This window comes from Macaca fascicularis, chromosome 4 (assembly GCF_037993035.2).
Source record: "Macaca fascicularis isolate 582-1 chromosome 4, T2T-MFA8v1.1".
NCBI classification, from domain to species: domain Eukaryota; kingdom Metazoa; phylum Chordata; class Mammalia; order Primates; family Cercopithecidae; genus Macaca; species Macaca fascicularis.
The window spans coordinates 129,675,373-129,959,947 of record NC_088378.1 but is presented as its reverse complement, the minus strand read 5'-3'; the positions used below and the strand labels follow the sequence as shown (position 1 = coordinate 129,959,947).

Below are 284,575 nucleotides of genomic sequence, written 5' to 3'. Positions count from 1 at the left end.
AATACAGCTGTCAACCCATTACATAAACTATGTCCCAGCTTCCTAGCTGGCAAACATATCTTCCTAGTAACCAGAAAAATACGTGTGTGTGTGCATGTGCACCTGCAGAGCTGGGTTTTTATATGATAAAAGATAGCAAGAAATAACAGTAATTGAATTTATTTATTTATTTATTGAGACAGGGTCTCACTCTGTTGTGCCAGGCTGGAGTACAGTGGTGTGATAGCTCACTGCAACCTCCACCTCCCTGGTTCAAGCAATTCTCATGCCTCAGCCTCCCGAGAAGCTGGGACCACAGGCATGTGCCCCCACACCTGGCTAATTTTTTTGTATTTTTAACAGAGATGGGATTTTATCATGTTGACCAAGTTGGTCTCAAACTCCTGGCCTCAAGTGATCTTCCTGCCTTGGTCTCCCAAAGTGCTGGGATTACAGGTGTAAACCACCGCTCCCAGCCTAAAATCACTGGATTTCATTAATATCGTCATGTCTGTGGGTCCTCTTGATGGGCTGGCAATTGGATGAAAAAATCAATAAAACATCTATAATTCATGGGGTATAATATTGTATTCTGTAACATTTCTTGTTCATGCTCTCATTTCAGTAAAATCAGGTATGTTTTTATAATCAAGATTTTTTAATAGTAATAATATAAAGATTAAAAATAAAATAATTGTGTTCAAAATATACATTTAAATGTATTATTATGAATGCCTTTTAAGGTAAATGTAATAAAATTAAAAATTAAAATCATTTACTTTAAAATTTAAATTTTTTAATTTCAAATATTCAGCATTATCTATTACAATTAAAAAGGAAAAAACACAAATTATAATTGGTGAATACCAGTTAATTATTTGTCTGTACATGAATACCACACTGTAATTTTATAAATCTTGAAATCAGTTAGTGTTAGTCCTCCTATATATATATTTAATAGAAACAGGGCCTCACTACGTTGCCTCATCTCAAACTCCTGGGTTCAAGTGATCCTCCCACCTCCACCTTCCAAAGTGCTGGGATTAGCATCAGCCACCATGCCCAGCCCATTTTTGAAAGGTGTTTTCACTGAGTATAGAAATCTAGGTTGACAATTAATTTTTTTCTTTTAGTACTTTAAAGATATCTTCCCATTGTCCTATGGCTTGCATAGTTTCTCGTGTGAAATATATTGTCATTCATTTTCTTTGTTTCTCTGTGTGAGCTGCTTCTTTTCTCTTTGGCTCCTTATAGAAGTTGAAATACACTGGTTTTCCAAATACAATTCAATACCAAATACACTGGTTTTCAGAATTATTTTTTCTTTGTAGAGATTGGGTTTCGCTCTGTAGCCCAGGCTGCCCTAGAACTCCTGAGCTCAAGCGATCCGCCCACCTTGGCCTCCCAAAGTGCTGGAATTCGTGGCTTTCTTCATGTTTCTTCTGCCTGGGTTCATGAGCCTCTTGAATCTGCTGTTTTTAGTTTCCATCAAATTTGGATTTTTGGGGGGAGGACATGGTCTCACTCTGTCACCCAGGCTAGAGTGCAGTGGCAAAGTCTCAGCTCACTGCAACCTCCACCTCTCAGGTTCAAGCAATCCTCCTGCCTCAGCCTCCTAAATAGCTGGGAATACAGGCACATGCCACCATACCCAGCTAATTTTTGCATTTTTAGTGGAGACAGGGTTTTGCCATGTTGGCCAGCCTGGCCTCGAACTCCTGGCCTCAAGAGATCTGCCCACCTCTACCTTCCAAAGCGCTGGGATTATGGGCATGAGCCACTGTGCCTGGCAAATTTAGAAAAATTTTAACCATTCACATAAAAGTTTTTATCTCCTCACCCTATCTGGGTCTCCAATTACACATGTATTAGATTGTCTGATATTACCTCAAGTGTTATCGATGCTCTATTTATTCTGCCCCTCCCCCATTTTCTCTCGGTATTTTATTTAAATTTTCTATTGTTATATCTTCAAAATAATTTATTGTATAGTATCTAACCTGCTTTTTACCTACTCTGGTGTATTTTTTATTTAATATACTGTGTTTTTTTATTTATTTGAGATGCTGTATTTTTGTTCCTGGAAATCACATTTTCATTATTATATTCATTATTTTCTCTACCTTCTTGAATATATGAGTCATATTTATGTAATCTCTTTCAATGTCCTTTTCTGCCAATTTCTTCATCTCTTCATTTCAGGGTCTGTTTCTACTGATTGATTTTTCTGTTGGTTGTGGGTCACACTTTCTATTTCTTTGCCTTTTGTTGTGTTTGTTTCTTTGTTTTTAGATGCTCTTTATCAGATTGAGGAACTTTCTTTCTATTCCTGGTTTTCTGAGAGTGTTTATCAGGAATAAATACTGGATTTACCAAATGCTTTTTCTGCGCATATTGAAATGATCACCTGGTTTTCACTTTTTAGTTTGTTAATACAGTGAATTAAATTTGATTGATTTTCAAACATTAAACCAACTTTGTGTTCCTGAGATAAACCCCACTTAGCCATGGTGTGTTATACTTTTTATATGTTGTTGGACTTGATTTGCTAAAATTTTGTTTAGAATTTTTGCATGTATGCTTATGAGGTAATTGATCTGTAGTTTGACAGACGCTGAACATTGTGAACTTTACATTGTTTGGGGCTGCATTTTGTTGCATTCCTTTAAGTACTGTCAGACTTGGTTCTGGCCACACACTTAACACATTTGGAATCAGATTTTTACTTCTGATGCTTACTTTTGAGATTTGTTAGGACAGATACAGAGGAGCTGTTAGTCTAAGGTTAATTTAGACCTCTACTTAGGCAATACCCGTTTGAGAATTGCACCTGATATCCCATGTCTTACAAGGTCTTTTCGTTCTGCCTTTTGGGAACAGAAACTAATCCCAACCCTGTGTGAGCTCCAGGCACTGCTCTGCCTTCTGTGGTTCTTTTCCAGGCCTTTCCTTTCATGCATGTGCAAATCAGCACTCAGCCAAAGATTGAAGAAGACATTTCTGCAGATCTTTGGATATATGCTCAGCTCCTTCCTCTCTGGTATTCTGCCCTGCAAATTCTAGCACGCTGGCCTCTTGAACTCTGTCTTCTCAATCAGCAAGACTCCAAACTCTGTTTGGATTCCCTGTCCCTGTACTGAAGCCTGCAAACTGCCTCAGGCCGTGAGCTGGAGGTAAGTGTAGGGCTCGCCCTTTTTGTTTCCCTTTTCTCGGAGATCATGGTCCTGAGCTGCCTTTGTTCAAAATCTGAAAAATCATTGTTTCATCTACTTTATCTGGAGTCCTAGTTTTTTAAGGCAGGGCAGTAAATCTGGTCTCTGTGACTTCACTATGGCCAGTAGCTGAAGTCTTGCTTTGTTAATAAGTTTGTTTTCTGGGTGGCTATGATGTGCAGAGCCTTCAAACATTCAGACCTCAGGTCAGAGGCCTCTCTGCCTATGCTAAGAGCATTGCTAACTCAATGCATTACTTTGGGCCAGTTACCAGTCCTCTCTGTGCCTGAGTTTTCCCTACTGTCAAATGAAAGGAACAATGATTGTATTGACCTTGAGGGTGGTTGTGAGAAATGAGCAAGATATAACATGTTTAACACCTAAAACAGTGCCTGGCACATAGTGAGTGAATGTTCAATACAGGTAATTATTTCAGGGAAAATCAAGATCCCCCGGCTAGGGCTCCCTCAATCTACCCCCTACCTTCCCTCAGAGAAAGAGAGGTCCTGCTTTTTTCATAAGGCTGTCAAATCCCCTGCCTGATGAGGTAAAAAGATCCTTTTGGGGGGGCTGGGTGGGGTGGCTCACACCTGTAATCCCAGCACTTTGGGAGGCTGAGGTGGGCGGATCACCTGAGGTCAGGAGTTCGAGACTAGCCTGACCAACATGGTGAATCCCCGTCTCTACTAAAAATACAAAATTAGCCGGTCATGGTGCCACATGCCTGTAATCCCAGCTACTTGGGAGGCTGAGGCAGAATTGCTTGAACCCGGGAAGCGGAGGTTGCGGTGAGCGGACAGCTTGCCATTACACTCCAGCCTAGGCAACAAGAGCAAAACTCCATCTCACACACACACACAAAAAAGATCCTTTTTGGTCATACTTCGTTTTCATTCCCTTCCCTGTACCCTCCGATTTTTCAGTCCCTCTCTCTCTCTCCACACTCCTTTTCCCTCAGACGAAAACATACTCCTGTCTACTGCCCTCTAAATGCAAACAAACAAAAACATTCCCTCTGTCCTCCCTCCCTCTCCAACTCTTTTCCTCTTGCTTTATTTCCTTTCACTGCCAAATTTCTTGAAAGAGTGCTCTGTGCCTTCTACCTTCCATTCCCCACCTAATGCCCTGCAACATCTCCACAAGCCCCGTGTACAGACACTGCTGTCTCACCAAGCCCCGGGCACCTTCTGGCTGCAGTGGCCTCTTCTTTTTTTTTTTTTTTTTTTTTGAGATGGAGTTTAGTTCTTGTTGCCCAGACTGGAGTGCCATGACATGCTGTCGGCTCACCACAACCTCCACCTCCTGGGTTCAAGCGATTCTCCTGCCTCAGCCTCCCTAGTAGCTGGGATTACAGGCGTGTGCCACCATGCCAGGCTAATTTTCTATTTTTAGTAGAGACTGGGTTTCACCATGTTGGTCAGGCTGTAATCCCAGCACTTTGGGAGGCCAAGGCGGGCGGATCACCTGAGGTCAGGAGTTCCTGACCACCTGAGGGAGGACAGGTTTCGAACTCCTGACCTCAGGTGATCCGCCCGCCTTGGCCCTCCCAAAGTGCTGGGATTACAGGCGTGAGCCACCGCACCTGGCCAGTGGCCTCTTCTTAATCCTTGCTCCACTCAGACTCCCTGAAGAAGAGGGAGAAAGGTTGAAACCTGTTCTTAGGGCTTCCATGATTCTATCCAAAATGGTCTTTAGACCTGGACAACCAGGGTCCCTGATACAGCAGGGAGCTCATGGGGCCACAGAAACACAACTCCCTGGAACGTGTAACTTGTCACTGGGCCATGGGCCAGGTAACCAATATTTGGACATTATTTGCCCCAACAGCCCTAGGCTCTCTTCTAGAGCCTGCAAGGGCTTCCTCCCTCAGTTTGTCGTCGTCTTCTTCTTCTTCTTCTTTTTTTTTTTTTGAGATGGAGTCTTGCTCTGTCACCCAGGCTGGAGTGCAGTGGTATGATCTTGGCTCACTGCTGCGACCTCCACCTCCTGGGCTCAAGTGATTCTCCTGCCTCAGCCTCCTGAGTCGCTGGGACCACAGGCATGTGCCACCACACCCAGCTAATTTTTTGTATTTTTAGTAGAGATGGGATTTCGTCATGTTGGCCAGGCTGGTCTTGAACTCCTGATCTCAAGTGATCCGCCCACCTCAGCCTCCCAAAGTGTGGGATTACAGGTGTGAGCTACTGCACCTGGCCTGCCCTATTATTCTTTGTGTTTTTTTTGTTTTGTTTTGTTTTGTTTTGTTTTTTGTTTTTTGAGACAGAGTCTCACTCTGTCGCCAGGCTGGAGTGCGGTGGTGCGATATCGGCTTACTACAACCTCTTCCTCCCAGGTTCAAGCGATTCCCTTACTTCAGCCTCCAGAGTAGCTGGGATTACAAGCACGCACCACTATGCCCAGCTAATTTTTGTATTTTTAGTAGAGTCGGGATTTCACCATGTTGGCTAGGCTGGTCTCAATCTCTTGACCTCATAATCTGCCCACTTCAGCCTCCCAAAGTGCTGGGATTATAGGCATGAGCCACCGCGCCTGGCCTATTATTATTTTTATTTTCTAAATAATTATTTCAATTCCTCGAAGCTTATTGAAGCTTCCATGTGCCCCAGCATATAGCTATTTTTTGTAACAGCTTTATTGAGATGTAATTCATGTACCATACAATTCACCCATTTAAATACTATTCAACAGTTTTTCATTTATTCAAAGTTGTGGACCCACCCCCACAGTCAAGTTTAGATCTTTCATCTCCCCAAAAAGAAATCCTGCATCCATTAGCATCATATCCCCTTCCTCCCGTCCCCCAGCCCCATCATCTATTTTCTTTTTATATGTTTGTTTTGTTTTTTCTTCCTCCTCTTTCTCCTCCTTTTTCTTCTTTGTTGTTGATACACAAAAAGCTGCACCCATCTCCTATATACAAGTTGATGCATCGAGACATATGCATATACCTGTGAAAACATCACCACAATCAAGGTAGTAAACACAGCCATCACCTCCAAAAACGTCTTCATGCCCCTTTGGTTTTGGTTTTGCTTTATTTTCCTCGCTTTGTCCATATGAGGCTGAAGTGTGACTCTGGTATATGTCCCCTGGCCTGAGGGGTAACCAGGGGCAGCTGTTTATAGGTGAAGCTGTTTATAGGCCAGAGCTTGAAGGCATTGCTGGCATTCACATGAGGCTCCTCACTCTGCAAGACAAGCCAGGAGTGTGAACAGAAAGAGGCTGGCTGTGAGCCTGGCGGTTCGGTAGGTGGGGTTTCCAGGGTCCTGCAGATATTGGGGTGGGCGTGGTCCTGCCCTCTTGCCTTGCCTTCTGGCTCTTGAACTGCTTTTCCCTGACTCCGCTGACTTGGCTCCCTCGCTTGTCTTCCTGAAAAAGGATTCCTCTGGAGCCAGCTTTTCAAATCCACAATTTCCTTCCTCTGTCCCCCTCTCTTGGGGCACTCACTGAGTAGTGAAGCAGGTCTCTATCCACACATCTGCTTCCTCCTCCAGATGGGAGCTCCTGGTTGGGGGGGAGGGGGCACTGCTAAGTCCCCTAGCACAGAGCTAGCACCCAATGGGTATGTGATCAATATTTATTGAATGGCAAAGGGAATGGTTAAATGCGTTTCACTTATTTGCACCCATGATCTGAATTCACCCTGCTAAACTTGCATTTCCCCAGCAGATGTGAAGAAAAGATTAAGAATGGGAGTTCTGTAGTCAGACCACAGCTGCAAACCCAGCTCACCATTTATAAGCTGAGTGTTCTCTAGGGCAGGTCATTCAACTGCTCTGTGCCTCAGTTTATTCTTCCACAAAATGGGGATAATACTGGTACCTACTCAATAAAGATGCCATGAGACATAGAAGATCCATGGGCCTCTGCTCCCCTGCCTCTGTGCCTTTGCTTGTCCTACCGGGAATGCCTCTGGCACTGTCTCTGCTTAGTGAAGCCTACCTGTTGTTAAAGGCCCAAGTTAAATGCACCACATCCTTCAGGAATCATGGTATGCTTCCTGAAGGCGGCTGCAACCCACCCTGCTCCAGGCCATGGTTATGTCTATCCACGCCTCACTGTCCCCAGAGTCTGAGCTTCTTGAGGGCGGGGGTCCAAGAGCTGGTGCTCAACAGATGCGTATTGAATGAATGAATGGTTCCAGGATATTCCAGATACTCTGGTGATGTTCTGTCAAACCTACGAGACTGCCTTTTAGATACTCTTGAACTGAGACCTCTAAGGTAGTAAACACACTTCTCCAACTAATTCTTTGGATTTAAAGGGACTTTGGCTTACTGAAGAGCTTACTTTGACTTGTTGAGAGTTAATTCTCAGTAAGGAGCTAACCTGGGAGAGAAGAAGGAAGGACAAGAGTTCTCTCCCTCTGCCTACGTTATTAACATAGAAAGAGTATTACATGCTGTGAAGATCAAATGACACAATATTTTAACAGGCCTAGCGGAGCACTTAGCCTGAAGTTGTCCCTCAAGAAATGGTAGACTCATTGATTTTTTTTTTTTTTTAAGTGGTTGTTATTGTTAGGAAGAACTAAGCTTGCAGGGATGGAGGACTGATTCATTCAAAGTCAGTAAGTAGTCATTTTTGTTTTAGGACTATGGTTCCACTTCCAGCCTTGTGCTTGTCAGTACATGAATTTGTTTCCTATTGCTGCCGTCATTCCATCAGCGGCTTTAAACAATGTGGGTTTCCTGTCTTACTGCACTTCGGCAGGTCAGAGGCCCATCATGCATCTCATGGGGCTATGCTAAAGTGTTGGCAGGGGGCTTGCCTTTCTAGGGCCTGGCTCCCTCTCTCCATCCTCTAAGGTGGCCAAGAGGGGTAGAGTCCCCCACTTGCTGCCTGCCTCTGCCCTCTGCTAGACTGTCATACCCTCTGATCTCTGCCAGAAAAGGCTCTCCACTTTTAAAGATTTATATGATTAGATTGGCCTGCCTGGATAATCCAGGCTAATCTGCCCATTTCAAGGTTCTGCGCCCTTCATCACATCTACAAAGTCCCTCTTGCCCTCTATGGTAACATACCCATAAACTCCTGGGGCATCTTTGAGGGGACGCTTGTTCAGCCTAAAGCAGTAACTATCTATCAAGTTGTCCTAAGTACGTTTTCTATGTGGACACTGATCTCCCCTCCAGACTGTCTCGGCATCATCACACTAACAGTAAATCATTATATGCGGCTTGCCACATGCCAGGCACTGCCCTAAGGACTTTACGTTTCTAACTTTATTCAACGTACCCCAAAACCCTCTGAGCTCCCTACTCCTTAAGCATGGGCTGCACATAGTGACCCTTCCAAAGAGTAGTTTGGAGGGGAAAGCGGTAACTTGACTGTGGAGAAACCTGATAAACACAATCTCAGTCAAGTGTCCAAGGTCAACATCAGTGGTTATAAGTCATGTTCGTAGGATGTGCTATTGATATGATTTGATGACTATTGTTTTGGTTGTTGTTGTCGTTTTTGAGATGGAGTCTCACTCTGTCACCCAGGCTGGAGTGCAGTGGCGCGATCTCAGCTCACTGCAACCTCTGCCTCCCGGGTTCAAGTGATTCTCCTGCCTCAGCCTCCCGAGTAGCTGGGACTACAGGTGCATGCTACCACACCCGGCTATGTTGTCCAGGCTGGTCTCGAACTCCTGACCTCGTGATCCGCCTGCCTTGGCCTCCCAAAGTGCTGGCATTATAGGTGTGAGTCACCGTGCCTGGCCCATGACTATTGTACTTTACCTCTGTGGGTCTTTCTCTCGGAAACCCATAAGACCAGTCTAATCATGAGAAACGCATCAGGCAAATTGCAACAGAACCTGCCCAGTGCTACTCAAAGCTCTTAAGGTCATCAAAAGTAAGAAAAGTGTAAGAAACTGTCACAGCCAACAGCAGCGTAAGGAGACATGACAACTAAATGTGATGTGATGTCCTGAATGGGAGCCTGACACAGAGAAAGAACATCAGGTAAAAACTGAGGAAACATGAATTAACTACAGGCTTTAAAACAATACTAATAATGTATGAATATTGGTTCATTAATTGTAACAAACGTCAATCATTGGGGAAACTGGTGGTGACATATATGGGAACTCTCTGTACTTCTTAATTTTTCTGTAAATCTAAAAGTGTCCTAAAAAATAAAGTTTGTTATAAAAAGTTTTAAATGTAATAAAATTCTAAAAACAGATGCTATCGGCTGGGCACAGTGGCTCATGCCTGTAATCCCAGCACTTTGAGAGGACAAGGTGGATGGATCATGAGGTCAGGAGTTCAAGACCAGCCTGACCAACATGGTGAAACCCCATCTCTACTAAAAATATGAAAATTAGCCAGGCGTGGTGGCACACACCTGTAATCCCATCTACCCAGAAGGCCGAGGCAGGAGAATCACTTGAGCCCAGGAGGCGGAGGTTGCAGTGAGCCGAGGTCACGCCATTGCACTCCAGCCTGGGCAACAGAGCAAGACTCCATCTCAAAAAAAAAAAAAAAAGATGCTATCACTATGCCCATTTTACAGATAAGGAAACTGAGGCACAAAGAGGTAATTTATGCTATGAATGGCAGAGCCAGGATTTGAATTCAGGCATTCTGACACCAAAGTCCGTGCTCTTGACCACTGTGTTTTTCTACCTGTCTAGGAACTACTGTCCAATCTCCCCCATTAGCCCAGGAGTTCCCCAAGGGCAGGACTCTACCTTTACCCTTAGACTAGGGACAGAACTGTGCCTCTCTCCCTGGAGGGACAAGGGCCATATTTCTCTATCAGACTGGGCACCATCTCCAGGCCCCTAGACAGTCCAGAATAGAATACATGCTGTGTTTCAAAAATAGACCAGTACTTCTCAATCAGGAGTGCTTTTGAGCCCCTGCCTTCCCCCAAGGCCGGGGGACATTTGGCAATGTCTAGTGGAGGCATTTTTGGTTTCATGACTGGGGGTTGGGAGTGTTACTGGCATCTGGTGTGTAGCAGCCATGAATGCTGCTAAATATCCTACAATGAGCAGGACAGCCCTCAACAAAGAATCATCCAGGCCGAAAATGTCAATAGTGCTGAGGCTGAAAAACCCTAGGATAGACCCTATGTCTAATTCTCTCTCCCATTTCCCTCACAGGGACAGTCATATGTGTCCAGCCACATGTATGAATTTTTGGTTTGAAAAATATGGTCGCCGTAAGTATAAGTATAGCAGTGACTCTGCCACTGAGCGCTCCACCCTGGGGAACTGAGGAGGGAGGGGCCAGCATGGGCCTCGTGCCTGTCTCTCGGTCCCTGCCTCAGTTGCTATGCCCTGACTTCCGTCGTGGCCCTTTTGGCAGAGCCACCGGGATGCCCTGTTTCTTGGGGTAGAAGGAAGTTACCGGCCCGTAGGAGGTCACAGCTGAGTCACCCCTTCTTGCCCTCAGCTCCAAGAGCACATGGAAACATGAAAGAGGAATCCACGTCATGGCTTATAGCTTGCTTGGGGCAGCCAGACCCCAGAGGTATGGCAGGGAGCAGGCCGCTGCCAAGTCAGCCCTGTCCTCACCCAAGACCTTTCTGAGGCTGGCCAGCAGGACATGTCATGGCAGCTGGGTGCCTTTGGGCAAGTCAGAGCTTTCTAGACCTTGGTTTCTTTGTATATTAAAAGTAGAGAGTGGGATGGGCTCATGCCTGTAATCCCAGCACTTTGGGAGACTGAGCTTGAGCTCAGGAGTCAAAAACCAGCCTGGGCAACATGGCAAAACTCCATCTCTACCAAAAAAAAAAAAAAAGAAAGAAAGAAAAATTAGCTGGGCATGGTAGCATGCACCTGAAGTCCCAGCTACTTGGGAGGCTGAGGTGGGAGGATCACTTGAGCTTCGGAGGTTGAGGCTGCAGTGAGCTGTGATCGTGCCACTGCACTCCAGCCTGGGTGACAGGGTGAGACCCTATCTTCTCTCGACTTGAGAGAGGACAAAAGTAGTCAGGGAGAACATTTCTTTGAGCACTGGCTCGGGCATCTGTTCTAAGTATTGGAGAAAGTGTAGTAGACAAGATAGAATCCTGTCCTCAAGGCGATCATATTCTAGTGAGGGGAGACACAAAACACTTGGAAATGATGCACTTATTTCCAGTGTAAAGGCTGTGAAGGAGTTCGGTTGAAAGACAGTAATCTGGGGGAGGGAGGAGAGAAAGAGGCTGGGGTCTGCTTTAGCTACTACGGTGTGCTGGTTCTTTGCCTGTTGGCTCTGAGATTCATTGTTTCCCCTCTGTCTTTTGCAGGGGCTGGGAGCCTGCAAATCACACTCCTGAACTCCAGTTATGTTCAGCCAATGGGATAAAGTGGTGAGAGATGGGAAGGCATAAGGAAGGGAATAGCAGCTTTCTCTGCTTCTGGAGGTGACTTCCGCAGTGGCAGCAGCCGTGGTGGCCCTAGGGTAGGCGTTCCAGCAGCATCCCTGGGAGTGCAGGCTCCATGGTTGTGGCTCAGTGGCAGCATCCTGTTTCGGCAGTGGCAGTGGCAGCAGTGGCAGTGTCCTGTCTCAGCAGTGGCAGTGGCAGCAGTGGCAGCAGTGGCAGCATCCTGTCTCAGCAGTGGCAGTGGCAGCAGTGGCAGCAGTGGCAGCATCCTGTCTCAGCAGTGGCAGTGGCAGCAGTGGCAGCATCCTGTCTCAGCAGTGGCAGTGGCAGCAGTGGCAGCATCCTGTCTCAGCAGTGGCAGTGGCAGCAGTGGCAGCATCCTGTCTCAGCAGTGGCAGTGGCAGCAGTGGCAGCATCCTGTCTCAGCAGTGGCAGTGGCAGCAGTGGCAGCATCCTGTCTCAGCAGTGGCAGTGGCAGCAGTGGCAGCATCCTGTCTCAGCAGTGGCAGTGGCAGCAGTGGCAGCAGTGGCAGCATCCTGTCTCGGCACTGGCAGTGGCAGCAGTGGCAGCAGTGGTAGCATCCTGTCTCGGCAGTGGCAGTGCTTCCAGCTGCTCACCAGCAAGTGTGTGCTTCTGGTTCCAGCCCACGGGCAGTAGCAGCTCCCTCAACTCAGCATCACCTTCTCCCTTTGCTCATTCATTCTTCCAAGACATTTATAACCAATTCCCTAAATTAAACAGTCTTCTCCTTGAGGTGCCTAGACTGCCTTCTGTTTTCCTGATTGGGCTCTAATTGATATAGAAGGCAATAAATGGGATAATTAATGTGAAACTTATTTGCTGCTTCTTATTGCAAGGGCCAGAGCAGAAAGGAAACTTCAAACGCAAACTCTCAGTGATTTCCCCCTTAGTGGAAATCTGACATCATCCCACCCATCAGCTTGACTGCTTTAGGCCAGGCCACCTGTCACCCCAACCAGAGTTCATGGGCATCTTCAGAGACCAGGATACCCAAAAAACCCCACCCAACGCTCTCCCCAACTCTCCACCTCCCTCCTCACCCACAGCCCTGTCTTATTCTCTTGGCTACTAGGAAGTGCTTTCTGATCATCCGACTCAATTCACTTTCTATACTTCCCATTGATTTTGCCTTATTTATTGTCTTCAATTTACCCTTAAAAAACCCTACAGACTTGAGATTGGGCGCGGCTGCTCACGCCTGTAACCCCAGCACTTTGGGAGGCCGAGGTGGGCAGATCGCGAAGTCAGCAGATCAAGACCATCCTGGCTAACACGGTGAAACCCCATCTCCACTAAAACTACAAAAAAATTAGCCGGGCATGGTGGAAGGCGCCTGTAGTCCCAGCTGCTCGGGAGGCTGAGGCTGGAGAACAGCGTGAACCTGGGAGGCGGAGCTTGCAGTGAAGTGAGATCACCACTACACTCCAGCCTAGGTGACAGAGCGAGACTCCATCTCAAAAAAAAAGTACAAAAATTAGCTGGGCATGGTGGCAGGTGCCTGTAATCCCAGCAATTGGGGAGGCTGGGGAGGCTGGGGAGGCTGAGGCAGGAGAATCGTTTGAACCCGGGAGGCAGAGGTTGCAGTGAGCCGAGATTGAGCCATTGCACTCCAGCCTGGGTGACAGGATGAGAATTCTTCTTAAAAAAAATAAAATAAAATAAAAAATAAAAAACACCTACAGACTGGAAACAGGACCACAGAGGTGGATACAATTCTCTCTTCCCATCCCCAGCACCACTCCACAGATGCCTGAGTTTCCACCCCTGGAGCAGTCCTTCCAATTAAGGCAAATAATCTTCAATGGGGCTTTCTGGGGGGTCCAGGAATCTCCCCAGCTTGTATTGGAAATGCTACATTTACTTAAGGGGGAGGTTTCTGGAGAGGGTGCTTACAGCTTTCATCAGATTGTCAAAGAAATGTGGGCTCCAGAAAAAGCTTAACCAGTAGGGTAAGGCAAGCCTGTTTGTCTAATGCATATATTCCCTCAGGAAGAGTAGCACATCATTGTCTCCATAGTGGGGTTTAGGAAGAAACATATTTACATTTACATTTATTTACATTAGATTCATTTATGCTTGCTTTTTATCTCACTTCTTTACTTTTCCACTTTGATCCAGCTTTTTCTGGGGAGTGTTATGGATTGAATTGTGTACCCCCAAAAGATATGCTGAAGTCCTGCCTCCCAGTACTTCAGAACGTGACCTTATTTGGAAATAGAGTCCTTGCAGATTTAACCAGGTTAATATGATCCCTAATTCAATATGACTGGTGTCCTTATAAAAATGTGGACACACCAGGCACGGTGACTCACGCCTGTAATCCCAGCACTTTGGGAGGCCGAGGCTGGTAGATCTCCTGAGCTCAGGAGTTCAAGACCAGCCTGGGCAACATGGCGAAACCCCGTATCTACTAAAAATGCAAAAGTTAGCCAGGCGTGGTGGTGCATGCTTGCAATCCCAACCGCTCAGGAGGCTGAGGTGGGAGGATCGCTTGAGCCTGGGAGGCAGAGAGGTTGCAGTGATTGGAAATCACGCCACTGCACTCCAACCTGGGCAACAGAGACCGCATCTCAAAAAAAAAAAAAAATGCGGACTCAGATACAGACATGTATAGAGGGACACTGATGTGAGCACACACAGGGAGAGAAGCCGTGTGACTGGATCAATGCATCCACAAACCAAGGAGCTTCAAGGAGTGCTGGCAAGCCCCAGAAGCTAGGAGAGACAAGGAAGTCTTCTCCCCCAGAGCTGTCAAGGAGAGCACAGCCCTGCCCACAGCTTCATTTTGAACTTCTAGCCTCCAACTCTATCAGACAATAATAAATTGCTGTTAGTTTATGCCACCCAGTTTTTGGTACTTTGTCATGAGAGACCTAAGAAATTAATAGAAGGAGTTATTGCTTAGTAGTTACAGCTTCTGTTTGAGGTGGTGAAAAGCTTTGGAAGTAGACGGTAGTGCTGTTTGCACAACATCGTGATATAATTATTGCCACTGAATTGTACACTTAAAAATTGTTGAAATGGCCTGTAATCCATGCATTTTGGGAGGTTAAGGCAGGAGGATTGTTTGAGGCCAGGAGTTTGAGACCAGCCTGGACAACTAAGTGAGACTCTATCTCTACAAAAATAAAGTAAAATAAAATAAAATTAGCCAGACATGGTGGCATGCCCCTGTAGTCCCAGCTACAGCTCATTGAGACAAGGCCTCAAAATAAATAAATAAAATAAAATAAAATAAAATGTATTGGTTAATGCATATAAAAAGCTGTGAACTGTGCCTGTTGCACCGTAAGTATGATGTAAGGGTTTGTAAATAAAACTCAGGACAACAGAAATGTTGCCCTCTGAAGCTTCCCTCCCTCGCCACAGGGTGAGTACTGGGGAGGGACGTGGCGGGCAAGAGTTCCCATTTGCTGACAGCCAACGACTTGGCCACATTTAAACAGGAGAACTAAAGGCTTGGAGAGTTCAAGTGATTTGCCCAACATCACACAGGGCGGTAGAAGTGACTGAGCCAGGATGCAAATTTGGTCTCCATGACACAAATCCAAGCCCCATTCTTCCCACATACCCTGCCAAGTTCCTGGTACCCCAACACAATGAGACAGAGGAGGGATGCAGAGGGCCATGTCGCTATCTTCAGCAAGCAGCTTGGGGAGGGGGGCAGCACATGGAAGAAAACATCACAGTCCTTTCTACACGCTGAAGGCCGTGACTGGGATTGGGATGAGTGCTGCGTTTGGCTTCAGAAAACATGGTCCAAGTCCCAGCTCCACCCATTACTAGTGGGCAAGTCTCTTCACATCACCTCTCTGTACCTCAGTTGCTCATCTGTAAAATGGGGATAATAACGATGCTGACTGTTGTAGGCATTAAAGGAAATAACAGGCCGGGCACAGTGGCTCAAGCCTGTAATCCCAGCACTTTCGGAGGCTGAGATGGGCGGATCACGAGGTCAGGAGATCGAGACTATCCTGCCTAATACGGTGAAACCCCGTCTCTACTAAAAAAAATACAAACAAACTGGCCGGGCGAGGTGGCGGGCGCCTGTAGTCCCAGCTACTCAGGAGGCTGAGGCAGGAGAATGGTGTAAACCCGGGAGGCGGAGCTTGCAGTGAGCTGAGATCCGGCCACTGCACTCCAGCCTGGGCGACAGAGCGAGACTCCGTCTCAAAAAAAAAAAAAAAAAAAAAAAAAAAAAAGGGAAATAACAAATCTCAAAGTATCTGGCAAAGGCTCGTCATACAGAACATGCTCAACACATGACCACTGAAATTGACACACCACCATTATCCTCCATCACCAGAGGTAGCAGGGAGGGCTAGAATCAGGCATGGGGCCCAGGGCACCCTTCATCCTATTGCACACCCTTTTCTTCAGGAAGGGGGAAGGTTAGAGCCCCATTCTCTGCTCAGTGCCCATCGGGATGGGGGTAGAAAGAAAGAGCTGGGGACTCCTAATCCCTACCCAGCAGCTTCTCCTTGCCCCACACAAACACACGCCAATTTATGCATCCCTCTTCTGGGAGGGTCCCATTCTCCCAGTGTCCTGACCCCATTCTCCAGGCGCTGAGACCACAGCTGTGGTCCAGCTGCAGAAGCCAGCCCAGCAGACTGGCGCTCTGCCAGGGACCGGAAGTTGGGGAAGAGCTGTGCGTTCTGCTGGCCACCGAGGAGGGGTGGGCGCCAGAGGCTGGAGCTGGGCCAGACCTTGTGATCATGTGGAATGGACTGCAAGGGAGGAGTTGTGCACTGGCCTGCTCTACTTTGAAGGGTATTGTGAGGGGCAGAGCCCATGCAAGGCAGTTCTGTCCCCTTTGTTGCCTGGAAGGCTCTGGGGTGGAAAGTGGGGAACAAGCCCTGGAGGGCAGGAAAGAATACTGAGGTGGGAGTCTGGAAAGCTGGGATTCGGTAAGGTTTTGTCACTAACTCGCTACGTGACTTGCATTAGCTCCTTCCCCTCTCTGGCCTCTGTTTTCCAACCTGCGAAACTGGAAAATGTATTGCACTCTCTGTGGCAGACACATCTCTAGGGAATACACTAGCAGACAAGCCAGTCCCTGCTCTCAGGGGCCTTTCACTCCACCAACAGATGAGCAAATACAGAATAGGCCAAGTGGTGAAAAAGTCTGGGTAGAGTAATAAAATGGTGTTGGGGGCAGAGAGTGAGAAATCTGGGATGGCCTCTCTTAGAAGCTGACATAAGCAGAGGAAATGAGGAAAGGGCCCATGTGGGTATCTAGGAGATGCACATTCTGGGCAGAGGGAAGAGCAAGGGCAAAGGCCCTGAGGCAAGAAGGTGCTTGGCAAATTAACCGAAAAAAGGAAGTAGCATGGCTGGCAGGGAATAAGTAAGGGGAGATGAGGGCCAAGGCAGGTGGGGCCCAGCTTATGGAGACTGAGGGACTTTGCACTTTATTCTGAACTGATCAGCGGGCCCTGGGGAAGTTGGGCCTGGGCTTGGGTGCAGACCCCACTTGGTACTGTGCATGTGTGTGTGTGTGAGTGTTGGGTGGGGAAACACCTTTGATCTCCCCTCATTTACCCTGGCTTCCTGGACAGGTCCTTCAGGAAGAGACAGTAACGGGGCCAGGACTAAGGTGAGGCATGTGAAACCTGGAGTGAATGAGGCACTTGGCTCAGGTGCAAAACTTAAGGGGGCATCAAAAATTCAGCTATTAAGATAAAACAATATTTTCCTGTAATACGTATACAAATCCAAATTAATGCCAAAAAGTCTACGATGAACAAAATGACAATATTTTAGATAAAGACAGGATCTGACCCTGAATTTGCATGATTAATTACCTTAATCCTGGTCCTGTTTCCAATAAAACTTTATTTACAAAACAAGGCAGCTGGCCCAAAGACCTGTAGTTTGCCCATTTGGTATATTAAAATATTGCCTTAAAATATTCCTTATCGGGCTGGGCACGGTGGCTCATGCCTGTAATCTCAGCACTTTGAGAGGCCAAGGCAGGCAGATCACTTGAGGTCAGGAGTTCCAGACCAGCCTGGCCAAATGGTAAAACCCCATCTCTACTAAAACTAAAAAAATTAGCCAGGTGTGGTGGCAAGCACCTGTAGTCCCAGCTGCTTTAACCTCGGAAGTGGAGATTGTAATGAGCTCAGATCTCACCACTGCACTCCAGCCTGGCCGACAGAGCAAAATCCTGCCTCCAAAAAAAAAAAAAAAAATTTATCTTGGCATCCCCAAAATCTTGCACACCAGGTGAGTGTCTCACTTACCTCACCCCAGTCCTGGTCCTGGGCCCCAGTGCTCATCCCTCCAGAGGCTGAGAGGCAAAGGGATTTCCCCAAAGAAGTATAGTAGTAGATAGTGGGTCTGGCATCTGAGCTCCCATGCCAGGCCTCCGGCCTGGCCATCATACCCTATCATGCTCTGAACTGGAATGTTGATTTTAATGTGTTGATTTTCATCCTTAGAAAATGAGCACACCTGTATAACCAGCATGTGGGATTAAATTTAAAGCATAATTTACATTTCCAACAAAATAGACATTAGTACTGGGCCAGATTCAGAGGGCTTTTGAGATCAAGCAGGCGACTTGGAACCGTAAGGCTCCAGGACTGAGCTGATGCAGAGTTTAAGGGCCCTGGAATGAGACTGAGAAAGCAGGGGGAGGGGTGCAGCACTGAGGTCTGGGGTTTGGGAGGGGGCCCTACACGCGGGAGGAAACGGAGAGAGGCGGTGAGGATTGCCTTTGGAGATGGGTGAGGCCCAGTGTGCGCGCCCAGGTAAGCAGGTAAGAATGCAGCAGCCGTCAGGCCCAGGCGCGGGCGCGTCGCGTCCGGGTGACTCAGCCCGTGCCAGGAAGGGGGAGTTGGCTCAGCTTTCCAGAGGTCCCGGACAGCAGCCGGATCCCGGCCGGCTCCTGGGGCACTAAGACAGGCCCCCGCAGCTAGCAGCCCGGCCTGGGGGGCGGAACTCTCTCTTCCCGTCCCGCCCCACCTTCCTCCGGGCCACAACCACCCCAGCCCATCGCTAGGACGTGGCCGCCGGTGCTGAAAGCGCTGCCGGCGCCGTAGGGGCCATCCCGGTCCTGGCCCCGACGGCGCCCCGAGGACCTGCGATAGCCGTAAGTAGCGACTATGGGGGCTGGGAGAGTCCCAGAAATGCGGAGCTGGGACGCCCGGCCTCCTACGTCCCAGCTCCCCACTTCTAGACCCGGCAGGACGCGGCACTAGAAAAGGTGGCCTGGTGCCGCCGCTGCCTTCCAGTGTGCTCACTGGCCCTCGTGGCGCGGAGCCCAGACGCGGCCCCTAGGCGGCCCTAGACAAGTGTGGCCGAGACGCTGTCACCCCAGGGCGCTGCCCCACCTGAGCATCATCCCACGGGTCCGCCCAGCCCCACCTGGAGAGCCGCAGGCTCCAAGGTCTTCCCCAGTCTCGGGCACCAGGTTCCGGGGTCGCGCTGAGGGTCCCTGAACCCTCTCGGATTGCCTGGCAGCGGCTCCTTCCTACCACCAGGGCTCACCATACATACGCGCCGCCCGGCTGGCCCCACCGGGAGAGGCTCCCTCCCTCCCCTTTCTCCCCGAACCCACATCTTAGAAGCCGTCGGATTCTAGTCTGGATCCCAAAGAAGGACTGAATTCGGAGGACCTCTCTTTGCCCCCAAAGTCGGTTTTCTGACACACATTCCCACGCACAGCTGGTAGGGGCAGGAGGGTCCGGGATGCTCTGGGCTGCTGCGGCACAGGGGAGGCTGGTTGGTCACTAACCGGATTTCCCGGACAGACAACTCTGGCGGCATGGGCGGGTGGCCTGGGAGCCCAGATCCTGGTCCCTGGCTTAGGACCCCGGGCGGAGACTGGGGGGGTGGGCAAAAGGTGACTGAGGAACTCGATCGCGCCCATCTTTGGGGCAAAGAGATTTGGAGGCCGCAGTTATTCAGACAGTTGCACCAAGTGGTTGAGATTTCTCTCTCCTGATTTTCCAGTGACTTTTACAGACTTTGGACAGGCAAAGGAAAACGTGCAGTCCGCGGGGCTCCGGGCCTCAGAGGGCAGGGATTTGGGGAGACTGAGGCCCCGCTCCGAGAGCGCGGAGGAAGCGCGCCCAGCCTGCTTCCTGTGGGGGCTCGGGCCTCGGGCGCCCCGCGGACAGACGTGTCCGGCTCCGGGCTGGGCCAAGCCCTGCGCGGGGGAGGGGACCCGCAGAGGGGCGACTGGGAAGGCGAGGAGCGGGCGGGGAGAGGGTGGGCCAGGGAAGAGGGGAGGGGAGAGGCAGTAGGGGAGGAGCGAGAGGGGCTGGAGGGAGAGAAGGAAGAAGGAAGGGGCGAACGGCGTGAGCTGGCGCCGAAATGGGAGAAAGCAGCGAGTGAACGGGGAGGGGGCGCCAAGCGAGCACCCGGGAGCGAGCGGGACCTGGGCGGTGGCGCCCGGAGCAGGCGCACATGGCGGGCCCCGCGCGGGGATCCGACTGGAAGAGAGTGTAGCGAGGCTCGCACGAGTGAGTGGACGTGGGAGGCGCGCATCTGCGGGGAATCGCCCCCTGCCCGCCCCTGGCCCCGCCCGCTGAGCCCTGTTTTCCGCAGGTCCGGGGCCGATGTACCAGGTGAGCGGCCAGCGCTCCTCTGGCTGCGACGCGCCCCATGGAGCCCCCAGCGCAGCCCCGGGCCCAGGTAGGACGAGGAGTGGCGAGCGAAGCTGGACAGGGGCGGGTGGGCGGTTGAAGGGACCAGTTATTAGTTCTCCCCTTCGTCCCCAGACGCGGGGAGACGACTCCGGGGAGCTTGGTGGGGGTAGGGACTAAAAGTCTGGGTTTGAGGACTTGGTCCAAGGAGAGTAGGGGGCTGGGCGAGGGAGGCAGGGCCCTGAACAGAGGCTGCGGCTGTGCCAAGTTGGCTCCAAATCCCCGCAGCTCCCGACACCAGACACACACACACACACACACTCCGCGGTGTCTGTCTGTCCGTCTGGGATTTGTGTCTCAACCGTTTCTGCCCAATGTGTAAATATTTGTGGGGGCCTGGTGTGGGGGAGGGGGCGTTGTCTGAATCTTTCTCTACTTCCCTTCCCCCAGCTCAACCAGAGCCCAGTGCTTCCCGAAAACTTTTGTCTGCCGCGAGCGGCTGCAGGACCGGCCCCTCCCCTCTTTCTTGCCATCCCTTCTCCCTCGCCTTCCTTCCCTCTCGTGCAGGCCAGACCCGCTACCCCTGCCCTGTGCACACACACGCACCCCAACCCAGTGTCTACAGCTCGAGTGAAATGCCCCGTCCCACGCCTGGCGCGGTCTGTAACCTACCCGCGATTCCTGGGGGAGCCTCTCAAGCCAAGGACGGTTTGTGACTCCCTGAAGAGGTTTGGGATAGGGGCATCCCCGGCCCTGGTTCTCAGTCCCTTCTCACTGGCCAGGTGCCTAAGCCGAAGCTCCCAAATGGAAGACCGGGTCAGGGAGAAGTCGGGAACCTCTGGGATGTGTTCAGGGCCAGGGGAACCGCGTGCAGGAGTGTGGACCCGGCTTTCATAATTGGAATCTCCACTGTCTTAAGTCGTTGCCTTCCTCCCCGCCAGCCCCATTCCCCCTTTCCCGTCTTTGACTCTGAATAATGAAGGTCTACTCCTGAACCTCTGACACCAACTCCCTGCCTTGCCTTGGACAAGCTCCTTCCCTTCTCTGGCCTCAGCCTCCACATGCGCTCTCGCAGCCGTCCTGCCTGCCTGTTGAAGGAGGCCCCTCTCCGCTCCCCACCTACTTGGTATGGACGCCTAGTTGTGGAGGTGGGGGGTCCTCTAAACCAGAGTGAGGACAAGTGGAAGATGTCTGGCCAACAGCCAGCACATAGATGAGGCCAATGTGTCTGCAGCCCATCTTGGCCAAGCCTCAGATTCCCTGCAGTCTCTGTGGGGCCCCTGCAGTGGGGCCTTCTGAGGGATGAGGGCCTCCAAGAACTGGACTCCTTCAGCCCAGAGGGACAGCTGGGGGCAGGGCACTTGGAAGGGTCCTTCTCTGTGTCTGGGAACCTTCCCTGTCCCACTGGGCCTCCCTCCTGCCTCCTCCCTTCCTCAGCCTCCTGCTCTCCCGTCCTCTTACTCTCTCCAGCTTTCTCCCTCCCCTTATCCATTTTCTCTGCTCTCCCTCCACTACCTCCTTCCAAGATCCCCTTCCTTGTTGAAGCCATTCTCAACGCCAGCGCAAGAGGAGAGGGCTAACTGCACAGAACCGGGGCCAGGGTGGGCAACTGGGAGGGTTAAGCCCTGGGCTGTAACTTGAGGCCCCCCAGTGCCCCAGCAGACCCCCTCCCCAGCCTGGGCTGGGCCAGACAATGCGGCTTTCATAACTCAAGGCTTTGCTCTGCCACCGCCTTGGGAGAACGAGCCTGCTGCCCAGGAAGCCCAAACCGCAGGAGACCCAGCCAAAACCCCACAGACGCCTGAATGTGAGACCAGAATCCCCCACGCTTTACTCCCTGAGTGCTGACAGAACAGCAAGGCCATGGTGCTGCCACAGGGGCCCTGCTGGCAGGACAGCCAGGGAGCAAGTCGGTCCCCTCCCTCAGCCGCCCCAGGTGCAGACAGGGCACAAGGGGACGCAGGGCAGATCTGGTAGGGGCAGGTGGCCAAGCCCCCACACCCTTGGCTCTCCTAGTGGCTTCCTCCCCACCCACCCCTGAGAGCCCCGGGAGCCTGGCTCCGTAGCCCACAGGCACATTTTTGCCCAGCACTGGGGCGCCACATTCCTGTTCATGGTTCTAAATTGAATTTCCTGGGGATTTGGAGCCTTCAGACCTAAAATAAAACCAACTTGTCCCAGCCTAACTGGCCAGCTCAGGCCCTCTTTAGTTCTCAGCTTGGTGGCCTGGGACTGTGACCATTGGATTCACACTCACCTTGTGTGTATCAAAGGAGTCCACCCTCTCTGACTTTCTTGGGGGTCAGGTCCAGATGCCACCCCTAGTCTTCAGCCCTTTCTTTCTCTTTCCCCTGACAGGGGCATTCCAAACTCCAGAAAGTACTCCCCAGTAGGCATTTACCAAGTCCCCCCTGGGGATGCAGAGATGAGTACGGACACCACTCCAAGGGAGTGAGTTGGGAGGGCTGTAGTCTGGTTGGGAAGCCAGGACTTCACTAACAAATTATAATTAACAAGAGGGGACACTGGAACTAAGTTCTCAGCAACTGGGTCAGAGAAAGCTGTCTAGAGGAAGAGGTGAAGTTCGAGCTTGGTCCAGGATGAGTTGGGTTTGGAGAGTGGGAGGGATAGGACCTTCTGGTCAACAGGAACAATATAAGCATGGGTGGACTGGTCAGAAGATCCGGCAATGGCCCACACCATGGAGAGGCCAGTCTGCCTGGAACACAGGATCCTGGTACATTGATAGATTGAAGGTCCAGACTGAGGCTTTGAATGCCAAGTCAAAGAAAGATTGAAGTATGGGGTTCCAGCCACCACTCTCTGACCATATGAGGTTCTGGCCTTCCCTCTCCAGAGATGATCAGAGTTCCAAGCGGGAAGCCCAAATCCACGGTCCACAAAGACAGTGACGAGAGCTAAACTTAAGGCACCAGGCAGTGGAGCTCTGGAATAGGCCTCTCTCCACACCAGCCAGGGATGTTTTGGCTGGCACTCCCATGGGCACTGTCTAGGCTTGAACCCATCCCACCTGAAAGAGGTTCCCCCCACTCCCTGTTTGTCCAGGACCACCCCTCAACTTGGTGGACAGCAGGCAGAGAGAGCCCACAGAGTCCTCGCTGAGGGTGTGAGTCTCAGCCTTTCCTCTTGGGCTCATGCATTTAAACATGACTCCCACTCCCTTCTGGGGCCGGCTGTCTTTCCAGAGCGCCAGGCATTTACCAGAATCTTCTCCCGCGTCAGGAATGGGAGCGTGTTGAAGCAAAGGGGCTGTTGCCTTTCCCTATCTCCCCTTTGTAGATAGCCACCCTTGAGAGGAGGGGTACAGGGCTGTGGGCTTCTGCTCGGAGATGCCACCAGCATGTGTGGCACCCAATGCAGATTAGAAAAAGGTGCCCCCTTGGTCAGATGGAACAGGTGTGCAGTTGGGTGAGCAGATGGCACCTACTAGGAGGGCGAGGACTTCAGCCCCATCCACTCACTCCCTTGGCAGGCACCTTCTGCAGAACATGAATTGCACATCCACACAGGGGGCCTCCTTCGCCTTTGCCGGCCACCCCCTTGCCTCCTGCCCACCCCACACTTCCACCCTCCAGAAGTTTCTCCCCTGTGTGTGGCTGGACAGCGGTGTCTCTTGGTTACAGAATGGAAAACTGGGCTCTCTGCCCCTCTGCTCCATCTGTTCCAAGCAGGAGCTGCTTCTCAGTCCACACCTAGGGGTCCGGGCCACCCGGGCAGTGTCTCCTCTGCAGACCAGGTCTTCCTGCAGCTGCTTCTTCCTTTTCCTTCTGCTTCCCTGTCTCTGGATACTTGGCACAGCTCCCTCTTCTGCCCTCAGTGCTGGTTTGCTGGGTCCCCGCTGCAGCCCCTCCTGGCTTCGGAGTTTCTCTGTCCCTCTGTGTGTCTCCAGGTCAGGATCATTGGACTTGGTTTTCTTTCCTTCCTCATTTTTCCTCCATGGTCTGATGCCTGGTAGGCTTCCTGCAGCATGGGCCTCCTCAGGCCTCAGTCTGCACTCTATAATTTCCTGTTCCCACCAGATCCAAGGTCACCAGCCCTGTAGGTGACTGTCAGGCGGGGCTGCCCAGAGAGCGGAGATGCTTTGGGTAAGGCGGGTGGAGATGTGAACTCCAGGCTCCTTAAACCCTCTTCCTCACCTTCCTCCCTCTCTAACACCGTGGGGAGGAGGGGGAGCAGGGCAGGGAGCAGAAGTCCAGGCTCTCTCTACCATAGGAGTCACAGTGTCACCTCTCTGAGCCCTAGTGACCTCAGCAGGAAGCCTGGGAAGTGACCGGAAGGCCTGTCATGCCCCAGCTATCATTCTAGGCTTCCCGGCCTCAACACCACCCCGGAGCATGTGGCTTCCTTGCTCACACTGTAGCGGCTCACTCAGGGGTCTTGATTCCTGCTGCTCTTCTCAAAACTCCCCCTCTGTGCTGCTGATTGGTCAAGACTCAGTGTGAGTATTGCCTGCCCCAGGAAGCCTGCTAGCCACACTCACCCATCTGGGCTAGGTGCCCGTCTTCTGTGCTTCCAGCATTCTTCCAGATGCCCCACTGTAACTCTTGCACCTCTGTGTATGTAAGAGCCACCAGCCCACCCCTCCCCTGACCGGGAACTCCAAGGCAGTGAGCTGGTCTTTCTCACTCGGATATACCCAGTGCTTGTCATATTGCTGGGTGCTTCACAGGTATTTAATAAATGTTAAACCACACAGCACAGGAAGGAAGGAAGGAAGGAAGGAAGGAAGGAAGGAAGGAAGGAAGGAAGGAAGGAAGGAAGGAAGGAAGGAGGGAGGGAGGGAGGGAGGGAGGGAGGGAGGGAGGGAGGTCAGAAGCCGAACTACTTATTAAAAAAAAAAAGAAAGAGAAAGGAGAGAGGAAGGAAAGAAGAGAGGAAGGGAAGGAGGGACGGGGGGAAGAGTAGTAGGGCTGTGAGTGAAAGGCTTGAGAACAACCCCCAATGAGCATTTTCTTTCCTCCTTGAAACCCTGTGGCAGGAGCATTAGGACCACCCTTTCCTTTTTTTTTTCCTTTTCTTTTTTTGAGACAGAGTCTTGCTCTGTCGCCCAGGCTGGAGTGCAGTGGCGCGATCTCGGCTTACTACAAGCTCCGCCTCCCGGGTTCACGCCATTCTCTTGCCTCCGCCTCCTGAGTAGCTGGGACTACAGGCGCTCGCCACTGCGCCCAGCTAATTTTTTTGTATTTTTAGTAGAGATGGGGTTTCACCGTGTTAGCCAGGATGGTCTCGATCTCCTGACCTCGTGATCCGCCCACCTCGGCCTCCCAAAGTGCTGGGATTACAGGTGTGAGCCGCCCGGCATTGGACCACCCTTTCCACACAAAGTAACCCAATTCTGATAACTTGCCAGGCTGGTGACTGGTGAATGCAGGGCTTGGATCTTCCGCTCCTCACTCAGGTCTTTCTGTCTCATTACACCCTGTGGGAGAGTCAGGTTCCCCAGTTCAGGGCCCAGGGCCATGGCAAGATGCCTCTGGGGGCCAGGGTCCGGAGCTAGGCAGGCCCCTGGTTTCCTGGAACTTAGGACTCTGAGCCTCCCTTTTCATGGCAACTTGGTCTTAGCCCTCAAGAGCCATATCTGAGCTGGTGTAGACCAGGCTCAGGACTAGGAGAGGCACCATCTAGCACCAGCATCTTCACTTGCCTGCTCCCCCTTGTCCAAATCCTCTGATCGCCCAAAACCCATTTGATTTCTCAATAATTAACCCAGCTGTGTGGGGAGCTCTCAGCAGGCCCAAAGAGCAGATGGAGCTGGAAGGAACCCACCCCTGCCTCCCTGGAGCCATGGGCCCCGGGAAAGGTTCCCAGCCAATAACTCTCCTGCCCTGCACGACTCCCAGGAGCGCCAGCCCTCCCTCCCCGTCGCCCCAGCTCCTGTCTCCAGGCAAGGCCTGTGGTTTTTCCCCGGGCAGGTGAGAGCATGCCTGCTGGGCCTGCCGCTCTCTGTGCTTCCCACGTGGGGCCTCTGGGGCGTCCATTCCCCTGGCTGTGGGGGACCAGACCCCTTGGAACAAGGATTCCCAAGGGGTGTCTGAGGGTCATGGCCACAGAGGGCTGTGCTCTGGGCCCAGGGAGGCAGCTGGGCCACAGGATCTTCCTCTCAACATGCTTCCAACTCCCATCCCCCAGGCCTGCATGCCCAAGCCTCCACTGATCCCTCTAATTACCTCCCTCCTCTCTTCTTTCATCTCTCATCTCCCTCTCTTTGCCTCTCTGTCCCCCCCACCCCCTGCCCCGCTCTCTCCCTGTCTGTGTCAGCCCCTCACTGTTCTCTGTGATTGATTCCATTTCAATTCCCAACACTACCCTGTGCTTCTGTGTCTCTGTCTCTGCATGTGTCTCTTTCTGGGTCTCTCTGTGGGGTGTGTACTCTCTGGGCTTCCCTGCTGTTTCTCATCATCTCCCCATCTCCCTGTGTCCCCCTCTGTGTCACCCCGCCTCTCCCTGTGTCCCCCTCTGTGTCACTTTGCCTCTCCCTGTGTCCCCCTCTGTGTCACCCCGCCTCTCCCTGTGTCTTCCTCTGTGTCACCCCGCCTCTCCCTGTGTCCCCCTCTGTGTCACCCCGCCTCTCCCTGTGTCCCCCTCTGTGTCACCCCGCCTCTCCCTGTGTCCCCCTCTGTGTCACTTTGCCTCTCCCTGTGTCCCCCTCTGTGTCACCCCGCCTCTCCCTGTGTCCCCCTCTGTGTCACTTTGCCTCTCCCTGTGTCCCCCTCTGTGTCACCCTGCCTCTCCCTGTGTCCCCCTCTGTGTCACTTTGCCTCTCCCTGTGTCCCCCTCTGTGTCACCCCGCCTCTCCCTGTGTCCCCTCTGTGTCACCCCGCCTCTCCCTGTGTCCCCCTCTGTGTCACCCCGCCTCTCCCTGTGTCCCCCTCTGTGTCACTTTGCCTCTCCCTGTGTCCCCCTCTGTGTCACCCCGCCTCTCCCTGTGTCCCCTCTGTGTCACCCCGCCTCTCCCTGTGTCCCCCTCTGTGTCACTTTGCCTCTCCCTGTGTCCCCCTCTGTGTCACCCTGCCTCTCCCTGTGTCCCCCTCTGTGTCACTTTGCCTCTCCCTGTGTCCCCCTCTGTGTCACCCTGCCTCTCCCTGTGTCCCCCTCTGTGTCACCCCGCCTCTCCCTGTGTCCCCCTCTGTGTCACCCCGCCTCTCCCTGTGTCCCCCTCTGTGTCACCCCGCCTCTCCCTGTGTCCCCCTCTGTGTCACCCTGCCTCTCCCTGTGTCCCCCTCTGTGTCACCCCGCCTATCCCTGTGTCCCCCTCTGTGTCACCCCGCCTCTCCCTGTGTCCCCTCTGTGTCACCCCGCCTCTCCCTGTGTCCCCCTCTGTGTCACCCCGCCTCTCCCTGTGTCCCCCTCTGTGTCACTTTGCCTCTCCCTGTGTCCCCCTCTGTGTCACTTTGCCTCTCCCTGTGTCCCCCTCTGTGTCACCCTGCCTCTCCCTGTGTCCCCCTCTGTGTCACCCCGCCTCTCCCTGTGTCCCCCTCTGTGTCACCCCGCCTCTCCCTGTGTCCCCCTCTGTGTCACCCCGCCTCTCCCTGTGTCCCCCTCTGTGTCACTTTGCCTCTCCCTGTGTCCCCCTCTGTGTCACCCTGCCTCTCCCTGTGTCCCCCTCTGTGTCACTTTGCCTCTCCCTGTGTCCCCCTCTGTGTCACCCCGCCTCTCCCTGTGTCCCCTCTGTGTCACCCCGCCTCTCCCTGTGTCCCCCTCTGTGTCACCCCGCCTCTCCCTGTGTCCCCCTCTGTGTCACTTTGCCTCTCCCTGTGTCCCCCTCTGTGTCACCCCGCCTCTCCCTGTGTCCCCTCTGTGTCACCCCGCCTCTCCCTGTGTCCCCCTCTGTGTCACTTTGCCTCTCCCTGTGTCCCCCTCTGTGTCACCCTGCCTCTCCCTGTGTCCCCCTCTGTGTCACTTTGCCTCTCCCTGTGTCCCCCTCTGTGTCACCCTGCCTCTCCCTGTGTCCCCCTCTGTGTCACCCCGCCTATCCCTGTGTCCCCCTCTGTGTCACCCTGCCTCTCCCTGTGTCCCCCTCTGTGTCACCCCGCCTCTCCCTGTGTCCCCTCTGTGTCACCCCGCCTCTCCCTGTGTCCCCCTCTGTGTCACCCCGCCTCTCCCTGTGTCCCCCTCTGTGTCACTTTGCCTCTCCCTGTGTCCCCCTCTGTGTCACTTTGCCTCTCCCTGTGTCCCCCTCTGTGTCACCCTGCCTCTCCCTGTGTCCCCCTCTGTGTCACCCCGCCTCTCCCTGTGTCCCCCTCTGTGTCACCCTGCCTCTCCCTGTGTCCCCCTCTGTGTCACTTTGCCTCTCCCTGTGTCCCCCTCTGTGTCACCCCGCCTCTCCCTGTGTCCCCTCTGTGTCACCCCGCCTCTCCCTGTGTCCCCCTCTGTGTCACTTTGCCTCTCCCTGTGTCCCCCTCTGTGTCACCCTGCCTCTCCCTGTGTCCCCCTCTGTGTCACTTTGCCTCTCCCTGTGTCCCCCTCTGTGTCACCCTGCCTCTCCCTGTGTCCCCCTCTGTGTCACCCCGCCTCTCCCTGTGTCCCCCTCTGTGTCACCCCGCCTCTCCCTGTGTCCCCCTCTGTGTCACCCCGCCTATCCCTGTGTCCCCCTCTGTGTCACCCTGCCTCTCCCTGTGTCCCCCTCTGTCACCCCGCCTATCCCTGTGTCCCCTCTGTGTCACCCCGCCTCTCCCTGTGTCCCCCTCTGTGTCACTTTGCCTCTCCCTGTGTCCCCCTCTGTGTCACCCCGCCTCTCCCTGTGTCTTCCTCTGTGTCACCCCGCCTCTCCCTGTGTCCCCCTCTGTGTCACCCCGCCTCTCCCTGTGTCCCCTCTGTGTCACCCCGCCTCTCCCTGTGTCCCCCTCTGTGTCACTTTGCCTCTCCCTGTGTCCCCCTCTGTGTCACCCTGCCTCTCCCTGTGTCCCCCTCTGTGTCACTTTGCCTCTCCCTGTGTCCCCCTCTGTGTCACCCTGCCTCTCCCTGTGTCCCCCTCTGTGTCACCCCGCCTCTCCCTGTGTCCCCCTCTGTGTCACCCCGCCTCTCCCTGTGTCCCCCTCTGTGTCACCCCGCCTATCCCTGTGTCCCCCTCTGTGTCACCCTGCCTCTCCCTGTGTCCCCCTCTGTCACCCCGCCTATCCCTGTGTCCCCTCTGTGTCACCCCGCCTCTCCCTGTGTCCCCCTCTGTGTCACTTTGCCTCTCCCTGTGTCCCCCTCTGTGTCACCCCGCCTCTCCCTGTGTCTTCCTCTGTGTCACCCCGCCTCTCCCTGTGTCCCCCTCTGTGTCACCCCGCCTCTCCCTGTGTCCCCCTCTGTGTCACCCCGCCTCTCCCTGTGTCCCCCTCTGTGTCACTTTGCCTCTCCCTGTGTCCCCCTCTGTGTCACCCCGCCTCTCCCTGTGTCCCCCTCTGTGTCACTTTGCCTCTCCCTGTGTCCCCCTCTGTGTCACCCTGCCTCTCCCTGTGTCCCCCTCTGTGTCACTTTGCCTCTCCCTGTGTCCCCCTCTGTGTCACCCCGCCTCTCCCTGTGTCCCCTCTGTGTCACCCCGCCTCTCCCTGTGTCCCCCTCTGTGTCACCCCGCCTCTCCCTGTGTCCCCCTCTGTGTCACTTTGCCTCTCCCTGTGTCCCCCTCTGTGTCACCCCGCCTCTCCCTGTGTCCCCTCTGTGTCACCCCGCCTCTCCCTGTGTCCCCCTCTGTGTCACTTTGCCTCTCCCTGTGTCCCCCTCTGTGTCACCCTGCCTCTCCCTGTGTCCCCCTCTGTGTCACTTTGCCTCTCCCTGTGTCCCCCTCTGTGTCACCCTGCCTCTCCCTGTGTCCCCCTCTGTGTCACCCCGCCTCTCCCTGTGTCCCCCTCTGTGTCACCCCGCCTCTCCCTGTGTCCCCCTCTGTGTCACCCCGCCTCTCCCTGTGTCCCCCTCTGTGTCACCCTGCCTCTCCCTGTGTCCCCCTCTGTGTCACCCCGCCTATCCCTGTGTCCCCCTCTGTGTCACCCCGCCTCTCCCTGTGTCCCCTCTGTGTCACCCCGCCTCTCCCTGTGTCCCCCTCTGTGTCACCCCGCCTCTCCCTGTGTCCCCCTCTGTGTCACTTTGCCTCTCCCTGTGTCCCCCTCTGTGTCACTTTGCCTCTCCCTGTGTCCCCCTCTGTGTCACCCTGCCTCTCCCTGTGTCCCCCTCTGTGTCACCCCGCCTCTCCCTGTGTCCCCCTCTGTGTCACCCCGCCTCTCCCTGTGTCCCCCTCTGTGTCACCCCGCCTCTCCCTGTGTCCCCCTCTGTGTCACTTTGCCTCTCCCTGTGTCCCCCTCTGTGTCACCCTGCCTCTCCCTGTGTCCCCCTCTGTGTCACTTTGCCTCTCCCTGTGTCCCCCTCTGTGTCACCCCGCCTCTCCCTGTGTCCCCTCTGTGTCACCCCGCCTCTCCCTGTGTCCCCCTCTGTGTCACCCCGCCTCTCCCTGTGTCCCCCTCTGTGTCACTTTGCCTCTCCCTGTGTCCCCCTCTGTGTCACCCCGCCTCTCCCTGTGTCCCCTCTGTGTCACCCCGCCTCTCCCTGTGTCCCCCTCTGTGTCACTTTGCCTCTCCCTGTGTCCCCCTCTGTGTCACCCTGCCTCTCCCTGTGTCCCCCTCTGTGTCACTTTGCCTCTCCCTGTGTCCCCCTCTGTGTCACCCTGCCTCTCCCTGTGTCCCCCTCTGTGTCACCCCGCCTATCCCTGTGTCCCCCTCTGTGTCACCCTGCCTCTCCCTGTGTCCCCCTCTGTGTCACCCCGCCTCTCCCTGTGTCCCCTCTGTGTCACCCCGCCTCTCCCTGTGTCCCCCTCTGTGTCACCCCGCCTCTCCCTGTGTCCCCCTCTGTGTCACTTTGCCTCTCCCTGTGTCCCCCTCTGTGTCACTTTGCCTCTCCCTGTGTCCCCCTCTGTGTCACCCTGCCTCTCCCTGTGTCCCCCTCTGTGTCACCCCGCCTCTCCCTGTGTCCCCCTCTGTGTCACCCTGCCTCTCCCTGTGTCCCCCTCTGTGTCACTTTGCCTCTCCCTGTGTCCCCCTCTGTGTCACCCCGCCTCTCCCTGTGTCCCCTCTGTGTCACCCCGCCTCTCCCTGTGTCCCCCTCTGTGTCACTTTGCCTCTCCCTGTGTCCCCCTCTGTGTCACCCTGCCTCTCCCTGTGTCCCCCTCTGTGTCACTTTGCCTCTCCCTGTGTCCCCCTCTGTGTCACCCTGCCTCTCCCTGTGTCCCCCTCTGTGTCACCCCGCCTCTCCCTGTGTCCCCCTCTGTGTCACCCCGCCTCTCCCTGTGTCCCCCTCTGTGTCACCCCGCCTATCCCTGTGTCCCCCTCTGTGTCACCCTGCCTCTCCCTGTGTCCCCCTCTGTCACCCTGCCTATCCGTGTGTCCCCCTCTGTGTCACCCCGCCTCTCCCTGTGTCCCCCTCTGTGTCACCCCGCCTCTCCCTGTGTCCCCCTCTGTGTCACCCCGCCTCTCCCTGTGTCCCCCTCTGTGTCACCCCGCCTCTCCCTGTGTCCCCCTCTGTGTCACCCCGCCTCTCCCTGTGTCCCCCTCTGTCACCCTGCCTCTCCCTGTGTCCCCCTCTGTGTCACCCCGCCTCTCCCTGTGTCCCCCTCTGTGTCACCCTGCCTCTCCCTGTGTCCCCCTCTGTGTCACCCCGCCTCTCCCTGTGTCCCCCTCTGTGTCACCCCGCCTCTCCCTGTGTCCCCCTCTGTGTCACCCCGCCTCTCCCTGTGTCCCCCTCTGTCACCCTGCCTCTCCCTGTGTCCCCCTCTGTGTCACCCCGCCTCTCCCTGTGTCCCCCTCTGTGTCACCCCGCCTCTCCCTGTGCTCTTTTGGCCTCTGCATCTCTGAGTCTCTTGTTTCTGTGTCTCCTTGCTCCTTCTCCCAACATGATATGTGGGGAGGGGGCAGGTGGAAGGCCACCCTCTTGAGACCCCTGTCCTTCCAACTAACTGCATAGGCTGAGGTCTGATGAGAGGCCCAGGCTGCACCCTACACCCTTACATTGCCACAGCCTGGGCCTGCCCCGACCCCTGGCTGAGTATGTGGAAGCTCGGACCCCTTTCTTCCTCCCTCCCTCACCTCCCATCCCCCATCCCTTTTTTCCCCTGAGCCTAGGGGCCCTAGTCCTGCAGGCTGGGGAGCTGTGGGTTTGAAGATTGCTCCATTTCTGCCTCCTGCCGCCCCTGCACAGAGCCACTATAATTACATGTGGCTGCGGTTCACCTCTTCCCCAGTGCTCTGGCCGGCTCCTTGTCCCCCTCCTGACTGTAGCCCCTCCCTGCTCCTCACCCCCAGGTTCCTCTGACTCCTCTGCCATCATCTTCTCTGACCCAGTTTCTCCCCTATCTCCCTCCACGCTCTGTATCACACAGTGCTACCTTCTCCGTCACCTCTGCCCCTGCTCCATCTCTATCTTTCTCTCCATTACTGACTTTTGCGCTATTCCTGCGTCTCGCTCCCGTCCCAGGCTGTCTGTCATTGGGTCACTATGGATCTCTCTTCCGTGCCCAATCTCTTGCAGTCTGATGCTCTATCTCCCTTTACCTCTACCTCTCACTGTCCCTTTATTCTCCCTGTCACTCTCAATGCCTGTCCCTATCTCTCCATCTCTGACCATCCGTCTGTTCTCCCCTGTGTTGTGTTTCTGCCTCCTCTCCCTACTTCTCTTTATACTCTGCCATCTCTGCCCCTCCTGACACCACATGCACACGTGCACACACTCAAATGCATGCACACCCTTGCTCACTCCCAGATTGTGGTTTGGGAGCTTTCTATTTTGGAGCCTGGTGCTGTTGTCAGATAGAGTAAGGGCTGGGTAACTGGTGCAAGCAGACAAAGAATGAGGGTTCAGTGGGCATGCTGGGCTGTGGGGCGGGGCCCACGGCTGGGCAAACAGGAAGGCCTCAGGAAAATGAACCTCAGTCATCTGCTTTTTTCCTAGCCCAGACCCTATCCCTCCTTCCTGGGCTGGAGGTAGTAACAGGATCCACTCACCCTGCGGAGGCAGCGCCACAGGAGGGCTCCCTGGAGGAGGCGGCAACCCCCATGCCCCAAGGCAATGACCCTGGCATCCCCCAGGCCCTGGACAGCACTGACCTCGATGTCCCCACAGAAGCTGTGACATGTGAGTCCTAGGGGGCCAGGACGTTGGATGGCAACATGTAGGGGTTGCACTAGGGAACTCAACGCAAATTGGTTGGCAAAAGTGGGTGCACCCAGTTGGCCAGAACCTTGAGGGTTGTAGCACGGGCAGCAGAAAGGGGAAGGGCACTGTCACTATGCTTTCTGTCAAGGGGAGGAGCTCCATTGCAAAGTGACTCAGAAGCAGGGAGTGTGGGCAGGCTCCAGGCAAAATGGCTCAGGACGGAGAGCATGCGGCTGCCTGGAGAGAGGCACCCCCGGCCTCAGGAAGAGATCCGCAGGGCTGAGGTCACGCGGGCAGCCAGAGCCTGATGCAGCTCCATCCTTCTGGGAATCAAGGGTAAAAGGAAGAAGCCCCCAGTTGCTCTGGGGCGAAAGGAACAAAATTCAGCTCCATTCCCAGGCCTGGCTCGAGTTCTCCGAGGAGGTTCTGGGAGGGCGAGAATTTTCCACCTTCACCCTCAAGAACAGGAGAAGCAACAGCTGGGATCATTTTATAATTAACAAAGATTTGCCCACATCCATAGACACATTTTTACTTTCCAACTTCCTTTCCCTGAGTGGGCTCGCTTGCCCTCCTAATCAGCCTGTAGTGAGGCAGCAGGATGGCTACTGTCAAGTCCATTTTACAGATGAGGAAACAGGCACAGAGAGCTGCCCACCCTGGTCCCAAGCTGGGAAACTCAGGTCTCCTGGCCCAGCACTCTTTGCAGTGCCTGCCTGCATGCCCAGCTGGCATGGCTGAGCTGGGAGCCTCCTCCAGCCAGGGCATCTGGGGCTAAACCGGACTCCCTGGAAGTCAGGGTTACTAATCCCGCTGTGCACGGCCCTCGGTCTCCTCCAGCACACCCACCAGCAGAATTGAGAGAAAGAGGTCAGTGCCGTGGCCTGGAGGGGCCTGGTGGGAATGGGACAGACGCTCCTGTGTCTGTGAGCCCTGAGTGTTTGCTCTGTGACTCAGCCCCCACGGCCATGGCCACAGGCAAGCTCTGTGTCTGTCCACATCTCGCAGATCCCTCAGCTCACCACACACTCCCGCCCTCTGGTCACTGTGCCCATGTTTAGGCAGAAGGGCAAGGGGCACCGAAGCTGGCCGAGGGCTCAGCCCAGTCACCCAGTGTGGCGCCAAGAGGTAGGGGCCAGATGATTCAGGCCTGGCCACTTCCCATAGCCTTAACCCTGTTTACCCAGATGCAGGCACCAGCCACACCTCTTGCTGGAGGCTCCCAGCATGGAGTGTCTCCAGACCCTGCCCTCCACCCTCCCCCTGACCCCCCACCTTGTCCTCAGCTTCTTTCTCCCAATCTTCATGCCCTCCCTGCTCCACTTCCCAGCTATAGGACCTCTGGCAAGTTTTCCCCTCTCTGGGCCTCTCTTTTCTCATCTGTGAAATGGGGCCAGTAGTAGATCTATTGTGATGCCTAAAGAAGCTACTCCACCTGAAGCTTCTAGCACTGTGCCTGGTACATAATACCTACCTGAAACATGCATGCCACCAGTTATGAGGGTAGTGATTGGTGTGATAGCAGCAGCTTATTCCTCAGTCGCTTGTCTCCCAGCCTCTGCCCCTTTGCAGGCCTCTGCCCTCTGAGCCCCAGCTCCTAATCTCTAAGCTCATCCCATCTCTGACACTTGCTAGCTGTGTGACCTTGGGCAACTTACTGTTCCTCTACCTGTCCGGGACTCAGTTTCCTCATCAGTAAAAGGCTAGCGATACTGAGGGGATCCGTGAGCAGCAAGTACTTAGAAGGGCTGGCGTGCAGGAAGCACGCAGCATGCAATGTCGTGACTGCTGCCATCGCTGGAAGACCCAGCCTCTTCAGCCAAGGGAGGCACCGAAGCCACCTTCCCCTCTGCTTGGGCTCCAGGGCCCCCAAGACATCTCCCTCCTACACAATTCACACACACACAGACCAGGCCTGAAGGAGATGGGGATCCAGACCCTGGCTTCTGAGGGACTGAAGTGCCCCACCTTTACAGAGGGTCCTTGGGGCCACAGGGTCCTACCCAGGAGTCAGGACCCCTGCACAGCTGAGGGGCCCCAGAGCTCTCAGTGACCCCTCCTCAGTCCCTCCTCACTCCCCGCACCATGCACACCTCCCCTTATCTCTTGAGAACAGAACTGAGCCAGCTGGTTCTCACCCAGAACTGGACATCCCTGAGCGAGGAGCAGGAAGGAACTCGGGGTTTGGGGGGTCTCCAGGGTCACCTTGCTTACACGCCATTGATAAAGCTGAAGTTTGGTCCCTCAGCCTGCAGTGGGGACCCAGGGGTCCTGGCTTCAGGGGTCTCCTCACTGCCCTTCCTCTTGCCTTCTTCCCTCCCTCCTCTCCCAGACCTCAAGGGCCCCTCCCCAGACTCTCTGCCAGCTGACCATAGAGGCAGGATGGGGTTGGGGGTGCGGAGGACAGAGGCTTAAGTGGAGGCACCAGGAGGAAGGAGCAGGAGGTAGAGGGGCTACAGTGAGGAGCCCCTGGATTCCAGAGCCAGGCGTTCGTCTCCAAACAGATGTTTCCAATAAATCACCCAGTGCGCCAAGGGCAGTAACAGCTGGGGGCTTGGCAGAGGCCGAGGTGAAGATTAACTGCTTCACTGCTGTGCTCCCGACCCCAGCCAAACCACCCCTCTTCCCCAGCACCGCCACTGCCACCACTCTGCCAAAACTCCAGGATGGCAAGAGCAGGAGAATGGACTTTGTGTGAGGAACAAAGGAGGGGTCCAGGGCTCTGAACCTCTGCCCTTATACATCTGTATTTCTGGACTGAGCACTGAACTGACAGTCAGGAGCTAGGCCCAACTCAATTTCATGGCGTGGCTCTGGACTAGTCATTTCTTCTCTCTGGGCCTCAGTTTCCCCATCTGCAGGATACAGGTCTGGCTGGGTGCTTTGGGTGTATGTAAGAATGAAGCAGGCAGGATTCAAGCATAGCTCTGGGGGCTGAATGACCCCCACCCTTTTCCCATCACCCTTTCTCTTCATCTCTCCAGGCCAGCCTCAGGGGAACCCCTTGGGCTGTACCCCACTACTGCCGAATGGCTCTGGCCACCCCTCAGAGGTGGGCAGCACCAGACGGGCAGGGAATGGTGCCCTGGGTGGCCCCAAGGCCCACCGGAAGTTGCAGACACACGCATCTCTCGCCAGCCAGGGCAGCAAGAAGAGTAAGAGCAGCACCAAATCCACCGCCTCCCAGATCCCCCTCCAGGCCCAGGAAGGTAAGCACCCCGTCCCATCTCTCCCTGGGAGAGGCCTCCAAAGCCAGGTTCCTCGAAGCAGGACGCACGGGCGCACAGGAGCACCTTCACCAGGCTCCTGCTCAGAAGTGCAGGATCTCAGCCTCCTTCCATGCCTACTGGATTGGAATCTCTGATGGAGCTTAACAAGCCCTGTAATTAAGCCTGTAATCCCAGCACTTTGGGAGGCCGAGGCAGGTGGATCACCTGAGGTCAGGAGTTTGAGACCAGCCTTGCCAACATGGTGAAACCCTTTCTCTACTAAAAATACGAAAAAAATAGCCGGGCATGGAAGCTGACGCATGATCAAATCTTAGAACCTTGCAGAGTACACCTGTTGGGTAAAGGTGTACCTGGCTTCTCAAAGCCACCTCCCCACCACCCCCCAAACCCCTCCCCATCCCTGCTTTCCCAGAGTTACTGTGACAAGGAACGGAGCCACCTGGGTTGATCCATCTTAAGCCACTCTTTCTGGAAACAGAAATTTTCTGTTTAGGGAGGAAAAAAGAACATGTAGCAGAATAAAACGGTGCCGGGGCAGGGCTGCAAGGTGCAGTGGGAGGTCAGAGGATCCAGACACCCAGCCAGCTGATGCGCCTGCAACACAAAGATCCTCTGCAGAGCCACGGGGGCAGCCAGTCCCTCCTCACCAGCCATCAACTGAGCGTGGCTAACAGCTGCCTGAGCTCAGTGATGGCCTGACCTTTACCTCAGAATGTTCCTGTGATTCCTGTTCGTGTGAAGGGACTCTGGCCTGGGCATCTGCAAAACACATTTGCACGTAACATGCTCAGAAACCTTCCAACTCCACAGATTCTGCCCAATAGTCTTTTTTTTTTTTTGAGACAGAGTCTCACTCTGTCATCCAGGCTGGAGTGCAGTGTGCAGTGGCGCGATCTCGGCTCATTGCAACCTCCTCCTCTCGGGTTCAATTGATTCTTCTGTCTCAGCCTCCTGAGTAGCCAGGACTACAGGCATGTCCCACCATGCCCGGCTAATTTTTGTATTTTAGTAGAGACGGGGTTTCACCATACTGGCCAACTTGCTATTGAACTCCTGACCTCAGGTGATCCACCCGCCTCGGCCTCCCAAAGTGCTGGGATTACTGGCGTGAGCCACTGAGTCCGGTCCCAACAGTCTTATTTACGAAGGAGCCATTTATTCATTTAAAATGTCCTGGCTGGGCGCGGTGGCTCACGCCTGTAATCCCAGCGCTTTGGGAGGCCGAGGCGGGTGGATCACCTGAGGTCAGGAGTTTGAGACCAGTCTTGCCAACATGGTGAAACCCTTTCTCTACTAAAAATACAAAAAAAAAAAAAAGAAAGAAAAAAATAGCCAGGCATGGTGGTGGGCGCCTGTAATTCCAGCTACTCGGGAGGCGGAGGTTGCAGTGAGCCAAGATCGCACCATTGCACTCCAGCCTGGGCAACAAGAGCAAAACTTCGTCTCAAAGAAAAAAATCAAATGAAATGTCCTAGGCACCTGCTACGTGCTGGATACCCGGTTCATAACCTCATAAAGCTCTCATAGAGACGTAGATAGATAATCGCCATATGATGTGTTAAGTGCAGTGATAAACTCACACAGAGGATTATGCAAACACAGGGAGATCACTCACACCAGCTCAGAAATCTGGGGAGGGAATCCTGGGAAGGCTTGGAGGCGATGTCTGAGCATGCCTTAAAAGACCAGAAGGAGGCTCCAGCCAGGAGAGCACAGAGCTGAGAAATGGCCAGTGTGGCTGGAGGGTGAACTGCCAAAGGTGAAACTCCTGGCAGGCAGGGGTCCTGGGAGATCCTTACCAACCAGGCAGTGAACCTAGACTATCTGGAAAGCAGTAGGGAGCCACTGAAGGGTTTACACAAGGAGGTGACCTCGTTAGATTTACATTTGAAGATAACGACCCTATCCAGTTTGGAGAGAGATCAGAAGACCCTAGTCCCTCCACACAGGCATGCGGGAGAACAGGATGAGACCCTCCACAGCATAGTGAGCCTCCCAGAGGGCCCCCGGCCAGGAGAGTTGCGCGCTGTGCCCCAGGGCCTGGCCCCAGCACACGGAGGGCTGCAGGACATGGGCTCTAGGGCCAGCAGCCTGGATTCAAGCCCCAGCTCCACCACCTCCCAGCTGGTGCCCAGCGCAGCTTCATGCATTTCTATTCACTGAGCACCTCTATGTGCCAGGTGCTGTTCTAGGGACTTGTAATCTTTCAGTGAACAAAATGGACAAAGATACCTGCCCTGCTGGAGTTTATATATCCGGTAGGAGGAGCTGACAGTGAATATGAGGAAACCGTGTAGCACAGTGGGAGGCGACGTCCTCTGGGGGATGAAGAAGACAGTCAGGTAGGGCGGGCAGGGAGTGTGAGGCAGAGCCAGCCGGTGGCAGCACTGAAGCGGGTGGTGGAAGGCCTCGATGAGAGGTGGCATTTGGGCAAAGAAGGAGATGAGGGAGTCAGCTGAGCATGTGCCTGTGGCAAGGTTGTTCCAGGCAGAGGAATCAGTGCCTGCATGGCCAGGGAGCAGCCAGGAGGCTGGCATGGCCACAGCAGACCGATCCGGAGGAGAAGAGTGGGAGAAGAGAACTAAGAGGGCACAGGGATCAGACCACAGGGGGCCTCAGAGGCCACCTCAAAGACTTCAGCTTTTATCACAAGTGACATGTGAACCATGGGAGGGGTCTGAGCAGAGGAGGGCCAGGATCCAGCAGATATTTCTAAAGGATCCCTCTGGCTGGCTGCGGTGTGGAGCGGAGATGCCGGGGGGCGGTGGTCAAAACCAGGGAGTGGGGATACCAGTGAGCAGGCTGTTTAAGGTGTCCAGGTGAGAGATGAACCAGGTGGTAGGATTTTGGGTGTAGACTTAATTTCTATCTCTCTCTCTCTCTCTCTTTTTTTTTTTTTTTTTTTTTTTTGAGACAGAGTCTAGCTCTTGTTGCCCAGGCTAGAATGCAATGGTGTGATCTCGGCTCACTGCAGCCTCCACCTCCTGGGTTCAAGCAATTCTCCTGCCTCAGCCTCCCAAGTAGCTGGGATTATAGGCGCATGCCACCACGCCCAGCTAATTTTTTGTATTTTTAATAGAAATGGGATTTTGCCATGTTGGCCAGGCTGTTCTCGAACTCCTAACCTCAGGTGATCCGCCCACCTCGGCCTCCCAAAGTGCTGGGATTACAGGCGTGAGCCACCGGGCCCAGCTGACTTCTCTTAACCTCAGTCTCTTCATCTGTAGAGTGGGGCTAGTACTAGCGCCTGCCTCATAAAGTCGTTGGAGGCCTAAATGAATCTAATTCATGCACAGCACTCAGAACAGTGCCTAGAACATGAATCACTCCATATGTTGGTTAAATAAATAAACAGAGGGTGGCTAAGAGCAAGGATGATCCAGACTGCCTGGGCTGGACCCCTGCTCTGATGTGCTTAACTGTCTGTGCTTAACTGATGTGCTTAACTGTGCCTCGGGGTCATCACCTAGAAAATGGAGCTGTGGGGACAGATACGTGAGCTTCATGGATGCCGAGTGCTTGGCATGGGCAGGGGCACAGTGAGCACTCAGCGTCCCTGCCGCTGCCGCTGCTGCTGGGCCCCCACACCCCCCGGCTATTTCAACACACGCCCACCCCTCCCCTCTCTCACCCCTCCCTGTCTCCACCGCCCACCCCGCAGACTGCTGTGTCCACTGCATCCTGTCCTGCCTGTTCTGCGAGTTCCTGACGCTGTGCAACATCGTCCTGGACTGCGCCACCTGCGGCTCCTGCAGCTCAGAGGACTCGTGCCTCTGCTGCTGCTGCTGCGGCTCCGGTGAGTGTGCTGACTGCGACCTGCCCTGCGACCTGGACTGTGGCATCCTGGATGCCTGCTGCGAGTCCGCGGACTGCCTGGAGATCTGCATGGAGTGCTGTGGGCTCTGCTTCTCCTCGTGAGCCTCTGTCGGGGGCTGGGCCAGCCAGGCACCCCTGCAGATTCCAGCAGGGTCCTTCTGGGGCCAGGCCCGGGACTGTCACACAAGGCTTGAGAAGCCCCCTCTCCCTGGTCCTCTCCCACTCATCCATGTCCTCTCAGAACCCCAGCCTTGAAAATGGTGAGGGGGACACTTGGAGAGGCCACCTCCTCAGCCGTGGGTGGTGGGCCCATGGTAGAGAAGCCTGAACTCTTTACTGGGTTACCAGGGACATACATTACCAAGGACCTGACAGGACAACCTAGGGGCAGGGCTGGGGTGGGGGCCGCAGAGGGCAACCAGGGCTGCGGAACACTGTGAAAGTTACTTTGGGGAGGGCGGGCCTGTGGGGCTGAGGCTCTCTACCTCTCCCTGCTCCTGGTGCCCGCCTCTCTCCTCCACCGCCTCTCTCCTCCACCCTGGGGCTTAGAGGACAGCAAAATGTGAAAAGAGACGCCCCACCCACCTTCGGCCAGCCCTCTCCAGTCTCCTTTCCTGGGCTTTTGTGGGGGCCTAACCCACGCAGTGACCCCAGAGGGCAGGGCTAGGCGAGAGCCTGGGGTGGGGCGGGAGGGGAACAGTATGGAAAAAGACTGGAAGGGGAAAGGGAGGGAAGGGAGGGAGGGTCTGTTCTATTTGTTGCTGTAAATAAAGATATTTGTCCATCTCAGATTTCCTCAGGACTCATGACTAATTGCCATGGACCCTGACTCTCAAAAGCAAACGCCCCTTACCACCCCTAAAAAGCACCCACATGGACAAGGCTGCCCTGCCCTCTGGGGGCCCTGCCTCTTCTGCTTTTCTTACCCCAGAAACTGCCCTGCCCTTCACGTTCCCCTCCCTTCTTCATGTTTCCCACTAAGGGAAGAAGGTTAAGGGGGTACCGTCTCCCACCGTTATTTCCCTGTTCCCACCAAAGGGAGGGGAAGCCCAGAGAGGGAAGAGTTAACCCCGGCATGGAATTAATTAACAGCAGATGTGTTCGGGTTTTGATTAATTAATCTCCTGCTGACTCCAGCTTCTCCAGCTCTTCCCCATGAAGTCCCTTCAAGGTGTAGGTGACGCTCCAAGGTGTAGGTGACGCCCATGTCAGTGCCAGAGGGGTGCCTGGGAGGGAGCTACTCTAGGCCTGGTGCAGCCCAAGCTTGCCCTTGGGCTTCACTGGAGGCCCAGTGGGGGTCACACACCCATCCTCAGGCATCCCCCTATTGCCAGGGGTCTGAGAAAGAAGGAAGCCTTGTCAGGACTGCAGGGGCCCCTACAGCCATCTGTGGGGCGGCCTTGGTGTGCAGAGGGAGGGGCCTGAGAAGCAATGGCAGCTATGAGGACCTCAGGGCCTCACTGGGGGCAGCTGGACCCCGATGTAGGGGGCCAGCTGGACCAGCACCCTCGACACACATCCTGGACCTGGAGGAGGCCAGGAGAGGTCCAAGGGGCATGAGAGGCTCTGAGACAGTTAGGGCAACTTGAAGGACATTCAGCTGATGAAGGCCTTGAGACGGGGGCCCCAGGGGTATTGGTGGGCACTGCTTCCAGGCATGAAGGCTTGGGGTGGCTCCAAGGGATTCTGGAAGGAAGGAGGGGAGACTGGGAAAAGGGCCAGATGAAATCCAAACTCTCTTAAGGAATGTCACAGGAGGGAGCAGCCCATGGCCTTGGGAGTGGGTTTCATTGCAGCAGGAGGAGGGGGTTCTAAGAGGCAACGAGAGAACTAGCTGCCCCCCCGCCTACTCCATCCCCACTCACACATGCCCCATTTCACCATCTTCAAGGTTTTCTGACCTCTGAGAGCACACAAGAAGCTCAGGACACAGAGAGGAAGGGATCTGCCTGGGGTCTCACAATCAAGCCGGGAGAGGGGCCCCAAGGCCCCCCCGCAGCACTCGTGTATCTATTTGTGTGTATTTTAACATTTTTTTTTAGTTATTGCCTGCCCAAGGTACAGAAGGTTTGAAAGTCTAATCTGTGCACACACAAGTATTTACATGTATGAGTTTTCTTTTTTTTACAAAAATGTGAGGATCCTGTACACACTGTCCTATACCCTGTTTTTCCCACCTGGCCGTATCTTGGGGAGCTTCCTTCCCAGCACACGGAGAGCTGGCTGAGCTGCCCTGGATGCATGCGCCACAGTCCAGGCACCCAGCTCTGCTTAGTCCGCTCCCAAGCGCTTTGTTACAAACCAGGCTGAGCGAGGCATACCCTTTTGCATGAATGAGCTGTATCGGCAGAATGTTCGTGAATATGGGATTGCTGGGCCTACCATTGGCAGGACTGCCCAGCTGTCCTCTGTGAGGGTGTACAGCCTCGGCTCACTCAGCGTCGGGGGCATCCACTTCTCCCACTGCCCTGGAGAGACAACGGTGGGAGAGTTTCCCATTCAGTCCTCAAGGCTGGGGTCTGAGGGGTGTTAGGGAGGCCAGATCAGGGGGTGAAGGGGCTCCTGACCAGCTCGATATCTGGTCCAGGTGGGCAGGAAGGCCTGCTCCTGGTCCTACCCGCTCTGCAGGGCTGTGGCAGGAAGAGGCGCCTCTGCAATCCAAACAGCGATTTCCTGCTGCAGGCTCCAGGCTGTTTTCTTTAGGACAGTGGCTGAAACCCTAGAGGCTAAGCTGGGTGGGGGCAGGACTGGGGAAGGATTTAGCCAGCCCCACAACACACGCACACACACACACACACACACTCCAAACACACCACTTCACACCTACATGTACACACACATACACTCACACAGACTCCATACAGTCACATACTCACATACATTCCGCAGGCTCATGCATTCCACCACCCACACCACACACACACTCACACCACATCTGCACACACACAGACACACACTCACACATTTCACAGCCTGCAGCCGCCACCACCCCTGGCCCGCCTGAGGCTGGGCTGCGGAGACTCATGCCTGTCCATTCCCGCTTCGTCCCATGCCTGCCCTGCCTTCCTCACCTCCCTGTCTTTGCCCAGGTGGCCCTTATCCCTGCCAGGCAGCAAATGGCAAGCCCTGGCTCCGGGCCCTTCCTTCTCCTCGTGGTCCACTACAGGCTCCCAGGCTCTGCTTTCCAATGGCTGGGCTGAGCCAGGAGACAGTTCTAGGCCTGGCTGTGCTGTAGGCCCCCCGGGAAGAGGCCCTTTCCTCCCCAGGCCTTAGTTCCCTGTGTGTATGACGGAAGAGCGGGGAGACTGCAGCCGTAATGGTGGCCACAGCATCCAGGGAACACCTGCCTCTCTCCAGTCTTCTTTCATCTTTGGAGCAACAGATCGGGCCACTTTTGTCCGGGAGACATCTTAAGAGGCCACCCCCGCCCCCTGGGTTGTCTAAACCAAGGTGAGCACCCCCTGCTTGTGAGAGAGAGGTGGTGAGGCCAAGCTAAGCCATCTGTGTCCAGTACTGTCCATGACCACTCAGTGACCTTGTGTGCCAAACCTAAGAGAGGTGGCCCCACGGCAGAGCAAGTAGCTGAGCTAGGGGCTGGTTTGTGAGGGGAGGGCAATCAGCCGGACCCCTCGGCCTCCGTAGTCTCCATCAGCTTCTCTCTGTTTTTGGATTTTTTTTTTTTTTTTTTTTTTGAGACGGAGTCTCGCTCTGTCGCCCAGGCTGGAGTGCAGTGATGCAATCTCCACTCACTGCAAGCTCCGCCTCCCGGGTTCATACCATTCTCCTGCCTCAGCCTCCCGTGTAGCTGGGACTACAGGTGCCCGCCACCACGCCCGGCTAACTTGTATTTTTAGTAGAGACAGGGTTTCACCGTGTTAGCCAGGATGGTCTCGATCTCCTGACCTCGTGATCCGCCTGTCTCGGCTTCCCAAAGTGTTGGGATTACAGGCATGAGCCACCGTGCCCAGCCTGTATTTGGAACTTTAACTGGCATGGCCTGTTCTCATACTCAGAGCGGGGCAAACTGAACTTCAGGCCCCGTGGCCTCCATGGCTCCAGAGCTGCCAGGACAGAACACCGCTAAGCAGCTCTGACACTGGGCTGAGCAGGTCCACCGCTGCCCCATGCCATCACCCTTAACGGCTTCACCTGCTCCCCAGGGTGATGGTCCAGTTGTGGGGGCTGGGGCTGGTCCCTGGGGTTTTCAGGCTGACTGACACTTCTGGGGCTGAGCAGGGCGCAGCAAGACTCCACTTGTTGACCAAGCAGGGAAAACAGCTTAGCTGTCCTTGGGGCTGACCCTGGGCAAAGAGAGGTGAGGGAGAAGCAGGGACAGGAGGCTCAGGCCACAGTGGGGGAGTAGCAGGTCGTGGAGACAGAGCTCACAGACCTGGTCCCTTGTCATCTCTGTGCAGGTGCTCCTCTGCACTCTGACTTTCGTAGGCTGGTGAGGACACGCGGTATGGGATGGCACTCGCAGTCACAGCCCTCTTATCACCCAAGCTGGCCCCTCGTCTTTCACCTCCTCTGGAGAAAAGCCATCTCCCAGCCCTTCCTTGCCTCTCACCTGGTTTCACCGCTTTTCCCCGGCTGTAGCCACCTTCCCATTCACAATCCCTGCCATATCTGGGTCTGCTTCTTTCTGGGGGTGGGGCACATTTCCTCCTACTGCAGACAGATACAGGTGGAGTGCGAAGGGGTAGACACACTGTCCACCTGGCACCGTCTCAGTTCTACCACCTTGGGGCCACAAGGCAAAGGCCAGGGAGGCACTCTGATTGGCCCCGCACATGCAACAGGCTCATCCCTGAGCCAATCACGGTGCCAGGGGATGGAGGGCTGCAGCTGGCCAGGCCTCATTGTGTGCTGCCTCTGTGGCCTGGGCAAGTGGGCTACTTGGCCACGCCTCCAGACCCTGATAGAATCAAGGAAGGGAAGCCTCCCAAAGAGGTAGGGGTGCTGTAAGAAAAACAGGGGGAAAACTAACAGATTAAAACAACAGAAGTTACCGTGGGGTCAAACTACCACGGGTGTTACAGAGAAGTCCCTGAGTGGAGGAGACCCAGCTGGAAACCTCAAGTTGTCAAGTGCAGCTCAGCACATTTAGCTGGAGAAGAGAAGGCAAGAATGGCCTTCAAGTACCTGGAGCTTGGGGAGGAGAGCGCAGCTTGTTTTCAGCCTCCAGCAGGTAGGGATAAGACCGAGAAGCAGACATAACAGAAAGAGCATTCCCAGCCCCAGGAAGGAGAGAACATTCTGCTAGCAAAAACTGCCCCAGGGAGGATGGACCGCCACAGCGGTGGGCAGGGTGGGGGTCATCCTTGTTCCAAGGACTATTCTGGGGGAGCGGGTGTAGATTAGGTCCCTGCCCAGGTATTGACAGGGTGGCAGAAAGGACAGATGGTGGAGAGTTTTTACAGGTGGCCCCCACAATTCCTTCTAACTCAGACCTTCCGTAGCTAACAACATAGACTGCGGCAATCTGATAAGAGAGAAACACAGGATTGAAGGTAGTCGGGGAGGTGGAGTAAGATGAAGAAAAGGAGACAGAGACAAGGAGGCAGACAGGAGAGGGCAGACAAAGTAAGGCCCTCGGAGACAGAAAGGTGAAGCAGCAGGCTGCAGGCACACAGCCCCCAGCCCCTCCCAAGGTCGCCCGCTGTGGGCCGTGGGGCCGTGGTGCCCCTTAGCCCGGGTCCCTCCCGGGCATGGAGCCTCCGCAGAGCTGGGCAGCTCAGCATTAATTAGGACCTGGCTAATGGCTCGGAAGATTGGCCAGTTCTAGGGACGCTGATGAATAGAGACCACGCTGAGATTTATTCCTAATTATCTCATTTGTCTCCCCCCATTACTCTTTATGGCTGGGATTTATGGGACCATTAGGGGGGCCCAGCCAGGCCAGGACGAGTGTGAGCCTCGAGATGCTTCATGATAATAACAATAACAATGCTCCTCCTGGCCCGGATTAATGGAGAATTTACCTTCTTGCCCTCCCCATCCCCTGTCCTTGGGACCCCAGACACCAGCTGCCCCCATGTTCCTCTCCCATCCAGGACCCCTGGCCCTCAGCCACCTCAGTGGAGTTCAAGCCTGTGCCCCCCTCTGCCTCCTGCTCTACCCCAAGGGCTCAAGGTAGTAGTAGGAGGACCTGATTTTAAAGGTAACAACTCTGGGACAAGGCTTGTATCAATATTGATGTGTTCCGCAGCAAGCCACAAAGAATCCAAATAAATGTGGCTTCAACTGTAAGGACATCTATTGTCTCCTTAACTAGAAATGCAGAAATGGGTGAGCCCTGAGCTGATCAGGAAGCTCAAAGACACCATCAAGGATCCTGGCTTCCATCCTTCTGCTCCGTCATGCCCAGAATGTGGTCCATGGCTCGCCTCCTAGTCACAAAATAGCTACTGCAGCCCCAAGCATTGTGTCTTTACACATGACATCCCTCGAGAACAAAAAGAGCAGGTGGGCTGGGCACGGTGGCTCATGCCTGTAATCCTAGCACTTTGGGAGGCCGAGGCGGGTGGATTGCCTGAGCTCATCAGTTCGAGACCAGCCTGGGCAACATTGCGAAATCCTGTCTCTACTAAAAATACAAAAAATTAGTTGGGCATGGTGGTGCATGCCTGTAATCACAGCTACTTGGGATGCTGAGGTACAAGAATCCCTTGAACCCAGCAGAGGTTGAAGTGAGCCAAGATCATACCACTGCACTCCAGCCTGGGCGACAAGCAAGACTCTGTCTCAAAAAAAAAAAAAAAAAATAGAAGCACAGGTGGAAAAAGGGGCCTTCTTCTCCCTCACCTTTTACCAGAGCAGGGAGGGAACAATTTCCAGAAGCCCCAACAGGCTTCTACTTACATCTCTGCCCAGATTGGATCATATTCCATCTTAGGTCGGACTCCTCCAGAAGCTGACTCTAGACAAGAATTGAAGTGCAAACAGTTTACTTAGGAGGGGGTTCCAGGAAACACCAGTAGGGCAGTGAGGAGTGTTATCAAGCTGGTTACCACTCTGGGCAACTGGACACGTGCTTCTGAGGGAACTGTGATATTTGCACAGCAAACCCATGGTCACCAGTTGAGGACTGTTCCCAGCGGGGAGTGTTCTCCGGTGCTCCTAGCCTGCTGGGCTGTGGAAGAAAATCCCCCAGAGGCAGAAGGGGGCCAGGGTGCTCCTCCCTGAGAAGGACCAGCGAACAGGCAGGCATTAGCAGAACCTGCCCTCACCCGCCAAGGGGAGTGATGACTGATGGTGAGATGAACCGAGCTCACTGTTGGGCAGGGAGAAAGGAGCTAGCTTTAGGGACTCAGCCCCAGGGTCTGCCACAGAACTCCTCCCCACCTCCTCTCCCCTGGACTCTACTACCCAGGCCAGCCACAGGGGACAAGCTTCAGTGTGAGGTGAACATAAGAACAAACCACATAGAGAAGGTGCGTTTCAGCCCCTGTCCCGTTTAGAGGGTTCATGTCAGAGTCCTCTTCAAGAAGATTTCTGGAAGCCACTGTGTGAAAGTTCTGTGAGCTTCCCATTAGCCAGAACTTAGTCACATGGCCACATTCAGCTGCAAGGGAGGTGTATTAGTCCATTCTCACACTGCTATGAAGAAATATCTGAGACTGGGTAATTTATAAAGAAAAGATTTTTAAAGGATAATTGATTCACAGTTCTGCATTGCTGGGGAGGCCTCAGGAAACTTACAATCACGGCAGAAGGCAAAGGAGAAGCAGGCACCTTCTTCACAGGGCAGTAGGACAGAGTGAGTGCAAGCAGGGGAAATGCCAGATGTTCACATGTTCATCGTCAGCTCTCGGGAGACTCACTCACTATCACGAGAGTAGCATGGGAGAAACTGCCCCCATGATCCAATTGACTCCACCTGGCCCCACCCTTGACACCTGGAGATTATGGGGATGGTGGGGATTACAATTCAAGATGAGATTTTGGGTGGGGACACAGGGTGACTAGATATGAGGGGACAGCTAGATGTCTCAACTACACTACCCAACAGCCATTTGCCTCTTTTTTTTTTTTTTTTCTTTTTGAGACAAAATCTCTCTCTGTTCCTCATGCTGGAGTGCAGTGATGCTGCAGCCTCAACCTCCCAGGCTCAAGTGATCCTCCCACCTCAGCCTCCCAAGTAGCTGAGACTAAGGCGTGCACCATCACACCCAGCTGATTTTTTATATTTTGTAGAGACAGAGTCTCATTATGTTGTCCAGGCTAGTCTTGAACTCCTGGGCAAAAGTGATCCTCCCACCTCAGCCTCCTACAGTGCCAGGATTACAGGTATGAGCCACTGTGCCTCACCTTCTTCCTTTTTTTTTTTTTTTAACAAACCTTCATTTAATTTACTCTTCTCCAAGCAGCCATGAGATTCAAAGAGAGCAGACGCCAGCTCCAGGGGATTAATCATGATTGCTCTAAGCCAACCTTGGTGGTCTCATCCCCCTGTCAGTGCCTGGTTTAGGAATGAGCATATGACACCATCCTAGCCAATGAAACATAAGAGTAAAACTCTCCAGAGGCTTCTAGGACATCAGACAGGGACATTCCCATTTCTGCCCTAAGTGGTTGTTGTCCGTAACCCAGACAGAACAAGCCACCTTGGACCTATTGAAGGCAGCCAGTCTAGGAGGTCAAGATAAACTCCCAAGGACTCCGGGGTGGAAAGCAGAGAACTATCTACTCCTTATGACATCTTCACCCCTGAATTAACCAACGCTGGAGCCGCACTATCTGTGACCTTCCTGGGATAGAATCATTCTTAAGCCACTTTAATTGGGTTTTCTACTATTTGTAGCTAGAAACGTACTGACTGATGCCCTCCCTTTTCTTGGCATTAGTTTATCTGTGAGACGAATGGAGGGGTTGCCCTAAAGTCTCGCTTTCCTGGTAAGGAATTCAGAGAGTTCTGTGTCTACCATGTTAGTGACAGAAATCCTGTGCAAACCAACTTAAGCACAAAAGGAATTTGTTGGCTCTCATGGCTAGAAGGAACACTCTGGTATTTGTAAAATTAAAGAAAGAGCTTCAGGAATCAGGATTGGAGCTGGGGACCCAGTGCCACTGGGATTCTCTCTTTGTCTTCTTCCTTCCGTCTCAGCTCTGAGATTCCCTGTGTGATGGCCTCAATGTCTCCTATTGAAGATAGATCTCCTCCACATTGGTGGGTGGGGAGAAAACGAGGTGAACAGAAACCAGAGATATTGGCAACCCTGGTGAGAGAAAGGACCCTCTGCATAGTTTCTCAATCGCAGGACAGGACGCTAGATGGCTCTCTGGGATCACATGCCCATCCTCTGGATGAATCAGTGTTGCATTGGATAGATTGATCCAGAGGTAAACAGCCTGGGTCATCTGTTTACCTCTGTTGGAGAAGGAGCTTTGGTAATTGATGGCTTCATCAGAACCACATGGAGGGGAAGAGGAGCAGTTCCCAAAGTGTGGGGTATACTGTTCTAGAAGAAGCAGGGAAGCATTGAGAAGACAAAACAAAAACAGATGCTCAATACACATCTCATTCCCCTAAACGCAGAGGCCCCAAGTGATTTTTTTTTTTTTTTTTTTTTTTTTTTGAGATGGAGTTTCACTCTTGTCCCCCAGGCTGGAGTGCAGTGGCACCATCTTGGCTCACTGCAACCTCCACCTCCTGGGTTCAAGTGATTCTCCAGCCTCAGCCTCCCGAGAAGCTGGGATTACAAGTACCTGCCACCACACCTGGCTAATTTTTGTATTTTTAGTAGAGACAGGGTTTCACCATGTTGGGCAGGCTGGTCTCGAACTCCTGACCTCAGGTGATCTGCCCACCTTGGCCTCCCAAAATGCTGGGATTATAGGCGTAAACCACCACACCCAGCCCCAAGTGATTCTTTTCTACTAAAGCTGCCTTGCGTCTTGCCAGTATATTGAGTGAAAGCAACCCTGCTACCCAGAGAAGGGCTTCAATTCTATGTGAATGGTGACCCTTGAAGTGGGACAATGTGGCATCCTGAACTTGGTAATACCTTGAGTTTGGACTGCAGATGGGTGGCTGAGCCATAAAGGAGGCCTGCCACCTCTTGGGAATCTTGTCCTAAAACTCTAGCCAAAGGGGGTATTCTATTTTGGATGATGAATCTATCAGTTGGAGCCAGTTAGGACAATTCAGAGTATTCCAAATTGTGTGTATGTGTGGGGGGGGTGGGGGTGGGGGAGGTTGTTAACATGGGGGAATAGGTTACATGGATGATGGAAGAACCAAGATGCCAATGGTATGATGAGGCACCCCAGAGATTAGCAATACCAGCAAGGGATAGAGAGAAAATAGGAGGAGGCAGTGTTAGGTGTTACCAGAGCCCAGAAGCCAGAACCATGTGGAAAGAGCTGGTGAGGGGGCTGCCCAGCAGAAGCTGTGATGATGGAGGGCGGTCTGGGGAAGCTGGAGCCGCAGAGCTGCTTCTGGAGAGCCCACCCAAGGCAGAGAAAGGGAGACAAATGCCCTGGCTTCTCCCTTCCTTCTAGCTTGTGAACTCCCTCCAGTGGCCCCGCTGGCTGAACTCAGATGGAAGCCAGCTGAAATAGGAGCCCGAGAAACGGAGGCTGCAAAGGCCATCATCCCTGGGGTGCAGGGCATAGCAGACAAAGGGCAAGGAATGGGTCTGAGGACACATAGGCAAATGACAGACACAATGGCCAACTGACCTGCGGTGCACATGTGTGTGTCCCCTCAAAATTCATATGTTGACACACTAAGCCATCATAGGATGCTATTAGGAGGTGGGGCCTTCAGGAGGTAATTAGGTCATGAGGGTGGATCGCTGTGATGGGATGAGCGTCCTTATAAAAAGAGGAAGAGAGCAAGCTCTCTGCTTCCACCACATGAGGATACAGTGAGAGACAGCCGTCTGCAACTGGGGAAACAGTCCTCAGCAGAACCTGGCTATGCTGACACTTGACCTCAGACTTCCAGCCTCCAGAACTGTGAGGAATAAATTTCTGTTGTTTATAAGCCACTCATTTGTTACAGCAGCCCATATGGACTAAGACGGGGCCCCATCACATCCTCTGCCTTGCAAAGCATGAAGGCCACCAGAATAATTTTCACGAAGCCTGTTGACATCCCAGTTCTGGAAGCTCGGAGCCCCTGAGTGACGACAGTGTCTGCACATTCCTCAAAGTCGCACGTGAGCCCCATCTTCTGAAAGGCCCTTACCATACACATTCCCAGCTGGGATCACCCTGTTGTTCTGCAGTCTCCAGATCCAGCCTGGGGCGGCAGGGTTGCTGCCAAAGCCCCAGCATCCAGCTGCAGGGAAGGGAGGGAGAAAGTGGGGGCCCTGCAGAGGAGGGGCAGCCTGGGGTGCCAGCGCAGGGTTGCAGGAGGGAGGCCCTCTCATGACTTTCTACCCCCACCACTACCACACGCCAAGACATATTTTGGGCAGAATGAAAATAAAAGCAAAGCACAGCATATCAAAATTTGTAGGTTGCAGCCAGGCGCGGTGGCTCATGCCTGTAATCCCAGCACTTTGGGAAGCCAAGGCGGGCGGATCACTTGAGGTCAGGAGTCCGAGACCAGCCTGGCCAACATGGTGAAACCCCATCTCTACTAAAAATACAAAAATTAGCCAGGAGTGGTGGCGTGCACCTGTCATCCCAGCTACTTGGCGGCTGAGACAGGAGAATCGCTTGAACCTGGGAGGTGGAGGTTGCAGTGAGGTGAGATCGTGCCATTGCACTCTAGCCTGGGCAGCAGAGCGAGACTTCGTCTCAAAATAAATAAATAAATAAATACTGTAGGTTGCAGCTAAAACAGTAGTTAGAGGGATATTTGTACCACAGAATCTTTTTATTAAAAAAAAAAAAAAAAGGCTTCAAACCAATGATCAAAACTTCTACCTGACAAAACTAGAAAAATAAAAGCAAATAAACCCCCAAATAAGCAGAAAACAAATATTGAAGAACAGAGCAGAAATCAATGAAATAGAAAACAGACTAACAATAAACCAAATGAATGAAACCAAAAGCCTATTCTTTGAGAAAAATTGATAAAATGTATAAACTGCTAGTCAATCCAAAATTACCTGTAAAGACATTTACAATAGCATCAAACACTATTAAATACTTAGGAATAAATCTCACAAAAGATGTGTAAGACTGGGTACACTGGAAAATTAAAATATATTGCTGAGCGGAATTAAGTAAGAAATGGAAAGATATACTGTGTTTATTAATCAAAAAAATCAATATTGTGAAAATGTCAATTCTGTCCAAAATTGATCTATAGATTCAGTGCAATCCCTGTCAGAATCCAGCAGGATTTTACATGGAAATCAATAAGCTGATTCTAAAATTTATATGACGAGAAAAAGGATCTGGAAGAGCCAAAATACTCTGAAAAAGAAAAAGTTTGGGAGACTGATACTACCTGATTTATAAAGCTACAGTAATCAAGACAGACAAATAGATTTGCAGAATAGAAAGTCCAGCAATGGACCCATACATATATGATCAATTTGTTTTCTTTTATTATTATTATTATTATTATTATTATTTTGAGACAGAGTCTCACTCTGTTGCCCAGACTGGAGTGCAGTGGTGCCATCTTGGCTCACTACAACCTCTGCCTCCCAGGTTCAAGTGATTCTCCTGCCTCAGCCTCCCAAATAGCTGGGAATACAGGTGCACCACCACGCCTGGCTAATTTTTTGTATATATATATTTTTTCTTGAGACAGAGTCTCGCTCTGTCACCCAGGCTGGAGTGCAATGATGCGATGTCGGCTCATTGCAACCTCCGCCTCCTGGGTTCAAGTAATTCTCCTGCCTCATCCTCCTGAGTAGCTGGGATTACAGGCACCCACCACCATGCCCAGCTAATTTTTGTATTTTTAGCAGAGACAGAAATACAGAAAAATTTTTGTATTTTCACCAGGTTGGCCAGGCTGGTCTTGAACTCCTAACCTCAGATGATCCACCCGCCTTGGCCTCCCAGAGTGCTGGGATTACAGGTGTGAGCCACCACACCTGGCCAATTGTTTTGTACTTTTAGTAGAGACGGGGTTTCACTATGTTGGCCAGGCTGGTCTTGAACTCCTGACCCCAACTGATCCATCAGCCTCAGCCTCACAAAGTGCTGGGATTGCAGGCATGAGCCACCGCACCCGGCCTTGATCAATATATTTTCAACAAAGGTGACAAGACGATTTAATGGAGCAAGATAATCTTTTCAACAAATGGTCCTAGAACAATTGGTTATCCATCTGAAAAAAAAAAAAAAAAAAGAGAGAACCATACTTTGCACCATATGCAAAAATTAACTTAAAATGGACCATAGGCCTAAGTGCAAAATCTAAAACTATAAAACTTCCAGAAGAAGCAAAGGAGAAAAATATTTGTGACTTTGGGTTTGCTACATATTTCTTAGATGGAACAACAAAAGCACAGATCTTTTTTTTTGTTTGTTTGTTTGTTTTTTTGTTTTGAGACAGAGTCTCGCTCTGTCGCCCAGGCTGGGGTGCAGTGGCCAGATCTTAGCTCACTGTAAGCTCCACCTCCCGGGATTACGCCATTCTCCTGCCTCAGCCTCCCGAGTAGCTGGGACTACAGGCGCTCACCACCACGCCTGGCTAGTTTTTTGTATTTTTTAGTAGAGACGGGGTTTCACCGTGTTAGCTGGGATGGTCTCGATCTCCTGACCTCGTGATCCGCCCGTCTTGGCCTCCCAAAGTGCTGGGATTACAGGCTTGAGCCACCGCGCCCGGCCAAGCACAGATCTTTTTTAAAAATTGATGGATTCAACTTTATCAAAATTAAGAACTTCTATTCTCCAAAAGACACTGTTAAGAGAATGAAAAAACAAGTCACAGGCTGTTCTTAATTAAGCCCAAAGATGGGGAGACAGGAAAAGGAGAGACAAATATAGTCCATACTGAGTGTCACCAACAATCCAGACTGAAGTCTTCCGTTTTAATCTCAGTCCCTTGTTCTGCTTTGCCACCATGGCTCCTCAGGCTGGAAACAGTCTCACTCTTGGTTCCCAAAAGCACTTTCTCTGACTGCTGTGACTCAGTGAACCTTGCCCTTTGCTTTCTATTACTTGTGCATTTGCCTCACCTCTGACCATGTTTTAAATCACTTTTGTATCTCCTTACCTGCTCAATAAATATTTGAATTAAAAAAAAAAAAAAAAGAGTCCCCCTGGGCCTATTGAAGGGAGCCAGTCTAAGAGGTCAGGAAAAGCTCCCAAGGACTCCAGAGTGGAAAGAAGAAAACTGTCTACTCCTTATGACATCTTCAGTACTGAACTAACCAACCCTGGAACCACATTGTCTCTGAACATCTGTTATAGCATCATTCTTAAGCCACTTTAGTTGGGTTTTCTATTATTTTTAGCTAGAAATGTATTGACTGATGTGCTTCCTTCCCTTAGCATTAGTTTCTCTGCGAGACAAATGGAGGAACTCTCTAAACTCCTTACCAGGAAAGTGGTAAAGAATTTGATATCTGATAAAAGATTTGTATCAAGAATGCATTAGGAACTCTCAAAACTCAATAAAGAAAACAAGCAACCCAACAAAACTGGCAAAAGAACTGGACACTTCAGCAAAGAAAAAATACAAGTGGCAAATAAACATAGGAAAAGACGTTCGACATCATTAGTTATTAGGGAAATTATAATTAAACCCACCATGAGATATCACTATATATCTATCAGAATGGCCAAAATTAAAAACTGACCACACCAAATATTATTGAGGCTGTGGAAGAATTGGAATTCTCATATATTGCTAGTGGGAATGTAAAATGATATGATCACTTTGAAAACATTTTGGCAATTTCTTTCTTTTTTTTGTTTTGTTTTGTTTTGTTTTGTTTTGTTTTGTTTTGAGACAGAGTCTCACCCTGTTGCCAGGCTGGGGTGCAGTGGCACAATCTCGGCTCACTGAAACCTCTGCCTCCCAGGTTCAAGTGATTCTCCTGCCTCAGTCTCCCAAGTAGCTGGGATGACAGGCACGTGCCACCATGCCCAGCTAATTTTTTTGTATTTTTAGTAGGAACAGGGTTTCCCCATGTTGGCCAGGATGATATCAGTCTCTTGACCTCATGATCCACCTACCTCAGGCTCCCAAAGTGCTGGGATTACAGGTATGAGCCACCGTGCCTGGCCAACAATTTCTTAAAAAGTTGAACATACACCCACCTCATGACCCCCATTCTACTCCTAGGTATTTACTGAAGAGAAATGAAAGCACTTGTCCCTATAAATATTTGTAGACAAATGTTTATGGCAGTGTTATTCATGATAGTCAAACTTCTAAACAACCCAATATCTTTACATTTGAATGAATAAACAAATGGTGGTATATCCATACAATGGAATATTACACAGCTATTAAAAGGGAAAGAAATACTGATACATGCAACAACATGAATGTGTCTCAGTTATGCATCTCATTAGATTCACAGATGAAAATAATTATGCCCACTGAAGGAAACCAGAGAAAAATAGGTGCATTCTGTATGATTCCAGTTTTGTGAAATTCTATACAGTACAAACTAATCTATTGCACAGAAAGCACATCAGTGGTTGCCTGGGATTGGAGGTGGGGTGGGGAGAAACATAAGGGAGGGATCACAAAGGATCACAAGGAACCTTTTGGAGGTAATGGATATGTTCACTATCTTGACTGTGGTGATAGCTTCACGGGTGAATACATACATCAAATCTTATCAAATTGTATACTTAAATATGTGCAATAAATGGCTTTATATCTCAATAAAGCCATTTTATTTTATTTTTTATGAAGTAGGCTTTTTTCTTTCTTTCTTTCTGCACATAGCTTGCTTTTAGTTGTTTTTTTTTTAAAAAAAAAAAAACAGAAAAATTTATTTCCATAGGTTTTTGGAAAACAGGTGGTATTTGGTTACATGAGCAAATTATTTAGTGGTGATTTGTGAGATTTTTGGTGCACCCATCACCCAGGCAGTATACACTGAACCAATTTGTATTCTTTTATCCCTCATCCCCTTCCCACCCTGTCCCCAGAGTCCTCAAAGTCCATTGTATCATTCTATGCCTTTGCATCCTCATAGCTTAGCTCCTACTTATAAGTGAGAATACACAATGTTTGGTTTTCCATTCCTGAGTTACTTGACTTAGAATAATAATCTCCAACCCCTCCAGGTTGCTGCAAATGCCATTAATTCATTCCTTTTTATGGATGAGTAGTATTCCATCATATATATATATTTTTTATATGTATGTGTGTGTGTGTGTGTGTGTGTGTGTGTGTATGTATATATGTATGTGCCACAGTTTCTTTACCCACTCGTTTACCGATGGGCATTTGGGCAGGTTCCACATTTTTGCAATTGTGAATTGTGCTGCTATAAACATGTGTATCCAAGTATCTTTTTCATATAATGACTTCTTTTCCTCTGGGTAGATATTCAGGAGTGGGATTGCTGGATGAAATGGTAGTTCTTTTAGTTCTTTTGGTTTGTTTGTTTGTTTTTGAGACGGAGTCTTGCTTTGTGGCTCAGGCTGGAGTGCAGTGGCACTGTTTCCGCTCACTGCAACCTCTGCCTCCCGGGTTCAAGCGATTTTCCTGCCTCAGCCTCCCGAGCAGCTGGGATTACAGGCATGTGCCACCACGCCCAGCTAATTTTTTGTATTTTTAGTGGAGACAGGGTTTCACCATGTTAGCCAGGACGGTCTCAGTCTTCTGACCTCGTGATCCACCCACCTCAGCCTCCCAAAATGCTGGGATTACAGGCGTGAGCCACCTCACCCAGCCAGTTCTTTTAGTTCTTTAAGGAATCTCTACACCGTTTTCCATAGTGGTTGTACTAGTTTACATTCTCACCCACAGGGTAAAAATGTTCCCTTTTCACCACATCCACACCAACATTGATTATTTTTTAATTTTTCGATAATGGCCATTCTTGCAGGAGTAAGGTGATATTGCATTGTGGTTAGGAATGATTTCACAGAGAAGAACTGAGGCAGAGCAATTTAATGGAAAGGTGCGATATGGAATAGCGCATGAGCACTCCAGTTCGGACTATCTGGCCCAGCTCCGCTTGTGTTGGACATTATAAATGACACCATGATGGACATCCTTGAACATAAAACCTTCAAGCACATCTTGGATCATTTCTTTAGAGTACATTCCTATATTTAACTTGACCTCTTAGTACCTCAGTTTTCTCACCTGTAAAATGGGATTAACAATGATGCCCATATCAGTGGGTTGTGGAATTTAATAAAGCTGTCTGTGCCTGTGTATGTGTGTTACTTAGAACCGTTTCCCACACCTAGTAATTCCATGTTACCAAAAGCTGGATGAATTCGAGGGAAACAAAAACACAGAAGTCCCCATATTCCTGTGGTATTGGCGGATGGTTTCCAGCTAGATTGCCAGCTCCTGGAACTCAGTGATCAGGAAGGGCACACAGCCCAGTGTAAGCCTGAGGAGGAACAGGTGGCAGGAGGCGGTGTTAACAGAGGCAAAAGAGAGCTCAGAGAACCCAGCTTGTCTTCTGGGCCAAGTGTCTGAAACAGAGAAAATACAATTGTTGTGATCACATATTTTTTCCCCAAATTTCATGCTGGTAGAATTACTGGCCAGTAATTACCTAGCAAATTAGAGAATCTACCAGGTCCCCAATTAGGTACCCAAGGACATAATTGGTCCCTAATTAGAAAAAGTTGCCAAATGGGAGCAATTATCTCTGTTCTCCATTTCGTTTCCTCCCTCCTCCAGCCAAATCTCTCTGCTTCCCTTCCCCAGTGGATCTTCCTGCTACCCCTTCGGGGTTGGGGGATGGGAGGAGGGAGACAAAGGCTCGTGCCAGTCACCACCAGTAGTGCCCACCTTGGAGGTGGTGCTGGGGGCCTCTCCTTTGCATTCCCAGGAGCCCCAGGCACTCCCCACGTTGCTTCCTAAGGGGTTGTTTACTAATCTATAGGTAAGGGTTAGTCTTATTTGTCTGTCTGTGTCCTGACCTAGGTCAGGGCCTGGCATTCAGAAAATGCTTAGAAATGATTGCTGAAGTGCAAGGATGGCTCTGGGCCAGAGTGACGGTACTGAGTGCCTCCCTCCATTCAGAGAGTAGGGGACTTACTGCACAACCCTCTCTGACCACATGCTGCCATGGCCCAGCAATGCCATCTTGCCCACACCTGGCAGGAGGTCAAGCAGGAGGCATAATCTCTACCAGTCTCCTTCCTCTGTTGCTCTGAAGTTGGAACTATCCCTCTGAGTGGAGGGAATCAGGAAAAGTTTCACAGAGCAGCTGGTGTTTGGTTTGGGAAATCTGGAGTTCGGAGGAAAATCCAACATAAGCAGTCGCAGAAGGTCAGAGATGGGCACCTCTGGGCAGGAGAGGAGCCTTGTCCAGCTGAATGATTGGGGGAACTCAGAGAAGCAGCCAACGGCTGGGACGCGACACAGGGACCACCAAGGACTATGGGTTTCCTCGCGGAAGCACCAGGGAACTATCCAGGTCAGAACTTACTGGAAGGTGAAGTCAATTGGTGCTCATAATAGCATCAAGGGTAAAAAGATGAAAGGCAGAGGAAGCAGGCATGTGGCAGCTACAGTGGGGTGAACAGACACTAGAGAAAAGAGGCCGTCAGGGCAGCGATGGCCCCAAGCAACTCTGATTAGATGGCAAGGGCAGAGGGGGGTTAGCAGAAGGTCACACCAAACGCCTCATCTTTTCTCGTAGTCATGTCCTAAAGAAATGATCCAAGATGTGCTTGGAAGTCGTACATTCAATGATGTCCATCATGGATGAAGGGAGTGGTAAAAAGTAGGGACGGCCAGGCATGGTGGCTCACGCCTGTAATCCCAGCACTTTGGGAGGCCGAGGTGGGCGGATCACCTGAGGTCGGGAGTTAGAGACCAGCCTGACCAACATGGAGAAATCCCGTCTCTACTAAAAATACAAAATTAGCTGGGCATGGGGGCTCATGCCTGTAATCCCAGCTACTCAGGAGGCTGAGGCAGGAGAATCGCATGAACCTGGGAGGCGGAGGTTGCAGTGAGCCGAGATCGCGCTACTGCACTCCAGCCTGGGCAACAAGAGTGAAACTTCGTCTCAAAAAAAGAAAAAAAAAGAAAGTTAGCCAAAAGCAGACGTAGAGAACAGGGTGCAGTCGCTTAAGAGGGCCTTCCACAAGAGCGCCACAGGATAGCATCACTCCGGAGTGAGCCAGCCCTGGTGGTACAAGACAGCCTTGTAGGGCCCCGAAGTCCTCATGACCAGGTCCAGCCGGGTGGGGCTGGGGGCAGCAAGTCACTGATCCCAGAACTGGGAGGGGCACAAAAGGAAGTGGGGCCCCCTCCACACCCACTGTTCCCTCTTCCATCTGCCTCCCACTCCCCCACCTTCCATTCCAGAAGCTTCCAGCAGGAAGGTCTTTCAGGCTTCTCTGAAGAGGGGACTAATTAAACCTTAATTGACACAGCACTAATTAACTTCTTAATTACACGGAACCACATGATTAGCCACGCAGCAGACACTAATTGTTCATTAGGAGGCAGCCCCCTCTGTTCCCCACCCCTTTCCTAGGACCTACCAGTGAAGGTACCTGAGGGGCCCAGAGTTGGTGGCAGCCCCACCACCCAGCCCAGTGCCCGAGCCCAGCCTGCTCCAGAGCCTCAGCTGGAATAGCACTCGCCCCCCTGGCCTGAAGCTAGCTGCCCTTCCATAATCATGACACAAATGATCACTGAGCATCTTGGATCTTGGCCTTTGCAGCCATCCTCCTTCAAAACCCCCGGCACAGATCGGGAGTAAACATGTGCGCCAGAGCACTGAGCTTCCTCCTCCCTAGGGTAAGAGGAGCCCAGGACAGGCCCAGCTCAGACAGTGAGAGGGAACCAGCCTTCTCGAAAGGCCACTCATGCCAGTCGCCTCCCACAGCTGAGAATGTTGAACCTCCCGACGCCCAACGGAACAGGCCTCTCCCACGTTGAGGAGGCCGGCTCCACAAAATTGAGAAATATACCCGGGAGGTTCACACTGCAAGTGAGGGGTGGAGCCAGGTCCAAACAGGCCGTCTCCAAAGCCAAGCTGCTGTCTCCTGGCCCAGCAGCCTCCTGCAGAATTTGCTGGGTCCCACAGAGTTGGAAACTGGGACCTGGGCTGGGAAGGGGACTTGCCCCTTCCATGGAGCCATCTGCCCCCCAGCAACACAGCTTAACTTCTTGGCAGAGCCAGGAGCAGGGAGGGCCCCAGGGAACAGGAGCAGGCTGCCTGGGCTCAAATTTCAGCTCTGTCCTTCCTAGCAGTGTGACATTGGGCAAGTTACTCAACCCCTCTCTGCCACAGTTTCCTCCTCTGTACAATGGAGACAAGGATAGTACCCTCTCCATAGGCTTGTTGTGGGGAGTGGATGAGCAAATGCATGAAAAGTACTCAGAGCAGTGCCTTCTTTGTAAGCAGGTGCTCCACAAGGGTGGCTGTCACTGTGATCTGGAATGGGGGTTGTTCATACCTCCAAGCTTGTCTGCAGATTTGAGTCCCCCGACCCCGCTCTCCCACCCTCAGATTTTCTCTCCTCTGTCTAGCCTTGGGGGCCACCCCCAACAGCTCCACCTTCCTTGTGTCTAGGATGTCACCTCTGGCTCCTGAGATTCTGCTCCTACCTCTCTATACACCTCCACACCCAACCTGTTCTTCCTCCCCAAGGTGAACCAGCCCTAGCTATTCCATGTGTGCACACAGACGCCCCAGCCCATCCCACCACGGCGGGTGGGCAAAAAGGGTGCAGACGCTTCATAGACCAGTGATCACGCATCTTGCTGCTCCGGAGACAGTCCCAGTTGTCGTGTGTTGCCCTGGTGTGACCTTTAACAGTGTCCTCTTCCACTTTCAGGGTCTCCTTATCTGGACAATAAATGCTGTGATCCCTCCTTGGGTACCACCCCGCCCCAGCGCGGGGCAAGTGCTGTGCTAGCTGCTATTCACACCAACCCCGGGGACACCCCAGCCTGGGAGGTTGCATTGTTGTCCCCACCTGACCAAAGAGGAAAAAACAAAGGCACAGAGATAAGGGTGGAGGACTTCCCCAAGCCCCGACACTAGGAAGGGGAGGAGGTGGGATGCCAACCCACGTCCCGGGCCTCGGAAGCCATGGCCCTTCCGCTCCTTCTCCACCTTGCCGCCTTCTCTACGCGAGCAAGAAAGAAGGGTGGGTGCATGGGTGAGGAGGGCTAGAGGTTATTTGTGGGGCGGGGGGACAGGAGGTTATTTGTGGGGAGCTGCTTGCTGAATGTCAAAAACTGCACTACAAACAGGAACAGCCCATGAGAAACACTGAGGGGAAAAATCTATGATCTCTCCAAGGGGCGGTGAATGGGCTTGTCGGGCCCTGCAGAGTTTAAAGGACATGAGGCAACAGGGATATTAAGGCCGGTTTGAGGGGAGCCTCAGCGTCCTGGCCCACAGTTTATTGCTCATGTAGACATCTCCAGGAACCAGCCCTGGGGTGCGGCAGCGCTGGCTTCAGGGTGGAGCGGGCAGAGATTTGCTCACTGACCCCTCACCAACTCCTCCATGCTTCTCACCTGTCCAGGTCCCTTTCCAGGGATCCAGGCCCGGGCTCCAGGGCCTGAGCGGGAGGACCCACCTCTTCCCGAGCTGGGTCAGGCCCTGGCTCTTGGTGGGGGAGGAGGCAAGGGAGGCAAATCAGATGCCCAGCTCTGGCCCCTGCCCTGAGCATGCTGTGGGCAGTGCCAGCCACTCCCACTCCCCACAGGTCTCTGTTGTCACTGCAAGAGACACAGCAATTAGGTCAGCGCCCCCTCCAGATGCTCACCCCCTTCTCATTAACTGGAAACTGTGACAGTGTAGCAAGGAAAGCCCTCCGGGTGTGTTTCCCATCTGTTGCTCTATTTCTAACAGAAGCTGCACATCCCGCCTGGAATTCCTGTGCCTCCTCTCCTTTTCTTATCTAGGCCCTTGTTGTCCTTGGATGAGTTACTGAGTCTCTCTGCATCTTTTCCGCCTCATCTCTAACATGGACATAACCATGGTCACCTCCCAGGGTTTGCAGAAGGCTCACTGGGATAATTCATATAAAGCATGTAGCACAGGGCCTGGCACAGCGCAGGTACTCAATAAATGGAACTACAGTTTTTCAAGGCTCAGCCCTAATCCCTCTTCCTACAGGAGGCCCTCCTTGACTGCCCCAGCCTTATATGGGCATTCCCGCCTCTGCCTTACACTGCCTGCTCCTTGGTGCTTGTCACACCCCGAGGTATGTTCCTTTGTTGTAGTTGTACACCTTATCACAACACTCACTGGGGCTTACTGCATGCCAGGCACTAAGTGCTTTACATCTGTCAACTCATTTAACCTGATAGCATCCCTTGAGGCAGATACACTATTATTATCCCCATTTAACAGAGGAGACAATGAGGCACAGAGAGGTGAAGTAATTTGCCTGAGGTCATACAGCAAATAAAGTGGTAGACCCAGGCCAAGAGCCCAGTCAGTCCAACTCCAAAGTCTATACTTTTTTTTTTTTTTTTTTTTTTTTGAGACCGAGTCTCACTCTGTCACCCAGGCTGGAGTGCAGTGGCGCGATCTCGGCCCACTGCAAGCTCTGCCTCCTGGGTTCACTCGATTCTCCTGCCTCAGCCTCCCTAGTAGCTGGGACTACAGGTGCCCGCCACCATGGCAGGCTATTTTTTTTTTTTTTTTTTGTATTTTTAGTAGACACAGGGTTTCACTGAGTTAGCCAGGATGGTCTCGATCTCCTGACCTCATGATCCACCCGACTCTGCCTCCCAAAGTGCTGGGATTACAGGCGTGAGCCACCGCGCCTGGCCCAAAGTCTATACTTTTAACCTCTACTGTAATCACGGAATTGATACACATTTCTGGGGGAGAGGAGGGAGGGATGTAGTGTATACATATGACAAGTACCCATGGGCTTGTGGGGTTTCCATTTTCACTGGCAGGTCCACTTAGGGTACTGTACAGGTGCTGTGATGTGTGTTCACAGCATGTGTACAGTGTGTGTGCAGAGATGTATCTAAATACAATGTTGTACGTACAGAGAGCTTAGACGCCATTTGGACAGTGCGTGCACAATCGTACAATGCATGTACGTGCACCCAGCGTGTGATTCTGCTGGGGGTTTGTAGAAGGGCACGTCGCAGTCCTTTGTGTAGCTGTCATTCTGCTTTAACAACAGTTAAGTGCTGGGGAGGGAAGTGGAGTAGGATTTATTTCCCCTTCTTTAGAGATTGAGATGCCGAAACCTGGAGCGGCTACATGCCTAGTTCCCCATGTAGGAAACTAGGCTTCCTTCTCCATGATATCCTGCTCACCACGTGTGAGGGGTGCAAGCACCGTGTGACACATGTGCACATATGTGTGTACACACCAAGCACACCTTGCATATGTGTGTCAGCAATGCATAGGTATTTGAACAATGCCTTTGTATGTGTCTTTGGGTGCACAGAGGATCTACGTGATCTGCGGGTGATGACTGTGTGCACACATGCAAGCCCGTGTGTATACAATGAGAGGTGTATATGGATGCATACATAGGAGGAAATATGGGGGCTGAAAAGATTGCAAAGTAAAAACAGCTGGATTCCAGTCCTGTCTCTGTTGCTGCCTAGCTGTGTGATCTTACACAAGTTGCTGAATCTCCCAAGGCTCAGTTTTCCTGTGTCATAAAATGAGAATAACACCTATTTCAGAAGAGTTGGGAGGAGCAGAGTTCACAGACATAGAGCTCATAGAGCACAGTAGGTGCTCCATGCATGTGTGCTCTTTGAGAATGTATTTGTGTGCATGCGTGTGTGTGTGCTGTGCAGGCTGTGTATATGGAGCAGTATGTATCTGCAGAGTGTAGAAGTGTATGGGGACGCATAACGGGTGAGTGTGCATGTGCGTGTGTGTGACTATGCATGTGCTTTGTGCACACTGGGGGAGTGCCCAGGCTGTGGAGTTATGTGTGGAGTGGGGGGTGGAGGTGCACAACGGTGTGACTGTGGCATGTGTTTTGCATGCCATGTGTGCATGGGGCAAGGGGGCTGTGCCCAGGCCCCTTATTCTAGGTGAGGCTGGAGTCGAGGGTCCTGGCTGGGTGGAACTGGGTATCTCTGGCTGTCAATCCCGTGCTGGGTGGGGGTGCCCCCGCCAGTGGTGATTGAGCCCCCACTCTCCCACCAGGCCTGCCAAAATACAGCAAGACAGGGTGTAATTACCGGCACTTACCGCGGCCATTACCCCCCTCGCTGCGGCGCGTGACACACGACCCGTCAGCTCCGCATTTGCACCATTAAGGGGCCTCATTAGCATCCCGGCTCAGAAGCAAAATTACCCTCACTGCTCATTTCAAGATGTCATCAATTTTAATTTAGGGCCCAAAGATAGTACAATGGGAAGGCCCTCCCTGGCCCGCTGCACATGGAGAGAGAGGAGGGGTGGGGGAGGAGACTGTTGCGGGGGAGTCAGGGCGGAGGGGGTGTTGCATGAAGGGAGAAGAGGGGCAGAGGCAGGGAGTGGGGAAAGATGGGGCTGAGCCATGAGGGGAGGAAAACATTGATTTCCCCCCCCTAAGAAATGTCCCCAGGATAGGGCCTTTGCTGGCACCCCCTCAAGAGGAAAAAGGAATTTCGGGCAGAACAGAAGGCATGGCCCTGACCCATCCACCCTCTCGAGGGCCATGTGTAGGCTAAGATATCTGAAGCCACATCATGTGCTAAACGCAGGGCCGACCTCTTCCCTTCAGTCATTCCTTTAATTCCTACAACATCCTTAGGAGGGAGACATTGCAATCTCCCATTACAGATAGGGAAACTGAGGCACAGAAAGGCTCTATCACACAGCAAGTCATGGCAGAGCCAACGTTTAAATGCAATCTGGGCCCGGCGTGGTGGCTAATGCCTGTAATCCCAACATTTTGGGAGGTTGAGGCGGGAGGATGGCTTGAGCCATGAGTTTGAGACCACCTGGGCAACATAGTGAAACCTAGTCTCTACAAAAATACAAAAAGCAGCCAGGTGTGGTGGTGTGTGTCTGTAGTCCCAGCTACTCAGAAGGCTGAGGCAGGAGGATCCCTTGAGCCCAGGAATTTGAGGTTGCAGTGAGCTATGATCACTCCACTGCTTTCCAGCCGGGGCAACAGGGCGAGACTCTGTCTCAAAAACAAGGGGAAAAAAGCAAGTCTGTTTGGCTTTGCTGCTCCCTGCCTTTCTGGACCCGACCTATGGCCTTGCCTTCCTGTCAACATGCCTGGGCCCGTGGGTGGGGATGAAGGTGGCCACCCACCCAGCCTCATCTACTGTCCCACCGTTCCCTCTTATCTGCAGGTACCCCCATTTGTCAGGCCTCTGCACACTCTGTGTCCAATGCCTAGAACGCCCCTTCCTCTCTTTCCGTGCGCCTTCCCTCTCCCCTTGTCAGTCTGGTCCCTCACAACCCAGCTTAATGTCACTTCTACTCCTTTTTCCGAACCCACATGGAATCATGATTGCAGGCTCACGTCTGCCTCCCTGTGCCCACCCCGTCACCAGGACCAGCTGGCCCTTATCCACCCACATATCCCCAGCTCCCAGCACAGGGCCAGCTCAAAGTCGGTGTTCAGGGTGTGCTGAGTTAATGAGCACCCACTTTGCTCCACAAACCCACTGCATCCCAGCCAGTCTTCTTGCCCTCAGGTTGAGTTAGGACTGCTGTCTGGACAGAAAGGGACCATGGAGGTCTCCCCACCCCACCCTCCATTGCTCAGATGAGCAGCTTGGGCTTAAGATGAAGTGGGCAGGGGCTCAAGAGGTGATATTTAAGTCTCTCTGATGGCATAAAAGCAGGTGTGCCACAAATGTTTGTTGAATGAACATTTGACTGTGTATGAATAAATGAATAAATGGGTGAAAAGCAGCACTCCTTGGCCACTTTCAGATCCCTCCAGGGACAGAAATCTTAGGCCTCACAGCAACTGGAGGTGTCAGTATTCCTGGGGCGTTTTCATTTTATAAGCAGAGGCTGGGCACACTACACACCCTGAAAGAGCCTCTTTTGGAGATGGAGAAGCTTCCCAGGCAGCTCCACAGACCTCTGGCTGGTGGAGATTTTCCAGAAGGCCTGGTTTGGGAGGTATTAGGGAGGTCCTTCTTGTCTTCTCGGTATTTCCAGCCAGCTCTGCCACCTCAGTCTGTCCTAACCCACAGTGGGTCTAAGGCATGTCCCTGAAGCCCATGAGCCTCAGTTTCTCCAAGTGTAAAGAAGGAGGCCATACCCCACTTCTCAGCTCTTCAGGCCACCATGGCATGAGGCCTGATGACATGGCAGCAGGAGGGCCGGACCCAGGGGTGGAGGAGACAGGCCAAGGGGAAAGGCCAATACCCACACCGCCCTCAGCCCTGACCAGGTCCAGCCTGTCTTCTTTCATGTCTAAAAAGCCCCTAGCTCCTTGGCCACTGCAGGGGTGAGAGGAGAGGGAAGGGCCCCCATCCTGAGCCCTGCGCCAGGGTCCTTGCTGGCGGCAGGCGCCACTCCCCGGCCTCACAGAAGACAGATCGCTCCCTTAATCACTCTGGAAAAGAACCCCAAGCCGATATAATATTATAATTAATTAATTCACTAAAAAGGTATTAAATTTCTCTCCCCCCTGTGGATATTATCTGAATTCATTGACCTTTAGAAAAATCACCCTCTAATTGTAACCAGGTCCAAAAGCATTTGCAGCCCGTCCCTTTTACATTAATAATATCTTCCCGGACTCAGCTCTGGCTGCTTAAATATTGTATAAATTCCACTGCCCCCCTCGGAAAGAACAGAGCAAAGAAAAAAGATGAGGCTGGAGGAGTCTGAGAGGGGGACGGGGCCTGGGCCCCGAGAGGTGGGAGTCCCAGGAGGTGAGGGGCGGGAGGTGAGGGGCAGGAAGTACACCCAGGTGCCTGGGAAGGGGCTCTCTAGCAGCTCCAGCTGAGCCAGGCAGCTTGAAAGACAGGGGAGGGGCATGGGCTTTGAGATAGAGCATGGGGCATGGGTTGAGAGCACGAGGGCTGAACCTGAGGTTAGTTTTTAGGAGGCCATGTGTGTGTGGGGTCGGGGGAGAAGGTATGTAGTGTGTATCAGACTCTCAACTAAGTTAATGACGTCAAATAGTAAAGGAAGAATCTCTGCTTTAAAGGAACCATGGAGAATGGAAACACGGCATTCCAAGCAGCACATTCCAAGGCCCTGCAACCGCCTCCCGCCTCCCGGGCTGCCACTCCAACTCTCGCCTCCCAGGCCCTGTTCTGCCGACGGTGGAGCGGGCCGCCCAGCAGATGCAGCTGGACATGCAGAACTTCCTAAGGCTGAGGAGGTAGGTACTAAGGCAGGGCGAGCAGCTGGTGGGGACAGACAGATGCAGGAACTGGAGCTGAGGACAGCAGGGTCAGGGGCTGGGGCGCTGTCTGCATCCTCCACGCTCACCACCTCTGCTACCCCAGCAGCCTGGCTCCTGCTGAGGGCCCCACAAGGGATCTGAGGGAGCTACTGCTTCTTGTCCTCTCCTGCCTAGCTTTGACCTCTTTCTCTGCTTCCTCTCCCACTGTACATGTCTGTTTGTTCTCTAAGCCTTCTTAAAATGAAGGGGCTAGACAGGCTTATCCCTCCTGTGTCCACACCAGCCAATGTCCTTACCTGCCTTTTTATTTTTAGAAACAGGGTCTTGCTGTATTGCCCAGGCTGGAATGCAATAGCATGATCATAGCTTACTGCAACCTCAAACTTCTGGGCACAAGCAATCCTCCCATTTCCGCCTCCTGAGTAGCTAGGACCACATGTGTGCACCATCATGCTTGGCTAATTAAAAAAAAAAAAATAAAGTTAAAGATCTTGCTATGTTGCCCAGGCTGGTTTTGAACTCCTGGCCTCAAGCAATCCTCCTGCCTCAGCCTGCTGAGTAACTGGCATTACAAGTGCAAGCCACCACACCTGGCCCTACTCTGTTTTTTAAAAAAGGATTTCCAGGCCGGGTACGGTAGCTCACACCTGTAATCCCAGCACTTTGGGAGGCCAAGGAAGGCTGATCACCTGAGGTCAAGAGTTCAAGACCAGCCTGGCCAACATGATGAAACCCTATCTCTACTAAAAATACAAAAAAATTAGCTGGGCATGATGGCAGGTGCCTGTAATCCCAGCTACTCGGGAGGCTAAGGAAGGAGAATCACTTGAACCTGGGAAGTGGAGGTTGCAGTGAGCCAAGATTGCGCCATTGCACTGCAGCCTGGGCAACAAGAGCAAAACTCCATCTCAAAAAAAAAAAAAAAAAAAAAAGGGCGGGGTGCGGTGGCTCACACCTATAATCCCAGCACTTTGGGAGTTTGAGGTTGGTGGATCAACTGAGGTCAGGAGTTCAAGACCAGCTTGGCCACATGGTTAAATCCTGTCTCTACTAATGTAAAAAATTAGCTGGGTGTGGTGGCGTGTGCCTGTAGTCCTAGCTACTCAGGAGGCTGAGGCAGGAGAATCACTTGAACCCAGGAGGCAGAGGATGCAGTGAGCCAAGATTGCACCATTGCACTCCAGCCTGGGCGACAGAGAGACTCCGTCTCAAAAAAAAAAAAAAAAAAAAAAAAAAAAAAGAATTCCTCCATGGACCTGACACCTGGAAAGGTGTTGTCCATCAAATAAATATTGCTAAAGGATGCAATCCTCTCTTATTGAATCAGAATCGTTCATAATCACCAGTCAGATTCCATTCCAGCCACAAGGTGAGGGTCCTTCAGGCTGATCTCAGAAACAGGAACACTTTCTGGTGGCTTATTGAAATACTGGAAGTAGTCCCTGGGCCGGCCTCAACCAAATCGGTAGGACTGCAGGACTCCCAGGCAGAATGGAAGCCACCCAGGCAGAGAGCTTGGAACGTACAATGAAGCTGAGAGTCCCCCAACCCCACCAGCCTGGGCAGGCAGCTGCCTAGTCCTGGCCCAGGGCACCCTCTTGTGGACAGAACCCCACTCACACCCTCTGTCCTGTCGAATGTACAGTCCATACTCCAATCCCAGGCTGAAGGAGTCCAGGGGCAGGAAACCAGTAGGCAGGTGGAGGGGGCGATATCAGTGATCTTTTTTTTTTAACATGTTTTAAAACTTTATTTCTTTTTAGCAGACCTCTGCTAGCAGGAAGGGCTATCTGTGATCTTGAAGGGCTGTGAGAGGAAGCAGGTGGGCAGCCCTCCACTCCACTAGGTGAATCCCCGGGGTAAAGTGGAAGAGCCAGTAGGGTCAGGAGAGATTTCTCAGGGGCCTGAAGGACGGGCCTTGGGACTTCCCGGAGCCTTCACCCCCCGGCCAAGGCAGCCCAAGCCTAGATAGATCATCAGGTGTCTCCCAGACTTTAGGGCTTGACCCAGACGGGGCTCAGAGGAGTTTCCATGCAGGGATGGCTCACTGCATCCTCTGCCTCCTGGGTTCAAGTGATTCTCCTGCCTCAGCCTCCTGAGTAGCTGGGACTACAGGCACACGCCACCACACCCAGCTAATTTTTTACATTAGTAGAGACAGGATTTAACCATGTTGGCCAAGCTGGTCTTCAAGTCCCAGGTAGTGGGGTGGAACCTGGAACTAGAAGGAGACGCCAGCGACCCGGCTGGTTCCACAAGGTCATCCCTGGCTCCATCTGACCTTGAGATTAATCCTGCAGCCTCCGCCAGCCCGGCCACCATCAGCGCCCAGCCGCCCGGCCCATTTTCCTTCTCTCCCCTCGCATGTTAATTGCTCAACGTTGATTTGATCTCCCGTTCTGCACAGAGGAAATTGCCCTCTTACCCATTTTCATCCTGGGATTTTTTTTTTTTTTTTTTTTTTTTTAATTAGGCTCCTTCAGCCTCTCAGGGCGATGACGGGGAGCCATTTTGGTCTCTGCCTGAAGCGGCCGTGGAGAGCGGAGGGGAACTGGATGAAGCCCGGAAAGCCCTCTCCCCGTTCCCGCCAGGCACCGGGGCTCGAGCAGCCGCCACTCGACCCCTGACTGTCCCCAGCGCATGTCCCCTTCCTGGGCGAGGTATAAGCACCAACGTCTCCAAGCAGAGGCCGGAGCACTGCAGCCCGGAGGAAAGGCCTCGCCCAGGCCTCGCTGCCAGAGCCAGAGTGGGGCGGGGGGACCCGGCCGCGTAACCCCCACGCAGCGTCCTGGGCTCCCGTCTCCTCCCTATCTAGCTCACGGGGGTCCCTTTCCCCAAAGCCCTAGCAGGACGCAGCCCCTCAGTTACTAGGAAGCCCGTCTGGCAGACAGAGGGCGAGCGCCGCCTCCAGAGCGCCCAGCTACAGCTTCTCGAGCCGGGTGGCCGCCCACCTGGGGAGGTCACCCCCAGAACAGGGGTGGGACAGAAGCAGCATGCCCCCCACCCCGGGCCCAGGGTGCCCCAGGTAAGCAGCTAACGGCGGCAGACTTGGTTCGCCACATCAACTGGTCTCGCTCGGGCCGCCGCTGGAGCCGTGGGACTGGCGTGGCCGCAGCGCCACCTCGTGGTCGTGAGGAGGGACCGTGCCCCCATCAGCACCCAAACCCCTCGGGTTCCCTGGGCAAGGCTGAGGCGTGGGGACACCAGGGGACAAGCGTGTTCCCTCTTCCCTGTATCCCCCACCCCGACCCCCTCCAGGCAGCATCTGCACTCTGGAGGGGGCCCACTGGGTTGAATCCTCGCTTTCGCTGTCAGCCCTAGACCCACTCCAAAGAGACAGGACCAGAGGATACAAAGCACAGTGTTTACTAAAGGCACAAAGTGGGGGGTCGGAGGGCAGCTGCTCTTCCGGCAGTGACCCCTCCCGCTTCTGGCAGCCCCCGCGCTCACACCACCTGGTGGAGAGCTGTTAGCACCAAAGTGGGGGGTGCCCACCTGTGGGAGGGCCGAGGACCAGGCTGCGGGGCGGACCTCCTGCCATCTGAGTCCCAGAAAGGCAGGCCTGGGCACCCCCAGGACCAGTTGCCTCAGGTAAGGAGTCTCCCCAACCCTTCAGCATGTCCTTCACTGGTAATGAGGGGTCGGGCTCAGAAGACAGGGGGTCTCCACCAGGCCCTCTTCTCACCTCTAGAACACCCTGCCCCTCACTGCCCCACGATTCCATCTCCGGGAGAGGGGCTGAAGGCCTCTTCCCACTGGGCCAGTCAAGAGGGCTGCCCTGGGGGTGCTTCTCCTGACCCCACAGGTTGCCAGACAGGCACTAAGTCCAAACAGGGGCCAGCAGGGAGGAGGAAGGCAGGGCAGGTGGCTACTTCACACACAGTGCAGCCTGAAGGGTGGGAGGGAGGTGCCCCCAGCCCTCCCAGCCCCCAGGCCGGCCCCTGTTCCCTGGCACAGGGGCAGCCAGGGTCACAGCACATCGCCCTCCTCCATGCTGAAGCTGCTCCGGCGGCTGCTGGCCTTGGAGGCCTCGGGGGACATGGTGGACAGAAGTGGATCAGAGGCCAGCGGTAGCAGTGAATCATCCAGGAGCATGAGGTCCAGATCCTTCTTGGACAGGCTGGGGAATGGGGAGCCATGCTCTGGCGCCAGGGGTTCGGGGTAGCCCGGGGGACCCTCGTCCTCCCTGCCCCCAAAGCTCAGGCTGTGGCTGAAGTCCAGGTGATGGAATGGGGATGGTGGCTGGGTGGGCAGGGGCAGTGGGGCTTGTGGGGGCAGAGCTGGCAGTGGCTCAGGGTCAGGGACCTCAGCCCCCAGCATCAGGGCCTCCCCTGGGCCCTCTTCGCTAGGCAGCTCCTGCTTCACCACCTGCTGGGCCAGCTCAGCCATGTTCATGCCGGACGGGGAGGTGGTAGGGAGGCCGTGCACTCGAGCCTGCATCTCCAGCTCCTGCAGGGGAGCAGACAGAAAGCTGGGGAACACACCCATGGGTACCAGCCACCAGGACCCCTCCCCGGGCCTCTGTCACAGCACTTGCCCCTGCCCTACAGCACCCAAGACCCAAAGTGTTTCCACTGGAAGAAAACATCGGGTAGCTCTAGAGTCTAGACCAGTGTTTTTTCAGACTACAAGTGGTAACTCATTAGTGGGTTGTAAAACCACTGTAGTGAGTCTTGACCAACTTTCTATTTTTTAATTGAAATTGACTTGTCTAGACTAGACTAGAATAGAAATTATTAGAATGCATTGCATCTATTAAGGATGAGTGGAGCGTTCCTTCATGAAACTTTGATTTTTCACTTTGAGTGTGCCTGTGTGTGCTAGATTTTAATGTAAATTGTATCATCTACCATAAGAAAGAGAAACAAGGTGCAGTCCAATCGCCCTTTGTGTAAAGGGCCAGCCTCAGGTCTAAAGAGGACAAGAGAGCCTCAACACAGAGCCCGGACTAGAACTCTCAGTTCCAGCTGGTAGGGCTGACTCTGCCAAGCTCCTTGTTCTTTAGGTTGGCCCTGTGGAGATTCCTAGTGCCACCCACCAAATGATTGCAGCTCTCCACCTTCCAGGTACGTAATAGGTTTGCATTTTCCTGCCTCTTGAGGTTAGAGTACTCACAGAGTGTGCTTGCATTGGCCAAGCCCATTGAACAGAAGTGACATGTGGCACCTTAAGAGTGGCAATGGCTTTAAGAGCCAGCTCTAGATGTGCCATCAGAGAGCTAGGTCCCAGCAGCCTGGGTCCCAGAATGAGGGTCTCACAGAACAGAACCTCCAGCTGATATATGTTGCTTAAAGATGCTGAGGATTGTTTGTTACCAAAGCAAAACATCCTATCTTGATACATCCTCCTTCCTAATGGGCATCGTTCCTGTGTCTCCAACTTCAGAAGTCTAAGTACTGCCCCCCTGGGGCCAGGAGCCAGGTTAAGGGTCAGAGTTACCAAAGAAGTCCAAGTTCAGAACCAGACCTGGATACGGAGCCAGAGTTGCTTGTTGGTCATCTCCAGGCGGCGAGAGTGGTTCTCCAGCTCCCTGGACTTCTGCAGGTCCTTCTGCATCCTCCGGATGTAATCCACAGAGGCCTTGAGGATGGTGCCCTTGTTCCAGCGCACGTCCCTGCAGCAGCAGGCCAGGCAAATTAGAGGTGTATTGCTCAGAAGAGTGGCCAAATCCTTGCCACTTCTCTGGTTGCAGAGTTTATGTGGCCTGTCCCAGTCTTACCCAGCAACCCCAGACCTAGAGATGGAGGTGGCTAATCTCAGTTTGCACAGAATAGGCCCTCCCTGGTGACTTCTGTTGCCACTGCCCACCTCATTAATCTCATGAAACCAGACAATTCGGTGCAGCCTTCTTCCCAAGACTACCAAGATTCCAGCCCAGCCTACCCTGGACTCTCATTCCTCCTGCCCCTCAAACACCCTTTTTTTTTTTTTTTTTTTTGAGACAGAGTCTTGTTCTGTTGCCCAGGCTGGAGTACAGTGCAGTGGCGAGATCTTGGCTCACTGCCACCTCCGCCTCCTGGGTTCAATCAATTCTCCCGTCTCAGCCTCCCAAGTAGCTGGCACTACAGGCACACACCACTGTGCCCAGCTAATTTTTGTATTTTTAGTGGAGACGGGGTTTCGCCATGTTGGCCAGGCTGGTCTTGAACTCCTGACCTCAAGTGATCTGCCTGCCTCAGTTTCCCAAAATGCTAGGATTACAGACGTGAGCCCAGCCTCTTGTCTACCAGCCAAATGGCCTTAAGAAAACTTTCTCAGCATGACTCCTCCTCCAGGAATCCTCCCTTGACCTCAGCCTCACTTCCAGGACAGAAATTCATCTGTCTTGAGCTTTCCTGATTTGGGAGAGCGAGAGATCTTTTCTCAAATAGATGAGCTTCTAGAAGGAATTCTGCTCCCAACCTAGCAACTAGCACAGGGCTGAGGGCTGCTGCCCACCACAGACCCATCACCCTCCCCCTCAGAAACCTGCTCACAGGTCATTGGCCTTGGGGATCAGCATTCCCAACTCCTTGATGCGGTCGTTGATGTTGAACCTTCGTCTCCTTTCAACTAAAGGTAACAGATTCCAGAAGGAGCAATTAGAGGGATGGGGATCCTCCGCCCCACGGGGAGAAGTATCCAACCCAGGGAGGGGTGCTTCAGGGCAACCTGCAGCTTAGATTTGTCCTTCTAGGAAGTAAGAGGTGACAGATTTGGATTTCTACAGGGATGAGGGGGTCCAGGGCAAAGGCCAGACACAATTAACAGCGCTGAAAGGTAGAATCAGCCCTAGTGATGCTGGCAGCACAGCAAAGCTGCCTGGGGTAGGAATCTTCCCCGCTACACAGAACTCTGACACCCCAGCTCCCATGCCTTAACCCAGAAAACAACCTGATAAACTGGGGGTTTCATGAATATCCCTTCCAGGAATCCTTCCCACTCCCTCCTAAAGAGGTCTAGTGGAAAGACAGCACTAATAGACCCAGGCACCACTGAGTGACAGCAGTGGGAGGGCTTAAGCCATCTGCAAGTGAATTGGCCATGAGCAGGGAAGCCTTCCACCTGTGCAGGTCAGGGAGTGGCTTTTTAGCCAGCCCAGGTGAGAACAAGGAAGAGGGAGGCAGGGAGACGGGGAAGGGCAGGACTCACTTAAGTTGTGATTGTCTTTCTTCTGCCGCTCCTTGGCCAGGGCCCTGCTCTCAGCATCTGGAGGCCAAAAGAGGAGGAGAGAGGAGCTGAGAGGGAGGGAGAAAAGGAAGAGGAGTTGGGTATTCAAAGGCACAGGGATAGAGGGAGGCAGTACCTGTGAGCTCTCGCTTCTGGGTCAGGTCCGCAGGGCAGGAGCTGCTGGTGACACCCACCAGGGAGGCTGTGACCTGGGGGTCGCTGCTGTACACATTCAGGTGGCTGCTGGACAGGGGTAGCTGTGGGGTGGGGGGTGAGGGAGACCCATGAGTATCCCCCTGTCCACGGGGAGCCCCCTCTGGGGCCTGTCATCCCAGAATCAGTCCTTCCCGGGGACACCCAGAGTGTCAGAATTCACCTTGGACCCCATTCACCCAGCAATTCACCTTGAAAGTCTGCAGAGTCCAGAGCTGAATAAGATGCATTCCCTGCCCTCAAGGAGCCCCTGGCCTAGAGTGGCTGAGAGAGTGATCCAACCAATAATATGTGATAGGATTAGGCCCCAGCCAGGCATTATGGAAGCCCTAGAGCAGGTCATCTAATCAATTCTAGAGTTTCTGGACAGTTTCCTGGAGGGCGTGGAACTCAGTAGAGTCTGAGCAGAGATGTGAGACAAGGCACTCCGGGCAGCCGCCAGGGCACAAGCAGACAGGGCCGCTTGGCAGAGCATAATTCCAGCAGCTCAAGGGGCAGAAGTGGTGGGGGTGGAGGTGCTGCAGGCAGGGCAGATGTATCTGGATCCCCAGTACAGTGTTTGACTTGCAAAGATACTGGAGTTTTGGAATGGGCAGCCAAGAGAAGTTTAAGCAGGAGTCTGACAGGGAGAGATCTGAGCTCTGGAAAGATCTCCTGCCACAGAAACATGCAGAACAAATCACAGGCCCAGACACCCCACAGTGTACACAGGAACTACTAAAGGGACCAATCGCTCGCACCCTCCCTCCCTCCTCAGCCCTCGCTGCCCCTGCTAGCTGTAGTTTTGGACCCAACCAGTCCCGGCCAGCTCCTGCTAGGCCACTCAGCGATGTCACCAGGGCAGTGGGGACTAAGGATTGACTCCCCACCACAGGAACTGGGGACTTTCCCTTGGTGGCATGGGCTGGGGCCAGGATCAGGGTAAAAGGCTCATGCCCAAAGGCAGGAGTAAGCAGCTGAGATTCAGGAGCTCCAAAGAAAAGCGGGCAGGAGAGGCACTGGCAATCCCACCTGCTCAGTGCACACACCTGTCACCCTTGTACAGCGCTTGCCCTCAACTTCTGCCCTCATCTAATCTTCCCACAATCCTGTGGGTAGAGAGCATCACCCCCATTTTGCAGCTGAGAAAACTGGGGTTTAGTATGCTTGAGGGATTTCCTAAGGTCACAGCAAAAGCCAGAAGCCAGGCCTTTTGACTCCAAGCCCAGCTCCTCCCCACCTGCCACCCCACCTCTGCCAGGAGACGAAGGAAGCTGCCAGAGGGAGTGTTCCTGTGGCTGGGGACAAGGCCAGCCCCAGATCACTTGCCCCATGGAGTGAGGGACACAGACAGGCTTTTGCCTGTTGGGCTCCGGGCTTGGTAAAGGAGGGGAGGCCCAGGTCCCCAAAGGAACTCATTAGTTCCACACCTTCCTATAGACACACTGTCCCTCCACCCGTGCAGTGCTCTCCCTGCCTCCCCCTGCCCCTTCCCCAACCTGGAAAGCTCCCCAACCAGGCCCGCTCCATGTCCCCAGCCCCTTCTCCCCTCTGAAGCCCCATGGTGTGCAGAGGCTGAGGCACATCCTTCTTGCTTCTGAATTCCTCTTGGCCCTGGCCCTTGTCACATTATTTAGTGAAAATGACCGTTATCTCTACAGAAGCATGCCAGCTCTGCCCAGTGAGAACCCTGTCTCCAGCTGTCTCCAGGCTCAGAGCCACTGTGGGTGTCCCCCTCCCTAGAACCCTTGCACACCCACCCCACCCTGGCCAGCAGTACCGTGTTGGGCATCTGCATTTCAGGATTGATGTAGCCAAGGACATCGTCCAGACGCATAATGTTGTCAATGACATCATCAAACTGGAAAAGAGAAAAGTCCATCTGGGGAGGGCCCACCAGGAGATGGGCAGGGGGAAGAGGCAATGGGACAGCCACTGACCTGGAGGGACCTTGGAGCCCACCTCACCCAACCTACTTATCTGGGGAAAGAGGAAATAGGCCCAGAGAAGAGATGAGCTGTCCAGGTCCCACTGGCCCAATGTGAAGCCACGGTTCTTGCCAAGGAGCCTACCTGCCCAGGGAGCTTCCTTGATCTCACTTCTGTCTCTGGCTTGGGGAGTGTGCTGGGCTTTCCCAGATACGCCTTCTGTTTCTCCCTAGCAGAGCTTTTTTTTTTTTTTTTTTTGATAAGGAGTCTCACTCTGTCACCCAGGCCGAAGTGCTGTGGCGCGATCTCAGCTCACTGCAATTTCCGCCTTCCTGATTCAAGCGATTCTCCTGCCTCAGCTTCCCGAGTAGCTGGGATTACAGGTGCGCACCACCATACCCAGCTAATTTTTGTATTTTAGTAGAGATGGGGTTTCACCACGTTGGCCAGGCTGGTCTCAAACTCCTGACCTCAAGTGATCTGCCCGCCTCAGCCTCCCAAAGTGTTGGGATGATAGGCGTGAGCCACAGCACCTGGCTTCCTAGCAGAGCTTTTGAAAGTAAGGATGGCATTTCCTCTGTGAGGCTCCCTAAGGGCAGGGCTGTGTCTCCCCCCCGAGATTGGGGCTCCCTGAGGAGGGCTCTGTCCCCACCTCAGACTGAGGCTCCCCGAAGGTGGCACCCCTGCTTCTGCCATTAGACCGCGAGTCTCAGAAGCACAGCAGTGGGCACGAGCTCTGCAAGCAGCACGGCCACTGGCCAGCTCCTCACTCACCTCCCTCTCAGGGTTGGAGCCAATGTGCAGCATGGCCATGGGGCTATTGGGAGCACTGTTGCCAGCGGAGGAGGACAGCACGTGTCCAGCTCGCACTCCTGGGGAGGCAGCTGGTGGGGGCTTCGGAGAGCCCTGGGCCGGGCTGATGTGGGCGGCAAACTTGTTCCCGTAGGTCTCGGACAGGTACTCCCGCACCTTCTGATGCTGCGACTGCTGCAGATGGTAGGATGTGGGATTCTCCAGGTAGGACTGCACCTGGGACGGGGAAAAGGCAAGGGCTCTAGGGGAGGCTGGGACTAGTGGGGACAGGGTAGGGGGCAGGCCAGAACAGGCCCTACCTTCAACACCTCCCCAGGCACAGGTGGTGGCGACTGGAAGTGGACGGGGGTGTTGATGGCCGGGGTGGGCGGCCCCCCGAGCTGCTGCTGTTGCTGCTGCTGCTGCTGCTGCATGTAATGCATGACAGCCTGCTGCTGCATGCGCTCCCGCTGCTCCTCCTGCTGTGCCTGCTCCCGCATGAGCTGCATGCGCAGCCCTATGCGTGATGCCATGGTGGCTGCCGGCGCTGGCTCCCTGTGGACAAGAAGGGGCGGCAGGTATATGAGGTATGTGTCCTCCTCAATGCACAGGGGCTGGCAGGGATCGCATCCATTTTACAGGAGAAGACACCAAGCCCTGAGAGGGGAAGAGATTTGCCCAGGGTCGCTGAGCAAGCGGGTGACAGCTGAGACATGAATCCAAGTTTCCTGGTTCCTGGACCAAAACTGAAAGTTCTGTCTTCTTCACTCATTGCAGTTGGTAAATCCCAAACTCTAAGAGTCAACCTCCACTCCTCTCTGTGTCACGCCCACATCCTGATCCTGTTAGATCTGATCTCAGATCCATCCTCCTTTGCTGCCACAAGGTGGGCCCAGGTTATCCCGGGTCTTACCCGGAATCCCGCAGGAGCAGCCCAGTATCCAGACTGCCTCCTCTGGCTTGCCCTTGGACGTTCTACTGGCAACTCAGTAGAGCAACTTATTTAACTCCTGTTCAATCCTAAGTCAGATCCTGTCCTCCCCTCTGCTCCCAACTCCCCATGGCTCCCACCTTCCTCAGGGGAAAAGATAAAGTCCTTACCATGACTGGAAAGGCCCCCTAGGATCTAGCCCACCTCATGTTCCCCTTTGACCCCATCCACCAGCTCTCCCTCTTGTTTTATCTGCTCCGGTTACATCCTCCAGGCACTTTACAATCCCTGAAACATCCCAGGCATGCCCCCACCTCAGGGCCTTTGCACTTGCTGTTCCCTCTGCCTGGAATGCTCTCCCCCTAGATGACATCATGGCTCACTCCTTCACCTCCTCCAAGGCTCATATGTTACCTTACAGAGACCTTCTAGGACCACCCTATTAAAATTACAAAGCCCCCCATCCCCACTCCCTATGCTCCTTCCCTTTTATTTTTATTTTTCTCCATATCACTTACCACCATCTTAAGTACTATGCATTTTTGCCTAGCTGTTTCATTCATTGTCTATCTCTTTCTTACTGGGAATGCAAACTTCCCTGAGGGCAGGCATTTTCTGTCTTTTTCACTGCTATACCTTGGGCCTCTGGCCCAGGACCAGGGACATGGCAAATGTTGAATGCATGTGTGAAGAAATGTATCTTATTAGTGAGCCAGGCAATGGGGATACAACTGTAGTTCCTGAGCTCGTGGAGCCTACAGCGTAATAAAGAGGAAGGCAAGGCCACAGGCTTAGGAGGGCCTGGATGGGGAAGGCCACTTCCGAGCACCTGGCACTGCCAGAGCCCAGCGAGGGCTTCACCACCCAGTACATCAGCCCTAATCTTCTACAGGTCTCAGTGAGACAGGTGTGACTTAAGCCCCCCAGCCCAGTCTGGAAGGAAAGACAGGGAAGAATGAGTCCTACAGCTGGGCCCATTCTGTCCCTAGCTCATTGAGTGACCCTGGGTAAGTCCCTTTCCCCTCTGAGCCTCCATCTCTCCATGCACAAAATGAAGGGGTTGGACCCAGTAATTTCTAAGGTCCTCCCCAGCTGAGACAGGCTGAGACTCTGAGAGATGCAGGGTTCCTGAGTGTGTCCAGACCCCATGAAGGTCCTGGCAGGTGCTGGAGGGTCCCATCTTGGGGATATTGCAAGAGGCAGTATGACTTTGTGGTTGAGCAAGGACTTCTGAACTGAGAAAATATGGGCTTGAATCCTAGTTCTGCCACTTCTTTGTGTGTGACCTTGGGCAAGTCACTTAACCTCTCTGAGCATCAATTTCTCATTAGTAAACAGTCTCTACTTCAGAAGATTGGAGTATGATATGAAATTAATCGGTCTTGCACAGCATGTAGCACCTGGGAGGCTGAGTGCATGAGACATGGATGGGCACATGACTGGCAGGCAAACTGATCAGTGTGGACCAGAGGCCAGAGCTGTGTCTCAAGCCCCTAACAACGAGGCCCAGACCTCAGTGGGTGACAAAAGGGAAGCAGCAAAGGCTGACATGTTCTGGCTAATGCCAGACAGTGGACTTAGTCAGCATTAGCACACACACACAAAAAAAAACTGGCAAATATTCAGTGAAAATCACCAGATCATAGAAATAATAATAACTTGCATTTATTTGAGCATTTACTGTATGTCAGGCAATGTTCCAAACTCCTTCACCTCGAACAGCCCTATGAAGTAGTTCTGCGTATTACTCTCCTTTTACAGATAAGGAGAAACAGAGGCACAGGAGATGAAGTGTCTTTCGGCAGTGAAAGGGACAGAGCTGGAACCCAGCCCCAGGTAGCATGGCCTCTGAGCCCATGCTGGGGAGCAGAGGGTCTCCACACAGAGCAGGGAGGAAGCTTACTGCAGGCTGCCTGGCTGCCAGGCCCAGGAATGGAGCCCATGCCACCTGACTGCCAGCCAGGCTTCCTCCCACCACCACTGTGCCTTCCCGACAAGGTAGGAAGGCAGGCAGTGGCCCTCACCCACCCTCCTTCCTTCTCTGCCCCTCTACACCATGAATCAGTAAAGGGGCTGTCTCAGCCCCTTGGGTCTCTCCGCCAGCTCCCAATGGGGCAGTCCCCAGAAAGAAAGGAGCAGATGCCCACCACCCCCTTCCCATCCTGCACAGGAACACAGCTGCAGCCTCCACCCATGCCTTCACCCACCCCCTTCCTATGCTGCTACAGAGGGGTATCCCTATCTTTGTACCCCCACTGCCCACCACACACACACTAGCCCTACAGACCTCATAGGCTCTGACCCCAGCCCAGCCCACCCCCTCGCAGCTGTACCCCCTATACACCCATCCACACGGCACTGGGTCACCCCCCCAACCCTTGGGGACAATCTGACTTCAGTTGGCCCTGGTGGGGGTGTGGGCACCGGGCCTGGTAGTGCCAGCCGGCACAGGGAGGGCTAGGGGAGAACGATCCCCTTGTTTCTCTGACAAAGAGCTGAGCGTCTGGCCTGGCCTCGCCTGGACTGGAGTTGGCTTTGCTATGAGGAGAGCCTGGGCTGGGCCCTGCCTCTCACTGGCTGGACCAGCCTCAGTTCCCTCATCCGCACAATGGACTTGGGAATCCCTGCCCCACCGCGCCCTGCCAGAATCTGGGGGAGCCTCCTGGGAGAGGACGTTGGAGAAGTGGACACAGCAAGGTGTCTGTGCATCAGTGGGTGTCAGTAGCCTTAGCTACTGTCCCCTGTCCTCTGACAGAGGCTGGCAGGGTAGTGAGGCTCCCCATCCCCATTGCTGGAGCTGTCACACCCACAGAGCTTGTCCTCCAGTGAAGCTTCAGTCCTCTCCCCTGGCCCCGGCTGCCAGCCTGGGTTGCTGAATGTGGTGTGGGTGGGATGGATATGGGGTAAGGGAGGGGCCTGAGGGGATCAGAGAGCAATGGGGGTGGTCCAGGACATGCTGGTCCCCCCACCCTCAGCCTCCAAGCATGCCTACTCACTCTCAAACCCCGAGGCGCCACTCACCGCCTCCCTTAACACCCAGTCTGGCCAGGAAGAACTAAGAGGATGGACGTGGGAGAACCAAAATGTCCCTAGCCCCACCCACCATCTGGCCCTTCAGACCCACCATGCCTGGAAAGGGTCCACCGTGCGCACATTCAGTAACACTGGGGGCCTGGAGTGCCTACTGCATGTAGACACCAGGCATGGGGCATTTCCCTGGAGAGCCATCTCCCCTGCCCCTCCCAGGTAACACTCTCCTCCTGAAAGGAAGGGTTTGATGCCCCAGAGAATCCCTGCCTCTCCCCCATCGCACAGCTGTCCCCATCGACACCCCCAGGACCCTCCAGCTGCCTCCTGCTGCTGCCCACCCAGAACCTCTCTGCTGACTCCGCCTCAAAGGCCAGACTGGGTTCCAGCTTAGTCATGTCCAAAATGAGTTCTGCAGTCCCACAGGCTCACTGCCCCTACTGGCTAGGCGACTAAGCCACTTCACCTCTCTGTGCTTTGCTGTCTTCCTCTGTAAAACGCAGCACCTGCTAATCACAGCATCTGCCTTTTGGGGCCATTGGGAGGATTCAAGGTAAGTGTGTGGCAGTCGCTTCATAACCAGGGATCCCAGTCTCCTCTGATCAGGCCATAGCTGGTTTCACCCAGCCTGTGTGTGGGCTTTGCCTGTCAGTCATTTACACCTTAGTATGAACCAGTCTTGTTAGAGCCGTACCTGAGGGAAGATGTGGGCACAGGGAGGAGAAAGACAAGGAGAAATCACTGGTCTCCATGAGAGAGGCAATGAGAAAGAGGAGCCCAGAAGAGAAAAGTCTTAGATGTATGAAAGAAGGTATCAAAGATATAGCACTGAGCGGACAAGGTAACCTGCAGAATAAAAGGCACAGCTTGAGCCCATGAAGCATGAAATGGTGTATGTGTAGAAAACAGGACGATCATAGTACCAGCCGCTAAATGCTTCGTGAATGATTGCCACGGGTCAGGGCTGGTCAATGTGCTTTTCCTAATGTGAATTCTGTTTTTTCTAGTATTGTCCCCATTTTTCCTGGAGGAAACCAAGGCACAGAGAGGTGAAGGTACTCACTCAAGGTTACACAGCTGATTAAGCAGCAGAATGGAGATATGATCCAGGCAGGCAGCCTGGTTCACAGGCCCCCACTCTTTAACTCCTATTCTGGGCTCTCCCAGCACCCCAAACTGTTCAGAGTTGTTACTGCTGGGGAGGGGAGTGGGAAGGGGTGATGGAGGGGGAGGGATAAAGAGGGATTTTTATAGTTCCTCGTTCCACTGGAGAAGCACTCAGCTCTTACAGTGGGAATATGTGTGACTTGTGTGATTCTGTTAACAGGAGAAAGGAAGCACAGCAGCTTCTGGGGATTTGTGGGGGGCCCGACCTGCTTCCAGTGCTTCCAGTCACGTCCACAGGTGGGTCGCCAATGGGAAGGAATCCCCCCAGCTCCACCTGGGCTGGCCCAAACCCTGCCCTGCTCGGTGCAGTGGTCATGAGGCCAGGCGTGGACCCTGGGTGAGGACACCAAGTGGCCAGCAGAGGCACAGAGCCAGGGCCAGCAGCCACTGAGCATTTGGAGCTGGAGGGCCAGGGACCCACTCAGGTTCCACCACAGTCCCAGACAAGGGTTTCTTGGGGGCGTACCACCTTCATGCAGTGCCCTCAAACTACCCTCAGCTGACGCTGGTCCATTCAGTGGCTTGTGAGGCCTGAACTGCCTTGGGGATTTTTCTGCCCTCTAAATGATCCTTTAAAACATGGAGCAGGAAGCTGAAAACACACTCCATGATCCATGGATTCCACTCCTATGCGTGCCCAACAAAAAAGCATCCACGTGGTCACCAAAGCACATATACCAGAATGTTTGCGTGTATAGGAGCCAAAACTGGAAACCACCCAAATGTCTATTAAAGAAAGATAGATAAGGAAGTGGTGGGCCGGGCACGGTGGCTCACGCCTATAATCCCAGCACTTTGGGAGGCCGAGGCGGGCAGATCACTTGAGGTCAGGAGTTCGAAGCCAGCCTGGCCAACATGGTGAAACCCCATCTCTACTAAAAATATAAAAATTAGCCGGGCGTGGCTGTGCGTACCTGTAGTCCCAGCTACTCGGGAGGCTGAGACAGGAGAATCACTTGAACCCAGGAGGCAGAGGTTGCAGTGAGCCGAGATGGTGCCACTGCACTCTAGCCTGGGCAACAGAGTGAGACTCCATCTCAAAATAAATAAATAAATAAATAAATAAATAAATAAATAAATATTGAAGTGGTGGTACATCCATACAATCAAATGCTACAAAGCAATGATGGCAAATGCACTGTTGTCACACATGACATAGATGACTCTCGCAGACATAATGTTAACAAAAGAAGCCAGGCACAAAAGCATATACAGCATGCTCTGCGTATATGAGTTCAAAAACAGACAACAGTAATCTACTATGTTAAAACTCAGGATCCTAATTACCCTTGGGGGAGTGCCTGGGAGGGGACACAAGATGGCTTGGTGGGTAAGGAGATTAGGAAAGTTCTGTAATTTGATATGGGTGTTGGTGCCATGAGAGTGTCATATTTACAATAATTTGTACAGCTGCTCCCTTATAATTTATAATTTTCTGTATGTGTGTTCTCATTTTAAAATCACGTAAGAATGAGGGTGGACCGGCCTGGCACGGTGGCTCACACCTGTAATCCCAGCACTTTGGCAGGCCGAGGCAGGCAGATCACTTGAGGTCAGTAGTTCAAGAACAGCCTGGGCAACATGGTGAAACCCCATCTCTACTAAAAACACAAAAATTAACCAGGTGTGGTGGCACATGCCTGTAGACCCAGCTGCTTGGGAGGCTGAGGCAGGAGAATCGCTTGAACCCGGGAGGCAGAGGTTGCGGTGAACTGAGATCGCACCATTGTGCTCCAGCCTGGGTAACAAGAGCGAAACTCCATCTCGAAAAAAAAAAAAGAATGAGGGCAGACATTAAATAGTTTAAAAGAAGAGTTAGGTAAACTACCTTCACCAGCACCATCCCTTCCCCCAAAACCCCGCCTTCCCCAAGTGTCTATGACTTTAAAATGCCTTTGGTACCAGGCACCTTCAACACGACTGCCAGAGCATACCTTGGTACAACCTCTTTGGAAAAGCAATTTGGCAATATATGTCAAAGCCTTGAAAAACACTCACCAGTCCAAGGAAGTAATCATAGATGCAGAAAAGGATTTTGTGCATAAAGATGCACTTCACATTATACAGAAAAAAGTCAAAACTAACCTCAATGTCCAGTTATAGGATAGTTAAATCAATTACGGCGTGTCCCTCCTGATGGACTGCTATACTTACAATAAATAACATGGGGATATGTCAGGTGACAAAATGTAGGATGTAGGGGGAATTGTATATAAAATCTGATCATCACAATGTAAAATATGTATAGAAAAACCTCTTGGGAGGAAATGTACAAATTACTGACTTCTTTGGATGATGTAACCATAAGTATTTTGTGTGGTTTTAAAAGCCTTTTGGAATGTTACTCTTTCTCTATAATGACATGTATATCTTTCTAATTGAAAAAAATATATATGTTATGCTAACAGCTAATGCTTACAGAGTGCTTACCTTGTGCTAGGTACTGCTCAAAGCACCTATGTAATTATCACAATTATTTCATGATATGAGTGATGTGGGTACCATTATTGTCCCCACTCGAGGAATGAGGAAACACAGGCCCAGAGAGGTTGTCACTTGCTGAAGGTCACAGAGCTAATGAGTGGCAAGGCTGGACCCTGGCAGTCTGGCTGCACCGCCCCAACCCTGGGGCTGGGAGTTTGGCCTCAGTCCTGCATTCAGGGTGAGGGCGGCCACGTTTTGTTTCAGGAATTCTCACTGAAGAAGTCTCCCTGCGATCAAAGAGTTTCAGCAGCTGATCTCTTTCATCCAGCCCAGGGGCCAGAGGGTGTCCGGGATGATGGAACAGTCTGGAATCCCCAAACACAGGCAGAAAAAAAAAATTCTACCCTTCCTCAAAGAGCAGAGATAATTTCCTGTATTCCCAGAAAAGCATATGTCTGGCGGCTGAAACAACAAAGTGTGCAAGCCCAGCGGCTGGGAGGCCTGTTTAAGCCATTGATGACGCTCTGCACCTCTGTGGTCGGAAGAAGTTTTCTTCTGATTCAGTCTGTTACACACTCTCTCTTGTGGGGGAGCTGCCCGGTCAGTCCTGGGGAAAGAAACTGACTGCTAAAAGAAGGCTTCCTGAACAGGTGCGGGGTTCCTGGAGGCAAAGGAAGGACTTTGCGGCCTCCTAGGAACCTTTCAGCCTTGGGAAGGGAAGAGAGGAAAAAATACCAAACTTGGGGTTTTTCTCAGCCCCCTCTGGCAGAGGAGGCAGCAGAGGAAGTCCTGATGAACTAGGAAACAGAACAAGGACATCACATAATCCTCATGGACAAAGCCATTCCAAATTATGGAGGTGGTCATGAGTCACTGCAGGGCCTGGGGAGGGGGCATCAGATGGCCCGGACCCAAACAGGGTGAGGGGTGGAAAGGTGTCCTACGACTCCCAGGAGCCAGCAATCCTGCCCATATGATGCTGTGGGAAAGGCCAAGTGCTTGGGTTCAAGCCGTAGCTTTAGACTGGACTCAATTGTCTGGGCATGGCCTCAGTCTCCCCATCAGTCAAGCCGGGCTTGCCAGCTGGGGCCACGTCTCCCTCAGAGCAGTTGTGCTCTAAGTGAGGAGGCTGGGTGTGGAGGTTGTCTGCAGGTGTGAATTTGTGGGCAGAGGGGAGGTGTCACCATTCTGATCACTGTTTAATGTTCCTCCATCCAGGCCCACTGGGGGCATCCCTGCACAAGTTCCTTTGGGGAAAAGGGTCCCATCCATTCACCCATTCACACACACACAGACACACATACACACACACACACCATCTGAAAGCCCAGACTGGGGCAGAGCAGCCTAGTGGTAACCCCAGCCTCAGTCTCTCCTTACTAGATAGGGGCAGAAAGCCCTCAGGCCAGCTTTTCCTATTACCAGGAGCCCTCTGTTTCCTCTCCAAAAGCCTTGGGTCTTTTAAGATTTTCTTTTCCAGAGCTTGTATATCATGCCATTCACTGCAGGAGATGAGAGAGGCAGGTGAGCAATAACAATATCCACCTTGGCCGGGCGCGGTGGCTCAAGCCTGTAATCCCAGCACTTTGGGAGGCCGAGACGGGTGGATCACGAGGTCAGGAGATCGAGACCATCCTGGTGAACACAGTGAAACCCCGTCTCTACTAAAACTACAAAAAACTAGCCGGGCGAGGTGGCGGGCGCCTGTAGTCCCAGCTACTCGGGAGGCTGAGGCGGGAGAATGGCGTGAACCCGGGAGGCGGAGCTTGCAGTGAGCTGAGATCAGGCCACTGCACTCCAGCCTGGGCGACAGAGCGAGACTCCGTCTCAAAAAAAAAAAAAAAAAAACAATGTCCACCTCTTTGGGTTCTGAGGGATAAGTACGCGGAGTGTTTAGCACAGTTCTTGGCATACTGGAGATACTTCATAATATAGCCTTTTATTCTATTAGCTGGCAACTTCTGATACTGAAACATAGCAAACCCAAGACACCTGGTAAGTGTGCACTGTTTGATTGGAAGGTCCTTGATATCAGAAGCAGAAATGAGGTCAATGGGACACGCAAACGCTTTTAACAGTTTTAATGCCATGTTTTGGTCTTTTACCCTTTTAATGAAGTGTAACTTATCCTAGCAAAATGCATATATTTGTAGTGTACAGCTCAATGAATTTTTACAGGTGTGTGGCCTTGTGTAATCACTGTTTAGATCAAGATGGAGAATGTCACCATCACCCTGACAGGTTCCCTCCGGGACCCTGTCCTGCATCACCATGGCTGAGTGCTACTGGTCTCCAACAGCACACAAAGGCTGCTATGCAGGATGTGGTCTTCAGTATCTTTCATGAAATGGAACCACTCTGCCAAGTGGGACACTTACTGAGGACGGATCAACCCCTGTTTGTGATGAATAAAGATCAAGAAACAAAGAATGAATTACATGAGGAAGCGGAGGCTCCAAAAGGGGGACCTGCACTATGCACTTCAGTGGCAGCAGAGCAAGACCCCAGGATTCGTTCTGCACCACCTCTCCCAGACCCCCTGCAGGGATGCACTGCGGGAGACTGCAGGGCTGGGGGCAGGGGGCAGTCAGGGGCTTGTTTTTAAATCTCTGAGCACCAGCAGGAGGTGGGGAGGAGGGAAAGGAAGGAGAGAAGAGAGGAAGGGCGGTCACACAAGCTCCTGGCCCACTTAATGGCCTCCCGTTCCCACAGCTCAGGCCCATCAGCCCCAAGTTTCAGCTCACATCCCACAGGAAAGGGTGGGAACTGGCGCCTCCTGGCTGGCCAGACTGTTGGCCCAGGACAACAGGGGGAGCAGCTTCAAAGGCCATTGCAGACCAGAGAGTCGCCCTGTCCTATCCCACAGGGACCAGCTGGGTCCTGGCAAAGAAGACTGCCACTGGGCACGGCAGGATAGGACGAGGGACATGTAGCTAAGAGGAACATGAAAGGAGAAACCAGAAAAGGATTTCACCCCTGTGATATGCATGGACTGGCCCAGCCACCCACGTGGACCCTCTGTCTCTCTGTGTCTGCTCCTCTCTCTTTCTCTCTTCTCCCTCTTTCTCACACATGCATGCACACATGCACACATGTCCATGTGCACACGCGTGTAGCCGCATCCCTCAGCTGCCGCTTGCTAAGGATCCCCTTAGCAGGCAGCCACCTTTCTCCTGGGTTAGGGAGTGGTGATACTGAACCCCCACCCCTTGTGCCCCTGCACCTGCCTCCTGGGCACTCCATCTACTCCAGCCTCCTGCCTGTGTCTGCCATGCTTTGTTCTCTAGTTGTTTCCTTGCCACCTACCCATCTCCTCAGCTACAAGGAAGTTTCAGACAAATCACATTTCTTCTTCAGAACCTCCACGCCATCCCACTCTCAGACTTTCCAGAGAGAGATGCAGGGCCCTCAAGGGCTGCTGATCCAATGACCCCCACACACACAGTTGTTACCCACTTGGCAAACGCTCCGAGTCCCTCCCACATTGCACTGCTCGAGGGGCCTCTGTTCAATCACATTCATCCTCACAAACACTTGATGGGATAAACAGCAACACCAGCAGGATAGGAAACCGTGACTCAGAAAGGTTAAGTAGGGCGGGTGCCTACTTAATCCCAGCACCTTGGGAGGCTGAGGTGGGCAGATCACTTGAGGTCAGGAGTTTGAGACCAGCCTGGCCAGCATGGCAAAACCCCATCTCTACCAAAAATACAAAAATTAGCTGGGCGTGGTAGCACACGCCTGTAGTCCCAGCTACTTGGGAGGCTGAGGCAAGAGAATGGCTTGAACTCAGGAGGCAGAGGTTACAGTGAGCTGAGATCAAGCCACTGCACTCCAGCCTGGGCAACAGAGCGAGACTCCACCTCAAAAAAAAAAAAAAAAAGCAAAGGAAAAGAAACGTTAAGCAGCTTGTCAGAGGTCACACTGCAAGAACACAGTGAAGTGGGAATTCAAGCCCAGATCTCTCAGGTATGTGACCACCACCAGCTCCAGCAAAGGAGAGGAAACCTGGGGCCCATAGGAAAGGTCTCCCCATGTAGATGGCTTGCTGTCCCCTGCACTCCCAGCCCTGCCCCCCCAATTCCATGTCACCCTCAGCAAATCCTACAGAGGTTCCCCCAGAGAGGTCTGCATGCTCCTCAGCCCTCCCAGACCCCACCCACAGATACTTTTTGTTCTAAATAGCCAAGACATTCATGCCCAGGAGGCTCAGAGGGTGACAAATCTGAATCTCACTGAAACGGTTAGTCCACCTGAGGGCCTGGGTCGGAGGGGGCGGAAGGGGAAGCTATATGAAGTTGGTCAGACAGAAATGTGATTCCAGGGATCAGAGATCTGGCACCAGATCATAGTGAGGTGAGGGTGGTAAGGATTGGGGGAGGAGTGGGGCTCAGCCATAGATGGCTCCTAGGACAGGAAAGGGGCCTGAGGGCGAGAGAGGGGCTTAGAGACTGAAACTCCACTTGCCCCAGGTACCCTCTGACCCACCCCAGTGAACCTGCTCGTGTCCCCTGCAGGGAAGATCAGCTAAGTTTTCACGGATGCTAGGTCAGCCTATGTGGTCAATGAGGTCCCTCCCCAGGGAAGATAAGGCCTAAGACTCTATCTGATTGGCCAGTTCATGCCATTGTGGATTTGGGGCCCACAAGCTCTGACTCTTTGAGATGAGTCTGTTTTGCAAGGGCTCCCTCAGCCCCCACGGGCCCAGCACAAAAGCCTACCTAAGGCCAGAGTGGGACTGGAAGACCTGCATCGGTATGCACCACCCAGCTGCGTGACCTTGAGCAAGTCCTGTCCCTCTCTGGGCCTCAAGGCTCTCACAAATAACAGCAGAGGCTGTGTGGGACCTCTCATAGGCTCCCCGCCGTCTGCCTGGTGTGCTGATGGCTCTGGCAGCATGGATGTGTGCAGGGCTGGTCTGGTGGGATCGGCCTGCGGGGCTGGGAGGGGGAGAGCCAGGCACCAGTTTCACTGTCCCATGTGCTGGCTGCCCCGGCATTCGGGAGCTCCCTCTCCAGAGCCATGGCAGCCTTAGGATCCAGCCTTTGCTTTTCCATCTCCTCAGGAGAAAAGAATCCACACTCCAGCGTCTTCTGCTAGCTGCCAGCTGCTGAGGGCAGGGAAGGCTCGTTGACTCCAAGTGTGAGAAGAGGCAGGCACAATGAGCACAGCCGGGCACCACACAGCGGGCACATGCAGAGCAGCTTCTGGCTCCTGGTCCCAAACCCAGTCACAGGCCCAGGACTCCCTGCATCTATCCTGAGTTGGCTAATAATGGCTCTTAGGGCCCCAGTACCTAAGCCACCCCTGCCTCAGCCCTCCCTGCCCCAGGCCCAGAGTCCTCAGAGCACTCCGACCCCACCAGTGCCTGGCTCCTGCCCCTGCTCCTTCATCACCTGCTGCCCCAGCCTGGCCCCAGCCACCCCAGCCTCCGTGTGGCTGGTCTGCTGTAAAGAACGACTCCCTGGCTTTGTTTTAAGAGTCGAACCTGCTTCTGAGTACTTTGGAAATGACCCCTGTACAAATGAAGTAACCAGGTCTTCCTAAACAGAAGACGACACTGGAGAGAGGAATGGGGGAAGAAACACCTATGAGCACGGACAACTGCATTAAATTCCCAGAAGGCGGCCTGTTTTCTCTCAGGTGCAAACCAAGAGGCATTAGTACTGTGCACACTGAGTGCTTGCTCTGCACCGGGCGCTGTTCTGCGTTGTATGTGTTACTGATTTAATCCTCACAACAGCTCCATCCACCATGATGGAGGCATTCACAAATTCCTATTTTACAGAGGGGGCTGAAAACTTGCCCAAGGTCACACAGTTGGTAGGAGCGGAACTGGGGCACCTGGTCTCCCCACAGTGTGCTGGGTGCCCCTGTGGAGAGTCTGTCTGGAAAGTGCCAGGGGAGCCAGGTAGGGGGTCTTGAGCCCATTACTGAAGGGGCCCTTGGCTAAGCAGGTGGGGGCAGGACGCCAGCCTCCCCTCAGCTCTTGTTTCCTCTAGAACTACTCCCATTCAACCCTCCTTCCCCTCAAGACATTCTTTCCACCCAGAACCACCCAGGACTACCCTTGCAGTTCCCCAACAGAGCCTCAATTCCCCTGCCTCCACCGCCACCGCATCATCTGTCCCAAGTCCGCCCTCTGGAAGACAGCCGGGCTTAGTGGATCACGAATGTGCTCTGGACCCTGATAGACCAGAATTCAAATCTGGCTTTGCCATTTGTCAGCTTTGTGGCAGGTGCTTAACCTCTCAGAGCCTCAGTTTCCCCAACTGTACAACAGGATGGCAGTAATGCCACCTTCCTCAGAGTCAGTGAAGGGGTAAATGGAACTGAAGTATGTGATGTGCCTAGCACCTTGGAGGTGGTCTGTGAGTACTAGCTCGCTGCCTGGGTGACCACCGACCATCTGGCTGGACAGTGAGGGCCTTAGATGGGAGAGGGCCTCTTAAGGCATCACATGTCCTGTTTGCTGGTTAGAAACAGACTCTCAGGCCCCGCCCAGACCCACTGAGTCAGAATCTGCGTTTTAACAAACTGCCCTGGGAGATGTGTGGGCACATTAAAGAAACTTTGTTGTCTTCTGGGGACTTAGTTCTCTGGTTCCAAGCATGAAAATTGGTGGTGGGTGGGAGGACACAGCAGGGAAGCACAGGCCCCTGGTGGAAGCACAGAGCTATTTTAAAGGACAGGCAGGGCCCTTCTGAGCCCCACAGGGACGCTGAGCAGGCTGATTCTCAGGCTCAAGAGCCAAGGCGGAGGCCAGAATGCAAGGCTGCAGGTGGGCTCTGGCTCACTCAGTGCTGGGGCTCTGGCCCGTGCAGGAGGGGAAAATAATCCAGGTCTATGGGGAAACAGCTTCAGAGCTGAGATGGTTACCAGTGGAAAAGCAGCCCAGACAAACCATATGAGACACTCTCATTCATGCACACGCCACCTCTTATACACAAACCACTGTCCACACATACACACTCACCATCACACACACACTGCACCAGGACTTGCCTGTCTGCCCAAAGAGCGGCTCCAGAAGAGAGCAGACAGCCTTTGGGATAGTGTGTGCCTGGGCCTGTGTGCTCCACAGGAGGCCTGGGAGTGGGGAGGCTCCCACAGCAGGTCTAGGAGCCCACTGGCTCCTCTACAGGGCTCTGCCTCTGCCTCCCACTTGCTTAAACCCCAGCTCCTTCTGAGCAATGAGAAACCCAAGTCCTGCTCACCTGAGGTTGGCAAGGACCCAAATTTTAATTGGTCACCTGCCTGCTGACTCCCCCTCTCCCCCAGTACACCAACATCTTCCTCACCAGGTTGCTCGGGGGTAATCAGCAGAGTGGAGCTCTGACCTCAGGGTTCCCTGAGAGGCAGCCGTACCACAGAGCCTGTGCCCACTCCCATGCACACTCACACGGGACAGCTGTAAAGCCCATCCTCTCCCCAACCACACAGCTTCTGAAGGGCCAGGGACGCTCATCCACCCTATCCGTGAAGAGGTGACAGCTCTCAACTCCACACCCATTTTCAGCTCAGAAACACACACCCACTGACCTCTTTCACCACCGCAGGCTGGACCTCTTCCACCATCACAGGGCCCCCCAGGCTCAGATGGGCTCCAAAGAAACCCTAAATCGTGGGGCCAGAACCCCAAGCAGGCCTAGGATGTCCAAAAAAGAACCATCAACTAGGGAGGGTCAGTCTGGCCGCAGCACAGTGTGTGACTTCATGGGTTCTGGAAAGGCCCTCAGCCCCAAAATATCTTCCCTCTGGGTCCGGAAATCCCTCCCAACCCCTCAGATTCACTGCCGGGAGAGGCTCCCACCTGAAGCTCTCGTCAGTTCACACCCCTGGGAGAGGCAGCTGACAGCTGGCCTGAGAGCGGCCAAAGATGGGCAGGGGGAAAGTGGATGCCAGGCCTGGTGACCGTCATCTCACCAGGGCCTCCCTGCCCACGAGTTCCCACCAGAAGAGGGCGCTCTTTCCTCCCCGACCCCAGAGTGCCGGTCCCCAGAATCCAGCACCTCTGGCCACGGAGAGGGGCCTAGCAAGGAGGGACCTCAGCATGGCCCTCCACATCCATGCCAGGGGAAACCAAGGCCTGCCCCAACTGTCCCCTTGAGTAAGCTAAAGGGCCAGACAGCAGGAGGGTATGCGAGCCCTGAGAGCAGGGAGGTCGGGGGCAGAAGGGGGAATTAACCAGGTTCCAAAATAGCACAGTTGGTTCTGCCTCACTTCACCCTGCTCAGTGTCTGGCAGCTTCTGCTTTCGATCTGAGTCACGCCTGGTGGGGGCAGGACGGGGCAGCCAGTGCTGGCAGAGGCCACTAGACAGCACAGGCAGCGGCCCAGGAACTCAGTGGGGGCTCTTCTCCCCTCATAACACACACCTACACCCACCCCCAACCACCCTTATCCCCTGTCCTGCCCAAGAGTTGGGCTTCTGGGAAGAGCTAACAGGGACACAAAGTCCAGGGGGCTCCCGTGCCTGAATCCTATCCCAGCCCTGGGCCTACCCCAGGATTCCCAAATGCTGTCAGCTGCCCTAGACCCAGAACTCAGCTTTGCCCCTGCCCTGTCATGTGCGCTCCAGCTGGCATCCCCACCCCATCTCTGTCAGGGAGCCAGAGGAGACCTGATCTGGAAGCCACCATCTCCCCCAGCCAGAGGAGAAATGGCCTCCTACGGCAATATTCCAACAGCCCACCAAGCTACCCGACCGCCGGATGGAGTGAGTGAGCTGCCCCCCACCTGCCCACATCTCCCCCCCGCCCACACCCAGGTATGAAAGAAACAGGAAGCAAAATTCACACACACACACTTCCAGCCCTTTTCCTGTCCTTAAACACCAGAAGAAGCACTTTGCCTTTACCAGGACAGAGCGAGGAGTCAGGTGCCTTGAACTCTGCGTGTGGTGGGGTGGGGGGAGGAGCATTGGGAAGTCCGCTCTCCCTTCAGCATTCTCTTCCACTCATTTGGGCTCCATGCCCTCCTGCCTGCCCAGCCCCAAGGCTCAGAGCTGCTCTTCTTTCCCCCATAGTGGTGAGACTCAGGCAGTGGCTGCCTTATACCTTCTCCCTGGACCCAAGATGTTTGAGCTCAAACCTGAGACATAAACCCCACCTTCCAATGCCTGAACCCATCCTCTCTGTTCTCCTCCCAACAACACACCTGCCTGGAGTGAGTGCAGCCACCTTCCTATCCCAGTGGCGGAGTGGGGAGGTGAGAGACTCAGGCTGCCATGGCTGGGCCTGCCCACAGGGTAGGGAATGGCACAGGCAGACACACTCCTGCCCCTGCCACCCCGGCACATGCACCCAGAGCAAACTTGGTTTGGAAATGAAACATCAAGGGGAAAGGCTGGGGCTGGCGGCTAGAGGAAGAAGTCAGAGGGGCTGTGACTTGGCACGCATGCCTGTGGCCCGGGACCACGTCTCCAGCGGGAGAACACCGCCAGGCCCAGCCCCTACCCCATCCCCATCTCCTTCCCTTCCCCTAGCCCCCACCCCAGAAGGTCTTACCTACACGCCACTTCCCTCTTTTAATTCTTCCCATTCCCTCAGCCCTGTAGGGTGTGAGACGTGTAGCCTGAAGCTGGGAGGTCTGGGGATGGGAACAGGTGGAGCCCAGGGGGAGAAGGCTCCTCTCCGGGAAGCAGGCATGACAGAGCCTGTGCCAGGGCAAACAGGTATGCCACTGCACTAAATGAGTCCTCCACCAAAATGTCCCTGAATTGCATTCTGTTCTTGACAGAGACACAGAGGGAGGTTACTAAGAGGCTGAGTTCCCGGCTGACTAAAAGGCAGCCACGTGGCAGCCATGGGGCTAGGGGAAGAGGCAGGGGCAGTGAGAGAAAGGAAAAGGAAGTCCGAAAAACCACTACAATCACAGTCTCAGGATGCTAGAGTTGGGAGGGAAGTGGAAGATGGCTCTAGGCTCTGTGGCGCCCAGCACGTCTGTACCTCCCTCTAGGAGAGGATGCCATGACACGGGGGCGTTGCTGGCCTTGCACAAGGCCTGGGAAGGGCGAGCCAGTGTCTGGCACATGGCAGGCGTCTCAGTCACACAGGTCACTTTCCTCTGCTGTGAGCACCTGGAGGCATCCTGACAGCTTCCTCTTTTTGTCCATGGCACCTTGTAGATGCTCCTTAAGTATCTGTGAAACACAGTGAGCGTGGAACCGGCAACTGGGGAAGAGTATGCCTGGGGAAGCCTCTTGGATATAAAAAGGGAGATGTGGGAAGGGGGCTTGGCAGACCCCTAGGACTGGGCTTGGTGAGGTGGCAAAAGCTATCAGGGCTTAGCCACATGCTCTGGGCCCTCACGATGTCAAAAGTGCCCACCTTAGGACTTCCGGGTGCCAGCACCTGAATTGGTGCCTGAGCCAATGAAGTTAGCACCCTCCCTTCCCCACCACCCCTTAGTCAAAGACCCCTATCACTTGACTGGGGAACTCTAAAGCATATTCTGCAGAGGCCTCCAATGGCAGTGAGCCTCAGGTGCCCAGTCACCTTGCTCCTTCGCACACATTTTATCAGCTTCCTTCCCTTCCTGTCTCACGAATCCTACTCTACCACTGGTGCTACCTGGGGGAGCCTCCCAAATAAACTGCACTCACATCCTTGCCTCAGCCAATGGGCCCCGAGGAGGCAGTTATGACCTGGCATTGAACAGCTAGCTCTGAAACTTAGAAATAAGGGCCAATAAAAGGGTCAGAGTAATCCAAGCTGGCCCACCCTGCAGGGAAGGAGAGAGGCAGGCATGTAAGACTCAGTCACTGGGGAGACTGGTCAAGCTGGATGCAATGGTCAAATGTGTACTTGGAACTTCCCCACTTGGCAGAAGGTAAGACCCGGTCCTCAAAGGGAGAGCTGGGAAGGTGGAGAGAAGAAAACAGGACTTGCCAGAGTTGCAAGTTGCATGGAGAAGAAACCTCCATACCGGGGGTAGTGATGGCAACATTAGGTTGCTGGTAGCAAATGCCAACAGGACTAGAAGCCCAGCATTGCCTTCTGCCCCTAGGCTGCTCCTAGGATAGAGTTATAGAGATCCAGCATTCCAGAACCTTGGCATGCCCGTTCATTCGATAACACAGCTGTTATGTTCCACACTTAGAACTAGGCACTGGTGACACCAAGAGAGGCCATTTGATTAAACGCTAAGAGAGTGTGCTTTGAACCTAGTTGAGCTGAATCCCAGATCTGTCACTTTCTAGCTGTGTGACCTTCATCAACTTACTTAACTTCCCAGGGTCTCGGTATCCTCATGTGTAAAATGAGGACAATATCCATCCTGGAGAATTTCTGTAAGGATTAAACGTAAAGTATCTAATGTAGTACCTGGCACAGGATAGGTGCTCAATAAATATTTGATGGATGCACGTATGTAATGGATGGATGAATATAATGGATGCACGCATAAATGGATGGGTGGACGCATGAAAAGATAGATATAATGGTGGGTGGATGGATGGATGGATGGATGGATGGATGGATATAATGGATGCATGCATAAATGGATGGGTGGACAGATGAAAAGGTGGATATAATAATGGGTAGATGAATGGATGGATGGATATAATGAATAAAAAGGTGGATATAATGGATAGATGTATGCATGGATGGATGGATGTTTAAAAGGAGATGAAAAAGGCACTAGTTGTCTGCATTGTTCTCATCTGGTTCAATATTCCTTTCCACTAAATTTATTTTTTATTTTTATTTTTGAGACAGGGTCTCACTCTGTCATCCAGGCTGGACTGCAGTGGTGCAATCACATCTCACTGCCACTTCACCTTCCCAGGCTCAAACAATCCTCCCACCTCAGCCTCCCAAGTAGCTGAGACCACAGGTGTGTGACAATACACCCCACTAATTGTTTTTAATTTTTGTAGAGATGGGGGTCTCATTATGTTGCCCAGGCTAGTCTTGAACTCCTGGCCTCAAGCAATTCTTCTGCCTTGGCCTCCCAAAGTGCTGATCTTTCCACTAAATTTATAAACAAGAAAACAAGATCCCATCACTTCCTAATTTATCTATTTTGGAAATCTACATTTTCATTAAACAGGTTGACAAATATAAAGTAAGATCCTTCTAATGGGCCTTAGCCACATAATTGGGGCAGGGTCATTCGCTGAAGGATGTATACGGTTACGTCAGAATAGAAGATATCCTCCTGGCTCAGGTGCCTTCATGCCAGCTCCCACCATGTGGTCACGCCATGCCAGTACCCATCTCTCAGCAAGTCGAACTCCACCCAACTCCTATTCCAGAGAAGGTGGGTCAGGGATCAGGTAAAGGAAGGGGAAGCCAGGCGAAAGCACAGCAGGGAGAACAGGCCAGGATGGCCAAGGAGAAGAAGCCAAGAACAGAACACAGCGATTTGGGACAGGGGTGACTAGGGATCAGAAAGAAGAGACTGAAAAGCAGAGAGGATTTATTGTCTTCGGAGAAATGAAGAAAGAAAATAGTCCTCAGAGAACAAGGGAGCAAAAACAAAATGAAATAGGCCGGGTGTGGTGGCTCACGCCTGTAATCCCAGCACTTTGGGAGGCTGAGGTGGGCGGATCACGAGGTCAGGAGATCGAGACCATCCTGGCTAACATGGTGAAACCCTATCTCTACTAAAAAATACAAAAAAATTTAGCCGGGTGCGGTGGCGGGTGCCTGTAGTCCCAGCTACTTGGGAGGCTGAGGCAGGAGAATGGCGTGAACCCGGAAGGTGGAGCTTGCAATGAGCCGAAATCGCGCCACTGCACTCCACCCTGGGAGACAGCAAGACTCCGTCGCAAAAAAAAAAAAAAAAATTAAATTGACTGAGCAACATAGAAAGATCGTTTTCCTGCTCCATCACCCCCAATTGCTCTCCACTACCCACCAGATAAAGTCCAAGCGCTCTAGTTGGGCCTCCAAAGCATGCAGGATCCCTCTCCTTAAACAAGCACTGGGTGCAGCCAAGGGGACCTCCTTGCTTTCTCACCCCCACCCAATTTGGGCCCCCAGACCCTCCCCCAGTTCCTCTCCCACAGATTATCCAACTTCTCTCTGGAAGCCCTGCTCCAGGGTCTCCTCCTCCTGCAGGCAGCACACCCTGACTTTACCCACCTCTGATCACCATTTGGGAACAATTACTTACCCTGTTCCAAGCCTGGTTCTGTGTCTGACACAGGAATACAAGGATGAATAAGACAGCCCCTGCCCTATGGTTCTTACAATCCAGCTTGGAAAAAACATCATTATCTGATATCATATATTGTATTTCTTCCACCACTATGGATACTACTAAAACTTGTATTGAGTTGTAAAACCGTCTATCAAGGGTGGCTTCTAAAGTCATGATAGAGCCGGTGCCAGGCCCTCAGCTTTATCATGTATTAACTCATTTGGCCTTCCCAATGACACTAGGAAGTAGGAAATACTACTGTACTCATTTTACAAATGAGAAACAGCTACAAAGAAGTCGCCTGTCTGGTTTTCTCAGCTGCAGTGTGAACTCCTTGAGGGCTGTCCCTTGGTTTCCTCCTCTCCCACACAGGCTCCAGGTAGAGGACACTTGGACATGGTCCTCTGGGCTCAACGTCCCCACCGCTGTGGCCTTGGGTGAAGGTATGCTGACTGGTGGGTGGGAATGGTATACACGCAGGAAAATGAGCGCCAGCAGAATGGAGGAGACAGACCTCCCATGTGGGGTATGAAGGGACATGGTCTCAGTGTCCCCTTCCAGCATCACTCTTTCCTCGCCTGTCCCCAAGGTCCAGCCCTGGCATTTCACAATCCTGCAGTCACTGCAGAATTCCCTGTCCCTTGCTAAGAGGGCCAAGGTGGCGTAGAAGGAGGGAGCCCAGGCTTCATGCCCAGGACAAACAGGGGAGCAAAAGGGTGGGCTATTGGAGAACGGAAGAGCCCTTCAGCTCCCCCCAGCCCCAGGGGGATCAAGCCTCTCGGAGTGAATAAGCCTAGCCTGGAAAGTAAAACACAGGGCAGGCCCCAAAAGGGTCACGTCTGGGCACCCTCACCTTGGCAGGGGGGTGGAGGAACATGGGCCTGTGGTAGAGGCAGGGCCTTCATGGCACTGAGCTGGGCTACCACCTTGGCAGGCTCACCCAGCTCAGAGGCCTCTTCAGGCTGGGAAAGCTGAGGAGGTGGGCGACTCAGACCCAACTTAGAACAGAAGCATCAAGAGGCATTGAGTGGGGTTCTGGGTTGGTGAAGTGGGGTTCTGGGTTGGTGAAGGGGGCTTCACACCAGCCTGTAGAGCTCAGGTGTGGGGGTCTAGTCCCCAGCCCTGGCCACACCTCACCTCAATATTCCTATCCCCTCCCAGAAGGCACAGTGGATGTACAGTGTGGGTAGAGCAGGGAAACTGAGGCACAGAGCCTGTCCTCCAGCTCTGGAAACCTGCTCTGCCTGTGTGGCCACCAGCACCATCCTTGAAAATGAACCCCCATGCTTCTCACAAGCACACAGGACTCCAAATCCTACAGTCGCAGGGTCCTCTTCCACCCTGGGGACATGTATTTTCCAGAAAGAGGCTCCCCAAGGTGGGGCTGTGGAAAGAGGGCACCATGCCTTCTCCTGAGTCCTGGTCTGGGATTGGGTGATAAGCACAGTAAGGGGCTCAGCTACAGCTCTGGGCTCCAACCCCAGCTCTGCCTTTCACTAGCCATGAGGCCTTGGACAAGTTACTGAAGCATCTCAGGGCCTCAGTTTCCTCCTCGGGGAATGGGGTTAAGTCTCCCTGCTCTTGTCTCTCATAGTTGATAGTATCCAAAAAGGTCCTGGTACCCCACCCAGGACTCATACCCTTAATCACTAGTCCTCCCTCTTCCTCCTCACCAGGGGCCCAAGGGCTCAAGCACTGGCAGGGGCTGCTGAGGAGCTGACGGAGCCACTGCTGTTGATAGAGCCGGTGCCAGGCCCTGGGCAGGCACGGGGCCCAGGCACACAATGGGGCTGTGTGTGCACCCAGCGTTACTCTGGAGTGGAGCTGGGCAGGCTGGCATCTGGGGTCAGGCCAAGAATTCCTGTCTCTGGAGAAAGCCTCCCCACCCCCTCCCAGGCAGCACAGCTCTTTCCAGGGGTGAGCGAGCACCACCCACTCTCCCACCCAGCCCAGGAAGGGAATGGGAACTTGCCCTGGTGGCAGGTACTGGGGAATGGGGACTCCTGCGTCTAGCCACTGGCTGGGCTGCTTGCTTGCCAGGCATTTTGGACCCATTACGTAATCTGGGGTTGCAGCCTCCTCTGTGGCCAGAGGGAGGGTGAAGTCTGCGGGGGCCAGGAAAAGGAGCAAGAGAAGTCTGGCTGCGACCCCCACCCCATACAGAGGGCCTCAGTCCTCCCTCCCCAGCTTACCAGGGCCCTGGGCTCAGCACAGGTTTTCTGAAGCACCCAGGACTCCTGGCCAACCAGCCTGCACCAGGGTGCTGGGGTACCCCAGGAGAGGAGCTGGCTCAGTCCCCAGGGGAATGAGTCACCAGCCGGCTGTAGCCAGGATGGCAAGGCGAGTGGTGGGCAGGTGGAGCTTGTCCTCTCCCATCCCTGGCAGGTCTTCTTAAGCTGGAAAGCCACTCAGCTGGTATCAGTGCTGACCATAGCGTCCCAGCCCAGGCCTCATCGGGCCACTTCCTCTGGTGCAGGGATCGCCTGGCTGCAGGAAGCAGAGGGACTTGATGCCCTCCGGTCCCTACACTGACTCACTCTTATAGCTATAGGCATGCACAGCCCACTCCTCTGTTTGTCTCTGAGAGGGTGTCAGGCTGCGGGGAAGGGCAGCCACCTACCCCCAGGGAGAAACGGGGTCTGAGGCAAGGAAGGAGGGGAGAACTTGGGTACCTGGTGGGCAGCAGAGAAAGGCAGACAGCCAGGCCACCTTACTCCTCAGGTTGTGGCCAAAACAGGGAGGGCCCCTTTGCATGAATCACTTTCTATTGTCCCCAGAGCCAGGAGGCACCTAGGAACAGGAGCTAACTGGCCCTGCTCCCCGGCTGGCTAGACATGTGGCACCCTCCCTCACGACCAGTCATAACGACACAGATAGGCGCCCTGATGCACGCCCCCTCACTCCCTGAAGGTCATACACAAAGTCACAGTGACGGCCCAGCCCAGTGGACACAGTTGAATGGCCACCCATCCCCTAACACACACAGGAACCCCCCAGCCTGAGCTAGAGCGGGCCACACCACATCCCGTAGGCCCCAAACAGTGCTGAGTCTGGGAGCACCTCAGCTCCGAGGGCTCCTTCCTGGTCAGAAGGCAAGGACCTTTCCCAGCCAAGACCACTGCACTGAGTCCTGTGTGTGTGTGTGCGTGTGTGTGTGTGTGTGTGTGCGTGTGCGTGTGTGCGTGTGCGTGTGTGTGCGTGTGTGTGTATGCGTGTGTGTGTGTGTGCGTGTGCGTGTGTGTGTGCGTGTGTGTGCATGCGTGTGTGCGTGTGTGTGTGCGTGTGCGCGTGTGCGTGTGTGTGCATGCGTGTGTGCGTGCGTGTGCGTGCGTGTGTGTGTGCGTGTGCGTGCGCGTGTGCGTGTGTGCGTGTGTGTGTGCATGTGCGTGCACGTGTGCGTGTGTGCGTGTGTGTGCATGTGCGTGCGTGTGTGCATGTGTGTGCGTATGCATGTGCTTCTACCACCCCTACCCTGAGCAATCACCCCCATGCCCTGAGCAAAGAGACGGTGAGAACCAAAGGGCCTTCAGAACCTGAGCATATTGTGCTTATTTTCCAGATGAACAAACTGTAACTTACATTGGGGAAGTGTCTTTGTTCTAGATTATGAATAAGGCTGAATCTGGAACCCAGGCTTGGGTAGTTTAAGGCTGGTCAGACAAAGCAGAGGATGGGGAAGAGGGAGCAGGGGGAGAAGGAAGAAAAGGGACGCAGGGAAAGTTTCACCACTACATCAGAGGTGCGGCCTTGCTGGTACCATTTCATTCATTCATTTCAAATACTTCTTGAGCACTTACTACATGCCAGGACTGTGGCAGGGCCTTTCTGCCCATATCACCCCTCCCTCCTGTGAGAGACTGCTTCTGAGATGGACTGTCGTTTCAGGGGACCCCCATCCTGAGGGTGCAGGGAGACTGGGGCAGCGCCGGAAGCTCTACCCTTGAGTGGCAGCCCAGCCCCAGAGAGGCCCTGGAGGCAGCCTCCTCTGTGCTCCACACCCTGAGGGACTCCAGCCCTCAGGGAATCCAGTGAGCACAGCACTCCAGACCCTGATGTACAGGTTGGGAGTCCATGCCAAGTCAGAGGGCACAAAACGTCAGACGACAAGGAGCCTGGGAGTCACCTACCAGAAAGTCCCAGGTTGATTTTAGCAGCAGAACTCCCATTTTCAGACAAAGTCGGCCTGGACCCTTCATATGTAAAACATGAGGATGAAGCAGCTCCATGGAGCACCTGGAGTCAGTATGAGGAGCAGGAGAGCAGCGTGGGGAGTGGGGAGGATCACCCCACCTGGCCTCCAACCAGGGCCTCCCCCACGCTCCCAGAGAGTATACAAGGCACCTTCTGGGATTGTGAGGAAGAATCTGAAACCACAGTTTTCTCTGACCTCTCCACGTTGCGGAAGCCTGGAGGAAGCAGGGAGTGTGTGCGGACCACACAGCTCAGGGAGAGCTAGGACCACAGCCCTGGCCCTCCCGACTTCCAGGCCAAGCTGTTCCCGACTCTCAAGACAACAGGACCCCATCCTGCACATGGGAAAGGGACACAGTAACACCCCTACTCCCAAAAAATTCTCATGGACCAGGCGCAGTGGTTCACGCCTGTCATCCCAGCACTTTGGGAGGCTGAGGTGGGCGGATCACCTGAGGTCAGCAGTTTGAGACCAGCTTGACCAACAAGGTGAAATCCCATCTCTACTAAAAATACAAAAATTAGCCAGGTGTGGTGGTGCATGCCTGTAATGCCAGCTACTCGGGAGGCTGAGGCAGAAGAATCACTTGAACCCAGGAGGTGGAGGTTGCGGTGAGCCGAGATCATGCCTCTGCACTCCAGCCTGGGCGACAGAGTGAGACTCTGTCTCAATTAAGGCAAAAAAAAAAAAAAAAAAAAAGTATCACGGATTCAGGTCCTCCCATGCTCCCAGTACAGGGCAAAATGCTCCACGTACATCATGCCTATGGCCCAGGTATTATCATCTCTTTCTTGTACATAAAGAAACGGGCGTTCAGAAAGATTAACTGATTCATCCAAGGTCACCCAACCTGTGAGTGGCAAAGCCCAGATTCCAACCCAACACACAGCTCTTGACCCCCACTGCAGCCTTGCAGACATCCCCACTGTCATGATGCCAGGCTATAACCACTTCCTCTGAGCCCCACTGCAAGCCTCATCTCACTCAAAGAAAAGTGCTAAGTCTCCTACCCAACTCACCCCAACAGGATGTCACATACAGAGCTTCTCAGTAATATAGCACCACCATTGCTACTAATACCACCACCTCTCTATTATACAGCACTTTCCACTTAGGCAGTTCACACAGTATTATCTTACTTAAACCCACAACACTACACTCCCATCTCCATCTCACAGAGGAGGAAACTGAGGCATACAGAGGTTGATGAGTTGCCCAAGTTTACACAGCTAGGATTCAATCCCAGGCAGTCTCACCCCAGTGCTACATCCCCTCCCGATAATGTCTGCTGGCTCCTCCTTCAGTGGTAGCTGTCACAAGCACCCTCGGTTGGGGGCTTGCCTCCCTCCTGTGAGGCCTCTCTGCAGGGGTCAGAGGCCAACTGGACCCCTGAGGGGTGGATGTGGAAAGCCTATCTGAGGAGCACCTTCAGCTCATCCTCTCCAGCTGTGGTACCACCACCCCCTCTCCCACCCACTCACAGGAGCTAGAGCTGGAAGGATGAGATCCTGGGAGAGCAATCAATGCACAAGCATGAACAGGACACCTACTGCATGCCCAGCTTCAAGCTGTGGCAGGTGCAGGAAGTAGAAGACTCTGTCCTTACTCTCCTGCCAGAGGCTCCAGTCCCCAGAAATGTCCAAAGGAGTAACCCCTGCCACCCCCACCCCCTTCAGTGCTGGCTGCACCAGATGTTGGCAACACTTAGAAACAGGGCTAAAAATAGACTCTATAATGAGTCTGTGCTAAGAATAACTTGGGCAAACAGCCCTTCAGGAGAGGACACTGTCTGCCAGGGAGCCACCACCTCCTCCCACCTCCCAACCCGGCCTGGCCTACCCCCTGGCCCGTCACTCGGAGTCCCCCACAGCCAGCAGAGGACCTGGAGCATTTCGACGCTAACTGCTGTGTTGATGGAGGCACTGGCATGCCCGCATGCACCCTACATCACAAACCAGGTGACCGGTCACCCCCCATGAAGGGCAGGGGCATCAAAGGGCTGGGCAGAAGCTGGTGGGGACTCCCTGCTCCAGGCACAGCTGCCCTGAGGCGCCAAGTCACTTGAGTTGTTTCCCCACTCTAACACCAACTCCCAGCAGGAAACCAGGAAAACAGGGCCCCCAGCTTGAAGTTTGTGCTTCATTTCACATCTCACCTGTGACATGGGTCCCTCGAGTCAGCTAGACTGGCCCACTTCAGACATGTTCAGGGGAACTGAGAGCAGAGAGGGGCAGCAGTACACTGGAGGGCAGACACCAACTGTGGCCAGGGGAAGGGATCAGAACTTTAGAGCCCAACCATGCTAGCTCCCACAGCCAGGGCCTCCTTTTCCCATGTCCTCTTTGCCTCCAGAAATTATAAAAACTGTCAGACTCATGGATCCCATATCTGCATATGAATTGAAAATTACAGAGCACGTTCATATCAGAGCTGAACTTCTCAAAAACTCCAGAAGACAGACAGGACAATGAGCTTCATTATACAATTGAGGAGAATGCGGCTCAGGAAATGGAACTAACTTGCTAGGGGCCCTGCAGCTGGGATGAAGCCTTATTGCCATCTATTAGTCTGGGAAGGATCTCCCAGCAGCCATAAACTAGGCATAGCTCCATCTCAGAGCAATGCCTAGAAGGAAACAGACACCCTCTAATGCTGGAAGCCAGCGGGAGGGGGCCAGAAAAAGGTAAGGAGCCCTCAGGAAAGAAGCAGCAGCACACACAACACTTCTCTGAGGACAAAGGAAGAAGGAAGAGGAAGAGGTGTCCTGGGCAGAGCACTGGCCACGGAGTCAGGAGCAAGGAGTCTGGCCCTAACTCTGTTACAGGTAACTGCATAACCTGGGAAAATCCCTTCCTAAGTTTCATTCCAGGTCTTAGTTTCTCTATCTGGAAAATGGGGCTTTAAACACCAGGCCTTTGAGATACCCTAGAGTATACCATGACCACATATTGGAGATGTACAACAAAAATTAGCACATCAAAGGTTCTGACAAGTCCTACAGCAAAGAAACCCATTTGGGGTTTTGTGTAGTTGCATATATTTATGGAGTACAAGGTGATGCTATGATTTATGTGCACCATGTGGAATAATTAAATCAAGTTAATTAACATAGACATCACCTCAAATTCTTGTCATTTTGGGTGGTAAGAACATTTGAATTTTTGTTTTGGGTTTTTTGTTTGTGTGTGTGTGTGTGTGTGTGTTTTGGAGACAGGGTCTCGCTATGTCACCCAGGCTAGAGTGCAATGGCATGATCACAGCTCACTGCAGCTTCAACCTCCCAGGTTCAATTGATCCTCCCACCTCAGCCTCTCCCATAGCTGGAACTCCAAGCATGCATCATCACATCCGGCTAATTTTTGTATTTTTTTGTTTGTAGAAACGGGTTTCACCATGTTGCCCAGGCTGGTCTCGAACTCCTGGGCTCAAGCAAGCCTCCCGCCTCGGTCTCCCAAAGTGTTGGTATAAGCATAAGCCACCACACCCAGCCAAGAACATTTAAAATTAACTCTTAAATGATTTTGAAATACACAATACATTATTACTTACTGTACTCACCATGCCGCACAATACATCTCAAGGAAAAAAACTTATTCCCCCTGTTTAATTGAGGTTTTGTACCCATTGACTAGCATCTCTCCCTTCCCCCAACCCCTATTTTTCTTTTTTTTTTCCCTTTGACTTACAGTCTCCTGTGCCTGCTTGACCTCTAAACCTTTCCACAGAAAACATCTTGGGAAACCCTGGAATAGATGTGGAGCCACCAACTAAAATGCCTGCAGGGGCCAACAGGAAACATGAAAGCCTGAAGCAGGCCCAGACACAATCCGTCGGGACCTGCGGTTAGCTGCAAACCCTAAAGAATTCCTGAGAGCTCTGGAGCACAGGGGTCCCCAGTCCCCAGGCCACAGACCCATACTAATCCACGGCCTGTTAGGAACCAGACCACACAGCAGGAGGTGAGTGGCGGGCAGGCAGGCAGGTGAGCAAAGTTTCGTCTGTATTTGCAGCCACTCCCCATCACTCACATTACCACTTGAGCTCCACCTCCTGTCAGATCAGCGGTGGCACTGGATTCTCATAGCAGTGCAAACCCTGTTGTGCACTGTGCATATGAGGGATCTAGGTTGCATGCTCCTTAGGAGAATCTAATGTCTGATGACCTGTCACTGTCTCCCGTCACCCCCAGATGGGACCGTCTAGTGGCAGGAAAACAAGTTCAGGGCTCCCACTGATTCTACATTATGGTGAGTTGTATAATTATTTCATCATATATTACAATGTAATAATAATAGAAATAAAGTGCACAATAAACGTAATGCTCTCGAATCATCCTGAAACCCTCCCCTGCTGTCCATCCGTGGAAAAACCATCTTCCATGAAACCAGTCCCTGGTGCCAAAAAGGTTGGGGACCACTGGTCTAGCACTTCTATTTCACTGAAGGTCTCCTTCAGGACCCACCCAACATCCTCAACAACGCTATTGAGAGGATCAAGGAAGGGGTCAGTACCCTGTGTCACACAACTGAGGAGACTGAGACCTAGAAGGCCAGACACCTGGCCCAGGGTCACACAGCAGTTACTGGCATGCAGGAGAGGTCATGAAGCAGGTCCCATTTATTCAGCCCTTACTGTGTACTACATACTTCTCAGTCATTACCTCACACAGCTCTCACAACAACCCTTTGAGGAAGGCACAAAGGAAGAAACCAATGGTCAGAGAGATTCAGTCACTGTTTGAGGACCCACAGCTAGAAAGCGGCACTACCCAGATTTGAACTCTGGTATCCTGAATCCAGAACTCAGGCCCTCAGGCCAGCTCTCTCACTTACTAGCTAGGTAACCTTGGGAGAGAGATTTAACCTCTCTGGGCCCCAGTTTCCTCATCTGTAAAATGGGATAATAAAAAGACCTGCATTTGATTATTGTATAAAGGTTGCAAATATATAAAAGTGCTTAGCACAGCGCTGGCACACAGGAGTGCCAATATATGTGACCTGTCATTAAACACCACATTCTACTGTGGGAGCTCATGCCTGAGCCTCTGGGCTCTGTGCTCAGTGGGTTGGAAGCCACCCACAGCCTCCTGGAAACTGGCCCCTGCCAGTCAGTCCTGGGTTACTGCCTCTCCACCTGCCACCAGAGTCCCTCAAGCTGGGACTCCTAGGGTACTCAAGGATGAGTGGAGCTTTAGAGGTTGGGGGTTCCCAGATCAGGCCAGAGCTGAGTCTCGTCCTCTGAGGCCCCTACTGGGCTGCCCACACTCAAAGCTGGGGACATCCCCAGCCTGCCATGGGTCACAGGCTTCTCCTCCCACTGCCCTAGGTCACAGGGTAGGGAGGCCAGGGGCTCTCCAGACAGGCAGCTGATGTCCTCATGACTTTCCCCAATTCTCCCAGCCTTAAAGACAACAATCATAACCCACCCAGAGCTCTCCATACATCCTGGGTTCATCCACAATAGGTCACAAGATGGGCATCACCACCCAGGAGGCTGGCTGCTCAGGGGACAGTGTGCCTCCTTTACAGATGGAGAAACTGAGGCCCTGACTAGGCCAAGCACTTGCCAGGGCAGGGATCTAAATAGTGGGAAGTCTTCTGGCTTCTGGACAGGGCTCAAGCTGAGAGCCAGGTTGCAGGCCAGGCCCACATGGGTCTCACCCATAGTGACTATAGATCCTGCAAGCTGGGGGAGGGGGCATCAGTAAGGCCAAGTCCTTCTCTACCCCACCCCACCCCAGCCAGGGAGACTGGCACATCCCTCACCCATGTATAATTATTGCATCATATATTACAATGTAATGATCGTAGATATAAAGTGCACAATAAATGTAATGCTCTTGAATAATCCTGAGCCCCCAGACAACCTCCACCCAACCCCCTGCTCCAGAGAGCAGCTCCTGCCAGGCCTGGCCCTGCAGCCTTCCACTGACAGCAGCCTCCCACCTTTCCAGGTAGCTCTCCAACCCCCAGCCCCCAGGACCCAGGCCAACCATTCACCCCACCTCCTCTCATCGTCCCCACCTGACACAGGGTCACCGCCCAGGAATCCCTCTCTTACCACTCCTCTGCTGACCCACAGGCTTGGTAGCCACCTTGCTAAGAACTGGGCCCTGATTCTCCAGTCAGACCACGAGGTTTGCTGAGGCACCCTGGCCATAGTACTGCTGCTGCGTCTTATACTCAGTAGGTGCTCTATAAACATGGCACAGGAGGGACAGAATCTCTGATGCGGTGGCACCAAAGTTTTGGACCATGACTCACAGAAAAATATACTTTATTTGACACTAGGCACACATACACACACACACACACACACACACACGAAACGTGTTCTACACAACAATGCTTACTGATACTGAGCAATACACGTGAATATTTTCTAGCTCTTCTTTCTCATTAAAAAAATATATTCATGGAGACCCACTAATACTGATTTCATGGCTGCATTAGGGTCCAATTAGTGGCCCTAATCCACAATTCAAAAAACCTCCCTCCAAAAATATCTGTGCAGCCCAACTCCCTGCCTGGCGTGTGGCCCTCTCTACAACAGGTGCCTAATAATGGCATCCATCGATCAGACACTTACTCCAGGCCAGACCTGTGCTAAGCATGTTATTATGATGTCTCATTTCATCCTCACCATCACCCTAGGAGATAGGAACTGCTATCACCCCCATTTTAAATGTGGCGAAACTGAGGCCTGAGGCCACACAGTGACTCAGACAGAGCTGGAAACCAGGCCTGTGTGAATCTGAAGCAATATTCAGAACCACCGCACCCGCACGCCCAAAAGGGAGTGGGCTTCAACCGCTCTCTCAAGACTACACACTGGCAGGGAGCTCACTCTCCCAGGAAGTCTCTTCCAACTCCAACTACTAATAAGCCATTCCCTATATTATTATTACTTTTTTTTTTTTTTTGAGGCAGAGTCTCCCTCCATTGCCCAGGCAGGAGTGCAGTGGTGCAATCTAGGCTCATTGCAACCTCCGCCTCCTGGGTTCAAGCAGTTCTCCCGTCTCAGCCTCCCAAGAAGCTGGGATTACAGGCATGCGCCACCACACCCAGCTAATTTTTTTGTATTTTAGTAGAGATGGGGTTTCACCGTGTTGGCCAGGCTGGTCTAGAACTCCTGACCTCAGAGGATCCAGCCACCTCGGCCTCCCAAAGTATTGGGATTACAGGCGTGAGCCACTGCACCTGGTTCCATTCCCTATATTAATTTAACTCTTTATAGCTGTGGGTTACTTTGATTACTTAATTGGAGATGGCACAGAGGAAAGAGAGGGCTCCCTGGCCAGAGCCCACAGGCTGCAAGGCCAGCCCTCACACCCCTCCCAGCAGACCCTCCATCCTCCTCCTCCCCCATACTTCTATTGGAGCCCAGAAAAGGGGCAGGGATGTGGGTGAGGGGCCCACCTGTGGGCTGAGTGGACCATTCTGCCATTCTCCCTCACTGATGTCACTGCCCTGGAGCAAGTCACTCTAGCCTCTGTGCCTCCATGTCCCCATCTGCAAAATGGGAATGATGGCAGCATCCCCCTCATGGGGTGACTGTGAGGGTGAAGGGGCTGGCACAGGTGAAGTACTGGGCACAGTACCTGACATGGAATAAGGCCAGGTAAACATGAGCTCTTACTGTCATTCTCAGTTCCAGCTCAAACTTCCACCATCAAAAATGATCGTCAGGAGCCCTGGGCAGCTTTTTGCCATCTGCACACAAACATGCTATGTCCTGGTGAAATGTTAACCTGTGCAGGCGCTTAGTGGGTGGCAGGCTCTATTCTGAGCACTTCACGTGAGTAAAGTCTTTTACTCTTCAGAACTCACAAGCTGGGCACTATAACTGTCATCTCCATTTTACAGATGAGGAAGCACAGGAGGGCAAGTAACTTGCCAGCATCACGAAACTGCAAAACGGCAGGGCCAGGATTCAAGCAGGTGGATGTAGAGCATATGCTCCTAGCCCCTAATGTAAATGGGCATTCACTGTGGCCTGGCCGGTGACATGCTAAGCACATCCTGCCCATGACCTTCTCACTAGACCCTCGAAACAAGCCCGGAGAGATGAGGAAACCGAGGCACAACTCTGGCTGACTCCTGATTTCCCATGCTGTCCATCCTGCACTCCCAAGCTTGGCCACCTGCCTCCCCATTCTTTCCCCTACCCCAGCCTTGGCCATGCTCAGAGACCCCCACCCCTCCCCAAAGACATCCCAATGCCAGCGCAGCCTGAGGGGCCTCATCCCTACCCGCCCACCTCCCCAAAGACACCACACACATGCACACACACACACGCACACAGGCTCACACACATGCACACACACAAATGCTCTCACACATGCACACACACATGCACACAGGCTCACACACATGCACACAGGCTCACACACATGCACACACACATGCTCACACACACACACATGCTCACACACATGCTCACACACATGCTCACCCTCACACATATGCTCACACATGCACACACATGCACACAGGCACACACACATGCACACACACACGCTCACACACATGCACACACTCATACGCACACAGGCTCACATACACACACATGCACATACATGCTCACACACATGCATACACTCACATGCACACAGGCTCATGCACACACACATGCTCACACACATGCACACACATACATGCACACATGCTCACACACATGCACGTGTGTGCTTTCATATCTTCGAGAGGGCAGCGCCCTGGAAGGAGGCCCCTGGAATGCTCAGCTCCTCCAGGGGCCGGAGCCCAGGGCCGCTCCCCAGCCCCAAGGCCGGGCCCAGTTTCCTCATTTCCCCGGCGGCTGCTGTTTCTCACCCAGCCCCCTGCACCTCACCCCAGAGGAAGTTGCACAATCCCCTGGGAGCTGCAAATGTGGCCGAGGATTACTCACAGCACAGAGGGAACTGCGCCCCGACAGCCTCTCACACACCGCAGCCTACCCAACACAGACTGCTCCAATCTCACCCGACCGGCTCCACGCGCCCACAGAGCTCCTCTCACGGCCGCCCCGACCCCAGCCTGGCCTCAGAGGGCCCTAGGCACCAAGATGGAGAGACACAGAGCAGCAAGAATTTCGCCAGAGTCCCAATCCCAACCGGTCCAGGGTGGGCCTAACCCTAACCCCAGCCCTGCTTCCTAGAGACATGTGTCTTTCTAGCCAGAAGTCCCACGGCTCACCATCTTCCTGACCGGCCATACACTTGCAGCCTTGGCCCTGGGCCTTCCCGGGGCCTCCAGACACCCAGGTTGAGGACAAACTACAGCCCAACTTGACACGGAGCCTGAGACCAAGCAGAGCCTTGGGCAGCTCCGGGAGGATCCACACCACCGCACACTTTTCACTTGTGTAGAAACTGTTCTTGCTACACATGCGAGTTCGGTGGTTCCTCAGCCCCCAGCACTTTTCTAACAGCCTACCAAAGAGACTGGGCAGAGATTTCACTTAGTGCTTCTTTCTGGTGGCCAAAGGATTCCCATCTTTGATAAGCGAATACTCTTTGTTAAGAAAAGTTAAGCTATTTGGTCATCTGCATCTCAGGGTGGATGAGTTTACTGGGCCCTTTCATGAGTGCAAGTTTCAGGAAGGAAGGGGACAGCAGAGGGGAGATGAGGCAGGCCGTGGCTCCTGGAGAAGGTAGGAGATGCCAGCAATGTGAGGCAAGACCAGAACAGGGAGGCCAGAGAGGCCCAGGGAGGACTGACCCAGACTCTGGCCCAACCCTGGGCCTCCCTGGGCTGGCAAATTCTGAAAGGACACAAAGGATGAGTAGGAGTCAGGTCTGGGTGTGCACAGCCCCCAAGGAGGACCTCTGGCTCCCACTCCTTGCTGCCTGAGACCTGCAATGGGGCCTCAGATAAGGAACATGATAAATACCTCTTATCACCCCCACAACCTTGGACTCCCATCCAGCTAAGGACAAAGTTGGAAATGCTTTTGTCCTGGGCCCCAAGGCTCCCAGAGAACCCCTCATTTCTGCAGCCCTCATCAAAAGGCTGGGGCCCACAGGGACTGTGGGGGAAGCACCCCACAGCCCCTGCAGCAGCACGAACCAGGACTGAGGCTCACAGCTGTCACCTGATGCCTCCAGCTTGGTGGACAGGGAACACAATCAAGGAAGAAGGTCCAGCACTGAAAAGTCCTGGCTCTACTGGAACGCAACAGCCACAAGGCCCCTTTGCAGGGACGCCTCCAAAAATGCCTGTACATTCACCATCTCCCCCATCCTGACAAGAGCCCCATTGGGGGGAGGGGCAGCAACCCTTGCTACCCATTTTCCAGATTCCAAGGAGGCTGAGGCTCAAATCACTTAAGTGACTTCCTTGAGGCCATGCAGCAAGTGTATGGCAAATCTGTTTCCTGGCTCTTTTCCTAGATCAGAGTTTCTCAACCTCAACACCAGACACTCAGGGCCAGATAATTAGTTATAGGGGCTGTCCTGTGCGTTTTAAGATGTTTAGTGGTATCCCTGGCCAATATCATCAGACATTGGCAAATGTCCCCTGGGGGGACAAAATCACCCCTAGTGGAGAACTACTGCCCTAGAAGCACTTAAAAGATGGGCACCTGCCAATTCCAAATTGAAGGGTACACCTGCTGAGGGCTCTAGCCTGACAGTCTCCCCCCTCCCCCGCCAGATGTGCTAGGCAAGAAGGCCTGAGGGTGGCGGGTACTCTGTGGGTTCAGTACCCTCTGGGAAGAGGCTTCTTAGCCCCAACAGGCACTGCCACTTAGGGGGTCTCCCCACAAGACCAGTATCACCTTCCAAGTCCCAAGCTACATGCCAACCCCCTTCCTGGCATTCAATATTACCCTGATCTTCCAACTGTTTTGCTCATATATTCCTATCAGTAAAAACTTTTGAGCACCCTCAATACATGCCTCTTTCCTTACAAATTGCTCATATATGCCCCGATGCATGAATATATTATAGATGTCAGCAAACATACCCAAAAATTGTATATTTTAAAAATGAGAATGAAAGCCGAGCGCAGTGGCTCACGCCTGTAATCCCAGCACTTTGAGAGGCCGAGGCGGGCGGATCACTAGGTCAGGAGATTGAGACCATCCTGGCTAACACGGTGAAACCCCATCTCTACTAAAAATACAAAAAAAATTAGCTGGGCGTGGTGGCGGGCGCCTGTAGTCCCAGCTACTCGGGAGGCTGAGGCAGGAGAATGGTATGAACCTGGGAGGCGAAGCTTGCAGTGAGCCAAGATAGCACCACTGCACTCCAGCCTGGGCAACAGAGCAAGACTCTGTCTCAAAAAAAAAAAAAAATGAGAATGAAAATGCAATACACCACGATGAGACATGTTACACACTCACCATCATGGCAGAAATTAAACTGTCTAAAAGACCAAGTGTTGGTAAGGCTAAGGAGCAACAGGAACTCTATGGGCCACTAGCAAGGAGTAAAGTAGTACAGCCACTTAACAAAATATTTACTAAAGTTGAAATATACATTAAAGGCCAGGCCCGGTGGCTCACGCCTGCAATCCCAGCACTTTGGGAGGCTGAGGTGGATGGATGACCTGAGATCAGGAGTTTAAGACCAGCCTGGCCAGCATGGTAGAACCCTAACTCTACTAAAAATACAAAAATTAGCTGGGCATGTTGGCGGGCACCTGTAATCCCAGCTACTTGGGAGGCTGAGGCAGGAGAATTGCTTGAGCCAGGGAGGTGGAGGTTGCAGTGAGCCAATATCGTTCCACTGCACTCTAGCCTGGGCAACACAGTGAGACTCCATCTCAAAAAATAATAATAAAAAGAAAAGAAAGAAAATTAACAGACTATGGTTACACACAACATGAGTGACTCTCACAAATACACTGTTGGGTGGGAAAAGCATGATGTAAAAGAAGATGTCTAGTGCCATTCCATCTGTATTAAATTCAGAGTCAGGCAAAACTAAACTCGACGTAGGGATGCAGGCATAGGTGGTTACATGATAAAAGAAGCAAGGAGCTGATTATCATACAGTCAGGATAGTGGTTACCTCTGGGGGTAGAGGGCACATGAGTTGATTTTGGTGTACAAGCTACATTCTGTTGTTTATTCACTTGGGTGATGGTTGCCTAGGGGTTCACTTTTTTTTTGTTTTTAGATAGAGTCTTGCTCTGTCGCCCAGGTTGGAGTGCAGTGATACGATCTTGGCTCACTGCAACCTACACCTCCCGGGTTCAAGTGATTATCCTGCCTCAGCCTCCCAAATAGCTGGAATTACAGGCTCATGCCACCACACCCGGCTAATTTTTGTATTTTTAGTAGAGACGGGGTTTCACCATGTTGGCCAGGCTGGTCTCAAACCCCGACCTCGTGATTGGCCCACGTCAGCCTCCCAAAGTGTTGGGATTACAGGCGTGAGCCACTGCGCCCGGCCAGGGTTTCACTTTTATAATTATTTACTATATTATATGTGTATGTTTATGCTTTTTTAAGCAACTATGCTATATTTCACAATTTTAAAAGAAAGAAAAGGGTGAGATATAAGTAAATAGATACAGTATTTTCTTCCCATACCTAGTTTTGCAAAACACTATAATTAGATCCAAAGAAGTGGATGACAACCTATAGTTAGGCAAAGGTCTGAAGTAGTGATAATACTTGGGCTGTCTAGAGAGGGTTCCTTCCCCCAGCTGGCTCAGGCTGCTGGCTGCCCCTCAACCCACAGGAACCAGCTACCCTAGTCTCTTTTACCTGCCACTCCGACCTGGATGTCCCGGCCACCACACACCCCTTCCTGGCCATGGGTAGGGGGTTGCATCAGGCTGGGCACCTTCACTGCCACCTCCCCCTACTGTGGACCATTCCGCTGGGCCCCTGACAGCAGGACTTGGAGGCTCACTATGAGAAAGGTACTGGTGGGGCAGTCCCCAGTCATCCTTTGAACACATTGAAAGAAGGAAGGTGGCAGAGAAGGAAATAAAGATGAAGGAGAGAAGGAGAGCAAAGAGCAGGAGAGAGATAGTCCAAGGCTGCAAATGCTGTGGAACTAGATGGAGGCTCAGAGGGTGGCGGAGGGTGGAGGGGAGGAAAAAGGCTTGTGGTCAGGTGAGGTGGCTCACGCCTGTGATCTTAGCACTTTGGGAGGCTGAGGCGGGTGGATCACTTGAGCCCAGCAGTTTGAGACCAGCCTGGGCAACATGGTGAGACCGCATCTCTACAAAATATTTTTTAAATTAGCCAGGTGTGGTGGCACGTGCCTATGGTCCCAGCTACTTGGGAAGCTAAGGTAAGAGGATCACTTGAGCCCAGAAGGTTGAGGCTATAGTGAGCCATGATTGTGCCACTGTACTCCAGCCTGGGTAACACAGCGAGACCCTGTCTCCAAACAAACAAAAAAGAAGGTTCTGGAGGTGGGGGGAACAGAGGCACTGCCCCCAGGTTCCAGGCCCAAGCATGGAGGCTCAGTTACAGGCAGGTCCAAAGAGGCATGAGTTGTCAGCCCTGATCCAGCACCACCTCTCCCCATGGCCCCAGGGCTTCCAAGTGGCAGGTGGGTGGCTCAGAGCCTCCTTTCAAAGCCTCCAGCAGCCTCTAGTCCTCCTGGAAGGAGGGACTTGTCCAGAACAGAACCTGCAGAGGTGACCTCCAGGTGAGAAGGCCCAGGAGCAGTAGAACTGCCCTTCCCGGGGCCCAGAGGGTGGAAAGGGCTGAGGGCCTAAACCACGCTGAGTCAAGGTCTCTGTGCCAGCAAGAGGCCCAAGGAGAATGCTCTCTTCAGGGCAAAGGGCAGGTATCACCACGCTTATGTTGTTCAGTACATTAGTCTACACTAGCTTCTCGCATTCTGCCCCCTCTGCCCTCTGGTTACTAAGATTCCCTGGCTAGGCCATCGGCGCTTTGTGGGAGAAGCTGTGATCTTGTTCCCACCCACCCTGCTTGGCCAGCCCAGTGCCAGGTACCTCTGATATGCTCAGTACATGCCTGTTGACACTGAAGGCCTTGTGCTGCTGAATCCCTGGGCCTCGGGCCCCTCCTCTCGACAACATGGGGGCAGCGCCAGCTGCCCTCTAAGGCCCCCAGCTCTACGGCTCCAATTAGCCCCAAAGCAAGGCCAGCCAGCGCCGTCCTGGCAGGGCAGCAGAAAGTGCACCTGGCTAGAGCCGGGAGGGGACAAGAGGCAGCAGGGGGTGGACAGTATAGTGTGTCACCTCCTGGCCACTCTGCACCCCTCAGGGACTGTGGGGGGCCGCGGCAGGTGCTGTCCTCAAAGCAATTATAAACAAGGCAAAGGACAGGCTGTGACTTCCCTTGGCAAACAGGAGAAAACAAACCGGAGCCCCACCCCACAGACCCACTGGTAGAACTCGGGAAGGGGGGTTGGGGGAGGTGCTGGCAGACTCTCTGTGGGGAGGAACAGACTGTGAGCCCCACACCAGAAGGAGGCTGGGCCTGGATCACTGTGCGGGGAGGGAGACAAGGCAGAGGCAGAGGGCTCAGCACCTTGTGGACCTGTGGGCGAGGCCCCTGGGTGTCAGCTGGTGAAGCACCTGCAGGGCAGAGACGGTAGACAGAGCATTTTTTTGTGTCCGCGTTTCTGGGCACACGATGGGGGCTCAATCTCATTCTCTCATCCATTCCACAAAGATTTATTGAGCAGCCACTATATTCGAGGCTCTCTTCTAGGTGCTAGGGGTACAACATGGACCAAATCACACCAAACCCCTGTTCCCAGTCACCAGAGGACTGGCTGGCTCAGATGCCAAGCTCACCCCCACTCCCGGCCCCACCTCGCCTCCCCTGCCGCAGGGCTGTGGGACCTGCCACCTCTCCTCACCTTCTACCAGGCTTCACCCCAACTCCCTCCAGTTTCCACAGACAACTCCACCCTCCCTCCTCGCAGGGGCCAGCCCCCAGGCTCTCCCAACCATCCGCTCTCTCACGGCCCAGGATCTCCTGGAAGATGACAGAGACTCCACTACCTCCAGCAGGGGCCTTCCCCCTACCCTCCCTACATCTCTGGTCTGGGGGAGGAAAGGAAAAGGGAACAGCTTCTTTCTGTGTGTGTCTTTATTATTTTCATTGTCAACAAGAACTATGATTCAAGCTGGAATCAAATACTTGCCCTCCATGAGGTGGGAAAGTGAAACAATGGGAAGTATTTTAAGAGCCTCCCTTCAACAAAGTGAGGGTCCTCTCTGAACACCTCCCCAATTATTGCAACAATGCTACTTTAGCTCCAAGCACCTTCACAGCAGCTTCAGACCCTGACGCATGTTCTGAGGCCCCTCAGCTAGTGCCATCCTTGTTTGTCCGCCTCATCCTGCCTTCATCAACCAGTGCATAGCTTCAAGCACTTGTCCCAGACAGTGGGACCAAGAGCTGCAAGGTCGAACAGTGGACAGTTTCATGGGAGGTGGGGACATGTGGAGAAAGGGGAAGGACTGACTGTAGAGGGGACACCAAATTGTCTCAGAAGTGATCCGTGCCCCTGGGGAGCTGCCTTCAAAAGGGGACATGCCTACCAGCCCCAAAGTCAGAGACACATAACCCAGGAGAAGGGCGACCCTCACCTGGGTAGCTGCAAAGCGGCAGGGCCCAAAGCACTGGTTTTCCAGATGTGCTCTGGGGACCAGCAGCATTAGCATCACCAGAGTACTTGTCAGAAATTCAAATTCTAGACCGCATGGAATTTGCAGTAACACCGGGAGGGGCTCAGCATCTGTGTTTAAACAATTCCTCCAGGGAGTTCTCAGGATGCCCAAATTTGAGAACCACTCCCCCAGAGCAAGGGCGTTGGAATCATCCCAGACAAAAAAAAAAAAAAAAAAAAAAAAATTAAATAATGATGCCTAGGCCCCTCCCCAAGAGATTCAGATGCAATGCTGTTGTCTGAGAGCTCTGCAGGTGATCATAATATCCAGCCAGGCTGCAGTAAGATAAAACAGTGCCCCGGTCTCTTTGAAAGGTGTGCCCTGATGGAGGAAAAGATTTGCTTATAGGGAAGGAGCAAGGAAGGGCTAAGAGGAGGGAATATGAGCCACGGGTTTCTGGATGGAGAGTCTGGTGGAATTCCTGCATTAATCCCTATGGCACCACATCTTACTCTGGGACCACCGCTGTATGCCTAAGAGCCAACCAGGTGGCCTGCATGGCCAGCAAGCAGGTGCTGGATCTTATGGGGCCAGGTGGCTGTTTCCATAAGAAAGCTGGACAAAAGACCTCATTTCTCCTCCTTAAGCCCACACTTAAGAGCCAGGAAGGAAAGCTGGTGATGACCCTGCCTGTTGCCTCTGCTCCTCTTGGCTCTCACCCAAGGCTTTCCCACTTCACAGCAAAGCATTTCCTGTGGGCATGAAAAGTCCCAGATCCTACCCTATCACTGCAATTTTATCTCTGCCCTCAGTGACATCACAGCCAAGGGGGTCTGTATCTCTGGTGCAACGTGGAGGAGGGACAGATGGTAGGAGAGCAGGGGACAGCCACAGCTAGGAGTGCATGGTCAGTGGCCAGACCAGACACTACCCAGGGAAACCCAAGAGGCAGGGCAGGGGTGGTAGAGATGCTGCAGGGATTGCCAAGTGCCCTGCACCGTCCTGTTCAATGAGGAGAGCAGGCTGGTGTGGTGGGACAGAGAGCTGTGGGAAGCCCCACGTAAAGCATTACATCAGAGGACGCTAGACACATGGGGAGGCCTGTTTGCAACCCACAGGTCTTTATTCCTTCCCTAGAGCTATCCAGGCCTCTATTTCCTCATGTAAGAATGAGAAATAAATAACTCACTGAGTCATAAGAGTTCATTAGATGCTATTCTAAGTACCACATGTGCATCAACATTGGCGTACTCAGCCCTCACTACAGCACTAGTAGGTGGGTGCGGCAAGAACCCTCACTTTTTAGGTGTGGAAACTGAGGCACAGTAGGGTTAAGCAGCTTGCCGAGGCTCACACTGTCTTAAGTGGCAGAGCTGTGCAAGCCATATAGCCTGGCCCCAGAGCCCATGCTCTCAACAACCCCCGATCAGGTGACACTGGCCCAGTGCTCAATATATAGTGGCTATGGCTGTCCCAAGAAAAACTTCCTGTTTGCTTCCCCAGGACCAGTCTTTAGCTAAAGCTCATTTCTGCGGACGGCAGCATCTCCCAAACACCCCTAACAACCCACCCCCATCACCCCTTCCTTTCTCTTCCTGTCTCTTCCTCCCCAGTGCCTTTGGCAAAGATTTGTAGAAGGTTCACTTTGGAGGGAATCCCACAGATGATCCAGATTCACAGATATGGAAACTGAGGCTGAACAGAGCAGAGACCTGCCCAGCCACACAGTGGGTGAGAGGCAGAGTGGGGGCTCTTGATTTCTGGTCCAGTGCTCTTATGACTTTCACTGCCGTCCCATTCTCACCCAGTGATCCCCACAGCCTCTTCTGCACATCTGATTAAACAAGGGCCTGCTGAGGGCTGCACTGTACGTTAATGGACATGGAGTGCATGGCACAAAGCTGGGCACCTAGGAGGCCATCAGTAAGGATGCCTCCTCCCTTCCTGGGCATCTGGGGCTTCCAAAGAAGCCTAGGAAATCTTGCCTGAACCGGTCTCCTTCCCTGGCCAGTCAAGACAGGTTCCAGCCGGGGGTCCTTTGGTCACCCATGCCGGCAGCTCAGAAGAAAGGCCAGGAAACAGGTATGGTGCTCAGACAGGGCCTCCGCAAGTTCCTACCCTGCTTTTTTTTTTTTTTCTCACACATATTCTTTTTTCAATTGAGTCCAGGTCTCGCTATGGTGCCCAGGCTGGTCTCAAACTCCTGAGCTCCAGCGATCCTCCCACCTAGACCTCCCAAAGATCTGCTTCGAGCAGGAAACCCTGGATAGAGAAAAGACGGTCCCTAGACCACCACACCCCACCTTTTAAGAGAGAACTCCTGGGAAACCCCTTGAAGAAGTGGTCTTCTTTAGGGGCTGAGAACACAGACTTTGGAGTCAAATAGACCTAGGTTAAAATTCCAATCCTGTCACTTCCAGGCTGTGTGATTTTAAGTGACTTGCTTAAATTCTCTGAGTAAGTGTAATGCAAACAGTAATTCCCACCTCACTGTAAAGAGTAAACACACAATAAATGTTGGCAACTATTGTGTAATAAATCAATCTTATTATTATTATTATTTTTTTTTTTTTTTTTTTTTTTTTGAGACGGAGTCTCGCTGTGTCTCCCAGGCTGGAGTGCAGTGGCGTGATCTCGGCTCACTGCAAGCTCCGCCTCCCGGGTTCACGCCATTCTCCCGCCTCAGCCTCCCAAGTAGCTGAGACTACAGGCGCCCGCCACCACGCCCGGCTAGTTTTTTGTATTTTTAGTAGAGACGGGGTTTCACCATGTTAGCCAGGATAGTCTCGATCTCCTGACCTCGTGATCCACCCGCCTCGGCCTCCCAAAGTGCTGGGATTACAGGCTTGAGCCACCGCGCCCGGCCAATCAATCTTATTATAATATTGTTCTAGTATAGCATAAAAGAAGAGATGAATATTCTATTAATATAATCTTGTTTTATTGTTACACTCTCATAGGCACACATTCACAATTCATCTATACCCACATTCCTAGACACTTTAACCACACACACAAACTCACAACCAGTACACAAACCGCACACCAACCCAGAAAACAACATCATATACTCACCATGTACCAGGCACTGCCGCAACCTTAGTCCTCACAACAGCCTGTGAGGTGAGTGTGTTTTCATCTCCCTCCTCTCAGATGAGGATCCACACTGCACATGCACATGTGTTCACTGCGTCCTGGGATGTGGACATTTCTGGCAGCTCTGGGAACCATGAACTCCCTCCCTCCGATCAGAGGAGGCCAACCCAATTTCCATGGTCATCTCCAGGGCAGCCCCAAGCCGGGCCCCAAGTGCTGACTGACCTCCATCCCCAGGACAAAGGCCCAACCTGGTTTTCATGACAGCTGTGGTTGGGGAAACCCCTGTTGCCTGCAGAAACCGAGCTGACTTTGAAAAGGAAGAGACAGAACCCAGGGGGTGGCTGGGCCACTCCCTGTGGGGGCAGGTGCTAAGTAACTCCATCAACTCTGGCTAATGATGCAATTACAGTCATAAACAGGGCCCCAGGAGGGCTCAGGGCCAAAAGCTAGACCCTCAAAGGGCAGCCAGGCTTGAGGGGTGGGAGTCCCCTTCCACCTACTTCCCAGCTTTCCAGAAACAGGCTGAGGAGGCCTGTGACAGTGCACGTGGGACCCTGGAAGGGCTCCTGCCTGCCCTGGCCCACTCCCTGCCCACCTCTGACTGTGAATCACCAGGCCATTAGCCCGCAAAAGCCCAGCTGGCTCTCCCTGGATTCGGTGCCCACCTAGGGTGTCCCCTGTCCTAGCCCCTGAACTCCTTCCAGGGCACCCAGGACCAAGATACCTGGGTCCCCATTTGGCTCCGCCTCTCAGAGCTGAGTTGAGGACAAAATAACCCTGCAGCTGTAACAGGCCTTGTAAATGGTAAGCACCATTGGCTTCCCTCGGGGAGAAGCAGAGCATGTCGTCACCCAAACAGCCCTGCCCTTCATTTACACCCTCTGGCTCCCAGCTCTCCGGGCCTCGCGGCCAGGAAGCAGACAGAAAGAAGGGAGCCAGGCGAGTTGCCCATGGTCCTGGGGCTGGGGACACCGGCATGGTGAAAGCATACCGTCAGGTTAGCAGGCAGGGACCTCAAGGCAGCTGACCCTTCCCCTTCCTCTGCCTCTCCTGGCAGGCCAGGAACTACTGCTGGCTGTCCCTCCCTGGACAGTGCGCTCCCTGAGGGGAGGGCCTGAGGACTGTCTCCCAGTCGTGGCACCAAGAACTGCATTCTAACCGAGCGCGTCCGCATCTGGCCACCCAGGAGGAAACCAGAGACCAGCCTCCCACCTCATCTCCAGCTGCCCAACAGTGCCATGTCTGGGCCAATGGAATCTCGGCCAGGGCGGGTGCAGGGGCCTGAGGCCACCACACCCCAGAGGTGTCGCTAGGGGCCTGCATCCTTTCACTGAGGGATGAAGCAGCCCCTCACTCGGGATGGAGGGAGGGCAGGGGATGGGAGCTGGGCAGTAATTAACCTGCACTTCCCCAGCGAGTGCTAAGCCAAAAACTGCGCTCGAGTTGAGTGCAGAAGCTCCGCGCTGAACCGTCCCCAGAACGGACAGGCGAGAAAACGACGGCTGGAGCTAAGAGGGGTTTCGGGGGAAGGCGCAGCGGCCAGGGGCTGGCGGAGAACGGAGGGCGGGGGCCTGGGCCCAGCAGGGTTCGCGCAGACAAGCCCCGCCCCGGGCGCCCTCCCTTCCTCCCCCGGGACGCGGGGCTGGGGCGCGCCAGGCGGCTGCGGCGCGAACCTGCTCGCGCAGCCCGGACCAGCTCGGGGCAGCCGTGCGTGAAGCCGGAACCCCGCGCGGGGAGGGGGCCGAGGGGCGGGGGCCGAGTTGGCATCTGCCCTCTCCCTTCCAGGAGGCGAGCGGACGCGCTGGGCCAGAGCTGGTCGGGACAGCCCGGGGGTGGGCGGCGCGGACTCGGGGGATCGGGGGGAAGGGAGCGTGTTTTCCGGGATTCGGGACCGAGACGGGGGGAGGGGGAAACTCGGGGGGCGGGCAGGCGGCTGGGAACTCCGGGGGAGGCAGACAACGGGGCGCACGGAGGGAGCGCTCCGGGGTTGGTGTTCCCAGGGTCATGGAATAACCCACGGGGAGAAAGAGACTGCCCAGGGACTCGAGAGGACGAGGCCAGGGGCAGCTTCTTCAAGGGACCGAGCTGGAGGAAGGGACGGGAACGGAGGGAGAGATGGTACTTCCACCCGCCCCCCCCTCCAGCAGCCCAGCCCCCGGGGCGTGGCGCCACTCCGGCCCTCCCACTCCCCCGCTGGCCGGGCCAGACTCAGCCCCCGCAAACCTCCCCTACCTCCGACCCCCTCTCCGGCATCGTCTGCCCCAGCCGGGTCCGGTGGAGGGGGAGTGGGCGCCGGGCCCGCGCGTCCCTCAAACTTCTTGCAAGTTCACCATCACGCCTCCCGCCCCTTCGACTCCCAGCTCCGGGCCGGGAAGGCCATGCCCGCCCGGCCCCTCCCGCCCGGTTACATAAGGTCGCAGAGAAGCCGCCCCCGGCCCGCGCCTGAAGGGAGGGGCCGAGGGGGCTCCCGGCTCGGCGGGCAGCGCCGCTCGGGCCACGCGCTGGGCGCCCGGGGGCGGACGGACTGCGGGTGGGTGGCGGCGCGCACGGTCCTGCTTCCCTCTCCTGCCGGCATCCCCCACCCACCCACCTGTCTCCGGGACCCACGGGATAGGGGCCAGGGAGCCTGGGTCGGGGGTCCCGGGCCCTCCTCGCGCCCCTCGCCCCCCGGTCCCGCTCACCTCGCTATGAAGGTCAATCTGTCCGCCGCCCGCGCCCCGCGGCTCCGACAACTTGTCCCAAGTTCGGGTGCCTGGCCCGCGAGCTGTGCCCGCCACCTGCTCCCGGCTGCTCAGGCCCCGCGCCACCAGGGAGGCCCGCCCTGTCCTCCCTTCCCGCCGCCGTCGGCGCCGCGGCCGCTCCCTGCGTCCCGCCCGGGCCGCCGCCTCCGCTGTCACCGAGCCCCGCGCCCGGCGCCCGGGCTCCGGCTGTCACTCCGCGCACACTTCCCTCCGCTCCCGGCAGAGGGCAGCACCCGCCCCGCCTCCCAGCAGCTCGACCGCGGCGTCCACTGGGAAGCGTAGTTCTCGCTGTAGTCCCTCTAGGCACGCCGGGATTTGTAGTCCCGCTCAGCAGACCAAAGCTTTCAGGGAAAGAGGCTCTTGACTCGGAACCTCTGTTCCACTTCTACCCCTTTGCAAGTTTTCTTTCTCCTCTCAGTAATGTCCCAAACCAGGGCTTACTACGATACATTCTGTAGCGTGTCCGACCCCCTAGAAGGAACCTGCAGCCGGCTGTCCTTCGGCAGTCTAAGATAGAGGGTCCCAGATGGTGTGCTGTTGCCATAGAAACTCCACCTGTGGCAAATTCCAGTTTCTCTTCAGGAGTAGGGTGCAAGATCTGGATCTTGCGCTTTTATCCCTGCCCCGATCATAAGGGGCAAGGCAGGGGTGAGACTGGCAAATGACAGGGTAAAATATGACTGTAGAAGGCAGCCTGCCCCCATTATGGATTCTACATTCACGCCCCACTCACCAGCCGGAGCTTGCTGTCATGTTGCTGGACAGAAATTGTCTGATCTCCTTTCATGTCACCTTCCCTTGTTGGAAGTTCACAGGGCGCTGAGGCATCATTCTCTACTTTCTCCTCTTCCCCGCCCCTTTTTCCCTGTCTCCTCCCCCCGCCCCTCCCCTGCTTTTCTTCTCCTTCCCCCTCCTCTTTTTCGTCCTCCCTCTCCTTCCCCACATACCACGTTGCTCCTGGTTTCTGTATCTTTTGCTAAGAGGCTCCTGAGGAGGACAGGGATGAAGTCCAAAGGCACAAGATCCCTTGCTGAGTTGGTTAGAGCAAGTAGGCTCCATTTCTCTGTGACTCAAGTAGCTCTCCCTCTTCTCCACAGCTGAGAGGAACCCTTCTTCAAATACACATCCTGGGACATAGGGGTCTGGATAAAAATACTATCAGCCTAACAGCCCTGGCCTTTTGAAGCCCCCCCAGAAATAGTTTCTGGCAGCATTGCCCTCCTCCCTAAAGGACCCCATGACTGTTACAAGTGCACATGGGCATCCAGAATTCCTCAGAAACTTCTAATTCAAATTTGATCAGCAGATGAGGAGACAACCACCTAGACCTGGGGTGTGTTAGACCACTAATCACACGGCTAGTAGACATACATGTGGGTCCCAGTGTCACTGGGGTAGTTCTGGTGGTAGTTTGGTAAATCGGGTCAGCAGAGCATTTTATTTATTTATTTATTTATTTATTTATTTATTTATTTATTTTTATTTTTTGGTTTGAGACAGAGTTTCATGCTTGTTGCCCAGGCTGGCATGCAACGGTTCAATCTTGGCTCACTGCAACCTCCTTCTCCTGGGTTCAAGTGATTCTCCTGCCTCAGCCTCCCAAGTAGCTGGGATTACAGGCATGTGCCACCATGCCTAGCTAATTTTGTATTTTTAGTAGAGACAAGGTTTCACCATGTTGATCAGGCTGGTCTCGAACTCCTGACCTCAAGTGATCCACCCACCTTGGCCTCTCAAAGTCCTGGGAGTATAGGTGTGAGCCACCATGCCCAGCCAGCAGAGCATTTTAGGTTGTTAGAGTAGGCCCTCTTTGCCTATCACACAGGAACACTCTCCCCACCCTGCCCCCGGCCCACCCACCCATGATGGCGCTACCACTGTCTTCCCTTTCCAGGGGAAAAGTGTGAACTTTAAGTTCTGAGGGTTACAGAGCCCATCCCAAGCCATGCCTTAGGTCCCATTTCTCTTAGAATCACAGTGACCCACCAGGAAACCTCCTAGCCACTCAGGGAAAACTCCCTTCCAAAAACAACAGGATGACCAACATAAAGAAGAACTATTTATTATTAGAGAAAGTCCAGAGTCCGAAAAAGGAAGGCTGAATCCAGAGTGGAAAGACAGATACAATGCCCCAGGAGGGTGCAGGGCCAAGAGGAAGAGGGGAGCCCACGTGTCGAGGCAGCAAGTCTAGGCAGCAGTGGCAAAGCCCACCCTGTTGTTGCTCAAGTCGTAGACGGAATAGTAGGACCTGAGGAAGACATCCCCGAGGATCCACAGGGGCTGGCTGTTCTGGGCGGACAGGTAGGTGGGCTCGACCCCCACGGTGCAGTAGCCGTTGTTCTGTTCAACACAGAAAGGCAGCACTCATTCATTTGTTCACACATGAGCTGGGTCTTGCTCAGCTCTGAGCCCCGGACTTGGAGCCCATGTACAGAGCTGAGGGAGCCAGGATCTCTGCCTTGAGAGCTCATAGGCCAGCTGAGCCACTAGAGCAGAGCTGGTGGGAGGATTTCTGGAACAGGTACATTCAGGCTGTGGTGGTCCTCAGCAGGGTCTCTTCTCCCCACGATGGGAAACTTCTCTTCCCACAGACCTCCCTCCTGTTCCCAACTTGGAGCAGATCAGCCTGGTGATTAAACCTTGGAGCCAAACCAACTTGGATTCAAACCTTAGCTGTGTCACCTTGAGTCAGTTACTCAACCTCTCTGAACCTCCAAGTTTTCATTTGTAAAACAGAAATGAGTATCTCCCTCATTAAATACTGTGACAATTAAATGGGATCATGAAGCAAAGTGCTTTACACAGTGGTCTGTAAGTGCTCAACAAAGAGCCCAGTGCCTCTCCCCACTAATTAATAATAATTGATCATACATGACAATCTTCTGTTTCATAGCCTTGTTCCAGAGAAGGGGGTTTAGAATCAATGAATGGGGAAGATAAATGAGTGCAGCACGGAGTCAGAAAATGGCACAAGGTAGGAGACCCAGCATTTCCAGCTCCCCAGCCCTTCCTCCCACCCTCAATCATGGTGGCTCAGCCTGCAGGGACCAGGACTTACATTGAGGATGTAGGAGGAGGGTGGCAGAGGGAACTCCACGCCATTGATGATGAAGGTCAAGGTGGGCAGATTCTGGATGCTGTTACAGTTCACGAGAAACTGCAAGAGGAATCGGTCCCTGGTTAACTCATCTTCCCCCTGATAGCACCCACCAGCCCCATCATCTCGGCCCCTGGATCCCAGGCCTGAGCCCCGGACCCAAGCCCTAAGCCTGTTTTTGGACTAGAAAATGCAGCTCCAAGGGAAAGTCCTGTGTAGGTAATGCTGGCATTATACCCATGGACTCACAGAATGGGTGTGATTTAGAGTGATCCCAGAACCTCCCCACTCCTCTTGCCTCAATTTCCCATATTAGAGATTGAACCTCTGCTCTTTCTCTGCAAGTGTCTATATATATATATAGGCATGAGCCATGATGCCCAGCCTGCAAGTGGCATTTTAAAACATGCAGCTCTCGCCAGGCACAGTGGCTCATGCCTGTAATCCCAATACTTTGGGAGGCCAAGGCAGGCAGATTATTTGAGTCCAGAAGTTCGAGACCAGTCTGGGTGACACGGCGAAACCCCGCCTCCACCAAAAATACAAAAATTAGCTGGGCATGATGGTGCACACCTGTAGTCCCAGCTACTCAGGAGGCTGAGATGGGAGGATTGCTTGAGCCCAGGAGGCGGGGCTTGCAGTGAGCCGATATTGTGTCACTGCACTCCAACCTGGGTGACAGAGTGAGACTCTGTCTCCAAACAACAACAAAAAAAACACAGATGGCTGGGCGTGGAGGCTCATGCTTGTAATCCCAGCACTTTGGGAGGCCAAGGCAGGCAGATCACTTGAGGTCAGGAGTTCAAGACCAGCCTGGCCAATATGGTGAAACCTCATCCCTACTAAAAATACAAAAAAAAAAAATTAGCCAGGCATGGTGATGTATGCCTGTAGTCCCAGCTACTCAGGAAGCTGAAGCAGGAGAATTGCTTGAACCCAGGAGGTGGAGGTTGCAGTGAGCCGAGATCACACCATTGCACTTCAGCCTCGGTGACAGAGACAGACGCCGTCTCAAAAAAACAAAAACAAAAAACAAACAACAAAAAAAGAAAAACACAGATCTGCATGAGCACCCCATTGGTCTCCCAAAATTAAAATTAGTGGTAGTGGGCTTGGGTTACTTAGACAAACCCTTGGCTGGACTCAGGACAGACAGGCGCAGGGGAGCATGGCCCTGTGGAGGTGAGGGAGGTGCCGATAAAGGGTTAGCCCTGGTTGCTCACATACTCAGCCCCACATTCCAATCATTTTGCTCTTATCCCAAAGTCCAGCAAGTGTTTCCTCTGTGTCTGCTAAGTGACTGCAGCTCAGAAGAAATTCCTGCCTAATAGTAACCTCCCACTCCCCTTTGGTGCAAGCAGCTGGCCCCACCTGAACAAGCCTCCAGGCCCCCATCCTGCCCCCAGCCCCAGTCGTCCCAGGTCCCCCTGCCTCCAGTGCCTTGGGCAGATAGAGGCATGGAGGTCAAGAGTTAGGCCTTTTGTTTTTTGGAAACAGGGTCTTGCTTTGTCACCCAGGCTGGAGTGCAACGGTAAGATCATGGCTCATTGCAGCCTCCACCTCCTGGGCTCAAACAATCCTCCTACCTCAGCCTACCAAGTAGCTGGAACTACAGGCACATGTCACCGCACCCAGCTAATTTTTGTATTTCTTGTAGAGATAGAGTCTCGCCATGTTGCCCACGCTGGTCTCTCACTCCTAGGCTCAAAAGATCTGCCTGCCTCGGCCTCCCAAAGTGTTGGGATTACAGGCATGAGCCTAGTGCCCAGATGGCTATTCTTGTGTTCTCAGGAGAAATCATGAATGCCTCTGGACTAGCCTCCTGGGGAAGGGAGACACCCCCACCAGTCACACCTGTCCATACTCGTCCTCCTGGGCCCCAGTGGCCTGCAGAAGAGCGCTCATGTACTGCTGGGGCACAGTGAGCAGAGAGGTGCCTGTATCCACGATAGCCTGGCAACCCTCAGAACACCAGCCGGAGGCCTGGCCGCCAATGAGAAACCTGTATGGGGAGAAGACGGGCAGCCTCAGGACTCCCCCAGTTCAGGGCAGCTGGGGCGGGCTTTCCTCACCGCTGTGGGACAAACAGCTGCAGCTACTTTCTTGAGGAATGTGAGGACCCTGCAAAGATCAATCCAGCTATTCCCCTGCATCATGCCATGGGACCTATTCCTCAAAAGTGTCAAGTAAGTTTCTAAAAACACTGAAAACCAGGGCCACTGATTCATTGTAAGGACTTTGAGCAAATGAGTCGTTAACACACCCTCATTTCTAATCTGTGAGCCCATGATGGGGTTGGACTGCAGGGTCCCTAATGTTCGGGAGTCCAAGTCCTGCCCTATGTTGTCCACACCCACTCTCTTCTCCAGGCTGAGCTGGGCTTTGTCACTCCTGCAGAGGGCAGTTGCAGCTTTGTAGGAGTAAGCCTCAGGGGTCCTCTGCCCCATCCCAGAGCAGTGGAGACTGTGTGTGTGTGTGACATGGCCTGGAAGCCCACTCCAAGGAAGTGCCACATCCCCGGGCCCCACCACAGACTCACTCTTCAATGCCAATCTGCCAGTAGAGCTCCTGGGTGACAGGCGCCCAGTAGATCTGCCCCGTGTACAGGCTGCTGTCCACACCCCCAAAGACAACCGCTCCCCCGCTGGAGCCCTGCTGGCTGCAGGAGAGAAAGGGAAGGGGAAGTCAGGGAGGGCCAGGGAAAAGGACTTCCCTTCTAAGCAGTCACCTCCACAGGGAAACAGAGCTCCTTCCGTGCTCCCGACAGGGGCTCCCTGAGGACAGGACTGAGTCTCCCCTCAGACGGGGGCTCCCTGAGGACGGGGCTGTGTCTCCCTCAGACTGGGACTCTCTGAGGACGGGGCTGTGTCTCCCTCGGACTGGGGCTCTCTGAGGACGCGGCTGTGTCTCCCTCGGACTGGGGCTCCCTGAGGATGGGGCTGTATCCCTTAGATTGGGGCTCCCTGGGGAAGGGGATGTGTCCCTTAGACTGGGGCTTTCTGGCCAGGCCTTGGAATTCCCAGTGCCTCAGGCTCCCGAATGATGCTGACATCTGGGGGGTTCCCTAGTGGTTGGGACCCCCACACTCTGCTCTCCTCTTCCCTCCGCTTCCTGCCTCTGGTAGACATGTCCCTGGGAGCCCCACCCAGGCCCAGCTTGTTACTTTTCTGCTGAGATTGGAGACAGGTAGGGTCTTGGTGAAGGGGGTAAGGATATTCCGTGTTTGTTCCAGAGGCTTCCCTGGTAGCTGGAGTGTGGAGCTGGGTGGAGCTGCTCTGTTTACACGCAGAGGAATCGTAAACAGAGGTGGAGAGGAAGTTAGCAACATTAGTAACAGGGTGAGGTCCTTGAACTTCAGATTCCCGGGATTAGCCCAATGAAGCTGTCTCTAGAAAGTGGCTGGCTAAAGCTGGTCGCGGTGGCTCGCGCCTGTAATCCCAACACTTTGGGAGGCCGAGGCAGGTGGATCACCTGAGGTCAAGAGTTTGAGATCAGTCTGGCCAACATGGTGAAACCCCGTCTCTACTAAAAGTACAACAATTAGCTGAACGCAGTGGCGCACGCCTGTAATCCTAGCTACTCGGGAGGCTGAGGCTAGAGAATAGCTTGAATCCGGGAGGCAGAGGTTGCAGTGAGCCGAGACTGCACCACTGCACTCCAGACCGGGTGACAGAGCAAGACCCCATCTCAAAAAAAAAACAAACAAACAAACAAAAAAAAACAAAAACAAGCCAGTGGCTGGCTAATTTTGAAGAAGAAAAAAGAAAAGCGGGCCCCAGGCCGCTCTCCCCCACCCACTGCCCGTCTCACTAAATGCCTGCACATGCTTGTGTTGACTGGCAAGGATAACAACCTGCTAGGGGTCAGCGGTGGACCTAGACCAGAAGACTCCAGGACCGGGCTAGAACAGTAGATAAAAGGAGATGAAGCAATACATTACTATGCAAAAGAGGGATACAGGTAGAAAACATTCGGTCAGAAGGAAGTGAGCGAACTGCCCCACCCGCTTCTCCACCAGGAGGCCTTTCCAAGGGGTGCTGAGAATCAGAGCAGCAAAACTCAGGGCAAAGTTCAGCCGCTGTGGAAGAGATTCCATCCTGGCTATGGAATGCAAAGACAAGTCAGAAGGGACTGGGGACAGGTGCAGGGCTGGGGTGTGGTGGGGTGGCTGGGAGAGGATTTGAGAGGAAGCCCCGGAGGTAAGGCCCTGGAGCAAGACTGACTGGAGCCAGATGCCCGCTGGAATGTCTCCAAACCCCAAAGCATTGAGTATTGAGCCTCAGTTGTCCAGGGCGGCTGGGGGGAGCACCCCGGGAGGTGGGGACCGGCCAGCTGGTTGCTCACTCGCTGAGGTAGACGCTGAAGATGGGGCTGGTGAGGGCGCCCTCCTGCACCATGCCCTGCATAGCTGTGGTAGCCCCGTCCACGGACAGAGTAGGGTAGGCCAGGCCCATGATGCCATCAAACTGAGCATAGACGAAATTGGTACCAGGCTCATTCTCACTCAAGCCGAACTCCTGGTTGGGGACCTGGATGCTCTGGACCTAATGGGGACACAAACGAGGGGAGGTGACAAGTCTGACTCCACTCACCTCCCCCAGGTTCCCCTAGAGACTCCTCAAGCCTCTGTTCATCCCTTCCTCACCTCTGCCCCCCACTTTTTTGTTTGTTTTGGTTTTTTGGTTTGTTTGTTTGTTTTTTGAGACAGAGTCTCACCCTGCCACTAGGCTGGAGTGCAGTGACACAATCTCGGCTCGCAGCAACCTCTGCCTCCCTGGTTCTAGAGATTCTCCTGCCTCAGCCTCCTGAGTAGCTGGGATTACAGGCACACACCACCACGCCCAGCTAATTTTTTGTACTTTTAGTAGAGACAGGGTTTCACCATGTTGGCCAGGATGGTCTCGATCTCTTGACCTCGTGATCTGCCCGCCTCAGCTTCCCAAAGTGCTGGGATTACAGGCGTGAGCCACCGCTCCTGGCCACCTCTGCCCCTTTTTGACAGGTGTTGCAGGAGCCACCTCTCCTGCATAGCTTTCCTTGACTGCCACAGCTCACCTCCTCACCCATCTCCTTCTTCTCTGAGCTCCCCAGGCCTTATGCTTCTTAAGGAAAAGGACCATGTCCCTCTTGTTCAGTATGGTGCCCCAGTGCCTGGCACATGGTGGCCACCAGTGAGTGTTGGGGGAGTGACTGAATGGACCCGTCTTGTCCTGCCTTCCTGTCCTGCACACCAGAACACCAGCATTCCACTGTGTTTCAGGGGACTCCATCTAACTGTCCCCTCCAGCTTACAGCTCACAGCCTCAGCCTCCACTTCCCATGCCAACTCACAGTCAGGGTGTCGTAGCCAAAGAAGCCGGTGAGGCTGCCGCTGCCATACTGCAGGGAGAAGGTCTGCCCGTTGGTGGAGTAGGTGGAGGACTCGCTGGGGTTGAAGCGGGAGTGACTGGCTGCAGGGAAGTCAGGGCATGGGGAGTCAGGCTGGCTGGGGCGAGGCTGCTCAGCTCTCAGGCGTGCTGGGTTCCCACCACAGCTCAGGCTGCGCTCACATCCTGGGACCTCAGCATCCCTGGTTGCCAAGTCAAGGGGTGGCATTGGAAGGTCCATGGGAGCTGGCCGGCCTTGGCCCCAAAGCCCCTTCTGACTTACAGAATCTTCGGATGCCTCAGGACTGTGGCCTCCCTGTGGTCAGGGCTGCAGAGAACCCAGCTCTGAGTCCCTGGCCCCCAGCAGAGCACCTGGCTCACAGCACTGCCGAGTAATTACTCATCAGATGAAAAAGCGAATGGGCCTGCACGACATCCCAGCATTCCCCCCAGCCCTCTAGGGCATCCCCAAGTGCCCCCCACCTTCACTCATCAAGAAGTCAGTCATAGCATAGAGTGGGGCCATCAAGGGACCTTTGGGCCAAAGGTGTCAGGACCCAAACCCCAAGGCTTCAGCAGGGACCAAGGCAACCTTAAGAAAGCACACACTGCGTATCTCCCAAAACCACTATAATATGGAGCCCACATCCTATATTGTTCTATTGTGTCTCTTGGAGACACTCAGTGAGAACTTAGTAAATACTGGGGTGGAGCAGAATAGAATGGAGTAGAATGGAGTGGGATGGAATAGACTGAAAATTAGTCACGTTGAATGGAATGGCACTGCCCAGAGTAAAGAGAATGGGGACAGTGGAATAAAAGGGAGTGGGGGGTTAGGGGCTGGTATAAGCAAAGGGATACATATTGGCAGGGAAGGCAAAGGGGCCATCCAGCTGCAGGACCAGCATCTTTCCTCTGGCTTGGGCATGCTGTGTGGCCCTGCACATGTCCCTGGTCCTTCCCAGGACTGAGTTCCCCTCAGTCCTGAGCTCCCTCTGGAAGTTTGGCCTTCCCCAGAGAGTATCAGTGCCTTGCCCTGCCCGCCGCCCCTCTCTGCCCAGCCCAGCACTCACTGCAGGCCTGGCTCTGGCAGTAGACAGAGGGCACCCACAAGTTGGAGGAGCCGGTGTCAAAAAGGACCAGGAAGTTCTGGGGTGGAGTCCCGATGCTGATCTCACCAAAGTAGGCAGCCTGGGGGCCATCGAGCAGGCTGTTAGTTCCAGAGGGATGCAGGGGCCCCAGGCTTCTCCATGGGCAGAGGAGTGAAGGGACCTGCCCCTTCCCTCCAGCCCACACCAGAGAGAAGGTTACCCCCAGGAAGGGTCAGGACTCACATCCATGTAGGCCATGGGCTCGTAGGACACGCTGAGGTCACCAAAGTGGTACTTCCAAGCAGGATCATACTTGTGTGTCCTCAGGAACTCCCCCAGCAAGCCCTTCTCCTTCATGGTCTCACGGATAGACTTAAATTTCTTCAGGGGCACTCTACAGAAGGGTTGTGTTTGAGGCTAGGCCCTCCCTCCTTCCTCTCTTCCCAGTCCTCTCTTTCTCTCTCTCTCCTTCTCTTAACTGCATGCTTCAATGTCCCTGCCACTCTGTTCCCTCTTGTCTATTTGTGTGTGCGTCTTTCTCTCTCTCAGCCTTTTTCTGTGTGTGTGTGTGTGTGTGTGTGTGTGTTTCTTCCTCCCTTTGCCTCTTCCCCTCTTTCTTCCAAAGCTCTTCTCAGCACTCGCTCTAAGATTCAGAAAACCATTCATTTCACCCATCCATGCATGCCCTCCTCACCCCATCTCAAGGGTCCTCCTATCTCCCTGGCCCTTTGCTGTCAAATATCCCATAGATTCCTCCCCAGGAAAGGAAGAGGGACTTTAGGTATTGCGCTTTTCAGGATATGTACTTTTTTTTTTTTTTTTTTTTTTTTTGAGATGGAGTTTCACTTTTGTCACCCAGGCTAGAGTACAATGGCACAATCTCCGCTCACTGCAACCTCCGCCTCCTGGGTTCAAGAGATTCTCCTGCCTCAGCCTCCCAAGTAGCTGAGATTACAGGCACCTGTCACCATGCCCAGCTATTTTTTTGTATTTTTAGTAGAGACAGGGTTTCACTATGTTGGCCAGGCTGGTCTCGAACTCCTGACCTCGTGACCCGCCTGCCTAGGCCTCCCGAAGTGCTGGCATTACAGGTGTGAGCCACCGGGCCCGGCCCAGGATATGTACTGGTTTTTCTCTTTTTTTGAGACAGAGTTTCACTCTTGTTACCCAGGTTGGAGTGCAATGGTGCCATCTCGGCTCACTGCAACTTCCGCCTCCCGAGTTCAAGCGATTCTTCTGTCTCAGCCTCCTGAGTAGCTGAGATTACAGGCAAGGGCCACCATGCCCAGCTAATTTTGTATTTTTAGTAGAGACAGGGTTTCTCTATATTGGTCAGGGTGGTCTCGAACTCCCGATCTCAAATGATCCACCCACCTTGGCCTCCCAAAGTGCTGGGATTACAGGCATGAGCCACCGTGCCCGGCCCAGGATATGTACATTTTTAACATTTTTAAGAAAAGATTTCAGGCCGGGCACGGTAGCTCACGCCTGTAATCCCAGCACTTTGGGAGGCCAAGGCGGGTGGATCATTTGAGGTCAGGAGTTCGAGACCAGACTGGCCAACATGGAGAAACCCCATCTCTACTAAAATTACAAAATTAGCCGAGCATGGTGGCACATGCCTGTAATCCCACCTACTCGGGAGGCTGAGGTGGGAGAATCGCTTGAACTTGGGAGGCAGGGGTTGCAGTGAGCCGAGATCGTGCCATTGCACTCCAGCCTGGGCAACAAGAGCAAAGTTCTGTTTCAAATAAAAAAAGAAGATTTCAGAGATGGCAAAGTTCACCCCAGAGTTCCTTCCTATAGCGGCCCTCAGGCACCTGGCAACAGCTGGATGTGACAGAGCATGGAGCAAGGGCAACAGCACTAGCTGGGACTCAGGACACAGGGTCCTAGTTCTGTCCCAGCTGCTAATTGCATGTCCTAGGCCCCATCACTGCTCTTCTCAGGACACCAGGACCGTGGGAAGTTGGTCTGGGTGGTCTGGACCACAGATCAGCTCTGGAGTTGGAACTTAGAAATCACAGTTTCTGTCCCTCCCTATGGGCTCAGTCACCCCCTCGGCACTCTCCTTCCCAGACTTCCTTGCTACCATTGCCTGGGAGTCTCTAGGGGTCCACTCTGGCCTTGCTCTAGGTTCCAGAATTCCTGTTTAATTCCCATTTCCTGGGGACTCTACGTTCTCCAGAAATTCTCTGCTAAACCCCTTCAGCCTGAGCTATGAAAATTAATTAACCACCTCTACCAAATATGCATATTGATAGAAGTTTCTGAGAGGAGCCAGCTCTTGGCCTCAGGAAGTACTCTTGGATAGAGAAATAACAGGCAAGATGGCAGGCTGAGAGCCTTCCTGACAGCCTGTGAGCCATGCCATCTACTCCAGAGTTTTCTCCTGACCCCTCGGGTATAGAGATTTATATTTACCGTGTTTCTGCTTAGATGATTTTGGCATCTGCCAGTAAATTTTCAGCCTTAAAACAATTTTTAGAAAGGATTCTGGATAAGATATCCCTTATCCAGAAAAGATTGCTCCCTTCTGTGGGAAGAATCCACATCTGCCATTGAGGGGCTGCTTGGGCAGTAGTCACCCCTACCATCTCTGTTTCAGGTCTATCTTTTCCTCATCAGATGGGGGAAGGGATTGTGCTTTTCCCTTTGGTGGGAAGTTTCCTGAAGGCAGGGGCTGTGTCTCCTTCCACCCATGTGTCCTGTCCAACATCAGCAAAGGGAGGCTTCCCTTCCCTTAGCAGAAGTCCCACAGTAAAGACAGGCAGGGTGTCCCCTGGCCCGGCTGCCCTTTGCAGGGCTTTAGGCTCCCACCCAGGCTCCCTGCACCAGCAGCCAGGTCCCAGACTCACTTGACCACTGCTGCCTCCAAGAGCTGGAGGCAGAGCAAGACCACCACCAACCACTTCATGATGCTGGTCCCCAACTGGCCACAGAGGAAGAGCCACTCCGAGTTCTGTAGTCTCAGTGGAGTGAAGACGTGGGTACTCTTTCCTCTTTTATATGCCCAGGATTAGCCTAGTCGCTGCCCTGGGCAGCCATGCACTCAACCCAGGGTGTGCCCTGTTCTTTGTGTATCAATTGTTTCTGTGTATTTTTCCTTCTTGAGGGTGGCCGCAACAGACTTTCATCTTATTGACTTTTTAGTTCAAGCATCAGAGGCCAGGAGGTGCAAGTGATAAGAGAGAAAGTTGCTGTAAGATGGAGTGGCGAAGATTACGTCTTGTCCCCAAACCAGAGGCATAATGTGTGCATTTGGGGACGAGGGCCAGAAAAAGGTAGAGGCAGAGTGCTGGGATAGATAGGATCTATAGCCAGGGTTTCGCAACCTCAGTGCTGTTGACATTTTCGAACAAATAGTTCTTTGTTGTGGACCCCATCCTGTATACTGTAGAATGTTTAGCAGCATCCCTGGCCTCTACCCACTCAACATCAGGAGCAGTCCACCCATTGTGCCAACCAAATATGTCTCCAGGCACTGCTAAGTGTCTTCTGGATGGGCAAAATCATTGAGAACTTCTTGTCTTTAGGTTGTGTACTTGGAGCTTTGACTCTAAGTCCTAACTCCTAGCACCCTCAAACCCTCAGGGGAGGAGATAGGGGTGTCAGAGGGTCAGGAGGTCAGTAGCTAGGATGCTGGTTATGATGATGGTGGTGGTGAGGGTGGTACTGGTGGCAGTGTCAGGAGTTCTGGTGCTGGTGGTGGGGCTGGGATGACAATGGCTGAAGTCACAGCTATTTGAGCAGCTTCAGAGGCTTTCAAGATCAAACAGGACACTTGGAGAAATGCTTGTCATAATTCAGCAAATGCTCAGAACACACTCATAGAGTAAGCCACACCAGCTTCTGGTTGTGCCTCTCATACCAGCCTGGATCAGAGGACTGGAGCAGGGGCATATGAGGAGGGACAGGCCTGCACCCTGCTGCTGTTCCTCATTCTCTCTTCTGCCCCACTGCGTCCCTGCTTCTGTCTCCAGTTCTCCTAAAGTGCCTATGTCTCCCATGACCCACTCCCAAGCCCTTGTGCAGTCCCCAAGTCTGATTTATTAGTTCCTCTATCCCTCATCTTCGGACCCCACCCCTCCTCCTACCTCCCCCAACCCCCACCCCACTTCCCAGCTCCAGCTTCCCATTGCCTGAGGTGACCTGGAGCTGGCCCAGTGCCTGCCCACCTAGCCCAGGATAGCTCTCCATTTTGGAGTGAGTGGAAAAAAATCCCTATGCCAATATCCTCTCTGCCACCTTGTACCCCATACTCAGGGCACCAAGCAGATTTGTCAGGTCCTTAGGCCCCAGGCAGAAGGCCAGGACAAGATCTGCTAAACACTGATATCATCCAGCAGGTGGGGGATTTTCCACTCTGGCCACTGCCACCCACTGCCCAGCCAGAGCTCTGGAGCTTCCCCAAGCCTTATAATGGGGGAGGGGAGGGAGGACTAGAAGTCGGCTGGGCCTGGCACAGAAGGGAGGTCCCTACCTGATGGTGTCTCAAGCCGACTCAGCTCCCATTCCTCCCTGCAGTCCCTAGAGGTACATTGGACTCTGAGGTGAAAGACAAGATAGGGAGTGCCTTCCCTGGGTTGGGGCGAGTCCCCATATTTGGAAGAGCAGGTAAATAAAAGTTATAGGATCATTGGAATCTTTTTTTTTTTTTTTTTTTTTTTTTTTTTGAGATGGAGTCTTGCTCTCTCTTGGCTCAATGCAACCTCCACCTCCTGGGTTCAAGCAATTCTCCTGCCTCAGCCTCCCAAGTAGCTGGGACTACAGGTGTGTGCCACCACACCCAGCTAATTTCTTATATTTTTAGTAGAGATGGGGTCTCACCATATTGGCCAGGATAGTCACAATCTCTTGACCTCATGATCCACCTGCCTCAGCCTCCCAAAGTGTTGGGATTACAGGCTAGAGCCACGCGCCCAGCCTGGGTCATTGGAATCTTGCCAAATCCTTTAATATAACAGAATTCATGGGATGCTGTAAGTCATGTGAAGCCTCCAGATTCCCCAACAAAGGCTTCAGGGACCCTTTTCTTATCTGGTAGGACTCCAGGAGTCTGGCTGCTGCCAGGCTAACCTTCCCCAAACACCCAAGTCCCAACAAATCCCTCTGAGAGTCCCTGACCGACTGCAACAAGCTAGGGCATCCCTGCTTGGCTGCCAGACCGTGGGGCCTACAGCCTCTGCCTACCCAATTGATCTTCTGACAGCTCGGTCAGATCCCAAGTCCTCTCCTGCCTGTGGTCTGCCCTGTCTGCTGCCCCCCATATCTGAAAAACCCACTTTTCTCCCTGCTACATGGTCAAATTCTGCTCTCCCTCAAGGTCTCTCCTCCAAGAGCCAGAGGCCTGCAGTGCCAAAAGATATCTTAGAAGTCTTCCAGGCCACCTCCTGCGAGTACAGAAGCCCCAGGATGCCTGACCTGCTGGCTTTCACCCAAATTCTACCCCTAAATGCTGCACACCCAGCTGGTGTCCTTCCCTTGGTACTGGATCTCACACTATCTGGGACTGGTCTCCAGTTGTTTCCCAGGGCCATGTTGTTTTTTTCTCCATAGACTAGAAGCTCCCAGAGAGCAGAGCCCACAGCTTCTGACCCCTGTGCCTGGCTCAGAGCTCAGGAAATCTCTGAACAATGGATAGAGCTCAGGAGATTGTCTCTCTGGGGCTTAGTTATAGCTTCCATACCCCATTATCCCAGGGTTCTGATTGCTAGCCTATGCCCCTAGAGGATTTTGTCAAATTCTGGGTCCTCAGGTCCCCTCATGGTGGTAGTTCCCAGGCTTTTTCTTGGCGCCTTCTAGTCTCATTTCCTTCAAGCATCATTTGCATGAAAACTCACCAGAAGCCCACCGCTATCTAAATAAAACTCAGACTTGTTATCTTGGCATTCAGGACATTTTCCATTTCCTACATTTCCAAAATCATCTTTTACAACTAACCTACATATACACTTTGCTTTCTTTCTCCCCAGGAGGCCTATTATTTTCTCACCTCCATGCCTTTATCCACGCTATGCCCTCCATCTGAAATACACTTCCTGAGCATAGACACCTGTAAAACCTCCTCATCCTTCAAGACCCAGCACGAATGCCACGAAGTCTTCTCTATTGAGCCCACCTACTCTCAAACTGACTGTTATTGTGGAGAATTTTGCTTTTGTTCCCTTAAGGTATTTGTTTCATACCATCTTATATTCCAGTGACTTACTCAAAATCCTAAAGCTTTTAACTGGAAGAGGTTTCTTCCTGCACATGTTCCCTTCAATATCACAAACTCATCTTCAGAAGGTCTACAAAAACGACAAAATAACAATAGGAATGGGAATGTGTCTAGAAGAGGTGGCAACTACCCAGCATGCACACTGCCACTGCTCATTCGTCACCATTGGCAGACATCACTAATCAAGCATGTCACTCCCACGGGGCTCAAACATGGCCTTAGAATCCCTCCCTATCTAATGTTCCATGCAGACATTCTCAATCAATCATGACATGACAATCCCCAAGTCCCTTAATGGAGGATTTTTTTTTAATTCTGCATTCTAGGCTGGGCATGGTGGCTCATGCCTGTAATCCCAGCACTTTGGGAGGCCAAGGCAGGCAGATCATTTGAGTTCAGGAGTTTGAGACCAGCCTGGCCAATATGGTGAAACCCCGTCTCTACTAAAAATACAAAAATTATCCAGGTGTGGTGGTGGGCACTTGTAATCCCAGTTATTCGGGAGACTGAGGCATGAGAATCACTTGAACCCAGGAGGTAGAGGTTGCAGTGAGTCGAGATCGTGCCATTGCACACCAGCTTGGGCAGCAGAGTGAGACTCAGTCTCAAAAAAAAATTATAAATAAAATAAAATAAAGAAATAAAATTCTGCATACTAAATTTATTTAAAATTCTATACATAGGTCACTTTTTAAAAAAATCAAGGCAACTCAAAATTGCAACTATTTGTGGCCTTCTAAATTATCTTCCAGCTCTTATTGTACACACTGAGATGTGAACATAGCTGTGATCATTGTGTAAAGGCAACTATTGTTCTGCCCTTGTCACTTTGGATTACTGCATATACACATTTCTGTGCATTAAGATAGGCCACATTTTTATCACTTTCAGTGGCCACCCAGTGCTCTATCATCTTGGTAGCTAAGATTACCTGGCCCTATTCATTTGGGTTATTTCCAATTTCTCACTGCTATCAATAGCACTTGGGCTCACAAGCTAAAAATCATCCAAAGGAGTAGAATAGTGAGCCCTCCATTCTCAGAGTCACTCAAGCAGAGGTTAAAGGAGCACCTTTTGAGGAATACTAGTAGTGGGGTCTCTTGCAGAGGTGTGAGAGTTACATGCCTGTAACTCATAATTACAGAATTACTGTGCCTGGCCTGATCTTGCTACAGTTATTTTGTAGAATGCCTCTCAATTTAGGTTATTCTCATGTGTGCTCATATGAGATTAAGGGCATGCATTTTGGGAAGTATGCCACAGAGATGTGCCCTTCTCAGTGCACCGTACCAGGACATACATGATATTGATGTGTCTTATTACTGCTAATTTAACCTGGATCGTGTGGTGAGGTGAGGTCTACCAGATTTCTCTGCAGTAAAGTTACCATTTTCCACTGGTAATGATTAAGTATCTTCTGGAGAGATACTTTGAGGCTAAGCAAGTATCCTGTTTCTCATCATTCTGCCCATTAATTTTAGCATCCCTTACTGGTTCATGCTTGCAATAGTCATTACAATGGTGCTGGTGATTTTTCTATTTCCATCATTCCTTCTACATTTATTAATTAGGACTCTACTCTAAGGAAGAACTGAACCCAGGGTTTTAAAATGGGCTCTTACACTCCTGCCAAAATATTCCATCACTGAGGATGTGCCAGGCAGGGTACTTTCTACGGGTTTAATCTTGCAATTCTCACAACAATCACACAACATAGGTTACCTTATTCCCATTCTACCATGATAGAATACAGAGGAGTCCATTTTATCTGTCTGTATCTCAAACATCTGAAAATAGATCTCTGTTATGTCTAGACGGATGAATGGACAGATAAACTATTTTTTTTTTCCTCTGGTCCTTGATTAACATACCTTTGCTTGCAGATGACTGCTTCCTTTCTGGGTTGGTGGAAAGGAGGTTGTATTGGGTGGATGAAGGTGCATTTCGCAGAGCAGCCCAGCTTCAGGAAGGGGAGGGCTAGGGTGGAGCCTTAGGATCAGCTAGAATCTGAGATGCAAACACTACTAGGACCCCTTCTCCATTTCTCATTCCCGCTTCTCTTTGCTTTGCCCTCTCTCCTCTCTCTCTTTCTTCTGGTAGGTTGGCTTTTTCCATGTAACTGACCAACAGCAGCTGAGTCTTACATTTCCAGAGAAATAATTAATCCAAAATTCCCAGGAAAGTTCTCTGATTGGCCCATCAGAGGTCAGGTGTCCTCTCCTGAATCAGTCAACTATGGCCAGCAGGTAGGATCATATAAGAATTTGGTGGCTGGCCGGGTGCAGTGGCTCACGCCTGTAATCCCAGCACTTTGGGAGGCCGAGACGGGCGGATCACGAGGTCAGGAGATCGAGACCAACCTGGCTAACGTTGAAACCCCGTCTCTACTAAAAAAAAATACAAAAAACTAGCCGGGCGAGGTGGCGGGCACCTGTAGTCCCAGCTACTTGGGAGGCTGAGGCAGGAGAATGGTGTAAACCTGGGAGGTGGAGGTTGCAGTGAGCTGAGATCCGGCCACTGCACTCCAGCCTGGGCGACAGAGCGAGACTCCGTCTCAAACAAAAAAAAAAAGAATTTGGTGGCTGTCTCAGGAAGCATTTTGAAGAGTGTGGACAGGAGGAGTTCCCAGAAGAAGTAAGGGATGTTTCTGGGAAAACAATATCAGATATATCCACATAGATTTATATCTGATGACTTGTGGACTCTATTCAAATTCTTCTCTCATTCTTCCATGCACATATTAAGGAATGTGATGTATGACATGCAGTGAACTTTAGAAGGCCAATCTCCACCACCTATGAATACTTTGATCCTGACAATTCACTTACCCTTTCTGAGCCTGAGTTTCCTTGACTGTAGAATGGAATAATACCTACCCTGCAGGCTTGCCATAATGATTCAATAAGGCCCTGGTTATGAATGTGCCAGCACAGAGCCGGCCCTTACTATCAGCTGAGTATTAATCTTTTTCTTTAAATTGGGCAGGGGGGCCGGGCGCGGTGGCTCAAGCCTGTAATCCCAGCACTTTGGGAGGCCGAGGCGGGCGGATCACAAGGTCAGGAGATCGAGACCACAGTGAAACCCTGTCTCTACTAAAAATACAAAAAATTAGCCGGGCGAGGTGGCGGGCGCCCGTAGTCCCAGCTACTCGGGAGGCTGAGGCAGGAGAATGGTGTGAACCCGGGAGGCGGAGCTTGCAGTGAGCCGAGATCCGGCCACTGCACTCCAGCCTGGGTGACAGAGCGAGACTCCGTCTCAATAAATAAATAAATAAATAAATAAATAAATAAATAAATAAACAAATAAATAAATTGGGCAGGGGGCTAGAGGCAGGGCATGAAAAGGAAAAATGATCTTTGGGGAATGCTGATAACATTCTGTTTCATGATCTGTGTACTGGTTTTGTGGGTATGTTCAGTTTGTGAGAAGTCAGTGAGCTGTAATCTTGATAGATGCAACTTTCTGTATATCCATTATGCTTCAATACAAAATTTTTATAAAGTCACTTTTTTTTTTTTTTTTGAGACGGGGTCTCGCTCTGTCGCCCAGGCTGGAGTGCAGTGGCCGGATCTCGGCTCACTGCAAGCTCCGCCTCCCGGGTTCACGCCATTCTCCTGCCTCAGCCTCCCGAGTAGCTGGGACTACAGGCGCCCACAACCGCGCCCGGCTAATTTTTTGTATTTTTAGTAGAAACGGGGTTTCACCGTGGTCTCGATCTCCTGACCTTGTGATCCGCCCGCCTCGGCCTCCCAAAGTGCTGGGATTACAGGCGTGAGCCACCGCGCCCGGCTTTTTTTTTTTTTTAAGGACAGAGTCTCACTCTCTCACCCAGGCTGGAGTGCAGTGGTGCCGTCTCGGCTCACTGCAACTTCCACCTCCCAGCTTCAAACAATTCTTGTGTCTCAGCCTCCCGAGTAGCTGGGACTACAGGCACATGCAACCACGCCTAGCTAATTTTTGTATTTTTAATAGAGATGGGGTTTCGCCATGTTGGCCAGGCTGGTCTTGAACTCCTGACCTCAAGTGATCTGCCCACCTCAGCCTCCCAAAGCACTAGGATTACAGGCATGAGCCACAATGCCCGGCCAAAAACACATTTTATTTTATTTATTAAGTAATTTATTTATTTATTTTCTGAGACAGAGTCTTGCTCTGTCACCCAGGCTGGAGTGCAGTGGTGTGATCTCGGTTCACTGCAACCTCTGCCTCCCTGCTTCAAGCAATTCTCCTGCCTCAGCCTCCCAAGTAGCTGGAATTATAGGCACCTGCCACCGTGCCCTGCTAATTTTTGTATTCTTAATAGAGACGGGGTTTCACCATGTTGGCCAGGCTTGTCTCAAACTCCTGACCTTGTGATCCACCCACCTCAGCCTCCCAAAGTGTTGGGATTACAGGCGTGAGCCACCGCGCCTGGCCAATCACATTTTAAAAAGAAGATCAGAACAAAGGTCTCTGAGGATAGACAGAGATAGATAGATAGATAGATAGATAGATAGATAGATAGATAGATAGATAGATAGAAAGAAAGAATAAGAAGGAGGAGGAGGAGAAGGGAGAGAAGAAAGGAGACAGAACACTAGTCCTCAGAGAACCCCAGTGGCAACGAGGGGAGGCAGTCCTTGCTCTCAGGGAGTCCTGGGCTGCTGGGGAGACCACATATTCACCCATCATAACATAGCTCACAATGGCAAAGACGCAGAGGAGAGTTCACGTGAAATAGGGATGAGTGACCTCCTTTGAATGGCCATGTTTTTGTCATAATACATTTTGCAGACATATATAACAGGTGCATTCCACCTGTGATTTTATGGACGCAATGGGTTAAAGCAAAGTGACCTTCCAATAACTCTGGCATTCACAGGGCTCCAGTGGGCCTTGCCTGTGCACAGCTGGCTGTTCATGTTCCCAAAGGCGACTTCTCCTGCAGTAACTGCATCCTGTTGGCTATGAAACCAAAGACACAGACTTGGGAGGAGGCAGCTGCAAGGTGATCAGACCCCAATGTCAGGAGCCCATTCTCTGAATCAACCCAGCAGCCCTGGCCCACTTTGTCACTATCCTGCTTCTCTTGTACCCACACAGTCCCTGGCTGTGGTACTGTGAACAGAAGCTTCTGTTCAGAGATAGATCAAGCATGGAGGAGTGGAGGAGGAAGCTCCTGGAAAGGGTTCTCTCACCTGCTGAGATAGAAACTGACCACGACTCTGAAATCAGGTTCCACTTAACAAGGCCATCCATCCGTGACTGCAGTGGCCCCAGCTGCAGAGATGGATGGATAGGACAACCCCATTATCCCATCAAAGGGAATGCTTTAGAAGGTGGTGTCCAGCTCCCTCTAGCTTAGGCCACACTCCTGGTTGGTGATGGCCAAACCCTGGGTCTGCCCACTGAGAGGAGGGGAATCCACTGGGGGTGGCCCTCAGGAGAACCAGGATGTCGCAGCCTCTCAGCAGGAAGGAAGCTGGACTCCCAACTCAGTCGGGCACTGGCTGGCCGCCTGCCCCCACCTATAGTCACAACGTCAAAGCCCAGGCCTCTGCTGAGACGGCCACAGGGAGAAGGGATGGCCCTCCAAGTGGCGCCTGTACCTGGCTGTTAGGAGCAAGGCATGTACATCAGGCCCATACTGCGCCTCCCCTCCCCTCACCCCACATCAGCGCCATCTGGTTCCGGTGGTGACCTACACCCCACCCTGGACCCTGTGCTCTCCTAAATGGTGAGCCGAAGGCCACACTGGCTCCTGTGGCTTCTCCTGCCTGGTGCCCTCACCTTTTGCCTCTGCCACTTCCAATTCTGGTGGCTCTTCCCACCTTGCCTCCTCCATGTAGCCCTTCCTGAATCTCCAGCCCTCCAAAGGGCCTCTCTCTCTCTTTTTTATTTTTTTTAGACGGAGTCTTGCTCTGTCACCAGGCTGGAGTGCAGTGGTGTGATCTAGGCTCACTGCAACGTCCACCTCCCGTGTTCAAGCGATTCTCCTGCCTCAACCTCCCGATGAGTAGCTGGGACTACAGGCATGCGCCATCAGGCCCAGCTAATTTTTGAATTTTTAGTAAAGACGGGGTTTCACCATGCTGGCCAGGCTGGTCTCGAACTCCTGACCTCAGGTGATCCACCCGCTTCGGCCTCCCAAAGTGCTGGGATTACAGGCGTGGGCCACTGCACCCAGCCGAGGGGCTTCTTTTTGAACTCTATATTGGACATCATGAAACATACGGCCTACAATCTGCGCTGCTCACCCTGCCTGTGCTCCTGACCTTTCTGAAGAGACTGGAAGCTTCAGGAGGACAAGAATGATGCCTTTTGCCACTCTGGGACTTACTGCTGCAGCCCACAGGTGGGAGGGACTGTTTCTCCCACAAGCTCTAGACACCTCCCTCCTGTGGGCTCTAGATGAGCACGCACGACAGCTGGGCATTCACAGAAGACTGACGGCACCGCCAGATTGGCTGAGTCCATGCCAAAGAGGATCATAAAGCTCTGAGGGTGTCCCCAGCTTAATCTCCCCAGAGTAATACATTTGGGGAGAGAGATTCAGCCACTGAGGGTGAGTTGGGCCCCAGGCCCACACTGACCCCCAGTCCCACCCTTCAGCAGCTCCCACAGGGCATGGCTCTGACCTTGACAGATGACTTCCCCACTGTCTTGAGTCTTTAAGATATCTCCCCTCAGACTGGGGCTCCCTGAGGACGGCGCTGCGTCTCCCTCAGACTGGGGCTCCCTGAGGACGGGGCTGAGTCTCCCCTCAGACTGGGGCTCCCTGAGGACGGCGCTGCGTCTCCCTCAGACTGGGGCTCCCTGAGGACGGGGCTGAGTCTCCCCTCAGACTGGGGCTCCCTGAGGACGGCGCTGCGTCTCCCTCAGACTGCGGCTCCCTGAGGACGGGGCTGTGTCCCCTCAGACTGGGGCTCCCTGAGGACGGGCTGTGTCTCCCTCAGACTGGGGCTCCCTGAGGACGCGGCTGTGTCTCCCTCAGACTGGGGATCCCTGAGGACGGGCTGTGTCTCCCTCAGACTGGGGCTCCCTGAGGACGGGGCTGTGTCCCCTCAGACTGGGGCTCCCTGAGGACGGGCTGTGTCTCCCTCAGACTGGGGCTCCCTGAGGACGGGGCTGTGTCTCCCCTCAGACTGGGGCTCCCTGAGGACGGGGCTGTGTCTCCCTCAGACTGGGGATCCCTGAGGACGGGGCTGTATGTCTTCCTCAGACTGGGGCTCCCTGAGGACGGCACTGCGTCTCCCTCAGACTGGGGCTCCCTGAGGACAGGGCTATGTCCTCTCAGGACTCAGCATCATTCAGCTTTGGTGACACAGTAAGAAATGAGTCACCCCTGTGAGGAGCTGGGTGGTGACAGGTGGGTGGGCAGAGCCTGACCCTCTCAGGTGTATAGGCAGTCATGTGTTACTTAATGACAGGAAGGTATTATGAGAGAGGGGTCATTAGGAGACTTCACTGTGTGAACATCATGGAGCGCACTTACAGAAACCTAGGCTGTGTGGTAGGGCCTGTTGCTCCTACCCTGACCAGCACTGCGTGTTGTGGTCTTCAATACCTTAGGCAACTGTAACACGACGGTAAGCATTTGTGTGTCTAAACTTAGACAAGGTACAGTAACAATACAGTGTTATTATCTTACCGGATAGCAGTGTATAAGCCTCTGTCATTGATGTGTTGAGATGTTTGCTGGCAGGGTCAGGCTGGTGTTTCTTCAGGAAGTCTGTAAGTGAGAGCCGCCCCTGCATTTCTTTAGCAGGACCCTGGCAGGTGGGAGTTCAGCTGATTTCACTCATAGCCCAGTTTCTCTTAAGTCCAGCCAACCACAAGTTAAGGCTCTCCAGCCAACGTTAGCATGAGGCCTGGGGCTGAGATGGGCCACAGTCTCACTGCTTTATTTAATCATCTCTTGCTGCCATCAGTGATGGATTCAGTGGGGAGACAGGGTTGAACATGACGTATGAGAGCAGGAAATCTAATCTGCTCCAAGGGAAATCTAATCTAATCCCTGGATACAGGGAAGGAAGGAACTCCTGAACTTTGATGTCTTTCAAGACTGGGCAGGTTAGCCAGGTATGGTGGCATGCACCCATAGTCCAAGTTTCTCTGGAGGCTGAAGCAGGAGGATTGCTTGAGGCCAGGAGGTCGAGGCTGCAGTGAGCTATGATTGAGCCACTGCACTCCAGCCCCGATGACATAGCAAGACCCTGTCTCAGAAAAAAAAAAGGCCAGGCCTGGAGTACACTCACACTTGACACCTCTGTCCCCACCCCTGATCACCCCCTGACTCTGTACCAGAGCAGCCCTTCAGAGAAATGGAAGCCAATGAGGGCAAGGAGCAGCCACTTGCTCATGGGCAGCTTCCACCTCTTCACCAAAGCTGGAGGGAGAGACCTCACCCTAGCCCAGCCATGAGCTTAGGAAGCAGCAGATCAGGGTAGAGGGGCCTTTATTGAGGAGGAAATGGGAAGGCAGGAGCAGCCCTGAAGAAAGCAGGGGGAAAGATCCAGGCAGGGGAGGGATGTTGGCTGGGGGGGCGGGTATGGATAGGACTCTTGGTAGGGAGCTCCCAGACCTGTTCCAGAGGCGCCAGGAGGAACCCATGCTCCTATGCCATGTTCTCCCAACACCCTGTGGGGGTTGGTGGGGGCAGCAGGAGGCAGTGCAGGTAAGAGAGGCCATAGAGGAGGGGTTGTTTGGACTGAGCTGGACATGGTCCCAGACTAGGTCTCTCTGGGTGGGGTTGAGAAGTGCTGGGGTTTGAGGATTGGGTGGCAGAAAGGGGAGAGCCCAGTGTCCAGGTTCCGGCACATCAAAGGCCAGAGAATGTAATCACCAGGGCCTGGATAAGGAGCAGGAACTGAGCCTAATGCAAAAGTCCCAAACCAAACACTGATAATGGGCTCAGGAGGCTCTAGGCCCGGCCCTTATGTCTTCCACCCCGTGGCCCTGAGTCAAGCCTCATACAGATATGGTTACAGTCCAGGTCCTTGGAGCCAGCTCAGATCCTGGCCAATCTATTTGGGTTCTGGAGAGGTGTGCCTATGAGCCGCAGTGTGCCACTGGCCACGGCTCTCCCTGTGCTCAGAGACTCCTAGTGTGGGACACCAGGGGCCCACGACAGGGGCTGGGGCCGCAGCCTCCAGAGGGATGCTCCTTGGTAGGTATGTATAGCACATCAACCCTTCCCAACATCCCAACATCCAGAGGGCCTGGCTCTGTGTGCCCATTGTACAGTGTGGGAAACTGAGAACTAGAGCAGATAGGGGGACCCCCAGCCTCAGGGGGTCTTCATGCACCCCATAGTGATGGGGAAGAGAAAGGATCCAGAGGCCTTAGATGAGCCTTAAAGCCACGTGCATTGATTTCCTGCCGAAGATCCCCTTTTGCTGATTCTGAGGTTACCTGGGAGGTGTCCGTCTGACTGTGCCTGTTTCCTGCCAAGTCCGGGGACCCTCCCTGAGTCCTGCTCAGATTCCAGGGAGCTAAGTCTCCAATCCTGAAGTTCAGGAGGATCTCTGAGGATCTCCACTTTGTCCCTTTGTAGGAGAATGTGTCACTGCTGCCTAGTGCTAGGCCCGAGGCCCCAGGGACTTGTCCTCCAGGGTGTCTGTCTCACTTCTGCTGTACTCTCTCTGCTGATTCCCCAGACCTGCTCTGGACATGAATATGCCCTTCCACCCACAGCACTGTTGCTGCATGTCCCAAAGCCCTGGGGGTGTGGTGGCGCTTGGCATCTGGGTCACCCTTGGTCACAGGTTCAGCAGACAGCAGAAGACAAATCACAGGGACAGGAGCAGTGAGGTGGGACCTCCATAAGGCCTGGCCTGGCCCCCAGGAGTGTGGGGCTGGTGGGGACGTCAGCTCTGAGTTGGCGGTGCTTGAAGGACCTGCTCTGCAGTCTCTGGCTCCAGGGATGGGTCACAGTGTCAAGGGACCTGTCCCCTCAGGCCTCCATCTCAAATCTGTTCCTCTTACCCCCAAATTCCTTTCCCATATCAATAAAAGTTCTCTCTTCTTCCAGTTGTCAGACCCCAAACCTCAGAGTCCTCCTTAATCTTCTTTTTCCTTTTCCCATATCCTCCTACCAATATTTCGATTGTCAATGTCCTATTGGGTCCACCTCCAGAATACATCCCAAATCTGTCCACCTCTCCCCTTTTCCACTGCCACCACCCAATTCCAAGCCACCATCATCTCTCTGTAGGTTATAGCAGTGGCCTCCTGTCCTAGTTTGGGCTGCTGTAGCAAATTACCAAGTACTGGGGTGCTTATACAATAAACATTTGGCTGGGCGCGGTGGGTCACGCCTGTAATTCCCAGCACTTTGGAAGGCCAAGGCCGGCGGATCACCTGAGGTCGGGAGTTCAGGACCAGCCTGACCAAGGGGGAGAAACCCCATCTCTACTATAAATACAAAACTAGCCAGGCATGGTAGCACATGCCTGTAATCCTAGCTTCTCTGGAGGCTGAGGCAGGAGAATCGCTTGAACCCAGGAGGCGGAGGTTGCAGAGAGCTGAGATTGCGCCACTGTACTCCAGCCTGGGCAACAAGAGCGAGACTCTGTCTCAAAAACAAACGAACAAACAAACACCTAAGCCAGATCTCATCTGCTCAGAACCCTCCAATAGCTTCCTATTGCTCTTAAAGTAAAATCTGCAGGCCTCCCCAGGTCCTGGTCCTCACGAGGGCATGAATCCTCCTCATGTCCTCATCCCCAGCTCACTCCATTTCTTCCCTCTGACAGCTGCACTGGCCTCCTTTCACCCTTTTGCTTTTCCTTGAACCCATCCAGCACATTTCCCCTATCGTGCCTTTGCACTTATCGTCCTTCTGCTGGGAATTTCCTTCCCTCAGCGGTTCATTCGGCCTTTGTCTTGCGCTCAAATCTCTGCTTCAATGTCACCCCCCCAGAGAGGTCTTCCTTGACATGCCCATTCCCGACACTCAACCACATTTTGTGCATTTTTCTTTTGAGACAGGGTTTCCCTCTGTGCCCAGGCTGGAGTGCAGTGGTGTTAACACAGCTCACTGCAGCCTTAATCTCCTGTGCTCAAGCCATCCTCCTGCCTCAGCTTCCTGAGTAGCTGGAACCACAGGAGCATGCCACTATGCCCAGCTAATCTTTTTTTAAATCTTTAGTGGAGATGAGGTTTTGCTATGTTGCCTAGCCTCATCTTGAACTCCTGAGCTCAAGTGATCCTCTCACTTCGGCCTCCCAAAGTGCTGGGATTACAGGCATTAGCCACCATACCCAGCCTCTATTTTAAAAAATATTTTTAGGCCGGGCGCGGTGGCTCAAGCCTGTAATCCCAGCACTTTGGGAGGCCGAGACGGGCGGATCACGAGGTCAGGAGATCGAGACCATCCTGGCTGACATGGTGAAACCCCGTCTCTACTAAAAAAAAAAATACAAAAAACTAGCCGGGCGAGGTGGCAGGCGCCTGTAGGTCCCAGCTACTCAGGAGGCTGAGGCAGGAGAATGGCGTGAACCCGGGAGGCAGAGCTTGCAGTGAGCCGAGATCTGGCCACTGCACTCCAGCCTGGGTGGCAGAGCGAGACTCCGTCTCAAAAAAAAAAATATATATATATATATTTTTAGAGGTCGGGCATGGTGGCTCACACCTGTAATCCCAGCGCTTTAGGAGGCTGAGGCAGGTGGATCACTTGAGGTCGGGAGTTCAAGACCAGCCTGGTCAACATGGTGAAACCCTGTCTCTACAAAAAATACAAAAATTAGCCTGGCATGGTGGTGCACACATGTAATTCTAGCTACTCCAGGGCTGAGGCAGAAGAATCTCTTGAACTCAGGAGGCAGAGGTTGCAGTGAGCTGAGATCCTGCCACTGCTCTCTAGCCTGGGCAACAGAGTGATACCCTTTCTCAAAAAAAAAAAAAAAAAAAAAATTTATATATATATATTAGAGATGGCGTCTCGCTATATTGCCCAGGCTGGTCTCGAACTGCTGGCTTCATGTGATCCTCCCACCTAGGCCTCCCAAGTTGCCAGGATTATATGCAGAAGCCACCACATCTGGCTTCCTTTTAAATTTTCTTTAAAGTTATCTCTTCCCTAAACTTAACGTACTAATACTTGCTAGTTAATCGCCTCACCATCAGAAGAATGTAAGTTCACATGGGCATGCCCTGTATCTGTCCTCCTTGCTGCTCTGTCCCCAGCACTCAGCACAGTGCCTGGCACGTTAGCAGGCTCTCCATAAATACATGTTGATTATGAATAGCAGACAGAGTCTGATTAAGATTTTAAAAAAAGAAAAAATTAGACCAGGTGCGGTGGCTCACGCTTGGAATCCCAGCACTTTGGGAGGCCAAGGTGGGCAGATCACCTGAGGTCAGGAGTTCGAGACCAGCCTGGCCAACATGGCGAAACCCTGTCTCTACTAAAAATACAAAAATTAGCTGGGCGTGGTGGCGGGTCCCTGTAATCCCAGTTGAAGCAGGAGACTCGCTTGAACCTGGGAGGCGGAGGTTGCAGTGAGCCAAGATTACGCCACTGTGCTCTAGCCTGGGTGACAGAATGAGACTCTGTCTCAACAAAAAAAAATTAAAACAAAACAGGGCCGGTCGCGGTGGCTCAAGCCTGTAATCCCAGCACTTTGGGAGGCCGAGACGGGTGGATCACGAGGTCAGGAGATCAAGACCATCCTGGCTAAACGGTGAAACCCCATCTCTACTAAAAAATACAAAAAACTAGCCGGGCGAGGTGGTGGGCGCCTGTAGTCCCAGCTGAGGCAGGAGAATGGCGTGAACCCGGGAGGCGGAGCTTGCAGTGAGCTGAGATCCGGCCACTGCACTCCAGCCTGGGCGACAGAGCAAGACTCCGTCTCAAAAAACAAAACAAAACAAAACAAAAACAAAAATATGTGTTGGGTGAATGGTGAGTGAATGTCCACACCTGGTCTGAGCCACGCCTCCTCATGATCCACAGCCTGACCCATGCAGGCACACAGCCCGCCATTCCACAGCCCGGAAACTGTAGTCGCCTCCACTTTCCCTGACCACCCCTAAGCCAGCCCTCCCACCTCACGCCCCATCTGCTTCTCTCCTCCCAACAGCCCAGTCCTTCCCCTCCCAACTGCCCTCCCACCAGCCCTCCCACCAGGCTAATTGCTAAGCCCACACTTCCCTCTTGGTCCCCAAGTCCTCCTCATGCTCGTGGTCCACTTCCTTCAGGAAGCTTCTCCACATCACTTATTACTGTGACAACCATAACAAAGCTTGGGGCTCTGTGCCAAGTACCCACTGAACGATTTATGTGTGTTTTCCTATTGAACTCATAGCAATATTATGGGGTAAGTCATTCGTTCCCTTTAATAGATGAGGGAACAGGTTCAGACAGGTTGAGCGATCTGCCTGAGGTCACACAGCTACCAAATGGCAGAGGCACGTGTCCCATAATCCTGTCTGGTGTGATCCTCATTCCCCCAACTAGACTGCAAGCTTTGAGGAGTCAGGGCTTTGTCTGGACTCAGCCCACACAACCCAGATTCTGTATCCTGGGCCCACTGTGTCCAGTGTGTGGGAAATCAAAGCCATTATACTTGTGTGACTGTACATTGTGTCCCCCTCCCCCACCCCCATGAATAAAAAAATTGATGTTCCTCAGGCTGTTTAATCCCAGGGACAGGAGCTCACTGGGGAAAGTGGCCAGCACCAGCCCATTGGACCAGAGAGACAAGGAGTCTCAAAGGATCGCTGGTAACTCTTCCCCACCCCACACACCCCTCAGCCTGATGTCCTGCACCCCACCTGCCATTGCTGCTCCCACCTCCTCCCCAGCAGCTGCCCAGCTCTCTCCAGCCCAGGCAGCACACAGTCAAAATGAACAATTTAATTACAATTTACATTTATTTTCCCCCAGACAGCCAGAGCCCCCAGTTCTCCATTTTGTCACCCCACACACTTTTTCTGGGACACTGTTACCCAGAGGGCAACCAGGCCAGGCTGAACGGGGACAGGTGGAGGTAGGCAACATGGAAGGACTCCCAAGGGATCATGCCTCTCCAGCTAAGGGGGTAAAGTGCAGGGAGAAGGAGACAGCTGTGGACACTCCCCTTCATCAGCAGGGCTAATGGTTCCCTGCCCCCACCCATTAACTCAGTCATTATACTAATGATCCCTGAAAAGTGAGCCTAATGGCCTGGGAAAGGTGGCTTACGCCTGTGATCCCAGCACTTTGGGAGGCTGAGGCAGGTGGATCACAACGTCAGGAGTTTGAGACCAGCCTGGCCAATATGATGAAACCCTGTCTCTATTAAAAATACAAAAATTAGCCAGGCGTGGTGGTGGGAGCCTGTAATCCCAGCTACTCGGGAGGCTGAGGCAGGAGAATTGCTTGAGCCTGGGAAGCGGAGGTTGCGGTGAGTCAAGGTGACACCACTGCACTCCAGCCTGGGCGACAGAGTGAGACTTCATCTCAAAAAAAAAAGTGAGCCTAATGACAACTTGCACCTGGAACGCAGGTGATGCTCTCACTTGCCTGCGTCACTCATCCAGCTCCTTTCCACAGGCAACTCTGCAAGGAATGACCATCCTGAGAGAAACAAGAGCCCAGAGAGACCCAGAGAGTGATTCACCTGGTGAAGCAAGACAAGTGGCGAGGCCAGGCGCGGTGGCTTACGCCTTTAATCCCAGCACTTTGGGAAGCCAAGGTGGGTGGATCACCTGAGGTCAGTTCAAGACCAGCCTGGTCAACATGGTGAAACCCAGTCTCTACTAAAAATACAAAAATTAGCTGGGCGTGGTGGCGGGTGCCTATAATCCCAGCTGAAGCAGGAGAATCGCTTGAACCTGGGAGGTGGAGGTTGCAGTGAGCCGATATCATGCCATTGCACTCCAGCCTGGGTGACAGAGTGAGACTCTGTCTCAAAGAAAGAAAGAAAGAAAGAAAAAGAACAAGTGGCGAGAAGACCTTCTTGTCAGGGGGCTCACAGAACCAAGTTCCCAGAAGCACTTGGCTGAGAGCTCCAGGTACTCCAGCCTCACGATCCACCCTCAGCGGAGACCCTCCTCCCAGACACTTCTCTCAGACACCCCCAGCCACCCCTCTCTACTCTTCACTTGTCTTAGCGACAATTTAGTGCCTCTAAATTCCGGAACAGACTCCAGTCATCAAGAAGAAATGTCACCTGAATGAATGGACAGTTAACAAGCCAAGGACTCCAACATAGAAGGGGTCAGGGGTGAGGAATGCTGCAGTTGTTTAAGTGGAGACCTGGTGATTTCAGGTCAGGATCAGCTTTAAGGGCCCAAAAGCCAACAGGGCCAGTAAAGTGCTAACTTGGACATTATACTTATGCTAAGTTGGGTACTCAGTTCTGGGTCAAACTAGAACACAAAGCGGTAGACACCTAGCCATGCTGGAAAGAACCATGTTCAGGGCCGGGTGTGGTGGCTCATGCCTGTAATTCCAGCACTTTGGGAGGCCAAGGACAGCAGATCACTTGAGGTCAGGAGTTTGAGACCAGTCTGGCCAACATGGTGAAACCTTGTCTCTACTAAAAATACAAAAATTAGCTGAGTGTGGTGGCGGGCACCTGTAATCCCAGCTACTCGGGAGGCTGAGGCAGGAGAATCGCTTGAACCTGGGAGGCGGAGGTTGCAGTGAGCCAAGATCACACCACTGCCCTCCAGCCTGTGCTACAGAGTGAGACTCCATCTCAAAAAAAGAGAAAGGAAGGAAAGGAAAGGAAAGGAAAGGAAAAAGGAAAGGAAAAAGGAAAGGAAAAAGGAAAGGAAAAAGGAAAGGAAAAAGGAAAGGAAAAAGGAAAGGAAAGGAAAGGAAAGGAAAGGAAAGGAAAAAGGAAAGGAAAAAGGAAAGGAAAAAGGAAAGGAAAGGAAAGGAAAGGAAAGGAAAGGAAGAAGGAAAGAAAGAGAAAGAGAAAGAAGAAAGAGAGAGAGAGAGAGAAGAAAGAGGAGAGAGAGAGAGAAAGAAAAAGAAAGAAAGAAAGAGAGAGAGGGGAGAGAGAGAGAAGAGAGAGAGAGAGAAAGCAAGCAAGCAAGCAAGCAAGAAAACATGTTCAGGTAAAAATAACATCTGCCACTTACTGAGCACCTACTATGGGCAGTGGCCATGGTTCATGCTGGGTAGACATTCTCTTGTTTGACCCTCACAACAACTGTTATTAAGCCTGTGTGACAGATGAGGAAACTGGGGCATGAGTCAAGTTGTTAGTAAGTAGTGACGCCAACTTTCAAAGTTCAGCACCCTTGGCAGAGAGACTAGACTTAGCCATGCTCCCATCCAGGAGCAGAATTAGGACCCAATGGGAAGAATTGTAGGGACTTCATAAGACTTGAGTCGAGGGAGGGTTTGTTAGGTAGTGAGCTCCCCGTCCTGGAAATGTGTGAGCAAACACTAGATAAACATCTTCAGGAATCCTGTTGCAGAAATCCCTGGATGGGTCCTAGTTTAGCTGCCCTACAAGCTCTGAGATTCTATCTTGTACCCTGTGAACTACACAGAGCCCTGAAGCCCTCCCCACCCTTGCCTCAGCCCTCCCTATACCTTTCTGAAGGCCCAAGGTGCCTCATTACAAGCCCCCCACCTGTGAGTAGGATGCCCCTTGAAGATATTGGTCAGAGAGCGCCCCAGAACTCAGGGAGCCTAAGCTCTGAGGGCCTCCCCTGAGGCTGATTTGCTCTCCGGAGAGGCAGGCAGGGGCGAGTGAAGTCAAGCTGCTTCTTGCACACCTGCCCTGGCCTCTCCCATCGATACAACCAGGAGCCATTTCTGAGGAAATGAGAGTAGAGGGGCAGAGTTGGTAGGTGGGCATAGGGCAGGCCCCAGGGGAGAGCAGGGTCACCCTGTAGTTAACTGAGAAGGCCCTGCCTTGGATTTCAGGATTCCTATGTGGGAGCACTGGAATGTGATCCCCTGCTGGGACTCAACCCAGGGAGAAGCACCCAACACAGTCTCCCTGCAGCCCACCTGAGGGAACGAGGCTCTTTCAGGCCAGGCAGGGAGCGGGGGGTGGAGGAGACACACGACCGGCATCCAGCCCTAGCCCAAGCCACCAATTAACTTCATGGCCCGAGGCAAGTTACGTCACCTCTTGGCCTGTTTCCTCCTCTGTACAGTGATGATAACATCCCGCCAGTGAGTCCTGATAAAGATAAATAACAAGGCCCTGTGGAAAGCTGACTGTGTTTATACCCTTGTAAAGTGCTATTATTACCCGGGGGGACCTTGGGGGAGGGCCCCTCCTGGTCTGACCTGAAATGTCACTCCCAGACAGGATGCTGGATCCTGTCCTTTCCTGAGGGCAGCCCAGGGGTGGGTAGGGCCTGTTTCTAAAGAGAACCCAGCACTCGGCAAACATGTACTGATGTTGGTGATGATCTTTGGATGATGATGGTGATGGAAACTGATTCTATCTGTGCACCACACCCTGTCGGCAGGGCGGGCTCAAACACAGGGGCGGCAGTTACCCTCCTGTGCATCGCTCCCACCCACCCCTTCCCGCCAGGAAAGCTGTCCACTCACACCCTGTCCTTCCCTCGAGAGGAAAATTCCTGTAGTAGACCCCATGAGCCAGAAGCAGTGACCAGGGGAGGGGAAAGGAAAGGTTGGGGGCCACACTGAGCTGAAAGTCGACTCCCCCAAGCCCCACAAACATGCTCATCGAAGCAATTATGACTTGCTCTAGGGAGACCCCAGGGGTCAGGCCAGGATCTGGGGACCCAGAGAATGAGAATAACTGCCCCTTCTTGATTTGTTCAGCAAAGCGACAGCCTGAGGGACTTAAGAGTTGTGACTTCTAAGGGAACAGCTGGGTTGTTAACACAACTTGCAGGAGTCTTGTCTACTTCCAACGTGGTGCCATGTTCATCGTTTCATTGGTTACTTCTCATACCAGCTCCATGTCTTCCAGGTGCAAACACTGAGCCCATTTGGGTAACCGAATGCTTAAGGTAGCAGAGATAATGACCAAGTCAGGACCCTGGGTCTCTTAAGCCAGCCTCTGGCTACCGCATCATAGTATCTATCCATTGATAAGGCGGAACCTGCACTGACGCATGAGTCCCAAGCACGGCCAGGACCCCTAACTCTGGTCCTGGCATAGCCATACCTGCTCCCCCACATCCACCCTCCTGTTCGGAGACACCCACCACCCCGACTGTGGAGGTCACGAGTAGTAGCAGGGGCAAGTGTATGAGGACATCCAAACAGAATCGAACTGCTTGGATAAGCTGCAGAGAGAAGACGGCATTTCCCTACTGCAGCGTGGAAAACTGCCATGAATCCAACCTGCAGCAGGTGACCCCTCTGGTCCAGAGATCAAAAGGATATAAGGGGGAGAAGGGTTTGGTGCCAGCTCTGGGGTTGTGGCAGCTGCCCTCTTGAGCTCTGCTGGGCCCCACTCGAAGGGCCTTTTCACATCCTGTTGTGGCCAGTTGTCACTGCCCATTTCCCTGACAGAAAGTGACACCTGAGGTCGGGGGGGTCTGGAAGCTTGCCAGTCCAACCCCCACTCAGTGGAGGTGAGCTCCAGGAAATGAGGCCCAGGCAGCAGTGTCCTGGACAGTAGGAGGGGGAGGGAACTGGATGGGATGTCTTGCCTGGGCTTGTTTCCTTGGTGAGGAATTCTTCATTCCTCATTCTTCACCTGGGCCCTGAGTGGCTTATCACAAAAGCAGGATTTCCTTTAGATGAACCGCACTGGGGTTTCAGATAGAAATGGAGTTTTGGAGGAAAGGAAGCCAGCAAGAGAAGGAAGAGGAGAGAGGCAGCCTCAGGACAGAGAGAGGAGCTCCTGGAATGAATCAGCACTAGGGTGTGTGTGCAGCACATCCCCATTGGACCCTGCGCTTCTAGGCAGGTGCTCCAACGTGGCGGCTCTGTTAGCGCCCAGCCTTGTGGCAGGGTAGAGGCATCCTAACAGTCCATTCCTGAAGAGACATTCTCTAGGAAAGACACTTAGCAAGCCAGATTATCTAGTTACACATTACACCATGTTTTTTCATTTTGCGATAATCCTGGGATTTTAGTAAAGTCCTGTTTAAAGGTCTAGTCTTGACTCAGCCATGCTGGGGGCAGCTAAGGAGGATCCAGGGTCCATCTCTGGGCCAAGGTGGTAAAGGACAGCAGTGCCCTTTGGGGCCTGCCTACTTGCAAGGGCGTCAGTGAAGGCTCCCCGAGAAGGTGAAGGTATGTCTTCTGTAGCTGTGTCCACTCCACTGCACTCCCCACCTGTTGTCAGCCTCAGACGGCTGGGGCTCTACCTCATTAGGGCAGTCCTCACAGGCCCCTCTTTTGGCTTCTAGGACTCCAGCCATCCCACCGCTTTCCTTCAACAGAGCATCCGTCCCCGGCAACTTTAAGTTCATGGCCAGGGCTTCTTGGAGGAGAACAATAAATGACTGGCTGGGTGTGGTGGCTCATGCCTATAATCCCAACACTGTGGGAGGCCGAGGTGGGTGGATCACCTGAGGTCAGGAGATCGAGACCAGGCTGGCCAACATGTTGAAACCCCATCTCTACTAAAAATACAAAAATCAGCTGGGCGTGGTGGCAGGCGCCTGTAATCCCAGCTACTTGGCAGGCTGAGGCAGGAGAACTGCTTGAACCCGGGAGGCGGAGGTTACAGTGAACTGAAATCATGCCATTGCACTCCAGCCTGGGCCACAAAAGCGAAACTCCATCTCAAAAAAAAAAAAAAAAAAAAATCACAGACTTGTCACAAAAACCGTAACTGCCCCAAATTCCCCAGAGTGAAACCCTTACCTCAATTAGGCCTGCCCTGTGTCCAACTCAGTACCACACCAGAAAATTCCCTAAGAAGATGATATCCACTGGGCCAGAATTTAAAAATAATTATATTAATAATAAATATGTTAAATTACATTTAAAACAATAAATAGAAAAATAAACTGATAAATAAAATCAACAGGTACAAAATGTTTCAAAATTCCAACCAAAAAAAACACACACGGACAGTCAGCAGACAAGACAAATGGACAGAACGGGAGGGTGCTAAACGCAATCACAGGAACCCTTCACAGTTGATGTCTCGGCTCCCTCCTCGCCTGGTCACCCTTCTCTCCCCAGCCTGGAGACAGACCAGGAGACTCGGCGGCTGATATCTCTGGGGACTCCAGCCAGCACAGGGAAGCATCGGGTCCCACCTCCATGCCTTCTGCAAAGCAACCCTGAACCCTGGGGAGGGTAGGTTCAGAGGACAGGAGTGTGAGGCAGAGGCTGGATCACGGTGGGGCAGAGGGTGGTGAGGACCGGGACGTCCCTACAGAGGCAGGTCGGTGCTGTTGTGCCGGGTTTTCCTGGCGGTGCCGTCGTCTCGGGGCAGAGCTCTTTGCAGGTTGGACATGGCCACTGTCTTTTTGAGGTCAATCACGGCGTAGGAGTCTGAGCTTCGGGCAGGGTGGGTGGTGGGCATGGGGGCTTGGGGGCTCGAGGGGTTCTGGGGCCCCTTAGGGCGGTCTCCACCCCAGCCCTTTAGCTCCACCTGGATGTAGTTAAGTTGCCTTGGGGGCTCGGGCCCCGGCCGGCGGAAATCAAAGTTGAAGACCCTTGGGGAGCCGCGGCGGCGGGTCAGTGGCACAGGAAAGCTGCCGTGGCTGCGGATAGCGGCCCGGGTGCTGGTGGGCTTCTGCAGTGGGGTCTCGTCCTCCTCACCATCAGGGAAACCATTGGAAGAGGGTGTGAGCCCATCCCTTGAGTCCCCATCATCCCCAGCCTCCCCTCCCAGCTGCTGGGCTTGGCTCTCCCACACAGGGGGCAGCGGGGGCAGGTTCTCATAGTGCAGCAGGGCGGCCCGGCGGTGGGCAAGGCCATTCCAGCCCGGCTCCTCTGGGTTCAGTCTCCAGCCGGCCCCTTGCCGCAGCCCCCCGCTGACGTTCTCGTAGGTGCACTTGGGCTGGGCTGGGCACTCGGAAGGGGCCTCATTGTTATTATTGTGGTGTGGGGGGTCATGCAGGCTGGGACAGAGGCCCTGGCACTTCACCATGTGCCGCCGAGCAGGGGTCGGGCCCAACACAAACTTCACCTGGCCTGGCTGCAAGAACACCTGTGGGTCCCGTTGGTCAGGACCCCGGGCCTGCGGGAGGAAGGGCGCCTGACCCTCAGGCAGGGGCTGCAGGCAGTGGCGGCCCCTGCGGTGGTCATCTTCACTGGCCGGTGTGTTGACATAGGTGTGGGACTGGGGACAGAGAGTCCAAGTGAGGCAGGAGTGTCCCAGGGCAGGGAGAAAAGAGAACAGAAGGGACAGGATGAGAGAAGAAAAGCACACAGAAAAAGAGCTGGAGTTTCTTCTTCCTTGTCCTCCAACTCTTCCAAGGAAGCTACTCCCTTTTAGGGACAGGAAGGGACCCTAACAATGTTCTTCCCCTTCCCGTGATCCTTACTGGGAGGAGGTGGCCTTATTTCCTATCCCTCATCCCCACCCAGACCAACAGGGTAGGGGCTGGCCGGCTGCTTGCTCACCTGCTCATCAGGAGCAATGAGGGCATGGGTGGACTCTTCCCCAAGCGAGGGGTGCCGTAGGCTGCTCGTTGAGAGCCGCCGGGGAGCTGAGAATCGTGGGCCCTCTCCAGGGCAGCCATTGGAAAAGCTGGAGACAGTGTAGCCTAGAGCTGGACACAGGGGAGACAAGTCCAGGGGAGGGGAACTTAAGCCACCTGACAACCACTTGCAGCTGTGTGTGTGGCATTCTGGGACTCCTCCAGTGGAAGAGAGATGTTCTCAGGGCCTCACAGTGGTTAAACCCCACTGAGCCACCAGCCCCCATTATCCTTCATCTTTCCTCTGCTCTTCAAACCCTGCCCTTTCCCTCAAGCTCAGCTTGAAGCACCTCACCACTGTCTCCATTATAGCCTCACCCAAAATGCATAAAGCACATCTTGTTGTCACTGGATCATCCCTTTGCTTCGTTCTAGGTCTGCCAGTAAGGTCCAGGGAAGTTCCTCAAAAAAAGGACTGTGCTTCTATTTCTCCTGTCCCCCATGGGCCAGTCCAGGGAGCTCAGAACACCAAGCAGGTGCCTGGTCTGAATTCAATGACTGAATAAGCAGAAATTGTAGGACCCTCTCCAGAATACAGTCATGGCCAGAGATGCCTGCACCAGCAGCAAGGAAAGTATATGGGGATGACCCAATAGACAGAGGAAGAAAGCAAAAAAACTCCAGATTGCCGTTTCTACGGAAACCCGAAGTCTTCCTGTCTGCTCCCCAATCATCCGTCAATACAAGGCCCAGGACTCAACAGCCTCAGCCTGAGTCACCTAGCCCAGCCCAGGATTTATCGATCCTCAAGAACGGTTCTGATCATGGACAACTGTCCTGGAAGGCTGGCTCACCCAGCCTTCCCCTAACCTGCCAGCTTGACTCATCCCTCCAAGATTTGTGCTTCCTGGGCCTGTGCATGTGTATACACTGGGGGCTCCTCACCATTGGGTGGCTGGGGGGCTCGAGGGAGGTCAAGCTCAGCGGGGTGGCTATTGCGGGTGATGATGACAGGTTCTTCCATCACATTGATGCTGTTGCACTGCATCAGATCCTGAAGGAGGTTGAAGATTTCCTCAGCCCGGGAACATTTAAATGCAAATATTCCTGGAGAAGGAGAGGAAGAAATGACCCTGGGCCCAATAGGGTAGGACCAGAGGAGCTCAACAGATGCATAATGTGCAGGAAATGTCCCTGAACTCCAGTCCCAGTCCTGCGGGGCAGGAGAGCCGCTTCTCATCCCGAGCATCCTTTTTCTTTTCTTTTTTGAGACGGAGTTTCACTCTTGTTGCCCAGGGTGGAGTACAATGGTACGATCTCAGCTCACTGCAACCTCCACCTCCCAGGTTCAAGAGATTCTCCTACCTCAGCCTCCCAATTAGCTGGGATTACAGGTGTCCGACACTATGCCCAGCTAATGTTTTGTATTTTTAGTTGAGATGGGGTTTCACCATGTTGGTCAGCCTGGTCTCAAACTCCTGACTTCAGGTAATTCGCCTGCTGCGGCCTCCCAAAGTGCTGGGATTACAGGCATGAACCATCATGCCCGGCCTCCACCTTGATTTTGATTCTCTTCTTGTGATACCTGAACTCACACATCCTTATGAAAATGATTTCACCTCAGAGGAATATAGCTGGAGTGTTTAATGTGGTGTGGGCGTGGTGGGGCAGGGTACCTTGGGTACCAGGGTACCCTGTCACCCAAGCTGGAGTGCAGTGGCGTGATCTCGGCTCACTGCAAGCTCCGCTTTCTGGGTTCACGCCATTCTCCTGCCTCAGCCTCCCGAGTAGCTGGGACTACAAGCGCCCGCCACCACACCCGGCTAATTTTTTGTATTTTTAGCAGAGACGGGATTTCACCGTGTTAGCCAGGATAGTCTCAATCTCCTGACCTCGTGATCCATCCACCTTGGCCTCCCAAAGTACTGGGATTACAGGCGTGAGCCACTGCACCCGGCCAGGTGAGTGAACATTCTACGTCACATGCTGCCCCCATCTTCCTCTGCCTAACACCCCCTGCTTCCTAGGAAAAAAAGCTCCATCCAGAGCACCAGTCCTCAGATCACTGATGACAAGAGCGTCTACTCTGTTCCCTGCTTATTCACTTATTAGCCCAGTGCGTGGCCAGAAAGCGAATGCCTACTGTATACAGGTCCCTGACCTCATACATTAAACTCTGGTGTGGGAAGAAAGAAATGATGGGCAGACTAGCTAAAGGCAAATATGGCAAGGCAATCACATGGCTCCTCAATGCAGCCAGCCTTACAGCCCTTCAAACTGCAACACTGCAACTCAAGGTCCCAGGAACAGCAGGACTGGGCTGAGTGTTTGTGAATCAGGGGACTCAAAGATGCCCTTGGGGTCTTGGGCCAGCCTGGACTCCCACACTCCCCTCTGTAACAGGCGGACCTGGGACCTAGGGGAGGCTACTTGGGGTGTGCCTGTGCATATACCCACAAGTAAGACACAATTAGGCTGTGGAATGGGATAACTGTGGTTTGCACAAATAGGATGGGGAGGAAATAGTGAAGAAAAAGAACTACTCTGGCAAAATACGACGAGAAATACAAAAGACTGGGAAAGCCTGGAGTTGCAGGGAACCCTGTGCTGGGGCCGGGGTAGCCCCCCTGGGAACCCAAGTGTAGATCAAACATCACTAGAAGCACGGATATCTCTGCCCACTCTGCCTGCTCACCCAGCGCCCATGCCTCTGCCTCATGAACTCCAAGGGTAAGATGTATGGAGGGCTGTCTCCTCCAGCAACCATGACCTCAGAGGCTCACTATTTTGTTGGCAGCCTCATCAGAGAAGCTTCTTCATTCCACCTCTGCATAGTCATAATCCCAAACTGCACTGAACACAATCCCATACAGTATTCCTTTTGCACAGCTTAAGTCTGAATCCTAAGAGATAAACCCAGACCATGCCACTCCTTCAGAGAGCCGTGGCTGGCTCTAGCCTTGATCTCATGGAATAACCTACCACCCCTGACCTCTGACTGCAGGGAGAATACATCACACTCTACTGCCCACAGGTGATGGGGACAACATTAACCTCTTAAGAGCTAATCTGTACATTAGGAACCCTAGAGTCCTGCATAAGCCCCTATCCCACGGTGGAGCAGGGCCTGGTACTCACCCTGACCTGTCTGACATCGGCGGCCACTCTCAAAGGAGAAGAGGTTGGAGTCATAGCCATAGCGCCGCAGGCAGAGGTAGGGCCAGCGGACAGCCTCACGCCGATGCAGGTGCAGCACCAGCTCACTCTGCGTCAGCTCCATCACCCCAGAGCCCAGCTCCACCCCCTCGTCATCCACATTTGTCACCTGGAGGGGAGAGGACAGAAGGGTCAACGAGTGAGTCCAACAAGTGTTCGCATGGGTCCCTGAGCCACTGGGAGACAATCTGATGCAGGACAAGAGGTGGGGAACCAAAGGTCACATCTGACTATTACAGACTCTACTGAATGCTACATAACTATATGAAGCAGTTTCATGGACCCACAGCAGTTCACTGGGCAAATCCCACTTCTCTGGGGCTGAGTTTTGTCATATGGACAGTGAGGGAAGAAGTAGGTAGTTGACCTCCAAGGTCAGTCGGTTAGATAACAAACGTTAGATGACCCCCAGACAGCCCATGGCTTAGTATCCAAGGGCCACGTGTTAATGGGGAAGGAGTTCAATTGTAAATTCAAAATCTTGAGACTGGGACACCCTGACCTAGGAAAGTCAAGCCCAAGGCAGAACCAATACATATCTCCTCTACCCCGTCCCCAGCTGTGTGCCCTTGCTGAGGGCTCCCTCTTCTGGTGGGCTGGAGAAACATGTGCTTCAAGATGCCCCAGAATGAGGAGGAAGGAGGCTCCCTCTACAGAGAGGTGGGGCAGGGGAGCGCACAGGTGGACTTGGGTCTGCCCTCAGCTTCCCACAGCAAACAGCAAACACTGATGTTGTACTTACTGTGTGCTAAGCACTATTTAATTTTATTTATTTATTTATTTATTTATTTATTATTATTTGAGATGGCATCTCACTCTGTCGCCCAGGCTGAAGTGCACTGGTGGGATCTCGGCCCACTGCAACCTCCAACTCCTGGGTTCAAATGATTCTCCTGCCTCAGCCTCCCAAGTAGCTGGGATTACAGGCGTGTGTCACCATACCTGGCTAATTTCTGTATTTTTAGTAGAGATGGGGTTTCGCCATGTTGGCCAGTCTAGTCTCTAACTCCTGATCCTCAGGTGATCCGCCCGCCTTGGCCTCCAAAAGTGCTGGGATTACAGGCGTGAGCCACTGTGCCTGGCCACTAAGCACTATTTTAAATACTTTACATATATTAACTCACAAATACAGAATTTTGTTTTCTCTAAAACAAAAGGGGGGGGATATATAAAGGTATAAAAACACACTGACAACAGTTCCAAAAGCATCATTATGGCATTTTTTCATTCTTGGTAATATCAAGAGCCATGAAAACAGCAGTAGTCTGGGCCTCTTTTCCTCAGGCTACTTGAGAGGGTGTGAGCTCGGGAAGTCTCCATAAGCCTACAACTCAGCCTGGCATTTGATTTGCTGTTAGAGAAGCGGAGACAACTCCATTAAGTTGTGTCTGAGCCCAAGAGGCCATGTTGGGAACGCAGGAGAGGAGAGGGCTCTGGGTACCTTGAACTTGGTGGGGTGGTTGTCCGGAACGCTGTCTCTGTTCAGGCAGCTGCAGCAGCTCCCCATGGTGTCAGAGCAGCCAGCCTGCCCTAGGAAAAACATACAGGATATGCAGGTCACCAACTTCAGCTTCAAAAAACCCTGCTCTGGGGAACTCAGGAAGAAGCACTCATTGTGATCACCTACTCTTTGCAAGAGACTGTGTGATACAGACCCTCCCTCAAAGACTTCACATTCTCAATCCAGGCCAGACACACATTTGATAAACCTTAATTCAAGTTACAATGTGTTAAGGATGAATGCTGATGGGGGGCTGGAGAGAGCTTCTCAGAGGTAACCTTCGATCTGGACCTTGAGAAGTATGTAGGATTCTGACCCATGTAATGACAAGGGAAGGACATAGGCAGGAAGAAAAGTAGGGGCCCAGGAGAAGTGATCTACAGCAGATGGAGGTGGGTGCCAACCCAAGGCCCTTATTTGGATTCAGCAAAGAAATTGTCACTTGGGGGGTATCAGACACTTTGGCCTGTACCTGTCTCTTTTTTCCTCCCTTTTTAGCTCATCCATTCCACTTCATCCAAGTTCTCTCTTCTCCCTTACTACCATCCCAACATCCAGCGCAAATTTATCTTTTTGATATCCTCTTCAAATGAGTTGTTACATTGTGATCAAAAAGATACATTCGGAAGACTGAACATTTAAAACCGTGCACAATTTTAATAACCTGAATTGGATATTTCTTCACACACACAAAATGCTGGGTTTGCTTCCCTTTGTCTGAAGGGGAGACCAGAGGCGTTACTATTTGGCTCTTCCCTCCAGGATTCTGGTACTTGGATGATATGTCACAACAGTCAGGGCTGTGCCTAGAATGAAGAGGACACCACCCAGGCCTGAATGACCTAAGGGAACAAGAAACGCATGGACCAATACCAAGCAGAAGTTTTAAGGGGTTGCAACTTGTCACAAGAAATGAGTCTGTAGGATTGGCTATCCTTCTAGAACTCCTGCTGAATGGTAAAGCTTTGAATAACCAGGTGACCTGTATCCTCTGTTCCTCCCAACTTGGGAAACGCCATAAAACTGACTCCTATACACAGCTCTTACCTCACCCAGGCCATTGGGAAGGGCATGGGGAAGGGTTCCCACTTTATTCCCCCTGTCCTTGCTGGGCTGTCATGGCAAACAGTCTGCAGAGAAGTCACCTGGATCCCTCTGGGATACACCTGGGGCTCACCTAGCATAGGAAACAGAGACACTGATTAATAAAACCTTCTATCTTCACCCCCAACTGTTAATGAAACTGACCTGGCAGTCCATCCCACCTGGATATGTGTTTCAGCCCTAATGGGACAAAAACACCAATGAAGAAAGTAAAATCAAGGGCAAAGAGAGCACAAATTCCAAGCCCCATGGGCCCTGAGAGGGACAGACTCCCAGAGCATCAATGAGTTTGAAGTCTAAGACAACCCAAAGCCTTTTTTTTTTTTTTTTTTTGAGACGGAGTCTCACTCTGTCACCCAGGCTGGAGTGCAGTGGCGCGATCGCAGCTCACTGCAAGCTCTGCCTCCTGGGTTCACGCCATTCTCCTGCCTCAGCCTCCCCAGTAGCTGGGACTACAGGCGTCCGCCACCACGCCCGGCTAATTTTTTTGTTTTTTTAGTAGAGACAGGGTTTCCCCATCTTAGCCAGGATGGTCTTGATCTCCTGACCTTGTGATCCGCCCGCCACAGCCTCCCAAAGTGCTGGGATTACAGGTGTGAGCCACCACGCCTGGCCAAGGCCTTTTAAGTCACTTTAGGTGTCTCCCTCTGAGTCCTGTTACAACAAACATCAAAACCATCACCTTACCTTTGCAGAGAACTTTAACTCTACAAAGAGCTTTCTCAAAAGGACACTGTGATATAGTAGAGAGAGCACTGCTTTAAGATTCAGGAAACCAATATTCCGGTCAGTTTTGTTGCTACTAAGTATCTGGGAGACTTAAGTCAACCCCCCAACTCCCACCTAAGGTCTTAGTTTTTGGGGAAACCATCTATAAACTGGGGAGCTTCTAGCTTAAATAACTTGTAAGGCAAAAATGTAAGACAAACATCACTAAAATTGACATGTTCCTCTTCCAAGACAGGCTGCTTCAATTTCGCATTTGGAAGCTTGATAGATTTTCTGCTCCCCAAGCTCTGAAAGGTCTAATTTCAACATAAATGTTAACAGTAAGCCAAAATTTCAGGGCCTCTGAGCCCAAGGTAAACAGGTCAACAAGCCAGGACCCTGCAGACCCCTGGACATTCCACATTCCTGCTCTGGAGAAACAATACTTCCCAGGGCCCCTTGCACCCTGCAACCTTGGACAACTTCCAGGTAAAAGGACCCCATCCCCTTGGTCTGGCTTATTTTCTGGAAGGAAGAAGCAGGCTCAGGGAGGTGTGCAAGGACTAAAGACAGGTTGCTGGGAAAATACTGGGGCTTGAGCCACAGACGGGGTGGGGGGAGGGCGGGGGCACCAAGAACTCTAGGGTGCAAGATGGGGGAGGGGTTGCACTTCCCTATCACCATCTCCTCTCCTTAAGATATCAGGATGTACCACATAGCTCACTGAGGAAGGACTGCATTGAGCGGAAATGGCGAGAGGCCTCTGGTCTTGGATAGGTATGATCAGGGGCAGGAGTTAGATGGGGTGTGGGGGCTGAAAACGTATGAGGACGTTTGGGGAAACATGAGCAAGAATTTTGGATGTGGGCATTTTGGATAGTGCAAGGAGAATAGGGATATGAGGGATCCTAGGAATTTCCGGGCAGTGGAAGCATTTGGGGGCATCCAAGAGAAATGTTGGGTCCGTGCGCATAGCAGATTTGCTGAGCGAGTGAGGGGGTTCTGAGGGCTCCAGGAGATGCGATGGTGTGTCCAGGGCGGAAAGGGTAGAGGTGGGTTAGGGGAGCCAGAGTCTGCAGGACTGTCAGGGGAATTTCTAGACGCCCGTAAGGAATGAAGAGGTCTGGGTGCGCGCTCTCCCCGGATCCCCGCCCCCAGCCCCGGTGCTCCGCCGCCCGCCTGCCCGGGGCTTCCTAGGGAGGGAGTGGAGACTGCGGCGCGGCGCGACGCGGCCTCGGTGAAGCCGCCTCGTCCCCGCCCCGCCGCGCCCCGACTCACATCGCCCCGCGGCCCGGGCGGCGCCGGGCCCCGCTCCCGGGTCCCGCTGCAGCAGCCGCCGCCCGCCCAGAGCTAAGGCCTCCCCGCCCCGCCCCGCCCCGCGGCCGCGGGGTCGGAGGTCACCGGCAGCACCAACGAGACGCTGCGGGCGGGCGGACCCGAGCGGGGGCGACCGGCACGCAGCCTAGAAGGTCCCTTTGGAGGACTTTGCAGTCGGGAGCAGTGAGCATGCGCAGACGCTAGAGGGCGCTCCTGGCCAGGGGCTGAGAAAGCCCGGCGGGGGGGGAAGGGCGGAGCCTGCGGCGGAGGCGGGGCGCAGAGGCGGGGCTGAGGACACCAAAGTTGGGGGTGCTGCAGCGAGCGAAAAGGGGACGGAGAGTTGGGCGAGAAACGAAGGGAAGGGGAGAGGGTCTGAAGGGACCTGAAGGGAGACGGGCAAGACGATGTAACCCGGAAGAGGGCTGAGGGGAGGGGAAGGGGCCAGGGGGACCACTGGAGACAAGGGGGAGAGAACTGAAGGGAAACACGCGGAGGGGCGGGGCTGGGAGACCAGAGGGAGAGTTTGGGGAGACCTGGGAACTGCAGAGGGACAGGGCTGCGCGCCCGGCGAGTCGTTTCCATTCAGCGAGTGGTTGAGAACCCAGCGTAAACGCGGCTCCCGGCGTCTACTGGATGCCCGCCGGGCGCAGTCCCAGCCTGAGCCCCTGCACCTGCATGGCAGAGGCCGTGGAGCCCGCACATTTCCACCCTGAGATCCCACAAATGTGGTTTTGTTTTGCTTTCCCCCCCGCCCCCAATCTGCAGCTCCAGGCCCCTCCCTGAGCCGCCCCTCTCCACCAGCAGGGGAGGGGCGGGCGGGGACCCCTGGGGCGTGGGAGAGGAAGGGCCGCGCTGTTAGTGAGGGCGGGGGCGGGCGGGGGCGGGCGGGGGCGGGCGCTGACGCCTTCGGGTGGGGTCTGGGTGAGGGGCCTGACGGCAGAGTCGGTCCAGAACTGCCCGGACAGCGACGCACAGCGATGGTGAGACCCCAGCCAAGTCCTGGTCCACTCCCCTAAAATCCCAGCAGCCAGACCCGGAAGCCCAGCGGACTCGGGAAACACCGCGTCCCAGCCCCGGAGGCGGGCCCGCCAAGTTCTAGAAAAGCTTTGGGGATCTACCGAGAGGGCACTCGGCGGGACCGGGCACTCCCCTTCCTTCTCCCTCCCACTGTCCCCAGAAATCTTCCCATCCCTCCACCTCCCCAAGCCCTAAGTCCTCTCGGGCTCTGCCCTTCAGGGCAGCGGGGGTTGGGGATGTCCAGCTCCTGAGCCCTCTTGCACCTGCACAGAGGCAAGACAAGGGATTCAGCTCTGTCCCTTATCTGAGGTGGGAGGGGGAAGGGAATTATGGAGGGAATCCAGCTGGCCTGTTAGTAAGGGTGTCCCAGTGCTAGGTGGAGGTGGAGTCTGGCTGCCTTTGGGGAGATGGAAGGGTGAGGAGTAGAGGCCTGATTTCTGAGCGTTGTTTCTGTGTTGGACAATTCCATGCAAACTAGAGCTAAAATGGAAGAGGGTGCAAGTCATTCTCCTGGGGCCCCAGATGCTCCCTCCTTTCTTGCTGCCTGGAGCAGGGGCAGTGCTGTTAGTGGCTACTCCGGGTGTGAACAGCCCATCCTGGCCACCTTCCACAGGAAGCCTGCTGACCTGAGGAACAGAAGAGGAAGGAAGCAGGTGGGTGTGAAGCCAGGAAGGAGGGAAGGGTGGCACAGGACATTTGAAGTGGGAGTGGAGGGGCAGTGCTGAGGAGGGTTCAGTGCTGGGAAGCAATATTAACTGTTACAGTCCAAACCCTCACCTCAACCCCAATACAAATCCCTGGCCCAGTCTTACAGAGGCCAGGGATTTGATGATGACCCTCCTGTGCCTAGCTACTTTGAGAATCTATCCCAGCTCTCAGAAGCCAGATGCCCCTAAGGCTTCCCTTAGCCGCTGGTATGATCTTGGGCCAGTTAATTGTTTCAACTGTCAAGTGGAATAAAAGAAATTACCTCATAAGATTATTGTGAGGATGGACTATATCATATAATATTCTAGAAGAGTCCTTGGCACAGAGTAAATATTATTAAAAAGTTTGCTCTGGTTATTTTTTTCTCCAGGGTTTGTATCTGCCCAGAGCTCTGATCCCATTCTACCTGGTTTCATCTTTGTCTTACCCACTATGAGCTCCTTGAGGGCAGGGCTCATCTCTTCTCTACATTAATAGTCACTTTTTTTTTTTTTTTTTTGAGATGGAGTCTCACTCTGTCGCCCAGGCTGGAGTGCACTGCACTGCAACCTCTGCCTCCCAGGTAGGTTGGAGCAATTCCCCTGCCTCAGCCTCTCTAGTAACTGGGATTACTGGCACACATCACCATGCCTGACTTATTTTTGTATTTTTAGTAGAGACGGGGTTTCCCCATGTTGGCCAGGATGGTCTCGATCTCCTGACCTCAGGTGATCCGCCTGCCTCAGCCTCCCAAAGTTCTGGGATTACTGGCCTGAACCACTGTGCCAATAGTCACTTCTTACCCCCAAGATATTGTAGTCATATCAGGAGTTGCCGAGAGGAAAACTGAAGAGATGAACTTAGATTATCCAATGCAATTGCTGCTATATATAAAAGTGCAAGGTGTTCCTGTCCTCGAGGAAGTCATAGATGAGGAGCCGAGAGAGATGCAGGGAGCAGAGAAAAACATTAGGTGCTAAATCTTGGGGCACTGAATCTTGGGGCACTGCTTGCTTCAGTTGCTCAGGGAAGGGAGAGCTGGTATGGTCACAGAGGCTGAGAAGGGTTTCCTGGTAAGGAGATCCTTTAACCAGAGGCCCAAGCCTATGTAGCTGGAAAAACTGGACCCATGTAGGAAGTTGTGAAGAAGCATGCTCACTGGGGCTGTGGGTGCATGGTGAGAAATGGTGGAAGTTAAGGCTGATGAGGTAAGGAGAGAGGGGCCAGCCTGCCCAAAGGCCCACCAGAAAGGCAAAGTGCCCTCTCCTTCTACCATGGGCCTCCGCTTACCTCCATCCCAATCTTGGGAGACCCCAGAGTTTTGAACTTCAGAAATTCTGGACCAAAAGACATGACCTCAAGACCTGGCTCCGCCACTTACTGGCTGTTTGACCTCAGGCATGTTACTCATGGCCTGATCCTCAGTTGGGCCATCTGTAAGACGGGGATAATACTACCTAAGTCATTTGGGTGTTGGGAGGACTGAGGGAAATAATACCTATAAAGCACTTAACACTTCCTAGCACATTGTAACGGCCTAATACATGAAGGTGTTCTTATTGTTTTGGGGTAGCCTTTGCCACTAATGTCAGTGCAGAACTCTGGCTGGCCCCACCAAGAGGACAGCCCCAAGCCCCAGGATCCAGGTCCGCCAGCCAACTCAGACAGTGACTCAGACCACCTGCCGGCGGAGGACCCTGAGGACACCTCTGCTCAGGTAGTAGAGTTGTGCCCTTCCTCTGAGACCAACATATCCTCTATCCTGTGGAGTGGCCACCTTTTTCCACTAACCCGTAGTTTGACTTCGTGCCTAATCTCTTACTGCCTTTCTCTCTTTTCAGGAATTCCTGTCTGTGCACCTGCTGAGAACATGGGGTTTTGACTTTAAACTCATTCACATGAATATCCATTACCTCTCCTAGGGAATCTGTGTTGTCAAAGCAGACTCTAGGGGCTTTGGCCCCAAGGCGTGAAGGGGGTTAAGAAGGGAAAGCATAAGAAGGGAAGCTGTTTTGGGGTGTGGGGCCTCCCCAGCCTCCCTCAAGGAAGACCACAGATACAGGCATCAGTCAGCTATCCTTGCGCTCAGTGAAGATCTGGAAGGAGGACCCTCCCAAATGGAGGGCATGCTTAGAAGCTGCTCTAGATTGGAGAAGAGGTGGCAATGACTAGGGGGAAAGGAGAAAGAAAAACCTAGTTTCACTCCTCCCCTTCTTCCATGTCTCCTCAGGGTCCTTCAGTTCTGAGCTTGGGTTCCCTTTGCCTGGACACCAACCAAGCCCCCAAATGGACTGGGCTTCGGACCCTCCTGCAGCAACTCCCTCCACAGGACATTGATGTGGGTCTCCTCTCCCTATCTTCCCTCTCTTGCCTCTCCCTGCCCCTCTCTTTTCTTACTGTGGGAAGAACCTCAGTCCAGAAGTTAGGGGATGTGGATTTAAGGCCCAGCTATGCCACTGGTTGGGGTGTCATTCTCCCCCTGCCTGAGTTTTCACGTTGGCAGTAACAATAGCGGGTGCAGTAACATCTGCTCTGCCCACCACAATGCTTAGTTCAAGAGCAAATGAGAAAATGGACATGAACGACTTTTGAAACGGATAATGGAATGTACAAATGTAGAGAGTATGGTTGTTACATATTTATTGAGGGTCTACATGTGCCCAGCCTAAAGGCTTACAATTCAGTTGGGGAGGCAAGACAGGAGTATATGAAATAATTTGAGGAAATGCAAGAATTGGAAGTGATACTGAGCTCTTAGCTCACTGGGAGCAAGGACCTAATGGTGACAGGGCTGAGTGCTGTGGGCCTGTCAGGACCTGATTGATGACCATTCCTAGGGGGGCAGGGGGAGACTCAGGTGGCCTTTCCTGAGCTCCTTTCCTTCTTCTTCGATTTCCCCTTCTATGCCATTATCTCTGGCATCTCCCTGAGGTTCTACAATGTTTCTCTGACCCAGCAGCCAAGCCTTTCTTCCTCCAACCAATGCTCAATCTTTCCTGCTGGAGCTCTCCCAGTAACTGTAGAGGACTGTTTCTGCAGGAGCACTACTGCCTGGCCCTTGGGGAGGAGGAGCGGGCCGAGCTGCGGCTCTTCTGTTCCAGGCGGAAGCAGGAGGCCCTGGGACAGGGGGTAGCTTGCCTGGTGCTTCCCAAGCTTGAAGGACACACCTGTGAGAAGGTCTGTAGCACCCCTCCCCTCAAGTTCCCCTTCCTCTATTCTTTGCCCTCTCATTTCTGCAGAAGGGGCTAGCTTCTGGAACTCTGGTTGGGAAACAGGAAAAACAGAAACCAAGTTTGGGAGCTCTTGGTGTAGGTTGCAGTGGATGTGGGCTTGCTAGGGTATGGTGAGAACAGGTTGGGATCAGATTGCAAGAGCAAGGAGGGAAGTTAGGACGGTAGTGCCTACTCGGACCAACTCAGCACCTCCCCTCTGACAGTGTAGGGAGCTGCTGAAGCCAGGAGAGTACGGAGTGTTTGCAGCCCGGGCAGGGGAACAGCGTTGCTGGCACCAGACTTGCTTTGCCTGCCAGGCCTGTGGCCAGGCCCTGATAAACCTCATCTACTTCTACCATGATGGACAACTTTACTGCGGCCGCCATCATGCAGAGTTGCTGCGCCCGCGCTGCCCGGCTTGTGACCAGGTACAGCCTTGAGGGGAGGAACTGGGGGTCTGCCCAGGGTCCAGAGTGGCAGGATACAAAGGAACACTCTCCTGGGCCACAGTTTCTCACAGTATCAGGGAGTGGGGAGAAGTAGGAACCAGCCTGGGCAAGTTCACTGTGTTCTGACTTGAGCTCTGGGCATGTGGGACCCGGTGCCCTTCTGCCTGTGGCCTCCCCCACTGCAGAGGTCCTCAGATGTTCTTGGAATGACAGAATTTCTCTAGAGCAGGGACTCTTGGACACATGCTCATCTTAGTAGATGCCAAGTGCCCAGTGCTGTGCCTCATCATGCTAGAAATTCCCTTGATGTCAGCATAAAAGGAAGCCTGGAGCCCTGGGTTGGGAGTCCAGACCCCCAGGTCGCACTTCGGATTGTGCCACTTGCTAGCTGATGTCCTGGCTAAGCCAATCAGTCCTCCCTGTGTCCATGAGTGGCTGAGTGAATCAAATGGGAATGTATGCAGATGTGCTTTAGCGTTAACTGGGTAAAAGGCGTGGTTACTGGATGAATGAATGAGTGAATGAATGAATGAAACGTTCCCCTCTCCCTCTCCCAGCTGATCTTCTCCCAGCGCTGCACCGAGGCAGAGGGACAGCGCTGGCATGAGAACCACTTCTGTTGCCAGGACTGCGCCGGGCCTCTGGGCGGGGGACGTTATGCCCTGCCTGGGGGAAGCCCCTGCTGCCCCAGCTGCTTCGAGAACCGCTACTCGGATGCAGGCTGGAGCTGGGCCGGGGCACTGGAAGGGCAGGCATTCCTTGGTAAGGGAGAGGATGCAGAGCAAAGCGGGAGGGAGCTTGGGCTGGGCTGTGGGGGTTCTCCCGGGCTGGGACCCTCGCCCCGGTCCCACGCCGTCCCGTCCCTCCAGGAGCACCCCCACCGCACCCCCCAGATCCGAGCCTCGGGGCCCGCAGCTCTCACCGCGCGTCCCTGGCCGGAGCGTTCCGAGGGCCTCCCGAACCCACCCCGCGCCGCGGTCGGGGTTGCGGCGCCGGACTCCCTCCCAGGCGCGGGACGCGGCCGCCCTCTGGTGGAGGCGGGGGACCCTGGCGAGGACTCGCGGCGGCGGCGGTGGCGGCGGCGCGCACGGCCCAGGGGCTGGGCTGGGCGGGGCGAGAGGCTGGGCTTCACCCCCGCTAGCTGCGGTGGAGGTCCAGCTCCGCATCTCTGAGACCAGCGTTTCCGACCCGGCCCGGAACAGGGGAGACTGGACCAGACCGAACTGGAGGAAGGGACCAAACCTCGGTGAACTCTGCGACCCTCTCCCGAACACTCCTTCTCGCTGCCGCCGGCGGTTCCTGCCTGCAAACTCAGACGGGGCTGCCTGGATCCAGTCCCCAGCAGGAGAACCGACCTGGGGAAAAAGCGGAGGCACCCAAAGGGCAGGAGCAGTGCCGCTTGGAGACTCTTTGTGATTCCAAGGACACCCCTTTCTCCACCTGCTCCTCCTCCTCTGACTCGGAACCTGAAGGCTTTTTCTTAGGCGAGCGCCTTCCCCTGTCCTGGAAAATCCTCGGAAGCCTCCAAGCAGAGGACAGCAACGCCTCTAAGAAGCACTGCACCATGTGCTAGTGGCGCTGCTCAGAGAGGGGGTGTGAGTGGGAGGAAAGGGGTCTGTAAAGCGGGAGAACAAGGCTAGCCTCCCCTAACAATCCTAGACTGAGACGCAGTCAGGCGCACGCCTGCGAGAGGCGGCGAGGTGACAAGTTTGGAGTGCGCCCCCTTCAGCACAGCGCGTTAGGACTTTTGGTGGAGACTTCCCCAAAGTTACGCTTCCCCTGCTGAGATAGCCCCTACCCCCACCTCCACAGGCTGGGACAGCCCCGTCCCCACCATCCTCCTCCCGAGCCAATTAAATGATCATAGCACGCGTGACGGTTACCGGCTGGAGAGCCGGAGGTGGGACCGGGAGCAGGGGACCGTAGAGCCGGGCCGCGCTCCTCCCCTCCTAGAGTTCGTGGACGCGCAGCAGGGTGCCGTCCCTCTTCCGGATGTCGGACTAAGCGAACAGCGCTCCCCTGCCGGTTGGTAGCAGCCGGAAGTGCCAAACCGGAGGTGCGTCATTCACCCGCGACGCTGATACGGTTCCTCCACCGCGGCCCATGCGAAGGTTCCTACTATGGCTTCCAGCGGGGTCCCGGTGAGCGCTGCTGGCTCGGCTAATGAAACTCCCGAAATACCGGACAACGTGGGAGATTGGCTTCGGGGCGTCTACCGCTTTGCCACAGATAGGAATGACTTCCGGAGGTAACCGAGCCCAAGAACTTGGTCCTTCTCTGGCCCTTACGTCGGTATTCCCCTTTCTCGCGAGGCTGGCGCCTCAGGGTTTTTTGTTTTTGTTTTTTTGGTTTTTTGTTTTTGTTTTTTTTGAGACGGAGTCTCGCTCTGTCGCCCAGGCTGGAGTGCAGTGGCGCGATGTCCGCTCACTGCAAGTTCCGCCGCCTCCTAGGTTAACGCCATTCTCCTGCCTCAGCCTTCCTAGAAAATGGGACTACAGGCGCCCGCCACGACGCCAGGCTAATTTTTTTGTATTTTTAGTAGAGACGGGGTTTCACCATGTTCGCCAGGATGGTCTCGATATCCTGACCTCGTGATCCGCCCGCCTCGGCCTCCCAAAGTGCTGGGATTACAGGCGTGAGCCATCGCGCCCGGCCTTGTTTTTGTTTTTTAACATTGCCAGCATTGTGGCGTCCTCGTAGCTCTGCCTGTGCGTCACTGAGGTCCTTGGCCAGGAGTGAGAGTTCCCGTGTGGCAAAAGCGATCTTTCGTTCGTGTGGCTGTATCTGTATGTCACCCTGATCAAGGGAAGAGGTGCCAGCACGTAAACAGGCTTTTTTGGCGCTGGACTAGTGCTGTCGCTGGGCTTTGCGGATCTTACTTTTCTTTTTTTTTTTTTTTTGAGACGGAGTCTCGCTCTGGCACCCAGGCTGGAGTGCAGAGGCGCGATCTCGGCTCACTGTCCCTTCCGCCTCCCGGGTTCAAGTGATTCTCCTGCCTCAGCCTCCCCAGTAGCTGGAATTACAGGCACGCGCCACCACACCCAGCTAATTTTTGTGTTTTTAGTAGAGACGGGGTTTCACCATCTTGGGCAGGCTGGTCTCAAACTCCTGACTTCTTGATCCACCCGCCTCGGCCTCCCAAAGTGCTAGGATTACAGGCGTGAGCTACCCCGTCTGGCCACATTTATTTCTTTTTGAGACAGTCTCGCTCTGTCACCCAGGCTATAGTGGCACGACCTCAGCTCACTGCAATCTCGGCTCCCGGATTCCAGTGATTCTCCTGCCTCAGCTTCCCCAGTAGCTGGGATTACAGGCGCGCACCACCACACCCAGCTAATTTTTGTATTTTTAGTAGAGACGGGGTTTCACCATGTTGGCCAGGCTGGTCTTGAACTCCTGACCTCGGGATCCGCCTGCCTCGGGCTCCCAAAGTGCTGGGATTACAGGTGTGAGCCACCTCACCCAGACTTATCTTACATTTATTAGGCACAAAAATAAACTCCAAATTCCCACGTGGGTCTTGAGTAACCTGCCATGTCACAACCATGTATTAACACCTCGGGAAGGTGGTGGTGATGGAAGCTTTTTCCCCCAGTACATTTCGTTAACTGTACAACAGATTCAGTGACCACAGGGTTAGTAAAACACATTTTTTTCCAGGAACTTGATACTAAATTTGGGACTCTTTGCTGCGGGAGTTTGGCTGGCCAGGAACTTGAGTGACATTGACCTCATGGCACCTCAGCCAGGGGTGTAGCCAAGTAGGTAAGCACTGAACCACACCCCTGCGTGTCTTAGGAGACCTAGAGACTGGGAGAAGCAATGTTTTCTGTCAACTGTTCACGAAATGTACAACAGAATGTGATGTAAAACCCTTAACTATTCCTAGTTAAATGTGTTTTCAGATGTTGCAAGGGATTTAAGTATCTCTTACCAGTTTCCCTCCCATACTTTTCTAGTTCTAATGCCACCTGTTGTCTTATCCGATTGCAGACAAATGGAATCCTGTGCTGAACCCGAATCTTCCAAAAAACAGCCTACAATCTGTGACCACCACAAGATGTGCCCTGATGGCAGCTGAAGTTTGATTCAGATGGGCACTTTTCTTCCCTCTCCCTGCCTAGTTTCCTTTTGTTCCTTGAGTCCAGGCAGAATTCCATTCTCTGGTCAGCAGACAGGCTTAAGCTAAAGTATGGCCTCTGTTCTATAAAGTTCTGTACATAGTTCCCAAGCTTCTGCAGGGGGTGATCTTTGCTCTTGTCCTGAGAAATAACAGTGCTGTTTTAACAAACATTTGAAATAAATACCGCACACAAAGGCAGTCATTTTATTCTTTTAATAAGAAACTTTTGCTTACAAAAACAAGGTGTAAAAAAATTTACAAAAATCATAAAAACATGATTTATATTTCACACTTGAGAGACAAAAACAAGCCCCAAACATGGATTTTAATGGAGGTGGTTTGCTTCATTTTAAAAGGAAGGAAAAAAAAAAAAAAAAAGGAAGCTGTAACCATACATTGATGTCAACATAGCATGAAGTTTATTCTTGAAGAATTTACATTGTTGAGCAATATAAGGGGAAGAAGCCATTTGGTGTTGCATAGCATTTTAGTGCACCAGATGGGTTTTCCAGGCACCAGGGAGGCATTGTTGCTGGAATAGTGAGGTTTGGTGGCACAAAGAGGGCAGTGATGTGTAGGGGGAGGTAAAGTGAAGTAAGCCTGGGCAGTGGGCACTAAAGTGACACTGCTGAGGAAGCCGCTTCCTTCAGAAGGAGATGTTTTGTGACCCTGAAATTGATGGTAGTGCTACTGTCCAGGGTTTGGGGGCTCTTTGGAAATGGAGTACGTACGGAACTGGCATGTATAAACTTGTATAGCCATAGAAAGGGGTGGATAGAAACGGGTCCACCATGGCAATTATTTTTTTCTGGTCAGTTTACTAGACATTAAAAAAAATACTGCTTTTATGTGCCAAGTCTCCTATGAAACTAGTGTGGGATTAAAGGACATTAATTGGAAAGGAGGGTCAGTATATATGGACCACAGTGGCCTGTTAAGAATGACAGATGTCTTTAGCAGTTTGTTCACTACTAAAGATAAACAGGACAAAATAGTCTTTCCTGACCTTGCTGGCGTAAATATTAAGAAAATTGCTTGAGAATTAAATTTTTTTAGTATGTATATAAAAACAGCACCATTCTTTGTATAAATCAGATAGATCTTGAAGATGAAGCCAAGACCCTTGAGTCTACACTGGGTAGACTCTGAGAGGTTTATATTTTACTGGGTATTAAGATGAAGAAGGATCACATGAGAGCAAAGCTTAGCTTAGAAGCCATCACCTCCCAAATGGTGACCAAGGAGGAAACTTTTAAGCCATAGTATAGATGCTAACCCCCATTTAAGACCCGTATCAGACCACTTGCTAAGACAAGAAATACCAGCACCTCCTGTTCTTTATAGGAATGAAACTTAGATCCTTAAAGGCTGCTACCTGATATACTCATGACTGAACAGTTTTATTTGATAAAAACTTCCAAAATTGAAAATCAAAATCCAGCAAGAATTAAGACATGGCAGCTTCCAAAAGCATAATTCAAATTTTATTCAAAATTTACTGTTTTGGCTTCAAGTAAGTGTTTACTGTTGGTTGGGTTTTAAAGCCATAATGATGGTTGAGTAAGGATTCATTTATTTATTTTTACATTTTTATACATTTTTGAAAAGATTTCAAGTCTGTTTCCCAGGCTGGTCTTGAGCTCCTGGCCTCAAGCAATCCTCCCACCTTGGCCTCCCAAAGTGTTGGGATTACAGGTGCTAGCCACCGTGTCCAGCCAATGTTTCACTTAAACTGGCTTAATTATTCAAAGTGGTTAAGAATTTAGTAAATAAAACTACTTAATCTACAACTTTCAAAAATTGATAAGTAATCATGAATTCTGTAAATGAAGGAATTGGCCTTCATTACTGCCAAAACAACATTTTCCCCAAGGAAAGTCAATTTTATATCCTGTCACACTTTTCAGCCCTGGCTAGTTAACACAGTACTATGAAAATCTCTAGCTAGATTTTAAACGAAATATGCCAGTGGAAGTATGGAATGAGTCCACAAAAATGAGTGTCACAATGCTATAGTAGCTATGGTGTATTTAGTGCAGAGTGTGGGTTGAATAAGTACACAGTAATTAAAGTCATAGTCTTGGCCCAACAGAACAGTTATTAAACGTAAGATACAAACTAAAGTCACAGTCATATTTAGAAGGCGCTTTTCAGCTTTAGTGCTGACTTAAAAAGTCTGAACCACCAGGAAGATACGTACTTAACTAGTTAAAAAATTAAATGGCCATGGAAAGTTTTACCCCAAAGATACAACCTCTTCACTTATTTAGTTCAGTAATGAGGCTGAGGGACCCAATTTTCAAGTGTGCATTTGAGTGGTAAACTTTTAAACACCATTTGGTGAAGTTTCAGGAGCTCAGTGGAAACCTTAAGGTCGGAGTAAAAGAAACTGGCTGTAAACAGCCCTGCAGTGAAGAGACTGGGTCTTAGCACCTTCCACAGCCACTCAGCACCATCTCAGTCAGTGCCTGCCGGAGGGGGGAAGGGCATGGAGAGCTAGGATGGGTGCCTTCTCTTTTGCACCACTTCCTTTGCATATTACACAGTGCACTGGCTTGCCTTACAATCTGTGGTTCACATACAGAGGTTTTCTATACTGCTCCCGGACATTTTTTGCAAAAGAACATCAGAACCAATGAAGGTACCACTTCAGGAGGAATCATTTTTGTTTGACTTCTGCTATATGTTGCCCAGCATTAGTCATTGTTTTGATAAAGACTAAAAGGCCTTTTCTGAACATTTGTGCTCTCCCAACCACCTGGGAAAGCATCCCTTCCACTCACAAGATGTAACCTCAGATAGGGATATAGTATACATTTAAGAAGGGGTAGCCCCCCAGCCTGATTTTAAAAGGCCCAAGTTAATGTATGGAACGTGACAAGGGAAGTGAAAAACAAATGGAGTACATAGTCTGCTTGAAAAACAGCCATTTGATGAACAGTCACAAATACAAAGAATTTGGACATTGTAATATAATTTTAGAACTTGCTGGTAAGAATAATTTGCATTCACACACGAGACATGAAATGCTTTTTAAAAGTCTGTGAACCAGATGTCCTTTAAACACTACACAGACCCACCTGCCACTTGAAATGACAAGAAATCCTTTCCCTTAATCTTTTCAATTCCATGCAAACCATAATTGAGTACAAGGCACCAAATTTTATGAATTGTAAAAAATTAGTTCACAAAGCTTTGTCAGTAAGTAAAACAAACTCCATTTCTCCCTCCCGGCCTGCCCACCCTCCTCCCACCACCCGCCATCCCCAACCAAGTTTTCATTCTGCACTACTGTCAACCTCTCTAGGGCTTATGCTGGGGCATGCCCCACTGCCAGCCAATCCACCTCATTGGTTCTTCCCTTGTACTTGGATGGAGCTGTAAGCACAGCCAGAGTAGCAAACTCATACAATCATTGACTCTAGAAGCCTTGCCATTAAAGACAAAAATAAACTCTGCTATTGAGTCCATAGGACACATAACACTTCTACAGTTTCCAATTTTATTCATGACATTTTAAGAGACGTCTGAAATTTTATTTATTTTTTTTTTTGAGACGGAGTCTCGCTCTGTCACCAGGCTGGAGAGCAGTGGCGCGATCTCGGCTCACTGCAACCTCTGCCTCCTGGGTTCAAGCGATTCTCCTGCCTCAGCCTCCCGAGTAGCTGGGACTACAGGCACGTGCCACCACGCCCAGCTAATTTTTGTATTTTTAGTAGAGATGGAGTTTCACCATGTTGGCCAGGATGATCTCAATCTCAATCTCCTGACCTTGTGATCCGCCCGCCTCGGCCTCCCAAAGTGCTGGGATTACAGGCGTGAGCCACCGTGCCCAGCCTGGAAATTCTTTACAGTGTAGCACTGCCCCCCAACCCTGCCCCATAACTCCAAGACTGAGGGGCTGGATCAAAGCTGGCAAGAGCTCTGACTACCATTTAATAACAGCTTCAGTTCCTGGCTGCCAAGGGCATTCCTAACTATTTTTATACTAGCATGGATGTTCATCTCAGAGGCAACCACAGATATGAGAGTTAGGCTAGATTGAGGTAAAAAAAAAAATCCTTTTTGAGGGCCTAGGTGCACTCATCTTGGCTGGCTACAGCAGCAAGTAAACATGCCAGCCAACTAACTACAAAGGGTTCCTGGAACGAGACTCTTAACTACTTGCCCTGGGAGAGAAGCAGGCCCATTAAGGTTCAGTTAGGAGACCTTGGGTTTGATTTGGCAGCATCTAGTCAGCTTTTACCTGGTTCTTATTTTCCTCTCTTTAGAATGATTCAATTTAAGATGCAACTGAGACATTTATCTATACCCAATATGTAAATAAATTAAAGGCAAAGGGACAATTCACTCACAATAGCCATTGGCTTATGCAGCAGGGAACTCTTTAATAAAAAATCTCCTTAAATACCAACTTCTTAAGTGTCTGGTGCTGCTGCCTCTGGGTACCTGAGGTGTCTGTAACTGCAGTGGGCACCTTTCACAAATGTGTAGCTCAGTGGAGACTCTGATGTTAGTTTCTTTTATTACTTTGATATATGCGTGCTCAGCTAAGCACTTATTTCATGAAGTCCTTAATCTGCTTAATAAATCCTTATAATATTTGGTATAAAACTATTTTTTAAAATTAAATTGGAAGATCTTTGAATTTTCCATTAAATGTTTATTAGTAATTATCCCCACTGGACAGCCTGAGGGGTAAAGTAGATGCTCTATTAGTTCTTCTCTATCTTGTAAGTTCTCTTTTTCTAGAATAATAAATATAGGATTCAATGAAAGATGAGGCACGATTCATAGTTTCCTTCCCTTTTTACTCTCCTTGGTTTTTTTGAGTTAATGGGCTTTTCTATTGCCACAAAAAGTCATTACTAATCATGCCGACTTAAAAACTTGGATCTTAAGAGTACAGCTTCACATCAGAGCCTCTGGCAGCATGGACAGCGGTGACACTTTAAAACAGTGTCCAGGAGAGGGTGAGCCCAGGCAAAGCTTATACAAAGAAGCCTGCAGTAGACAATATAAACCAAACAGCATAAAAAATGCCATACGCTATCGCTTCCAAATAAAAGCTAAATATTACAGAAATCTCACAGTGTTGGAAAAAGCAAGTTTAATTTAAAATATAGTCATTCCTTCCCTATCAGGGTGAGCCATTTTTTGTCTGAATTTCCTCCATGTCTCAGTGCTGCCTGGCAGGGCCTATGGGAGAGTTCATTTCAAAAAGTCAACAGCAAATGCTACAGATCTGTGCGGGAAATGTGGCTCATCAACATTGCTAAAGCTATAATCCTCATTCTTTAGCCTCGCTTTCCCCACTTCCCACCCCTCCCCGAACTCCCTTCCACATCTACTCCCTTCAAGTGACAACTGTACTTCTACCTGAATTCAAACATTAATACGATATACTCAGTCAAAAGATGAGCATTTATAGTGACAGGCTGAGTGAGGCTCACTGCAGCAACCACAGCAACAAAAGTTAGGGTTTGCATTCACTTTCACCAGCAAATCTAAGTGAAGAACTAAGAATGAAGTGGCACCTGATGGGGACAAGGGTTTTTATCTAGGCAATTTCATTCTGTTTAGAAACTGACCCAATTTAAAAAGGACGATGTATTTTACTAGCACTGGGGGAAAGGACGGGGCACTCTTGTTTTTTTCTCTGATGGACTGAGTATGGGGGGTAAAGCAACAGTAGGGATTATCAGATTTGGGAGGAAACAGGTCAAGGCCATCGGTAATCAACTCCAGATATGTACGAGGTGGATTCCTAAGCAGTTAACATACCCTAGAAAACCAAAAGCTCCCAAACCCTGTGACCATGAATGTTCTACCTCTCCAGGAGCAAGAAAGAAGCTGCAGGCTAAGAAGCTGCATGCTGCACTGAAGTGAGAACGGGTGATAGGCATTCAATAAGCCCTGGAGCACCAGCTATCTCTGCCCACCCTCAATTGAGTTCTGAGAAAACCTAAAAATCAATTTAAACCAAACCATGTGCTTGCCCTAGACCTGAACCAGGGATCTGCTACAGAACTGGGATAGCCAGGAGTGTCCTTTGGCTCAACATGCAACATGTGCTGGTCTATTGCTTCTTTATATGACCTGCCCCTTCTTTAGAATGAAGGGGTATTCATGCCAGTCTCAGAAGTATGGAATGATTAAATGACAGCAGCAGGTAGGGAGGGTATGACATACGAAAACCATCCCATTTTGCATGGGGAAATTTGTTCCATGCATCTCACTCCACTCTTCAGCAGCTATCCCCAAAAAAGGAAGTTTGTTTTGAACCCTTGAAGGTTACTTCCTTTGTGGGAATAAACCCTTTAGACTTCATCTCCCATCTTGAAGCCAATCCCATCCAGCAAACTGCTAGCCCAGGGCCCCTCCTCACACGGTCTGTCCAGGGCTGCTCACATCTGGAGGGTTCTTCTGGTGCTGCAAGGAGGTCCTGCTTAGCAGGGGAATCACATAATGGAGAGAAAACATGGCTGCTCTCCTGTGTGGATATGATTAATTTACTCCCCCTTTCTTCCACCTAGATCCCTCTATATTCAGAAGCAACTGATGAAAGGATCTTCATAGAAGTTACTTCTTTTGTTTTTAGGAAAGGAGGGAACTCCCAAACTCATTCAAAAGAAAGACTACAAAATTTATGACAGGACACGAATCACCTGGCACCTTCTACTCTAGACCCAGTGAGGCAAACCTAGTAATCTGTTCCTGCAGTAGCCTTATTTCCTATAAGAGGAAAGATGTATGGACACCAATACACAAAAGCCAGTCTTTGATACATGCCTCCCATTCAGGAAAATGTCTGTGGTCTGCCTTCATCATTGTTGCTGGACTGCACCTGAGCTTGGAGATGGGTTTCTGAGATTCTTGCATTGCCCTGCACTGTTCTTTGAGTGTAAAAAAGGATGTAGGCCTGGGTTTTGCACACTTCCTCGACACTGCATACATTCAGCTTTGAGTCATTGCAGTGGACCCAAAAACCTAGGAAACCAAAGGAGAAAAAGAGAGAAAATGACTACCCAATTCATATTTCTAGTCAGCAGGCAAAATCAGGAGATGAAGAAAGGGACAGAGAAGTTCTGAATAGAGCCAACCCTCGATTATTGGTGGGGGAAGGGACAAGTAAATGAAACCGACAGACTTCTGTGTATCCACTGGCTTTAACCCCACCAAACCCCACAGTACCGCTTATCAACTGACTGCAATTTTTTTTTTTTTTTTTTTTTTTGAGATGGAGTTTTGCTCTGTCGCCCAGGCTGGAGTGCAGTGGCGGGATCTCGGCTCACTGCAAGCTCCACCTCCCGGGTTCATGCCATTCTCCTGCCTCAGCCTCCCGAGTAGCTGGGACTACAGGCGCCCGCCACCACACCTGGCTAATTTTTTGTATTTTTAGTAGAGACGGGTTTCACCATGTTAGTCAAGATGGTCTCGATTTCCTGACCTCGTGATCCGCCCACCTCGGCCTCCCAAAGTGCTGGGATTACAGGCATGAGTCACCACGCCTGGCCGACTGACTGCAATTTTTATCTTTGTTTTCTTCAGGCTTTTTTATTGTCCACTAGAGCCTTCTAGAAAGATAGCTGCAATACTGCAGGCTAAGCAATGGGGAGATGAGGAGGAAGATGAGGAGGAAGAGGAGGAGGAGAGGAGAAATGGAAATAGAGGGGAGTGATAAAGGAAAATTTAGAAGGAACAAAAGTATTTATTCACAGGCTCTGGCTGCCCCAAGGGCTGTGCAGTTCAAGAACAGTGAACAGCTGAAAACACATCTGCAGCCCATCAGTCAGTGCAGTAGCTGGAAGACTCCACTCTGGAGGATGAGGACCTAAAGCACCTTTGGAGGGGCCCTTGCATCCCCACACTTCCCATGGCGGGGGAAGTAGTAAGAACATAGTAAGTGCTCAGTAAATGTTCTCAGCTTTATAAGCTGCGGCTAGTGAGATTTATACAGTATCTCCTTGAGGTTACACAGGTTCTACTGTTTCTGCATAACCAAGAAGGAAACTGGGGTGTGCAGAAGTAGCATTACCACAACAATAGTAATATTATCAATAACCAATATTTTTGATAATACTACAATATCCTCAAACAGTGACTGAATAAGCACTATGTGCTAGGCAACTGCTCTTTTTATTTATTTATTTGAGTCAGGATCTCACTCTCTTGCCCAGGCTAGAATGCAGTGGTGAAATCACAGCTCATTGCAACTTCAAACTCCTGGGCTCGAGCAATTCTCCCACCTCAGCCTCCCAAGTAGCTAGGACCACAGGTGCACACCATTACGCCTGGGTAAGTTTTTACTATGTTGCCCAGGCTAGTCTTGAACCCTTGGCCTCAAGCAATCCTCCCGCCTCTGCCTCCCAAAGTGTTGGAATTACAGGCGTGAGCCATTGCACAGGGCCTAGGTCCTGTTCTAAGCACTTTTACATGTCAGTTCCTTTTAATTCTTAGAACAACCATACGTTGTTACTTAGTAATATACCCAAAATTTGAATCCAACTTTCATAATTCTTTTTTTCTTTTTGAGATAAGAGTCTTGCTCTGTCACCCAGGCTGAAGTGCAGTGGCATAATCTTGGCTCACTGCAACCTCTGCCTCCCAGGTTCAAGCGATTCTCCTGCCTCAGCCTCCTGAGTACCTGGGATTACCAGTGCCCGCCACCACTCCCGGCTAATTTTTGTACTGTTTTAATAGAGACAGGGTTTAACCATGTTGGCCAGGCTGGTCTCAAACTCCTGACCCCAGGTGATCCACCCACCTCAGCCTCCCAAAGTGCTGGGATTACATGTGTGAGCCACGGCGCCTGACCCAACTTTCACAATTCTTGCCATTGGATTTTCATGTATGTAATTTCCCTCTAGGTAATCCATGGGATGGAAATAAAAGGAAAACAATAAAATGTGGACAAATAACCCCTTTCCGTGTCCCCCACCCCACAGAGTAAAGCGCACGCACCTCCCTCTGTGTTGTAGCAATAGGCTGTGTAGTGTCCTGAGCCAAACCCTTTCCCGTGATGCATGACCACTGCGGAGAGATCATAGGCAAAGGTCTCTTTGTCAAGAGAGGAGAGCATGTCCCTGCAGCAGTAAGGTTCCATGGTTAATACCTGGTCAAAGACGACATGGACCCCAATCTTCTCTCGATGGTTACGGCCAGACCACCTAGAACATGGATATAAGCTTGTTACTAGTAAAAACCAGCATATACAATTGTAGGTAGAGGTAGGTATTAATAAAACAGGGAACTGAGAAAATTAAACCTTCTGGTTTTGGTCTTCCCATCAATAAAATGGTGGTAATCAATGTTCACATTTATTTATTTATTTATGTATTTATTTATTTATTTATTTACAGACAGGGTCTCACTCTGTTGCCCAGGCTGCAGTGCAGTGGTGTGATCAATAAAGGCTCACTGCAGCCTCAACCTTCCCAGGCTCAGGTGATCCTCCCACCTCAGCCTCCCAAGTAGGTGGGACTATAGGTGCACACCACCACGCCTGGCTAATTTTTGTATTTTTTGTAGAGACAAGGTTTTACCATGTTGCCCAGGCTGGTCTCGAACTCCTGAGCTCAAGCAGTCTGCCTACCTTGGCATCCCAAAGTGCTAGGGTTACAGTCATGAGCCACTGCGCCTGGCCCATTTATTTGCTGTGAATGTTCCATGAAGTACTCTAAACCTAGAGATCCCTAAACAAGCAATTCAAGCAACAGTCTTTTTGTAGTTTCCTGCCTGCCCTTCTTTTCCAGATTATTTTATATTTCATCCTGAAGATGAACCTCTACATAAGTCCAAGCCAGGCTAGAAAATCTTTAAGCACAGATACCCAGTGCAGGCTGGATAATTAATTACACAGGCGCATGACAGCAAAAGCCCAGTCCTGCTGGGCTCCCACATTAATTTGCCTTAGTGGATGTGAATGATTTAATCTCCATGGAAAACACAAGGTCTCAAGTGAACAGGCTTCCCCTCCCAACACCATAGAAGACATTTGCCCTCACCAAAGCCTTTGGAGCAGCTATTCCCACAGCTCTCACCCAGCTAGGACTCCCACAGCAAGCTCACCTGAATCTTTTAAGGTGCAGCCGGAGAACCTGAGGTAGTCTGTAGATCATTAACTGCTTTCTAGCTTCACTCAGAACAAGGGGTTTGGGATTGGATTTTCGTCGTTTGCCTATGTGGTTTGGGAAGGTATAAGACATAGGTTGTGAAGAGTTTTTTCTAGCTATGGCAGAGACAGTGACTTGCCATTCAATATGCATTCTCCATATTTCTAAGTACCTGAACCTCAATTTTTTGGGGAGTGCAATGTGACCCCCTTTATGACTGCATTTCCCGGCTTCACAAGCCTGCATGGTGTGGCCATGGAAGTTCTGGCTAAGATGAAAGGAATGACTGTATGGGACTCTGCTTATACAAGGCTGACTCACTTGTAAGGTGCATCCCTTTGGCCTTCCCACTATCTGAAACTACTGGAATTCCTCCTGGACCAAAAGGTAACTTTGAAGACAGAAGTCTTGCAACAGGATAGTAAAACAGAAAGACAGAAATAGCTTGGGTCAATGATGACCATGCAGCCACCATGCTGGCCCTGAATGTCCTTCACACTTGTTTTATGTAACAGAAAAATAATACCTCTCATTTTAAGTCACTGTTATTTGGGTCGACTGTTACAAGCAACTCAAATCTTTCCAATTTTTGCCATCAGGAACTTTGCGTATAATGGAATATAATGGAACGTGCAACAGCAAGCACACAGAGTAGAAGCATATGTTAAGGCTCCATGTCTTTACAATGGCTTATAACTTCAATTATGATACCCCACAATATGATTTTAAGAAGCTTTTTGTTTGCACTAGGTAAGCCTAATTCTACTTCCTGCTCACAACTAGTTGTGTGCTAATGGATAAGTTACTCAAAACTCTGAACCTCCGTTTCCTCACCAGTAAAATAGGGAATAATGCATATATTTCAGGCTTAGGAAAAAAAGGATAAGATTACTAAATGATAGAGTATTTAAACACATTTTTCTTTAGCATGATTTGCTTATGGCATATTCAAACATTTAGAAAATAAACTGTTGGTTCTATATTTTTATGCTGTGCCTAGTTTTTGAAACATATTTCCTAGATAAAAGCACATTGCTGGACATACAAGGACAAAGCTGACAGGTGGCTAAATTCATCTACTCCAAAGCAGAACTAGTGATCAGTCTCTAATTTTGTTTCTAAATGTGGGGGAAATGCATTTCTTGAACTGCTGGCCTCAAGCAGTCCTCCCACCTTGGCCTCCCAAAGTGTTGGGATTGTGGGTGTGAGCCCACTGTGCCCAGCCTTTAGGAAATGCATTTCTAAATTTCAGCAAATAAACAATGGAAACAGAGTTATCTTAGTTTCTATCAGAAGCCTTTCCTGTAACCATTTACTGATGGCTGTTTTGTTATATTAAACTGGTAAATGGATGAGAGTAGAAAATTAGTGTTCTATGGCAGTCTCTGCTAATTGTCTTGAGCTGTTGATATCATGGGCTCAGTGTCTGAAGAGCTGGGCATCTGATTCCCAGTCCTGTCTGTACTACTCATGAAAGGTAGCAAATCACAGCCAGATGATGTATCACAGAGCTTTCTGTGACAATAGGATGTGGAGGTGTAGCTTCTCATAATAGACTGCATCAGAATGAGTTGTGCCATAGGAGAAGCTTTTACCAGGGTGTGTAGTCACAATATGTGCTGGCATGAACAGAAATGGAATTCAAAGAGGGGCTTGGCCTTATTTTATATTCCTATTCACCATTTTTTTGAAAATTACTGCAGCTCTGGCTAGGAACCCTGGCAGTGACTACCACCCTCAGCAGAGGGAGTATGTGAGCTAAGATGAAGACAATATAGAGTCAGGCTTTGTTTCCCTAAAATGAAATTCACAAAGAAAAATAAATTACTGATTCAATTGAGATTGATCAGTTCTGTCTCCATTTCATTAAGCTGTCCAGGAAGACAGGTAGAAGACTGACAGTTTTGAAACTTCACAGGCAACAGATCAATGCATCTCATCTCCTCACCATAGGTTTCCTTCTCTGGCATTATTTGCACTTGCCTAGAGAAATCCTGATAAATTGGCACATCTGACAACCAAAGAACAATCCTTTCTTGTAAAGATAAACCAAAGTTATTTCTTGCCTAATCTATCATATCCAAAAATGATGGAGTTAAAGCTGTTAATATTCTTTTGTTCATTACAAGTAAAAGGCTTCAGGAATCATTGGGTTTTTTTGGTTTTTGTTTTTTTTTAATATTACTCTAATGAAACAATTTGATTCACCTGACTCTGTATCTCAAAATGGAACAGGATAGGTGAGTCTACAGTTAGCCAGGTATAAAATTTCAAATTTTCTTTTGAAATGGCAAAATGATATCGAGCATAACTTTGTGGGTTGTTTTTTTTTTTTTCTTTTTTTCCTAAAAGAGGTCTTGCTGTGCTACTCAGGCTGGTCTCAAACTCCTGGCTTCAGGCAATCCTCCTGCCTTGGCCTCCCAAAGTGTTGGGATTACAGGTATGAGCCACTGCACCTGGCCTCAAGCCTGACTTTTGATTTTTGTTCTGATTCTTCAAAGAGTGGAACAGGTTTCCCACAATTTAGCTTTTTTTTTTTTTTTTTTTGAGACAGCATCTGGCTCTGTCGCCCAGGCTGGAGTGCAATGGCGCCCACCTTAGGGCCTCCCAAAGTGCTGGGATTACAGGCATAAGCCACTGCACCTGGCCTAACATTTTTTTTTTCTTCAAAACTGGTAATCTAAACTATTATGTGACTGAAAATGGATTTCTAGGTCTCTGTACAATCCATTAACTTTATACTTTTAGTTTCCAAATCTATATATGCCACAACCCTCAAACATAAGCATCCACATATTTGCTCTGCATTTCGTCTGTCCATACTGGGTTAGCAGAAGCATTAAGTGTTAGTGTGGCAAGACGGAAGGGCCCTGTATAACACGCCTCTGTAACCATATGTAAAGAGTTCCATTTTAAAATTACAGACAACACAGAAATACTTCCTTATGACCCTCTCTGAAATGTGAACTTTTCAGGCATGTGAAGAATAAAAAAAATGCAGAAAATATTTCATGAAGCTGCCACTGAGCAATGTACCTTAAGACTTACTTTCTTGGTTCCACTGTACCAATCTTTAGCATCACTTTTGACAGACATTAAGTCTGCCAGTTCATTACAAAAGCATGCTTTTCTGATATCGCATCCCTCAGAAAGGCTATTCCATCTGGGTTTAGATTAAGTAAGAACTGTTGGACTCTACATTCATTAATTTACGCAGCAGCCCCATAGCACTAATAAGCTAAGTACTAACATTCCAGAGTCCCCATTTCAGGAGCCACACTTTAAAATCCCTTCCAAGATGACAACTAATGTCAATCAGGAGGTCAATCAACTCCTAGGTCTTTGTTTCATTTTTTGTTATTGTTGTTGTTGTTTTTTGAAACAGAGTCTCACTCTGTTGCCCAGGCTAGAGTGCAATGGCGTGATCTCGGCTCACTGCAGCCTCCACTTCCCGGGTTCAACCAATTCTCCTGCCTCAGCTTCCCGAGTAGCTGGGATTACAGGCACCTGCCACCACGCCCAGCTAATTTTTGTATTTTTAGTAGAGACGGGGTTTCACCATGTTGGTCAGGCTGGTCTCAAACTCCTGACCTCAAGTGATCCGCCTGCCTCAGCCTCCCAAAGTTCTGGGATTACAGACACGAGCCACCACGCCCAGCCTTGTTTTGTTTTTTAATACATAATTAAAACAAGTCCATGTATTTTGATTTTTAGAAAAATGGGAGGAAGAGATCTTTAAAAGATGCTTTAGAACCATTCAATATCATTAGTGTTACTTTTGACTAAAGAGGACAAAGCAGCACGTTAAACTGATATTCCAGTTATACTTCCCCACTACGCCCCCTCCTCCACACAGCACTCACTGTTACACTGGTCACAAGCGTAGATTCTTCCTTCCAGGGCCTCTGTCTCTGTGAACTTGGCCAGCATCTCAGTGAGCAAGCACTCTGTCTGATTCAAAGGGACAAACCCCTTTTCTATGCAGTGATAGCGTTCAGGGAATTCCAGGGATAGGTCCCAAAAGGGCTCAATGGTATTAGATTTGTAATTGCATGATATACATGTGACCTAGAATGAAAAGATTGATTTACAGATTATGTAACTTCCATGCTTCCTGCGTACAGTTTTACTTGCTTCATAAAAGACACACTTTATCAAAACTAAGTGTATAATTTTCAAAAAATAGTAATATTAAAATAATAAACATAATTTTAAAAGAATTAGAGTATATTACTTCTGATGTACATTTCTAACTATGGGATGCTAGCTGGAATTTAAAAACCATACTGCATAGAGACTATACCAACCCGCCTTTCTCCTCTCCCAAAATATGCTCTAACATTCAACAGTACAGTAGCACAGACTGCAAGTTATTATGCAGTCTCTCAAGGGATCAGTCTGATATAGAGAATCTGCAGGTCCCTGCCTACTTCCCTCACTCTGTAATTCCTCCTCTTGACTTTAGACCTTCCATAGAGCCCAGCACACCTCTCTTTTTGCCTTTGTTACTTGCAGAAGCCCTACACTGAACCCCTCTGTCTGCACAGCCTCAAAATGCTGTGATTAGACCTCCATTCCCATTATAACCTTCCCAGGTGCACCTTCCTAAGGGGAGGGGAGACAGAAGAAGTGCTAATAAATACTCCCCTTTTACATGCTCAAAAACAAAAACCTAATTAAATTTTCCCTTTCCATACCATTCATCATTCTTTCAAAACCCTAAAAACCAAGACACAAGCACAGTGTAGAGGTTTTACCTGAATCTCTTAAGTTGCCCACCAATCCGCCCCCCAACACGTTTTTTGTTTTTTGGTTTTTTTTTTTTGAGACAAAGTCTCCATCTATCACCCAGGCTGGAGTGCAATGGCGCGATCTCGGCTCACTGCAACCTCCGCCTCCTGGGTTCAAGCAATTCTCCTGCCTCAGCCTCCCAAGTGGCCGGGATTACAGGCATGCACCACCACGCCCGGCTAATTTTGTATTTTTAGTAGAGACGGGGTTTCACCATGTTGGCCAGGCTGGTCTCTAACTCCTGACCTCAGGTGATCCACCCCCCTTGGCCTCCTGAAGTGCTGGGATTACAGGCGTGAGCCACCGCGCCCGTCTTTTTTTTTTCAAACTATAAGAATACTCTTTCTGCATATTCTCATAAGGCCTTATCTCAGAATCTTTGCTTAGGTTACATGGCTAAAGATCCAGGAAATGTAATGGGGAACAGGAAGGAGGCTTGCATTGGTCTTTAGCATGCTCCTAGCTATCTTCCTTCCTTGTATGTAAAGAAGGGAGACAGCTCTTTCAAACTATTATGGAACCAGAGTTACAGGCAAAATCTGTTCCCTAAAATTGATCAAAGGATGGCACTCCAACAATGAGTACTTAATTATAACAATGAGAATATTATATTACCCATATCTTCAATAACAGTTAAAGATATTCACTGAAAATTAAGCAATGTGGCAAGTTAAACTAAAAATCTGGCCGGAAAGACACTAGGCAAGTTTCCCCAAAAAGCCATCATAATGTACAGTAGAATAAAAGGTACAATGGCCACCCTCAAAAATGCATAATCACAGCAAATGTTGGCTACTCTTATTAGCCCAATAACCAGGGGAAGGCACTCACAGGAAGCCCAAACTAACATACAAGCCTCTCATTGTCATGGTAGGCACACACATACCTGACTGAGCAGCTGCCCATGAAATATGGTATTCACCACCTTTAACACCTGTTTGGTGAGCTTCCTCTGGGAGAAAGGGATGAGGATCCGGCGTGTGGTGCCCTCAGACTCGAGTTCCTGCTGCACCTTGTGCAGCAGCTCACAGAGAAATTCCTGCGCGTCCTGTTGGTCGTAGCCGCGGAAGGCAGGGATTAGGCTCCACACTGAGTGGAGCATGGCGAAGGGCGACACTAGGGCCCACTTCCCGGACCACATGACTCGGAAGAGGGTGTGCAGTTCACGGCAGAGGGAAATGTGCTTCGAGCTTGGCTCCTTGTTCTGGATGAGCTCCAGGCTCCGACTAATGGAGGCCCCGCCGTTCCAGCAGAAGCCCTCCCGCTCGCATGCCTCGGCCCTGTCACTCCTCAAGGACAGCTCTGTGGCTGAGCTGTTGGTTGGCTTGCCAGAAAGCTGAGTCTTCCCGTTGGTGGCTTTGGGAAACAGATGTTCCGTTTTGGAAGGGTCAAGGTTGAGGAAACATTCTCGGAACTTCTGGAGGTGGCTGAGCACCTGGAGGATGGAGTTCATGTAGCAGGTGTTGCCCAGGTTGCGCAGGCCCGTGACGCCCGGGGCCACGGCAGGCTGGCGACGCAGCTTGAGCGTGGCGGCGGGCGCTCTGCGTGAGGTAGGGAGGGTGGTGGGGCGCGAGGCGGCCGGGCCCGCGTCGCTAGGCGTGTGCAGGAGCAGCCGTGCACTCTTACGCGGAGGGGCGCTGGCCAGCTCCTCCAGCAGCCGCCGTTTCACCTCGCGCCGCCGCCTCCGCGCTTCCTCCTTCTTGCGCTCCAGCGCCTCCTCCTGCCGCCGCTGCTCCAGCTTCGCCTGGCCCCGGGAGCTCTTCTCGAACCACAGCCGCAGCGTCCTGGCCAGCAGGCGCTGGCGCCGGTACCACAGAGCGGTGAGCATCTGCGGCTGTCCCTGAGGAGCGCGCTGCGGCGGGACCACGTCCTCACCCGAAGCCGTGGACCGCAGCGTCCGCCCGCGTCTCACCAGCGTGTCCTGCTTCTGGCCCCGGACCGCCAGGAGGGAGCTTCTTAGCAGCTTCAGGTCGCCCTCTGGGTTATCATTGAGCACGTAGTCCTTGCACAGGTAACAGAACACGTAGAGATCCCGGACTTCCATGGCTAGCGGGTGTCCAGTCTCTTCAAAGTGTTTCAGGGCGTGGTCCTCAATGTAGCGGCCGCAAGCCACGTGGGAGCACTTGAGGCAGGCCCACACCGACTCGGTGGTGGCGCACTCTAAGCAGCACCACTTCTGAGGGTTCAGGATGGAGTGGTCCTGGGCGAGCCGTAACCGCCCTACATGTTTGCATCTATCCATGTCTTATAGAAGTCGCCACTCTCTCAGCCTGTCACGACAGTCCCCCAAAAAGAAAAAGAAAACTCTTTTAGAAAAATGTTTTCCTAAAAAAAAAGAAAAGAAAAAGACTTGCAATGGGTATTTCAACTCTAGATTCATTCATTTTCAATTCCAAATTGGTTCCTTTGAAAGTTAAAAAAAGGCACATTTGGTATAAAAGCAGAGAATTACAGGACAGTTAAATTACTTAAAAAGGAAGAATCTTACGGAAGGGTTAGCACAAATTTGAAACTTTATGGTGTTTCACATACCAGTGGGAGAGATGAAGAGCCTCAAATAAAAATGTCAATTTTAGGTCGATTGCAATATTTTTCAAGCAGAGATAAGAGGATATAAGATAAAAATAAGAAAAAGAAAGTCCTCACCAGTATAAAGTATAATTTTTATGAGACATGACAAAGGAACATTGTATATGTGGTTTTTTTGTTTTGAGACGGAGTCACTCTGTTGCCCAGGCTGGAGTGCAGTGGCTGGATCTCAGCTCACTGCAACCTCTGCCTCCCGGGCTCAAGCGATTCTCTTGCCTCAGCCTCCCGAGTATCTGGGATTACTGATGCTGCCCCACCACACCCGGCTAATTTTTGTATTTTTAGTAGAGATGGGGTTTCAATATGTTGGCCAGGTTGGTCTTGAACTCCTGACCTCAGGTGATCCGCCCACCTCGGCCTTCCAAAGTGCTGGGAGTACAGGCATGAGCCACCGCGCACGGCCGTATATGTGTTTTTTAATGTTTTATATTTTTTATGCATTTTTTTTTTTGAGGTCGAACCTCGTTCTGTTGCCTAGGTTGGAGTGCAGTGGCGCAATCTCAGCTCACTGCAACTTCCGTCTCCCTGGTTCAAGCGATTCTCCTGCCTCAGCCTCCCAGGAAGCTGGGGTTACAGGCGCATGCCACCACACCCGGCCAATTTTTTGTATTTTTAGTAGAGACGAGGTTTAACCATGTTGGCCAGGATGGTCTTGAACGAACTACTGACTTCAAGTGATCTGCTCGCCTTGGCCTCTCAAAGTGCTGGGAATACAGGCATGAGCCACTGCGCCCGGCCTGTTTTTTTAGAGACACATCTCACTATGTTGCACAAGCTGGTCTTGAGCTGACCTCAAGTGATCCTCCCATCTCAGCCTCCAAAAGTGCTGGGATTACAGGTGTAAGCCACTGCACCCAGCCAACATCTGTCTTTTTGAAAAGAACATCTGCATCTTGCAGTAAGGGTGGGAAAACTTTTACCTTCTTTACTGAAAGGATAGGTAAGTAAAGAATTGGACAAATATGACTTAGTACAAGAGGTGAAGTGGCTACTGGTATTATAATATTTAACCAAACTACCGAAACAAAAGAAAAAAAAGCAACAAATCTTCCAGCTGATATATATGAAAATGTTTTTTAAAACAGTAGTAACATCCTAAGCATGTTTTCTTTTTTCTTTCCTTCCCATAATACTTCTTCAATATTGTTCATCAGAGAAGCCTTATGGGCAATTTCTCCAAGGGAAAGAAGCTAAACAACTATCTATTTATTTATTTATTTATTTATTTATTTATTTTGAGATGGAGTCTTGCTCTGTCACCAGGCTGGAGTGCAGTGGCGTGATCTCAGCTCACTGCAACCTCCACCTGCCGGGTTCAAGCGATTCTCCTGCCTCAGCTTCCCGAGTAGCTGGGACTACAGGTGCGCGCCACCATGCCCAGCTAATTTTTTTGTATTTTTAGTAGAGACGGGGTTTCACCATGTTGGCCAGGATGATCTCAATCTCTTGACCTCGTGATCCACCTGCCTCAGCCTCCCAAAGTGCTGAGATTACAGGCGTGAGCCACCGCGCCAGGCTGCTATACAACTATTTTAAAAGAAAATTTTTTGTATCTTTGGAACTTTGAAAGGCGTTTTCCCCTCAATACCAGAACTTAAAATTCCCTAGGCTGGGCACCGTGGCTTGCACACTTTGGGAGGCCGAGGTGGAAGGATTGCTTGAGGTCAGGAGTTCAAGACCAGCCTGGCCAACATAGACCTGTCTCTATCTATCTTATCTATCTATCTATCTATCTATCTATCTATCTATCTATCTATCTATCTCTATCTACTTGTATATTTATATATTTTGAGACAGGGTCTCACTCTGTCACCCAGCCTGGAGTGCAGTGGTGTGATCTTGGCTCACTGCAGCCTCCACCTCCTGGGCTCAAGTGATCCTCCCACCTCAGCCTCTAGAGTAGATGAGATCATAGGTGCATGCCACTATGCCCAGCTAATTTTGTTTATTTTTTGTAGAGATGGGGGTCTCACTGTGTTGCCCAGACTGGTCTTAAACTTCTGGGCACAGTGATCCTCCTGCCTTGGCCTCCCAAAGTGTTGGGATTATAGGTGTGAGCCACCACACCTGGCTTAGTCCCTTTAAAAAAAAAAAAAAAAGGCCAGGCGTGGTGGCTCACACCTGTAATCCCAACACTTTGGGAGGCCGAGGTGGGTGGATCACCTGAGGTCAGGAGCTCGAGACCAGCCTGACCTATGTGGTGAAACTCCATCACTACTAAAAAAAAATACAAAAATTAGCCAGACGTGGTGGCAGGCACCTCTAATCCCAGCTACTCAGGAGGCTGAGGCAGGAGAATCGATAGAACCTGGGAGGTGGAGGGTGCAGTAAGCCAAGATCACGCCATTGCATTTCAGCCTGGGGGACAGAGTGAGAATCTGTCTCAAAAAGAAAATAATAAAATAGGCCAGGTGCGGGGGCGCACACCTGTAATCCCAGCACTTTGGGAGGCCGAGGCAGGCGGATCACAAGGTCAGGAGATCGAGACAATCCTGGCTAACGTGGTGAAACCCCAGCTCTACTAAAAATACAAAAAATTAGCCGGGCGTGGTGGCAGGCGCCTGTAGTCCCACCTACTCAGGAGGCTGAGGCAGGAGGATGGCATGAACCCGGAGGGTGGAACTTGCAGTGAGCCGAGATTGGGCCACTGCACTCCAGCCTGGTGACAGAGCAAGACTCCGTCTCAAAAAATAAATAAATGAATAAAAATAAAAACATAAAGAAAATAATAAAATAGGCCTGGTGCAGTGGCTCACACCTGTAATCCCAACACTTTGGGAGACCAAGGCAGGCAGATCACCTGAGGTCGGGAGTTCAAGACCAGCATAGCCAACATGGTGAAACCCCATCTCTACTAAAAAAACACAAAAAATTAGCTGGGTGTGGTGGCAGGTGCCTATAATCCCAGCTACTGGGGAGGCTGCAGCAGCAGAATTGCTTGAACCCAGAGGTGGAAGTTGCAGTGAGCCGAGATTGCGCCATTGCACTCCAGCCTGGGGGACAAGAGCGAGACTTTGTCTCCAAAAAATAATAAATAAATAAATAAATAAATAAATAAGAAAGAAATAATTCAATTCCCTAAAGGGAGTTCCTCTCTCTCTATTTTTTTTTTTTTTTGTGAGATAGAGTCTTGCTCTGTTACCCAGGCTGGAGTGCAGTGGCACGATCTCGGCTCACTGCAACCTCCACCTCCCAGGTTCAAGCAATTCTCCTGCCTCAGCCTCCCTAGTAGCTGGGATTACAGGCAAGTGCCACCACACCCAGCTAATTTTTGTATTTTTAGTAGAGACAGGGTTTCACTATGTTGGTCAGGCTGGTCTTGAACTCCCGACCTCAGGTGATCCACCTGCCTCGGCCTCCCAAAGTGCTGGGATTACAGGCATGAGCCACCGTGCCCGGCCGGTAATTCCTCTCTCAAGGTGAATTTTTTTCACCTCCATTTATTCTCTACTTTTCATTTCTGTGAGCAAATGCAGTTTCATGATTATGAGGTCAACCCAGAGAAGTTCTAAATCCAATGTACTGTGAGTAGCCCCTTTAATTTTCCAGATGCCGTTTTTGGCCTAGTCCTATTTATGTGTGCCGAAATCCACAAATAAATAAATATACTGCAGGACCAAATTAGAGATTCTAACCATTTTTATTGCCTGTTCCAGATGGCAGAGGCATGTCTTTATATAAGAAACCCTCAAATCATACAAAGGGAAGTGACCTGGACTACCCTCAATCAAGACAGATCATGATTTTCTTACCGCTAAGCACCCTTTAAGTCATTTTTCTGGATGTTTACCCACTTTCTAACAAGAAATACAGTAGTCTCCCCTTGTACATGGTTTCACTTACTGAGGTTTCGGTCACCTGTGGTACAGTACACTAAGATACTCTGAGAGACTACATTCACATAATTTTTATCACAGTATATTATTGTAATTGTTCTACTGTATTATGTTATTGTTAATCTACTACTGTGCCTTATTTATAAATGAAACTTTATCATAGGTATGTATGTATAGGAAAAAAACACAGTATATATAGTGTTCAGTACTATCTGTGGTTTCAAGCATCCAGTGGGGGTCTTGAAACATATCCCCTAAGGATAAGGGGGAAATACTGTAATCTTCAGAGGGGAGATTATGTATATTTCTGTTTTTACTCCCTTATAATGCCAAGACTTGTGCGTGCTCAACTGTTAGTAGTCAAAAGTATTCTGTCAGAATTACCCTCTCACACAGTCTGGAATAGTACTGAAATAACCATTTTTGTTGACTTTTCTTAGTGCACAGCCAAATCAAAACACACATACATTAAAAGATGGAATAGTAAATAAATGAATTTTCTTTTTGCTACTCAATACCAACTGAGGGTGCAAATTGGGTACACATTGATGCTTACAACTAATTCCTGGGACACAAAAGAAAGTAATGAAGGAATAAAGGAGAGGGAAAAATATCAAGATGTAGGCAATTCCCAAGTTTCTCACTAATTCAATATTCTTTCAAAATGTAGTCCCTGAACTACCTACCAACATCCGAATTCCCCAGGCTACTTGTTATATATACAGATTTCCTGGCTACTACTCCAGTCCTTGTGAATCTGAATCTGGAGAGGCTTCTAAAATCTCAATGATTCTTTTCTTTTTTTTTTTTTTCAGATGGAGTTTCGCTCTTGTTGCCCAGGCTGGAGTTCAATGGTGGTGCAATCTAGGCTCATCACAACCTCCGCCTCCCGGGTTCAAGCGATTCTCCTGCCTCAGCCTCACAAGTAGCTGGGATTATAGGCATGCACCACCACACCCGGCTAATTTTGTATTTTTAGTAGAGACGGGGTTTCCCCATGTTGGTCAGGCTGGTCTTGAACTCCCAACCTCAGGTCATCCACCCACCTCGGCCTCCCAAAGTGCTGGGATGACAGGCATGAGCCACTGCACCCAGCCAGATGATTTTTTTGCACATTAAAACCTTAGTACATTAATCCAGTAAATTGTATAGGGATTGAAGACTCTTCATAGAAATCAAAGAAATAATTTTATTTCTCAAATTCTTCCACTTAGACTAATACTGTCCAACAGAACTTTCTGCAATGATATATTCTCTCTATATCAATGAGAGGGATATCAATATTTTCTATCTGTATATATTCTCTATATTCTCTATGTATCATCAATCAATATATATCATTGATCTATTGAGAATATAGAGAATATATACAGAGAATTCATTATTACAAATTATTATTGATAATATTCTCTATCTGAATATATTACAGTGCTGTCCAGTACTGTAGTAACTAGTCACATGTGACTACTGAGCACTTGAAATGTGCTAGTGAGACTGAAGGACTGCACTTTTAATTAATTTTAATTTAAAGTCACATGTAGCTAGTGATTACAGTATTATATTAAGACAGCACAGACTTAAACACACCAGGACACTATCTTTAGCTTGCTCTGCTTTTCTTTTTGTTTCCATTGAAAGATTTGGTACTAGCTAAATCACATCTGAATAGCCTCCTCTTATAACTCAAAACCTGATGCCTGGCAAATCCCCATTTTAGCCTTGATGTGTCTTCAGGAATTTAATTACTACCAAGATCTTATCATATGAAATACAGCAGAGCTTCAAATCCTACAAGGAGAGAATTATTTCTGTAAATAGGAATATAGCAAAACCACACCCAGAACACTGATGCCTTGCAAAATCAACTCCTCTGCTAAAAAAAATATGCTGGAACAACCAAAAGCCAAAAGAGAAGAACACTAAAAAACCATTCCACATCCTCTCCATGGAGAGCTGTCAAATGAAAAGGGCACTCTGGAAATTCTTTCTTCTGATTTCATTTTCTGATCTATAAATCTGCTGATCACGCACATCCTCTCCTGCACAGCCCTTTTCCCATTACATATCTGTCGTGGCAACTCACTAACCTGCCATATGGGCAGAGTAAATCCATTCAGGAAAACAGAGGGCTACTTTGCACCTTACCATACTGATTTAAGCTAGGCAGACCAGCTTCTCTAGAGGAAAAACATGTATGATCATGAAATGGAAATCTCCCAAGACTGACACAAAAGATAAAAGCCACCTTAACCAATAAACAAAATAGAGAATAAAGAGAATACCACATCAGGTATACTCAGGTCAAGAAAGAAAATGTGTTTAACTCACCTCTCACACATACTCTGACCACTTTATTTCAGAATAGGGCCTAACACTCATTGGCAAAAAGAGGAATTCTATTTCATATTTTTCTGATGTGCACAGGTTTCCCTTCATATTCTCAAAGGCCATCCTTCTAACATTTCCACTTAAAATGTACATCATCCAGTGTGACAGGCACCTAGTACCCCAAACTGATAAACTTACAGTGTAATTGGGAAAGAACATGATGTGTCTGAATACTTCTACATCAGCAAGTTTTAAATAGATCAGCAGCTTTAAATAAATGTCCTGCACACCCTTGGTCGATCTGCATATGAGGAAAGTAAACCTGACAAAATATCAGCTTTTGCCTTTTTGATTACCATAGTTTTATTTTAAAAATCTGAATCAACTGGAGCTAAGAACCACAGTATTTAAAAGCATTCTGTAGATAAATATCACTAAGTATTAAATGAAAAGATAATTACATCTTTTCAACATTTACCTTTTGTTCTGATGAAAAAATTCTAGATTTATGTCATGTTTTAAAAAATTCTCCATATGAGAGATGACAACATTAGGATTCTAAATCTTTCAAAAAAATCTATAGCTTGAAAATATGATGCCTTTTAATTGGAGTATTTCCATTATTCTCAAATAGCAAATTTCTCAGCAGGTCTTAACTATGTAACTACATCACCAGAAATAAAATTTTCTGGGGGTTGAAGGAGAATCAACAAAAACAAAATAGGGGGAGAAAAAAAAGGGTAAATCTACTTTAGAGAAAATTCCATTTCTTCTCTCTCTCTCATCATATTGATTTCTCCTCAGTTGTTAACTAAGGACCGCTGAATAATCCTGCTTGGTTTGGTGAGACCAAGTGGCATAAATTCCAGCTTCAGAGAGAGTAGACACTATGGTAACATGCTGACAGCCTTCATTTACATAAAAGAATACTAATTACGTGGTATCATCAACATCTGTGATTCTGCTCACTGCCATATGCGACAGCACTGGGTATTTTAACCCTTTAACTCACTAAGTGTACCTAGAATTACCTCTACCACAAAACCTGCATAGACTGCTTAAAGAGACACAGCGAATACACATTTGCAAATAATAAATGTTAAAAATGAATTTCACTTTCTGCTAACATTTCCAGGAAGTATGGGAAAACATAATCTAATATCAATATAATTAAGAAAAAGATTTAAAAATCAAGATAGAAATCAAAACAAAAAAGGGGGAAAGAGACTGAGAAGGGCAGGGTTAGAGAAACTGTTCAGAAGTCCTTTGCTAAGGGACAGTGGGTGGGGGAAGAGATTGCTGAATGGGTAGAGTGTCCTCACAGGCTGCTGCATTTTCCCCATCAGTGCCATTGTCTCTGAATAGGGGGTAGATGAGGGGTAAACTATAAGTCATAGCGCAGCTCAGAGACCCCCTGGAAAGGCTGAATTCTCTAAGAAGGGTTCGGAAGCTCTGACAAAATGTGTTCTTAGCTTTCTGACCCAAGAGCTGGAATGTCCACTTACGCAGCAGCTCTTGGCCACAGTCAACGAGTCCTGACATGCTAGGTGTGCCAGAGCCCTTGTGAGATGTGCTATCACTCATCTGTCATCAGTAATCAAGTGATGATGTTCAAGAATGAGTGTCTAATCATAGGTTACAGCAGATGTAACCTATGCCAGCATGATAGCTCACTTGCATTAGGATCTGCTTTCTTCAATGAAAAAGGAGTAGAGTTCATCTAGGGAACTGGATTTGGCATACAATACTGGTTTGCCCATGGAAAGGGGCTATCCCTGCTGCCATGCAGGGAAATGACAAAGGCAGAACACCTGACATGGCACAAATGCTTTGTTCCACACCCTCCGTACCTTCATCCTCTGCTCTCTTTTGTTTGCTTCCTTCCTCTTGCTACAAATATTCTCAAGTGTCTTCTGTCTAAAAAGAGAGGGAGATACACAGACAGACAGACAAAAGTTTGTCCTGCCTCTAGACCATCCTTGACACTATATTCTTTCTCCTTGTGGCAAGAGTAATGTGCAGGTTCATCCTCCTCACAATTCACTCCTTAACACCTCCTTTTTGTAGAAACTGTTTTCTCAAAGGTCACTAGCAGTTTCCTTATAGCTAAATGCATTAGCCTTTTCTCAGTCCCCATCCACATTTTTTCTACACTTAACACTGCACAAACATTCTCTCTTGAATTTTAGATAACTGTTCTTGTCAGGCTTGCTTCCTGTGTCTGTAATTACATCTCTGTTTTCATGTCTCCCTTCCTTGAAGTTTAGGGTTTCCTTAAGGCTCTGTCCTCAGCTCTCTTCTCAATTTTATCTACTTCCTAAAACTTCAAGCATCATTTCAATACAGGATTATATATTTTGATACTTTTTAAAAACTAAAAAAAATTATTGGTAGTTTACATGCCATAAAATTCACTCGTGTAAAGTAAAAACCTGATAATTTTTAGTGTACTCACACAGAGTTCCACACTTTATTATTATTATTTTTTAAATTGAGACAGGGTCTTACTCAGTCACCCAGGCTGGAGTGCGATGGCATGATCTCAGCTCACCATAACCTTTGCCTCCTGGGCTTAAGTGATCCTCTAGAGTAGCTGGAAACAGGCGCGTATCACTGTGCCTAGCTAATTTTTTGTATTTTTGGTGGAGATGGGGTTTTGCCATGTTGCCCAGGCTTATCTCAAATTCCTGAGCTGAAGTGATCTGCCCATCTTGGCCTCCCAAAGTGTTTTGATTACAGGCATTAGCCACTGCAGCTGGCTATTATTATTATTTTAGAGACAGAATATACTGCCTAGGCTGGACTCAAACTCCTGGGCTCAAGTGATCCTCCTGCCTTAGCTCCCCGAGTAGCTGGGATTATAGGCACATGCCATCATGCCTGGCTCCCACACATGCTTTTTTTTTTTTGAGACGGAGTGTTCCTCTGTCGCCAGGCTGGAGTACAGTGGCGCGATCTCGCTTACAGCAACCTTCGCCTCCCAGGTTCCAATGATTCTCCTGCCTCTGCCTCCCGAGTAGCTGGGACTACAGGCATGCACCACCATGCCCAGCTAGTTTTTGTATTTTGAGTAGCGACGGGGTTTCACTATGTTGGCCAGAATGGTCTCGATCTCTCGACATCGTGATCTGCTCGACTCGGCCTCCCAAAGTGCTGGGATTACAGGCGTGAGCCACCACGCTCGGCCCTTTTTTTAAAAATCATTTTTTGAAATGGAGTCTTGCTCTGTCACCCAGGCTGCAATGAAGTGGTGCAATCTTGGCTAACTGCAACCTCGGCCCACTGGGTTCAAGTGATTCTCCTGTCTCAGCCTCCGGAGTAGCTGGGATTACAGGTGCCCGCCACCATCTCTCTCTTTTTTTTTTTTTTTTTGAGATGGAGTCTCGCTGTGTCATCCAGGCTGGAGTGCAGTGGTGCTATCTCAGCTCACTGCAACCTCTGCCTCCCAGGTTCAAGCAATTCTTCTGCCTCAGCCCCCAGAGTAGCTGGGACTACAGGCGTGCACCACAATGCCCAGCTAAGTTTTGTATTTTTTGTAAAGACAGGGTTTCACTGTGTTAGCCAGATTGGTCTCAAACTCCTGACCTCAAGTGATCCACCCGCATAGGCTTCCCAAAGTAGTGGGATTACAGGCATGAGCCACTGTGCAGGGCCACTCCTACACATACATTTGAATCTCAGGTTGAATTTTCACATAATAATATCTGCTTTATAGTATACTACTATTAATTATATTTTCAGGATGAAGCTACTGAACATTTTGTACTTTTTTGTTTGGTAGCAGTGATGATCCTGTACTGAGCTATATATACAGTTTCATCCAGGTCTCCTGGTGATCAAGATCTGTAAGATGACTGATGGGTGTTTAGGAGATGCCACTTGTGGTACAAAGCTAAGCTAGCTGGCCCTCAAGGGATCAGACTTTTTGATTAATTAACTTAATATTCTTGCTAAAGAGTTCTGTACCTAAAACCTAACCCCTTTTCCAGGAGGATGGCTGACTGGAGGCAAGATGGCAAAAGAAGACTGATCATATTAAATTCAAGGATTCTGAATACACTGGGAGAACACATGTATACACACACACACACGCACACACATGCACACACTCTTAGAAATGTTGACTCTCTGCAGAGGAGAAGGGGCAGCCAAAAGTGGATGAGAACCAGATTGGCTGGGTAAGGATTAAGCTTCAGAGCTTAGTAGTTTGTGCTGCCTCCAGATCAAAGGGGCCCACTTGCTACAACCTGGTGAGGCCATTCATAGAGCTGATGTTAAAAAGGCATGGCATGCATTTTGAGCCACCCCAGTATCCTGTCCCCAATTTGTCCTACTGCTCAGGCCCTGCTCAATAACAGTTCCCTTACTAACCTGGGGAATCAGCTCTGTCCACACCTTGGTCAGCTAACCCAACTTCCCTATGAATCCGAACACATGAATGTTCCAACCAATGGAAGAAAGATGTCACTCACAGGCCAGAATTTTTCTTAAGCCAAGAAAGGATTATCCTGTGCAATAGAACCCCTGATCTCATTTGCTAACTCTTCCTTTTACTGAAGATAAGCATTATACTCTGTCTTTAGCCATACTGTATATGTGACCCAATGGCACAGAGATCAGCTCCATTAAGTGCAGCACATGTGCAATGAGACTTGCACAATGCAAACTACTTCCTGTGTCATTCTGCTTGGGATTACCACATTGGTATTAAGGTCTCCCTAAAGGAAAGTGGGATAAAAGTCTGTACAGGCATGAAAAGATTTCTCTTTTTTAAAATACTTGTTGAGATTTTGTGCTTTTGAAATGGAACAGGAAAATCAAAGTGGGGAGAAGAGCCAGAAACAAGGCTGGGTTCGGATAATAAACCCCCAAACAGCATGTGGATATCTGCAAGCAGGTATTTAGGATATCTACATAATAAAACCTGTAAGAGGAAACCCAAAAGCCACTTGAAGTCTTTTGTTTTAGCATGATCTCCCCGACAAACTAATGATAAAACAAGGTCCGAACTAAAGGCTCCCCGTTCTCTACTGCCACATGGAAAAATTTTATCCCTGCCACTGAGAGAATCAGGATTTACCCTTCTTTTTTTTTTTTTTTTTTTTAGACGGAGTCTCGCTCTGTCGCCCAGCCCAGGCTGTAGTGCAGTGGCGCGATCTCAGCTCACTGCAAGCTCCGCCTCCCGGGTTCACGCCATTCTCCTGCCTCAGCCTCCCGAGTAGCTGGGACTACAGGCGCCCACAACCGCGCCCGGCTAATTTTTTGTATTTTTAGTAGAGACGGGGTTTCACCGTGGTCTCGATCTCCTGACCTTGTGATCCGCCCGCCTCAGCCTCCCAAAGTGCTGGGATTACAGGCGTGAGCCACCGCGCCCGGCCAGGATTTACCCTTCTAAAAGCTGACCAAAGGAATCATGGTTTGTCCCTGTAGTATGCCTCTCTAATACCATGTTCTCTACAGCAGCTAGACAGGCAATCATAAATATATATATATATACATATATACACACACACATATCAAAGTGTATATAAGTATATATGTCAGACTTTCTTGAATTGTACCCTTGAAATATGTGTGGTTTATTCTATGAAAATTATACCTCAATATAGTTGTCAAGCATTATTCAGACATACACAGATATGAGTAATTTACTCCTAATAAAATAGGGGATGTAGGCAGTGGCTTCTTAAAGTATTAGGTGAAAACTGACAGGAAATGTTATAATAGATGGATAAGGCTGACAATACCTAACTCTACTGATCAATTTTGCTTGAAACTAGGGCAACTAGACCTCCCTGATACAATGCCATGAAAGGTTCATAGCAGCATCACCTATTATAAAATACTCTTGTTAAAAGAACTGAGCCTGAGTCCAAGGAAGCCTTTGGATCTAACTACCAGGTTATAGGAAACCTAGGAGCCAAAAACATGCTGTCATAGGCTGCAGTTAGCCAAATCACCAAATCGAAATGTAGCAAACGCTACAGGATCCGTCAGTCATCTGGTTTCTTTAACAAATAAATGGCATGAAAAAAAGGCAAGTGGGAGTGGATTTGCTCTAGATTATTAGAAACCTATAGACACAGCAATCAAATGCAATCTGTGGTTCTTATTTAGGTCCAGATTTGAACAAACCAACCATAAAAAGATATTTTTGAGATAACTGGGGAAAAATGTTTTAAAATACTGTCTGTATCTAGCTACACCATTAGTTTTTTTCTTTTTTTAAGTTTTATTGAGGTATAATTGACATACAATGAGCTGCACATATTTAAAGTTTATAATCTGGTAAGTTTTAACATATGATATACTTGTGAAACCACTGCAATTAAAACAATAAACACATCAGTCACCCTTAAAAGTTACCTTGTGCCGCTTTGTAACCCCTTCTTCCAGCTTCCCTCCCTACCACCGCCCTTAGTCCACAACTAGAGAAACTGAACATGGACTAAGTATTAAGTGACACCAAGTAATTATTAGTTTAATGTGATAATGGTGCTGTGGTTCCATTTTTAATCTTTGTATGGTAGAAATACCTCTGAAATATTTGTAGGTGAAATATTATGATTGATATATGGAATTTGCTTTGAAGTACTCCAGGAAAAAAAAAAAAATAGGACAGAAAAAACAAGATTGTCAAAATGTCTGTAATGGTTGAAGCAAACAATATATCAGTAGTGAGAGAAAACCTTGGGATACAAGCTATTCACAAATTAGACAGGTTATGAGATAGGTACATGGAATTCATTTTACTACTCTCTTTATTTTGGGGTATGCTTGAAATACAACATAAAAATATTTTTAGGCCAGCATGGTAGCTCACACCTGTAATCACAGCACTTTGGGAAGCTGAGGTGGGCAGATCGCTTGAGCCCAGGAGTTCAAGACCAGCCTGGACGATGTGGTGAGACCCCATCTCTACAAAAACTACAAAAAATTATCTGGGCGTAGTGGCATGTGCCTGTAGTCCCAGCTACTTGGGAGACTGACGTGGGAGGATTGATTGAGCCCAGGAGGTTGAGGCTGCAGTGAGCCGTGATTGTGCCACTGCACTCCAGTCTGGGCAAGAGAGCAAGACTCTGTCTCAAAACAAATAAATAAGTAAATAAATAAATGTCTTCTTTAAAGACAAGAAAAGCAAACAATATATCAGTAGTGAGAGAAAACCTTGGGATACAAGCTGTTCACAAATTAGATAGGTTATGAAATACTCTTCATTTTTACCATCATTTCTAGTTTTACTTTGAAATGTACCCTTTGAAAAACACCTCCCACCTGATCCCCCACACCAAATCAGAGTGGTGCAGTTTTTCTCAGTAGCGTTAGTCACAGAGATTGCCTGCATGAGCCTTTCTGTCTGGGCCTCAAGTCTGCCTTTTAGACTCAGGAGGCAACCCCCAGCCACCGCCCCCAACCCCACCACCCTACCAAATTTCTTTCAGTAACCTCACCAGATTTTTATCCACAATTTGTCTACAAAATTTCCTGATTAGCTCTGTCTTTGCGGGGCATGAAGCCACTTTAGTCAGTCTGTTGAAATGCCCTTGCTTAGCCAAACGTTGTTCTCTCTTTCTGAAACTTCCACTTTACTGGGAAAGAAAAGTCTGAGGCCTGGCATGGTAGCTCAGGCCTGTAATCCCAGTACTTTGGGAGGCCAAGGTGGGTAGATCATTTGAGGTCAGGAGTTCAGCATCAGCCTGGCTAACATGGTGAAACCTTGTCTCTACTAAAAAATACAAAAATCAGCCGGGTGTGGTGGTGTGTGCCTGTAATCCCAGCTACTCTGGAGGCTGAGGCAGGACAATTGCTTGAGCCTGGGAGGCAGAGGTTGCAATGAGCTGAGATCGCACCACTGCACTCCTGATTTTTAAGCAATTCTGCTCCTTTCTCATGGACTCCAATTATCCAGGTGGAAAGAAGCTCATCCTATACATTTATAAGACTCACTGTAGTCTCAGCAAACAACAGCACAAAAATTTTTTTTTTAAAAATATAGTATTTTTGTTTTTCTGACCCCAGTCACATAAAGGTTACCCCCAGTCTACATGACATTGGTTTTATGAAGCAAAATCTGGCCACACAGATCCAACACAGTATTCACAAACACCAACCAACAGGTTGGTTTTCAATCATAGAAACAATGTGAAAAATAGCACTTGGTCTCGTTTAAAAAGCCTATTGAATCCATAATGTATGTATAGTAGAGTAATAGAATACTAGTGCTACCACTATAACAGTTAACTACCGAATGTATTTTCTCTGAGAAAATTATTTCAAAGTTGCAACTTGAGACGCCAAGAATTGCTTTCCCAGCTGCAGCTCAAGCAGTGAAATTGGGAATCTCCCTCCTCCCACTTTCTCCACATGGCTGAAGAGGGCTTTCCACACATGGTCATTTGTATGGAAGACACATATACATTAGGAACTGCCTGCAGAGAAGAAAAGGAACAATTTCTGTGAATACAAAATAAATCTGACTGGAATATACAAATGGATCCTCAAGATTAGATGCTGGTGTCGGTTATTTCGGTGGTTGTTCTAAGAAATGGGAACCCGTCTTCCTGATGTCCTGCTGCTTAAACGACAGCAGTCCATTTAGTTCTGTGCCTCTCCAGCAACATACCAAAGCATGTCTGTCAGGAAGGAGGCCCATCATATTTTGCATGAAGACAACTTTTAGGCTAGGCGCGGTGGCTCACGCCTGTAATCCCAGTACTTTGGGAGGCTGACGTGGGCGGATCACGAGTTCAAGAAATCGAGACCATCCTGGCCAACATGGTGAAACTCCATCTCTACTAAAAATAGAAAAATTAGCTGGGCATAGTGGCGTGCGCCTGTCATCCCAGCTACTCAGGAGGCTGAGGCAGAAGAATCACTTGAGCCAAGATCACACCACTGCACTTGAGCCTGGCAACAGAGTGAGACTCCATCTCAAAAAAAAAAAAAAAAAAGACAACTTTTAAGTACTTGGTTTCAAGAGAAAAGATGACAAATATCCAAAGAAAAGGAGCCAAATACACAGGAGTATTTGTTAAATATATACAGAAGGAGAACACTGGAAGCTACAAAGAGATCATTTATCATTCATGCACTTTAATAGGGAATAAGTTAAATGAATTATAAATCAGCCATAAGTGGAAACCACCAGTTATTTTTTAAAAAGGAAAAAAGAGGCAGGGCTCTATGTACAACTCAAAATACAGTATGTGAAAAAAGCAAAGGGGCAGAACAATGTGTATATCATGAATACACATGCAAATAAGAGGATAACAAGAAACTGGTAACAGCACATGCTTTGTGGGATGGAGATGGAAAGGAGACTCAGTGGTCAACCTTTGTACCTTTTGGGGAAAAAAGTCACATTACCTATTTTAAAAAAAGGACATGGCACTGAGAAGATTCAGTGTTTCAGTAATCTTAAAAATTGAGACATCAGCAAGATGACTGAAGATAAGCACAGAGCTAAAATGGTTTACTCTGTTTTCCTTAGGAAATAAGGTTTAGAGATAGGCAATCTGGAATTTATGGCATATAGAGTACCTAAGGAATTCTAGCTAGTAGCACTAGCCATTACAAAAAGAGTCCCCTCCCCACATCTTTTCCATAAGCCGATGACTGCAAAATGCAGGCTCTGAAGAGTCTGTACTCTGCAGAGTGGCAATACAGCAGAGCCTCAGTCAGTCAAGTGTCAATCATTTGACATTTCTTATCAACCAAGGTACCAAGGTAATTTCTAGTCTTCTTCCCCAGGGGCCACTACCAAAAACTGTCCATAGAAGTGAATTTGTGGACAGACTCTCTGTTCGCCAACTCTCAAGAGATCTTCCCCTCATGGAACAGCTCCTAACATTATTGCAGTGTACTGGTAATCTCTTTCAATATCCAACCAACCTCTCTGAAATGGGCAGTGGAGGTGGTGGTGGTGGGGGGTCAGAATAGAGGGAGGGAAGAAGGCGGGGAGGGAAAGAGAGAGAGAGAGAGAGAGAGAGAGAGAGAGTGTGTGTGTGTGTGAGAGAGAGAGGGAGAACAGTTAAGGGAATCAGCTGAATGGTGAAGCACTCCTCCTCCATACCATTCTAAATTCACAAGGTGCACTATAAGCCTCAGTTTCTTAGTGCCTAAAGTTGGAGAGCACTAATACCTACACTGCAGAGAGCTGTTCTGAGGGAGGCTCAAATGAGATAGCCATGTACTCTGAAAGTAGTTAAACCCAATCAAATACTGGCTGACTTGGCCAGCCCTGTTACCCATCCCCAGGCCAGTTATTTTTGCCTCCACAGGGCCCAAAGTCAGGCTGGTTTTCAGCATCTTACAGTAACTGAATCTCTAGTTTTGATTTTATCCAGAAAATTTCATCTAATAAGGTGTTCATAATAAGCTATTCTTAAACAAGAAAATGGAGGATACTTTTATATTAAAAATAAAAAATATCACTATCTTTTTAGAGCAAATTTGAGGGTTTTTCTAATATTATCTATTAAATCTTTAAAAATTGTTTAATAGCAACACAGTGCAAGGATAATAAAAGTCCAATTTAGATGTTTTTAAAAAAACAAACAAACAAAAAACATAGCATCGCCGGGCAGAGTGGCTCATGCCTGTAATCTCAGCACTTTGGGAGGCCAAGGCGGGCAGATCACCTGAGGTCGCGAGTTCGAGACCAGCCTGACCAACATGCAGAAACCCCGTCTCTACTAAAAATACAAAATTAGCCAGGCGTGGTGGTGCCTATAATCCCAGCTACTTGGGAGGCTGAGGCAGGAGAATTGCTTGAACCCAGGAGGCAATGATTGTGGTGAGCTGAGATCGTGCCATTGCACTCCAGCCTGGGCAACAAGAGCGAAACTCTGTCTCCAAAACAAAAAACAAAAACAAACCCATAGCATCACAAAATGCAGTCAAATTAAAGAAAGCAGAATCAGCCTTAGCTCACTCTCCAATGGGGGTATGCCCGTTGAATACTTACAGGTCCAAGAGAACGCGCTGCATGGCAAATACATAAAGGGGGCCCTCTTTCAAATAAGGCATAGAAGGCATTTCAAAGACGTGAACTGTGCATGAACCCTCATCTCTTGTACAAGAATAAAGCAGATGTACTTCTGGGAACTCAACTATAGTGAGCAGGCACAAGAGGTGAGAGGACTGGGCCCTAACTTGTACAAGAATCAAACAGGCTGACCACAAAAAGAGGGCCAGTGCATACCCAGGCAATGAACTTACTACAGTTTAAGTCCCACAAATCTTAGCTACCTCTGACCTATTTTAAAATATCAACCTCCTGGTGTGCCAGTAAGTCTCACCATTTGAATTAAGACATCGAAGTCCCTATTAAAGGCAAATATTTTAAGGGAAACACCCTAAGCCAATCAACTACCAATAACTAAGTGCAGGTTAATTTACTGTAGCAGGAGATGGAAAGCAGAGCTCAGGCATATGATACTGCCTAAGTAAACGTTGACAGAAAGAAACTGAAGAGGAAGGGAAAAGCATGAATCATTGCCTGAGATCCCACAGAAGGGAGTTCTGAGCCTTAAGGTTCTAATGGACACCAACAAGAGAGGTCACTTAAAAGAAAAAAAAAAAAGATATGAGAACACGAAAAATAAGTCTCACTGACTTCATAATTTTTTCCAGCATCTCTCCTACGTTGCCCGTGGTAAATGTGCTGGACACTGTACATACCCATGAAATTATTATATCAGTGAGGTATATCCTTAGCAAATATTCAATAATAAAACAAGGTATATATGTAATTTATTAAGTTTTTAAGAGATGTGAATAACTAGAAAAGTAATTATTCTAAACTAACTTTTAGAATAATAACCTTTAGTTTATGAACAAGGTGTTGTGTGAGCCTGATTTCTCAATAAATTTTAAATTATTTTTGTCTTTTTTTCCTCAAGACCAGCCTACCATTGAATGTTTATTATTTTTAAGTTAGTGATCACAAACAGCCTATAGCCAAGGGTAAATAAAGAATAACTTGTTTGAAGACAGGACAACGGTCTTATCAAACCACCTAATTTAGCTACAATCAACTTATCAAAATATGTATCATCACTATACCTACCATTTACACAGAAACTTAACAGAACTAATAAGAACTAAACTGGGGCAGGTACATTGGCTCACGCCTATAATCCCAGCATTTTGGGAAACCGAGGCAGGTGGATCGTTTGAGTCCAGGAATTCGAGACCAGCCTGGGCAAAATGGTGAAACCCCGTCTCTACAAAAACTACAAAAAGTTATCTGGGCATGGTGGCATGTACCCTGTAGTCCCAGCTACTCAGGAGGCTGAAGTGGGAAGATCAATTGAGCCCAGGAGGCAGAGGCTGCAGTGAGCTGAGATCGCACAACTGCACTCCAGCCTGGGTGACAGAGCAAGTGAGACCCCATCTCAAAAGAAAAAAAAAAAAAAAAAAGAAGAAGAACTAAATTGCTTTGAAGGAACTATGAATGAGAAACATCCTATCTAATATTGGCAGAAGCAAAATAATACATATTGCACATTCCAAGAGACCAAACAATAGATCTCTATGGGACCATTTAATGCATTACTAATTCTAAGAAACCAACATACATGAGTCTGCCAACAAAGAAAATATGCCATAGAATTGTTTCAGACATGATTTGCACCTTAATGGGAAGGTGGGAGCAGGACTGTTAAGGTGATGATGTCATTGAGCAGGTTCAAGAAATAAGGAATTGTCACATGACAATGATATAAAATGTCTCCAAAACAGCAATTAAGGTTTTATCTTCCGAGGTTGAAATTAGAAAAAAAAAAAAAAACAGTGGACACAATAATCCATCTGCTAAAAATACTATAACCCTGAGGTGTGAATGACAGCAGAGTTCTGGGGCCCCCCAAACCCAATCAAAGTGACTGAGATATAACCTCACAGAACCAAAGAGAATATGACTGTGGAGGACTGCCAGCCTATGCCTGACCACAAATTGAAGGTCAGCAGTTAAGAGGAGAGCATCTTTTGACCAATGGTTAGGCAGTGTTCTTCCTTCAGTTAAGACAGCAAGTCCCCCAACTAAAAAATACAACTACTCAACCTTGTTGATATCATATAAGGGCCTGATACCAACAGTCGCTAAAACCATCTAGCAGACTCCCTCCGCACGGATTCCTTGCACAGAAAACCAAAATTGATTTTCCACATACCTCGGCTACAGGGAGAGAATGTAATAACAACCAAACTCAAGTACTAGTTGGCTTAACAGTTCTGTTTCTCACTGAAAATGAATCTTCACGCCAATGATGTTGATCATATAAGTCAGTTCCCAAGAAACTGGGCATAATATGTTATTCTCACAAAATTGAGGCGGTGAGCCTTTAGAGATAAGGTCTAGACCCTAGTTATGACTTCACCCAGGTAATGCCACCTGGGAGGGCTCTGAGTAAGAAGCTAGCTAGCTGGCATTTTCAGAGGTAAGTTACTCCCCAATTATTTCAGATTTCTCCAAGTAGAATATAGTCAGGCCGGGTGTGGTGGTTCATGCCTCTAATCCTAGCACTTTGGGAGGCCGAAGCGGATGGATCACTTGAGGTCAGGAGTTTGAGACCAGCCTGGACGACATGGTGAAACCCCGTCTCTACTAAAAATACAAAAATTAGCCAGGAGTGGTGGGGGGCGCCTGTAGTCCAGCTACCTGGGAGGCTTACATAGGAGAATTGCTTGGACCCAGGAGGCAGAAGTTGCAATGAGCCAAGATTGTACCACTGCCCTCCAGTTTGGGCAATAGAGCAAGGGGCAGTAGAGCAAGACTCTGTCTCAAGAAAAAAAAAAAATACAGTCAGACAAAATTTGCCTGGGTCTGGATACTTTTTGGTATTTTGATAATTAAGTTGCATTACAAATAATTAAATCAGCTATCATTTATTGAACACTTACTACATCCAGGCACTGTTCTAAAACTTAATATATGTCATTTATTTTTCTCAACAATCTAATGAGGCAGTAATTTTAACCCCATTTTAAACAAAACAAACAGGCTCAGAGAAGTAAAGAAACTTCTCCAAGGTTGCACTGCTGGTACATGGCTGAGCTGTGAGATGAATTACAAAGCTGGCTCTTAGTCAAATTTGATTGACCACTCTCAGAATTTAAAATTTTTTTAATTTACATTTTCTAAATTACTAAAGTAAAATTGAACATTTTTTCATATATCTATTGGCTATTTTTTCTCTACTGTGAGCTGACAAAACATATAATCACCACTAAAGCTACCACTCACATAAGAACTTGCCAAAACTAATAAGAACTAAGCTGCAGCTGGGCGCGGTGGCTCACGCCTGTAATCCCAGCACTTTGGGAGGCCGAGGCGGGTAGATCACGAGGTCAGGAGATCGAGACCAGCCTGGCCAACATGGTGAAACCTCATCTCTACTAAAAATACAAAAAAAAATTAGTCGGGCATGGTGGCACATGCCTGTAGTCCCAGCTACTTGGGAGGCTGAGGCAGGAGAATTGCTTGAACCCAATTCTCCTGCCTCAACCTCAGGCAGAGGTTGCAGTGAGCCAAGATTGCACCACTGCACTCCAGCCTGGGAGACAGAGTAAGACTCTGTCTCAAAAAAAAAAGAACTAAGCTGCTTTGAAGGTGCTATCAATAGAAACATCATATTTAATACTGGCAGAAACAAAATAATAGGCATTACATATTCCAAGCGATCAACTAACCTTTGCCTATTTTTTGATTAAGTTGTTTGTATTTTTTATATTAAATGATTGGAGTTCTTTATATATTCTGAATACAAGGCCTCTGGCAGTCAGATGTGTTGTAAATATCCTCTGTCTGCAGTTTGTCTTTTGTTTAAGGCATCTTTTGTCATACATAAGATTTAAAGTTAATACAATCATATGATGCATCTTATAATTTTATCTTTTGTTTATGAAATCCTTTCTTATGCCAAGGTAATGAAGGTACCTGCCAACAGTTTCTTCTAAAAGTTTTGAAGTTTACACTTAGGTTGTCAATACATCTGGATTTTTTCCCCCTAGCCTCACCCTTAATCATTTGAAATTTTGATTGGCATTTATTGAATTTATAAACTTTTTTTTTTTTTTTTTGAGACGGAGTCTCGCTGTGTCGCCCAGGCTGGAATGCAGTGGCCGGATCTCAGCTCACTGCAAGCTCTGCCTCCCGGGTTTTTACGCCATTCTCCTGCCTCAGCCTCCCGAGTAGCCGGGACTACAGGCGCCCGCCACCTCGCCCGGCTAGTTTTTTGTATTTTTTAGTAGAGACGGGGTTTCACCGTGTTAGCCAGGATGGTCTCGAACTCCTGACCTCGTGATCCGCCCGTCTCGGCCTCCCAAAGTGCTGGGATTACAGGCTTGAGCCACCGCGCCCGGCCGAATTTATAAACTTTTTTAGGGAAAATTACCTCTTTATTATACGAAGTCTTCCCATCCATGCACATGGTATCTCTCTGTTTATTCAGGTCTTTTGATTATGTTTTCTCCCCAAGATATGTATTTCTTGTTTAGATATTTCCTGGATACTTTATGGTCTTTTTGTGGCTACTGTGAAAAGAATCTTTAAAAAAGTATACATTTACTAAATGATTATTGCTGGTAGACAGGAATGTGATTGATTTTTGTATTAGGTTTAATCATATGAAACTGCAAATAAATATTTACTTGACCATTTTGACCTACATAAATTATAATTTCGTATGGTTGAATCAAAAGGTTGCTGATCTGAAACTCAGAAACCTTGCAGAACTGTTATTATTAGCTCTAATAATTTGTGGATTCTCTTGAATTTTCTTTTTTTTTTTTTTTAGATGGTGTTTCGCTCTTGTTGCCGAGGCTGGAGTGCAACGGTGTGGTCTTGGCTCACTGCAACCTCGCCTCCCGGGTTCAAGCGATTCTCCTGCCTCAGCCTCCTGAGTAGCTGGGATTACAGGCATGCAACACAATGCCCGCCTAATTTTGTATTTTTAGTAGAGACAGGATGTCTCCATGTTGGTCAGGCTGGTCTTGAACTCCTGACCTCAGGTGATCTGCCCACCTCAGCCTTCCAAAGTGCTGAGATTACAGGCGTGAGCCACCACGGCTGGCGATTCTCTTGAGTTTTCTATGGATATCTACATAGTCTTCAAATACAGACAGCGTGGTCCTCTCTTTTCTTTTTCTTATCTTCTGGAATTAACCAGGAAGTTCAGTTGATTAATAAATATTAAGGCTGATAGTAGGCACCATGTACTGTTGTTAATTTGAGAGGGAACAGGTCTATAGTTTTACTGGTAAGTGTGAAGTCTACTAAAGGAAGTTTTGGTTAACTTTAGGTTAAAAAAGTTTTTTATTTCTAGCTTTGTGAAAAAAATTTAATCAGACTAAATATTAAAGTTTTTTTTTTTTTTTTTTGAGACAGAGTCTCGCTCTGTCGCCCAGGCTGGAGTGCAGTGGCCGGATCTCAGCTCACTGCAAGCTCCGCCTCCCAGATTCACGCCATTCTCCTGCCTCAGCCTCCCGAGTAGCTGGGACTACAGGCGCCTGCCACCTTGCCCGGCTAGTTTTTTGTATTTTTTAGTAGATACGGGGTTTCACCGTGTTAGCCAGGATGGTCTCGATCTCCTGACCTCGTGATCCACCCGTCTCAGCCTCTCAAAGTGCTGGGATTACAGGCTTGAGCCACGGTGCCCGGCCTAAATATTAAAGTTTATCTAATGTTTTCTTCTGAACCTATTAAGAAAATAAAAAGATCTTCCCATTTTAAAAATTAATATGTTGGATGATATCAGTGATGTATTTTCTGATATGAAACCATCCTTGCAATATAATAATTTAAACAAACTATTTGGTCCTGATGTTTTGTTTTTTAATACAATGATACATTCAATTTGCTAGTACTGTATTTAGATGTTTCAAATCCATTTTCAGAAGATTAGCCTTTCATTTTCTTATATATACTGACTTTCCCTGTTTTGTATCAAGATTACACTAACCTCAAAACCTGAGATGGACAGCTTTCCCACTTTATCTCTTCTCTGAAACAGTTTAATTCTTCTATGGTTTATCTGTTCCAAGAAGGTCTGATAAAACTTACCTCTAGGCTGGGCGCGGTGGCTCACGCCTGTAATCCCAGCACTTTGGGAGGCCGAGGCGGGCGGATCACAAGGTCAGGAGATCGAGACCACGGTGAAACCCCGTCTCTACTAAAAATACAAAAAATTAGCCGGGCGCGGTTGTGGGCGCCTGTAGTCCCAGCTACTCGGGAGGCTGAGGCAGGAGAATGGCGTGAACCCGGGAGGCGGAGCTTGCAGTGGGCCGAGATCGCACCACTGCACTCCAGCCTGGGCGACAGAGCGAGACTCCGTCTCAAAAAAAAAAAAAAAAAAAAACTTACCTCTAAACCTGTCTCATCTAGGCATTTTGCAGGATTGTTTCAATGTTTAATATAGCTAAGTTCAGAGGAAGATCCAAAAATCCTCCCAGTGATCACAGGTCTCCAAGTCTTGGGAAATTATGCCTTGGTAACCTAGTGTCTACTTTAACCCCTACAGAAATTCCATATAAGTTTATACTTTTGAAAATAAATAAGTAGTATGTTAATGATAGAAAGACAATGATGGAGCAAACAAAACAGATTTGCAAGCAATTCAAATTTAGGAAAGCAGGCCAGGCGTGGTGGCTCACACCTGTAATCTCAGTACTTTGGAAGGCTGAGCTGGTGGATCACCTGAGGTCAACCAGTTCAGGACCAGCCTCGCCAACATGGTGAAACCCCATCTGTACTAAAAATACAAAAATGAGCCAGGCGTGGTGGTGTGTATCTGTAATCCCAGCTACTCAGGAGGCTGAAACAAGAGAATCACTTGAACCTGTGAGGTGGCAGTTGCAGTGAGCCAAGATTGCACCATTGCACTCCAGCCTGGGTAACAGAGCAAGACTCCGTCTCAAGAAAAAAAAAAAAAAAAAAGAATTTAGGAAAGCAACATGAAGCACCAGTGCTGACTGGCCAAGAGATTGTTATACACTGGTGCTACCTGTACAGGCTGATTGATAGGAACCTCCACACAAGATAACCTGCATTGTCACTATAAAAAGTAGAGCTGATCTCTACTAAAAAAAAAAAAACAAAAAAATTAGCCGGGCGTGGTGGCGGGCGTCTGTAGTCCCAGCTACTGGGGAGGCTGAGCCAGGAGAATGGCGTCAACCCGGGAGGCGGAGCTTGCAGTGAGCCGAGATCGCGTCACTGCACTTCAGCCGGGGGACAGAGCGAGACTCCGTCTCACAAAAAAACCAAAAACCAAAAACCAAAAAACCAAAAAAAAAAAACGGAAAATCCAAGCTAACAAAAGGTAGGTAAAGTAAAAGTTTATGAAACGATATAAATTGGCTGGGCATAGTAGCTCATGCCTGTAATCCTAGCACTTTGGGAGGTCAAGGTGAGAGGACTGCTTGAGTCCAGAAGTTCAAGATCAGTCTGAGGAAGATGGTGAGACCATCTTTACAAAAATAAAAAATAAAAAAATTAGCTGGGCATGGTAATGTGTACCTGTAGTCCTAGCTACTCAGGAGGCTGAGGTGAGAGGAGCACTTGAGCCCAGGAGTTCCAGGCTGTTGTGAGTTATGATTACACCATTGCACTCCAGCCTGGGTGACAGAGTGACACTCTGTATCTAAAATAAATAAATACAATACAATACAAATTGAGTAAGAAAACAGTTAACAGACATAGGTAGAGTAAGCTGGAAGGGAGCTGAAAAAGCAGGGTTTTTTCTGGCTCATAGAGAACACCAGGTCTTTCTTCACAAAGCAGTACCCAAAGGCTCTGAAATAGGACACACTGACTACATAAACAGAACTAAAAATAAAAAACACATGATCATCTCAATAGATGCAGAAAAGACTTTTGATAAAATTCAACATCACTTCATGTTGAAAATCCTCAACAAACTAGGCATTGAAAGAACATATCTCAAAATAATTAACAGCCACCTATGACAAACCCATAGCCAGCATCATACGGTATGGGTAAAAGTTAGAAGCATTCCACCTGAGAACTGGAACAAGACAAGAATGCTCACTCTCACTACTCCTACTCCGCAGAGTACTGGAATTCCTCACCAGAGCAATCAGGCAAGAAAAAGAAATAAAAGCATCCAAATAGGAAGAGAAGAAGTCAAACTATATTTGCAGATGATATAACGTTATAACTTGATCTTGGACAAGGTAGCATAAGAAAAAATATATCGATAAATAAAAATACAAAATACAAAATAATTTTATACCTAGAAAACCCCATCATATCTGGCCAAAAGTTCCTAGATCTTATAAACAACTTCAGCAAAATTTCGGGGTGCAAAATCAATGTACAAAAATCAGTAGCATTTCTATACTGAGTATCAAACTGAGTGCCAAATGAAGAGCATAATCTCATTCACAACAGACACACACACGTACACACACACACACAGAGAAACAAAATACCTAGGAATACAGCTAATCAGGGAGATGAAAGATCTCTACAGCAAGAATTATAACACTGCTCAAAGAAATCAGAGATGACACAAATGGAAAAATATTTTATGCTCATGGATAAGAAGAATCAATATTGTTAAAATGGCCATACTGCCCAAAGCAATCTACAGATTCAGTGCTATCCCTATCAAACTACCAATGACATTCTTCTAATTAGAAAAAAAACTATTCTAAAATTCATATGGAACCAAAAAAGAGCCTGAATAGCCAAGGTAATCATAAGCAAAAGAACAAAGCTGGAGGCATCAATTTTACCCAACTTCAAACTATACTTTAAGGCCACAGTCACCAAAAAAGCATGGTACTGATATAAAAACAGACACACAGGCCAATGGAACAGAATAAAGAGCCCAGAAATAAAACTGCACACCTACAACCATCCGATACTCAACAAAGTTGACAAAAGCAATGGGGAAAGGACTCCCTATTCAATAAATGGTGCTGGGATAACTGGCTAGCCATATGCAGAAGATTGAAGCTGGACTCCTTCCTTACACCATCTACAAAAATCAACTCAACATGGGTTAAAGACTTAAAAGTAAAACCTAAAACTATAAAAGCTCTAGAAAACCTAGGAAATGCCATTCTGGACACTGGCCCTGGCAAAGATTTCATGACAAAGACACCAAAAGCAATTGCAACAAAAGCAAAAATTGACAAATGGCACCTAATTAAAGAGCATAGCAAAGAACAACAACAATGACAAAACCTATCAGCAGAGTAAATAGACAACCCACAGAATGGGAGAAAATATTTGCAAGCTATGCATCTGACAAAGGTCTAATATCCAGAAGCTATAAGGAACTTAAATTAACAAGCAAAAAAACAAACAGCTCTATCAGAAAGTAGGCAAAGGACACGAACATACATTTTTCAAAAGAAGACATACTGCGGCTAAGAAGCATATAAAAAAATGCTCAGCATCACTAATCATTAGAGCAATGCAAATAACCACAATGAGATACTATCTCACAGCAGTTAGAAAGCTATTATTTAAAAGTCAAAAACATCACAGATGATGGCAAAGATGTGGAGAAAAGGGACTACTTATACAATACTGGTGGGAATGTAAATTAGTTCAGCCACTGTGGAAAGCACTTTGGTGATTTCTCAAAGAACTTAAAACAGAACTACTATTTAACCCAGCAATCCCATTATTGGGTATGTACCCAAAGGAATATAAATCACTTTACCATAAAGACACATGCATGCATATGTTCATTGCAGCAGTAATCACAATAGCAAAGACAGAACCAACCTAAATGCCCATCAATGGCAAACTGGATAATTCCACTGCCTGCAACATCTTGGCTAACCAGAAGTCCTGTCTATCCACATGACAGTTTCGCTGCTAGCATAACCAGCATTTGAGAGAGCCAGCCCGCTAAACATATCTGCAACCAAGGACTCTCACAGAGTGTACTTCACTCCCTTGTTACCTCCACCAGAGCAGGTGCTGTTATCCATGGCTAGGAGACCTGAAGATGAATCATATCACAGGACTCTTTGCAGATATTCCCCAGCACCAGCCCAGGGCCTGGTAGCTCCACTGGGTAGCTAGACCCAAAAGAGCAATAATAATCACTGCAGTCCAGCTCTCAGGAAGCCCTATCCCCAGGGTAAGGGGGCAGAGCACCGCATCAAGGGATCATTCTGTGGTATAAATAAATCTGAACAGCAGGCTTTGAGTTCCAGATTTTTCCACTGAAATAGTCTACCCAGATGAGAAGGAATCAGAAAAGTAATTCTGCTAATAAAACAAAACAAGGTTCTATAACACCCTTAAAAGACCACACTAGCTCCCCAACAATGGATCTAAACCACTGCAGAATATATATTCTTTTATCAGCACATGGAACATTCTCCAAGATAGACCATATGATAGGTCACAAAACATGTCTAAATAAATTTAGGAAAATCAAAGTATATCATGTATCCTCTCAGACCACAGTGGAATAAAACTGGAAATTAACTCCAAAAGGAACCCTCAAAACTATGGACATTAAATAATCTGTTCTTGAACAATCTTTGGGTCAACAATGAAATCAAGATGGAAATTTTAAAAATTCTTGGAACTAAATGATAATAGTGACACAAATGATTAAACCCCTGGGACATAGCAAAAGCGGTGCTAAGAGAAAAGTTCATAGCATTTAATGTCTACATCAAAAAGTCCAAAAGAGGCCCGGTGCGGTGGTTTATGCCTATACTCCTAGCACTTTGGAAGGCTGAGACCGGTGGATTACTTGAGCTAAGGAGTTTGAGACCAGCCTGGGCAACATGGCAAACCTTGTCTCTACAAAAAATACAAAAATTAGTTCGGTGTGGTGGCATATGCCTGTAGTCCCAGCTACTTTGGAGGCTGAGGTGGGAAGACAGCTTGAGCCCAGGAGGCGGAGGTTGCAATGAGCCAAGATTGTGACACTGCACTCCAGTCTGGGCAATAGGGCCAGGCCTTGTCTCAAAAAGTCTGAAAGAGCATAAATAGACAATCTAAGGTCACACCTCAAGGAACTAGAGAAATAACAAACCAAAGCCAAACACAGCAGAAGAAAAGAGTAACAAAGATCAGAACAGACCCAAAATAAATTGAAACCAAAAAAAATACAAAAGATAAATGCAACAAAAATGCCTATCAAACAACGAGTGGATAAAGAAAATGTGGAATATATGTACCATGGAATACTAGTCATAAAAAGGAATGAAATAATGGCATTTGCAGCAACCTGGATGGAGGTGGAGACCATTACTCTAAGTGAAGTAACTCAGGAATGGAAAACCAAACATCGTGTGGTTTTCAGCTATGAGGATGCAAAGGCATATGAATGATATAATGGATTTAGGGGACTTGGTGGGTAAGGTGAGAGGGGGTAAGGGATAAACGAATACACAGTAGGTACCAGTGTACACTGCTCAGGTGATGGGTGCACCAAAATCTCAGAAATTGCCACTAAAGAACTTATCCATGTAACCAAAAATCATCTGTTCCCCAAAAACTATTGAAATAAAATAAAATAAAAAAGAACTCTGCAATACCTTCTGCAGTTTGTCTCAGCAAATACCATAATATAAATATCAGTATAATGAATTGATTATTAACATTAAAAAAATAAGAAGTGCTGGCCGGACGCGGTGGCTCAAGCCTGTAATCCCAGCACTTTGGGGGGCCGAGATGGGCGGATCACGAGGTCAGGAGATTGAGACCATCCTGGCTAACACGGTGAAACCCTGTCTCTACTAAAAACACAAAAAATGAGCCGGGCGTGGCGGCGGGCGCCTGTAGTCCCAGCTACTCGGGAGGCTGAGGCAAGAGAATGGCGTGAACCTGGGAGGCGGAGCTTGCAGTGAGCCGAGATCGCGCCACTGCACTCCAGCCTGGGCGACAGAGTGAGACTCCGTCTCAAAAAAAAAAAAAAAAAAAAAAAAAAAAAAAAAAAAAAAAGAAGTGCTATAATAGAGAGTTTGGAAGAACACAGTAATGGTATCTTATGAGACCTTGGGTCAGTAAAGTTTTCTTAGAGAAGCTGGCACATAAAAGGAGTTTTGAAGAACCAACAGTAGTGGCTGACTACACGGAAACGGGAAAGAGAGGAGGAAGTGAGCAGCTGGATGAATCTCAAGGTTCTTTCTTTTATAATTTACAGGGTTAGGCTTGATTTAATCTGGTCTTTTTCTAAACTTGCTTTTTTAAAGACATGTGTAAACTATTGTTATTTTTGTTCTTTTCATTTTATAACACTGTGGATGGATTTACAATATAATTTGTCAAAGTCTTAGCCCAACCTCCTATTTTTCTTCAGTTAATTGAAATAGTGGGTTCTGAATTTGTAATGTCTAATTTTTAAAAAACATTTTTAATTAAATAAAATTCTGCTACTATGAAGTCTGGAAAAAAATTAAATATTGGCTTGGCAAAGTGGTGCATACCTGTAGTCCTAGCTATGCAGGACGACTGTTTGAGCCAAGGAGGTCGAGGTTGGAGTGAGCTATGATTTTGCCACTGCGCTTCAGCCTGGGTGACAGAGCAAGACCTTGTAGACCTTGTTTCAAAAAAAAAAAAAAACCCCCAACCAAAAGTTTTTCACTATCTGGCCCCTGTCATCTTCTCCAACTATTTCTGAGTATTTCCCATAGGCCCCATAGGCTCTCTGCAGTGTAGACAAACTAAATTACTCATTGTCTGTCCCCCAAACTAACCACACTCTTGCCTTCTCACCTTTGTTCATACTAACCCCCTAACCCAGAAGGGTCTCTGGTACTTCCCTTCTGCTCATCCATTTGTTCAGTAAATAATTTGGATATCTATTGGGCATTCTGTGGGCCCTAGAAATATTATAGTTTAAAAAAAAAGACACAGTTCCTGCCTTCAAGAAGCTTACCATTCAGAGAAGCTTATTCTTTCTTCGATTCTAGGTTGAAGGCCCATCTACTTATGAAGTCCTACTCCGAGCTCTTATTGCATTTATAGGTTGTTCACATACCAGTGCTAATCATAATCCCTAAAAACACAATCTCAAATGCCATAATCCTGAAAGATCAAAATCTCTAACGTCTAAAAATCCCTAACATCTAAAATCCTGAAAATCACAATCCTGGAAGATTAAAATTCAGCACGTTGAAATCCTGAAAGCTGAATTCTGGGGAAGTTCATTTTTTATTGTAAGCAGGGTAGCTGCAGCATGTTACTTGTATCATAGTAGGTGGGACTATTCCCATCCTGTTTTTACTTGCATTTGGCAGAAAATTCAGATGAGTAGATTAGTCACATAACACAACAACGAACACTTCCGTTTAAAAATGCATCATTTGGCTAGGGGCAGTGGCTTATGCCTGAAATTCCAGCACTTCAGGAGGTCAAGGAAGGTGGATTGCCTGAGGTCAGGAGTTCAAGACCAGCCTGGCCAACATGGCAAAACCCTGCCTCTACCAAAAATACAAAAATTAGCCACGTGTGGTGGTGCCCACCTGTAATCCCAGCTACTCAGGAGGCTGAGGCAGGAAAACCACTTGAACCTGGGAGGCAGAGGTTGTAGTGAGCTGAGATCGTGCCACTGCACTCCAGCCTGGGTGACAGAGCAAGACCGTGTCTCTAATAAGAAAATAAAAATAAAAATGCATCACTCGTCCACACTGGCATTCCTTCCAGCTGATAAAATTCCAGGAGCTTTTAATGAATTAAAGCCACATTTGCCCAAAAGAACTAGCAAAATTACTGACTGGTTCAAAAATAATTATGTGCATGGTAGGATAAGAAAACATATACTTAGCTGGGTGTGGTGGCTCACACCTGTAGTCCCAGCTACTTGGGAGGCTGAGGCAGGAGAATCACTTGAACCCAGGAGGTGGAGGTTGCAGTGAGCTGAAATCACGCCACTGCACTCCAGCCTGGGTGACAGAGTGAGACTGTCTCAAAAAACAAAACAAAACAAAACACATACACAATGGTGTTGCTGTTCAATCACCAGTATTATTTGTGCCAAATCTGTGGTCTGTATATGATTTCACGTGGAATGGATTTCTGTGTACCTAAAACAACATAGAAGTATGGCACAAAAGATGGGCAAATTTAATAGGAAATGCTCATGTCTGTGTATATCATGTTGGTGTATGTCAAATGTGAATGTATTCTATAAGGAGAGCCATGACCTAAAAGAAAAAAACCCTATTTTTCATTTCAATCACAGCTATTCATTGTGAGGTAAGACTTCAAAATATAGTTAAATTACTGCGAAAGTCAGCCAGGTCTTATGGACAACCTCTGTGCAATTAACTGCCCAGAATTTATTCCTGTAATACATTTTTCAGAAGTTAAATTTTATTTCCAGTTTTTGGGTTTTTCCTCAAGTTTTTTATTCCACTATTTAGTCAGCTTATTTATTTATTCACATAAATACTATATGTATGAATACTATATATTATATATAAATACTACATATATGAATATGTTATATATATATGATGGAGTCTCGCTGTGTTGCCCAGGCCACAGTGCAGTGGCTATTCACAGACATAAGCATAGTGTATTACAGCCTCAAACTCCTGGGTTCAACTGATCCTTCTGCCTCTGTCTCAACCAGCTAGAACTACAGGTTATGTGCCACTGCACCCAGCCATCTTGGCTCACGGCAACCTCCACCTCCTGGGTTCAAGTGATTCTCCTGCCTCAGCCTCCCGAGTAGCTGGGACTACAGGTGTGGGCCACCACGCCTGGCTAAGTATATGTCTTCTTATCCTACCATGCACATAATTACTTTTGAACTAGTCAGTAACTTTGCTAGCACTATTTTTTACAATTCACTGTGCTATATATTTCAGCTTTGCATCATTTCCAGTACTAAAAGTATAAATTAGAGTTACAATTTGTTTTATGTATTTTGTAAATACGACTCCAAAAAAGTGCATTATCATGTTGGCTTTCTGTGTAAGCATTGTGCATGTCAGAAAAAAAAGGTCGAAACTTCCTCAATAAATAAAGAGATGTCTTTTCTGTGTATCTGCATTTGTGGAACATAGAATTTTTCAGCGGGGTGCAATGGCATGTGCCTGTAGTCTCAGCCGCTTGGGATGCTGAGCTGGGAGGTTCGTTTGAGCCCAGGAGTTCAGGTCCAATCTGGGTAACAAAGCAAAACAAGATCTTTAAAATAAATAGGCTGAGTGCTGTGGCTCACACCTGCAATCCTAGCAGTCTGGGAGGCCAAGGCAGGCGGAGTACCTGAGCTCAGGAGTTCAAGACAAGCCTGGGCAACATGACAAAACCCTGTCTCTAATAAAAATACAAAAAATCGGCCGGGTGTGGTAGCTTATGCCTGTAATCCCAGCACTTTGGGAAGCCGAGGCGGGCGGATCACCTGAGGTCAGGAGTACAAGATCCGCCTGACAAACATAGTGAAACCTGGTCTCTACTAAAAACACAAAAATTAGCCATGCCTGGTGGCGGGTGCCTGTAATCCCAGTTATTTGGGAGGCTGAGGCAGGAGAATCACTTGAACCTGGGAGGCGGAGGTGGCAGTGAGCCAAAGTTGCACCATTGCCCTCCAGCCTGGGCAACAAGAGCGAAAATCCATCTCAAAAAATAAATAAACAAATACAATCAGCCAGGCATGGTGGTGTGCGCCTGTAGTCCCAGCTTCTTAGGAGGCTGAAGCACAAGAATCGCTTGAACTTGGGAGGCGGAGGTTGCGGTGAGCCGAGATTGTGCCACTGCACTCCAGCCTGGGCGACAGAGTGAGACTCTGTCTCAAAATAAATAAATAAATAAATAAATAGTGAGACTCTGTCTCAAAATAAATAAATAAATAAACAATTTTCTAAATGATTGTTTAAAAATTTGTTTTTCTCTTTAGGCAACTGCATATGTTGCAGAGTTTTTTGTTTGTTTGTTTCTTTTGTTTTTTTCTTGAGACGGAGTCTCATACTGTCGCCCAGGCTGGAGTGAGGGGCACCATCTCTGCTCACTGCAACCTCTGCCTCCCAGGTTCAAGCGATTCTCTTCAGTCTCCCAAGTAGCTGGGATTACGGGCACCCACCACCATGCTCAGCTAATTTTTTGTATTTTTAGTAGAGATGGGGTTTCATTCTGTTGGCCAGGCTGGTCTCAAACTTCTAACCTCATGATCCACCTGTCCTGGCCTCCCAAAATGCTGGGATTACAGGTGTGAGCCACTGTGCCCGGCCAATGATGGTTTTGATCAATTTCATCAAAAGACTTACGTTATCCATCATGGTATTCCAGAAGACCACAGTTATAAAGCTGGGTACACACAATTACCAACTACAGTGATATATATTTATACATTTCATTTTTTGACTTATTTCTTTATGAATATGGTTCATCTGCTCATAACTGCTATATCTGTATAACTACTATTAATATACTTGAGTGAGTTTATGCTTGTAAAAATATATTATTACCTATTTTATTGTATAAAGTAACTTATGAAGATTTCTGGGGTTTTTTTTGTTTTTTGTTTTGTTTTGTTTTGTTTTTTGAGATGGAGTCTCGCTCTGTCACCCAAGCTGGAGTGCAATGGCACAACTTGGCTCACCACAACCTCCGCCTCCCAGTTTCAAGCGATTCTCCTGCCTCAGCCTCCTGAGTAGCTGGGATTACAGGCACATGCCACCAAGCCCAGCTAATTTTTGTATTTTTTAGTAGAGATGGGGTTTCACCATGTTGGTCAGACTGGTCTTGAACTCCTGACCTCAAGTGATCCACCTGCCTCGGCCTCCCAAAGTGCTGGGATTAGAGGTGTGAGTCATTGCGCTCAGCCTTTCTGTTATGTTTTTATATGTTTCTCAAATAAATTCCCTTTAAAAATGTAAATAGGCCAGGCACGGTGGCTCACACATGTACTCCCAGGACTCTGGGAGGCCAAGGCAGGCAGATCACCTAAGGTTGCAGTTCGAGATCAGCCTGACCAACATGGAGAAACACTGTCTCTACTAAAAATATATACTTAGCCAGGGGTGGTGGCGCATGCCTGTAATCCCAGCTACTCGGGAGGCTGAGGCAGGAGAATCGCTTGAACCCAGGAGGCGGAGGTTGTAGTGAGCCGAGATCGCGCCATTGAACTCCAGCCTGGGCAACAAGAGCAAAACTCCATCTCAAAAAAAAAAAAAAAGGTAAATAAGCTGGACATGGTGGTGTGTGCCTGTAGTCCCAGTTACTTGGGAGGCAGAGTCAGGAGGCTCATTTGAGCTCAGGAGTTCGAGGGTGTAGTGCATTATGATCACACCTGTGAATAGCCACTGCATTCCAGCCTTGGCAACATAGTGAGACCCTGTCTCTAAAAAGAAACAAAAAGTAAATGTCTTTTAAATAATTTAAAATGATTTTTTTCCCAGAACTACATTTTCAGGATTTTCATCTTTCAAGATTACAATTTTGGGGATTTTACACTTTAGGGGATTTTGATCTTTCGAGATTTTAACATGCAGGATTCTTTCTTTTGGGATTATGGCACAAACCCCTCACTTACTATAGTCTACCAAATATTGATAGTTTTAATTTATAAATCCTGTCTTCCCAGCCAAAAAGGAAGTTATTTCAGGGCAGCTACCATTTCCTCATATCTCCAATGCTAAATAAAATGCTTTAAAAATAAAAATCATGGCCAGGCATGGTGGCTCACACCTGTAATCTCAGCAATTTGGGAGGCCAAGGCAGGTGTATCGCTTGAGGTCAGGAGTTCGAGAGCAGCTTGGCCAACATGGTGAAACCCCATCTTTACTAAAAATATAAAAACTAGCCAGGCATGGTGGTGCGCACCTGTAATCCCAGCTACCTGGGAGGTTGAGGCAGGAGAAGCACTTGAACCTGGGAGGTGGAGGTTGCAGTGAGCCAAGATCATGCCACTGCACTCCAGCCTGGGTGACAGAGTGAGACTCTGTCTGAAAAAATCATAAAAATAAAAATAAAATAAAAATCATTAGAGAAGTAATATCAACAAGATGGTAGATTAGGAAGCAACAGATCCTTCCCCAACAAAGACACAGAGAAGTCAGGTACTGTGCATTTTTCACTATATTTCCAGAGCCAACAGTATGCCAAATAGATATTCAGATTATTTACTGAACAAATGAATGAGTGAGAGGCAGTGTGGAGACTCTTCCTAGATAGGAACAATATGAGCAAAGTCAAGAGAGCAAGAGTGTGTTTAGTGTGTTAACAACAATATATGGACCAGAATACCTTTGTGTGAGAGCTCTGAAGAAAAGCTGAGAAGCTACAGCACCAGGCCACTGTAAAACCAAAAGGAGATTACAGCAAAAGGGATAGGAAATTTCACAGTGTTTGGCATGTCCTTTCATGTCCTTTTTCTTATGTGGCATAGTACAGAGAAAGTTGGAGGAAACCCCCCTATACTGGGTCCACTCCTTCTGGAAACAAAAGAGTTGACTGTGTGTCCAACATTCTGGCTTGTCTGGGGATTCCTGAGAGACTGGTTTCTATCTCACATGACTCAGAATCATGTCATGTGAGATATGAGTGGTGAGCACTCATGGACAGGTTCCAGAGTACAGAAGACACTGAAAACAGAGGAGAGCAGGATGTTAGCACTGAAGTTCCATAGGCAGACATCAGGGGGAGCAAGAGGTCAGAAAAAGGTTGAGCGATCCTAGAACCAACAGCCAGGATAATTGGTAAAGGTCTTCCTCTGCAAAGTCACTATACAAAGACTGGAGAGATGGTTGGTTTAGGTTCTTAAAGCCCAGCAAGAGATTATAAGGCATATAAATAAACAGGGCAATATGGCTGAATTAAAGCAATAAAATATAACTCCAGAAACAGGCCCTGAAGAAATGCAGATCTGTGAGCTGCATGACAAAGAATTTAAAATAACTGTTATAGATGCTCAATGAGCTAGAACACAGATACAAAACTAAATGAAATGAAGGAAACAATGCATGAATAAAAAGAGAAACAATGAAAAAGATCCAAACAGAAATTTGGGACCTTAAAAAATTCAATAACTGAACGGAAAAATTCATTAGAGAGGTTCAACAGCAGGTTTAATCAGGCAAAAGAAAGTAGAGTCAGCCAGGTGTGGTGGCTCACATCTGTAATCCAGCACTTTAGGAGGCCGAGGCAGGTGGATCACAAGGTCAAGAGACTGAGACCATCCTGGCCAACATGGTGAAACCCCGTTTCTACTAAAAATACAAAAATTAGCTGGGCATGGTGGTGAGCATCTGTAGTCCCAGCTACTCAGGAGGCTGAGGCAGGAGGATCACTTGAACCCAGGAGGCAGAGGTTGCAGTGAGCCAAGATCGCGCTACTGCACTCCATGCACTCCAGCCTGGTGACAGAGCAAGACTCTGTCAAAAAAAAAAAAAAAAAAAAAAAGGTAGAGTCACAGGAGCAAAAAGGAAACAGATTGGCAAAGAGTACATAAAGAACTTATAGGGCACTATCAGGACAACACATTCTGAAATGCACATTATGAAAACTCAGAAGGAGAAGAGGGAGAGACAAAGTGGCAGAGAGCTTATTTGAAGAAGTAACAGCTGCAAGCTTCCCAAATCTAAGAAGATAAATGGATATGCACACTAAAGAACCTCAAAGGACTTCAACAAGGATAAATCCAGAGAGGATCACAAAGATACATTATAATTAAATTATCTAAAGTCAAAGGCAGAGAACATATTCAAAGCAGCAAAAGAAAAGCGATTCATCACATACAAGGGAGTTTCCAAAGATAATCACCAGATTTCTCAGCAGAAACTTGAAAGAAGTAGTTTTCTGTATGTGAAGTTTTTAACAATTTAAAACAGAATGCTGTAACTTTAAAGATGGTTTATGTAATTACAACAGTAAACACAAAGTATCTATAGAATATATATAATAGGAAATGAGAAGAGAATCAACATATATTGCTACAAAAAAATCAACAAAACACAAAAAAGGCAGTAAAAAATAAAAGGACAAAAAAGCTACAAAATATACCAAAAACAATTAACAAAATGGCAATAGTAAGTCCTTCCCTCCCTATTGGTAGTTTATGTTTTGTTTAAGATAGGCTCGCATGCTGTTGCCCAGGTTACAGTGCAGTGGCACTATCATGGTTCAGTGCAGCCTTGACCTCCTGGGCTCAAGCAATCCTGCCTCAGCCTCCTGGGTAGCTGGGACTACAGGTGCATGCCACAACATCTGGCTAATTAAAAAAATACATTTTTTCTGTAGAAATGGGGTCTTCTCTATGTTGCCGAGGCTCGTCTCTAACTCCTGGCCTCAAGCGATCTTCTTGTTTTGGCCTCCCAAAGTGTTGGAATTACAGGCATGAGCCACCATGCTGGGCCAGTAATTAACTTTAAATGTAAAGTCATATATTGACTGGAGTTTAAAAAGGATCCAACTATATGCTGTCTACAAGAGACTCACTTTAGATCTAAGGACACACAGATTGAAAGGAAAAGTTTGGAAAAAGATACTCCATGCAAATGGTAACCAGAAGAGAGCAGGAGTGGCTATATTAATGTCAGACAAAATCGATTTTAAGTAAACAACTCTCACAAAAGATAAAAAGCGACATTATATAATGATAAAAGGGTAACCTAGGAAGATATAACAATAATAAATATCTATGCACCAAACACCAGAGCTCCTAAATATATGAAATAAAAACTTAGACAGAATTGAAAGGTAAAAGAGCAACACAGTTATACTAGAGAATTTCAAAACTCCACTTTAAATAATGGACAGAACAACCAGACAGAAGGTCAACATGGAAAGAGAGGACCTGAACAACATTATACACCAACTGGACCTAATAGACATACATAAAGAACTCTACCCAACAACAGTAGAATATACATTCTTCTCAAGTGCACATGGAAAATTCTCTATGACAGACCAATGTTAGGCCACAAAACAAATCTTAACAAATTCAAGAAGACTAAAATCACACAAAGGATCTTTTCTTTCTTTCTTTTTCTTTTTTTTTTAAGACTGAGTCTTGCTCTGTTGCCAGGCTGGAGTGCAGTGGCATGATCTCAGCTCATTGCAACCTCTGCCTCCCAGGGCCAAGATGGTCTCGATCTCCTGACCTCATGATTCACCTGCCTCAACCTCCCAAAGTGCTGGGATTACAGGCGTGAGCCACTGCGCCTAGCCACAAAGTATCTTTTCTAATGACAATGAAATGAAACTAGAAATCAATGGCACAAGGAAAACTGGAAAATCCACATATATGTGAAAATTAAACAATCCACTCATAAACAGCCACAGGATCAAACAAGTCACAAGAGAAGTTAGAAAATACCTTGAGACAAATAAAAAGGAAAACATACCAAAACTTACGGAATACAGGAAAAGCAGTGTTAAGAGGTCAATTTATAGTTGTAAAAGCATACATTAAAAAAGAAGAAAGGTCCAGGCATGGTGGCTCATGCCTGTAATCTCAGCACTTTGGGAGGCTGAGGTGGGCGGATGACCTGAGGTCAGGAGTTCAAGACCAGCCTGGCCAACATGGTGAAACCCCATCTCTACTAAAAATAGAAAACTTAGCCAGACAAGGTGGCACACGCCTGTAGTCCCAGCTACTCAGGAGGCTGACGCAGGAAGAATCGCTTGAAGCTGGGAGGCGGAGGTTGCAGTGAGCTGAGATCATGCCACTACATTCCAGCCTGGGCAACAGAGTGAGACTCAACCTTAAAGAAAAGAAAAAAAAAATACGTAAGTAAATAATATAAAATAAAATCAGAAATGAAAGGGGAAATTATAACTGATGTCACAGAAATAAAAAGGATTATAAGAGACTACTATAAACAAACGCACACCAACAAACTGGATAACCTAGAAGAAATTGATAAATTCTTTCTTTCTTTTTTTTTTTTTTTTGAGACAGAGTCTCGCTCAGTTGCCAGGTTGGAGTGCAGTAGTGCCATCTCAGTTCACTGCAACTTCTGCCTCCTGGGCTTCAGCAATTCTCATGACTCAGCCTCCCAAGTAGCTGGGACTACAGATGCGCCACCATGCCCAGCTAATTGTTGTATTTTTAATAGAGATGGGGTTTCACCATGTTGGCCAGGTTGGTATCGATCTCTTGACCTCCTGATCCGCCCACCTCAACCTCCCAAAGTGCTGGGATTACAGGCGCGAGCCAGCACGCCCGGCCATGGATAAATTCTTAGAAACACACAACTTACCAAGACTGTATCATGTAGAAATAGAAAAGCTGAAAAAAAAAACAGTGAGTAAGGAGATTAAATCAGTAACCAAAAACCTTCCAACAAAGAAAAGCCCAGGACCAGATGGCTTCACTGGAGAATTCTACCAAACATTAAAAAATAATGAATGCCAAGTTTTCTCAAACTCTTCCAAAAACTGAGGAGGAGGGAACACTTCCAAGCTCATTCTATGATGCCAGCATTACCCTGACACTAAACCAGACACAGACATTACAAGAAAAGATAACTACAGATGAATATTCTTTGTGAGTATTGAGGCAAAAACCTTCAACAAAATACTGGCAAATTCAGTAGCATGTTAAAAGAATTACATACCATCAATAAGTAGGACTCATTTCTGGAATGCAAGTATGATTCAACATACGAATATCAATCAATGTAACACATCACTTTAACAGAATAAGGACAAAAAGATGACCATCTCGATGCAAAAAAGGCATTGGACAAGATTCAACACAACACCCTTTTATGATAAAACATCAAACAAATGATAAATAGAAGGAAACTGCCTTAAAATCATAAAGACCATGTATGAAACCCTCACAGATAATATCATACTCAGTGGTGAAAGACTAAAAGCCTTTTCTCTAAGATGAGGAACAAGCCAAGCATGCACACCCTCACTTCTTCTATTCAACATAATGTTAAAAGTTCTAGTTAGTGCAATTAGGCAAATTGGAAAAGAAGAAAATTTATCTGGGCTAGGCGCAGTGGCTCATGCCTGTAATCCCAGCACTTTGGGAGGCCAAGGCAGGTGGATCACGAGGTCAGGAGTTCAAGACCAGCCTGGCCAAGATGGTGAAACCCCGTCACTACTAAAACTACAAAAAAATTAGCTGGGCGTGGTGGCAGGCACCTATAATCCCAGCCACTTGGGAGGCTGAGGCAGAGAACTGCTTGAACCCAGGAAGCGGAGGTTGCAGTGAGCCAAGATCGCACCACTGCACTCCAGCCTGGGCGACAGATTCGTCTCAAAAAAAAAAAAAAAAAAGTAAATTTATCTGTTTTCAGATAACATGATCTAATACATAGACAATCCTGGGCCGGGCGCTGTGGCTCACACCTGTAATCCCAGCACTTTGGGTGGACAAGGAGGGCAGATCACCTGAGGTCAGGAGTTCAAGACCAGCCTGACCAACATGGTAAAACCCCATCTCTACTAAAAATACAAAATTAGCTGAGTGTGGTGGTGCGCGCCTGTAATCCAAGCTACTTGGGAGGCTGAGGCGGGAGAATCACTTGAACCTGGGAGGCAGAGGTTTCAGTGAGATGAGATCGTGCCCCTGAACTCCAGCCTGGGCAACGAGAGTAAAACTCCATCTCAAAAAAAAAAAAAGGAAACAAAAAGAAAATCCTAAAGAGTTTGCAAAAAAATTGTTAGAATAGACAAAGTCAGCAAAGCTGCAGGATTCAAAATCAATATGCAAAAATCTGTTGCATTTATATACACTAACAATGAGCAATTCAAAAGGAAAAATTTTTAAATCTCATTAATAACAGTATAAAATACACTTAGGAATAAAACTAACTGAGCAAGTGAAAGACTTGGACGCTGAAGACTATAAAACATTGTGGAAAGAAATTCAAGACACAAATAAATGGAAAGACATCCATGTTCCTGGATTGGAAGACTTGGTATTGTTAAAATGTTAATCCTACCAAAAGCAATCTACAGATTCGATGCAAGTCCTATCAAAATCCCAGCAGCATTTTTCAGAAATAGAAAAATTAATTATAAAACTCATATGAAATTTCAAGAGACCCTGAGGTATTGGTATTTGCACACCAATGTTCATAGCAGCACTATTCATAATAGCCAATAAGTGGAGGCAACCAAAATGTCCATCAATGGATGAACGGATAAGCAAAATGTGGTATACGCATGAGATGCAATATTCAGCCTTAAAAATGAAAGAATTCTGGCCAGGCACGGTGGCTCACACCTGTAATCCCAGCACTTTGGGGGGCCGAGGCAGATGGATCATCTGAGGTCAGGAGTTCGAGACCAGCCTAACATGGAGAAACCCCATCTCTACTAAAAATACAAAAATTAGCTGGGGGTGGTGGCATACGCCTGTAATTCCAGTTACTCAGGAGGCTGAGGCAGGAGAATCGCTTGAACCCAGAAAGTGGAAGTTGCAGTGAGCTGAGATGGCACCATTGCACTCCAGCCTGGGCAATAAGAGCGAAACTCTGTCTCAAAAAAAAAGGGGGGGAAAGAATTTTGACACAAGCTACAACATAAATGAGCCTTGTGGACTTTAGGCAAAATGAAATATGCCCATCGGAAAAAGACAAATACTGTATGATTCCATTTATATGAGGTATCTAAAGAAGTCAAATTCATAGAGACAAAGTAGAATGGTGGTTGCCAGGGACTGGGGAAGAGGATGGAAAGTTTTTTAATGAGTACAGTTTCAGATTTGCAAAATGAAAAACTGTTGCAAAATGAAAAACTTTAGAAGTGTTTCACAACAATGCAAATATATTAAATACTAGTGAACTCTACTCTTGAAAATGAAGGGTTTAAGATGGTAAATTTTATGTTTTTTTTTACCACACATACAAAAAGATAAGCACTAAAACATTTGTCCAATATAAGATCTCTGACCTCAGAGTTTACAATCTCATATAGAAGATGAGAAATAAGTACAAAGAACCTGGATAGGTAAGGCCATCTTAAGGTACCAAGGCAAACACTAAAAGTCTTACTAAGAAGCAGGGTAGACCAGGCACAGTGGGCTCACGCCTGTAATCCCAGCACTCTGGGAGGCCAAAGTGAGCAGATCACCTGAGGTTGGGAATTCAAGACCAGCCTGACAAACATGGAGAAACCTCATTTCTACTAAAAAAAAAAAAAATACAAAATTAGCCAGGCAAGGTGGTGCATGCCTGTATTCTCAGCTACTTGGGAGGCTGGGGCAGGAGAATTGCTTGAACCCGGGAGGTGGAGGTTGCTGTAAGCCAAGATCGCGCCATTGCACTCCAGCCTGGGCAAGAAGAGCGAGACTTCATCTCAAAAAAAAAAAAAAAAAAAAAAAAAAAGAAGCAGGGTGGGTCAGGCAGAGTGGCTCATGCCTGTAATCCCAGCACTTCGGGAGGCCAAGGCAGGTGGATCACCTGAGGTCAGGAGTTCAAGACCAGCCTAGCCAAGATGGTAAAATCCCACCTCTACTAAAAATACAAAAACTAGCTGGCTGTGCTGGTGCACACCTGTAGTCCCAGCTACCCAGGAGGCTGAGGCAGGAGAATTGCTTGAACCCAGGAGCTGGAGGTTGCAGTGAGTCAAGTTTCTGCCACTGCACTCCAGCCTGGGCAACAGAGCGAGACTCTGTCTCAAAAATAAAAAAAAGGAGCAGCAGCAGCATAAACTACAATTCAACTAAGATTCCCCTGAATATACTTCCAGCTAATATGATAATATCATTTGCGAGTTCATTCTATCCCAAGGTAATTTATCCTAACCCAAAATAGGATCTAAACGTACCAGTCAAGATGAATGAGTTCCCCAACCACTAATCTTCAGACTAATCATTTCACTCACCAGGGTAAGATTACTATCTATTTTGTTCTTGGGAAACACTGGTTTCTTTATAAAGAGATTATATGTCTCCAATGTTCTTGGTGTTAAAATACTCTTTCTTGTATGTTGATGATAGCAGATGTTAGTTTAGGTTGGTGTATATGTGTGTGTGTGTGTGTGTGTGTGTGTGTGTGTGTGTGTGTGTACACACACGTGTGTATTTTAAAGATCCATTAAAGCAAAAAGTCTGAGAAACAATGTTTTAAATCAAATCCTCAGAACAAAGCCTTGGAGAGCCTTTTATTTATTTATATTTTGAGACAGGGTCTCACTTTTTTGCCCAAGCTGGAAAGCAGTGGTGTGATCTCAGCTCACTGGAACCTCCGCCTACCAGGTTCAAGTGATTCTCCTGCCTCAGTCTCCTGAGTAGCTGGGATTACAGGTGCATACCAACACGCCCGGCCAATTTTTGTATTTTTTGGTAGAGATGGGGTTTCGCCATGTTGGTTAGGCTGGTCTCAAACTTCTGACCTCAAGTGATCCGCCCACCTTGGCCTCCCAAAGCGCTGGGATTACGGGTGTGAGCCATTGTGCCTGGCAGGAGAGCCTTTTAATCTTATAATTCTATGATTGTAAATGTCATAATTTTCTAGGGAAGAGCTTCTCAAGGTAATAACTGCACTGATGTTGAGCTCTTCTGCTATAGAGACTTTTTTTTTTTTTTTGCGGGGGGGGAGGGGAGGGGCATAGTACTGTTTCTTCATTAAAAGTACTTTTATTGTTCAGGCACGGTGGCTCATGCCTGTAATCCCAGCACTTTGGGAGGCCAAGGCAGGCAGCTCAACTGAGGTCAGGAGTTTGAGACCTGCCTGACCAACATGGTGAAATCCTGTCTAACTAAAAATATAAAAATTAGCCAGGAGTGGTGGTACATACCTATAATCCCAGCTACCTGGGAGGTTGAGGCACAAGAATCACTTGAACCCGGGAGGCGGAGGTTGCAATGAGCCGTGATCACACCACTGCACTCCAGCCTGGGCAACAGAGTGAGCCTCTCTCTCAAAAAAACCAAACAGACAAACAAAAGACAAGTATTTTTATTATTTTTGACCCTTAGTACTCTGCAAAATGATTAAGGAATAAAATTTTAAGCTGTCACTTATAAAACCTGTTTACTGCCACACAATCGGATCCCGTCACTTTAATGCTATAGGTTTATTATTTAAAACTACCTTTTTTCAGACCCTTTTTTCACTCACACCACTGGAAACTCGACACACTTAAGGCTTTAAAAACTTGTAATATTAGGCCAGGCACCGTGGCTCGTGCCTGTAATCCCAGCACTTTGGGAGGCCAAGGCAGGTAGATCACATGAGGTTAGGAGTTTGAGACCAGCCTGGTCAACATGGTGAAACCCCGTCTCTACTAAAAATACAAAAATTAGCCAAGCGTGGTGGTGCATACCTGTAATCCCAGCTACTAGGGGGGCTGAGGCAGGAGGATCACTTGCACCTGGGAGGCGGAGGTTGCAGTGAGCCGAGATCGTGCCACTGCACTCCAGCCTGGGCGACAGAGTGAGACTCCATCTCAAAAAAAAAAAAAAGTAAATAAATAAAAACTTGTAATATTAATAAGCTATTGTAATATTAATCAGTGCTCTCTCAAACATACTTTTTTCCCTTTGCTTTGCATTCTCAAATAGCTGCTATGTGGTAAGTTGAACAAAGATACGCAGAATTTGCAAAAGAAACACTCTGAAGACATGCTAGCATGCAACTTCAAATGACACAGCACCACTGGGGACTCAGAGAAATCACAGAGGCAGATAAGCCTAGGGGGCATTGACAAGCACTTGATGTATTTATTTCTGAAGACAGGATGCCAAGTGCAAACTGTGCCAAACTCAATGCAGACTCCTCCCTTATCCATAGTTTTGCTTTCTGAGGTTTCAGTTACCTGTGGTCTGAAAAACATGAGTACAAGTACAGTAAGATATTTTGAGAGAAAGAAACCACATTCACAAAACTTTTGTCACAGCATATTGTTATAGTTGTTCTATTATTGTTGTTGTTAATCTCTTACTGTGCCTAATTTATAAATTAAGCTTTATAGGTATATATATATAGGAAAAACATGGTATATATAGGGTTCGGTACTGTCTGTGGTGCTGGATACCATGGTACTGAAACAGGCATCCACTGGGAGTTTTGGAAATGTATCCCCTGAGGATAAGGGAAGACTATTGTTCCTGGAGTTTCCAGCTACAAACCAAGGACCAGTGTGTGCAACTGGTAGGGATCTGCTGGCTAGACGGCAACTGCTGGTCAGTGGCTGTCATCTTCAACTACAAAGGATAAAGTGTGGCTATCAACATCTGCATTCTTCAACCAGTTATTTATCTTAGTGCTAAAGTGACAGTTGGCCTTGAGGCATATTTACTCATCTACCTAAAAATAAAACTGGAAGTAAAGGGAAAACACATAAAAAGCTTAATAAAATTTGTATTGAGCATGTTATCTCCTTTCAGCACGTTATCTCCTTTTAACCCTCTTTGTATCTTACTATAGAAAGATCTCATCTGGGCGCGGTGGCTCAAGCCTATAATACCAGCACTTTGGGAGGCCAAGGCAGGTGCATCGCTTGTGCTCAGGAGTTCAAGACCAGCCTGGGCAACATGGCAAAACCCCATCTCTACAAAAAAGATACAAAAATTAGCTGGGCATAGTGGCGCATGCTTGTAGTCCCAGCTCCTCGGGAGGCTGAGGCAGGAGGATCACTTGAGCCTGGGTGGCAGAGGTTGCAGCCACTGCACTTTAGCCTGGGCAACAGAGTGGGACCCAGTCTCAAAAAAATAGTTTGCCTAACCTCATCTAGAATATGAGGAACTCTTCCTTGGTATTCTAATACCTTCTTCACACCCAAGATTATGGCATGCCTAACTATAATTCCTGTTTTCCTTTATCCACCTGATTAGACTCTGAAGTCCTTAAGACCTGGGATAATGAGCCTGTTATTGTTATCTCTGTAACACAGGCATTACATGCATACTTAAAAAGTTCATCAGTAAGTGAGGATTCAATGGATGGATGAATCTCCTGAAGCCACATTTAGTACAGACACAGTCAAAGTGACTTCTCTCTCAGTAGAGCAGCTGCTATACTATTCAACTATGATAATGTCAACCAGCGATTTAGCAGATATCTTAAAGACTGAAGATACAGACAAAATGCAGATAGTGTGTGTGTGTGTGTGTGTGTGTGTGTGTAGCATGTGGCACTGTGTATCAGGTAGCACTTTGCAGTATCCTAAGGGCTCCATCCATATTTAGCCTAGCATTGCTGCTCCATCATTCAGGCATCTTCCTGGCTGCTGAACAAAGTCGGTCCCTAACTAGAGATCTACCAAAACCAAAGGAAAACCCATTCTAAGATGAGAGACTTCCCCCTCATCATAATGGGTATAATAAATATTACCTCTTCCCCAAGGTTGTCATAAAAGAGAGATTTACACAATAATAGGTATCTATGCTTGCCTGCTCCAGCTGCTTTATTCTTTTAAATTAAGTCACAGCATTCATATTATGAGAGCACTGTGTTCCTTATCTTAGTGATAGTTCCCTATCTCAAGATTCCTTCCTCCTTCACCGCTTCCCATATCCCATCAATTCCCAAATCCTATTGATCCTTCCTTATGAGCTTTGACTATTTCTCTCCATCATATCTTTATAATGACCAATCAGGCCCTACATGCTCGGATCCCTTTTTCTCTCTGATCTCATTATTCTTCCTCTCACTTACTCCCCATGAGCCACATTGGCCTCCTCACTGTTCTTCCAACACACCAGGCAATCTCTCATCTCAGACCTGTGCAATTCTGTTTTTTTTCTGCCTATAATGCTCTTCCCTCAGATATCTACATGGCTTGCATCCTCACTTCATTCAGATGTGTGCTTCGATGTTTCCTTCTCAGTAACACCTTCCTTGGTCACTCTATTATAAAATTCCCCACTTAATACTCTCATTTCTTTTCCCAATTTGTTTTCCTCCCTAGCAATTATCGCTATCTAAGCATAGTATGTATTTACTTATGTATAGTCTTTCTCCCCCACTAGACTATAAGCTCCATGAGGGCAGAGAGTTCTATCTGGGTCACAGCTATATCTCAAGCACTTGGAACAGCACCTAGCAGAAGAAACATGCTTAGTACTTATTTTCTGAAGGAATGAATAAAACTACCTCCACATCCATTGCCTCTATTCTAATTTAAACTATCATCAGTTCTAGCCCACATTAGTGTAACTGCCTTTTAATGGGTCTTCCTGCATTCAGCCTAAAACCTAAATATGTCATTCTCACTGCCTTGGGGAGAAAGTCCAAACTCCTCAACATGGCTTGTCTTTCATAGTCTGATCCTGCATACCTCTCTAGCTCATCCCTCTTTCTCTACCCCATGACTATGCTCCAGTTGTTCTAAAGCATTTTAAGTTCCCCAAAGGAACTATTCTCTCTTACTTCTGGGTCTTCCCATAAGCTGCTCCCTCCCCTAGAACATTGTCATCATTCCCCTGGCTATCCATTCCTTCCTTAGCCTGACTCTTACTTATCCACCACATCTTAGTATAGTCACTCCTTCCTCCAAGAAACCTTCCACTACCCTCCAAGGCTGGGTTAAGCATTATCTTCTATGTGCTCTCCGAGCATGTGTGTATACTTTCCCTTATTCAGCATCTACCATGCTGCACTGTAATTTTCTGTCTGCTTGACTGTGTCCCAACTATAAAAAACCTGAAGAAGACACGATGCCGAGAACAGAGCAGGTACCTAATAAATTTTGTTGAAGACCGAATGAATAAACAAATAACGTTCTACTTCAGTGTCCTCTTTGGCAAATTATTAATTGCTATGTCTAAGATTTTTTTACACACAGAGCTGAAAAAATATTCTGATAAAAACTGAGAAAGCTAAAGTAATTTTTAAATTAGAGTTCAAAAAATAAGACAACCTTTCTGATCAAAAAGAATACTTTAAACCATGATGAAAGGGTCCTAAAATAAACTAGAATACCAATGGAAATAGTTGCAGACAATATAAAAAGAAAGTGTGTAACCTGTGTCTAAATGTTGTATATCCTAGAATACTAAATATATTGGTAAGAGCCACTAGCTAACGGTCCCATTTACAGAAGACTGTTATGAATTAGTGGACTAGGCAATGACCATCAATGGCTACTCAACAAAAAGAAAAAAGAGAGACATCCAGATATTAGGTATCTCCTGATGGAAATATACACACTTATTAAGTATTTCTTCCACCAGTGTATCTGATACCACTGGGATACAGTCACCAATATTCAGACTGAAGGGAACTCTACAAGACCAATGACTTAGTTTCTTTAACATATAGCTTGCAAGGAGGGAGGGAGGGAGGTGGGGGGGAGGGAGGGAGGTGGGGGGGAGGGAGGGAGGTGGGGGGGGAAGGAGAGAGGGGGAGGGAGGGAGGGAGGGAGAGAGAGAAAGAGAGAGAGAGAGAGAGGAGGTGAGGCAGGTGAGAGAGAGAGAGAAAAAAAAATCAACTAATTGCAACATTTGAACTTTACTGGGATCCTAATTCAAATCAGCAAATGATTTTTAAAATGAGATAAATGAGGAAATTTGAACACTGACTACTAGATAGTCGACAATATTAAGAAATTACTATCAATTTTTATATGCTTGAAAATTATTGTAGTTTTTTGTTTGTTTTTGAGATGGAGTCTTGCTCTGTTACCAGGCTGGAGTGCAGTGGTGCGATCTCGGCTCACTGCAAACTCCACTTCCCCGGTTCAAGTGATTCCCCTGCCTCAGCCTCCTGAGTAGCTGGGGCAACAGGCATGCACCACCACGCCCGGCTAATTTTTTTTTGTATTTTAGTAGAGATGTGGTTTCACCCTGTTGGCCAGGATGGTCTCCCTCGTGATCCACCTGCCTCAGCCTCCCAAAGTGCTAGAATTACAGGCATGAGCCACCACGCCCGGCCGACAATTATTATTATTTCTTAAAGAACTCATCGGCCAGGCACGGTGGCTCATGCCTGTAATCCTAGCATTTTGGGAGGCTGAGACAGGCAGATTGCCTGAGCTCAGGAGTTCAAGACCAGCCTGGGCTAGATTGTGAAACCCCATCTCTACTAAAATATAAAAATTAGCTGTGTGTGGTGGCACACGCCTGTAATCCCAGCTACCCGGGAGGCTGAGGCAGGAGAATCGCTTGAACCAGGAGACAGAGGTTGCAGTGAGCTGAGATCACGCCACTGCACTTTAGCCTGGGCAACAGAGTGATACTCTGTCTCAAAAAATAATAATAATAATAAAATAAAATAAAATAAAACCAGGGCCAGGTGCAGTAACTCACACCTGTAATCCCAGCACTTTGGGAGGTCGAGGTAGGCAGATCACAAGGTCAGGAGATCGAGACCATCCTGATTAACATGGTGAAACCCCATCTCTACCAAAAATACAAAAAATTAGCCGGGCATGGTGGCGGATGTCTGTAGTCCCAGCTACTCAGGAGGCTGAGGCAAGAAAATGGCGTGAACCCAGGAGGCGGAGCTTGCAGTGAGCCAAGATCACGCCACTCCACTCCAGCCTGGGCGACAGAGCGAGACTCAGTATCTAAATAAATAAATTAATTAATTAATTAAAAAACCCAATACAAGTATAGAACATTAAAATTCTATGAGTATTCTCCCGCTGCTTTCTGTCTCCAGTAGCCTCTCTAGAGGTAACTACTGTTAACTGAGCATCATTCTGGGGCACATTTCCAGGAATATTTTATGCATTTAGAAATATGATGCTTAATGTAAGTTGTATCCTATACGTTATTCTAAATTTTGCCTTTTTTAACTTAATATATCTTAGACATTTTCCCATATATCTGGCTTTACATTGCTCTTTTTTTTTTTGAGACAGAGTCTCACTCTGTCGCCCAGGCTGGAGTGCAGTGGCACGATCTCAGCTCACTGCAACCTCCACCTCCCTGGTTCAAGCAATTCCCCTACCTCAGCCTCCCAAGTAGATGGGATTACAGGTGCACACCACCATGCCCGGCTAATTTTTTTGTATTTTTAGTAGAGATGGGGTTTCACCATATTGGCCAGACTGGTCTCAAACTCCTGTCCTCAGGCAATCCACCCACCTCGGCCTCCCAAAGTGCTGGGATTACAGGCGTGAGCCACCGCACTCGGCCACATCACTCTTTTTAAAGACTGTAGCATATCCTATGATATGAAGTGCATAATGCATTTAACTAGCCCCCACGAGAAGAGAATTATGCCATTTTGGTGTTTCATTATTATAAACAATACACCATAGATATGGTTGGGTATATATCATGGAACACTTACACAAGTGCATCTATGACATAATTTACAGAAAATGAATTGCTGTGTCAAGGGATATACGCTTTTAAATTTTGGATAGAGATCATCAAACTGGCCTCCAAAACGTTACGCTACTTTACACACTACCCCCTAATTACCCACCGGCAGTATTTGAGAATGAATTTCCCTAATACTGGAGACTGATACAACTTTAAATATGTTTCAATAGGACATTTGAAAAATAATATATACATATATTTTGTTTGTACATCTTTATAGTGAATATTGATCTATCTTTTTTCTTTTTATGTGAACTGTCAATTCATGTCTTTTCTTTCCTTTTTTTTTAGACTGAGTCTCGCTCTGTTGCCCAGGCTGGAGTGCAGTCACACGATCTTCGCCTCCTGGGTTCACGCCGTTCTCCTGCCTAAGCCTCCTGAGTAGCTGGGATTACACACCCGCCACCACGTCCGTCTAATTTTTTTTTTTTTCGTATTTTTTAGTAGAGACAGGGTTTCACCATGTTAGCCAGGATGGTCTTAATCTCCTGACCTCGTGATCCGCCCGCCTCGACCTCCCAAGTGCTGGGATTACAGGCGTGAGCCACTGCGTCCAGTCAATTCATGTCTTTTCTATTGGGCTCTCAACCTTGTAAAATTGATTTTGTAAAAATATTTTGTGTTCTAATGAAATCAGAGTACATGGTTTCAAAAGGAAAAGACGGTCCTCAAACTACAGGTTTAAAAATACTAAAAGATCAGCTTAAAAATAAGAGCACATTAAGGAAACAATGTGATTTAATGAACTCAATTTTTTAAATAGTGTATGATATGTTTACAGCACATTCAAATATCAAAAAACAAAGGAATACAGAAGACATGTTAGATGATCATATATTTAACCAACCATAAAATTCACACTTATTTATTTTATTTTATTTTGAGACAGAGTCTCACTCTGTTACCCGGACTGGAGCGCAATGGTGTGATCTCGGCTCACTGCAACCTCCACCTCCCAGGTTCCAGCAATTCTCATGCCTCAGCCTCCAGAGTAGCTGGGATTATGGGCATGCGCTACCACACCTGGCTAATTTTTTTTGTTTTTTATTAGAGATGGGGTTTCACCAGGTTGGCCAGGCTGGTCTCAAACTCTCAGCCTCAAGCAATCTGCCCATCTCAGCCTCCCAAACTGTTGGGATTACAGGCATGAGCCACAGCAGCCTGTAATCTGCTCTCACGCTTAAGCCGGCCTCTCATGCTTAATATTTGAATGTACTAACTGCTCCTTAATTCAGCACTTCTTTCCACCTTCCTCCAGTTCTAGATATGGCACTCCTATTTACCTGATGTGAAAACCTGACTTCCTCTTTAACTCCTTATTCATGTCACAATCAAGTCAGTTACAAAGCCTACTAATTTGTATTCAGAAAGGGGAGTATTAGATCCTAGTCTAGGCTCTCTGTTATGATAGCTCATTTAAGAGTATGAATTCAAATGCCCCCCTTGCTTCTTGACTTCTTGAACCTCGTCACCCTCCCCATTTCCACTGCTATCCCCTTGTCCCAAATCTGTCCTTACACTGCATGCCTGCATTATTACTGTTTTAACTGCTAGTGGATCTTGATGCCTCCAATCTTTCTGGATCTACTACAGTAAATCTTAAGTATTATCATGGTATTAAACAAAAACAGCATTTTCATTCTATACTGATTCTCCTGCTTAAAAACCACATCAGCTATCTGATATCCAATAGCTAGGCACAGTATAACTTAAATTTATTATTTAACTTTCCTGAATTTGTCTTAATGTTCTCACAGAGTTGATGTGATTATATAAAATAATGTATGTGATAGTACCTAGCATATAAAAGGTGCTCAAAAAATTAGATGAACATTAATGTAAATGAATTTTCGAAACCTCAATATTTATTTATTTATTTATTTGTTTGTTTGTTTTTCATTTACCCTCACCCACGTTGAAGTGCAGTGGCATGATCACAGCTCACTGTAGCCTTGATCTCCTCAGGCTCAGGTGACCATCCCACCTCAGCCCTTTGAGCAGCTGCGATTACAGGCATGTGCCACCACACCTGGCTAATTTTTGTAATTTTTTTTTTTTTTTTTTTTGGTAGAGACAGTTTCGCTGTGTCTCCCAGGCTGGTTTCAAATTCCTGGGTTCAATCAATCCTACCACCTCAGCCTCTCAAAGTGCTAGGATTTCCTGAGCCACCACACCTGGCCATAAACCTCAACATAATTTGACGGGATTTTTAAATTAGAGAAAAGACCAAATGTCTAACACAAGTCTTAGTATTTTGCATGCACTTGATAATATATGTTAAACCCTGGGCTTCCAGTAAAACAAAGCAGAATGAATATAGTTACCTCTTTTCTCTCTTAAAATCACAACAAAGGGGTTTTTAAAAGGGCATAAATTCATAAGGACAGAAAAAATAGGGCTGGGCGCAGTGGCTCATGCCTGTAATCCCAGGACTTTGGGAGGCCGAGGCAGGTGGATCACCTGAGGTAAGGAGTTCGAGACCAGCCTGGCCAACATGGTGAAACCCTGTCTCTACTAAAAATACAAAAATTAGCCAGGCATGGTGGCACATGCCTGTAATTGCAGCTACTCAGGAGGCTGAGGCACAAGAATCACTTGAACTCGGGAGGTGGAGATTGAAGTCAGCAGAGATGGCGCCACTACATTCCAGCCTAGGTGACAGAGTGAGACTCCGTCTCAAAACAAAACAAAACAAAAAATCTCCTTTCATACCTTCAATGAAGGGAAGGCCAAAATGCCACCCAATTAAAAAAAAAAAGTTTCTATTAAAGTGTATTTTAAACTTAAAATAATCTTTGGAAAAAAATTTGGGTCATTCATGTTTTAAATGTCAGTTTCTTTTTCCATTAATATTCTAATGGTATTCCAGTTGTCAGTATTTAGAAATGGCTGAAGTTAGTGAGTGATAAGACAGACATCTAGCCAGTGAGCAAAGAGTCTGACAGCCATATTAGTTAACCTTCAAGTCGGTATTAAGTGACTCAATCTAATGAGCCAAGTCATATCTTTTTGTATAAAAGTCTATTAAATAAATTACAGGGTTTGGGGAGCAACTCACCAAGAAAAGAAAATCTCATGCATTTAAGAATATTTTTCTTCAAATAATAAAAAAAAAAGAATAAATTTAACACCCATTGGTATCTCATTTTCTTTTTTTCTTTTTCTTTTTTCTTTATTTATTTTTGAGACAGAGTCTTGCTCTGTCGCCCAGGTTGGAGTGCAGTGGTGCAATCTCGGCTTGTTGCAGTCTTTGCCTCCTGGGTTCAATCAATTCTCCTGCCTCAGCCTCCCAAGTAGCTGGGATTACAGGCACCCGCCATCATGCCCGGCTGATTTTTGTATTTTTTGTAGAGATGGGGTTTCACCATGTTGGCCAGGCTGATCTTGAACTCCTGACCTCAGGTGATCCACCCACCTGAGCCTCCCAAAGTGCGGGGATTACAGGCATAAGCCACCGCGCCCAGCCCTCATTTTCTTTATTTCTTGACAAAACTAGCACTAACTCTGAAAGCAAAACAAGGTAAAATCAACCACAATAATAAGAGGACAGGCCCATCTTTATTGTTACTCTGGGGTTCCACGTAAAATTTGAAAAATCCTAAACCATGTTGTGCCTTTGTTGTGTTTTTATTTATTTTTATTTTTGGAGAGCGGGTCACACTATATTGCCCAGGCTGGTCTCAAACAAACTCCTGGGTTCAAGCAATCCTCTGGCTTCTGCCTTCCTAAATACTGGGATTACAGGTATGAGGCCACCATGCTCGGCTTGTTTTTTTTTTGTTTGTTTGTTTTTTTGTTTTTTGTTTTTTTAAGAGATGGGGTCTTGCTCTATTGCCCAGGCTTAAGTGCAGTGATGTGATTACAGCACACTGTAACCTCGAACTCCTGAGCTCAAGCTATCCTCCTGCCTCAACTTCCTGAGTAGCTAGGACTATAGGTGCATGCCACCATGCCTGGCCTTTTTCTTCCCCCCCAGAGTCAGGGTCTAACTATGTTGCCCGGGATGGTGTAGAACTCCCGACCTCGCCGGGTATGGTGGCTCACGCCTATAATCCCAGCACTTTGGGAGGCCGAGGCGGGTGGATCACGAGGTCAGGAGATCGAGACCATCCTGGCTAACATGGTGAAATCCCGTCTCTACTAAAAAATACAAAAAATTAGCCAGGCATGGGGGCGGGCGCCTGTAGTCCCAGCTTCTTGGGAGGTTGAGGCAGGAGAATGGTGTGAACCCGGGAACCAGAGCTTGCAGTGAGCCAAGATTGCGCCATAGCACTCCAGCCTAGGTGACAGAGCGAAACTCCGTCTAAAAAAAAAAAAAAAAAAAAAGAACTCCTGACCTCAAGCAATCCTCCCACCTCAACCTTCCAAAGCATGCCTTTATTTTTTTTTTTTTTTTTTTTTTTTTTTTTTTTTTTTTTTGAGACAGAGTCTCCCTCTGTCGCCAGGCTGGGGTGCAATGGTGCGATCTCGGCTCACGGAAAAACCTCCGCCTCCCAGGTTCAAGCAATTCTCCTGCCTCAGCCTCCCAAGTAGCTGGGACTACAGGCGCCCACCACCACACCCAGCTAATTCTTGTATTTTTAGTAGAGACGGGGTTTCGTAGTGTTAGGATGGTCTCGATCTCCTGACCCCGTGATCCACCCACCTCGGCCTCCCAAAGTGCTAGGATTACAGGCGTGAGCCACTGTGCCCGGCCCTGTGTGGTGCCTTTTTTAACAATCAAAATTCGCAAAATGTCAAGCCACTCTATCCTCAGCACTCAGCCACTGAGACACACTAGTGCTATCAACTCTGAAATTCCCCTAAAGAGGCAACTGTGTCTAGGCAAAGAACTCAAAGGCTAAAATGGAAGCTGTTAATAGCACATAAGCTCCATGATGGTAGAGATTTTTTTGCTTTAATAGAACAGGGCTAGAACACAGTAGGTGTTCAGTTAATACTGTAAAACAAAAGGTTGAAAGGACATGAAAGGGCCTGTCCAAAGTTGGGAGCAACTCATACAAACAACATTCTGAGTTTGGTACCTATCAGTGGGAGAGACATCATGACTTTCAGCCCACACTGGGATCATTACAATGTTCTGAGATAGAAAGAAACCACAGAGCTTATCACAGCAAATCTAATGAGAAGCGTGGCCTTATTTTACATTTTTGTTAATCTTTTAAAGTCTAGGTTAAGGAAAACAGCTATATTCTCCTATCTGCTTCTGCGTTCAGTCAATTGTACATTATGTAGCCTCTGGAAAACTTCATTGCACACTTGTAAGAGAATGAGGGTAGAAATTCTAGAATTGTTAGGAAAATTGTTTTAACTTCATCAGCCCCTGAAAGGTTCTTGAGGGGCCCCTAGACCACCCTTTAAGACATTGTTTTAAAAGATATGTACAATAAGAGCCATAACTTTCATCAATATTCAGAAGAGATTCTCAAACAAGGGAAAGGGGTAAAAAAACATGGAGAGAAAAAGAGGAAAACATCACTGACTACCTGCAACCATACTCACAGGCGGGCCAAGACATTTGACTAGTGTACTTGTTGTTACTTTAACTGTCGCTCACTCTGTACTTCACCGTATTTTAACAAGAAATGAATTGCTATTTGAAGAAAAGTCAGACCCCAGAACAAAAACCACATACAACACTTCCTCCTAGTTCCTATATAAATGTCAATTGCTAATGCACATTTACTCTTTAGGCCATCACATTCTAATGATATGACCTGTAAGTCACCTTTCTCCTGGCTTTTCCTCTGCTGTACAACTTTCTGCTGTCACTCAAATATTCTTTAACAGGATGAAAGAGCAATTTCCAATTATCAATCAGTTCCAAACTGCTGCGCAGTTCAATCTTTCTGTCTGCATGTTTCTATGAATAGCAGCTAAATGGCAATCTACAAATCAACTCTAATCCCTTCTAAACATATGTTGTTCTTTAGTTAGGTAATTTCTATATACTATAAATGATTCATAATGAAGCAAAACAGCAATATTCATTTAAGCACGGTCAAGAAAAATAATTATTTATGAATAATCATCTCATATCATGTTTCCCATACTTAAAATACAAGATTTCAAATTCTTCTTCACACAGGCAAACAAAACCCAATAGTTACGGTGACTTTTTCAGGAGATATTTGGTTTTTATGTCTTATTTAAATTCTCACAACCATAGTAAACCTTATAAGAGTTATTAACTAGGCCAGCACTCCCTGGTCAATAGCATAGGCCTAGGTTTAAATCCTGAAGCTGCCACTTGCAATGTGACTTTGGGCAAATTAATCAATCTGCACCTCACTTTTCTCAGCTTTAAGATGAAGACAGTAACAGTATCTACCTTATAAGTGACAGGATTAAATGAGATAATAAATAAATGAGTAAGGCACTTAAAACATTGTCTGAGACACAATACATACTAGTAAATGTTAACTTCCGTTTTTATTTATTTATTTTTATTTTATTTTATTTTTGGAGACAGAGTCTCTCACTGTTGCCAGGCTGGAGTGCAATGGCGCGATCTTGGTTCACTGCAACCTCCACCTCCCGGGTTCAAGAAATTCTCCTGCTTCAGCCTCCTGAGTAGCTGGGATTACAGGCATGTGCCACCACATCCATCTAATTTTTGTATTTTTAGCAGAGATGGGGTTTCACCATGTTGGTCAGGCTGATCTCGAACTCCTGACCTCGTGATCTGCCCGCCTTGGCCTCCCAAAGTGCTGGGATTACAGGCGTGAGCCACTGTGCCCAGCCAACTTGTTTTTATATTTTAGCCTTCTAAAATAGCCTCACTATCTATAGTCACAGCAGATAGAATAGTCCATAATAATCTAATCTAATCCAGAGCAATTCAAGAGGGAAATACTAAAAAGAGATTACTGTTTCTCTCTGTTTTGTTGCTGTTGTTTTGAGACAGAGTCTTGCTCTGTCACCCAGGCTGGAGTGCAGTGGCGCAATCTCAGCTCACTGCAACCTCTGCCTCCTGGGTTCAAGCAATTCTCCTGTTTCAGCCTCCCAAGTAGCTGGGATTACAGGCATGCGCCACCACGTCTGGCTAATTTTTGTATTTTTAGTAGAGATGGGGTTTCATCATATTGGTCACGCTGGTCTTGAACTCCTCACCTCAGGTGATCTACCTGCCTCGGCCTCCCAAAGTGCTGGGATTACAGGCGTGAGCGACCACGCCTGGCCTGTTTCTATTCCTAGTCTTTTTTTTTTTTGAACACTGAGATAACAGGAAACAATAAAAATAGATTACTGTTTCTAAGTGTTCTTCCTTCTTAAAATAGTTAATTGTCTATACCACCTAAGAAAGTGCTGACAAGCCATACAAACAGTATCAGAAATATGATCAAAACTACTATGATTCTAGCCCAGGTACAGTGGTGGGCACCTATAGTCCCAGCTACTCAGGAGGCTCAGAGAGGTGGATCACTTGAGTCTAGGAGTTAAAGGCCAGCTGGGTAGTACAGCAAGACTCTGTCTCTTTAAATTAAATAAAAAATAAAATAACTACTATGATCCTGTGTGTAAAAAGGAAAAAAAAAAAAAAAAAACAAAACTTCAGGCTGGATGCAGTACCTCATGCCTGTAATCCCAGCACTTCGGGAGGCCGAGGTAGGATCACTTGAGGCCAGGAGTTCAAGACCAGCCTGGCCAACATAGCGAGATTCCATCTCTACTAAAAATACAAAAATTAGCTGGGCACGGTGGCACACACCTATAATCCCAGCTAGTCAGGAGGCTGAGGCACAAGAATTGCTTAAACATGGGAGGTGGAAGTTGCAGTGAACCAAGTCTGCACCACTGCATACCAGTCTGGGAAAGAGAGGAAGATTATCTCAAAAAAAAAATAGAGGCCGGGTGTGGTGGCTCACGCCTGTAATCCCAGCACTTCGGGAGGCCGAGGCAGGCGGATCACGAGGTCAGGAGATCGAGACCATCCTGGCTAACACGGTGAAACCCCGTCTCTACTAAAAATACAGAAATAAAATTAGCCTGGTGTGGTGGCGGGTGCCTGTAGTCCCAGCTACTCGGGAGGCTAAGGCAGGAGAATGTCGTGAACCCAGGAGGTGGAGGTTGCAGTGAGCTGAGATTGCGCCACTGCACTCCAGCCTGGGCTACAGAGCAAGACTCCATCTCAAAAAAAAAAAAAAAAAATAGAAAAGAAAAAAAACTCAAGAAGGCACATCCTTCAAAATAGATTGACAGAAACACAACACAGCATTTGACATAGCTATCTAGAAACAAGAGAATTGTGTATCCTGCTTTACAAGACACCTTTACAGGCAAGATGAACCTATGTTAGCCTGAAGATAGTTGTTTATTTATAAATAAATATCATATTTTTTTTTTTTTTTGAGACGAAGTCTCGCTCTGCCACCCAGGCTGGAGTACAGTGGCCAGATCTCAGCTCACTGCAAACTCTGCCTTCCGGGTTCACGCCATTCTCCTGCCTCAGCCTCCCAAGTAGCTGGGACTACAGGCGCCTGCCACCTCGCCCGGCTAGTTTTTTGTATTTTTAGTAGAGACGGGGTTTCACCGTGTTAGCCAGGATGGTCTCGATCTCCTGACCTCGTGATCTGCCCATCTCGGCCTCCCAAAGTGCTGGGATTACAGGCTGAGCCACCGCGCCCGGCCTATAAATATCATATACACCATAAGATATACAGTAAAAGGTAAAGGTATAGAACTTTATTCTCACACATAGTCTAGCAGCATACTTAGAGATGAAGTCAAAAAGAAAATTTTTCATGAAAAAAACTAAAAAGCTTTTGCCACCATGTTTAACCTTATCTGAGATGGTTTAACTCTTAGAATGTATCAGAGAAAAATTTATGTGTAGATGGCTGGTACATAAAAATGCTAATTGGGATACATATGAGAATCATAGTTAACATTTACTGAACACTTACTTCGTTCCAGACATTATTTCAAGTTTTTTATATGGATTAACAAATCAATTGCTATGAGATAGCATTTTATTGTCCTCACCTTATATCCAAGGAATTGAGGCACAGAGATAACATGCCCAAATGTCAAGTTAATAGTGACTGGTTAAAAATGGTCTGGCTCCAAGTCCATGTTTTTAACCACTAGGCAAAGAAGGTTGCACAAATACATGCCATATACTTATAGATTCTGGGAGGAGGGTAAGATTCAGGTAGAGAATTGTAGTTATCTGGTAGTTTTAAATTATTGACATGAATGTATAAACTTGCATAATTTAAAAAAATTTTATATCTCATAAACTTAGTCAAACCTTTTACTGGGCTTTCTGTAGAATCCCATTTCTTTAAGAAGGTCTTACTCTGTTGCCCAGGCTGGAGGGCAGTGGAATGATTATACTTCGCTGCAGCCTCAGTTCCCTGGGCTCAAGCAATACTCTCACCTTAGCCTCCCAGGTAGCTAGCCATCACACCTGGCTTTTTATTTATTTATTTTTTGGTACAGATGAGGTCTTGCTATATTGCTCAGGCTTGTCTAGAATTCCTGGTCTCAGCCAGGCGCAGTGGCTCACACCTGTAATCCCAGCACTTTGGGAGGCACATCCCAGCACAAGGTGGGCAGATCACTTGAGGTCAGGAGTTTAAGACCAGCCTGGCCAACACCATGAAACCCCGTTTCTACAAAAATTAGCCAGGGGTTGTGGCAGATGCCTGTAGTCCCAGCTAGTTAGGAGGCTGAAGCAAGAGAATTAATTGCTTGCACCCGCGAGGCAGAGGTTGCAGTGAGCTGAGATCACACCACTGCACTCCAGCCTGGGTGACAGAGCAAGACTCCATCTCAAAACTAAATAAATAAATAAAAGAATTCCTGGCCTCAAGTCATCCTCCCACCTCAACCTCCCAAAGTAGAATTATATTTGATTACCACCAGACACACATCTGCACTTGCTCAAATGAACAGGATCCCCGTGGTGGGACGAACATAGCAAATGATAGCATTTGGAGAAAAAGAAGGGGTAGATAATTATTCTTGACAGGTCATGACAGATATGAGCTCTGTCTTGCCACCAATAAGTTTCAAGACCTATCCTAGACTTGTTTTAGTATGGTTGCTGGTCTTTAGATCCCATTTTAACTTCAAATATGGCTGTGTCCCCTTATAGCTTAAGTTAATTCGTGGTACTAAAAAATTCACAAGGTTAAGATGAAAGTAAGCGGTGAAAGTTCAGAATGGAGTAAGACAAACAGTAACTGATCAGTTACCCTCATAGTATGCCAACCTCAGCCACACATAATACTATTATTACAAATAGCTTTCATTAATAATGTTTTATTACAGTTTTTATTTCTTACCCATTAAACAAGTTTTTTCCATCTTCTTCCATATTATTCCACAGTCATTGGTTAGGTTTCCTCTTCTCTATTACCTACAAGTGGGAAACCATCTGTAAGGCTGGGCTAATACACGGCAAGAAAAAAGCAATTTCATGAATTGTAATTACAAATTCAAAAAAGGACCAGTATATTACAATGTATTAAACTCCCGACAAGTCCTTAAAACTGATGTAAGAGTGAAAAAAACTGTGATCTTTCTTTTTAGCTAAGAGTAACCGAAGAGTCAGTCACTTATGGGTAGACTGATCAATGGAAGTATTAAAGGTTTACTTCCTGAAAAACGCACTTCTGCATTTATTTTAGGTCTTAAAAATTACACATTATATTTGCATACAATCTGAAACTCAGAAAAGAAACACACAAATTCATGGTAACAAAAATACCTGAATATCAAAAGCTAAAATTATTTTAGCGTAAGTGAAATATAAAATAACAAGATGGAATGAGGTGACTCTTTTGTGCTAAGTGGGTTTATGACCTATATGTAAGCGGCATGCTTCTTTAAAAGCGGTATATATTCTGTACACAAGGACAATATATTAGCCAAAGACATCTAGAGTTTATGATTTGGACAAATTACATGTATAAGAATGTTTAAGGTTTCTGACACTTTTTCAGGAAGCAGGACTCAGTATTAAGCTTGAGATCGGCAAGCTGGGCCACCACTGTAAGAGGAAAGAAGATTCTCTATTGTGTCACCCTAACAGCTAACACAGATTTCCTCTTGGAAGAAACTTTAAGAAAATATGTTCCCGGCCAGGCGCCCGCCGCCCTGTCTGGGAAGTGAGGAGCGCCTTTGTGCGCCTGCTGTGCAACCCTCCAAGTGTGAAGTGACAGCCTTATGTGTTATCTTTCTGCCCTTAACAAGTTTGCATTATCGACATTAAAATTTACTTTTTAATTAAAAGTTTTATAATTGGAGAATATATATTTTTTTTAAAAAAAAAGAAAAAAGACAATATGTTCCCGGCTGGGTGCGGTGGCTCATGTCTGTAATCCCAGAACTTTCGGAGGCCAAGACGGGCGGATCATGAGGTCAGGAGATCAAGACAATCCAGGCTAACATCTTGAAACCCCATCTCTACTAAAAATACAAAAAAAAAAAAAAAAAAAAAAAAGCAGGGCGTGGCGGCAGGCACCTGTGGTCCCAGCTACTCCGGAGGCTGAGGCAAGAGAATGGTGTGAATCCAGGAGGCGGAGCTTGCAGTGAGCTGAGATCATGCCACTGCACTCCAGCCTGGGCGGCAGAGTGAGGTCCATCTCAAAAAAAAAAAAAAAAAAGAAAAGAAAATATGTACCCATAATATGGGCTCCCATCACTCATGTACAGTTCCCTTGGAGTAGGTGGTTCGCTGCCGAGTGGCTGGCTGTCAAGATCCTAGAATGGTTGTCAAGAAAGGGAAATTGCTCTGCATTAGACAGGGAAGAATTCGGTTTTATATCGCTGAAAGGAATGGGGAGAAGAATGAGGAGGAGAGGGAAAGAATAAGAAGAAAAGAGTTAGTATAATGGAGCAGAGCCGGGATTAGGTGGGGGTGAAGCTCTTGGGTCAAGGGAGGTCTGAAAACATTTTAAGAACAGGAATGTTTTACTAGGGAAGTTGTTTACATTAATGCAAAGTAAGGCTCACTCCACCTCTATTTTGCCCCTTTCTTTAGGTAGGTACACATAATCTGCAAATGCCCTGTGTGAATAGTGCCTTTCTGAAAATCAAAGAGGGAGCCAAGTTTCACATGTGGGTGCACTATGGTGCAAATCAGTGGCATGAGGCCAGAAAGTAGGTCCCAGGAAGCATAAGAGGTTACAAGATCATGAAACCCAGCAAATAAATATTTTTAGGGAAAGCTTACAACTTCTAGTTCTAGGTTGGGGGTTCTGAGGCAACCATATCCATGAAAAGCTAAGATGACACTTTATGGATAGGGGTTTCACATCCATAAAATGTCCCTCAAATGACCCTACTTTCAATATAAGAACACCAAAAAATTTAAAGTTAACTTAATTACATTTAAAACCAAGTTATTCCAATTAATTTGGGATGCTCCCTCAAAGCTGACTATAATAATCAGTTCCATACCAAGTAGCACCTAGGATATGTACGTAACCATATGGAGTTTAGGCTTAAAGCCCTAGGCAAGTTATATTAATAAATGTGAAGATTAGCAACTTCAATAATTACGATGGTAATCTTGAACACTGGGAAATTATAATAAATCAGCTCAATACTGAAAAGTATTAATAAGATTCCACAGTTCAAATATTTTCTATCCAGGTCCCACTTATATCATTTACACTACTGCAATATACTTTTAAATGGGTGGGAACTGAAATTACAGACATAAAACAAATCACTACAGTAGGAACTAACTAAAAATGTGGATGACATTCCTTTAAACGGTCATTAGAAAGGAAGTTCCCAAAGTTAGGAGGCCATATTCCAAGCTTACCTGTTACTGAAACATGCTGAACTCTCAGGGGCTGTCTGGCTCATGCAAGAAAAGAGCACATGATGTGGAGTAACAGAGACCAGTCATCATCATGGTGTCCATTTATTACAAGACCTTCCTTAACTTCTCCGAGCCTGTTTTCTAATCTACTTCACAGCACTGGTGTAAGGAATAAATGAGAACGCAAGTAAAACACCAGTGTACTGCCTGGCACATAGCTGATGATCAACAAAGGTTTAATTCTCTTCCTTTATCTACCTTTGGTTTAAAGCAATTTTCAGGGCTTGAAAAGGAGAAAATCCATTCTTGAAACCTTACCCAATTTACTCTTATTCTGCCAAATAATAACAATGATGATGATGGTGATGATTATTATTATAGCCAGCAACACTGATAACAGTGTTTAATGTGTGCCAGAAACACAGTTAAGTGCTGTTACATATATTAACAAATTCAATCCTCACAACAACTGTGAGGTAGATATTTTTATTCCAATTTTACAGATGAGGAAACTGTGGCATACATAAGTTCCACAGCTAATAAGTGGCAAGGCAAGGATTCAAACCCAGGTTTCTGCTCTTTAGAAATATACCAGGCTGGCCGGGCGCGGTGGCTCAAGCCTGTAATCCCAGCACTTTGGGAGGCCGAGACGGGCGGATCACAAGGTCAGGAGATCGGGACCATCCTGGCTAACACGGTGAAACCCCATCTCTACTAAAAAATACAAAAAACTAGCCGGGCGAGGTGGCGGGCGCCTGTGGTCCCAGCTACTCCGGAGGCTGAGGCAGGAGAATGGCGTAAACCCGGGAGGCGGAGCTTGCAGTGAGCTGAGATCCGGCCACTGCACTCCAGCCTGGGCGACAGAGCCAGACTCAGTTTTAAAAAAAAAAAAAAAAAGAAAAAAGAAATATACCAGGCTGGGAGCAGTGGCTTACATCTGCAATCCCAGCACTTTGGAAGGCCAAGACAGGAAGATTACTTGAGCCCAGGAGCTTGAGACCAGCCTAGGCAACACAGGGAGACCCTACCTCTACAAAAAATAATTTGCTGTGTGTTTTGGCACAAGTCTGTAGTCCCAGCTACTTGGGAGGCTAAGACAGGAAGATCATTTGAGACCAGGAGGTCAAGGCTGCAGTGAGTTGTGTGTGATTGTACCACTGCACTCCAGCCTGAGTGACAGAGTGACACCTTGTTGAAAGAAAGAAAGAAAGAAAGAAAGAAAGAAAGAAAGAAAGAAAGAAAGAAAGAAAGAAGGGAGGGAGGGAGGGAGGGAGGGAAAGGAGGGAAGGGGGGGAGGGAGGAAGGGAAGGAGGGGGGCAGGGAGAGAGGGAGGGAGGGAGGGGGGCAGGGAGAGAGGGAGGGAGGGAGGGAGGAAGGAAGGAAAGAAGGAAGGCAGGCAGGCAGGCAGGCGGGAGGCAGGCACCAAAAACTAACTTCTGGGTGACATGATAGCAGCAATGCCCTTTCTTTGATAGCTCTCTAATATTAATGTAATAAGGTATGGAATGTTCAGATGACTTACCAAGTAGAATAGACCTGTTATCTTAAAAATACACATAAATATACTATCTATATATATTTTAAGATTTAGTTATATATTTTAAAATATTTTATGATATAGTTATATATTTTAAAATATATTTTATATCTAAAAATATTTTAATGTACATTTTATATGTTTTAAAGTTTAAAAAGTGGACCAAGAGAATATTAATACATTTAAGTCAGTAAATAAACTTAACCAAGATTACACCTTTTTCAGCAAGCTCAATAACGTGGCACATTCCAAACTACAAACATTTATTAACCTATGCTGTACCTCATCTGTAAGTGCCTTGCCCTGTAAGCTCCTGGAGGACAGAAATAGCATCTTGTCTTACTTATTGTGATAGTAATACCTTTGATGTCTGAAAAAGTGCCTTGTCCTTAGTAGGTGCTTCAGTACATACTGACCAAAGAATGGAGAGGCTGGATACGAAACACAGACAAAATTTTCTAGTCTGCCTATTATTTCCCTTTACATTCTAAGGCACTAGCACACTATACTTATTTTCCACTATCCACACACTCCATAATTTTACTAATAGCAAGGCCTTGATGGATTTAAGTGTTTTCCTTGACCCAGTCACATTTTTGGCCTATCCAAATCCATTTCTTTTTTTTTTTTTTTTTTTTTGAGACGGAGTCTCACTCTTTCGCCCAGGCTGGAGTGTAGTGGCACCATCTTGGCTCACTGCAACCTCCGCCTCCCAGGTTCAAGTGATTCTCCTGTCTCAGCCTCCTGAGTAGCTGGGATTACAGGCACACGCCACCACACCCGGCTAATTTTTGTATTTTTAGTAGAGATGGGGTTTCACCATATTGGTCAGGCTGGTCTCAAACTTCTGACCTCGTGATCTACCCCCTCTCAGCCTCCCAAAGTGCTGGGATTACAGGTGTGAGCCACCACGCTCAGCCCCAAATCTATTACAATCTATAAGCTCACATAGCAAAATGTCTTACAACAAAAAGTCTCTAATATACAATTAGAAGATTCATGAATGAAAGCAAAACATACTGTTATGTCACTTATGTTTTTCAAAGTGCTTCCACGCATATCCCCTCGGTGCCTCAAGACAGCCGTGGGAGCAGGCAAGGCAGTCTATAATAATCTAGGAAGTTGCATCTAATCCTGTTTTGGAGTGGAAATATATCCTCATTGTCACTGCCAATGAATCAATGGCTCAAAACCTGAATTAGATACTTTCTCTGCATTGTGGTACAAAGTCTATAAGAATAACATATTTTTAAGTCAATGTCATAAATGACTTTTTAAATCATAAATGATCAACCATCTAATTGAACTTTTTTTTTTTTTTAAATTAAGACAGAGCTTTGCTCTGTCACCGAGGCTGGAGTGCAGTGGCACGATCTCGGCTCACTGCAGCCTCCGCCTCCTGGGTTCAAGTGATTCTTCTGCCTCAGCCTCCCAAGTAGCTGGGACTACAGGTGCGTCACCACACCTGATTAATTTTTGTATTTTTAGTAAAGAGGGGGTTCACCATGTTGGCCAGGATGGTCTTGAACTCCTGACCTCGTGATCCGCCAGCCTTGGCCTCTGAAAGTTTTGAGATTACAGGCGTGAGCCACTGCAACCAGCCGTAATTGAAGTTAAAACAGCCCAAATGCCTTGGAAGACACAAGGCAGAAGAAATTCACACAACTAAATAAAGAAAAAATTTACATGCATTTACAGTTAAATAAAGAAAACTTTAAAATTTTAAGGAGACCACAATCAGCAATTACAATTAAATCTCTCTTGGCTGCTAAATTAGGAAGCCCAGTATAGGACAGCAGGAAGAGAACTAAACTAGGTATCAGGAAGCCTGGGTTTCAGTCCACACTCTGCCACTGATTAATTATGTTATCTCCAGTCCCACTCAAATTTAAAATTCTAAAATTTTGTACATATTGCCCAGAGTAAATAAGAAACATATAACATTTTACATTTCAGTGCACCACACAGAAAGCATGAAAAAAAGGTTCAAGATCTGCTGACTTTACTAAGATTCAAAAGTATTAGTTTGCCATGGGTTTTGTCCATTTATGGCTCTCAATAATGGTTTAAGTTCAAACTCAAGGCCTCTGCACAGAAACTGTAAAACAGAGATTTTTGAATTATTGTGAAATACAAAGGGTAGAAGGATTGCATTTACACATTTTGACTATGATTCAGAATAATCTAGGTGGTAATAGTGCTGTTCATTTGCCACATGAATTGACTTCTTAGAAGCTATTTATTAAAATGCTTCCTCACCATTAAACAGAAATGCAGTCCACAAAGCTGTATTTACAGTATACATGGAATGGTAATCTAGACTGTGAGATTCCTGGGAGGAAGGATTATTTATCATCCATTATTGTGTCCTGTTGACATAGCATAGTACATAGTACAAAGGACATATTAACATATACTGCTGGCCAAATGAATCACTGATAGGGGATCCCGGGTTTTTTTTTTTTGAGATAATCTCACTCTGTTGCCCAGGCTGGAGGGTAGTGGCATGATCTTAGCTCACTGCAACCTCTGCCTCCCAGGTAAGCAATTTGCATGCTTCAGCCTCCCAAGTAGCTGGGATTACAGGTTCGCACCACCACATCCAGGTAATTTTTGTATTTTTAGTAGAGACAGGGTTTCACCATGTTGTCCAGGTTGGTCTTGAACTCCTGGCCTCAAGTGATCTGCCCAGGCCTATAAAAGTACTGAGATTATAGGTGTGGGCCACCACCGTGCTGGGCTGAGGATCCCATTTTTTACATTTATCTTAAATTTTACTTCCTAGGCAACATGCTGCCTAACATTTATAAAATACTTTTTTTTACAGACAGGGTCTCACTATGTTGCCCAGGCTGGTCTTGAACTCCAGACTCCAGGGCGCAAGTGACCCTACCACCTCAGCCTCCCAAGTAGCTGGGACTACAGGCATGTGCCAGCCACCCCACCCAGCTCTTAAGTACCTATTTTCATTAAAAACTTCATGTGATATTTACCACTGCAAATGGTAATTTTTTTTTTTTTTTTTTTTTTTTTGAGACGGAGTCCCGCTCTGTCGCCCAGGCTGGAGTGCAGTGGCCAGATCTCAGCTCACTGCAAGCTCCGCCTCCCGGGTTCACGCCCGTTCTCCTGCCTCAGCCTCCCGAGTAGCTGGGACTACAGGCGCCCGCCACCTCGCCCGGCTAGTTTTTTGTATTTTTTAGTAGAGACGGGGTTTCACCGTGTTAGCCAGGATGGTCTCGATCTCCTGACCTCGTGATCCGCCCGTCTCGGCCTCCCAAAGTGCTGGGATTACAGGCTTGAGCCACCGCGCCCGGCCGCAAATGGTAATTTTATCATCTCTCCACACATATATTTTTGTATTAGAGAAAAAATTATCATATTGTTTTAGCTTGCTTTCTTGTTTTTTTTTTTTTTTTTTTTTTTTTTTTTTTTTTTTTTTTGAGACGGAGTCTTGCTCTTGTTGCCCAAGCTGGAATGCAATGGCATGATCTCAGCTCACTGCAACCTCTGCCTCCTGGGTTTAAGCGATTCTCCTGCCTTAGCCTCCCAAGTAGCTGGATTACAGGCACCTGCCACCACAGCCGGCTAATTTTTGTATTTTTAGTAGAGACACGGTTTTGCCACGTTGGCCAGGCTGGTCTCAAACTCCTGACCTCGTGATCCACCCACCTCGGCCTCCCAAAGTGCTGGGATTACAGGCGTGAGCCATCGCACCTGGCCGTTTCAGCTGTCTTAAATAAAAACAATTTGGGATCATTACAACGATGCATAAAAGATCCAGAGTCTGACTGAAAGATGGCCAGGCCCCACATCATAAATTTCCTTCTCTAAATGGCTGTATGATGACTAGGATCAAAATGGCTTTAGGAATCCACTTGCCCCGTTGATTGTCTTCCATATGTAATAAGATACTAGATGGATCTGTTAATGTGTAAGGGATATATGAGCACGAAAGATTGAAAAAGCCTTAGATTTAGAATGAGATGGCTTCAGTTTAAGGTCCAGGTTATCTACTTATTACCAGTGTGACCTTGGGCAATTCACTAACGTCTTGAGAATCCCTACTTTCTCATTTGTAAAGCATATAACATCAGCTCTACTTTCTTCCAAAAGAGTTGCAAAGATCAAATAAGAAAATGTGTGTAAGTGCATTATAAACTGGCAAGAGCTGTACATATGTTAGGTATTCTTTCTTTGCTACCAAAGAAAGCAAACACTTTAGATCATTATTCTAGCAAAAAGAAACACTGACATTCAAACATCCCAGATGTTCTGGGGCAGGCTGGGATAAAAGAGCTTCATCATTCAGGTAGAATTCAAGAATCCTAAAATGTGTTGGGTATCTGGGTCTTTACAATTTTAACTGACGGCTTAATAAGAACTAAAAGACATACAATCTTAGCCAGATTGGGAGTTCTTCTCACCAAAAAATAACATGACCTGAGAGCAAAGGAATGTGCTTGCATTCTCCTCAGTCATCCAAGATAAATGCAAATAAAAACAATACCAAATCCCATTTAGTTTGTAGAGCAGCAGCATCAGCCACAAAGATCACCTTTTATATAGTTTCTACTTTATCACTCTGCTTAAAGCTAATCCTGCTTCTTATATGTCCCACATATAATAAATATTAATTGGTAGAGTTTAGTCTGTCAGCATACATTAAAATCATTAATTCTGTCATTATCAAGCACTTCTTATAAATACTATACAGTAATTTTGTTAGCAAAGCAACAATTTTAATAAGAGATTTATGAATATTATACTCCCTCCTAGATACCATATTGTGTGAGGTATTTTCATGTATACTTGCTCAGTTAATTCTCACAATGAGGTGGGTATCAGCAGCACTTTACAGCATGAAGCACAGAGGGCCCAATTTCGTTAGGAAATGACCCAGGATCACACAGCAAGGAAGCAGCAACACGTAGGCCCAAGATAATTGCTTTGAATTGCTGCAATTCTAGTATCCCTACATCAGTGGCAAGGAACATACAATTTATTTAAGTAGGTTTTTTGCCTGTGGTAAAACTTAGTTGGAAGTTAGCCTTGTTTGAGAAGTTACTCAACTGTGAATCTGCACTTATCCTACAAAAATGGTTTCTAACTTTAAACATAGGTCAGACAGGTATGGTGGCTCATGCCTATAATCCCAGCACTTTCAGAGGCAAGCATGGGAGGACTGCTTGAGGCCAGCAGTTTGAGACCAGCCTGGCCAACAGAGTGAGACCCTGCCTCTATGTTTTGTTTTTGAAACAGGGTCTTGCTCTGTCGCCCAGGTTGGAGTGCAGTAGCGCAATTATGGCTCACTGCAGCCTCAAACTCCAGGGTGCAAGCTATCCTTTCACCTCAGCCTCCCAAGTAGCTGGGACCACAGGCGCATGCCACCACACCTGGCTAATTTTTTTTTTAGTTTTATGTAGAGATGGAGGGTCTCCCTATGTTAAGGAGAAGCCCAAAGCAAACTGAATTGTGCTAGGACAAACCAGAAAAACTCAAAATGCCTCTGAAAGTGGGGATAGCAGACAAGGCTAAAAAAAGAATGGGGTAAAAGTTCTATCCCTAGATTGCCACCCTGTCTCCAAGCAGCTGCTGGGCAGAGGATGGGAGGTTTGTTCTCTGGAAAGATTACTAGAGAGACTCTGGACTAGGCACAACTGGGGCAGGCCCACCAGTCTAAAAAAGATGGTGATTAAGAGAAAGTTGATATCCTGAAAGGTGAGACATCCCTAGCCATTTTCCCCACTCAGCTTCCCAAATGTTGCAGCCAGGTTTGTAAGCCCTAAGCAGATAATAGGAACATTCTTTCTGGGGATGAACCTGGTCAAGAGAAAAGCACAAATACTGACTGTTAGAGGTGTCCTCTCAAAGAATATAGGTCCTTGACTAATCAGCTTACAATGAAAACCACCAGTTAACTTTTAGAAGCTGCCACTCCAAAAAGCTGGCAAATTCAGCTTTCAGTTTTTTCGTGGCTCACTCCTGAATATGAGTAAAACAGCCAAAGCTATACTTTTAACAAAATTCCCTAAATGAAAGATCAAAATAAATGAAATGAACAAGTAAGGTATTTTAAGGAAACAGAGATTTTACAGAAAGGTGAGGAAATAACACGTTCAGAGAACAGCTAGCCCATCTATGAAACAAAAATAATGCTACTAAAAAAAGCTACTAAAAAGCAACATTCACAGAAAAAAAACTCTTGAATATTAAAAATATGACAGCATAAATATAAAACTAATTAGAAAGGTCTTAAGATGAAGTTCAAGACACCCCCCAGAAAGCAGAATAAAGAGACAAAAACACGGGAAATAGGAAAAGAAAATTAAAGGAATCATCAGTCTAGAAATTCCAAACACAAGTATTAAGAGTTCGAGAGGAAGAACAGAGAAAACGGGGGGCAAGGAGGAAAAGGAAGGGATTGGTTAGAATTTAAGAATTCAGGCTGAGTGCGGTGGCTCATGCCTGTAATCCCAGCACTTTGGGAGGCCGAGGCGGGCGGATCAAGAGGTCTGGAGATGGAGACCATCCTGGCTAACAAGGTGAAACCCCGTCTCTACTAAAAAAATACAAAAATTAGCCAGGCGTGGTGGTGGGTGCCTGTAGTCCCAGCTACTCGGGAGGCTGAGGCAGGAGAATGGTGTGAACCCGGGAGGCAGAGCTTGCAGTAAACCAAGATAGGGCCACTGCGCTCCAGCCTGGGAGACAGAGCGAGACTCCGTCTCAAAAAAAAAAAAGAATTCAAGAAAATTTCCCAGAACTGAAAAGTCTGTTACCAAATTGAAAAGGCCCTCCAAGTGTCCAGCATAAAAGACAAAACAAGGCCTAGAATAAGGCTAATTGTATCAAAATTTCAGAACATTTCCAGGGAGGAAAAAAATAGTCAAGAATCAGAACATCATCAGACTTCTCATCAACAGCAACAGAAGCTAGAAGCCAATAGAGTGATGCCTGATAAACTCAGAGAAAATAGAAAATATTCTCTTATCTAGAATTCTATACCCAGGTAAACTATAAATCAAGTATAAAAGAAAATCAAGACATTTTCATATATGCAGAATCCCAAACAAATTTACATCTCATGTACCTTTTTCTCAGGAACTTCTGGGGGACATGCTCCACACAAATTAAAATATAAACAACAAAGGAGAAAGATATCAAGTCCAGGAAAACAGGGGGTTCTCCATAAGAAGGCAAAGGAAATACCCAGGATATGAGGGAAGTAGATCCCAGGATAAAAGCTGGGCAGGTTTAGAAAAGAACCTACACAGATTTTTATTTATTTATTTTTTTTTTATTATTTTATTTTGAGATGGAGTCTCGTTCTGTTGCCCAGGCTGGAGTGCAGTGGTGTGGTCTCAGCTCACTGCAACCTGTCTTCCGGGTTCCAGCAATTCTCCTGCCTCAGCCTCCCAAGCAGCTGGGATTACAGGCGCCTGCCACCACGCCATATTTTTAGTGGAGATGGGATTTCACCATGTTGGCCAGGCTGATCTCAAACTCCTAACCTCGTGATCCACCCACCTCGGCCTCCCAAAGTGCTAAGATTACAGGCGTGAGCCACCCTGCGTGGCCCCTACACAGATTTTTGTAAGCATAATCCTACTGTTTAGAAATATGGCATTAAATACCAAAAAAAAAAAAAAAAAAAAAAAGTCTGAATTTCAAGGCAAAACAAAAGTATTTGGAAAACTCAAATGGTATGTGTGGCTGTCTTTGAAAAAAATTAAGGGCAGGAAATAATGTTTTTGCTGATAGATATTCAAAAGTCATAGTTATAAAACCAGCAAAGAGAAAAAGAAAAGAAGAATGTTTAACATATTATGATGTCACTGGAGAAGGTTCATGGTTTATACCTACGTCAATCACTTAATGAATTAAAATTCCTTTTTCATTCAAACAGATGCTAAACCAAAGTCAAAAGAACAACTTGACTGAATCACATTTTGGTGCGGAATGAAAACACTTAAAAAGTTGTAATGCTTCCTCAGGAAAGGAAAGCACAAATACTACAAGTCTGTTAGAACAAGGCAAGGAGCATGTGGAATCAGAGTCACTTGTTCTTTCCCAAAGACTTAAACTACAGAATAATGATGAGACTCAAATCTGAAACATCTGCTGCCCCACTGTCTCTAAAACCTAAAAAATGACTTCCCAATTAGGATATATGCTTTTCTCTATCTCCAAATATTTAAAAAAGTAAAACACCTATATTTTCTATTGACCTTTTATAGCAAAATGAGGTGTTTTTAAACATAATATCACCTACTACTAATCAATGAGTGTTAAAACCATACTTCTTGTTTTGCTTGACGGCATCAAGGAACAAAAACACACTTATTGATCACATGTTGGGCTCTGCATGGACAGGCAGGTAGAAAAGGCATCTAGGGAATCTGTAAGTGAGGAAATAGCTGGACCTGATATTTTTTGATAAGTGATTAATTTTGACCAGGGATTTTTAAAAATTAAACTAAAACACATTCTGGCAAAAACATTTGCTCTCATTTTTTACCATAAAGGAAGACAATGAGAATAGATTAGCAAGGTGGTTTAACTGTAGCATATTCCATAGCTTTCAAGTTGAACGTTAAAAAATTTTTTTTTTGTTTCATAGTCTAGAATCAGGAAGAAAATTATACTTTATGCAGTTTATGCTTCTGCATAAAGTATGGTTTTCTTTCCTTTTTAAACTTTGAGAAAATATACTATTCTCTTACAAAACATAATACATACCCAATAGTTCCTCCAGTTAAATAATAATAAAATATTATGTTCATTCTTTCATGCTCATGGATGTACTGACTTAACTTTGTAAAAAGATGCCAAATCTTGGTAAATTAATCTAAATCAAATTATAATCTCAATAATCAAAATTGTAACAGGACATTTTGTGGAGGGAGGAAACTAGAAAAACTAAATCTAAACTATTTATGAAAAAAAAAAAGATCTACAGATAGTTATATCAATTTTGAAAAAAAAAGCAAAGAGAGGGAATCCATCCTGTCATGTCTTAATAAATACTAGAAAGGCACAGTAATAAATATGATATGGTACAGGATCTCATCTAGGGTGTGTCTGGAAATGCATGGGACATCATGGATGTCACAATGACAGGGCAACACTACTGACACTGAGTGGACAGGCCCTGCAGTGCTAAACATACCTACTCTACTAACTGTGCCCCCTTTAAGAAACTTCGAGATAAATACACCAATGAGATAGAATAGAAAGGTGAGAAACTTGATTTACAATAAGGATGTTACTACAAATCAACTGGAAAGTTCAGCTAGTTTAGTAGATGGTATTGGGAAATAAAAAAAAAATAAGGCTGGATCCAACTTATACCACATCTAAAGATTGCTCCATATACATTAAAAACTTAAGGGGAAATGTAAAGCCATAAGGCTAAAAGAAATTTAGGGAGACAATCTGGATGATCTAAGTCTAAGAAGCAGCAATAAGGCAAATACAGTAGGCTAAAAAATGATGGATGTGTCTATATCAAAATCAAGAATTTCCATTCAATAAAGAACACCAAGCAGCCACGCGCAGTGGCTCACATCTGTAATCCCAGCACTTTGGGAGTCCGAGGCGGGCAGATCACAAGGTCAGGAGATCAAGGCCATCCTGGCTAACATGGTGAAACCCCGTCTCTACTAAAAATACAAAAAATTAACTGGGTGTGGTGGCACACGCCTGTAGTCCCAGCTACTCAGGAGGCTGAGGCAGGAGACTTGCTTGAACCCAGGAAGCAGAGGTTGCAGTGAGCCAAGATCATACCACTATACTCCAACCTGGGCAAAAGAGCAAGACTCCGTCTCAAAAAAAAACAAAAAACAAAAAACACCTAGGCAAAGTTAATAGATGACACCCCAGAAGATGATATTTATATGGTCCAAAACCAACCAGGGATTTAAGAAATATTATATATATTAAGGAGTTCTATAAATCAACAAGAAAAATACAGGAAACAAAGGATATGAAGAGGCAAAGGAAAATGGCTAACTAGAATTGAAGAAATTATTAAACTCGCTGGTAACTAGAAATAAAAATTAAACAGCCTAGCCAACATGGCAAAACCCTGTCTCTACTAAAACTACAAAAAAATTAGCTGAGTGTGGGGGCATACGCCTGTAATCCCAGCTACTCGGGAGGCTAAGGCAGGAGAACTGCTTGAACCCAGGAGATGGAGGTTGCAGTGAGCTGAGATTGCACCACTGCACTCCAGCCTGGGAGAGTGAGACTGTCTCAAAAAAAAAAAAAAAAAAAAAAAAAAAGGGCCGGGCACAGTGGCTCACGCTTGTAATCCCAGTACTTTGGGAGACCAAGGCAGGTGGATCACCTGAGGTTAGGCAGGAGTTCGAAACCAGCCTGGCCATCACGGTGAAACTCCATCTCTACTAAAATTAACCAGGTATGGTGGCACACGCCTGTAATCCCAGCTACACGGGAGGCTGAGGCAGGAGAATAGCTTTAACCCAGGAGGCAGAGGTTGCAGTGAGCCGAGATCGTGCCACTGCACTCCAGCCTGGGTGACACAGTGAGACTCCATCTCAAAATAAATAAATAAATAAACAAAATTAAAATTAAAATGATATTACTAAAAGGCCACAATTAGAAATGTGGACAATACCAAGTGTTGGGGGGGCGGTTATAGAAACACAATGCTTGTTGTTATAAGCTTATATAACCATTCAACAGCCTCATAGTACTTATGCCGCAATGCTACTCCTGGGTCTGTGTCCCTGAGAATTCTCAAACATGTCCATAATGGACATGTGCAAGACTGTTACTGGTAGCATTGTTTACGGTAGCCTAGGTGCCCATCACTATGGGAATGGATGCACAACACAGAATACTATGTTGCAGCTAGAAGCAATTAGCTAAATCTACATCCACATGAACAGTTTTTTTTTTTGTTTTGTTTTGGTCTTTTTGAGACAGAGTCTCACCCTCAGCCTGGAGTACAGTGGTGCAATCTTGGTTCACTGCAACCTCCGCCTGCTGGGTTCAGGCAATTCTCCTGCCTCAGCCTCCCGAGTAGCTGGGACCACAGGCATGTACCACCACACCCAGCTAATTTTTTGTATTTTTAGTAGAGACGTGGTTTCACCATGCTGGCCAGGCTGGTTTCGAACTCCTGACCTCGTGATCTGCCCGCCTCAGCCTCCCAAAGTGCTGGGATTACAGGCATGAGCCACCATGCCCGGCCCATACATAGCTCTTAAAATATAGTGCTCACTGAAAAAAGTAAAAACCAGAGTAAGATCTACAGCATTTCTACAAGGAGAATTCTATAGCCAAATTCTACAACGGTGTAGTATAATGAGCAATTTTGTAATTAAAAATATATATACCAAAAGAATCTAAGTATTTTACAAAGATGCATACACAATCGAGGACATACCAAACACATTAGAGAGTGTGACTGTGAGGTGGGGAGGAAAATAGACATGGGAATGAGGGCTGAACAGAGAGCCTTTGAACACCAATGCTATACTGTACCCAAATTATAGGAGTATGAAGTCCAAATTCAGAATAATATTTTTCATTCATGCATACATTAATTTATTCCATAAAAACTTATTGAACACCTCTTAAGTGCCAAGAACTCTGCTTAAACAGAAACTTCTTACTTCTGCTGAAGGCATTTTTTTAAGTCAGATATGTTTTAATTGGAAGTGGAAGGGAAAAATAATTTACAGTAGTATATAATATATACTAAAAAATGAGAAACTCACCGTCCTTAAAATGTTTTACAAAACTTTTTTCATCAAATAGAAATGTACCTTGAAGTTGTTTAAACGACAAAGTTAAATGAAAAATCAAAATACAAAAAGAACTCTATAAGTCCAATGTAAATTAGACAGCCACATCTCAATCCACAGATAAAATGCCTTTCCTCATGGCTTTCAGTGGTGAAACAACTACTTTTTGGAGGATAAGTTTTTTCTACTTTATTTGTCCTATGTAACGCCCTCACTCCGCACCCGACAATATTTCAACTGCTCAAGAACACTTCTCACCAGATTTCTGTTTTCTAAAAGATTTCACAAGCAGACTGCTGGCTGCCAACGTAGGTGTTGTAGTTAATATGCTCATTACGCCATGCTGCTAACAAAAACTGATTAACGTATTCAGTGTAGAGTGACATGTCTATTCCATATTCCCTGGGCACTGAGAATAACATTTAAAAAAAAAAATTACCTGTTCACCCCTTTTTAGATGTCTCCTAATGAAAGGCCACAAGTTCCAAATGTTAGCTAGTATACATGATAATACTGGTAAAGGAAAATAATAGCAACCTGTAGTAGGACAACATCTGCCTATAAGGCTCTAAAATTGCAATACTTCAATATTTCAGATTTAGATTACTGAGTGTCAGCACACAATCATATCTTACTGTAACCTTGAACTCCTGGGCTCAAGCAATCACTCCCACTCAGGTGGATCACTTGAGGTCAGGAGTTCGAGACCAACCTGACCAACAAGGCGAAATCTTGTCTCTACTAAAAATACAAAAATTAGCCAGGCGTGGTGGCACGCACCTGTAGTCCCAGCTACTGAGGAGGCTGAGGCAGAATGGCTTGAAGCCGGCAGGTGGAAGCTGCAGTGAGCCAAGATCGCACTACTGCACTCCAGCCTGGGGGACAGAGTGAGACTTCGCCTCAGGAAAAAAAAAAAAAAAAAAAAGAGAGATTTTCCCACCTGGGCCTCCCAATGTGCTGGGATAACAAGGTAAACTACACACTGGGCCCAATTTGGGATTTTCAGTATGAAGTAGACAATGAGGCCACTCACAGATGAGACTGATGTCTTCATTAAAGCACACTTACCTTTCACTTGAAATACACTGTTATAAGCTCTTCAAGCTATGTCACACATTCCTTTTTTTTCTTTTTTTTTTTTTAAGACGGAGTCTCGCTCTGGAGTGCAGTGGCTCAATCCCGGCTCACTGCAAGCTCCGCCTCCCGGGTTCACGCCATTCTCCTGCCTCAGCCTCCCGAGTAGCTGGGACTACAGGCACCCGCCACCACAACTGGCTAATTTTTTGTATTTTTAGTAGAGACGGGGTTTCACCATGTTGGCCAGGATGGTCTCGATCTCCTGACCTCGTGATCCGCCCATCTCGGCCTCCCAAAGTGCTAGGATTACAGGCGTGAGCCACCACGCCCGGCCGTTATGTCACACATTTCTAAAATATTTATTTTAAGAGTATATTCAATTCCACAGTGATATGTTTGCTCTCATCTTTACTTATAAGACCCCTCCTCTAATCAGTTGACCATATTTTACTTTTTTATATGAATGTTTTTAACCTGACCTTTGACCTCTTTTAGATACAAGCATGCAATCAGTGTATAGCCATAAGCATCCAATTGATACAGCTGATTGTATCAGAACATAAAAAAGGAGAGTGAAAGATGTAAATGTTAGCAGTGACCATCTATAGGGATATTCTTGGCATTCTGATTTATAAAAACATAACATTAATACAGTCCTACATACTCTATGAATGCCTACATAAATGAGATGACCTCTGTTCATAAATGCTGATTCGCTGTCAAGGGCTAGATGTCTATGATCATAAAGCTATTAGCAATGACGGCTGAACTGAGCAGTTCATACATTTTCTTACCTGATTTTCTTTGTGGTTACCTCCAATTTTTGTCAAGTAGAATCTAATTAGCTTTAACAGGGACTTTGACCTTATTGTCCTGATAAGTTAGTATCCATAACTGCAAAAATAAGTACCATAAATTACCTGGCATTCTAGAAAGGTCTGGGCTCAAAACTGATAAATCAAGGCCGGCCATGGTGGCTCACTCCTGTAATCCCAGCACTTTGGGAGGCTGAGGCAGGCAGATCACCTGAGGTCAGCAGTTTGAGACCAACCTGGCCAACATGGCAAAACTCCATCTCTACTAAAAACACAAAAAATCAGCCAGGCGTGGAGGTGCATGCCTGTAGTTCTGGCTACCCTGGGGGCTGAGACAGGAGAATCACTTGAACCCGGGAGATGAAGGTTACAGTGAGCCGAGATCGCATCACTGCACTCCAGCCTGGGCCACAGAGTGAGACTCCGTCTCAAAAAAAGCTGATAAATCAGTAAACCCCTATCTACTCTTCCTTTCATTTTCAACTACAATTTATATCTACAAAACAAATTGATCCTTAAAGACTTTATTTCAAAGTCAAAGCTCTTGCTATTTTAATGCACCCACATGGTCCATCCAAGTGAGCACATGACATATCCTACACATCTTTCCCATGTTAGAGACTGAAAGAGCAGGAGGCACGAAAGAGCAGGACACCAATGCGACAAAATGCTAAAGCCAAGCTATAAATTATCTTTTTGCCATTCTCTGCTGCATTTTGAAAAAGCTAACACAACAGCAGAGCCTATCCTTCCTTTGGAAAGATACAAGCATCATACAAAAGTATCCTTCTAACTCACTAGCAACAGTGCTGCCCTCCCATCTTTCACACAACTTGCCCAGCAAGAGAAGCACTGCTGGGTTCTAAAGACAATGACTGAAAGCTCTGTATTCTGATGATGGGAGGGAGCAGTGAAGACCAGCTTCCTGGGCTCTAAACTATGCCAGACTGCCGTGCTAATCCTCCCTAAATCCCACGACACAACGTTTCGGTGGGGGTGGGAACAGGATAGAAAACAATCCAAAACTGAATCAAGAACAGTAGCTCTGGGTTACGGAGGTCATAACATTCCTATTTGAATGAGGGTAGGGGATAATGGAGTGGGGCAAAGACATAGACAAAAGCCTTTAAAACATATCTTTAAAAATACAAAAGAAAAATGAATTTTATTCTTGATCCTTCTGATGTGCTAACCAACATCTGCCCCCAATCATTTGCCAGCCCTGGCTGCATAGAAGGCACAGAGTAGCAGACATTTTCACACAGTAAAGCTGGAAGAGATGCTACTAGAGTGTAAATCACTAATTAGCTCAATAAAAGACAAAGAGAGAAAATACCTGTCACAGAATGCTGTTTACAACTTGACATATAATAAAAAACCCTGAAAATTTCAGGAGAATGCCTTACTTTCCAGACTTCTATTAACATGTGAATGGAAAAGGGATAGTATTATAGTCTTTAAAAATAGCCCATATCTCTAAAACAATAACACATGACTAGAAAGAATGCTTTCCAAACAATCTGTAATTTTTTCATCCTTATGAAAGGGGTGTGTTTTTAATTATTACAATCAGCTTTTTTTGTTTTGTTTTTTTTTGTTTGTTTTTTTTGAGATGGAGTGTCACTCTGTCATCCAGGCTGGAATGGAGTGGCACAATCTTAGCTCACTGCAACCTCCGCCTCCCAGGTTCAAGCAAATCATGTTCCTCAACCACCCAAGTAGCTGGGATTACGGCATGCACCACCATGCCCAGCTAATTTTTGTATTTTTAGTAGAGACAGGATTTCACCATGTTGGCCAGACTGGTCTCGAACTTCTGGCCTCAAAGTGATCCAACTGCCTCAGCCTCTCAAAGTGCTGGGATAACAGGTGTGAGCCACCATGCCTGGCCTATAATCAGCTTTAACAAGGAGTTATATTTCATAGCTTTGATCATTGCTTAAAGAGGGGGGGAAAGGAAAAGAAGCCCACAAGTGCCATTTTTTTGTTTGTTTGTTTTGTTTTGAGACAGAGTTTCACTCTTGTTGCCCAGGCTGGAGTACAATGGCACAATCTCGGCTTACTGCAACCTCTGCCTGCCTGGTTCAAGCAATTCTCTGGCCTCAGCCTCCCGAGTAGCTGGGATTACAGGCAACCGCCACCATGCCCGTCTAATTTTGTATTTTTAGTAGAGACGGGGTTTCTCCATGCTGGTCAGGCTGGTCTCGAACTCACAAACTCAGGTGATCCACCTGCCTGCCTCAGCCTCCCAAAGTGCTGGGATTACAGGTGTGAGCCACCGCGCCCAGCCACAAGTGCCGTATTTTGCATTTGTCAGAATACAGTTAATATTCCTTCCACTTAAACTGAGGATCCCCTTCAGGTCACAAGTTTATCGAATAGACAGGCCATCATTTTAATGAAGATTAAATGACGGGAAAGGAGTCAGTTAAATTTCCTTATGTGACAACAACAGAAAAGACTCCCAAAATTTAAGTTTATTTGGGGGGAAGGTAATAAAATATTAAGATACTTCCATTCATCCCCTCATCATATGGCAAACCTATTTGTATTAATCCCAAGCAATGTTCTTTTTTTTTTTTTTTTTTTTTTTTTTTTTTTTTTTTGAGATAGAGTCTCACTCTGTTGACCAGGCTGGAGTGCAGTGGCTTGATCTCAGCTCACTGAAACCTCTGTCTCCCAGGTTCAAGCAATTCTCCTGCCTCAGTCTCCTGAGTAGCTGGGATTACAGGCACGTGCCACCACGTCTGGCTAATTTTTGTATTTTTAGTAAAGGTGGGGTTTTACCATGTTGGCCAGGCTGTTCTCAAACTCCTGGCCCCAAGGGATCCACCTGCCTCAGCCTCCCAAAGTGCTAGGATTACAGGTGTGAGCCACCGCACCCAGCCAACCAATATTCTTAAAGCAATACATTTTTCACTTTGATCTTTTCCAGCTCCTTGAAGCTACATAAGAGTCTTTAAATTATGTATTTCACCTAAATATTTCTTGGTTGTGGTGTTGAAAGGCCCCATGGCTCCTGTTTCTCACACAATAATCACCCATACCTCCATAGCTAGCATGTCCTGAGGACACATCCGTGCATGAGCACACATGTCACATGCTAAGGAGGTTCCCAACAGACGGGTACACTATGATAGAGTTTCTTCTAATGGGAAAGACCTGAAAACCCATCATTCACAAGTAAAAGAATCTCAGAATGTACTGGAGACAAGACCATAAAAACACAAAGTCCATTCTAAACCCAATCTTGAGATTCCTTTGCTTCAAGTATTTGACTGAAATCAAATACAAACTAAACTTTCTGAAATACTCAAAACATTCTCCCCTTTTCTTCTTTAAAATTAAGGTCTTCATATGCATCTTCTTCAATCTGACTTGTTTAAAAATACTCAAGTGAGAGAAAATGATAAAGCAAATGGGGCAAAATGAAAAAAAATTGGTAAAACTGAGTAAGGGTATACAGAATTTCTTGTATCATTTTTGCAACTTTTCCATACATTTAAAAAATTGTAATAAAATCAACAGCCACCAAAAAATAGAGTATTAACAACAGAAGTTCTCTCATAGGGCTGTTTCAAGTTTCAAACAATGCACATACTCAGTTAATGCTGGACACCTAGTAAACACTCAGTAATTGTTAATTATTTTTTTAAATGAGTGGATCAGTTGGGCACGGTGGCTTACGCCTGTAATCCTAACACTTTGGGAGATCACTTGAGGTCACGAGTTCGAGGTCAGAAGTTTGAGAGCAGCCTGGCCAACAAGGTGAAACTCCGTCTCTACTAAAAATATAAAAACTTGTCTGGGTGTGGTGGTGGGTACCTGTAATCCCATCTACTAGGGAGGCTGTGGCAGAAGAATCACTTGAACCTGGGAGGCGGAAGTTGTAGTGAGCCAAGATGGCGTCACTGCACTCCAGCCTAAGCTACAGAGCAGTACTCCATCTCAAAAAAAAAAAAAAATGATTGGATCAATTTACTTAACCAGTTAAAAGTATAGGGGAGCCAGGCACAGTGGCTCACACCTGTAATACCAGCACTTCGGGAGGTTAAGGTGGGCGGATCGCTTGACCCCAGGAGTTCGAGACAAGCCTGGGCAACATGGTAAAACCTTGTCTCTACAAAAAATACAAAAATTAGCCAGGTGTGATGGCGCATATCTGTAGTCCCAGAGAGGTACAGGCTGCAGTGAGCTGACATGGCGCCACTGCATTCGCCTGGGCGAAAGAGCGAGATTCTGTCTCAAAAATAATAATAACAATAATAATGTATGGGGGAATTGGTATATCACTTAGGCACACATAAAGAGAAAATAGTAAAAAATTAGTGAGGGTATAAACAGGTATTGCTTATGGATATTTGCACTGAAATCTGAAGTCAGAAAAAAATTCATTTTTCTTCAAACAACAATAATCTTTCAACTGTAAACATGTCATAGTATACAACAAGTCCAGGGCAGTTTTCTGGATGCATAATATGCAATGCAATAAGGCATTTTTTACTGGTGTGGGGTTGTTTTGTAAATACAATTTTGGAATGAAAAAATAGAAGCATGCAAGAACCTCAATGTAATCTTTACATTATACATAATCATTATGGTGTTTACCCCAGGTTCCCCATCTAGAAAGGAACTGATAAAAGGTTAGTAACAGGACTACAGGAATAATTTTTAAAGATTGGCAAACAAGACTTGTTAAGTGTTGAATCTGAAGAAGAGCATGGTGAGGGAGAACTTCACAACAGGCAAACCAGAGGTAAAACCAAAGCACAGACTCTGCTGGCAAAATGCAAAGGTTGGAATCCCATCCCACCACTTAGAACTCTAACTTTTGAACTAAAATAAAGCTTAAATGTATCACTGGGTTACTATTTAACAAAATATTATTTTGTATTATTTGTATTATTTGTAATATAAGATAATTAACTACCAAATAAATAGTTGCAGGAATGTCTGAGTATAACCTTGGACGAACCATTTAATCTCAAGGACACTCTATTTCATCACCTGTAAAATGAGAATAGTAATAGTACCTACCTCATAGGATTGCCATTGAGGAGTATACAAGTTACAATTTGCAGTGCTTACAGAAGAATCTGGCACAAAAGCATTATATGTGTGCTGGTTACTATTATTAAGTTTATGAAGAACTAAGGTCTTATAAATACAAAAGTACACAGATTTTTTTACTCAAAAATTGAGAATGGGGCAAGAGGAAACAAACAAATATATAGCATTAAGCATGTGCTGGTTAGAGAGAAGGCAGACTCTCCTGATAGATAAATTATTAAATGCTTGCAAAGATTATCTAGAGGTTACCACATTACTGCTGAAGATTTGTTTTAAAAAATAGGATAAATTTTTATCTACCTGGAATTATTTAAGTGGGATATTGACTGGAGTTGCTGGATAAACTAGAGGTCCTTTCAAGGTCTCTTCCCATCCAAAGAATCTACAATTAACCAGGAAAACATTTAATTATGTACAACCTAATAAATCTAAAAATATAAATTTAAAAGCTTTTGCTTAGCAAATAAGATTATAACCAAAATAAAGTTAAATCGGGTAGAATTGTACTTGACGAACAAATGAAAATAAAGCTTAAATTTATCATTGGAGTCCTTATTGATAAACAGCATTATCTCAATTTTTAAAAATCCATTTTCAGTTTTAGAAATAGCGACTGAGAAATAACCATTGACAATGAGGCTCTGGTTTAGCACACTAAGGCCGTTGCATACAGAAACAAAAGGCAGGACTCACTCTTTCCCTTGGCTGATCTTACAGTTTATATTTTCTTCTTTACCAATATCAAATAAGTCTATAATCGTTTATATAAAGATACTGAGCATAAAACAATTACATTATAAACATGGCAATACCATACAGAGTACATCCTACTACTAATGCCAGCCCAAACACATCTATAAAGAGAATATGCACACACATCTCACTGAAACAAGTGCCTCATATTAAAGTTACTCTTCATCTTGAAAGTCAACGTATCAAACTAATCCTTTTAAAATGTAGTGGCAAAAATAGTAATTTTTACCAAAATCCTCTGTTAAATTGCTAAATACATCTAGTCACCTTGAACACTTGCTTAATACAATCCAGGAAACAAACCATAAACTAAACACTATGCCACTAACACAGTAGCTGAATGTAGAAAGTTTTCTAAATTATTCATATACATTAATAACCATTGTTGCTCAAATTCACAAATCAAAATATAATCTTTGTTAACTATTATGAATGTCATAAACCTAATCTTTGCTCTTTATACAAACACTAGCAAAAGAGTGTCAATCCAAAATGTATACAACTTTGAAAAAAAAAAAGTCTCTTTGTGCATCTGAGTGTATATAATGAAATAACCCAACAAGATTCTCAACAACTGTTTGCATTTTTCCCTAAGTAAATTATATGCTATCCTTTGGCACCATCAAATGCAAAACAAATATTCATTCATATTCTTAGCTAAATGTAAAAGCTTCTGAATAAAATCATTAAAACAAAATTCTAAGAATAATTCAAATTTTGCCCCAAATTTCTTATCTTCCTTTTCATTTCTAAAGGTGTCTTAAAAATCAAAAGCTTCTAGAAAATTAGTATTAATCTGGCCTTCTTTATTCACAATCATAAAACACGAAAGGCAGTGGAGCTGTCCAAAGACCCAGCATGCAATATTATCTTGTAGAGATGTTTTTCCATCAAAATTACTCATAAATTTATTTACCCTAAAAAATAAGTCTGCCACTCTAAAATCCTCCACTACTCTACAATTCTCTCTTTCTTTATTCCGTTAAATGGGTGGGTTACCAACTACAGCATGAAACGTCCCACACAAAGCTAAAGGCAGCTCAGGAACTCAAAGCCCTCAGCTCTGATTTAAATCTCTCCCCCAGTAAACTTCCTTGGCTGGTTATTTGCCTTTCTCTGAAATGACTTCTTAACATTCTCCAGCCACTGAAAACGATAAGCAGAAACCTGGTTGATTAATCATCTTTCTCTATCCCAACAACAGTGTCTTCTCCGTGGAAAATGAAAATGCTGTCCATAAAACACAGCCCAGCACTTGTCAGGTACAGCACTCCTACAACACCAGAACTATCACATCACTCGAGTACACTCTAAATAAGCACACCCTTTCCCCGCATTATCACAACACTAGTGAAATGCAGAGGTTTTCAACACCCAGAGTTTACGCTTTATCACCCATACAAGAAAAAAATCAAATCAAAATGAGTCTCATTTCTTCAAAGTGGACAGGAAACTCAAATCAAAAGCAATGAAGGGTGGAAGCGGATTCAAGATTCCTTGAAGAGAGAAAGAGGTTTCTGGAATTTCCTACTTTTAGGGACAAAAGGATTCAGTTTCAACACACAGTTCTCTCCTCAACAAAGAATTCCTTTCCTGCACCCCCCACCTCTGCCCTTACTTTTTAGTCTTTACCCCTGTCTCTAGGTCCCCTTTCACTCACCATGGTTCCTTCTCTTCTGCACCAAAGGCTCTCTTACACTTGATCTTTCACTATAGCATTTCTGCCCTGACCCTTGCAGACCTTCTGGAGCAACTCCCCACAACACGCACATTCGATTCCCACCCCTGTGCAGTCTACCCCAGTTCTACATTCATCAGGACTCCCCGAGCTTCCCTTAGCCCCCTTCTCTTCCCTTACTCCCCATCTCATCCTTTAAATCCTGGGGCCCATCTCTTCCTGCTCCTCTCACCATTTGTTTTTAGCCTTGTCTCTTCACCTCACTGTTTTCACCTTGGATCTTGCTGAACCTCTACAATTAACGTAATTCCCCAGTTATCCTGGTTCCAGATGGCCATCACTTCTTACACCCTAACTCTAGTCTCCTTTCAGCTTTTCTGCTCCCAGAATTGTCCTACAGACACCCATCTCTTATCTGTTTCCCTTGGCCCTTCCACCACACTCTTATTCCGGACTCCACCTGGTTCCAATCCAGGTCTCATTTGCCCCCCCTCGCTTTACAGAATTTACATCCATCGCCCACCCACTAACCCATTCCTTTCTCAGAACCTCGCCAGCAGTTCCCACCACACCGCTGGTCCTAGTCCTTCAGCTCATCTCGCTCCGCACTAGTTCACACCCTTGTCACGTCTGGCTCTTAATCACTCTCTCTTTCCTACTCCCAACTATTACCCCAGCTCTGCCCCTCCTTGTCTTCCACTTCCAACACTTACCCCGGTACCCCTCACCCCAACACCACCCCCTACGAAGCTTTCCCCTTCAAACCCCTGCTCTTACACCTAACCCCACGATCCCTTTTCCCAGCCCTAACCTCATTCCCTGCCCGGCTTCCTTAACGCCCACCACCCTGGCTTTTGCCTCCTTCCTACCTCCTTGGCTGGCTTTTTCTCACTCCTCCTCTCCCTGGCTTCTAACCCTTTCTCCCCTTAATCCTCCTCATCTCATTCTCAACCCGGTTCCCCCCATCGCCCCCAAGCCTTCCTTTCCCCCTCCCTTCAAGGCTTTTGCCCCAACCCAGCCGTCGCCCACCCCGCCAAAATAAGACGCCGGAGCGCCCCGACTCCCGGCTCTCGCTTCCCGCCGCCCCCGCCCTGGGCGCCCCCAGCCCGCCGGCGCCGCGGTCCCGCCCCCTACCGCAGCTCCTCCCGCCCGCAAGGCGCGCGCTGCCTTTGTCGCCCCTCACCCGGTGTGTGAGGATTTTGCTTCTTTAAAGGGGAGGGCTAGTGAGCCGGAGACTCCTATCCCCGCCTCCGAGTCTTAGAATGGGCTCCCTGGCCGTCGCGGCCTCCCCGGCCCCCGTCCCCCCTACCCCCTGGAGCTACCCACTTTGCCGCCTCCCCACCGCCTCCGTCCCCTCCCCCGGCCCCCTCTATTTACCGCCATCATCAGCACGCGCGAGCTGTCACCAGGGCGCGAGACAACCGAACCCGGCCCCGCCCCCTGCCCGCCTATTGGCCCGCCCGCTGGAGCCCCGCCCCTGGGGCCCTGCATTGCGCCAACGGCGCAGCGCTGGGCCGCGACCCCGGCACCGGCACCCTTTCCGAGGGTTCGCGCCGCAGGCGCAAAGTTTAGGGTCAGCCACAAACGCGCGGCCGCTTTGAGCTTGGCGTAAGGGGCGGCGGCGTAGGGGGGCGTTGTGAATGGCTGGTCGAAGTTTGGTTGAAGCACAGGAGGGTAAATAAGAAGGTTTCCAGACAAAGAGACTCTTAAAGGTACAGACTATTATGTCTGTCCCTCCTACTTAAAGGGCCAGAGACGCTCCCGAGCCCATCTCCGCCCCCTTCTTCCCGGGGAACTGTAAAGGTATTTTACATGAGTTTCCCATACTTTTTTGCGTTCACCTTTAACACCTCTCCCCACTGCGAAGGACAAAGGCTTTCTCACTATTCCGTCCATATGTTTTGTTTTGTTCTGTTAAAAGACGTTATTTCTGTGTTGTTCCTAAAGCAGCAGCCCGCAAACCGTGGGGTTTCCGGAGGCAGCAGCAAAAGTTACTATTGGCTCCCAGGCGGGCGAGCACGTGTCTGGCTTTTGCCACTGATGACCCAAGAGAGATTCAGCTGTTTTATGGAAATTTCCAAGTTAGAGGATCGCTGCCGGAACTGATGAAGTTCAGCAGATTGTAGAGCTTGGGAAGTAAACCAGACTGAGTTGGTACTGGTCCTAAGGACTTCTTTCTGGAGGGATGGGGATGGACACCGTTGGGAAACAGAACAGCACCTAAGCTACAAAAGGCTTGGTTCCTAAGCAGTCTCGTAGGTGCACTGTCTTGAAACTACTTGCGGGGTTGTGGGGGAGGATGGGAGTCTCCCAAAATAAGATGAACAATTTCAACATCCAACACATAGCAAAGGCAGATAAAGACTTACATTTAAATATAAGGACAAGTAAAATAAACACACATTAGCTACAGTGGTGGCTCAAGTTACACACCTGTAAATAGGAGAACTAGGTAAGCACAAAAAACAACCCACACACAATAGGAAGGGGGAAACTACAATGCCTGGACCAGGCGCTGTAAAGGCAATTTATTAATAACTTGCACTTTTAAAAGAGGTTTGATAGAAGGAGAGGAAGTGGAGTGTTTCCTGAGGTTCAAGACCTCAGAGTTAGATTCAGAATTTAGCTCTCTCGTCCATCACAGTTAACACAATTCTTTTTAAGGAATTCTTACATTATAACTCTAATTATCTGTCTTATTCCCTTACTCAGCAATCCCCAAGAAAAA

At 48.9% G+C, this 284,575-nt stretch overlaps 7 protein-coding genes across 56 annotated transcripts; 3 read left to right on the top strand and 4 right to left on the bottom strand.

The window, feature by feature from the left end:
- Window positions 1–18,361: 18,361 nt before the first annotated feature.
- MDFI (MyoD family inhibitor) lies at window positions 18,362–41,092 on the top strand. Of its 6 annotated transcripts, none has more exons than XM_015449418.4 (5): window positions 18,362–18,619; window positions 20,080–20,166; window positions 33,059–33,236; window positions 36,242–36,466; window positions 40,149–41,092. In XM_015449418.4, the coding sequence occupies exons 2-5, from the start codon at window positions 20,137–20,139 to the stop codon at window positions 40,403–40,405; spliced, it is 690 nt and encodes a 229-aa protein (XP_015304904.2). In that variant the 5' UTR covers window positions 18,362–18,619; window positions 20,080–20,136; the 3' UTR covers window positions 40,406–41,092. The 6 variants fall into 6 exon arrangements, with proteins under 6 accessions (XP_015304904.2, XP_005553107.3, XP_045246779.2 ...); XM_005553050.5 differs by having other exon boundaries at window positions 33,054–33,236; XM_015449416.4 differs by lacking the exon at window positions 18,362–18,619 and adding an exon at window positions 19,785–19,994.
- Window positions 41,093–71,004: 29,912 nt separating this feature from the next.
- Window positions 71,005–124,819, bottom strand: TFEB (transcription factor EB). 6 transcript variants are annotated; one of them, XM_065544058.1, is made up of 10 exons: window positions 123,939–124,196; window positions 85,271–85,871; window positions 78,036–78,270; window positions 77,698–77,952; window positions 76,776–76,856; window positions 74,940–75,060; window positions 74,786–74,842; window positions 74,131–74,206; window positions 73,121–73,268; window positions 71,005–72,103 (listed from the first exon to the last, which is right to left on the bottom strand). In XM_065544058.1, the coding sequence occupies exons 3-10, from the start codon at window positions 78,246–78,248 to the stop codon at window positions 71,624–71,626; spliced, it is 1,431 nt and encodes a 476-aa protein (XP_065400130.1). In that variant the 5' UTR covers window positions 78,249–78,270; window positions 85,271–85,871; window positions 123,939–124,196; the 3' UTR covers window positions 71,005–71,623. The 6 variants fall into 6 exon arrangements, with proteins under 6 accessions (XP_065400130.1, XP_065400133.1, XP_045246780.1 ...); XM_065544061.2 differs by lacking the exon at window positions 123,939–124,196 and adding an exon at window positions 121,234–121,568; XM_045390845.2 differs by lacking the exons at window positions 85,271–85,871; window positions 123,939–124,196 and adding an exon at window positions 124,732–124,819.
- A 1,225-nt stretch (window positions 124,820–126,044) lies between these two features.
- Window positions 126,045–136,532, bottom strand: PGC (progastricsin). Its single transcript, XM_005553043.3, has 9 exons — window positions 136,411–136,532; window positions 133,796–133,946; window positions 133,535–133,652; window positions 132,427–132,545; window positions 131,440–131,639; window positions 129,635–129,754; window positions 128,950–129,097; window positions 127,057–127,155; window positions 126,045–126,338 (listed from the first exon to the last, which is right to left on the bottom strand). The coding sequence occupies exons 1-9, from the start codon at window positions 136,467–136,469 to the stop codon at window positions 126,186–126,188; spliced, it is 1,167 nt and encodes a 388-aa protein (XP_005553100.1). The 5' UTR covers window positions 136,470–136,532; the 3' UTR covers window positions 126,045–126,185.
- A 23,140-nt stretch (window positions 136,533–159,672) lies between these two features.
- FRS3 (fibroblast growth factor receptor substrate 3) lies at window positions 159,673–169,140 on the bottom strand. Of its 3 annotated transcripts, XM_045390861.3 has the most exons (8): window positions 169,051–169,140; window positions 167,008–167,137; window positions 166,625–166,766; window positions 165,901–165,989; window positions 164,382–164,568; window positions 162,189–162,350; window positions 161,227–161,375; window positions 159,673–160,942 (listed from the first exon to the last, which is right to left on the bottom strand). In XM_045390861.3, exons 4-8 carry the CDS (start codon window positions 165,964–165,966, stop codon window positions 160,028–160,030), a joined length of 1,479 nt encoding a protein of 492 aa, XP_045246796.2. In that variant the 5' UTR covers window positions 165,967–165,989; window positions 166,625–166,766; window positions 167,008–167,137; window positions 169,051–169,140; the 3' UTR covers window positions 159,673–160,027. The 3 variants fall into 3 exon arrangements, with proteins under 3 accessions (XP_045246796.2, XP_045246800.2, XP_065400122.1); XM_045390865.3 differs by lacking the exon at window positions 166,625–166,766; XM_065544050.2 differs by lacking the exon at window positions 166,625–166,766 and having other exon boundaries at window positions 164,388–164,568.
- Window positions 169,141–169,365: 225 nt separating this feature from the next.
- On the top strand, window positions 169,366–176,327 carry PRICKLE4 (prickle planar cell polarity protein 4). 13 transcript variants are annotated; one of them, XM_074038090.1, is made up of 9 exons: window positions 169,366–170,069; window positions 170,585–170,759; window positions 171,317–171,376; window positions 172,367–172,510; window positions 173,024–173,131; window positions 173,833–173,970; window positions 174,230–174,433; window positions 175,012–175,216; window positions 175,657–176,327. In XM_074038090.1, the coding sequence occupies exons 2-9, from the start codon at window positions 170,592–170,594 to the stop codon at window positions 176,025–176,027; spliced, it is 1,398 nt and encodes a 465-aa protein (XP_073894191.1). In that variant the 5' UTR covers window positions 169,366–170,069; window positions 170,585–170,591; the 3' UTR covers window positions 176,028–176,327. The 13 variants fall into 13 exon arrangements, with proteins under 13 accessions (XP_073894191.1, XP_045246802.2, XP_005553093.3 ...); XM_045390867.3 differs by having other exon boundaries at window positions 175,012–176,327; XM_005553036.5 differs by lacking the exon at window positions 171,317–171,376 and having other exon boundaries at window positions 170,025–170,069.
- A 190-nt stretch (window positions 176,328–176,517) lies between these two features.
- On the top strand, window positions 176,518–178,775 carry TOMM6 (translocase of outer mitochondrial membrane 6). 2 transcript variants are annotated; one of them, XM_065544057.2, is made up of 3 exons: window positions 176,518–176,702; window positions 178,115–178,215; window positions 178,448–178,775. In XM_065544057.2, exons 1-2 carry the CDS (start codon window positions 176,575–176,577, stop codon window positions 178,209–178,211), a joined length of 225 nt encoding a protein of 74 aa, XP_065400129.1. In that variant the 5' UTR covers window positions 176,518–176,574; the 3' UTR covers window positions 178,212–178,215; window positions 178,448–178,775. The 2 variants fall into 2 exon arrangements, with proteins under 2 accessions (XP_065400129.1, XP_045246815.1); XM_045390880.3 differs by having other exon boundaries at window positions 178,115–178,219.
- On the bottom strand, window positions 178,776–283,297 carry USP49 (ubiquitin specific peptidase 49). Of its 25 annotated transcripts, none has more exons than XM_045390851.3 (9): window positions 283,031–283,297; window positions 279,717–279,798; window positions 259,147–259,305; window positions 256,658–256,731; window positions 194,370–195,753; window positions 192,556–192,760; window positions 188,649–188,757; window positions 187,542–187,747; window positions 178,776–185,567 (listed from the first exon to the last, which is right to left on the bottom strand). In XM_045390851.3, exons 5-9 carry the CDS (start codon window positions 195,723–195,725, stop codon window positions 185,377–185,379), a joined length of 2,067 nt encoding a protein of 688 aa, XP_045246786.2. In that variant the 5' UTR covers window positions 195,726–195,753; window positions 256,658–256,731; window positions 259,147–259,305; window positions 279,717–279,798; window positions 283,031–283,297; the 3' UTR covers window positions 178,776–185,376. The 25 variants fall into 25 exon arrangements, with proteins under 25 accessions (XP_045246786.2, XP_073894178.1, XP_045246785.2 ...); XM_074038077.1 differs by having other exon boundaries at window positions 194,370–195,808; window positions 283,225–283,297; XM_045390850.3 differs by having other exon boundaries at window positions 283,225–283,297.
- Between the last annotated feature and the right edge of the window lie 1,278 nt (window positions 283,298–284,575).

Excerpts from the sequence above, each read along its gene's own strand:
- TFEB (XM_045390845.2), bottom strand. The coding sequence starts at position 124,751 with ATGACAGCAAGCTCCGGCTG. Across the intron at positions 76,857-77,697 it reads GCTCCAACCCTGAGAGGGAG|TTTGATGATGTCATTGACAA; the intron begins GTGAGTGAGGAG and ends TCTCTTTTCCAG. Across the intron at positions 74,207-74,785 it reads GAAAGACAATCACAACTTAA|TTGAAAGGAGACGAAGGTTC; the intron begins GTGAGTCCTGCC and ends TGTTACCTTTAG.
- TOMM6 (XM_065544057.2), top strand. The coding sequence starts at position 176,575 with ATGGCTTCCAGCGGGGTCCCGGTGAGCGCTGCTGGCTCGGCTAATGAA. Across the intron at positions 176,703-178,114 it reads GATAGGAATGACTTCCGGAG|GAACTTGATACTAAATTTGG; the intron begins GTAACCGAGCCC and ends ATTTTTTTCCAG.
- MDFI (XM_005553050.5), top strand. The coding sequence starts at position 20,091 with ATGTACCAGGTGAGCGGCCAGCGCTCCTCTGGCTGCGACGCGCCCCAT. Across the intron at positions 33,237-36,241 it reads CCCCACAGAAGCTGTGACAT|GCCAGCCTCAGGGGAACCCC; the intron begins GTGAGTCCTAGG and ends TCATCTCTCCAG. Across the intron at positions 36,467-40,148 it reads CCCCCTCCAGGCCCAGGAAG|ACTGCTGTGTCCACTGCATC; the intron begins GTAAGCACCCCG and ends CCCACCCCGCAG.
- USP49 (XM_045390851.3), bottom strand. The coding sequence starts at position 195,725 with ATGGATAGATGCAAACATGTAGGGCGGTTACGGCTCGCCCAGGACCAC. Across the intron at positions 192,761-194,369 it reads ATGGGCAGCTGCTCAGTCAG|GTCACATGTATATCATGCAA; the intron begins GTATGTGTGTGC and ends TTTTCATTCTAG. Across the intron at positions 187,748-188,648 it reads CTGCACCTTAAAAGATTCAG|GTGGTCTGGCCGTAACCATC; the intron begins GTGAGCTTGCTG and ends TCCATGTTCTAG.
- PGC (XM_005553043.3), bottom strand. The coding sequence starts at position 136,469 with ATGAAGTGGTTGGTGGTGGTCTTGCTCTGCCTCCAGCTCTTGGAGGCA. Across the intron at positions 133,653-133,795 it reads AGCCCATGGCCTACATGGAT|GCTGCCTACTTTGGTGAGAT; the intron begins GTGAGTCCTGAC and ends GATGGCCCCCAG. Across the intron at positions 127,156-128,949 it reads AGGAGGACGAGTATGGACAG|TTTCTCGTGAACTGTAACAG; the intron begins GTGTGACTGGTG and ends TTCCTCTTGCAG.
- PRICKLE4 (XM_045390866.3), top strand. The coding sequence starts at position 170,574 with ATGCAAACTAGAGCTAAAATGGAAGAGGGTGCAAGTCATTCTCCTGGG. Across the intron at positions 170,760-171,316 it reads ACAGAAGAGGAAGGAAGCAG|ATGGAGTCTCACTCTGTCGC; the intron begins GTGGGTGTGAAG and ends TTTTTTTTTGAG. Across the intron at positions 171,377-172,366 it reads CTGCAACCTCTGCCTCCCAG|CCTTTGCCACTAATGTCAGT; the intron begins GTAGGTTGGAGC and ends GTTTTGGGGTAG.
- FRS3 (XM_045390861.3), bottom strand. The coding sequence starts at position 165,966 with ATGGGGAGCTGCTGCAGCTGCCTGAACAGAGACAGCGTTCCGGACAAC. Across the intron at positions 161,376-162,188 it reads AGCCCCCCAGCCACCCAATG|CTCTAGGCTACACTGTCTCC; the intron begins GTGAGGAGCCCC and ends CCCTGTGTCCAG. Across the intron at positions 160,943-161,226 it reads TCATTGCTCCTGATGAGCAG|TCCCACACCTATGTCAACAC; the intron begins GTGAGCAAGCAG and ends CTCTGTCCCCAG.